This window comes from Pogoniulus pusillus, chromosome 7 (assembly GCF_015220805.1).
Source record: "Pogoniulus pusillus isolate bPogPus1 chromosome 7, bPogPus1.pri, whole genome shotgun sequence".
Classification (NCBI taxonomy): domain Eukaryota; kingdom Metazoa; phylum Chordata; class Aves; order Piciformes; family Lybiidae; genus Pogoniulus; species Pogoniulus pusillus.
In genome coordinates, this window is record NC_087270.1 from 30,374,386 (window position 1) to 30,662,743 (window position 288,358).

The 288,358-nt window shown below is 42.1% G+C and overlaps 3 protein-coding genes and 1 non-coding gene across 9 annotated transcripts; 3 read left to right on the forward strand and 1 right to left on the reverse strand.

The window, feature by feature from the left end:
* The first annotated feature begins 43,683 nt into the window (after positions 1–43,683).
* Positions 43,684–159,904, forward strand: LDAH (lipid droplet associated hydrolase). 3 transcript variants are annotated; one of them, XM_064146387.1, is made up of 9 exons: positions 43,684–44,077; positions 45,242–45,326; positions 50,858–50,920; positions 51,172–51,330; positions 72,983–73,117; positions 94,545–94,714; positions 119,727–119,967; positions 142,632–142,714; positions 156,582–159,904. In XM_064146387.1, exons 4-9 carry the CDS (start codon positions 51,177–51,179, stop codon positions 156,771–156,773), a joined length of 975 nt encoding a protein of 324 aa, XP_064002457.1. In that variant the 5' UTR covers positions 43,684–44,077; positions 45,242–45,326; positions 50,858–50,920; positions 51,172–51,176; the 3' UTR covers positions 156,774–159,904. The 3 variants fall into 3 exon arrangements, with proteins under 3 accessions (XP_064002457.1, XP_064002456.1, XP_064002455.1); XM_064146386.1 differs by lacking the exon at positions 45,242–45,326 and having other exon boundaries at positions 43,685–44,077; XM_064146385.1 differs by lacking the exons at positions 45,242–45,326; positions 50,858–50,920 and having other exon boundaries at positions 43,686–44,077.
* An 11,437-nt stretch (positions 159,905–171,341) lies between these two features.
* GDF7 (growth differentiation factor 7) lies at positions 171,342–175,172 on the reverse strand. Of its 2 annotated transcripts, none has more exons than XM_064146789.1 (2): positions 174,842–175,172; positions 171,342–172,307 (listed from the first exon to the last, which is right to left on the reverse strand). In XM_064146789.1, exons 1-2 carry the CDS (start codon positions 175,170–175,172, stop codon positions 171,385–171,387), a joined length of 1,254 nt encoding a protein of 417 aa, XP_064002859.1. In that variant the 3' UTR covers positions 171,342–171,384. The 2 variants fall into 2 exon arrangements, 1 of the variants encoding a protein (XP_064002859.1); XR_010302945.1 differs by lacking the exon at positions 171,342–172,307 and adding an exon at positions 173,781–174,066 and having other exon boundaries at positions 174,842–174,891.
* Positions 175,173–187,647: 12,475 nt separating this feature from the next.
* HS1BP3 (HCLS1 binding protein 3) lies at positions 187,648–240,120 on the forward strand. 3 transcript variants are annotated; one of them, XM_064146390.1, is made up of 8 exons: positions 187,648–187,735; positions 187,885–187,965; positions 194,240–194,405; positions 206,991–207,198; positions 209,510–209,717; positions 229,499–229,647; positions 230,425–230,560; positions 238,396–240,120. In XM_064146390.1, the coding sequence occupies exons 3-8, from the start codon at positions 194,307–194,309 to the stop codon at positions 238,622–238,624; spliced, it is 1,029 nt and encodes a 342-aa protein (XP_064002460.1). In that variant the 5' UTR covers positions 187,648–187,735; positions 187,885–187,965; positions 194,240–194,306; the 3' UTR covers positions 238,625–240,120. The 3 variants fall into 3 exon arrangements, with proteins under 3 accessions (XP_064002460.1, XP_064002461.1, XP_064002459.1); XM_064146391.1 differs by lacking the exon at positions 194,240–194,405; XM_064146389.1 differs by lacking the exons at positions 187,648–187,735; positions 187,885–187,965 and adding an exon at positions 189,688–189,855.
* On the forward strand, positions 189,522–189,603 carry TRNAS-AGA (transfer RNA serine (anticodon AGA)). The gene has a single exon. It is a non-coding gene; the product is annotated as a tRNA-Ser (tRNA).
* Positions 240,121–288,358: the final 48,238 nt, after the last annotated feature.

The window sequence follows — 288,358 nt, forward strand, 5'->3', positions numbered from 1 at the left end:
ACTTGCCATCTGCCTAGGATTTGCATTTGGATTGTATAGCTGTCTTACCTTGTGAGAGCTGCACTGAAAATGCTCCTATCTTAATCCTGCATTCACGTATTTTATGGATGTATTTTTTCATTGGAACGTAATTATTTTGTGAAACTAAGAAACGTCAAATAAACATGGTAACAATTATTGGTGCTTTGTTCCTGCTTTTGTTGGATCCCAGAGACACACTTGACAATCCAGACTCGGGCTACTTTGACAATGTTTGAAGAACCAGTTCAGCCATAGGTTGATGTCGGCTGCACTAATCAGAACTCTATCAGTCGATAACTGTATTCACATGTTGCGCTACACTACTCAGATATCCGTGCCAAGCTCCGTGGGACACACAGGCAATTCAACGTTAGCTTTCTTTTCTACACAATTTATTTTGAAACTACTCTTTCAGCTGTGGTGTAACTCTAAATTTTCCTTCAGATACAGATTCACCTGTTCCTGATATCCTGATAAGGCAAACAGAAGTGTGACCATCTCACTCATTTTGAAAACTTGGAGAAGAGTTCATTGTTACAACACCCTGGCCTTGAAAGGAAGAGCATAACTGAAGTTCAGTTCTTCCTTCAGATAGAGAGAGCCTGAATCCTCATCTCCCACTTGTCTGTGCTCTGAACAGCAGGCTGTGCGCCACACTTTGTGCAAGCATGTGACCATATACACATGGGGAGAAAAGGAGGAAGGTGTTGAAATCTATTCTGTGCCACAGCCAAGAATCCAAGATTCATGGGGCCAGACAGACACTTAACCAAGTCTGATTGTGTAATCTGCTGGGCAATTGACAGTCCTGGGAAGCAGAAGTAGAAGCTGCTGATCTGAGTTCCCCATCTTCTCCCTCAACTTTGTATTTTAAGTGTAGCTGTGGCTGTTATGCTCCATATTGGATTTAACATTGCCTATGCATCAGGCAGTTTGGGCGCCATGCATTGTTTTCTCATGTAAAAGCTATGTGGCCTTCTGAGGACGTGACTTCAAAATGTTCAGCTGCAGTAAAAGGTGCCTTAAAACATATGCTGCACACAAACTGTAGCTTTTACCAGAATACTTAGGACTCTGTAACAATCCTGGTTGTTATTCTTGGATTTAAATGTTTCACATCACTTGTGTTCCAGGCAACTTCATGTTATTCTGGATCTCATCTTAGAGATCCAATACTTAACAGATCTTTAGCTTCTGCTGTTAACACCTGCAGTGCCTCAGTGCTTTTTATTTTCTATTGAGTTAAGCAGAGTTGTCTGAACTGAATAGTAGTTTTATTTCTGTGCCACTTAGAATGCATGTGGTCCTGTTCAGGAATTGAAACACTGATGGAAAAACTGGGTATGTCGAAATATTTTGCTTGTATTTTGATCACATTGAATATTTTACCAAGTCCTATATGTAGACTGAAAAGCAATTTAATGCTAAAAACTGATTATTTTTTTTTTAATGCAGAAGCGAAACAGAGAACCTGCAAACAATTTAGTTCCCAAATAAATAGTGAAATTATGTGTTGTCAGAAAATTGCTATTCAGTTGCAGTGCGATATTAGTCATGGAGTTTTCTCACTTGAAGACTCACCTCACAGGAGAACAAGATCCACATTAGCAGAGTAAATAGAGTAGGCTGAGCAGAAACCAGTAATAACATGCCTGTGTGTTCAGAAATTTGCCACCTAGGCCACTGCAATATCATTGTGATGTGGTAGAAGAAGCAAGGTTTCTTCTAGCTTTCTGATTTAGGCATGTCCCTTTCCCCTCTGCATGGATCTAGAGCCTGCAGCCAAAGTCCATAGCCCCAGGCATTTGAAAGAACACACACGTTTTAGTTTCTACAAAATTATCTAGAGTTACAATTTCACATTGCAAAATAAATGTCTTTCTATAAGACAACACCAATGGCATGGCATGGTCCTCACTGCAGCTCTTTTCCTGGCCCAAGGTTTATGTGTCAGCGAAGCTGCGTTTTGCTTGGTAAGACTTGTTCCGCTCACTTGGAACTTTGTGCGCAAGACAAAGGTCACAACCCTAGTGCTCTACTTATCTGTATTAAGTTACTCATCTCATTGTTACACAATGAGGAAACTTGGTACCAGACCACAAAAAGATTTCTGAACACTCTGTTTATAATTAACAAACAGAAGTTTTGTTTCCACTTAATATTTTCCATGATGTCTCCAAAAAACTTCACACCAGTGAGAATGCCAGAGTGCTGAGATCACTATTTGTTGTGATGACCAAAATTGTTTTACAGTTTCTCTGTGTTCCTCATTCTCCTATAGCTGTCTGTTGTCTTGTGTCTTATAACCAGACTGCAAACTCCTCCAGGTAACTTTTTGTTTTCACAGCACTTAGCATAACAGGATCCCAAGGATCTCAAATGTTTCAGTAATACTGCAACCAATAAGAGAACCTTTGATGTTCAATTTGGTGTGTTTTAGTTGCAAATCTGTACAGATAGGAAAATAAAAGAACTATCTTTACAGTTCAGCTCTTCTACCGTCTTTCGACATTGTTCATGCAGTTTGTATTACTAGGCTTGGCTTGATTGTGTTGTCAGTCCAGCAGCACAGTTTTCTCCAGCTGAGTTCTGCTCTTGCTGTACAAATTTGAGGTCGATGGGCATTATTAGCAGGAATGACAGTGGCTATGGGATCCCCTGCTCCCCTAGCTTTGCTTGCTGTACAAATTTGAGCTCAATGGGCATTATTATCAGAAATTACAATGACTGTGGAATCTCCTGCTTTCCTAGCATTGTTTGCATCTATTTTTTTATTCACTTAATCAAGAATACTCACACATAAAAAATCAACTCTGAGTTATTCCTAGATTCTCTTCAGTACCAGTAGCGGTACTGACCATCAAGAAAGCAGCATCTAGAAGATATTCACATGGAGCAGCCATAAGAGAAGGCAGATTACCTCCTCTCTGCTGCCACAGAGGAAATGTCTCACTTCTGAGACATCAAGTGGCCAATACTTGAGAATAATGAATGTAGAAAGTCTTAGGTTACACCCAAAGAAGAACAAAAGGCACAGAGAGCATTTGTGCAATATAACCATGCCACTCCCACTCTCTCACTGCCATATTAGACAAAGAGATTACTGGAAAAGATATTTAGGGTAGCTGCTGTGAAGGGAGGTGAGAAGAAAGCAAGGCTGATGTAATACTTTGGAAACTGGATGAAGAGGTAAGAATAGTTTTTTTAAGTCATAATGGAGAAAGTACTGACAATAATCAGAAGAGAATTAAAAAAACAAAAAAGAAAACAAAGAACAATAACATGCATCATGTGAGTGCAGACATCAGCAAGCAGGTGTTAGTGCAGGTGCTGACAGGCAGGGAGCAAAGCAAGCCACTCTGCTTTTGTTGATTCAACTGTAAGGACAAAATATTTTGCTGCTTATGTGAAAAAAAAAAAAACAACAAAGTAGGTCAAAGAGGGAAACAGCCAAGGAAGAAAGTTCTGTGGTGCTACAACCTCCCTTCAGGTAGTTGTAGACAGAAATGAGGTCAACCCTAAGCCTCCTCTTCTCCAGGCTAAACAACCCCAGCTCCCTCAACCTCTCCTCATAGGATTTGTGCTCCAGGCCCCTCACCAGCTTTGTTGCCCTTCTCTGGACATGTTCCAGCACCTCAACATCTTTCTTGAATTGAGGGGCCCAGAACTGGACACAATACTCAAGGTGTGGCCTGACCAGTGCTGAGTACAGGGGAAGAATAACCTCCCTTGTCCTACTGGCCACACTGTTCCTGATGCAGGCCAGGATGCCATTGGCTCTCTTGGCCACCTGGGCACACTGCTGGCTCATCTTCAGCTACTATCTACCAGTACCCCCAGGTCCATTTCTGCCTGGCTGCTCTCCAGCCACTGTCCCCCCAGCCTGTAGTGCTGCTTGGGGTTGTTGTGGCCAAAGTGTAGAACCCTGCACTTGGCCTTGTTAAATCTCATCTCATTGGTCTCTGCCCTCCTATAGATATTGAACAGCATCAGGCCCAGCACTGATCCCTGGGGGACACCACTAGTGACTGGCTGACAACTGGATGTGGCACCATTCACCACCACTCTCTCAGCCCAGCCTTCCAGCCAGATATTGACCCATATCAGAGTGAATCTGTCCAAGCCACAAACTGCCAGCTTTGCCAGGAGCTTGTTGTGGCAAATGGTGTCAAAGGCGTTGCTGTAGTCCAGGTAGACTACATCCACAGCCTTCCTCACATTCACTCTTATAGATGGAAAGAAGTGAATAAAACGCTCAAAAAAGTTTCTCATTTCAGGTTTGTTGCCCTAAATTTAGAGTATTGTGGGGGTTTGGTGTTTTTTTTTCCCTACATTTCTTTCCACATGCACAAAGTGAGTTTCTTAAATTACCCTGTTTAGAAATAAACACATGGAAACAATAAACATCTAGAACATTAGCTTGCATATTTCCTTAATGTATGCATATTTTTCTCCAATTTTCCACATGGTGAAACTAATTCACTTAAATTTCTTGGGATCCACCTTCTGTCAAAATTTCCATGAGTTCAGGGTTAGCTCAGTAGTTGATTATACTTCTGAGAGGTAATACCTAGAGTTGCTGACTTCTAAATTTTGCCAGCTCCTCAGCTTGTCCACAGGAGAATATTTACACTGAATTCAAGTGACTTCTCATGCAGATGAGAAATGGCTTACTGTTTCTTTTTCATATCATGAATAAAGGAGACTATTATGCATACAGAAGTCACTCCTAAAGCAATAGTCAAGGTTTCTTCAAAGGTTTTTCCACTGTGGAATAATTAGTGCCACATTTTTAATACATCTTGGGTATTTCAGTGTGTTCGTTTATATTCCATAGCAAATGCAGAATTAACTCATCTCTGATGGAAGTTCTTCACAGACAGGGTGATTTGCCATTGGAATGGGCTGCCCAGGGAGGTGGTGGGGTCACCGTCCCTGGAGGTTGTTCAAGAAAAGCCTGGATGAGGCACTTAGTGTCATGGTCTAGTTGACTGGTTAGGGCTGGGGGATAGGTTGGACTGGATGATCGTGGAAGTCTCTTCCAACCTGGTTGATTCTACGATTCTATGATCCTATGTTAGGAGGAAGTTCTTTCCTGTTAGGAGGAAGTTCTTCACAGAGTGATTTGCCATGGAATGGGCTGCCCAGGGAGGTGATGGAGTCGCTGTCCCTGGAGGTGTTCAAGAAAAGACTTAGTGCCATGCTCTAGTTGATTTGCCACGGCTCGGTGCTAGGTTGGACTGGATGATCTTGGAGGTTTCTTCCAACCTGACTGATTCTATGATTCTATGATTCTATGCTCATGTTCACAGTTCTCCTCTGGATTAGTACAGAAAGAAGAATTTTAATATGAGGATGCTCTCAGCAATTTTTTCTTACATTCCTGCAGCAAAGTACTTGTCCTCAGACTATGTAACCTTGTTGTGCCCAACACTGGAAAAAAGAGGCATTTGACAGTATAGGAACATGGTCATGGATACCCCTTGTGGTACTTGCCCCTCAAAAACTCCCTTAGCCATTGTATGAAGGATGCCAGAGAATGCATACTCATCTGGTCCTTATATCTGTAAGTGACCTGTTCTCCAATAATTTGATTAACCCCATTCCAACCTGATGACACTGCCTTCACAACATCCTGGGGCAGCATATTTCAGAATTTCATTACCTCTTCTATGAAGTTTTTTTTTTTTCTGGTTACTTTTACAGTTTTTTCATTGTTATGTTCTATGACAGTTCAGATTCTGCATAGGTGACTCATACCAAATTCTCACTGACTACTGTTATGAATTATCTGACCCAATTCAGCCAAGACAGACTATGGCCTTTTTTTATTTTAATTTTGTAGTGACACAAAAAAACCCTGCCTGGAAGGAGAGCTTGGCTCAGTGTTCAGGAAGAGGTAAAAGGACAAGGATGTAACCACAGTAGCAAATGCTTCAGGTACCCCCAAGAAGCACTACAGGCTGGGGACAGATTGGCAGAAAGAGACCTGGGGGTGCTGGTAGACAGTAGGCTGAACATGAGCCAGCAGTGTGCTCAGGTGGCCAAGAGAGACAATGGCATCCTGGCCTGTATCAGGAAGAGACTGGCCAGTAGGACACGGGAGGTTATTCTTCCCCTGTACTCAACACTCTTCAGGCCACACCTTGGACTGGATGAGGCATTTACTGCCATGGTCTAGTTGACTGGATAGGGCTGGGTAATCGGTTAGACTGGATTATCTTGGGAGGCCTCTTCCAACCTGATTGATTCTATGATTCTGTGATCTCTCAATATATCAAATTATTCTCAAGGACTAGTTTACTGTATGGTTAGGGTCAAGCAAAGACACTTAAAACTCCTGAACTTGAGCATCTTTCTCCAGTCACTTGTACTTTCATAGAGTTCTTGATGATACCACTAAAGATCCTCTGCTGTTCTAACCACCAATCATTACCTTCTCATATGTCAGAACACTGGTTAGAAAAAACATGTGTGAATATCCTCTTCCAGGCTGAGTGATTCCAAATGTCTTAATATCCTGCAAACATAGATTCATAGAATCATAGAATCAACCAGGTTGGAAGAGACCTCCAAGATCATCCAGTCCAACCATGAACAACACTATGAGACATAGAATACAACATCTTCTAGAGCATGGTATTAAGATTTCATCTGTTGAATAGCACAGGCCAAATACCTTATACCAGTCATTATGGAGCACTAGAGCTTCTGTACCAAGCCCATAGTTTATCACATGATGGCTAGAGTTATCTGCTAGCAAAACTTCCAGAATTCATTTATCTTGCATAATGTCAAACCCATTACAGTCTCCACTGCAGAACACTCATTGTGAATTGCAACACTGTGAAAATCAATTTGCATACCTCTGTTTTTCCACCAGTCTTCAAATTCTGTGCTATTGTATTAAACCCTTCACTACACTGAAAAATATTTTGTTCTCTGTATACAGAGATGTGTTTAATAAATCTGTTAATTTGGCTTCTGTATCACCTAGCTCCTCTATAGTTTATTTTCCACATTTCGTTTATAAGATATGGACATGGGGAATGGGCAGAGTATGCCAGAAGTGGCTGTATTAACATACAAAAGTTGCATAAGCTACTGGTAGGATGACAAACCACTCTCCTCACTTCTGCCCACTATTTGCCTGTCTCCATGTCACCTAAGGGTGTGCAGCTCTGCACTGTAATTGTCCCTGGGATAACATGCTGCTTGTTGCTACGGACCCATTATGCATGCAACTACTTTAGCTGTGATTTTTCATATAGGAGATTCTCACTGATGTTTATTTTTAGTCATCCAGTTTATTTCCTTATGCTTTGTTTAAACCAGCATTTTCCACATATGATACCTCCTTTTTCTGTGATCAACTGCCAGTGGTCCTCCCGTGGAACTTTATCTCTCTACTCCACCATGCCCTTAAAGGTTGTTTCATGTAAAGGCTATAAAAACGTCAACATGGATTAGCTACATTCATATTTTTAATTACCTAATCATTTGTGAAGGACCTGCTTTCAACTCAATGGCTCTGCAATTGCTTCATTCATTGCTCACTGCTTTTATTAAAACCGACACGCTATGCAGCCTCTTTGACAGCCACACAGGAATCACACAAACAGAAGACAAGGGCTTGACAGAGTTTTACCCAGGTGTTTTGACATAACCCCATCACTTGCAGCTCTCTGGAATATATTTATGGCTTTCAGGCCTACTGCAGGATAACAAAGTCTGTCAGATGATGTTCTTTTTCCAGCTGCTACCTGAACTCTCATAAATACAAAAGAGATTTGCCCCATCTGAGACTCACAAGCAAGTGAATTTTAATTTGGTCAGATGAAAATCTGCCTTAGCTGTGCCGCAGTTGAAGTTGTGAGATTGATCACACTGTTTTAATGAGTTTTCGAACTTTCATTTTATTAGCTATTATTATGTCTCAACGTTTAGTACTTTGATAATTGTCAAGTTCTAAAGTCAAAAACAAAACTTCTAATAGGCAAGCTCTTGCATGACAGTACAGCTACCAACACATAACTATAAGCTTAAGGCAGAAAATACAGTGCAGGAAGAAGTATTGGTTTTAAAAAGAACTGATTGGAACAAATTACATAGCAGTACCTCTATTTTTTCCTCTTAGTATTTTCAGAGCAAGACTCATCCTGAAGCTACAGGATAACCAACCACAGGGTACCACACACAAGAAAGGCTAATTGTTTAAAAATTAATGTAAGATATTACATAATAAAATCCTATTGAATAATATAACATGGTCATGAATATTACAGGCTGCACTTATTGCAGAGGATGATGATATCAATTATTTTGAAATTCCCATGTCAGATATGTTTTAGAAAGGCAAATACAGTAAATCTTCAAATTTTGGGGCATTTCTACACTGTTCTGGCTTGAGGCTAACTGGAATATTTTAATGAGAAGGATTAGATTATAGGCTGTGAAAAGAAAACAGTGTTGATGTCTACTTCACTCATAGGCTTGCTGAGATGTATAAAAATGAGGACACAAACATAGATATCACAGTATCACACAGTATCACAGTATCACCAAGGCTGGAAGAGACCTCACAGATTATCAAGTCCAACCCTTTACCACAGAGCTCAAGGCTAGACCATGGCACCAAGTGTCATGTCCAGTCTTGCCTTGAACAGCTCCAGGGACGGCGACTCCACCACCTCCCCGGGCAGCCCATTCCAGTGTCCAATGACTCTCTCAGTGAAGAACTTTCTCCTCACCTCGAGCCTAAATTTCCCCTGGCGCAGCCTGAGGCTGTGTCCTCTCGTTCTGGCACTGGCCATCTGAGAGAAGAGAGCAACCTCCTCCTGGCTACAACCTCCCCTCAGGTAGTTGTAGACAGTGAGTGTGTGTGTGTGTGTGTGTGTGTCTGTCAGAGTGTGTGTTTCTGCTTAGATCTGTGTAACTAATCCTTCTGCTTCTAATCCCCCTTGCGAATCCTCCAAACTCACCCTGCACATAAGCCAAACTCTGGGATAGGGTAGAGGGGTAGAAAGAAGGGGAAGGTTGGTTAGGAGCCCCTCCTGGGGATTCTTGACATAATCTAATGATGTTTTGCCAACATTTTAAGGTAAAAATAAAAGGTTTTTCATCTGGGCAGAGGCTCATGAAGCATTCTCAGAAGAAAACTTGCTTCTATGACAGTAAAACAATCAGTTCTACTTTTTTGTCTCTTCTCTAAAAATAACACTTTACCTTTTTTTTTCTAAATGTTCTTAAATCCTTTCAATATAGACCCCCCCCCTCCAATTAGATTTACCTAATTGCACATTTTCTATCCAGCAATTTGCTCTGCTCAGATTACTGAACTACTCAACTGTTCCTCAGAGAAGTCAGAACGTGGGATCTTAGTTTTCTCTATGGCCTCCAGTGAGGTATTGGTTTGAAAGAATGTAGATGGATGAAAAAGTACATCTACTGTGCTGTACTTTTACTGGGAAAGTATCCATATATTTCTCCTGACATGGAAGGTGGAAATCAACTTGAGATATGGTGAGGGGAATCTCTGTCAGCAGATAATCCCCTCCAGCCCTTTCACTTAGTCAAAATAAATGCTGGAGTTGGAGTGGAATATTTCAGTCCCACAGGTTCAATGCAAAACATATTTTAATCTATGGGTTTCAATTTTGCTGGTAACATACATGAAGATATTTTATATCTTAATAAGCTGCCATATTCAAAGCACAGAATCTGGAAAAATAGATTTCAGATGGAAGCTAAGCCCCTTGTAAGCATCCTGAAGCAGAATAGCTGTTCAGATTGTATGTTCCCCTTTCAGAGAGGCACACATGCAAATGGATCTTTTAAGGCCTCTTTTGAGGCAGCACATACCTCAGAAACTCCAGTCATGCCTCTCTGTGGAAAGCATCTTAACGGTCCAGTTTACAACAGTAATGAAAATGAACAATTTATTCTCTGCCCAGCTGACATGGTAGAGCTTTCATCCATGCAACCAAACCACCTTACTCCCCAGCTCAGGTGGTACCTCCAAACTTCTTTCTGGTATATGCCACCTCTGGTATATGGAACTCCTTGGTCTCTGTTCAAGCATCACCTAGAAGACAGCTTCTTGGCCCACATGAAAATCACACATGACACTGTGCTGATAAACACCACGGACAATCATGTGCTAACGCCTTGACCCATGCCGGCACTCATCATTTTATTAGTAGATATGGAGTCAATGCATCTAGCTCTAATTATCTTATTTCAAAGTGTTTGGTAGCCATGAGAGCCCAGCCAGGGATACTTTCACTGATGCTTTTGGACGTCTTATCCTCTAAGCCTTCACAGAGGAATACTGCAATGGACACATAAGCAACGTCTAGGATGACAATCATTTATCAGGATGAATGGCCAGGGCAGCTGTGCTTCCAGTAGCTTTTGTTGTTCTCCACAGCCCAGCAGAGTTGTATTGGTCAAACAGATCATCCATCCAGTCTGCTGTAGAGAAAAGAGACTGAAGTATCTTTTGTCCCTGGCAGTGATTCTTCCATAGTAATACAATGCAGTGGAATGAGTGCTTTCCAAACACAGTCTATGCTTTTCTCACAAGCTTTTATTTATCTATCTCTGCACAATGCTTGTTTTTTAATTGGACATTATGGAAACTCTGACAGTAAAGTAAAAGACGATTAGCAATAAAACAAAATATAAACCAATGGCTTCTAAATTTAATAATAGGCTAAATGTCTACATTCAGACATGGTTAATCAAAACCAGTTTGTAAACTTCATTTTATTCAGGTCAGCCAGTCAACAGTACATGTAATGCATACTATAAAACTGATTTAGGGGTTTTGGACACCCAAGCATCTACATAAACCAAGCAAGGATTAACTAGGTCTGTCTACTCATAAATTACAGCACATTGTTTTTAAGTGAACAGGATAAAAAGCAACATGCCGTTAACCATCTACATCATGCTTTTTTTTCCCCCCTCCTTTGACCAATTTCCCAGTTACTCTCTCAAATTATCACTCCAGTTCCTTCTTTGTTCATCCCTGTATTGTTTCCATATAACTGTCCAAATCCGCCTGCAAGGCAACTAATCAAAAAAGGCTGAGGCACAAGAACACTGACCACTTGATAGTTTGCCCAGCTTATTAAAAATATGAGTTTGACATCCTGCAGCATGTTTTAACAATTGGTTCGCAAATTACAGCAAAGCTAAATACAATTAAATTCATTCCACTGTACACAATAACTATTTAACATATGCTGTGAATCTTGTACACAGATCAGGACTCTGCAGCGTTAGTCAAGTGTTGTTGCCTTGTGCAACAGACCCATCAAATCTCGTAATATAAACAGGCTTGGGCTGGGTCATGGCTTGGTTGGGATTTTAACAAAACAAAACAAATCTTCAAAAACCCATTCAGATGTTTTTTAGAAGCAGTTACGGCATTCCATAAGCAAAGTCTTTCACTTCTCTGTGCTCTCTAAAAATTAGTACTGGGTTCAGTCACCATTGTGCTTACAGAGGTAACTCATCCCTAAACACTGGACAGTGCCTTGACTCCTTATCTCAAATACCTGAACGTATGCAGAGCTGCAAGCAGTTACCACTTACTCCAAGAGCAGATTTTGCATAGTTTTATAGTACGTTTCCTCCCCTTTCAGAGGCTAAAACTGCAGAGTACATATTTTATCCAGTACGATATATGTGATAATATACTGGCACACATGAACTAACATGATATAGTATCTGTCCCACAGATATTACATGCCACTCCATATGCACTAGATCTGAGAAGCATGTAATATACAACTCTTAAGGGATATGAAACACATGTGGCTCTGATTCGCCACTTTGTTATTTCAACGTGCACTGCAGCAACTGTAACGAAGTTACACCAGTGTAAAACTGTTGTACTGAAGTGGAGGATTAAACCCATATGTCTTTCGATATAAGCCAAATTTATGAGACAAAATTATTCAAATAAATTCAGTAAACAGGCAGACTTCTTCAGACTCCTATACCTGTTTAGTCCTCAGATAGCATTTTTCCTGCTTCAGGAAAAGTTTTACCTCAAAGACAGCAACTGTTATTTGTTAAGAGGATGTCAATAACAATCTGAGTTATTAAAAGCAAAAAAACCAAACCACCACACATCCCCACCCAGCCACCATTTAAAGCAAGATGGCATTTCCTCAAACGCACTCAGCCATGATTAAAACCCCTTTTGCCTGCTCACGTGCATACCTCTTTGCATAATCAAAAGCATGAGCCATCACCATTTGCAAATTCTTATGATTTCACCATGCAACTCCTCAAGTGTTTTTTCTGGCCCCTTTCCAGACACTACACCTGTGGTATCAGTTTAGCAACATTTCACTGCAACTGAAAATTAACTAATGCTGTTGGATTTGGACTTGTATGAAGTTCTGAAAACTTATAAACCACAGGGCTTTACACTAACTTAGATATATTTATCCACTGACAGATAAAAAAAAAAAAAAACCACATTTGTAAGGGGAAGGTTGAATGGATTCTCATGAATTGTTATTTAGAAACAGGGATCTGTGCTGATGCTTTGAGGGTACATGATTAATTTAGCTTAATGAACAAATAAAAACCCAGATTACCTCTGAATATTTTACCATATTCAAAATCTTGACTTTTCCTTCTGGTTGAAGAAAAATGTCAGCCTGAAGAGCCAGGCTTCATTTCCTTCCATAATATTGATTGCTGCTTTTAATGTAACCCCCCAAAAAAAAGTACAGTAATGATGATGACAATAACAGTAATGAATAAAATTAATGGTAATAATTTAGCAATAGGAGTCAGTATTATAATAGTAAAATAGTAGTAACACCTTCTTCAGAAGACATGATAAAAGGTGTGGTAACAATATCTGCCTTAAAAGTATTTCTACAATTCACTAAAAAAATAGACCTACAAAAATTTCATTCACTTGAAGTCTACATTTGCATAAAGAAAAAGCTTTGTCTGAAAAAAAAACCCAAACAAACCAAGAATCCAGACCCAGTCCCACTATTTGTAATTCCAGTTCTCCTGAACTCCATTTGCTTCATGAGTAATTTTCATGCCATATATAATGATTGCAAAATTAGGTTTTTATACAGAGTGATATTATTTCAGTGTCCACGAAAATAATTCTGACATAATATGGTGATAAAAAAAATCTAGATGCATTTTAATTTCAATCAATTTTAGTTCAATTCTAACTACATGTTATGATTTTTTTCTCCTCCTTGAAATGTCTTTGATGAAGGTATTGGTGTCAAATATCTTAAGACTATTCTTTCCCCCTTATTTCAGTACTGTGATTAGTCATAGAATCATAGAATCAACCAGGCTGGAAGAGACCTCCAAGATCATCCTGTTCAATCTAACTGCCAGTCCTATCCAGTCAATTAGATCAGGGCATTAAGTGCCTCACCCAGTCTTTTCTTGAACGCCTCCAGGGATGGCAACTCCACCACCTCCCTGGGCAGCCCATTCCAATGCCAATCACTCTCTCTGGCAAGAACTTCCTCCTAACATCCAGCCTATACTTTCCACGGCACAACTTGAGACTGTGTCCCCTTGTTCTATTGCTGGTTGTCTGGGAGAAGAGACCAAACCCCACCTGACTACAGCCTCCCTTCAGGTAGTTGTAGACAGCAATGACGTCACCCCTGAGCCTCCTCTCTCCAGGCGAAACACCCCCAGCTCCCTCAGCCTCTCCTCACAGGGTTTGTGTTCCAGGCCTCTCACCAGCTTTGTCACCCTTCTCTGGACACATTCCAGCATTAGATATGTTTATCAAATAAACTGTGTGAGCAGTTTTATATTTAGTTATTCTAATGTTATACATTAATACAGTTATTAGCACAGCGACCAAGAAACAGTAGTAGCCTTGGTTATTGAAGACTATAAATAATATCTCATAGAACTATTATTCATCAGATATGCCATAACTAGAAGGACATATGTAAATAGTGATTTTCATAGGATATAACTGACTTTATCTTTTTAAAGAATTAAGTCTAGACACTTATTTCATGTGTGATTTCTCTCATTCTCTCATTTAATTTAACACTAGATGAAGGTGCTGTACATCTAGAGTACAGTGCACCCACAAAGCTGGCAGCTCAGATGTACGACTAAAATTCTACTGGAGCAGCAGCTGGATGTCAGTTAGAAAAAATATACTTATTATAATCTGAATTTCCAGTTTAAGCAGTACAGTTAGTGGCACTGAAACTCACCCAGAACACCTAGGGCTGGATTTGGTTATTTAAACACAGGCATCTGGTGCCATTGGGAAGCATGAGGCTCCTCAGACTGTAATATCTATTAATCTCAACCCAACATAGATGTCTAAAATAGCATAATGGAGGTAGCCATTCCCTTCATTGAAAACAGGCTTTCATAGAGATGAACTAGATGGTGACCCCTGAGATTCCATTAATTTGCCTATATATAAGTAACTAGCATCGGTTTAGATTCCATGTCATGTCTGAGATGGCCAAATGGTGATGGGCATTCTGCAGCCTTCTTCAGGCCTTCTGCAGAAGCAGCTACCAAATCAAAGTCCTATGACAGGATCCAGGCATTAGAAGCCATCTTAGATGACATTTTAGGTATCTGAAACTACTCCATGTGGCTGACAGGCATTGAACAGAACCTATCAAAAAGCCCTACCTTTCAAGTGAAAGTCAGGTGAGATGTCACATATGATGTCTCAGAAATCCCATTTGGACACCATAACACTGTTGTTCCATCCATACCAGCAATTTGAGCCATTATCCACTAGATGCTAGAAAGTATTGGACTGTTGGTAAGAGCCCTAATATATGGGAATTTACTTAACATAACTGATCAGTAAATTCATTTCACCCCCTCTTCAGTCTCCTCTATGCTCTCCCTCAGATCATTCCTGTTTCTAGCAGTTTTCTCACAACTCTCTGGAGGTTAACTGATAACTTCACATGTGCTGCTGTTTCCCAGAACATCAGGCTCAATAGATGATACTTTGCAGTACTGGGTTCTCATGGACAAGATCTTACAACTAATGGTGGTAGAAATAGATGAGTTTTGTATTGTTTCACTTCTCAATCCTATAAACACTAAGCCCAGGATTTGGGATTTTTTTCCCCCTACATTTTGAAGGAATATATAAAATGATTAAGCATCATTCCAAGACTAATATGTTACAGAAATGGGTAGAGATCTTTGGTTGAAGCCCAGGTAGTGAAGTAAAAGGAAACAGTATGACACATTGCTGCATGCTGGAACATGTCCAGAGAAGGGTGACAAAGCTGGTGAGAGGCCTGGAACACAAAACCTATGAGGAGAGGCTGAGGGAGCTGGGGTTGTTTAGCCTGGAGAAGAGGAGGCTCAGGGGTGACCTCATTGGTTTCTACAACTACCTGAAGGGACATTGTAGCCAGGTGGGGGTTGGCCTCTTCTCCCAGGCAACCAGCAATAGAACAAGGGGACACAGTCTCAAGTTGTGCTGGGGGAAATTATAGGCTGGATGTTAGGAAGAAGTTGTTGGCAGAGAGAGTGATTGGCATTGGAATGGGCTGCCCAGGGAGGTGGTGGAGTCACCGTCCCTGAAGGTGTTCAAGAAAAGACTGGCTGAGGCACTTAGTGCCATGGTCTAGTTGACTGGCTAGGGCTGGGGGGATACATTGGACTGGATGATCTTGGAGGTCTCTTCCAATCTGGTTGATTCTATGATTCTATGATTCTAAAGGAGAGTTACAGTATAGGTACTTTCAAAAATACTGCACACAGCGTGAGACATCACAAAATACAAAAGCCTTTGTGATGCTTTGGAAAAGCAACCAGAATTTAAATGAGATAAAAAACAGACATCTTTTAATCTCTCCTCAAGTTTTGTCCCTTCTTTTCTTGTTCACAACATGACTCAGAGGGGCAGATCCTCACCTGACATAAAACAGTCAGTCCAGCTTTATCAAAGATGTTACAGACCCACCAAAGGAAAATCTGGCATGGTGCATCTAAACTGCAGATACAATATTAACTGTGACTAATTGTGAATCTCGTAGAGGTTTCCTTCCTACGCATGGTTATGTCTTCACCTGAATATCTGTCCGCTTTTTATTATTAGGCTTAAATAGGACATCAAAGTTTATTCTTTCAAAATCCACTTGGAAAAATGTCTCTCATTTCCATATGACTCTCTAAACTTCTCCTTACTTTAATTTGAGGACTTCAAAACATCTTATTGTCTGCTGTAGAAGAAACATCTGTTGAAGTCATACATAGTTTATTGGCTGGAATCAGTGATAAAAGACAGCAAAACATTTCATTGCTATTAATGTATAACAAAATATTACAAAAAGCAGGCTTTTTTTTTTAAGCTTCCCCCCCCTTCTTTTTAATAAGAGAAACATGGAGAAAAATTTGCAAGCCAAAAAGACAAGAAAAATTGTGACTTTAATTCACTGAGCCTCATGTGACTGGATTTTGTATTCCAGCCAGCTAAGGCCTAACAATGCTACAAAAACTACTTTTTAATTAGCAAAGAAAGACAAATAATTTATGAACAATGGTACTTCTCTCCACAGGATTTCCTGTTTAAAAGAATTGCTATCCACACTAGAATTGATTTTTGCTCTTTCTACCTACTGATCTGTTTTATCATTTGCCTAGAGCAGCATGACACTAATTTCTTTTCTTTTTTTTGGCATAAAACACCAACAAGGCCCTAAAACTGCACTTCAAATCTAAGCCAGCCTCCTAGGAGGTGAAGTGGGAAGTATATTCAGTGAACTTAGCACTGGCATATCTTTTCCCCTTTTTATTAGTTTTCTCCAATTCAGCACCTCTCTGCATTAGGTACAGAGAAGCTGAGCAAGAAGAGCACCTGGCAAGCTCACTGAAACCTGAGTATCTTATTGGCATGACAATGCACTGACAGATAATTTGATTAAGCCTCTGGTAGTGAGAAGGAAGAATTGAAAGGTTGTATGTATGAAACTTCATTTCACAAGCTACACTTCTTATGTAGGAGTAAGGATGACTGCAGCAGCAAAAAAAGACTGATACTTATCAAGCATGATCTCTTTCAGATACTTTGGCAATTTAAAACCCTTATCTAGTCAACTTCCATTCACTTGCAGGTCTTCAAGCAGGTTCTAGTTCAAGTGCTCAATTATTCTTTTCTCTTTTGTATTTAAACAGCCCATTTCTTTTCTAGTGGTACCTACCTACCTTTTGCTTTATTGGGTTGCTTTGTTCTTCTCTTATATCCTAGCAAATTAAAATCTGACCATTTTCTCATTATCTAATTTTGTCTTTTACAGATTGTCTCTAGTTTCCACCATCCTCCTTATACCTCCCTTACTGATCAGAGCACTGGGGATCTGGTTGCCTTTTATGCATTTCTTTTCTGCATTTTGCTCCAGCTTTATGACCATTTTATTGCTCAACATCCTTCACACTTTTCCAATAGTATCAGGTATTTATGCTTCAGGTAAGCCCTGCTTATTCAATAAAAAGAGTTTTACTTTTGCATATACCGTTGTGGGAAAGGCACGACTATTAACTATGGGTGAACAAATAGGTTTTGTCTTTTTCTGCCAGATTTCTTAATTCCAAGGTCCAGAGGTTTATGACTTGTTTCTTGCAGTTCTGCATCTGCGGTCAGGATGCCCTAGCATTTAGTTGGAAGGATCTATGGCTTCTTTAAATATTTTTTTGCATTTTGCTACTTCAGACAGCTCTGTAACGTTTATGTCGAGCATGGATGTTTTCACAGAATCACAGAATTAACCAGGTTGGAAAAGACCTCTAGGATTGCCCAGTCCAACCTATCACCTAACTCTTCTAATTAACTAAACCAGGGCACTAAGTGCCTCATCCAGCCTCCTTTTAAACACCTCCAGTGATGGTGACTCCACCACCTCCCCGGGCAGCCCATTCCAATGGACAATCACTCTTTCTGTGAAGAATTTCTTTCTAATATCCAGCCTAAATCTGCCCTGGTGCAGTCTAAGGCTGTCCCCTCTTGTTCTGTCACTGGGTGCCTGCAAGAAGAGACCAACCCCCACCTGGCTACAACCTCCTTTTGGGTAGTTGTAGACAGCAATGAGGTCTCCCCTGAGCCTCCTCTTCTCCAGGCTGAACAACTCCAGCTCCCTCAGCCACTCCTCCTAGGGCTGTACTCCAGTCCCCTCACCAGCCTCGCTGCCCTTCTCTGGACACGTTCAAGCACCTCAACATCTTTCTTAAATTGAGGGGCCCAGAACTGGACAGATTACTCAAGGTGTGGCCTAGCCAGTGTTGAGTACAGGGACAGAATGACTTCCCTTCTTCTGCTGGTCACGCTATTCCTGATACAGGCCAGGATGCCATTGGCCTTCTTGGCCACCTGGGTGGGTACACTGCTGGCTCATGTTCAGTCAGCTGTTAACCAGTATCCCCAGGTCCCTCTCTGCCTGGCTGCTCTCCAGGCAACACACTGGCCAGCTTCCAGTCTTCAGGGACCTCTACAGTAAGCCATGACTGTTGATAAATGATGGAGAGTGGCTTGGCCAGCTCATCTGCCAGTTCTCTCATTACCCTAGGATGTATCCCACAGACTTGTGAAGATCCAAGAGGCTTAGCAAGTCCCTAACTACTTCCTCCTGGATTATAGGGAGGCTGCTCTGCTCCCTGACCCCATCTACCAGCTCAGGAGGCCAGCTGTCCTGAGGACAACCTGCCTTGCTATTGAAAATTGAGGCAAAGAAGGTGTTAAGCACCTCATCTCTAGTCACTATATTCCCCTTCTTGTCCAATAAAGAGTAGAGGCTATCCTTGCCCCTATTTTTGTCATTAATATATATTTATAGAAACACTTCTTGTTATCATTCACAGCAGTGGCCAGTTTAAGTTCTAACTGGGCTTTGGCCTCTCTAATTTTCTTCCTACATGACCTAGCAACATCCTTATTTTTTTCCTGAGTTACCTCCATGTTTCCAAAGGTGATACGCCCTCTTTTTTTCCCCTCAATTGCTTCACAAGTCTCTTGCTCATGCAGGCTGGACATCTTCCCCAATGGCTCTGCTTTCAGCACATCGGCACAGGCTATTCTGTGCCTTCAAGATTTCTTTCTTCAAGTAGGTGGAACCTTCCTGGACCCTTTTGGTTTTAAGGGCTTTTTTCCAAGGTACCTTGCGAGTTAGTTCTTTGAATAAGCTGAAGTTTGCCCTCCAGAAGTCCCGTGTGATGTTTTGTTGATGCCCCTCCTAGCTCCACTGCATATTGAAAACTTCATTATTTCGTGGTCATTGCACCCCAGACAGCCTCTGACCACCACATCTCCCACAGCCCTTCTCTATCTGCAAACAGCAGGTGGAGCAGAGCCTCACTCCGGGTAGGCTGGCACACCAGCTGTGCCAGGGAGCTATGGTCTATACCAGGGGTCCTCACAGCTTTTAAACAGGGGGCTGGCTCACTGGCCCTCAGACACTGTCGGGGGCCGGACTATAGTTTGTCGGGGGCCAGACTATAGTTGGGTTCCAGCTCAGTCCCGGCAGGTGCCTGGGGCTGCGGAAGCCTGCGAGTGGATTCAGTGGCAGAAGTGGCTGCTTGGCTTCCCCCCAACCCCCGGCGGGGGTCTGTAAATACCAGCGGGATGGATTGAGGACCCTGGGGGGCCGTATCCAGCCCGTGGGCCGTAGTTTGAGGACCCCTGCTCTATACTCTCTAAAAACCTTCTAGACTGCCACCTCTCTGCTGTGTTGAGTTGCCAGCACATATCTGGCAGGCTAAAGTCACCTATAAGAACAAGGCCTGGGAGTCTTGAAACATCCTGTAATTGCTTATGGAATAACACATCCACCTCCTCCTCCTGGCTGGGTGGCCTGGAGCAAACTCCAACCAGCATGGTCAGTCTTATTGGGCTGCCCTCTGATTTTTACTCATAGGCATGCAAGCCGCTCATCAGGAGTTACAAGATCCATTTTGATAACTCATAGTAGCCATGAATATCTTCTCTATAGCCTTTTTTCTAATGCAAGTAAGTATTTTGTCTTCTTCAAAGAAGCTGCAGAATACTATAAGGATATTAAATATGTTAGGATAAGTCACTGTCAATGACTCAGAGCAGAATTTTTATACAATGTTTTAACAATGTAAGAGGAAGTATCATAGAATCAGTCAGGGTTGGAAGGGATTACAAGGATCATCTAGTTCCACCCCCCCTGCCATGGGCAGGGACACCCTACCCCAGATCAGGCTGGCCACAGCCTCATTCAGCCTGGCCTGAAACACCTCCAGGATTAGGGGCCTCAACCACCTCCCTGGGCAACCCATTCCAGGTTCTCACCACTCTCATGCTGAACAATTTCCTCCTCATGTCCAGTCTGAACCTACCCATCTCCAGCTTTGCTCCATTCCCCCTAGTCCTGGCACTTCCTGATAGTCTAAAAAGTCCCTTCCCAGCTTTTTTGTAGGCCCCCTTCAGATACTGGAAGGCCACAATAAGGTCACCAACATCTACAAAATTAATTGCTGTTACTTGTTCCTACTCAGAGAAGTTTGTTTCTGCACGTGGCTACTTCTAGAGAAGCAGCACTGTTTGTCTGTTTCTATGCCTGAATCCAACATCTTCCTGTAGTTGTGGAAAAGGAAAGGAAAGGAAAGGAAAGGAAAGGAAAGGAAAGGAAAGGAAAGGAAAGGAAAGGAAAGGAAAGGAAAGGAAAGGAAAGGAAAGGAAAGGAAAGGAAAGGAAAGGAAAGGAAAGGAAAGGAAAGGAAAGGAAAGGAAAGGAAAGGAAAGGAAAGAAAAGAAAAGAAAAGAAAAGAAAAGAAAAGAAAAGAAAAGAAAAGAAAAGAAAAGAAAAGAAAAGAAAAGAAAAGAAAAGAAAAGAAAAGAAAAGAAAAGAAAAGAAAAGAAAAGAGAAGAGAAGAGAAGAAAAGAAAAGAAAAGAAAAGAAAAGAAAAGAAAAGAAAAGAAAAGAAAAGAAAAGAAAAGAAAAGAAAAGAAAAGAAAAGAAAAGAAAAGAAAAGAAAAGAGAAAAGAAACGAGAAAAGAAACGAGAAAAGAAAAGAAAAGAAAAGAAAAGAAAAGAAAAGAAAAGAAAAGAAAAGAAAAGAAAAGAAAAGAAAAGAAAAGAAAAGAAAAGAAAAGATATGTGAGACACTACTCATTTAAACACAGCAAAATTATGTTCCTCTTCAGAGATGCACACTTTAATGGACCTTGGATTTTAAGATGTTTATGGATACTTCCGGATTATGTGACGAGCAGAAGCCAAGAGATACTATCAAGATTCACATAGTCAGAGAGTGTAGCTGTATTGTAACTTTGCAATGAGAATTTTAAAGGCACACTATTGTTTTTTCTTTTCTAAAAATAGGCAGTAAAGCAGGAGTGAAAAAAGAAGTAAACAAAGCATGATAAGCAGAATGTCATACTTTCCAGTGCAACATCTTGTTGATTTCTGTAGATGAGTTGCCTAGAGCTGTACTAAGTAAACTGAGCAGACACAGAAAACTGCTTCTATAACCTTAGCCTTGTTTACTGCAAGTTCCAGAGAACAGAAACCTCCTATGTTTATGTCTGTTAGGTAATTATCAAGCACATAATGAGTAATAAGAAACAGACTGGGTCAGCATTCAAAAGGTAATAATCTGAGGCAACCCGCCCACTTGCTGGGTTTGCCCACTTCAGCAAAACATTTCTGCTGAAGAAATCGAACCCTGAAGGGACTGCATGACTGTAACAGCAATAGGAAAAGTTATTATAAAATGTCCATATGCAATTAAAGGTCTCTACTCTGCTCTGGTGAGACCCCACCTGGAGTGCTGCATCCAATTCTGGAGCCCCCATTACAAGAAGGATATGGACATACTGGAGCGTGTCCAGAGAAGGGTCACAAGGATGCTCAGAGGGCTGGAGCACCTCTCCTATGAGGACAGACTGAAAGAGTTGGTGCTGTTCAGTCTGGAGAAGAGAAGGCTCCGAGGTGACCTTCTTGTGGCCTTCCAGTATCTGAAGGGGGCCTACAAAAAAGCTGAGGAAGGACTTTTCAGGATATCAGGGAGTGACAGGACTAGGGGCGAAAAAAACAGAAAGGTAGTCCTAGCTACCTCCTTAGGACTGCAGGCTATAATAGTGCCTTTCGCACTGAATACTCTTTCCACAGGAACTAAAAGTGTGACTTGTGTCACCTAGCTCTAGGCTTAATGACAGTTGTGAATATAAAGGAGTTCCATGCCATTTTATAGTATATAGTATCAAGTATATAGTATATAATCTTTCTGAAGTGTCAGTCTGAGGCCACATGTGCATCTCAAGTAGCATGCTGGGGCAAATGAACTGCTCCATAAGCATGATTAGATCACTTCTGGGAGTGGCTCTTCAATATAAGAGATGAGACACAGGAATAAAGTGATGACTGTTGCAGTTTATTATGTATTTAATTAGTAAAAGGATTATTGGAACTTTTCTGTTCTGCTTTCAGTGCGATGGCCTCTATTGGATCCACACTGCCTGAGAAAACAGAGGGGGAAGAGAGTCAAGCATAGTTTCAAGGCATCCCAACATTTAATAAAATATAGGGTACCACATGAAGAAATATTTACAGCTTCTTTGAGGATGCACACTTTTGAGGTTTGAGATGCGTTGAAATAATTGACAGTGGACAGAATAGCACCAAAGGTTGTATTCTTATATTTGTTCCCTTAATTATTATCAGTAGTTTTGGTCAAACAGTGCAGGTATTTTTCAAGTAAGTGCAACTGATCCTCAGGGTCTGCAGCTCCTTTATAACTGGTAGCCTCTGTAAACTCTCTGGTCATATAGACCTAGGAGGTCAATTGTCATTGAAAGTTACATTCTTTTTATCATATAATGATGGAAGTGAACTCTCATGGAAGTTTCAGTGGGATGTACTGCAAATAAAACAGCTTAGAAAAACCAAGATAAAACTTCCAGAATTTTCAGACTATTCATCTAACAAGCTCCATATGTATGTCCAAAAATTATGTGAAGGTTGGCAGATCATAATATGGCAAAACACTCTGCTATGTTTAGTTGCATCACACAACGCTTGTTCAAAGAATTAACAGTCAACTGTTGCTGTCTTGATCCAGAGATGATAGCCAAAAGGAAGATTGGCTTATGTTACACCCTTAAGCTAAAAGTAGCAGCATGTTTAAGTGGTGATAGGAGGTGAGGTGATGGTTATAAACTAAAGCAGAGAAGGTTTAGATTAGACATAAGGATGAAATTCTTTACTATGAGAGTTGTGAAATACTGGAACAGGTTTCCCAGAGATGTAGTTGAGGCCCTATTGTTCATGAGGACATTATGAGTGTTTCCTTGATTCCTGTTGGTTGTCTTCAACAACAGAACTATCACAGGTAGTGTACTTATTTCTGCATTTAAACAAGATAACAATTCCAGTTTTTTATACTGGAACTGTATTTTGTGCAATTTGTGCAACAAATTACTAATATTTGGGTTTTTTTCCATTACCTACTTAATTCAAGGCAATCAAAGAATTATAGTTCCTATAAGGTACTGAAATTAAGTGATAGAACCTTAGTCTAAGTGTCTCAATATTTATCACCTCACAAATAACCACTGAAATAGTCACGGCTGAGTAGCTGTGGGACAATATAGGACACATAATTCACTGAGTTTACCTCTTGGCTTGGGTCAATCCAGATTATCTTTAAAGACTACCCTGAGCTGATCAGTCATGTTATCAGAGTTGTTTGCTTTCTGGTAATGTCAAAGAGATCAATAAGAATGGAAACTTTGTTACAGCAGGCACTGTGCCACTTTTCCTTTAACAGCTGATCTCTGCAGCAGAGCTTCCAGACTTCAAAGGCAAGATCAACTAACTCTTACTGTAAAATAGGCCAAAGTCTACCCAGAGAGTGCAAAAACATGTGTAAAACTGGATACAAACTGACAGGGTCTTCAGATGTACTGTAGACAGTGAAAGAACTCTGAAAACATGAAATACGTGACTGAGGCTGAAGCCTGCAAAATCTCTGCAGTTTTGGCAACTAACATTCTCCGACAGACTTGAAAACACACAAGACATTTAAATACCATAGAAGAAAGCTAGGAAAAAAAGAACAATCCCCAAAAAATTAGGATAAATGCACTTTATAGTGAATTACAGTTTTAGGATCAAACTACTAAATCTCCAACATTATAAAATGAAAGAATTTTTACTTAATTCAAGTACTTAATTAGCCAGTGTGGTAGACTGACCCTGGTCCGCAGTCAAACTTGTGCCCACTCACTCATTCGCTCTCCTCTCCCGTGGGATGAGGACAAAGTGGAAGGAAGGCGAGAAGATCTGCAGACTGACATAATGACAATTTAACAGGCAACCCAAAAACTGCACATGTGTGCTAGTTTGAGGCTAGCTGAAATATTCTAGTGAGAGAAATTATAGGCTGTGAAAAGAAAACAGTGGTTATATCTACTTCACTCATAGGCTTGCTGACATGTATAAAAACAAGAACACAAAACACAGCACAGTGTGGCTCTCTGACACAGCTGGTGCCTGTACTTTTCTCCCTAACCTCCTTTCTGTGCAACTAATCCTTCTGCTTTCTAACCCCTATAGCACATCCTGCAAACTCACCTCGCACATAAGGCAAAGTCTAGTATAAGGTATAGGTGTGGAAAGGAGGTGGAAGGGTGGTTGAGATCTCCTCCTGGGGACTCAGGTCTCCGGGAGGGCTGTTGTGTTTCTGTATTACCTTTAACTTGTATATTTCTGTATACAGCCAAATATATTGTAAATATCTGCTTTGATATTGTGCTAAGCTGTAAATACAGTTTCATTTCCTTAACTTCCAGCTTGGCTGAGTCTAGTCTGGGTGATTTCATAAGAATTTCACCACATGCAAGCCATGTGAAATAAAGATTTAATTCACTACTTCCCATTGGCCAGAAGACATCCAGTCTCTTCCTGGGAATCATCCAATGGCTACTTCTGAAGACAAACATTGTAACTCTAACACTCATACTTCCTCCTTTTCCCCCCACAGCTTTTATTGCTGACCACATATGGTATGGGATATTTCTTTGGTCAGTGGGGGTCGGCTGTTCCAGCTGAGTCCCGCTGCAACCATTTGCCCATCCTAACCTACTCACTGGGGAAGAAAGCCCTGACACTGTATGTGCACCGTTCAACAAAAGCCAAAGCACTGGTGTGTTATCAACACTGTTTCAGCCACAAATACAAAGCACAGCACTACACAAGCAGCTGCAATGAAAATTAACTCCATCTCAAGTAGACCAAATACAGCCAAACCGAAGAGAATTTGTCTGTGGTTAAATAGTACATACATAATACAGACTAATTCAAATATAACTAGGCTGATGAAATGTGGAAGGAAGAATCATATGAGTCATAGAAAATCTGCAGAATGGAAGTGTCTAGAAGAGTCACCAACTACCAGTAAACAGGGACCTAGCTGAGGATCCCATTGGCAAAAAAACCCACATTTTGCAAAAGCTTCAGTGACGCCACAAGTAGGGAGGGGAGGAGAAAGTAAAGTGTCTCGTGAAGATGAAGGATCTCATCATTATACAATAATACAGAGCTGGCAATTACATCCACACAGTAGAAAGAAAACTAGGGAGCTGCAATGCAAGAAGGGTAATCAGAAGTTTAGTAAGCATTTTCTTAAAAACACTGCAGTATGAATGGTATGTGCAGATTCTTCCTTCTGGTGAAGAGGAATTATCAACCCAGGAAGTCAGGAAAGTTATGTCAAAGTTCTTCCAGTTATGAGCAGTTTCAATAGATCTAGGCACACTCTCTACTTTTCATAATGTATTATGACAGAAAGTGACAAATTGCTTTACATTAGAATTTCCCACAGATCCATCCAGAAGTGAGCACACTCATCTGCCTGTGTAAATGGAAGTAGTTTTTCAAGACTGGTGTTTTATGCAAAAAAGTTTTGCAACTTTCCTTTGGTATGGAACCATAGAATCATAGAATGTCAGGGGCTGGAAGGGACTTCAAAAGATCATCTAGTCCAATCCCCCTGCCAGAGCAGGATCACCTATACCAGATCATACAGGAGGGTTTTCAATACCTCCAGAGAGGGAGATTCCACAACCCCTCTGGGCAGCCTGTTCCAGTGTTCTGTCACACTCACAGGGAAAAAATTCCTTCTCATGTTTAAATTAAATTTCCCATGTTTCAGCTTCCACCCATTGCCCCTTCTCCTGTCATTAGGCATCACTGAGAAGAGCCTGGCTCCATCCTCCTGGCACTCATCCTTTACATATTTATAAACATTGATGAGGTCATCTCTCAGTCTCTTCTTCTCCAAGATAAAGAGCCCCAGCTCCCTCAGGCTCTCCTTGTAAGAGAGATGTTCCATTCCCTTAATCATCTTTGAGGCTCTCTCGAGCAGTTCCATGTCCCTCTTGACCTGTGGGGTCCAGAACTGAACACAGTACTCCAGATGTGGCCTCACCAGGGCAGAGTAGAGGGACAGGAGAATCCCTCTCGACCTACTACCCACATCCCATCTAATACACCCCAGAATGGCATTCCCCACCCTGGGCACAAGAGCAAACTGCTGGCTTATGGTCAACCTCCCATTTTGGGGTCAACTGACACCAAAATCTTTTTCCCTTTTGCTGTCTTCCAACAGATCAGTCTTCAACCTATATCGATACCCGCGGCTGTTCTTTCCCAGGTGCAAGACTTTACACATGTACTTGAATTTCATTAAATTTCGTCCTGCCCAACCCTCCAGCCTGTCCAAGTCTCACTGAATGGCAGCACAGTCTTCTAGTGTGGCAGCCACTCCACTCAGTTTTGTGTCATCAGCAAACTTACTGACAGTACACTCTGTGCCCTCATCCAGGTCACTGATGAATCTATTGAACAGAACTGGTCCCAGTACTGACCCCTGTGGGACTCCACTCATCACAGGCTTCCAGCTAGACTCAATCCCACTGGCCACAACTCTCTTAGCTTCAACCAGTTCCAAATCCACCTCACTACCTGATCATCCAGACAACATTGCCTCAGTTTAGCCAGAAGGATGCTGTGGGAAACAGTGTCAAATGTTTTACTGAAATCAAAATCCACTGCTCTACCATCATCAATCCACCTGGTTATGTCTTCATAAAAGGCAATCAGGTTGGTCAAACATGACTTCTCCTTGGCAAAACTGTGTTGACTGCTCCTAATGACCCCACTGTCCTTGATATGCTAAAGAACAGCACTGAGGATAAATTTCTCCATTACCTTTCCAGGGATGGAGGTGAGGCTGACCACCTGGGTCCTCTTTCTTACCCTTTTTGAAGATTGGAGTGATGTCTGCCCTCCTCCAGTCCCTAAGCACCTCTCTTGTCTGCCATGACTTACTGAAGATGGTGGAGAGTGGTCTGGCAATGACCTCTGCCAGCTCTCTCAGCACCCATGGGTGCATGCTATTGGGACCCACAGACTTATGGAAGCGATCCAGGAGTCACAGAGGACAGAAATTTTGCAATTAAAAAAAGAAGCACAACCCCCCCCCCCCCCCCCCCCATCTTTTCTTTGATACTCTGTACCTCAGATCATTCTCTTCAAGAACTTGGCTTACCCTGTTATCAATGCAGATTGAGTTTGGTCACTATTTTGGACTTCTTGCAATGCACAAGAGGTTTTCTCACTATATTTTAATAAACTCTTCCAAGAATTAATCTGGCAGGGTACCGACCATTCTGGCTTGATCCAGAAAAACACTTAAGCCTGTCTTTAAGCACCAGAGTAGTTCTAACCAGACTGAGTTCATAATACTATTGTTTTACAAGATGGTGAAATATCTGTTTACTCATTAAAGTCTGAATATTAAGACTCAAGATTGCTCGTTATATCCATTACAGATGTTTTCTCCTCATAAATGACAATCAAAATTTCATTCGTTTGATGTTTATATCTTTGTTCAGTTCTCTACTCTATGGGATAACTCACAGTGAAAAATCACAGGCTTCTCTTGAACAATTTATTGTTCTTTTTTTCTTTCTTCATAATTATTTATGGGAAATTCCAAACTCTGTAGATAAGATTTATACAGTCTTTCAGATGGGTCAGAACAACAGAATATCACAAAAAGGTTTAAAAAGCCTGTTTTGCAATTTATGGCTATGCTTAAAAAAAAGACAAAAGAAAAAAAGCCCTACCAAAACCAAGAAAACAAACCCAAAAGCTTCAATTGCAATGAAAAACATAAAATTGCCAAAACCACCGAGACTGATGCACCACAAAGGAATCTGTCTTGCAAACATTTATGTGCTCAATTAATTTTAAGCACATGAGTAGCACACCGCATTGTATACTTTCATTAATGACCTAGATAATAGGAGACAGAAGACAACTATTAGGCTTTCAGACAACCCATGAGTGCAGACTTAACAGTGACATAATCATGCACAAAAAAAAAAAATCAGGCTTTAGGTTTACTACATAGAATCACAGAATGGTTTAGGTTGGAAGGGACCTCAAAGATCATCCAGTTCCAACCCCCCACCATAGGCAGGGACACCTCCTATTAGAACAGGTCGCTCAACGTCTCATCCAACCTGGCCTTGAACACCTCTAGGGAGGGAGCAGCCATAACCTTCCTGGGCAACCTGATCCAGTGTCTCTCCACTCTCATTGTAAAGAATCCTTTCCTAACATCTAGTTTGAATCTCCCTTCTTCCAGTTTAAACCTATTACCCCTTGACCTACCATTATGAGACCTTGTAAATAGTCCCTCCCCAGGCTTCCCCTGCCTTCAGATACTAGAAGGCTACTATAAAGTCTCCTGGAAGACCTCTCCAGGCTGAAGAGCTCCAACTCTTGTAGCCTGTCCTCATAGCAGAGATGCTCCAGCCCTCTGATCATCTTCACGGCTCTCCTCTGGACTTGCTCTAACAGTTACCTAAATTCAGCATTATCCACCGTTATTCATAATTACTCACTGAGAAATCAAATTTATGTTTCCTACCAGAAGACCACTTCCAAATTTGAGTTCCATGTCATGAAGTCATCTCACAGCTTTTGAGGCTTCAGGGCTTGAGTAACAGCTCCTCTCCTTCCAGACACCATAACTTCCTTATCCACACGTGTACAAAGTTTTAACTTCACCAGCAGAGGTAAGGTATGAAGCATCTTCCTTCTCTCTTCAGCTGCCAGACACTTTGGTGTTAAGATACTTTCTTATCATTCCTTAACATTGAGTTGCTGGAGTGGGTCCAGAGACGGACAACAGAGCTGGTGAAAAGCCTGGTGAACACATCTAATGAGGAGCTTGAGAAGAAATTAGGATCATGTAGTCTGGGGAACAGGAGACTAAGGGGAGGCTTCATCAGTCTCTACAGCTACCTGAAAGGAGGTTATAGTGAGGTAGGTGTTGGTCTCCTCTCCCATGTAATTAGCAATAGGATGAACAGAAATGGGCATAAGTTGTCCCAGGGGACGTTAGGTTTGATATTTGGGGGGGGGGGAAATTACTGAAAGGGTGGTCAAGCATTGGAACAGGCTGCCCAGGGTGGTGGTGGAGTCACCATCCCTAGAGGCGTTCATCAATGTGTAAACACTTCAGGACATGGTTTAATGGCCATGACAGTGTTGGGTTGACAGTTGGACTTGATGATCTCATTTTTTTTCCAACTGAAACAATTCTACAATTCTATAACTTACAAGTCACTTCAATACTATTTGCTAGGTAAATATCTTAAATATAAACTACAACTTCTATACAAAAGATACTGCTGCTGTTCCATTGGTTGCTGCACAGAGGCTTGAGATACTAAAATCTAAGTGAGTGCCAGCTAAGGAAGTCTTATTTCAACCATGACCACATGCTTAACATCATAGCCAAATGCTTGAAAGCTTTCTTCTGAGTGATAAGCATAAAAGCTTATAAATCAGTTAAGGTTTTGGGGGGTTAAAAATTTGCTCTAACAGATGTATATAATACTGCAAAGAAACAAAGAGTTCAAATATCAGTCATAAGTAAATTATATAGAAAATATGTGTGTATATAATTATAGTTTGTGTCCTGTAAAGATAATCTGTGTTATGGAACAGTGAAAACAAACATAGAATCAAAACCACAAAAAATGGGAAAGAATGGACAAAGAGGAAAAGAGGTAAGATTAGTGTAATCTGCAGTATATTAGTCTGCTATCTGATATTCAATCTGAAAGAGTGTTCTGTAGCACTGAGCTATGACTTGACTGATCTGACTGGAATAAATGCCTCAGTCAGTCAGCCTGTGACAACCAAAGAGGGCAGCCAGAGCTGATCTTATACATTCCTTTACTTATAGTGAGCAGGTCTTTTTCTGTACAAAACTTCACTCTTCTGGTAGAAAATGTTAACATTACACCATAAAATAGTCTTTAACAATAATAAATGATATTAATGATATTATTTTTTATAATACTTGTGTTGTACAGTTAATATTCTTTACAAATAGGAATGTAAAACAAACAAAACCCAAGAACCACTTTCCCAGTTTTCGGTTTGTAGGTATCACTAATATCCTGGTAGCGTAAGATTTCACAGAAAATATTTATCCTTTTCAGCTGTTAAATTTTCCTTACTCAAGAATATTTGTCAAAATGTGTCTGTCTGGAGTCACAAGGCCAAGGGTATCAATTTTCAAAGGTTCTGAGCTGTACAGGGCTGCCAGCTTATTTGGAAACAACTCAAGAATCTCTACTAGAGCATTGTGCAACAATGACAAAATCTTACCTAAAAGTGCTACATCACCTTTGAAAATAGGACTAAACTCACTTGGCTTGTTCTTCTAGAGTCTCTAGAGGATTTTCTCTTTACATTGCAAGACTATACTGGTTGTATCAAATTCTATGCTTGATAGGCCTGTTATGCTGCTGGAGGAACAGGGAAATTTCACAGCTTCCAATATAACTCTCAGTCTAAAATGGTATCATCATGACTCGGTCTCCTGAGTATCTCAAATATTTCTCTTTATATGCAAGACTCTTCATTGCTTATTTAGAAGTAGCCTTTCAAACTATGCTTAGGTTTTTAGGGATGACTCTGCACCTTTGTCTGGAAACTGGAAGTACCTGGGTGATAAAAAGTCTTTGTTATAAATACAAGGAACTGGATTCAGCTACAGACACATAAATTACTCATGTCATTTAGATGAAACAGGATTTGCTGTCTAGCATGTAGATACTGCTTAAGTATCTACTTTTTTCCCCCCATACACTCTATGTTTCATCCACCAGCCCAGTGTAGATGTCTTGGATATTACAAAGCACCTATAGATTTGCAGACAACGGAATGGAGCCCAAGCAATGGGATTCAAATTCAGACATCTGAACTTAGGTGTCTACAATGCAAAGTATCTACAAGTGAGACAGATGTCTAAGCTCCTATTATATCTAGTGGAGATCCACTCAGTACAGCCACTGAAGCCTAGAGTAGCCTCACCTTAGACAGCTAGGTACAGACTCCATTTACAATGCTCAGAGCATTATTCCACCTGGCTTCATCCATCTCCCAAGAAGATTCTGCATCACAACTCTACTCAGAAGCAACTGTCTCCAGTGCTGAAGGGCATCTCAAGTGGCAGCAGACAATTAAATGTGGATAACTGAATCAAGACCATGTATTTTGTTTACTTACCTAGATCATACATAGGTGTTCCTATAAGTGTCCCTAGGCTGGACACTTCATTTTAGATGTCTGCATCTGAATCTGAATCTAGATCCCTATAGAAGTTGTGACCTAACACCTAACATTAAGCATTTAAATTTCCAAAATTGAGAAGAAAGCCAACATATTAAGCAGGACTTAAAGTAAAAAGCTTAAAGGAAGTCAGTGGTAAATCTCTAGATTTTAACTATATTCCTAGAACTAGACACCTGGAGGCCTTGCAACATCCAGTGTTGGCTATCTGTGCTCTGGATATTAAGTGATGAATTGTGACCTATTATTAGAGAGTTTGCAAGCATAGGATTATTTAAAAAAAAATCTGCATTATTCTGAATAAAATTATAGTAAAAATACATTGACAGTAGATTACTTTGGTGAAGTCATCCTGGCCTGTATCAGAAATAGTGTCACCAGCAGGACCAGGGAAGTCATTCTGTCCCTGTACTCAGGTGCCGGTCAGGCCACACCTTGAGTACTGTGTCCAGTTCTGGGCCCCTCAATTTAAGAAAGAAGTTGAGGTGCTTGAACGTGTCCAGAGAAAGGCAACAAGGCTGGTGAGGGGGCTGGAGCACAGCCCTAGGAGGAGTGGCTGAGGGAGATGGCATTGTTCAGCCTGGAGAAGAGGAGGCTCAGGGGTGGCCTCATTGCTGTCTACAACTACCTGAAGGGAGGTTGTAGCCAGGTGGGGGTTGGTCTCTTCTTCCAGGCAACCAGCAATAGAACAAGGGGACACAGTCTCAAGTTGTGCCAGGGGAAGTATAGTCTGGATATTAGGAAGAAGTTCATCACAGAAGGAGTGATTTGCATTGGAATGGGCTGCCCAGGGAGGTGGTGGAGTCACCATCCCTGGAGGTGTTTGAAAGGAGATTTAGTGCCATGGCTTAGTTAATTAGAAGGGTTAAGAGTCGATGATCTCAGAAGTCATCTCCAACTTGGTTAATTCTGTGATTCTGTAAACTCTGTGAAACACTTCAGAATTTGTAAGCAAGAATACTGATGTTGCACAGTACCGTTACCATATGGTGCAATTACATGCAAAAGAGGGTTTGTGCATCTTATCCATTACACTGAAGTAGGACATTGTCTCCAAGACTGATTTAATATATTTTTTCCAAAATCATTAACACTTTTTTAATAGGCCAGAAAATGCATGGTCACATTTAGAAGCACCAAACTTATTCAGAAAAACTGATTTCACATCTCAAGAAGATGTTTCATTTTACTTGTTGTGTTACAGAGTAGTTAATCACAATAAGAAGAAATTGAAATTATTTTTCACATGTCCATGGCAGGCCACTTATTAGTTTCCACAGCAAAAAGGCTCTCATTAAAAAGAAAACTGTTCACTTAATCTCAGATAAAAGCTAGCAGGAAAACTGCAAAGACAACCATGTTACTTGTTTGTTGGGTTTGGTTTTTTTTTTGTTTGGGTCCATTTGTTTACTTAGCAGATTTCTCTGAGGAGTTTATAAAATCACTGTGATTTTTTTCCCCCCAGTTTATTTACTGTGCTATGCATCACAATTAGTAATTTAGAAAAAAAGAACAGTTTCCCTAGAACACAGTATCAGAGAACACATATTACTCTTATTTACCAGAAGGATTTTTTTCTCCCACAAAATCCACTGATGCACATCCAAGAAAGCCCTGGATAGAGCCTGCTGAAGATCTTTTGCACTTCATGTATAAGAGTGCTCAATTCAAATAACGTGTGCAACGTTGAACCTAAAAGGCATTAATGCCAGAAACAACAACTGCATTATATCAAGCCCAGGAAAAAGTAATGGAACTAGAAAGAGAGATTTTCCAAAAATCAGAGTTTTTATTTCATCTGTAATATTGTTGATAAATGGAAATGCTACCATGCAAAATCCCAGCACTTTTTTGGCCGGAAAGGCACTCATGCTAATATAATGAGTCTGGATTACAGAGGTTTGCCAAGCTTAGATCATGTATAGATTAATAATGATGTCTTTTAATGTCTTAATGATCTCTTAATGAAATTCATTTATAATGCTACGATTTGGTGAGGACTCACTAAACATTTTTCATTGCAGAACACGATGTTCAAAGCTAGGCTCTTAATAATAATTAACACATGGACTGCACTTTTTCTCTTCAAAGTGCTCTAGGAACATTAGCAATTAGTTAAAACCCTGTGTGCTGAGCTTACGTTATCTGTTCAGGCTCTTAGAGGCCCACAACAATCAAACTGGAGCTAGCCAGGAAAGTCCAAGCAGAAAACAGTAATTTCTTCTGTGTTCTGAAGAATTTTAGACCAAGGCAGGAAAGACATGCCACAAGATAAATTAACTGCAGGTGGTGACCACTTCATACAAATACTATTAGATAAATTATATAAACATAGACTACACTTTAAAAAAATTATTCAGAATATTTAAGTTTAATTATTCTTTCTAAAAAGCGAAAGAAAAGGCAATCTCTGAAACACAGGACTCCCCCAAACAATCTGAAACCTTTTCGTAGAATCATAGAATCATAGAATCAACCAGGTTGGAAGAGACCTCCAAGATCATCCAGTCCAACCTAGCACCCAGCCCTAGCCAGTCAAGCAGACCACGTCACCGAGTGCCTCATGCAGTCTTTTCTTGAACACCCACAGGGACGGTGCCTCCACCACCTCCCTGGGCAGCCCATTCCAATGCCAAACACTCTCTCTGCCAACAACTTCCTCCTAACATCCAGCCTACACCTACCCTGGCACAACTTGAGACTGTGTCTCCTTGTTCTATTGCTGGTTGCCTGGCAGAAGAGACCAACCCCCACGTGGCTACAGCCTCCCTTCAGGTAGTCATAGACAGCAATGAGGTCACCCCTGAGCCACCTCTTCTCCAGGCTAAACAACCCCAGCTCTCTCAGCCTCTCCTCATAGGGTTTGTGTTCCAGGCCCCTCACCAGCTTTGTTGCCCTTCTCTGGACACGTTCCAACGCCTCAACATCTCTCTTGAATTGAGTGGCCCAGAACTGGACACAGTACTCAAGGTGTGGCCGGACCAGTGCTGAGTACAGGAGAAGAATAACCTCCCTTGTCCTACTTTACTTTGCTCTTTAGTGTTCTCAGCATGTAAAGTGAGGATTCTAGCATAAGCTGTCAGAAGCTTGTGGTGCTGATTCAATACGGTATAATAACTTGTGAGGTATAACAAAACTCTCTATAAATCGAACTCATTTCCTCCTCTATCAGTTACATGGCAGCAAAGGGGTTAACTGAACAAATAAGAGCCCAACTAACTTGCTAGGGCTCATCAATTTGCCAGCCAGGTACAGACAGGCAAAGAAATTAGAAATTAGTTGTAGCCAAGTGAGATTTAGTCAAGTACCCCAAGAACATGGTAGTTTGGGAAGAGAGGTCTTCCTTCTCAGATTTACAATTATATGTCCACCAAACTGGGGAAACCTATTCTGAAAAACTCCCTTCAGTGCTAAAGTATTGTTTCACAGCATTGCACTGCTTTGGATGAAAGAATTAACCAACTCATGACAATGTGAATTCAGATTTTGTTCTGTATCTGGGAAAATTAGAGAATTTTGTTTCTTACAATTACTTCAAATTCATCTTGGAAAACTCATGCGAGTTAGCTGTATATAAAGTTTTGGGCTTTCTAGTCAGGCTGGATTTTCTACATCTAATGCAATCAATGTGCTTGTTTTCTAAATGGAGATAACATCAATTCCTACATTCACAAGGATATTGCAAAGATAAACATATAAAAGACCCATAAGAATAAGGTTATGTGCTTAAAATAAATCTGCAGTTAGATTTAGCCAGCTGAAGTTGGGTATGATTTGGTTGCCTACTTATAATCTTAAATGTTTAGTTGAATTTCAGCAGATAAACGTGACAATTCTAATTTTCATTGCTGTTTTACAGCAATATAAGATTTAAAATAAACAAAAGATACTGAAAGCTTAATTAATATGAAGTCCAAAGAAAAAAAATCTGGTAAATTTTAGAAAAAACATGTATTTTTTCTATTTCAATTGAGAAAGGAAGAAGTCATGGAGCATAGAGAATCTAGGGACCAAAATAATGGCATTAAATATTTAAATAATGAAGAAATGGTTTCAACAAAGGAAACACCTTTTGCAGAGGGCAGAAGCTGAATGTCTGACTATTTACACACCACACTCACTTGGTCTTATTCCAGCTATATACTGGAATTTCACTTTATCTTATGATTGTTTGTTTTTTTTTTTGGCAAATTGCAGCATGATGTTTCTGAGACCTTCAGAAATGCAACCTAGAAAAAGCTGATCAATGTACTTCTTCTGTTTGAATGATACAGATGGTGTAAGAGAAACACAAGGGAAAGGGGAAAGATTAGAAAATGCAGTGAGGCTATGGTAGCTCAAGGTGCCAACTTCAGAATCTGAAGAAAGAAGTGACCAATTTCCATTCCTTTTCTTGGAAGCTGCAGCGAGGCCAAGTTTCATGGAGCAAGCTTTGCCTTACCATAGTCATGTCCCTCCTGCCTGATGAAGAGTCGGTCTAACCAGTAAGGAAAGCAGTTCCAATAGACCTCTGAAATCTCAGGCAGGAAATTCCTTTCAACACAGCTTTCAGCAATGAAACACACTGTCAAAACATCTTCCCAGAGGATTATAGGGCTCCTATCCAGAAATTAGAAGAGAAAGTTCAGCACTTACATTAGTACAATGCCCCCAGCTCCACTTCAGGCATAGCAAGGGCAGCTCTAACATATATTTATGCTGAAGCTACTTAACACTTTCAAACTCAGTGAAAGAATGTAATTTTTCTAATATAGGCTATTAATAAATTCTACAAATACATCAAACGTAAGAAAATGCTGCTTCTTGCCCTTCCAGAAATTGAAGTTACTTAGGAGAGAGTTGGCTAAAAAGTAAAGTCACTAAACAGAATTAGTTCTCTTCAAACTCAGATGAAGACATTGTCTAGAGTACAATCTAGTGTGTATCCTTCCCAGCTTGTAAGTGGAATTGTTTTTCTGATTAAATATGCAGTCTTTCTTTATTTCTGCCTTACATAATCCTGACCCAATGCATATGCAATCACATTCAGCACATACAGGTGACAGTAAGCAGACATGTCAGTACACAGATATGTGTTTTCTGCTCTCTTTCAGCCATAGTAACTTGGTCAACTTGATGGCTAGTTTGGAAATGTTAATTCTAAAGGCTTCTTAAATTCAGCTGGTAATGTGGTGCTACTCACTGGAATTCACTCGATGGCTGACTGCCAAGACAGGACTCGGTTGCATAAACATATGTAAAAGCATTTGCCAAGATGTCCTAGCATTGCTGTGTTCTGAGATGCTTGGACACCAGCTGCCAGACCAGGAAGTGCCTTATAGGTCCTGTTTCATCTGCTTCAGACCCCTGAAGACGTCTTAGATGCACAAGAACATTTCAAATAGCACTGTATGCCTAGTTTTAGGCAGCTAAATCAATTTTCCAATGACATGCAAACAGAACAAACAGTGCAACTGCCACAATAGCAGAAAAAGATGAAAGCTCAGTAGCCACGGTAGAAACCTAATCCTGCCTATCTACTACTTAATTAAAAAGTCATTGTCCTGAAAACAGCAACTACTGGGATTGCACCTCTCCTGCAAACTCCCCCAAATGGTTTTCCAGAAAATAACTTTGGGACATTGTGAGTATCACTGCAACAGAATTGTTTGGTTTTCCATTATCTCAATACACCTTGTAACTTAACAGCGGTTTGTTAGGGTGAAAAGAGGGACGGCAGAACAAGGATTTGGAAATGTTAAAACTTTCATGTAACACTGACATACATTTTTGATAGTCAATAAACCCCAGATTAACATTGGCACCATTGCTGTATTTTCTGTATTTTAAAGACGAAAGTATCCCAGAGGAAAAAACAAAGAACACAAGTCCTGGTCTCCTCCCCTTCTGTTTCTCAATTTAGCACCTGCCTTCAATGTCTAAACTTCATACTTGTTTTGAAATTGCATCGCTTTCCAAAATGACACAAGGAAATAGAAAACCAATGTCACCTACTCCATCCTATAAAGCACTGTGACAATATCATGACGGTAGCATCACAGAGGCACCCACAAAACAGACATCAAAGTCCACCCAAAATCGCAGATTTATTGTAACCAAAATGACTCAGCACTCCTTCTGACACAACTATATTACAGGTTTGGATGTCAGTCAAGAATATACTACTACATAACCAATTAAGCTTTAATACTGAGCTTGAAGGAATATTCTTTCAAGAAAGACGAAACAAAACGCTAACACACTCACTCATAATGGGGAAACATCCCACTCAAGGGTACCCAAAATATATACACTCACAAAAGGGAGGGTCAGAGACTCTCTCCACCTGCCAAAGTATCCTTAGATGCCATTTCACTCTAAGGGGAAAGGATCTGACTTCCAGGACTGACTGCTTGCTGCATGAAAGCAAACTCTAAATGTCTATGTAGCAGAACTCTATTTATACCTTAAGTCAAGGGTGCACTGTGATCAGTCATAATTTGTTGGAACCACACAACCAGGGGAACCACACAAAAGCAGGGTGAGAGCTGAGTGGTGCCAAGCTGATCTTTATCAGCTCCTAGGAAAGTTGGGCTGTCAGGCTTTGTGTTTGTCAGGGTGGTTGTACGTGGCACAGGCAGAGAAGGAAGACCAAGGATTTGAAAACATAACACTGACATACATTAAGTGAATACTAAAAGAAACCACTAAATTAAAAGGCAGCGGTCACAGTATTAGACTTTATTTTGCCAACAGAATCCCGTTTTAGAACCCGAAGAATATCATGTCGTTACCAAAGATACAGACAACATACACTGCTTTTCAAGGCATTTAATTTAGCTAAACTTGTGCAAAAGCTCTTGTAAAAGAGAACAGTTTAATACATTTAAAATGGCTAAAGGAAAGAGAATTTTAATTTACTATCTGATGAGGGACTAAACTCAAGACATTATCACAGCAAGTCTTTGGTGCATATTGACCTCAAGGAAAAAGTAGCTGGTTAGATCAATAAAAAGAATGAAAGAGTGTAGAAAGGTGTTTGGAAAGTTCACCACTTTCTAGTGGTTTAGCTTTCACTGTCTACCTCTAACTCTGCATATGGGCCTACGATTGCACAGTGGGAGACCATGTAGAGCCAGTCGTAATAACAGCTCCAAATAAAACTGACTACTGAGCAAAGGCTAAGCAGAAAAGTAAGTTGTGGGGCTTAAGCAACAGATAGAGAGAGAGCTTATTTTTTTGTAACAGTTTAAATTCTGTGCCTGAGCTGAAATCTGCACCCTCTGAAACACCAAAACATCTCTGATGAAGACTCTTGGCCAAACCCTGGTGTGATTTACAACTTAAAGCTCTCATGGTCAGTTTCAGAGAGCAACAGGGGAAAGTAAGGGAAAAAAACTGAAATATTTGACTTGTTCTCAAATGTACTTATAAAAGGAATTCACTTCCATGAGTTTAGAGTTTTATTTCATATTACAGTTTGCAGCTATTAAATGTGAGGCAGTTGCTGTGTGAGTTGTTCCAGTACACACAGCTGCATTAACAGCTAACTACAAATACATTTTACACTACTGGGTACTTTAAAGAACCAAATGTTTCTTCAGGAAGTTTTACCAGCAACTTTTTATTTCATTTATTCACACAGTTCTAACTAGTTCTGCATGTTACTTCACACATATATGTGCTTTCTTCCCTAAAAACTAACTTCCACACATCTGTGGGGCAGTATTAACACAGACATTACCATCTGTTCCTCGACAGGATTTGCTGTCATCTAACTGTTGACATGTAAAGGGTATTTAATATTTTGATTGGACATTAATTGTGCTTTAAGTCATAGCAATTATTGTGTTATTTACACTACTAAACAAGTACACAGCAGATGGCCTCCAGGGTCCTGGCCAAGAATCATAGAATCAACCAGGTTGGAAGAGATCTCCAAGATCATCCAGGCCAACCTAGCACCCAGCCCAAGCCAGTCAACTAGACCATGGCACTAAGTGCCTCATCCAAGCTTTTCTTGAACACCTCCAGGGACAGACACTCCACTACCTCCCTGGGTAGCCCAATATCCTGCAGATTTATTTGGTGTTTGGAGATACTACCAACTAACTTCTCAAACCTGTTTGAATGTCATTGTGCCTCTCATTTGTTGCCAGCAAAAATATTTCAGGCATGTTTTTTTCAACACTAATGTTTCTCAAGGCCTTACTGGTATGTGGCTAGATGAAACATTTATACTTGGGCCTTTTCAGAGGCCATGCCCCTGCAGTTAAATTAAACACCACCAGGGACTCTTAACTAGACAAGAGGCCACAGTCTGCCCACATTTGCACTTTTAAGTGCTTGGCCCAAGTCTCCTTTTGGATCCAGGTGGTACCACTGTGGCTATTAGGTCTGTTATATGTCTAAGTTTTTTTTTTTTTTTTTTTCATTTATATGTGCCTGAAAAATACAAAGATTGTATTGCAGCCCTCCACTGTGATTTCTCCATTTAATGAAATCCAGGTTGTATGCAGCATGAGAGCATGTGATGGTTGAAAGTGCAAATCCTGGTAGGACATGCAAAGCAGAGAACATGACATTTGGAAAAGACTTGTCCATCCTGACTACTGAGCATGGCTTCTGGTGAAAGCTTGTACCTTGAATTGTGCCCAGGCCTCCTCACAAGTGTTTCATGGGACCAAAACTAGTTAACACTTAGCCAGTCTGGACAATCAGTGGTCCAGCACTGAAGGACACTCCCTGGTTCTGTTTCATATAGTAGCAAAAACAGAAAGAGGGAAGTCATGCAAAATACTCATGAAGATTTGAGCTTATAAAGCCCAAGCTTTCACGACATAAATTCTCTTTTATTTTTCTATCCGTGTTAAACTGGCTCTTAAAAGTACTTACTCCCTTCCACTCTGATCTAGTAAAATTTTTATGCAATATGAGCTGCTTTAAGCTCATTGTTTTCAAAGGGGCCTGTCTGTATGAGCAAAGTCTGTGCATGCTCAGAAGCCCTGGGACCATTGCCTTACGTAAGAACATTCACATGCCCAACATTTTGTGTTTGCAGTACTCCAGCTGAGTCTCCCTGCAGTCAGCACAGGTGAGGCCACACCTTGAGTACTGTATTTAGTTTTGGGGCCTTCACTACAACAAAAACATTGAGGTCCTGGAGTGGGGGTCTAGAGAAGCTGGTGAAAGATCTGGAGAACAGGTTTTCCGAGGAGCAGCTGAGGGAACTCAGGTTGTTTAGCCTGGAGAAAAGGAAGCTGAGAGGCAACCTTCTTGCTCTCTACAACTCCCTGAAAAAGGTCATAGTGAGGCAGGTGTTGCTCTCTTTTCCCTAATAATGAGTAATAGGATGAAAAGAAACAGTGTGGAGTTGCCCCAGAAGAGGTTTACTGGATATTAAAAGAAACTTTTTCACTGAATGGCTTATCAAAGACTGGAATAGGCTCACCAGGGAGGTGGCTGAATCACCATCCTGGTTTGATTTGGCCAGACATGGTCACTTGGGTCCTCCAAAGACTCCGTCACATTTCCAAGCCACAATGTTCCTCCATAAAAACATATACTGATAGTTCTCTAGTGCATTGTATTTACTCCTGTTCCACTCACTGTTGTCTGTTATTCTTTCCACTGATTTGGTCAACATGCATGTCCATCTTAGGAGCTCCTCTTGGTGTTTTTCAGGTTTTGGCTATCGGTGGCACTCCTTGGTTTGTAGCACACGGTTGTACTGCCAGCTGAGCAGTCCAACTGTTTTAAGCCTGAATCCCTCTAACTCCTGGATAAACATCAAGTGATCAGAGGATCTTGCTAACTTCCTATTATTTAATTTATTTTCCTTTCACCTTCTACCAAACTCCCAACTGGAAACAGCTTCTTTAACACTTCTCTTCACCAAAAAAAAAACCCACAAAAAACAAAGAGGTGATTGGTGGTAGCCAGCGTGGCTTCATCAGGGGCAAATCATGCCTGAAAAATCTGGTGGCTTTTAATGATTTTAATGATGAAGTCACAGTAACAGTGGACAAGGGAAGGGCAACTGTTATCATCTACCTGGACCTGAGTACGATGTTTGACTCTGTCCCACATGGTATCCTGGTCACCAAGCTGGAAAAACATGGACTTGATGGGTGGACCACTCATTGGATAAGGAATTGGCTGGATGGTCACACACAGAGAGTGGTGACCAATGGCAAAATGTTCACCTGGAGACTAGTGACAAGGGGTGTCACTCAGGGGTCAATACTGGGATCAGTGCTGGTTAACATCTTTGTCAGTGATTTGGACAGAGGAATTGAGTGCACCCTCAGCAAGTGTGCAGATGACACCAAGCTGTGTGGCACAGTCGAGTTGCTAGAAGGCAGGGATGCCATCCAGAGGGACCTGGACAGGCTGCAGAGGTGAAATTCAATTAAGGCCAAATGTAAGGTCCTGCACCTGGGTCAGAACAATCCCAAGCACAAATCCAGGCTGGGTGGCAAATGGCTGGAGAGCAGCCCTGAGAAAAAGGACCTGGGGGTCTGGGTTGAGGAAAAGCTCAACATGAGCTGGCAGTGTGCACATGCAGCCCAGACAGCAGCTGTGTGCTGGGCTGCAGCAAGAGAAGTGTGGCCAGCAGGGCAAGGGAGGGGATTCTGCCCCTTTGCTCTGCTCTTGTCAGACTCCACCTGGAGAGCTGTGTGCAGTTCTGGAACCCCCTACACAAGAAGGACATGGAACTGTTGGAGTGAGTCCAGAGGAGGGCCACGAAGATGATCAGAGGGCTGAAGAAGCTCTGCTATGAGGACAGGCTATGAGAGTTGGGATTTTCAGCCTGGAGAAGGCTTCGAGATGACCTTGTAATAGCCTACCAGTATATGAAGGGGGCCCACAGGAAGGCTGGGGAGAGACTATTTACAAGGTCTTGTAATGACAGGACAAGGGGTAATGGGTTTAAACTGCAAGAGGGAAGATATAAACCAGATGCTAGGAAGAAGTTCTTTACAGAGAGACTGATGAAATGTTGGAACAGGTTGTACAGGGAGGTTGTGGCTGCTCCCTCCCTGGAGGTGTTCAAGGCCAGGTCGGATGAGGCCTTGAACAACCTGTTCTAGTGGGAGGTGTCCCTGCCTATGGTGGGGGGTTGGAACTGGATGAGCTTTGAGGTCTCTTCCAACCTAAACCACACTATGAAAACCAAGGGAAAAACCAGGAAAGTTTTTCCACAAAGCAGCATTTCAGGCTGCCCAGAGAAGTGGTAGATTCTCCATCTCTGAAGTAATTCAAAACTTTCCTAGATGCCATCCTATGCAACCTGCCCTAGGTGAACCTGCTCTGACAGTGGGGCTGGACTAGACGATCTCTTGAGGTCCCTTCCAACCCCTATCACTGGGTGATGATTCAGCATGAAAACCTCTTTGACAAACATGGCATTTGTTTCCCTGCTACAGCCCTGTTCTCCTTGAGCTCACACTTTATTTAGCAGACATACAGACTCAGTGGCAGGATCTTGATGGGTTGAGAAAGGATTTACTGCAAATTTTGTCTTTTGCAAGCAAATTCTCCATTTTTAATTTTTTTTTTTTTTGGGGGGGGGACGGACGGAGGGGGACGGAGGGGAGCAGGTGGCTCATCTATTCCAAGTGTCCAGGCCCTCATTTAGATGGAAAATTCAAACATACTGAAGGACCAATATGCGTTCCTGGTACCTTTTTCTCTGCGCTTTTTTTTAAAAGGACTTCAATATACCTTGCTCAATCAGAACTAACTTCCCTCCCCTCTTCGGCTGTTTGTTGGTTTTCGCTCGTTTGCTTGGTTTGCTGTGGCTTTCCCATATTCCCCACGGAAACGGTGGAGGTTGAACACGCCTGAATGGCAGAAACTGAAAGAGTCCCCCGAATTTAGAGCTCTTTCTCCCTCTTCTCCGTAGCGGGCGAAGGACGCTGGCCCTAGCTAGGCGCTTCGCCTCGGGCTCACCCCACCGGCCACCGCTCCGGCGGGAGGAGCCGCCTGCCGCCCCAGAAGCCGCGCAGAGAAAGCACCACCCTGGGCTGCTGCTTCGGAAGAGGTGCCCTATAGCTCGCTTCCGCGGGGCACACCCTGCCGCCTGCCTGACGGAGCGGACCCAGACCCGAACCCAACCCCGGACACGGACCCGGACCGGAACCGGGACTGGGACCGGGACGTGGACAGCGACCGCGGTGAGCGGGGCGGGGTTGCCCTGAACCCACCCCGCGTGGCACAGGCGGAAGGAGCAGTTCAGCCGCTCCCGCCCCCCTCCCGCCGCCGCCCTGCGCGGCCTCGCCGGCTGCTTCCGCCCGGTTTCGGCAGACGTCGCTGGTGCTGGCCATTCCCTCGCCGCCGCTACCGCTATGCTAGGTGTTGGGGAGCCTACGAAGTGGGAAGGTGCGTACACCAGCGGTGCGGCGACATCTCCGCTCTCAGCCGCCCCGCGCGGGGCGGAGGCAGCGCGGAGGGGCTGCGCCCTTGCCAAGGGGAGGGTCGGCCGGGGCGTCGGGGCTGGCCGGGTGCTTCGCGGACTGCCGGGCGGGCCCTGCCCTCCTCTAGCTTGTGTGGCGGGCGGTGTCGGGTCCGGAAGCAGTGCGACGAGCGGCTGTGCGCACTGGGCCGAGCAGAGCCGGTTGCCGGACACTAGTGCTGTTGTCGTGTGCTGCGGCAGCTGGCGAGCCGCCCGCGGGGCTGTCACGGTGCCTTGCCGAGCAGTGGAGTGTCCCCCAGACCTTACGTAACGGCTGTGCAGACGTCAGATTCATAACAATCGTATTCTGTTAAATGGTGTTGGTGACAGATAGACGTAGGGTTAAGGGTGGCATAACATCCCGTGCAGTAAGTGATGCTCTGTGTATGCTTCCTTGTCTCCTGTTTCCTTGGATTAGAAAGAGACTTCAAGAAGCAAGTCCTAAGCGGTGTCTCCTTTTCTAGAAAATAACTGCAGTGATGCTACTTACGGTGCTTTATCTATGTCAGTACTTGTTCCCCAGAAGCGTCACTTGGCGCTGACAGATATTTATTGTCTAAGGGACAAGCAAATAGGAAGAAAAAGTCTGTAGCCTAAATGGCCTGTAAATAAACAAAATAAAAGAATATAGTTTTGTAGAAATTAAAAGTGAGATGGTATTTATAAATGGAAAGAAGTATTTTTTAACAGAAGGACTAACTAATGTGGAAAAGCAAAGAGTGTAGCAGGTGTACACACAGCCCTTCAGGAACGCTCTGTCAGTCAGGTTTGTTCCCAGGACAGCTCCCAGCGCATCATCATTGTTAGCAAATACATGCTGGAAGGTAGCTGCTACGAAAGAGAAGAACTGCCTGTTGCCAGACAGGAGACAAGAGCAGGTTCTGGAAGCAGTGTCAATGCTGGCATGGAAGTGTATGGATAATGCCTGAGATGCAAAGGGCTTTCTTACTTGGTAGCTTTTTTATTGTGTTTGCAAAAATAGTGAAGTAGTGGTTTTTTGTTGTTTTTTTTTTTTTCCTTAAGTAAAATATTAAAGCATTAGTATTGGAGGACTTTAATGGCTTGAGTGATTCAGACCCATATTTTCTAAGGTGCGGTATGCTCCTGGCCTTCTTCCACTGTGTTATCTAATGGAGGTGTGAGAGTTCATCTGCATGGACCTGTTGTAGACTCTGGGTATGAATTCGTATTCTGTGTGTGTTGTAGACTAGACGCTTTCAATTATTAATTAAGATTATTGCAGTAACCTATTTTCTTGCAGCAGTTGTTTATGATTTCATGTTTTGAGGGAAGTAGTCACATGTTTGTAGAACTAGGTAAGCAATAGCGCTAACATTTAATGTTTTTCATCATGGGATTCTTACAAGGATTGTGTTAAAAAAAAAAAGGCAGTGATTTTTCAAGAATTGCTGACAATACCCTAACCAGATGTTTGTTAAAGGGAAGCCTATATGATCGTTTGTCACACAGTCCCACTCAATTAAGCATCCACTCAATCTGCACGGAAGTACCTTCCAGGAACTTTCTGGAACAGACTTAAAGTTCCATAGAGGATTTCTTCTCCAGCAATTTACACCTTGCCTTTAACCCAGTTAGCCCTCCAGTACTTGTGACATCCAGCCTCAAGTACTTCTGAGAGTCAAATATCCACTACCTGAGGAGGCATCTCTGTTAGTTTTGAATGTTCTTTCTCCTACTTCTATTTGCTATTTCCTGCTTTTCCCATTAGAAGAGACACTAATGAGCTACTACCTATTTATCTATTTGATGTGATTCACAAAGGCAATTAAAATAAATTCTATATAGTTAATAAAAAAAAATCCATTACTGTGATTTATTATCATGTGGCACCTTGTCTGGAAAAAGGGATGATCCTCATTTTGAGTAGTATCTAGGCTGTATTTACCAAGTATTAGGAGGAGAATGTCAGTGTTTAAGCTTTAGTGGTGTTGTGCATGCATTTTCACAGACAACATGCAGCAGGATATGAAGGACAGGTTCTTAAATGAAGCATGCTTTTAATAGTGGTATAATTATTTTTTTGCTCTTTACAAATCACTAATACTGCAAATGTTCCATAAAAGTTTCAGCTAAATTTCATTCTGTTTTGTACTTTAAGTAATATTTAGACAACTACTGAGGTCTGTAAACAGATTGCTGGAGGAAGTAATTCTGATAATACTTACAGTAGGAAACAAATTTGTAACATGAAAAGTCTGAGCAGACCCTTAAGCTTCAACCAAATCTGGAACTTCACAGCAAAATACTAGGCTAAGTACGTAGTCAGTTACTAAAACGAATGAAAGGATTGTTTTATTTACCTATCTAGGATTGCACAATCACCTAATGCAGCAGTACATTGTGTGATTAAGTGCCTTGTTAGGTAATCCTGATGTGCCAGAACAATGTTTAACCAGAGATGCCACAACTTCAAGTATGGCAGGATTTTTTTCACAGTATCCTTTTGTCTACCTAATGCTGATGGTAACCATGCAGTTCTTTTGATTCTCTCAATTTTCTATCTCATCTCTTCCATTTCGGTCCTGTTCCTCTTGTCATTTGTTTAGACAGGTCCTTTACTCTTGATTTCTCATTTCAAGAAAAAAAGTAACTGATAAAAAGTTGCTGGAAATCTGATCCCTCATATTTTACCTAAAAAAAAAAATCTATCACCAGTTTGAAATAAAAACACTATCAACTGATAAATGGATTATTATTTGCACCTCAGATGGGCACATGCTTTGCTCATGTTTCTGTTTTTCCATAGGCATGCATTGTCAGAGTTTGGCAGGATTACTTTGATGAGAGGAATTGGGTGATAGTTCAAGGGTTCTTTTTTTTTTTTGGGAAACAAATCCAGTAGTGTTTCCAGCATGGTGAATTGACTTGAATCCTCTTGCTCCTAGAACTGTAGGCATGTATGGTGGATCACTGACATGTGCAGCACTTCTGCAGCACTGGTTCTAAAGACACTCTTTTGGATGCTCCACCACTTTCTCCAGACTGACTGTTCAACTACGTGTCCTGCCCATCTCATCAGCAGAATGGAGAACATCACTGTTGCTTTGTACTGCAAAGGACTTAGGGCACCAGGCTTCCTATTAGTAGGATAGGAAATTATATTACTGTAGTGACTTGGGGACCTAGTGCTATCTCGTATTATTCTTCGTGTTCTCTTGCTTATCTCTGCTATTCATTGATTCTCTTGCTTGGTTTCACTTGTCCTTTACAGGATGCTGCATGCAGCCTATTTTCATTCTCTGCTAGCAGTGCATTCATGGGCTGTTTAGGTTAGTAAGTGAATACTGGAATGTACAGCAGCTGCAGTAAATATAAGAAGGAGGTGGTCAGCAACAAACATAGGTTGAGAGATTACTGGAAAATGCTGTTGTGACTAGTGAGCTGGTAAATAGACAGTATTTTGACTAATTCTTTTCTGTCCTTGTTAGCAAGAAAACTGCCAATAGCTGGAGAGTTGAGTCAAAGGGAAGGTAAACATGATCTGAGGACACATTAAAGAGGAAATAATAAAATGGGAAGAAAAGAAAAAAAGTGTTTTGAATTTGGAGCATAGGCTAAGGAAGAACAACTAACGTGGGAATATGGAGGAAGCATATAGAAATATGCTCTATAGGGAGGTTTGTGCTGAAGAGCACAATGAAGGATGAGGGAAGCCAAATCAAGGACAGCGTGATGCTAATTGGATTGGTGTGTGGATTTTTTGCTTTGATACCTGCTTCTTGCTATTATTCATTATGCTCTTTGAGCTTTGCCTTACTTAGCAAGAACAAAGAGAGAATAGTGCTCTCCATTGAGTAGCGAATATTATTCTGATGGGAAGTGGAAAACGAGTTATTTAGCATAAGATGAAATAGCAGTTGCTTTATAGTCGTTTTGCCTATCACTGCTGCTGAAAGACAGAAGTTTTTTTCAGATGCATAACTTCTGTGTGCTGTGGTTTCAATGCATTCATATACAGGTTACCAGTACTTTTAAGTCTTTCATTTTCAGGTTTCATTGTGTGTTGTCCGTATTACCTAACTGACCTAAACTGCTGTCCAACACAAATGTGAGGCTTGCAGATTTTTTTTAATGTAGGAGAAAAAAATAAGAAAAGGTGTAAAGCTCTCCTTTTTACTAGACACAATAGGTATCAAATCAAAAGGCAGAGAAGTATCTATCATCTTTGTTTGGTGAGCAAACACTTTCTTCCAAAGGCCTAGACCATAAGCAAACTTGCATGTGCATGTTTTCTGTCTCTTAATACCATTTAAAATGTCTTCTTGAGCATTTGTCTTTGTTTATCTGTTCTTTCACTTTTTTGACCTCTGCTCTGCTGTTTCTCTCTTTCTGCTATTGAAGTAATACCCTGTAAAAGGCTGTGGCAACTCTTCACTTACCTGTTCAATTTTGAACATGCTGTTTTTAGTGGTGATATGTCCTGAACTTTGAAAGCCACTGATATTTCTTCTCTCTATATTCACACGTAAGTGTGGTTGATTCTAGTTCATGAAGTGTAGTCTGTAATGATGATGCCACATTTCAGTTTTGTGTGGTCGGTCCCAGAACACTTATGTTCCACATAATCCATGTTCAAATAAGCAATTAAAGTCAATGTTCTGAAATCCAGTGAGTTTCATAGAATCATAGAATCAACCAGGTTGGAAGAGACCTCCAAGATCATCCAGTCCAACCTATCACCCAGCCCTATCCAGTCAACTAGACCATGGCACTAAGTGCCTCAAAAAAGTTTATCAGAACATATTTTGCATTTAAACCCATCAACTTCATAATCAAACCATTAAATAATGTGATGAGCTGTCCCTTGTCTCCACAAAAGTTATACAAAATGTATACATTGCAGACATCTCTCTATTTGTGACAGTTTTCTCATGATGTCCATTGGAGAGTAGTAGTACAGGTTGAACTTTTTAAAGCTGAAATTCAATGAGGTGTAAAGATTAGTTAAATTTTATGGTGGACCTTTCTGATGCAGTTCCTCAGGGTTTTAACCACCTGCTGAATAATTTTGTACCACTCCAATGCAGACCTGTATCATTGCGAGATCTGAAAATGTTTTTCTGATTTCTTGATTCATTCCCTGCAAAACTCTAAAGTTTTTCATAGCAGAGTAAAGCATTTTGGAACGGGTTGGTGAGGGATGCATCTGTTCCTGATTTGAATCCACAAAATCTGAAGATAATGCTTTTTCAGTTTGTGAGTCCTGTGTTGCTCCGCTGAAAAGCTGTCTCTATGTCTGGTTTTAGAATGTTTGGCACTCACAAGGGACCACTTGTCCAGTACAGGATTGATACCCAGAAGTTATTTTCCCTGCTTCTCTTCTACCAGGACAGCACACGTTCTTGATAATTGCTGCAAGGTTGCTAGTGGTAATGAAACACAAATGTTATGATGATACTCTAGGTCCAGTTCTTAAAATGTTAACTAGATGCTTTTGCTGTTATAAAGATCTTGGTGCTATGTAGCAGTATCCACTTTTGTTGTATTGTTTTTTTTTCTTGTTGGATCTTATTTGATCATATTCTCATTTGCTTTGAATTGTTTGTCCAAATTCTGTGCGCTGATGGATTGCTGCTGTACAATGTATGCACAAAATAGTGGCTTTTGGACTTGGGAGATCAACATTAAAACACTTTTATCTGTTAATTTGAAGATGAGATTTACCAAAAAGTGATAGTGACTGCATGTGAAGTCTTTGAGAGTTCCTTTTGGGAATTGCTGGCCTACAATATTGGGATTTTTTGCTTACTATCTCACTGTGCTTTTTTCTTTATATAATATGTTTCAATCAACTTTCAGGACATACAAGGTAGAAATACTAAAATATCTTTTAGATAAGCCACTAGAATGAATCTTTTTTTCTTTCCTTGTATGTGACTACAGTTACCATTTAACAATACTGGAAATGCTGAAGTTGGACTGCCTTTTTTTGGACTGCCTAGATTGTCATTTGTTGGATAAAGTTATTCCTGTTAGAATTTATCTAGGTTTATTCAAGTCTGTTTAAGCCATATCTCTTGCTTCAGAAGCCTGAAATGTGGTTCTTAGAAGATTGGAGATACTGTATAGAGCTTGAATAGGCAGATGCTTGTATATGTCATCATTCATCTTGAGCACATTTTAATTCATATGTATTTTAATTCATATGAGCTGATGAAGTAGCTTGTTTACTGAAGGAAAAATAAAAGAGTTCACTCAATTGTCCAGTTACAAAGTGACAGTCTAATTAAAGATTCCATAAATAATAAATAAATGAACTGATGAACATGTTTGGCTTATTTGGCAACATAAAGTTCTGTTTCCCATCACTGCAATCAAATAAAAATTTTCAGAAAAGTTACAATGGTATGCAAAAATATTTGCCTGAATTGATCATTTCTTGGTTAGATTTAACTGACAAAGAATTCTTTAATCCATTGAAAATTTCTGGAAAAGTAAGTTAGACTGAGCTTAAAATGAGGAGTCTTCCTGGTGCTGGAAGGGATTCTAGCAATTATGTTCCTTTTGGGGTATTTTCTTTTGGGGTTTATTCTCATTTTTTGGAAGGTTGTTTGTTTCATGGTGTTTTATTTGTTGTTCTTTTTAAGCGGTGTTGTAGTCACGTAGTTGAGGCACAGGACTTGCAAAAACAGTTGTGTAGTAGTTCTGTTGGTTTGGTATTTATTCTTTTGTTTGCTTTCAAATAGGTTTCAGATGAATCTTTTCAGTGGATGGTGTGACTAAGAAATTTTAAATTACTTGCCTTTAAGGTAGGATAGACTTTATTGTTTCTGTGACAACAATTGAAAAATGCTTTTACTCATATAGTAGTAATATGTATCAACTTCTGCAATTCAAACATAAAATACCTAATTGAGCCTCTGTTTCCTGGAGATGACAGCAGTTTGGGGAACATTGCTTGAGAGTTTTGCAGTTATTCTACAGGAAGATGTAATAGCAAAGAGGCAGTTATGTAAATATCTATAGATGTATTGTAACAGTATCTTACTCTGTCCAACAGCAAACATGAAGTCGGCTTCAGAAGAGCCAGTCCCATTGCATGAAGAATTTATCTACTGCTGTGGAGCTGCTACCCATGTCTTGAAATGTGGGCCATGGAAAGACCTCTCAAAAGATGAAAGCAAAAATCTACCTAGGCTCTTATTCATGATTATTCCTGGTAAGAGTCTTTTCTTGAGTATAGAAATGTGGTGATTGGAAAAGGGTTGTTCGGTTTCAAAAATTCAAGATTCTTAGAATGATAGGGATTGGAAGGGACCTCTGTAGATCATGAAGTCCAATGCCCCTGCCAAGGCATGATCACCTAGTGCAGATCACACAGGAGTACATCCAGATGGGTCTAGAAAGTCTCTACAGGAGGCTCCACAACCTCTCTGGGCAGCCTGGTCCAGTGCTCTGTCACCTCATGTTGAGGTGGAACTTCCTGTTTTCCAGTTTGTGTCCATTGCCCCTTGTCCTATCAGAGGACACCATTGAAAAGAGACTAGCACCTTCTTCTTGACACCCACTCTTCAGATATTTATAAATATTAGTAAGATCTCTCAGCCTTCTTTTTTTTTCCAGACTAAATAGCTCTCAGTATCTCAGCCACTCCTCATAAGACAGTCCTTTAATTATCCTCTTAGCCCTTCGTTGCACTCTGTAGTATATCACTCTCCCTCTTGAGCTGGCCCCCACACATGGCCAAAACATCAGTAGTACTACAGTGGTGAAATTTCATTGCTGCTGTTGTCTGTGTTCATAATGGTGCTATAAGCTAAAACCAAGAAATTAGGATGCCTCACTCATTTGCTTGATGATGGTGGTTTACTGACAGCATCGTGGGTTTTTGATGTTACTCTCCTTCCATTTGTTTCCTACATGTTGAAGTCATAATGCAATATCAGCTGTGTGCCAACTGAAAGATGGAAGTTAAAATATTTGAGGGGAAATTCTGGATCCATTATTTCTTTTAAAGTTGGTGATTTTTTATAGTATATTATTTTTAACATACAATTTTTGCACATGAATTTTTATGATAATCCTCTTAAACTCAATGAGCACTGTATAGTTCTGGGTGATACTTAAATCTGGTCATCTCCAAGTTGAATCTCTAAACTGTCATTCAGGATATGTTAAAATCAATGGAGAAGATGATGAATTGTAGTTCTGCCATTAACAGTAGCAGAGCTTGAGCTTGCTGTAACTCTTTCATGGCCATTTATTGTACAGATTTCTAGTGTGTCCTGTAATATAGTTGGATGTATCTGCTGCTATTGTTATTTCTCCAAGGATTAGTGGTGCAAATGAGGAGTTTTGTGATTACTTGATCTTTGACTTACTGTTTCTGGTAGAACAGGCTCTGCAGTTTATGATATGACAGTGTGTGGGTTGGTCCTTATTTAGTCGTGGAAGGAAGCACAGGTTCTATTTTCCAATTTTTTGGAAGGTTTTTGAAGCCCTATGGAGTATTTTGTGTTAGTTTCTGTGGGCTTAATGACTTTATGCCTTTGCCTCCTGGTGCTGAATAGTAGTCTAACTTTTAATCCAGTGACAGTGAAGTTTAAGTTTTTCCTTAACTGAGGAGAAGTAAGCTTTGTGGGAGCAACTTTTTAGATTGGATAATTCATAGTGTAACTCTTCAGACTATCTGTGGATCCAAATAGCAGAACAGTTTTCTAGAGGTACAGGCCTGATTAGATGCTTTTGAAGTGCTACATTTTTCCAGTTAAAGCATTTTTGGAAGGCTTAAATGAGCAGCTGTTTTTCCAAGAAATTCTGAACCTGTCACCTCTTGTCAGGTTTTGATACCCTTGTGTTTGGGTTATTAGTAGAGCCTGTAAGTAACCTGTAAAGCTAATTTAAATTAGTAGAAAGAATTAAAGGTGAAGAGCACAAAACTCAAATATTAGTAGTCATGGTAAGGTATCTCTGCAAGGCATGTAAGTTACTCTGCTCAAAAAAAAGAGCCTCAGAAACTGCATGGGTTCTAAATTCATCACAGGGAACTTTTTGTGCAAGAAAATGTAATGCCAGGGCTACATGGAGCTTATTTTCTGAAGAGCAGTTCTGTAAAGACTCCTTAATAACATCTTACGTTAACTAGATATGCATCCAGAAATGGATATCAGTGCAATATTCAGAGTGCTTCTGTCATGGTCTGCAACTTTACAGCAGCTGATTTATGTTTTTGCTCTTATTTCAGAATTATGTTGGTAAAAACCTGGAAGTTCCCTCACTGAGAAAACAATTACAAAATACAGCAACCACAATAATGCTATCTTCATTTTAGATACACAAATTCAGTAGTGAATTGTAACCCAAGTTCATTGCTGTGGTTGGCAGGGAACTGACTAGAACCTGGCATAACATAATGCAGATTTGATTCTCATAAATCAAATGTTTTTTTTCCTACTGGTTTATGCCTCAATTTTAGCCTTCAAGGGAAATACTATCTGCCAACAGCCTTAGGACAGATCCGGGCATTTGGGTCATCTGGCAGCATGTTGGTGTACCTAAACAGTTAGGATTAGATAGCATTCCCTTCATGCTTTTGTTACTTCACAAGTATGAAATGTGGAGCCCTTCTGAAGTCCAGCAATTTTCACACTTGAAAGGCATGTATCCCTCCTTGAGATATATATATATTTTATGGAATGAAATAGAGGGGCTAAAGGGTAGCTTAGAATAGGTCAAGGAAGAAAATGTCCAGACACAGGCAGCTCTTGCTCACAAGGGAGAGTGTGCACAACTGAGTGTCCAGTGATCTGAACCGAGCGTGTTTAGTCTGATTACATGGGATACACTGTCCTGCATGTTAAACTGCTCTGGTACGTACTTTTCCACTCCTAATACAATTCCTGCATATGATTTTGTTTATATGTAATCAAACAAAATGGGCTTGAGGGTGAGAATGGAAGAAAAAAAGAAAAGATAAAGTTCAGCCTCTGCTGGAATCAAATTGTTGCCAGAGGTTTGAGAATAAATCCTTTATTTTTGTTTTGGTTTTTCTTAATTCAGATTTCTTCTTCATGGGGAAGACTTAACTCTGAACTGACTTCTTTTTTAAAAAAAAGAGGGAGAGGGAGAGAGCTGACTCTGAAACATTGTTGTACTCTGAAATTAATGGCAAAATTCCCGTTGACTTTAAGTGAGACAGGATCTACCTCCTGAGGACTGATAGGTTACTGTGCTTGAAGAAGTTGGAGCCCAGAACGTTCAGTGGGGTTTGGTCTCATTTATCTACAACAAGCTAATGTTTTATTAATCAAAGTCTCTGTACACTTAGAATTTTAATAAAATTTTATTTTATTACTTGACATTTTTAATGTGCACTTTTTTGTTGTTCCATAATTTTTTTCCTCATGTAAGCAGAACATCTGTATAGGAATAATAATGTGTTTACTGAAATAATTAGCATGTAAACAGCACCATTTTTCCTCGATCATAGAATCATAGAGTGGTTTAGGTTGGAAGTGACCTCAAACATCATCCAGTTCCAACCCCCTGCCATAGGCAGGGACACCTCCCACTAGAATAGATCACGCAGGGCCTCATCCAACCTGGCCTTGAACACCTCCAGGGAGGGAGTATCCGCAACTTCCCTGGGCAACTTGTTCCAGTTTAAAACCATTACCTGTCATCTTGTCGTTACAAGACCTTGTAAATAGTCCCTCCCCAGCCTTCCTGTAGGCCCCCTTCAGATACTGGAAGACGACTCCAAGATCTTCTAGAAGCTTTCTCTTCTCCAGGCTGAAGATCCCCTATTCTTGTAGCCTGTCCTTATAGCAGAGGTGCTCCAGCCCTCTGATCAACTTCGTGGCTCTCTGGACTCGCTTCAATGGTTTGATGTCCTTCTTGTGTTGGAGTCACCAGAACTTCATGCAGTACTCCAGGTGGGATCTGACGAGAGCAAAGGGTGAGAATCCTCTCCCTTGCCTTGCTGGCCACACTTCTGTTGATGAAGCCCAGGACATATATGTACTTCCTGGCCTTTCTTAATGTGAATTCTTTTCTGTTAAAATCAATGAGATTTACTTATGAGAGGAAAATTAAATGTGTACAGTTGGAGGATCAGGTCCATGGTTTTCTGGAAATGTAGGTGTTAGGGAAAGGACAGGAATTACTTTTTTCTCCTGTGTAATAAAGGTCTATTTTCCTATTTGCAATGTTTGTTTAGTGTAAAATTAGCAGTGAAGTGTAAAATGTACTGCAGTAATATTTAACATTGCTTGGGTTCTTTGAAAACCAGGATCCACAAAGTGTAATGGAATATATCTTTTACTGCTTTAAGAGCATCTGTCTATTTATGTCTGTGTGTTTATGAAATGTTTAACTTCATAAATTAATGCAGTACAGATTTTAATATCATCACACTGTTTACCTCATGAAGTTTTGGCTTTCAAGTTTTTCTTGCATTTCATTGCAGGAGTGCATCATAATACCATAATTTTTGTTACCATTGCTGTAAACTGGGCAATGTTGTACTCAGGAAGCTTAGTTTGTGGTTGAAAATGCATAATGTAATTTTTTTTTGTGGTAAAGCATGCTACACAAGTTTCATTCATTAATATACAGGAATCATTTCAGAATTTGGTTCTCTGGCATGCATGCAGAGAGCTTTCTATGCTTGCCAAGTTTCATGATCAGCCTATTTGCAGTTGGATTGCTGCTGGGTTATTGGATCTTCTTACTGTTTTACCAATTCATGCAGTGACTCTGTGATATTTAAGGCCTATGCGAACTTTAACCAGACACTGAGCTAATCCTCAGAGTGAAGAGTTGCTTATGGGTTTCTGCACACAATAGAAAGTGAGGGCTTGGATTCTGAAATTCTCCTAGGAGTAGTTACATGCACTTAAATCAACAAGAACATTGTCACATGAAGACAACTGTTTTTAATCAGTAAAAATAGTGCAGACAATTTGCCTGGATTATGACAAGTCTTTAATGTGTTCTTGCTTCAAGTGAGACTTCCTGTTAGCTGTAAAGTCTTTGAAGTTCTATTTTTGACTGCAATGTAGGGACTCTGAAGAGCTTTCAATCTATTATATGGCTTTGTCTTCACTTGCTGTTTTGGTATTTAACAGTCAACACCCTCAGTATTTGCATAAGAAAAGTGATATTAAAAAACACTGTATAATAAAACTTTGTCCTAAAACTGATTATATAGCCCTGAAGCTTAGTTCCTTTGTGCTTTGTTTCTTTGGCTCACACCATAGCAGCTTTTAAAATGTTGATCATTCACTTTGCTCAGTAGTTACTGGAATGAGTAGTTCCTCAGATGTTTAGCTGTCACCACAGAGAGTAAAGGCTTTGCTTAATAATAAACAAGTCTACTTCCTTATTCTGCAAACTGTCAAGCATTTCAGTTCTCTTCAGATTGGTTTTAGGATGTGTTTTGTTTTAAACAAAATTTGTGATTAAATGTGCTTGCTGGTGCATGATCTGCATCATGTAAATATTGAGGAAATGGCCTCAATGGGGAGGTTTAGATTAGATAGTAGGAAAAATTCTTTACTGAGGGAGTGACTAAGCATGGGAATAGACGGCCTGGGGAAGTGGTAGACTCACTGACCCTGAAGACATTTAAAAACATTTAGACATGGCATTCTGGGTTATGGTTTAGTGGACATGATGGTGTTTGGTTGACAGTTGGATTTGATGACCTTAGAGGTCTTCTTAGACCTTAATGATACTACAAGTCATCTACAAGAGCTGCACTAAGTCTAGTAAGGATTCATAGTATGGGCAGATTCGGTTGCAGCATGTTATTTGTAGCAGCCTTGGCCAGATACTAATCTAGAATCCTTTATGTGAATCTTGCTTATGTATCATTAAGTCAATAAAAAAGAAAATAGATTAGAACTTGTTTATGTTCAGCAAAATCTGATTTTGGAGTAGAGACCACTGAGTTACTCAAGGATGGCTCTTCCATCCTCTCAGACACTACTTTTTGAGTTGACAGTGTCTCCTGCCCCAGAGCACACGAGTGTTCACCCTTTGCCTTTGAAATACAACTGGAGGAAAGGGAAATGCTGCTGACAGTGGAATGACAGGTTAAGAGCAAGTATTTTTACCTCCTGGACAAGGGGACTTCTGGATCACATTCTGCTTTGTAAGCTTTGTCCAAACAGTCACTGAATGAGCGCAAGCAACAGTTTTATGAACCAAGTTGAGAACCTTTCTCTCTGAATGCATTAGTTAATAAAAGCTGCTTTTCTTCTCTTTCTGGTTTTGTCTTTTGTAGTTTCTTTTTGACTGAATAATGTCAGGGCATCATCAGTAGGAAAAAAATGTCTGTCCAGCCTCACCTCAGCTCTTACCTCTGCAGTTTTGGTACTATCAGCTTAGCTATGAGACTCATCCTATTGTTTGGTTTGATTTTGTGGTTGTTGTTTTGTTTCTGTTTATTGTTGATTTTTTTTGCAGAGCCAGGCTGGATTCATATAACCTTGTTCAGAATGGGACTCATAAGACCCAATTTCATGCAGCCTTTCATTAAACACCAAATTAAGATACCAGAGTGAGAACTTTGTAGAATCAGTAGTTAGGGATGGACTCTGCTATGAGAATTTCTGCCTACTGAGAGGTTAAGTTATCCTGAGATGCTGTGAAGCCTTCAGCTGTGGACATCATCAAAATTTGACTGAATGCTTACCCGGGCAACCTGCTTTAGTTGACCTTACATGAGCAAGGGGGCTTCTGTGATCCTGCAGGTGTGTCCCTGAGACTGGCCATCCAGGCTTCTTGTCCAGAAGAGGACTCTGCTCTGGATTGATTTTGGAGTATCTTCAAAAGATAGTAAAAAGCAATATATGGATAATCTTAAAGAAAGACTTGGTTAAAATTAGCCAGTCTTTCGGGAGCTGCAATTTAAGGTTCCTTCCCATTCCCTTCACAGCCATACTGCATAGTGTTGCATTTAGTGAAGGGTAAATTTAGAGAGATGTCTCCTTAGTTCCTAACTGTTCCTTAGCAATTGGAGGGGCTGGGCTGGATGGATTTACCTCTTAGTAGATAATGCCAGATTAATATTAACACTACAGCTCCTACATCAGACACAGGAACAGCCAATCTGCTGTAGGTCCAGCTACATTCAAAAGAAGCAACTGGGTGCATGAATAGTACAGTTTGTTCACATGCAACATGCACAGAATCTTAATACACTTAAGTACAGACAAGCTAGATAGCTCTAAAGCTGTCATCATAGTTACAAGCTTAAAATCTGGGGAATAATTTGGGTGCAGCTGAGGTCATGACTCTTACTCAACCGGTGTCCCTTCTATGGGAGAACAAGGAGGGGAAACCTGTTGTTTGGCATAGAAGTTCTCATCCCTACTGCAGTTACAAAACTGGGACAATATTTATACCTTACATCTACCACTGTGTAGACTGTGGAGGGTTGGACTGTGGTCAGGTTATTGTTCCCTTGTCAGTTCCACAAGCACTCAGGCCATTGTGCGGGTGGTCAGTGGAGGAATCATCCCTCAGGCACAGTCAGTGGAAGAATAGGTCTCCACCTATTCCACATTCTTTCCCATTGTAAAAAGCAACGCAGACACTGAGTCTTCACTCTCGGTCACTATGTGCTTATAAATAATACTATTTTTTTCCCCTTTCCACTGTTTTGTGCTTCTAACACATAGTGCTTTAACACACAAGTTCTTTGAGTGTTAGGAGCAAAGAAGAAAGCAAAAAATGGTGAGGACTTAAGTGTACTTACATGTAGTGTGGAAGAGTGTGCCAGGAGAGGGAGCTCTTTTAAAGATTAGTATAGTGGCTTTTGGAAAGCTTACTGCTGTAGTAGCCAGCTATGCTATGCACTAGCAGGCTTCAGGCTGTCAGCTGAATTCGTAGGTAAGCCTTGGCTGTTTCTGCACGTATGCATATCACCGAAAAGTTAGTAGTTTTATAAGATTATTCACATGACAACAGTTAATTGGTTCTGTTGATTTTTCAGCATCATTAAAATGCCTTTTACTTGTGTTAAGTGAAGTGAGATAAAGGAAGTCCAGTTAGAGCAGAGAATACGAGAACTGGAGTGCTGAGGCTTCTGTTCCAAGCTTTCCACAGGGTTGTTTTTCAATAGATGACTACTTATCTGCACAAATTGCTTACTAGACCACCAAACGAATCTTCTCTGTTCACTTCAGCAAAATTTCTTTAATCTGTCACCCAGGTCTCTCAGCTTGTGCCCATGGCTGCTTAGAGTGAGACAACAAATACTTTCTCTTCTTGGGTGTTGAAGTCCTTGACTCCCTCCATGGACATCTCCACTCTTCCCAATTGTGTGAACTTCTTGTGTCAGGACCTGTATCATATGCTGAGGCACAGCAATAAACATCTAAAGGACATTAAGGGAAAAAATAATTAGGTCTTTCAATAATGAAATAATTCACTGAACTTCTGATTTTGGAGTTTGAATTAACTAACCCTTTTAGATGCAGTGAGAATTTCTAGGTGAAAGTCAGAGACTGTAACTGCAGTGATGCAAATGTTGAAAGAAGCTACATAGGACTCACGCTTACACATTAGCATACTTTATTTCTATCGTGCTAACAATATGCTTTATTTGTTTTCTTCACTTACCTCTACTAGTTAAAGAACTTGTGTGAGTACCTTTGCTTATTTTGAGCAAAACAGTGCTGCTATTGTCCATCCTCAGCTGGAGCAACAGTCCAAGAGGGGAAATTTAGATGCTTAAAGGTGAAGATAGTGCTATTTAACACACCTGGTCCAGGGAATCAGCTTTAAAATCTTGTTTGTAGAGTCTTGGCTCTAGAGTCAGGACATGTGGAGGTTTACACAGCTGAAAAAGGCCTCTAGTCCAGCTAGTACACTTGAGTCATGTGTGGCTAATCAGCAGGAACCAAAAAGTCTCAATATTGCATCTGAAATTCTCTCCTGAAGTGGATGTTTATTTCCAAATAGCTAAGCAGGATCCCCTCTGTGTATACAGATGCTCACTGTATATAAGGTTCCTCTTTTACATATTAGCTTATCAGCATTTATCTGTTCTGTGGTATTTACGGTACTTGAAATTAAACTTACTCCTGAAGATAGTATATTTGAGCAGAGAATTCACTGTAGAACATTGTGCCTGACTGCAAATTAGGCAGGAGGGGACATGGAGAGAGGAAAAGAAGCTGTGGTCTCTTCTGCACAGCTACAGAGTATGAGTTGAAGCAACTGCTTGATGCTTTGGATATATTAATTGCCTGCTGGGCTGCTTTTCAGACTGGCTTTGGGAAAGTTATGACACCAAACTGGGTGGAGTGGCTGCGACACCAGAAGGCTGTGCTGCCGTTCAACAAGACTTAGACAGTCTGGAGGGTCGTGTGCAGTGAAATTTAATGAAATTCAACAAAGGCAAGTGTAGAGCCTTGCACTTGGGAAAGAACAACCGCAGGTATCAGGATAGGTTGGGGACTGATCTTTTGGAAGCCAGAGAAGGGGAAAAGAATTTGGGGGTCCTAGTTGATGGAAGGTTGACCATGAGCCAGCAGTGTGCTCCTGTGGCCAGGAAGGGCAATGCCATTCTGGAGTGTATTAGAAGGGGTGTGACTAGTAGGTCGACAGAGGTTCTCCTGCCCCTCTACTCTGCCCTGGTGAGGCCACATCTGGAGTACTGTGTTCAGTTCTGGGCCCCACAGGTCAAGAGGGGCATGGAACTGCTCAAGAGTGACCAGCTTAGAGCCACAAAAATTATTAAGGGAATGGAACATCTCTCTTACAAGGAGAGACTGAGGGAGCTGGAGCCCTCTCTGGAGGTATTCAAAACCTGCCTGGATGCGTTCCTGTGTGATCTGATATAGGTGATCCTGCTCTGGCAGGTGGGTTGGACTGGGTGGTATTTCAAGGTCCCTTCCAGCCCCTAACATTCTATGATTCTAAGCTAGCTGGTGTTCCTAAAAATTTCAAGAGCATCTTTCCCTTTATTCCAGCTGTCTGTTTTAATACTTACATGTTCAATGTCATGTACTAAGAGTCCTGCTGCAAAGTCTTTGCAGTTTTCTACTTTATTTGTAGGTGATACTTAATAGAACCTTTCTTTGGGTTTGGGCAGCCTGTAAGTTTACTGGTTGGAAGGATTAGGCTATTCATAAAGCCCTTGTATTCAAATAACATTTAGGACCATCAAGTAAAGTATAAAGCAGTTGTTGCTGAATCTAAATTAGTACAGAGGTTAGAAACTGTAGAGTACATGCTAAGATCCACCAGGCACTGGAAATCTAAGAGTTAGGGCTTGGAGCACTTAGGAAACTTTGTAATGTCATTACTTCACAATCCAAAATGTTTGTCAACAATACTGGCATAGGTACTCCTGTTCCCACCACACTGTGTCAATCCACCCCTTGGTTACGCCAGAACAATAGTTAGAGAGTTCATGCTGTGAACTGAATAAATACGTACATTTATTTCTGGGGTCTTTCTAAAACTGGAACAGTTCCCTCTTTGGGTTCACAGCATGGCCCCACTGAATTGTGCCAATGTAATTCTGGCTGGTGGGCCATGGTAGGGGGGTGGGAATGATAGTCAAAGGAGACAGTGGGACTTGCTGCAGATCTTTTTGTTGTTAAATTGTGGTGTCAGTTCACGACGTGCAGCTTGTATATGTGAATTCCCATACTCAGTCTTGAGCAGAATCTGGGAGGAGTTGGTACTCTACCAGTCGTACCAGGGGGTAGTGATTGGCTGAGAATGCCTCTCCCTTGTGAGTTCTGCATTTGTTTACACTGCAGCTCTAGATGAAGCTGCCAGCTCTTCACATTCAACCTTGGGTTCTCAGATTTTGATGTGAAGAATTTGCATTTTACATTGCTTTTTTTTTCCCTGAATACAAAAAAAATCAGTGGGAAAGGAGCTTTCTTGCTCTCCAGTAACTAGTATACATGGTGCAAAGAGAACCTATGAGAACAGACCACACTGCAGAGTTAAAGGTTTGTGCAGTGTACCAATCCAGGTAGAAGCAAGAGAATGTGTGTTCTCCTTTCCCTGTGTTGACAGTCTTTTTATCAGCAGATAAGGTAGTAAGCACAGTTTCCTGCTTCAGTGAGACATTAACCCAGCAGAACAGTTTTGATTCACAGGTTTGCATGGAGTATGTATTGTACGTGGACATGCTTTTTAAATTTACAATTGAACAGGAGCAAAAGCACACACAAAAATTCCTCCATCTCTTGTCTTTCTGCCATTTCGTCCAACTTTTATAGCCACTTCTTTACCTCTTGTATTCATATTCACAGCTTAGTTATGAGATCCGTCTTATTTTCAGATGACCATGTATCAGCTCAAACGTCACTGTGTATAAGGTACTACTGTCTAGTGGTGTTTTTAATGGTTAGCAATGCTATAATTTTCATGCAGAGATTATTTGGTCTTTCTCATTTATGAAAGGAGACTAAGGAAATCTCAGTGAAGTGCTTGAGGACTTGTCAATGGGTTGTGCTGTCTCAGCTTACACCAAGGTTCTGTGAGGGCTCTCTCCTTTATTTCACTGAACTAAATAGTTTGGCTTACTGAGAGTGAGATTCTTAAGGGATAACATTTATTTGTCAGTACCTATTTCACTGCTTTTAACCTGCATAAAACTCTGAATACATAGGTCAATTTCCTCCACATTTTTCTGAGTGATAGGGGATTCAAAGTAATACACACAAAGTTTGGCTGGAAGACATGCATGCGTGTAGACAATCCCCTGAAGGAAAGGTGTCAGTGTGTTCTATCCCATTATATATATTTGAAAAGTCAGTTCTCAGTACAGTGCTCTCCATTAGTTTTGCTGCTTATGGAGTTTGGTTTTGACAAACATTTTAAAATATGCTGGCGTTTTTGCTTTGTTTCCTTAATCAGCCCAACATAGAATCATAGAATCAGTCAGGGTTGGAAGGGACCACAAGGATCATCTAGTTCCAACCCCCCTGCCATGGGCAGGGACACCCTACCCTTGATCAGGCTGGCCAGAGGCTCATCCAGGTGGCCTTAAACACCTCCAGGGTTAGGGGCTCAACCACCTCCCTGGGCAACCCATTCCAGGCTTTCACCACTCTCATGCTGAACAACTTCCTCATGTCCAGTCTGAACCTACACATCTCCTCCTTTGCTGCATTCTCCCTAGTCCAGTCACTCCCTGATACCTTAAAAAGTCCCTCTCCAGCTCTTTTGCAGGCCCCCCTTTAGATACTGAACGGCCACAGGAAGGTCACCTTGGAGCCTCTTCTTCTCCAGACTGAACAGTCCCAACTCTTTCAGTCTGTCCTCATAGCAGAAGTGCTCGAGCCCTCTGCTCATCGTCATGGCCCTTCTCTGCACACACTCCAGCACATCCACATCTTTCTTGAAATGGGGGCTCCAGAACTGGATGCAGTACTGCAGGTGGGGTTTCAGCAGAGCAGAGGGTGAGAACCACCTCCCAGTTTCCACTGTCTTTGGAAAAAAAAAAATCTCTTAAGAGTAAAAACTTGCTCATGCAAAGAGAAGCCTCTATGCCAGATCTAGGCCTGAAATAAGCCACTTTTTGTTGAATTTCCCACTGTACTGTAAGTACCTCTTATGGGGACTTGGCATGTTTGAGCTTGTTAAGTTTGAGGAGACAAGAGTAATGACAGGATGGTTGAACATCCAGCTGTGCTTGAGAGTATTTCCCTCCACTAAATCTGGGTGACAGATGTGACTTACTCAAGTGACTTACTGAAATTTCTCAATCTACAGTCTTCTGTTGGTGTCTTCTTGCTAACGAGGCGTTGTTTTCAGCATGGATCCTGCCTGCCTGCCTGCCTGCAGCGTAATCAGGGGAGGAAGGGATCCCACTCCTGCAGCATGCAGAGCCTTGATCTGGCCAGAGCTGTGGAAAAGCTGTTGTGTTCTGTGGTAGTTTGGTTGATTTGACCATTTTGAAAGGATGAGTTTCTATTCATGTGATGTCTGAGGCAAGAGAGGAAGAAATTACTTACTGAAGGGTGTACCTATGTAGGAAATGCAGTATTTCTGTGTGCCTTGTGTACAGATAATGCAATTAAAATGCTTAAAGCCACAGTACCAGTGTATAATGTGCTGTTTCCTAACTGGCTTCTGCAATCAGAAGTACCTGAGCTGATAGGGATTTACCTTGATATTAAATATTTTTGATCCAGTCCGAAAATAATAAAAAACAAGTATCCCCTTTAATATTGTAATTGACATATGACCTTATTCTGTCCTGATAGTGACTCTTATGGACCACTGAAGATGTATTAGAAATAAATATGACCTATTATGTTACATATCTAATAGTGGAAAACAGCATAGATGAAAATTAAGTCATAGCTCTTGCTCTTGTTTTCTTGTTACAGGCTTGATGGAAGCTGTTGACCATCATCCTGATTTCCATTTTTTAAAACAATATTTGGTATTCTTAATAGATTTTAAAAATCCCACAAAACCAGATACATTTATAGTAAATACAGGCTTAGATACTGCCTTCTATGTTCAAGTTTTAGATCTTTTGTGTCTGGCATCTTCTCTTAAAGGGCAGAAGCTCTTTGCAATAGGTCTTAAGTGGCTAAACAACTGTGCTTATGAAGTGACTTGTGTTTGTGAGTGGTGAAAATGTTTGCCTGAATAAAGTGTTTAGGTTGGAATCCTCACCAGAGCATCTACTTGGCCAGGTGGGGGTTGGTCTCTTCTCCAGGGCAACCAGCAGTAGAACAAGGGGACACAGTCTCAAGTTGTGCCGGGGGAAGTATAGGCTGGATGTTAGGAGGGAGTTCTTCCCAGAGAGAGTGATTGGCATTGGAATGGGCTGCCCAGGGAGGTGGTGGAGTCACTGTCCCTGGCGGTGTTCAAGAAAAGACTGGATGAGGCACTTGGTGCCATGGCCTAGTTGACTGGCTAGGGCTGGGTGCTAGGTTGGACTGGGTGCTAGGTTGGACTGGATGATCTTGGAGGTCTCTTCCAGCCTGATTGATTCTATGATTCTATGATTCTATGACCTGTACTAATATGCTAACTCAAGGCCCCATTCAGATCCAGTGGTGTCAATGTAAAGATTTTTTTCCCAAGACTGTGGTTTGGTAAATCATGGCTTATCCATATACAGAACAATTTGTTCAGTTGGTTCTTTTGTCTTGTATTTCTGAAGACTGGTGACACATGCATATGCAAAATTTGGTTGCAAAATCACTTTAGACTGTTTGTTTCAAGTATTACATTGCCCTGATAGTTTTGATACACAAAGAAAATATGCAGAAACACATTTTCAGTGTTTTTTTTTTAAATGAAATCATCTGTCTTCCTGTTCTCCATTGCTATTTGTTTCCCATTCATCATCTTACTGAAAAAAAAAGCTATCTTACAAAACCAAAACCTAATAACCTCGAAGCCTTCAAACCTGTGCTTTTGTGGAACTCTGAGCAATGGTACAGCTTAGGGAAATGTCTGACTTGAAAGTGTACTTTCTGGTATTTTTTGAATGTATTGTTTGCTTCCTTCTTGTCTATTATTCATTAGATGCAGATCTGTTTATCTGTACAAAACAAATAATTTGTGGTTATCTTCATTCTGAATTGTTTATTTTTCTTGTCTTTGTCTTCTTCCTGATGATGTTGTCTCCTTGGGGTTGTGTTGTTATTCAGACGTTTCATAGGCATTCTTGTGAACCCATTTGACATCAAGTCTCATGTTCCTCGTTGCATACTTCCTTTGTTCTCTTTTTTTTCAGAAGGAGATTTGTTTTCTGATGGTCCAATTCTGCTTCAGGCTCTGAAGCTGACTGAAAAATTCCCACTGGGAATTATGGACCTAGTGTAGAGCTCACTGTAGCCCCTCTGCCAGCATTGGTTGTAAGATGGATTGGATCAGGCAGACCAACTACATCTGGGGTGTTAAAAGCAGTTAAATCTGTCTTTGTTTGCCTGAGCAGATCCTTAAGAACCTGTGTACATGTAAGTGTGTACTAGCAGGCCTAACTGAACATGTTAATTTTTCACTTGATGTGGAGAACATGGAAGAAAAAATGTTTAATTGTAAGCACCAGAAAATGCTGTTTTCTACCATTTAAAAGATGCGAAAAATTCACCATTCCATTTGAATTTTTTTTTAAGTTTTATATTTCAATCTTAACTGCCTTCCACGAGTCATTGCTTCACAGCTGTGCTAAAACACCCAAACAATAAAATCAAGGCTTTCTTGGGTTTTATTTTACCTAGTTGAGACTTTAAAAGTAACTACTGAAATACAGCTGTGGACTTTATAACCCTTGAAATATCACTTAATCACAATGTCCAGTAGGTTTTCAGTGGCCAAAACTAGCATTTCAGACTTTTGTCTTATCTGCCTGGGTAGTTGCTGTTAACCATTAGTATGAGAAAACAGCCATGTGCCATCATAATTTCTAGCTGGGAATTTGTATTCACAGGCTTCAGAAACAATTGTCACTTGGGCAAAGGCAGTCGTATCATGTTAATTCAGTTTTATCAGACTGTCCGTGGAATTTCTTTAGAGGTAAATGAACCCACATTTATCCTAAAGTGGAAGCAGTATTGAAGAGCAGCAGACTAGCTTTTTTGCTTTGCAAATTGCATCTAAACAATGTGTATTCTAGAATCTTCTATGTATCCTTGGATACATAGAAGATACTTTGGATTTGGATTTGGATGCCAAGCCATTGGTATGCAGTCGTAGAATCGTTTCAGTTGGAAAATACCATCAAGATAGAGGTTTCTTCTACCATCCGATGTCAGCTTCCCCTTGTACAGCTTGAGGCTCTTCCCTCTTGTGCTATCACTTGTCACTAGGGAGAAGAAACCAGTAACCACCTCTCTACAACCTCCAAAATAAAGTATGTTGGTGAAAGTTTGTACCATCCTTGTTGACAATGTTACGAACTCCAAACGGGCATGAGTACAGTCAGGTACAAACTGCAACACAGAAGGTTTCGCCTCAACATGAGGAGAAACTTCCTTACAGTCAGGGTCACAGAGCACTGGAGCAGGCTGCCCAGAGAGGTTATGGAGTCTCCTTCTCTGGAGACTTTCAAGACCCACCTGGATGCATTCCTGTGATACCCTAGGTGATCCTGCTTGGCAGGGGGGTTGGACTTGATGATCTCTGGAAGTCCCTTCCAATGCCTAAAGTTCTATGATTCTGTGTGATCTTTTACAGCTGTGTTAAACTAAAAACTGTGTTTATATACATAGAGAGAAAAAAAGTGTTCTTGAAAAAAACTTCTCTAATAAGCTGTGTTACTGGCACCTGGTTGAGTCCTTCTGAGATTCCTTATTTTCACAACCCAAAGTTGCTTTCCAGCCAAATTCATGATTCCAGAGTTAGAGAGGACTGAACAGAGTCTTTACATGTGTTTCTGTGTAATGTCGTGTAATTGTTTGCTTTTTGGCTGGTGATGCTCCCCGAACATATGGACTATAAATGGAATACAGGATGAAGGATGCCAGTCCCCTAGGTGTGTAAACAGGTGGAAGCTTAATTGACATGAGTTTACGATGATGATTCAAATGTTATTTGCCATGTTTTATTTGAAATCACTTGACCCTTCACATCAGAGAAACCTGTGTGTTTCCTTTTGAGGCCTGATGATCAGCCATGGTGTCGATTTCTGCAGTTCTCTCCCAAGTGTGAGAACGTCGTTTGGTTTTTCACATGCTCCATTTAAATCCTTCTGACATCTGCGTGGGCTTCTTTCCATTCATTAACATAGGGGAGTTGCATCTTCTTCCATAGTGGCTGGTCAGACGCCAAAGGCAGATTAAGTTTCCCTGAGCAAGGAACTTGTCATGTAGGCTCTTTGAGCTGGAGCTGGGAGCTTTGGCAGCAACGTGAAAGGCAGTGAGAATCACTGCCACATAAATGATTTTTGTGTGGTCCTGCTGTGCGCCCCTGGATTTCAAATTTGATTTATAGTTGCTTTCTTTTTTGTTAGGGGCTAAAAAGAAAGTCTGCCTTTGTTTTTGTTGCAGGAGATTATCATGTAAATACTGTGGAATACATAATTCTGAAACTCGGGATTATTTCTAAAATAAAACTCATTGTAATTGCTGGTGTATTTTCCATTTCCTCAACGTTGCTGTAAACCCACTGTTAGCCTTGTATTTCCCTTCTTCTATTCATGTAGCTGCCTTCATTTTTTATGGTGTTGCTTGAGGTCCCACAGCAGACAGAGAGCAGCTGCTAGAGAAGCGTATGAAGTGCCACAGCTGAATACCAGCTTCTGCTCCCGCAGGTGGTCACACTTACGGAGACGTAGCTAAAACACAGGGGAGCATCTTGCAGGACAGTGCACAGAACCAAAAAGCTTCTTTCAAAACAAAGTGTGAGAAGCCATTGCTGTTTGGGATGATTTAGCTACACAAAATTTTCTTCTCCTTCACCGCTCATCACTCTTGACATTTGCTGTAGACTGCTTAAATAAATGCTTTTTAATTTAGATATTCCTTCCAGAGCTGCTAAGAATTATTTACACGTTCACTTGTTCTGTACCATTTTACTTTAGCTGTGGGTGGAACAGATTGGAAAAGGAAGCAGATTTCTGTCTTCAAACTAAAAATGGAACGACTTTGGTCTTAATGTAGAATAGCTGGATGAAATGTCATGTATTATGAAGAAGAACAGACAAGGGAGCAGGAGCCCTTTAGTGACTGAAAATCATGAGTGCACCAAATAAAGTGGCCCCACTGTGTTCTAATTCACTATGCAAGTTGTCCGTTTGCCACACTCCTCCCATGAAATGCTTAGAAATCTGCAAATTAATCTTATACACAGTGTATTGTAATTTAGTGTCATTTTCTGTTATGGTCAGCATTTACAGCTATTGTTTAAAAGATTTCTGGAACAACATAAATGCTATTGAAAAATTAAGCACAGTTGAGAGTAACTGCTTAAGATGTGCTTCTTGGTTCAGATGACTGCAATTTGAGATTTGCTGGCATGCATGAATGATTCAGGTGCCCTGAGGTGTCTGAGGATTGATGTACTATTCAAGTAACTGGAGTAACCTTCAAATCATTGAAGTTAACACTGCATTTACTTATGGTTTCTATTTTTTGACACTTAGTCACTGAGTCATAGAACACATGCATTTTGGGTTCCACGTACTGGGAAATCATTAAAATGCAGAAATGAGCACTGCATTGCCCAGGTGTCTTTGTGATGAACCTGATACTTCTTTTTCTCTAAAATGGTTTAATTGAAAAACCTTTCAACTTCAGATGAGCCCAAAATGTTGTTGGTCAGGTTGATGTATTAAGTCCCATTAGCTGTTACTGTAACTCTGTTGTTGTATGGAAAAAATAAGTAGTCACTTCTCTTTTTTTGCTCCCCTTAAAGTATTTTGATGGATAGGAGCTGAAGTAAAAATGTATAAAATGACTGACTGCAGAGATGGATAGCTATATTAGGATGTAAACACTCTCCACTTACAAATATTGTAAATGCAAGCTTTCAAGACCAGGAACCATTAATTAGCATTTACTTGTTGTGGCAAATCTGGGAATAAGACCACTGAAATTGAAGGTTCACTAAAGCATAAATTTATAGCTGCTTAACACGTGGTGAGTTCTCTATAGAAATCTTTGCTGTTAGAAATCTCTGTTGATTTTCTGTTCCATTTGTGTCCAGTGGTTCTCATTCATACCCCTTGAAGGCATTTTAAAATATCAGTAGCAGCACTAACAACTGACCCCCTCAGAATGTCTTTTGCCATGAACAGATGCTTACAAAGAACAAGAAGAGAGGGTTTCTTTGGCATTAATGTCTTTGCTCCTTTTTCTGCCTAAAATACACATCGCATATATCACAAGGCAAAAATCCTCTTTCCTTCAAAAAAGTATTAGAGCGCCTTGAGCTTTGTGCAGTATTTGATGCAAAGCCTTATTGTTCAGAAGCGGTCCTTACTGCGCCACTGCAGCTGATGACTGTTTACAGCTCAGTATTCTCAGCTGAGACTCATGCTATATAGGTGTGAGGTTCAGCTGACTGATGAAGGGAAAGAGTACTAAAATACGAAAGACGGCGATTGCCATTTCTTCCCTTGTTTTACATTATTAAAGGAGAGAAAAATGCAAAGAAAGAAATGTGACTTTCTTGAGCTCAAAATACCTCATTGCATTATATACAAAATCTAAGGGTAGTGCCAAAACATTTGTACTACAAAAGACACACTTTATTTTGGATTCCTGCTACTTCCATCCTCAACCTTGCCAAAAGATTAGTTTACTGCAGCATCAATCCGAGGAGCTTGACAAATGATGGCTATATATGATTTTATTGTCTCTGAGACACTCTATATTATGTTCTTGATGTATGAAAATGTGGTGCAGTTGTATGGATGTGTGGCCTCCGTGCATATTGTTTTTCTGGAAATCACTTTGCAAGAATTGGATTATGCATTCTAGAGTTTATGTATATGTGCTAGTTTGAAGCAGGCTAGAATGTTTTGGTGAGAAGAACTAGATTACAGGCTGTGAAAGGAAAACAATGGTGATGTCTACTTCCCTCATAGGCTTACTGAGATGTATAAAAACATAAGTCAAAACATAGATAACACTCTCGGCATCACTCTCACTGGGGTTGCTGGCTGAGCTGCATCTCTCTAACCTCACCCTCCATTTTGGACTAACCCACATTGCTTCCTAACCCTCTGGCTGAACCTCTAATATTCCTTGGGACTGGGGTAAGGTTGAGAGGGGCAGAGGGAAGGTGCAGGGGTGGTTGAGAGCCCCTCCTGGGGACTCAGGTTTCTGGGAGGGGAGTTGTGTTTCTGTATTACCTTTTACCTTGTATATTTCTGTCTATAACTGTATATACTGTAAGTATCTGCTTGTATGTTGTGCCAGCTGTAAATATAAGCTTCATTCATATTTCCAGAGCTGGCTGATTCTAGTCTGGGTGATTTTCTAAAGGGGGGGGGGGGGGGGCAGGGAACACCCAAACCATCACAATATACAACAAATTTTTATAAAAAAAATCTCCTTTAATGTCAAACAAGGAGATGTTTAAAAACACATAATAACTGATACTGTGGTATTGGGACATTAGTGTTTCAATACTTGGGGTTGTTTTGGTGTTTGGTTTGTTTATTGGTTGGGGTTCTTGTTTTGGTTGGTTTGCTGGTTTTTGGGGTTTTGTTTGTTTTGGGGGTTTGTTTCTTGGTGGTGGTGGTGGGTGGGTTTTGTTTTCAAATCAGTGTATTCCAGTACAAATAACATTGTTTTAAGATGAGCAATTTTATTAAGGTTTTAAAATCATCAAAGACATCTTTTACATGTAAATGAGATGAAACATATGTTACCTAGAGTGGAAGGCTTCCCTACTTTGCCCATCTGTCATTACTGATACGGTTTTGACTGCCTGGTGCTGCTTTGTAATAAGTAGGCTGTGTTCTGGCAATGTCTCCTGGGAGAGCAATAAATTTAGTATGGGTTGCCTGAAGAGCAAAAGTGTTGAAATGAAAAGGCAAAATGAAGATGCCCACTATAGAAAGGAAAGAAGTGCAATAAACTAAGTTTCTATCTCCGCAGGTGCCAGTTTGGTTGCAACTCTTTCTTTGTCACTATAAGTATTTACACACCTCAGACTCTTTTAGTGTAATTAGACTGACATAAAGGAGTTTACACAATTTTAGTGAGTTTTTTTCCTTCTCTAATACTATTTCAGTAATACAAGAGTGTTATTTTGGGATTTCTTTGTCTTAAAAAGCCTTTTTACACAGTGCTGCTTTTGCTACCCTTTGCTGTTGATGATATCCGAACTAAGAATTCTCTGCGAATGAAAGATGTAACTGAGCAATCTTAACCACAGTGGTGGGCTTTCCTGCTGTCTAAATGAGACTAAGAAATCAGTGGAACTCCCTCCCAAAAATAGTAAATAAGTAGGGAGAAATTATGTTTGTGGAGTTTTTATGCATACTGTGGTAGCTGGGAAACAAAATCTGCTTCATGTTCATATAGATTTACTCTCCAACTTAGTTCACTACTGATATGCAAAAGATAAATGTCAAAAAGGGAAAAAATGGAGATCAGAATTTTGATTTAAAATCCTGAAATCACTGCCAGATATATATTTTTCTCTTTGGAACAGTGTTTCAGTTTCCACTTCATCAGTAATACTTGCCTATTGATAGTGTCACTGTTAGACAGGGACAGGAGCAAGATGTTCTCTCAGGGCAAGCTGGAATCATTTAGACAGCAGCCTGTTTTGAGAAGTTCTCTCAAAAGGTGATGGGATGCAGGAGGGAGGAGAGTGTCTCCTGTGGTTCTAGAGCATGAGGGTTGAAAAGGAGAGAGCTTCTCAAACATCTTGGAAGAGGACAGAGAGAATACGAAGCTGCAAGCAGAAAAGATAATTTATCATCCTCTCTTTTAGGGTCAGTACAGACCCTACGGTATTGTCAGAATACCACATACCTATTTTGAAGTGTTAACACCGAGATATTTGGAGGTCAAGCATCTGGATCACGTGATAAATGCTGTAGTCTGTGATACTTTTATAAGATCTGGGAGTTTCTTTGCCAAACTTTCATATATCTGTAACTTGATGGCATAGATAAGAAAGCTGATTGATCTCTGATGGAAGAGGGAGATTTTATCTTGTACTTGGCTTCAGTTTTAACTTCTGCAATTTCAGAGTAATTGTGTAAAATGCTACTCAGTTGCCATTGGTCAGTGGAATCTGAGTTCAATAGCATAGGCCCTGAAATTGGGAAAATAAAAATTGGAAATATACTAGAGAAAATAAACTAACAAATTACTTTATAATGTTGTTTTGTTTGCTTTGAAGCAAATCACTTGCTGTTGGATAGTATAATACTGACTGTACTTGTGTGTTTTGTTTTTTGGCAGGTAACCCTGGACTGGCAGGTTATTACAGGACCTTTATACAGGCTTTATATTGTGGACTAAATCAGCAGTATCCTGTTTGGGTTGTGAGCCACGCCGGACATTGTAAACCTCCTAGTGGTATGGAAATGATAGAAGGTACAGTGCTGTAACTTGTACATACAAATATCTGCATGCACTTTGATTGCACTTTCGAAACTTGTGCCTATTAAAAACAGCATGATATAGCTTTTAAATGTCTTCATTATAGTTCCATGAAGCAGCTGTATGAGAAATTACTAGGGAAAAGAGTATTTTTAGGTAAATTAGATTTGTCAGTCAAGTGCTATTAAGAGAATAAGAGTTTGCTGGTGGCAATCTTTAGAGAGAAGTTATAAAAGAGAATGTGTTTGTGATGAGAAGAGTAGATTAGAGAAGAGTACATCTTTTAATGAAATGTCCCAAATTCAGAGATTGAGTGCTTTAGGAGACAATTCTCTCTGAATTTAGAAGGAGTTGTACTAAAACAGTGAATTTCCAGGAAGCAAATAAATCTCTCTGAGATTGGAGTGTGGGGTTTTTTGCAGGGCGGAGGTTGCTAGTTTATCTGTTTAAAGTCTTCTGACATGCAGATTGCCAGCAAGACATAGTAGCCAGCCTGAAGTGAATGTTATTGCTGTGCAGTGTTGTAAAATGGAGAGAGCCAGTAGTGAACCCTGTCCTGAAAGCTGCTCAGTGTCTGGACACCTTTGGATTTGGTTAGACTGCTGTAGTGTAGCAGTAAATCTTACTGATTCCATTTAGGATCAAAAGCTTTGGCCCTGTGAAGCAGCCTGAAAATTCTGAAGAAGAAACTGGTTTAGCTATATAGCATAACTTTCCTTCACTAACCTTTGCACTCAACCTTTTAAGCCCTTTTTATTGGTTTATTTCACTTCAAGTTTAGAACTGAAATATACACCCTGTAATTCCTTGATAAAATTTCCTCCAGTCATTGTCTTCCAATGTCAAATTCCCAAATGCTAGTGACTTTTCTCCTGACAGATGAGAAATCCCAAACTTTATAATTGCTGGTGCATTTTAACCATGTGATACAGGTAGAAGTATGGCAACTGAGTGGAGCTGAGTTTATTGCAGAGGATACAACCAGCTCTAGGATCATGCCTGTGTGTAGTTAGTGAGAAGAGCCTTTGGCAGGGAGAGATGTGTTTGGTGGCTTGAGATGCATGAGCTAGTTGGAATGAAGACACTTTTAGCTGGAACCAGTAGCAATGTTGTCCAGCTATCTCACTTCCATTCTGCCAGCACCTTTGCTGCTAAGGTAAATCTTGGGGAAGTACAGCATCCAGTAGGAAAAACTGATCTCATGTCTAAGTTTAAACTAAGCCTCCAACTGACTTCACTGTGTCCTTCTGCACTAACAATACTTCTCTGTGAGAGGATTTTTAAGAATGTTAGGATGGAAAAGGTCATAAGTAAAGTACCATAAGGACTGATGCTGTGTCAAGTTTTATATACTGTGTTCACCTATGATCTGCAGAATGAGAGTAGCATGTGGGTGGTACTTCATAGCATTTTGTTACTGCAAAGATACTAGTGTAAGGGGACTGCACAAACACCTTACAATATGTCATTAGTGGGGGGGGGGGGAAAGATGGTATATACAAATATGAGTGAATTAAGAGGTTTAACTTTTCCTGGGCAACCCTGAATTTAGAATTCATTTGTAAAACTCAGGAAAGATACAAGCAGCATCAGTGACAACTAGTATCATCTCTCATTACACAGTGGCAAACATTTAAGTCAGTAAAACACTGGACATAGCCAGTGTTACATACAAGGCAGAAGACATTGGGTTATGGCTGTATATATAGCGAATCTGCATCTTGAATATTAAAGTGCAGTTCTGGTGGGCATCTCAAGGACAACATTTGAAGAGTGAAGTTGTTTAGTACAGAGAAAGGCAACTAAAATAGTAGGGAGGAAGCAACTTCTTTGTCAGCTTAGAGATTAAATAGCTCTTTGAGCAGCAGAATGGGGAGGTCATTCTGCCCCTGTACTCTGCACTGGTTAGACCACACCTTGAGTACTGTGTTCAGTTCTGGGCCCCCCAGTTTAGGAAGGACATTGAGATGCTTGAGCGTGTCCAGAGAAGGGCAACGAGGCTGGTGAGAGGCCTTGAGCACAGCCCTACGAGGAGAGGCTGAGGGAGCTGGGATTGTTTAGCCTGGAGAAGAGGAGGCTCAGGGGTGACCTTATTGCTGTCTACAACTACCTGAGGGGTGGTTGTGGCCAGGGGGAGGTTGCTCTCTTCTCTCAGGTGGCCAGCACCAGAACGAGAGGACACAGCCTCAGGCTGCACCAGGGGAGATTTAGGCTGGAGGTGAGGAGAAAGTTCTTCACTGAGAGAGTGATTGGACACTGGAATGGGCTGCCTGGGGAGGTGGTGGAGTCGCCGTCCCTGGAGCTGTTCAAGGCAAGGTTGGATGTGGCACTTGGTGCCATGGTCTAGCCTTGAGCTCTGTGGTAAAGGGTTGGACTTGATGATCTGTGAGGTCTTTTCCAACCCTGATGATACTATGATACTACTATGATACTATGATACTAATGCTTCTCAGGAGCATGACTGATGTTACCTAAGTCATAGCAGTAAATAAAGTAAATGCAGAACAAAATGCACCAGGTTCAGTAATGTACTATCTGGTTTAAAACCAGTTTAAAAATGTGTTTGTTTTTTTTGTTTTTTTTTATGTGACAGGTAAAAATTCTAGGGAATTAACAGCACTGTACTATGGGGGGATTACATTAGCAGACTAACAAACAACCTACTGGACACCTGGCTCACAACCAGCTGCTGAAAGAGCCAGATTCTTGGTTGTGCAGGTGTACTGTAGTTCCTGCTATGGGCGCTGAGCTTCCCCACAGTTTTTTGCTGCTCCTGGTCCCAGTGACATCTTGTGGCAGGGTTTTGAGCCTGAGCGATTTACTGCAAGGTGAGGATGCAGAAAGTGGGCATGCCTTGTTTCTTTCACTGAATAATAATCTGTTCCTGACACTGCTGAGCTTGGGAGACCTACTCCCCTGACTCATTAAGGTGTTCTGTGTGTTCTTAATCACATCCCTCATCCTGCTGATCAAACAAACCCACTAAACTAAAAACTGCATATCTTTGTGATTTCCTAGGTGACTGACTGAAAGGAGTAGGGAGTCGTGGGCACATTGCTCATGCTCTGCACCTGCTTCTGCATCCTGCAGGACTTCTTAATTAACACTTTGTAGAATTATAGCAAAAACTCCCTAGCACCTCAAGGACCAGCAGAGGCACATGCAGCATAGAATCATAAAATTAACCAGGTTGGAAGAGACCTCCAAGATCATCCAGTCCAACCTAGCACCCAGTCCTATTCAGTCAACTGGACCATGGCACTAAGTGCCTCATCCAGGCTTTCTTGAACACCTCCAGGGACGGTGACTCCCTGGGTGGCCCATTCCAATGGCAAATCACTCTCTCTGGCAAGAACTTCCTCCTATTATCAAGCCTAGGCCTCCCCCGGCACAACTTGAGACTGTGTTCCCTTGTTCTATCGCTGGTTGCCTGGGAGAAGAGACCAACCACCACCTGGCTACAACCTTCCTTCAGGTAGCTGTAGACAGCAATGAGGTCACCCCTGAGCTTCCCCTTCTCTAGGCTAATCAACTCCCTACAGCTCTTTGTTGCCTTCTAGTTTTGAGTTTCTCAGAGAAAGTTCCTGTAACAAGAACCACTATACAGGTTTGTGAAAACCATGTCAGTTATTAATATGCTACATAAAGTCAGAAAGGGATATCTTGGCAAAGAACTGGACGTGAAAGTTATTGTAAGAATTCCTTGTATTCCTTCATCCTTCTAGGCACTTTGTAATCTTTCATCTAAAATAGCCTCATGCAGGTCCTATGAGGAAGTTCAGTATTTCTTTATAAGAGGAACAGAGCATAAACTGACAAAGACAGTCTAGCAAAGCACTGATTTTTTTAAAAAAGAGGAGAAAATTCATACTGATGATTTTAGAGAAAATTCATACTGATGCTTTTAGAGTGGTAGTCTACTTGCTTGATCATGTGCTACTACCAGTGAAAAGCTTCTATCAGTAAAAAAGGTATTGAGCATGCTCCCCCAGTTTATCTTTTTTTTTTAAATATAAATTATATACATGCACTTCTGCATTTCTAGTGTTTTCTTCCTGCACTACATTGCATGCATCCCACTTGAGATGGAACTGATGAAGGGGGTGCAAGTATTGAAATAGTAAATGTAGAAGTGATGCTGCCTGGAAAATTATGCAGGTTTTAAAATTAAGCAAACTGTGTGGAATAATATGCCTGGTTATAGTTAGATGGAGTAGATTTTGAACGTCTCAGAAGGACTGAAGCAAGTTTTCCAACAGCAGCCATCAATCACAGGCTACTTCCTAATTTACTGGAAAGCATGTCACGTTTGAAAACAGAACAAAGCTACACACTTCGTTTTTACTTCCATTTGCTATCCTTCTATTCACAGAACTCTTGCAAACTGTGCTCCACAGAGACACACAACAGTAATTAAACATTTCATTACTACAATTCTGCTCCTAGCAGCTCTGCTCCTGTGCCAAAAGATTGGAAATTTATTTTTGCTGAGTGAATGCAATAAAAAAGTTCTGCCTCAGTTTGAACTTCTCAAGCTTTTGAGAGAGCAGTTGTTTTGAACACTGCTGTGACTGTAAAACAGGCCAACATCAATCCTTAAGTACTGGTAAAATTAAAAAAACAAGGAGAGTACTTTCACAGATCTCTTTTATAAAATGTTGCATTTTTTCTTTTCAGTGCCTGCTATTGAGACTTTGATTCATTGTTTTCCTAATGGTTAAGATGTTTGTGCCCCTTGAACAGACGCTATCTAAGAGTGGATTCTTTTGTAATACCAAAATACCTGCCTACTTACTGCACTTATTTATCATGCCAGTAAGTCTTCTTAAGGTGAAGGTCTCTTCCAACCTGATTGATTCTATGATTCTATGGTATGATTCTATCTGCATTTCATTTGGTTAACTTCTACCATATAAGAAAGGAAAAAATGTATAGAAATAAGCCATAATTAAGATATGCCAAAATTTCCTTACAAATACTAAAATAAGTTAATAGTGGGTAATCTTGCTTGTTGTTTTTTTAAGTTCTGAATCTTCTTTTAATGTGCCACTCCACTGAAGAATTTGCATTACAGGCATTCTCCTGCATCTATCCAAGTAATTTATTAGATATCATGAATATTAAAAGTGCAAACTATTGTTTTCTGTCTGAATGTGTTAGAAATGTGTTATAGTTCAGTGAACTCACTGTCAAAGCAGAGACTACTGCCTGAGCACTTCTATCAGTAAATTGGAGTCACCATCCCTGGAGGTGTTGAAGAAAAGCCTGGATGAGGCACTTAGTGCCATGGTCTAGTTGACTGGCTAGGGCTGGGTGCTAGGTTGGACTGGATGATCTTGGAAGTGTCTTCCAACCTGGTTGATTCTATGATTTTTCTAGGGATTAAATGGATGGGGTTTTTTTACCTAGTTATAAAACTAAAGGCAGGTCATGCTTTCATGATATATAGCCCTCACCAAATGTTTCAATTTATAGGTAGTGAAATCAGAAGAAAATAAATTGTGTTGCATCATTCCTTTTTACACATATGATTTCCCTTAAACAGAAACAGAAAACAGTTGAACCAAAGAAATAGTACTAACAGTGTTACTCTGAAATACTTTGTAAACTTGATTTGAAAAAAAACCAAACAACCACTTTTAAAAAGATAAAACTGGATAATAAAATTAAGATTACAAACATTGAATGTTTATTCACACTCAGATTATTCTGTCAAAGTGCCATTATAGCTACTCAGCTTGTGGGGGCATTATAACACATTGTGAATGGTGGAGCCTGAAGCTCTGTACTTTGTTACAAAATCCATTTGAGCAGAAATCATAGAATCATGGAATCAACCAGGTTGGAAGAGACCTCCAAGATCATCCACTCCAACCTATCCCCCAGCCCTAGCCAAACAACTAGACCATGGCACTAAGTGCCTCATCCAGTCTTTTCTTGAACACCTCCAGGAATGGTGGTGACTCCACCACCTCCCCGGGCAGTCCATTCCAATGGGAAATCACTCTCTCTGGGAAGAACTTCCTCCTAACAGGCAGCCTATACTTCCCCCGGCACAACTTGAGACTCTGTCCCCTTGTTCTGTTGCTGGTTGCCTGGGACCATCCCCCACCTGGCTACAATGTCAGCAGGGCTAAAGAAGTATCTCCTCTGATGGCAGTAATTAGTAACCAGTTGGAAGCTTTTCAATGGCCTTTCAACTTCTAACAGGAAACAATCTGATTTTTAAAGCTAACACATATTAATGAACAAATCCTGAATTTATCAGTTGTTAATTTTGTGCGCATTGCTAATTTGAGCGCTGTGCTAGGAGTGTCCCACTTTGAAATACAAACTAAAAGACTCAATCTCACCTAACATTTCATCAAAAGCCGTGAAGCATGGGAGATTAGGTAGGAAACCCTTGACAGTGCTTCTAACACGTCCCTCACTCCCTGTTTAGGATCCTTGGTTGGCTTTTGCCAGTCAAGAGCTGTATAGACGTCACATGCACATACATAGCTATGTTTTCAAGTGGTTTAACTTTTGTGAACATCGCTTGTGGCATGGTAGGAAATAAGAAATACAGTGTTTCAAGAGGAAATAAGAACTGAAGAGCAAAGATTTGGTTTTGTTTGTTTTTAGGATCACAAAGATACTTTTCTTTGTATTGAAGTAAGATTGAGAATGAAAGAAAAACTAAATCAGATTTAAATGATGCCGGGTTTTGGTAATATTCTATGTATAGACATAGAGGATAGTGTCATTCACATCTTAACTGATTTAAGAGACACAGCCAGTGTATTGAAATATCATCTATCTAATGAATGGTTAGTCATCAGTCATGTCTTAATGACATAATATTTGGTCACATGATAAATTATTTTAAAGATAAATCTCTAGAACTCTCTGTACAGATGAGTATTGAGCTATGCACAGGCATAATACAAATTCCTTTTTTATTGATTTCACAAGGCATGTTTATTGTTTAGGAACAGATTGTTTACTGATTTTTCTGTTGTTTCTTTCTGGATCAGTATTAGGTAGTTTCCAAGCAACAGGGAACTTCGAGTGACATTCTTAATAGCCAAGTTATAAAATGAAATTAGAGATTGATCTTTTATTTCTCATGAACTGTGAAAGATAATAGTGTGTCCTTAAAATCTGTTAAATGTTCTTTAGTTCGTTTTCTATGATGAGGTAGGTGAAGATTGATTTATAGTCCATCAAAATAATGTTTCCTTTCCTTTCTTTTTTGCAGGGAAAATAGGGACTTCACAGTGTTCTGAAATTGAATTCTGTCTTTAGAAGTGATAGAGGAATATTATATTATCTATGCCAGTGTTAATGATGTGATCCCAAAATGTTAATGTAACATCAGTGTGAAGTTTTAAAGTGTAATGTAGTTTTGTATTTAAAGAGGAAAATTTGGAAGCCATGTGCAGCTTGAATTTATTTGATATCTTGTTTCTTAGCTGTTGTCACAATTCATCTGAATGTAATTTGCTTTTCCAGACCAATGGCTTTTAATGAACTTACAGAATTGACTAAGAATTAGATTCTGCCTCCAGCTGAAGTGATATAAATCTGCAAAAAACGACTGAAATTGTTTGGGTAAAACTGAATTTATACTTCAGCAAGTTAATCGACTCACTGATTGCTGGGTAGTTATCCTTCAAATGACAGACAGAAGTGTGAGCATGATTTACAGATATAAGCCGTAGGCTTTTACCATCATGATATGCCGTGTTAGCTGGGGGGAAAAAGCCTTTTAAATAGTAGCCTGAGCAAGACAAGGATCGTGGTGTTCTTTAATAAGAGGGTTCTCAGTTATTTAGGACAGTGATTACCAAACTGGTCTGTGTGCCTCTGGCTTGTGATGCAAGAGCTGGCTGAGCAAGCGGAGTTGACTCTCTCTCACCCCTTTCTACTTGCTAAGCAGAATTAATGTGGCTAAGAATACTTTTTCAATAACTACTTTGTGTGTGTGTGTGTGTGTGTGTGTGTGTGTGTGTGTGTGCAGTGGTCTTAGAGATGTACCACTGTGAATGTGTGCTGGTTGTGTGGAAGTGGGATTGTGGTCTGCGCTGCTGCAAACAGTGCAGGAGGAGATTGTGGAAGTTAGGTGTTCCAAGAACTGGGTTTCTAAAAACAGGGACTTATCGTTAGCTAATAGCCTTTGTCTTGTATTATTTTGTATAATCCTGGAAAAGTTACAGAAGTAGAGGGAGTCAGTATGTGTTTGGTAATTTAACTAGCTTGTGACTCTCGATTATTTAAAGTAGGGATGTTTTTAATGATTGTTGGTGATGGATAATACCTTCACTGCTGAATCAGGAGAATCAGAGCTACTGACAATCTGTTCGGTCTGTCCAAACCACCTCAGAATTAGTGTCTGTAGTACTTCAAAGGTTTTTGACAAGTATCAACCCTTATCTGGGCTTCAGCATAGATTTGTTGGTTGTAATGGTAGGTACATTTGAGGTACACTGTGATTGCCCTGTTTAAAAGATATTTTGCTTTTGCATTATACAAGTAAAAGGAAAAAATAACAGTAAAAGGCAGCTGAGCTGACATGTCAAATGCATACTTTAAGCTTATGCAGAAACACATTTAATTCACATTAGACTCATTTAATTAACATTAACTTCAACAATATTTTTTGCTTCCTAGGCATATAAATTAAAACCATTGAAAGGTGGATTATCTTTAGTACAAGGTCCTTCAAGGTTTAATCAGTTATATTTAAATACTATAGACCTGGAGGACTTAGTAGTCATATTTATATCCCAGAACACATAGAGACAAATAAAAGTCTGCTTAATGCTAATTTAGAATTGCATGGAAAGATGTCTCCCAGTTCAATTATGCAACATTATAGGTAGATTAAAAAGAGCCAAGTTGTAAGCACACCATCCAGATAGAATTAAACTAGTTTCATAAATAGGCATTTCATAGCTAAGTGTCATTTTTTTTAATGTATAGAGGGGAGAAGCTTCCTGTTTACAAAGCTGGCCTCAGCACTGATTAATCACATTGAGCTCTTTACATGGTATTCATCAACAGTGAGGGACCCCACGTCAGGGTGTGCACAGAGGAACTGGTTGTTTTCACAGGACAGGAACTGTCAGCTCAGGGTGATGCAGTCCTGCTGCCCCTCCTGATACAGCTTGTGTTGCTGCCCAGAAATGTTATTTCTTCCTTGTCTTGGAAAAAGCAGCTTAAGGAAGGAAGTGTGTGTGCATATGTGGAAGTTATTGTGACACATTTAAATGCTGAGATTTTTGTTTTTATTTGGTAAGATCTGTGTTTTACTCTATGTTTATTTTATGGAAACAAATTATGATTTTGTGTTGTGAATTCACTGAAATGTTTTAAATCTAAATGTGTGAAAAGTAAAGGATGCTGCAATACTCCATTTACTTCTTTCCTTTGAGCCTCATTCACTTAATTTATAGAGGTTCCATAATCCTGCCCATAATTATTCAGCTACATCCTTTGACTGAAATCTTGGCATTTAGCATTGACCTTTTATCAGTGCTGCTTATTTTCAAGCATATGTTTAAAAATCTTGTTCCATTCAAAATCAAAACTAAGAAAACAAAATTTTGCCGTATGTTAAGTATTTCAGAATTGCTCTGTTGTTCTGTTTTCTGGCCAGCCAAAATGATAACAATTTGAGCTGCTCATAACATTATACCTTATTATAACATTATTATAATTACTATGTATGTTTTTATACTGATCACTTAAACACTATTAGCTGATACTAATACCACTTAATATCTCTATAATCCATTAACTTTGGTGGAATAATGACCAATTTTTATTGTTATTTACATTTCTTACATGAAATTAGATTATCTATATTCTGGTTTTCTTTCAAGGCTTTCTACTGAGTCTACATGATATCTGTACTCATGTTGTTAAAAAATGTCCAGCAGTGGCTTTCTAATCCATTCTAACACTGGCTTCAGCTGGTTCTTCTGTTTAAAAAAACCACCAAACCAAACCAAACAGAACACCCACCTGACCAACAAAAGAACCAAACCCAAAACCCTGTAATTTTTAATCCCTATCTACAAATAAGGATTCTGTAATTCTGTGCTTGAAAATGTGTTTTAAAGTGAGATGTTTTGAAATATGATACAATCTTCTAGTTCCTTGTCCAGAAAACAATAAATAAATATAAATCACCTCCATCCATTGGAGGGTATAATGTCTTTACTGCATTCCAGGAAACTTTGGGTATAGGTTTTGAAATTGCTTATGGATCATTTTCTGCCTTTCACCCCATGACATGGGTATGTTCTCCAGCTGATACCATCACTTCTAATTAGATGCAGATGGTTGTTAGTGGGGGAAAAAAAAAAACACGTTCAAGAATGTGAACCCTATGAAAAGGTAACATGTATATCTTTTGGTGTCTTGACTTCAGAAGGGATATCACAGTTCACTAAGATGAGCAGTGCTGTGATGTTTCAGAGTAACTCATTTAAATGTTTATCACATTATTGTAGGGCAAGTTAAAAAGTAAAATAGTTTTATAATCAAAATGTTGAGTTTATTCAGATTGTCTTCCCTGGGGAAAATGCTTTTATTCCAAGTCATTTTGAAAGATCAGTTTGCATCTGCTAACAGACTGAGAACAAACTATTCCCATAGCAGAGAATAATCCTTTCTGTCTGAAGGTGTAACAGGTCTGGATTTGTTTTAATAATTGAGTCAAAAAGTTTATTCGCTACATAGGTTAAGCTGTAGGAAGAAAGCTGATTAATAGTTTAGTACTAAGAATTTTTAGGTTATGATATAGACCTTTGATTTAATTTGGATACCCACAAAGCTTGCAGCTAATGGTGCAGAGCTTGATGGGATCGATCCAGTATTTAATGGCAGTTTTACTTTTAATTCAAAGTGCTGTATAATTGTCAGAGTAAGGAACCACGAGGAATGCACAGTATATTTCCAAATTCTAAATATAATCAGATTTGGAACTTGAAGTCCTTCTGTTTGCTTTGGATTTTTGAGTTTTCCTTTCTTTAAGGAGCAGTGTAGATGTTTGAGGGAAATGCAGGAAAAAGTAACTGCAAATGGCCTCATTCTTAGATAATTAGCTTCATTACTGAATTGCTCTTATGTCTAGTAAATCTACTTAAATCAGATCCAAAGAGAGGCTGTGTGCTTTGAAAAGTGATGAAGAACGGAATGAGACAGAAGGGTGGACTTGGGTTGAACTGAGGAAGTGTGGGATGGAAGAGCGGACAGTGAGGTGGGTTAGGAACTGGTTGCAAGATAGAGTTTAGAAGGTGTTGATCAATGGTGCCAGGTCCAGCTGGAGAGCTGTGACTAGTGGTGTGCCCTAGGGATCAGTGCTAGGGCCAGTCCTGTTCAACATCTTCATCAGTGACACTGAAAAGGGCACAGAGTGTCTGCTCAGCAAGTTTGCTGACCACACCTAGCTGGGAGGCTTGGCTGATACAGCTAAAAGCGGTGCGGCCATCCAGAGAGACCTGGAGAGCTGGGCACAGAGGAACCAGATGAAGTTCAACAAGGACAAGTGCAGAGTCCTGCATCTGGAGAGGAATAATAAACTCCACCAGTGCAGGAAAGCAGTCCTGTGGAGAGGGAGCTGGGGATCCTGGTGGATAACAAGTTAACCATGGCACATTCCCCTTGTGGCTAAGAAGGCCAATGGGATCCTGGGGTGTATTAGGAGGAGTGTGTCCAGCAGATCAAGGGAGGTTCTCCTCCCCCTCTACTCTGCCCTGCTGAGACCTCATCTTGAATACTACGTTTACTTTTGGGCTCCCCATTTTAAGAGGGACAGGGATCTGCTGGAGAGGCTCCAGTGGAGGGCTACAAGGATGTTCATGCTTATTTGAACATTTCAATCTTGGTTGATATCACAGTTTTAAATAAAATGAAGACTGGGTTATAACAAATAAAAAAAATGTAGTTTGGGTTTGGTAGAAGCATCAAGTACTTCAGAGAAGGTCACCCATAAATCCATCTAATTGCTGTTAAGTACAAATTCTGTGTCTTTTGTTTTGTGTCTGCTATATATGACTGCCCCTCCAGGTACACTCCAGCTGCTTGCTTTTTCTCCTTTCTCCCATGTTAACATTGTGGTATGCTCCTTGTCATATTATTTTACTTGTAAAATACTTTTTATACCCTGTCTGTGGAATAACATGAGTTGTCTTCCTTGGCTAGCTCTCTTACTTTGCTCCAAACTCTGACTCTCCCTTGTTTGCTCTCGGTCACTCTTTCTCTATTTGTATCTGTTTAAACCTCCCAAAGTTTTGAAGTGCTGTTTTCAATAGGTGTGACTGTTAGGCTTGCCTACTGCAGTATGTAACTACTTGTTTTCCTTCCACTGTTAAACTGTACAAATGCAAGTTCTGTTGAAGAATGCTATTTACTTAAGCTGCTTTTAGTTGCATATTTCAGCAAAAATTTCTACACATCAGTTTCAAGATTAAATTTTTCCTGTGTGAATGAGGAGATAGTAAATATGGCCAGACATGAAAAGATCTTGATACTGATGCACTATTCAGTAAAAAAATACCTTCAGGAACATTATTTAGGTTATGCCTGGAGGGACTCACAGGCTACATGCCTCAGGCTGATGGTGAAAGATAATTCAAATACCAGTGGAGCACATTTATCCTTACAAAACTGGGTGATACTATTTCAGATCATGTATGAAACGAATTTTCATAAGGAAAGCATGTAAGGTAGACATTTGTAGGAGTACCACCACCTAGTCATGTGAAGCAAGGAAAACAGATTTGTTTGGACAGGCAAAGTAAGGTTTGGTGAGCCTAAACTGATTTTTGCAAACTAGGATGGGTTTTGTTGTTGTTGTTGGGTTTGGGGATTTTTTTGTGGAGTAAGCTGAGCAAATCAGAAAGATAACATAAATTGTTAAGATTTTTCTCTGTGTTCCTTGGACAGACATCATTGGTAAAATGATGCCATACAGAGGCTCAGACTAAATGTGGAGCCCTTTCAGGTGGAAATACACACCAAGATGCATACTTGTACCTGTCAAGGGAAGGGCAACAAAGCTGTGAAAAGCCTGGAACACAAACCCTATGAGGAGAGGCTGAGGGAGCTGGGGGTGTTTAGCCTGGAGAACAGGAGGCTCAGGGGTGACTTCATTGTTGTCTACAACTACCTGAAGGGAGGCTGTAGCCAGGTGGGGGTTGGTCTCTTCTCCCAGGCAACCAGCAACAGAACAAGGGGACACAGCCTCAAGTTGTGCTGGGGGAGGTCTAGGCTGGATGTTAGGAGGAAGTTGTTGTCAGAGAGAGTGATTGGCACTGGAATGGGCTGCCCAGGGAGGTGGTGGAGTCACTGTCCCTGGAGGTGTTCAAGACAAGCCTGAGGCACTTTGTGCCATGGTGTATTTGATTGGACAGGGCTGGGTGCTAGGTTGGACTGGATGATCTTAGAAGTCTCTTCCAACCTGGTTGATTCTATGATTCTAAGATCTTGTTATTTCTCAGCAAGCAGATTTTCAAGTAGTATTGCTAAATCATTTAGGTTGAAAAACACTTGGTGCCATGGTCTACTCTTGAGCTCTGTGGTAAAGGGTTGGACTTGATGATCTGTGAGGTCTCTCCCAACCCTGATAATACTGTGATACTGTGATAAGATCGTTGTGTCCAACTGTTAACCTACCACTCCCAAGTCCACCACAAAACCATGTCTCCAGATGCCACATCTACATGTTTTTTAAATCCCTCCAGTGCAGGTGACTCACCCACTTCCCTGGTGTGATGGTTTGGGTGTTACCTGCCCCCCCCCCCCCTTAAGAAAATCACTCACACTGGACTCAGCCACTGTGGAAATTTGAATGAAGCTTTATATTTACAGCTTAGCACAATATACAATATGTACAGAAAAATACAAGTTAAAAACTAATACAGAAACACAACAGCCCTCCCAGAAACCAGAGTCCCCAGGAGGGGCTCTCAACCACCCTTCCACCTTCCTCCCACCCCTCTACCTTAGCCCAGACTTCGCCTTCCATTCAAGGTGACTTTGGAGGGTTGGCCAGCAGAGTTAGGACGCAACAACAGGGAAATCCTTTCCAGTTTTGTATGATTAAGTGTAGGGAGTTGGCAGAGCCTTATGCTTGGCTTCACTGTGTTCAGAAACAAGTGCAACATGAATAACAGCTTTCCGTAAGTTCAGACCTCTGCATTTGTTCCTTGAGCTCACTTTACAATGGAAATTTAGATCTGATCCTATAGTGATGGTTCTCTAACCTCTACATTGCCACATTTTGTTTTGTTTTACTTTTTAAGTAGTATGATGTAGAAAGTTTACCTAAATTGCACTTTCTGTAGTTACTCAGCTTACTGAGTGTAAAATACTGTTGTTTAAGTACAGCACACTTCCATCCATGTTACTTAAAAAGCCCATGTGAAATTTCCTTTATGCATGTTAAAGTGATTCTTGAGGCATACATTGTTGTACAACTGCATAATAAAACGCAGTTTATTGATGTTTGCCTTGCCAAAAATGGAGACAAGCAAGAAATTCTACTTGGAAGTTTGTTATCTCATCACACCTTGGTAATGGTTATTCTAATAGTTATTCTAATCAGCAGGAAGCAAGACTGGGAATGCACAATACAAGAAGTCTCTCACAGGTATCTTAACTTAATAAGTTCAGTCTGCTCCTGCATGCTTTTAATAACAATTTAGCTTTTAGTATTTGTCATGTTTATTGGTTCATTCTGTCAGGCTATGCTTGTACTAATTTAATTATGCTACAGCTTCCTTTGAAAAACAGATTCGGTGTTAAACAAGTGTCCCAGCAATAGGTGTGTAGATAGCAAAGGAAATCAGTAGTTCAATTTGTATATTAAGGTCTTGTTATTGTTCTAATAAAGCAAATAATACTTATGACCACTTCAGTATCCTGAGTAAACGGTAATTTATTTGTGGAGGATAAGTTTACAAAAAGTAATTGCTCCAATAATCACTAATGAGTGGTATGTTTATCTTGAAAGTTGCATGAACAGTTCCTGAGGGTACTTAGGGCCAGATTAAGGTCTAAGGGTTAATCTAAAACACAGTGCTTTAAGCCCTGGTTCCTGGTATCAGGTGGAGTTCTTCACTATTATTAGACATTCTTTCATGGTTTCTGTCCCATTTCTTTGGCATTTTATCACTTCCTCATACAAATTATCCAGGGTTTAATAATCAAATGAAAAATAGGGTGAAGCAGTCAGGCTTTAAGCACTGTATCCTTAGAGGATGCATTTTCTAACACGTTTGCCCATACTATGTAAACTTTCAAGCTTGTAGTTGCATGTAAACCGTTTCAGGTGACATGAGTCAATTGTAAGAAACTGTTGTGTTTTGCTGTAGGAATACACACAAGCAGATTATGTATTTCATTTCCAGAATTAAAGTTCTGAATATGCTTACCAGTTTCACAAGTAATCCTTCTAATCAAATTTACTTGTAGGGTTGATTTCTGCCTATCTCTACATGAAGGCAAGGTTAAAACTTTGCAAGGATGGCTCCGCCTGAACAGTAGCTACTCAGTCACAACTGCTGCTCTCTTCACCGGAGCTTGTTTGTATTTGTTGTAGAAAAAGGAGGTGGGACATAAAGTCTAAAACACTTGGCCCTTTAAGTTGTTTGCACTTATGGTGTTTGATGGAGATGCAGTGAATTTAGTGTGACCCTGAACTATTTGGTTGGCTGTATTTGATGCTTTGTGCCTTCCATTTTCATACAATTTGATACCATCACTCTTTGCTTTTCTTGCCCTTGTTACTTGTGATCTTACTGCATTTTTGCATGATTAGACTTACTGCTTCTCACTCTTAACATTAAGCGGTATGACAATGTGTACACAGCTTAAGTGAGCTGCCTTTTCAGAGGAAGAGGTGAAGCTTTTTCCATTTCTCTGGTTCAGTCTCCAGATACTTACTTGTCCTTATCCTGTAAAAAGTCAAGTTCTGACAATTCTTAACCACAGGAATCGTCAGGGGTCATTCACTGGATGTTATCCTTAGATACTGCGATACTACTTGGTAGATGTGATGGTTTGGGAGTTTCCCACCCCCCTACACTTAAGAAAATCACCCAGTCTAGATTCAGCTAGCTGGAAAATAAGGAATGAAGCTTTATAGTTATAGCTTAGCACAACGTACAAGCAGATATTTACAATATATACAGCTATATACAGAAACATGCAAGTAAAAAAAGTAATACAGAAACACAACACTCCTCCCAGAAGCCAGAGACCCCAGGAGGGACTCCCAACCACCCTTCCACCTCCTTTCCACCCCTCTGCCTTATCCCAGACTTTGCTTTACATTCAAGGTGAGTTTGGAAGATTGGCCAGGGGGGTTAGAAAGCAAATACACAGACAGCAGGTTAGGTAGAAAAGTGCAGGCAGACAAAGACACACAGCAACTGCATTATCTATGTTTATGTTGTTTTTATACATCTCAGCAAGCCTAGGAATGAAGTAAACATCACTATTGTTTCCCTTTCACGGCCTATAATCTAATTCTTCTCAGCAGAACATTCCAGCTAGTTTCAAACTAGCACAATAGAGCAAATAATTCAGGGAAGAAGGCACAGGGCAGGTAGGACAGTGGTTTTTACCTCCCCTTCCTTCATGGCATATGTCACGTTTTCACACAGTTCCTTAATTCATCATTCAGAATTTGAAGGCCTCGTGTATGAGCAGATTCTGGGGCATACTTTAAAGTCACTCCATGATAAGTGCCTGTATGTCCTGACTTCCGATATCTGTTGTGACCAGGGTACCTGAGAGTTCATATGGGCAAGCAGAGATGTGCAGAAATTACATGCACAAATGTGAGGGTAGTGTTGGAAAATGGGGGCTTCAGTATCTTTCTGAGCCATCCAGTGCAAAGGAGTCAATAATCTTTGGAGATTTTTAATGAGAAGCTGAATTTTATGGATTTCCACTCTGAAGTCTTACAAACTCATCTTACTTATGTTTTTCTGCCTAAGAATTCCTCTTGCATACACAGCAGCAAAACAAACAAGCACAATTCTCTGTTATTTTGCTGAACACCAAAGTCCTCTTTCCTAGCAAGATTAACTTGTCGGCTAATCTTAGAGCAAACACTTTCTTTTACTCTGTCATTGTTTTCTGCCTGTGGGTTTAGCCAAGGTCAGAAAAAGAGATTAATTAAAGTGATGGCACATTTGTTTTTCTGAAAGCACATCAGAAGATGAATACTTTGCCAAAGAAATTAAAAACTACACTGTATGTCTTTCAATACACTTCAGCTAAATAAAGTCTTAAAATCACATGCCTTGGCTTAGATGGGCTGTTTGCAGCATAAGGTGTAAGTCTTACAATTCCTGCTATCTGAAAACTGCTTAAATGAGCTCTTCCTCAGCCATGACATTTATTCCACACCTGAGGTGAAGTAACTCTGGTCCCTTCTCTGATGTAGAGCCATTGGAGAGCTGACTTGCTGGTGTGTTTGTGCAAGTCTGTTTGCTTATACAAAGAACTTATTTAAGCTTCTCCACCCAAGAAATTCATGTTGATTTTGGATAATCCTTGGGTGATTTTATTCTGTAAAATAAATAAATAACTCTTCCAAACCTGTGACGCAGCCCAACTTTCATATATTTTGGACTAGTGGAATTGTAGCATTTGTGTTGGGGAAACATGAACCGACACAGGACATGAGCAATCTGGTATTTGTCCAGAAGTTAAATACAGGCTTACGTGACATTGGAGTTTCACCTGATGACAATACAGGGTCAGTAGGTGATAAAGCAGAGTTTTGTTGTGTGGATTATCATGTCCCACGCTGCACACGTATCCAGTGTGGCTTCTCTAGGAGTATTGCCAATGCAGTGCGATTTGGCAAGAATCTGGTATTTTGGAAGAAAAGGTAAAGTTATGTTAAACAGATGAAATCATGCTCTGGGGTCAGTGTTTGCTGTCAGGACTCACTTTCAGTCTTAAAGAGGTTGTATGTTTATGTAACATAGGCCAACAAATGTGGGAATCTGTGCATCCTCGCTCTGAGTGGTGCTGAGCAGGACTGCACTGAGGGCAGTTTGGCCCAGTAGAGTAGAACAGGTCCCTGTGATCATCTTCAATCATAACTAACCCATCCAATTAAAAGTCTCTTCTGCAAGCTCTGCTTTCCTCTGCTCCCTTAAGGGAGCACTGGTGCACAGCCTGTAACTGAGTATGCTCCAGTCCAGTGAGGAGGAAGAAGTCCTTATTTTAACTGTACTCTTAATTTCCACACATTCCCTTCCTCAGGGTTCTTGCCTTGGTAGTGAAACTGGTTCTGAATAGGCACATCTGTGATGAAATCACTAATATCTGTGAGTATACTGCACTGAATCTCTATGCTGCTGCTTAGTAGGTGGCTAAATATTAAATTGGATGTCTAATGTCTTATTAATTAAAATTATTAACTGTTAATACAGTTATCTACCTTCACTTTGAAGATGTTGAAACTGGCCCAGACAGTCTCTGCTGTATTTTTCATTCATTACATTGCAGCAATGCTGTGCTATCTTGTAGCAGATACTGAATTTGTGTAGTGAAAAACAGCCCTGAGCCTTACAAGATTGAAGAATAGAAATGTGTTTTATTTCCTGCTTAGTTTTGGAGATCCTGTGAACCAGAAAAAAATCTCAAGAAGATTTATACACCTACTTTACCTCCTTTCCCCTTGCTATAACCTGTAAATAAGCTGCAATACTTGTAAAATCACCTGTTTTCAAGAATTAAAGCAATGAATGGAATGCCAAACATTAAAAGACATGCTGATAAATTTCTGAAGGTGGCAATGTCTGAGTAAAACAGTATGGGAAACAATAGCAAGTATTTACAGAGGAAAAGTGGCTGTCTTAATTCAGCACACAGTAATATACATGTACTCAAGCTACGTCAGGGGAAATTTAGACTTGAGGTGAGGAGAAAGTTCTTCACTGAGAGAGTCATTGGCTACTGGAATGGGCTGCCCAGGGAGGTGGTGGAGTCGCTGTCCATGGGGCTGTTCAAGGCAAGATTGGACATGGCACTCGGTGCCATGGTCTAGCCTTGAGAGTTGTGGTAAAGGGTTGGACTTGATGATCTGTGAGGTCTTTTCCAACCTTGTTGATACTGTGATAACATAGTCTAACTTCTTGCTGTATCCAGTGGGCCATTGTATTTCTAGCATTCTCTGGTTTGTATGTGTTATATGTACTCTTAATTAGTCTTGTGATGTAGACAACCCACTCCTGCATGAGGTTAAGTTGCCATCTAAATAAATAAAAAGCAGAAGAGACAGCTTTTGCTAAAAATAGAAACTAAGTTCTAAAACAATGGTTTTGCCTTAGGCTTTTATTTATGGCTTTGGGAAACAGACTAAACTCTGTGTTTTCCATTACTTGTAGAAAACCTAATAAACAAAATATTGCTTCTCATCTAATTTTGCATTCCTTAAGTGTGTTATAATAAAACTCTTCTCCATTTAGAGTAAATTCCTATAAATAATGCTGGGATGTGATCATTAGTAGCTTTGGTTGAAATATGACTTTAAGTGAAGAAGTTCTTTGTTGTGACCTCTGTGGTAATAGTTTAAGCTCAGAAAAAAAAGGCATCAGATCACAAACTTTAGCAGTTGTTACTCTTCAGAAGGTTAGGGTTTTGTACAGATGATCATAAATGCAATACAGTGCCAGCCCACTTAGACTGTCAATTAATACTACCACAATTAGTCCTCTGATAACTTCACTACAGTAGTATGAGTAATTTTTAGCATTTGAGGTTACTGACCAACTGCTATTAAATTTACCACACACATATTGAAAAAACAGCCTTTATGATTTGATGAACCATGTTCACAGACAGAGAGGCAGAAAGGCTTCTTGTTACCACATTCAGCAAGCAGGCACAAAACCAACTACATCTGAAATGAATCTATGCTGGTAGATTTCTCTTGCAGGAGTTTTTCAGTGCCTGTGAGTCTTTTAATGTGTGTATCTTTATAGTATCCCTTCCCAGTGGATTCTTTCTTCCACATCTCTTTAACATAGAAAAGTGATGCATTGGACATCAAAACAAAAAAAAAAGTGGGAAGTTACATACCTCATATATGGTGGGTTGGGTAGGGCTGTGTGTAAACCACCTCTACTAGCTGCTCCTCTGTTAACTGGGTGACTTTTGCCAGGAGTCTATATGCTGTCTCTAGTACCATGGCTCAGTAGTGAACTAGTCCGTATCATGTGTTTGAAGCTTGCTGCAAGGAGATTTGGCTTACTTCAGACTAAAGCTGCAGTACAAATCAACATGTAAGAAGTGGATTTAAACTGAAGTATGAAATTGAGCCCTGAGGTAACAGCATGGATTTAAAAGATTAAGTGATATTAGCACCAGTGCATCTATTTCAGATAAGCTGTAGCCATACATTCCTTACTACATTTTACTTTTTTTAGTTCTTTTTTGTTTCCCCATTATTTCTTCCTGTAGCCCTTTCTGTTCAGTAGTCCAGCTTAAATTGGAGTGATGTATCCTTAATGTAACTTTTGGTTTAGTGGGAAGAGCACTTTTCTAGCAGATAAAAGAGCTGTGACCCCCTCTTAGAAGAGGAAACTTGAGAGCTAAGCCACCTACCTTGTGAGCAAGAGTTCAAGATGCCCAAATTGCTGCAAATTGTTACAGGCATCCTTGTGGTGTCACCTGGCCAGGAAACAAGTAGCAAAGTCCTCATCAAGAGCTATTGCCCAAGCTCTTTAAGAAAGGCTCTGGCAAAACAAGAATGAAATTGTACAATAACCTAGAGCCTTGAAGCTCTAACTTGATCTTCCTATTTGTAGCTGGGTTAAGAAGAACCTGCATAAATAGGGGTATTTTATGTAAGTGCTCTTGTTGCACATGAACACTTAGGCATTTCATATTTTTCTTCATTCTGTGGCACATTTTTGCAACTTCATTTTGGGACAGAAGATCTTGGATACCTGGAGGTTCTTAGTGCATGGCAACATACATGTTAGTTTCTACCGCATGGAGGAACTCTTGTTCTGGACAGTATTGTTATTGTAGACCCTGCTCTCTCTGTGTAAAGTTGGGTTGATTTAAGATGATCCAGAGCCTGAGTCTGGTCTTGTTCTGAACTAAGTGGAACACCATGATAGGTGATGTGCCATGAAGCTTCATATGTTTCTATATCCTCTGATTTTCTAGCAACAGATAAGGCTACATGTGCTGTACATGTGATTCACCAGTCTATACTTACCAGTGATGGTAACTTAAAAATATTTCTTCAAGTTTGTTCATTGGTTGTTTTTCTAATTAACAAGTTGGGGTTTTGGTTTTTTTTCATTTCAGATTTCTCCAAAGAAAAAGAAAGTAGAGATACATGACATTTCTGCCATTAAAACAAAGCTATCTCTTTTTTTCTTCTGTGTTTCAGACACAGATATTAAAGAGCTAGAGGATGTTTTTGGACTTAACGGACAAGTGGAGCATAAGCTGAACTTCCTCAAAAAGAACGTATCAAAAGATATAAAGCTGGTACTGATCGCTCATTCTATTGGTTGCTACATCACACTGGAGATGATGAAGAGAGCATCAGAACTTCAGGTACCTCATAGAACGGGAGTTGCATTATTAGCAAAGCAGCGCACGTGCTAGCCAATGGGTAATGTCATGTCTTTGCCATGGAAGCTGCATTCTGCTATACACAAACTATCAGTCCTAGTTCTCGTCAAAATTAAACAATGAGAATAGTCTTAATGACATATAATACTTTGATACACAATAAAATTCTTACTCTGAATGTAGGCCTTTAAATATCTTTATAATATAAATGATCATAGTGATACATTTGACGTCGTCTTGTTGTCATATCATCTTTAAATAATTTATAAATGGATCCCAAGATATTTGACCATAATGTTACTCCACCAAAAATTAAGACTGGGTATGATTTCAGTAGCAACTTTTTATCTCAAGGCAAGCAGATGACATGGGGAAATGTATGGAAAAGAACAGTAATATAAATGATAATGATTACTACGATTACTACTATGAAGAACATTGGTTTTAAAAGTTAATACACATTCATATGTCATTGCTTCCACAACTCAGTTTTGGTTGGTGTAAGTCACAAGAGTGTACATTGTTACTGAACATTTTCCTTTGTCACTGTGAAGCAATACAAAGGCTGAGGCAAGACTGTGTCCTTGCAACGCTGGAAATGGCAAACTATTAATTCTCAGTAACAACTCACTCTACTAGTGGATGATGAATGCAGAATACTTGGGTTTTGTTATTAAACATTCACTGTTGCTAAATCATCAACTAATCCTTTAAATAATAAAATTTTCAGTGGAAGGAAGTGCAGTGTTAGTGTAAAGTCTGTATTTTATGTATGCATGAGTAGGTTCTTCCACTTCTTCATAACCATTTCCACTGCACATCTAACTTTTTTTTTTCCCTTAAAGGAAACAGAAACTAAAAATGTGAAACATGAGTTTCACAGTGATATAGTTTCACAGGCATATTTCACTTTGTGATTCTAAACAAGGGAGTTGTTTTTTTTTTTGAGAAAACTTTTATTACTGTTACATCTTTTCAAGAGGGAGTGTTCTAGAAAATATCATATGCAGTAATTTGTCAAAAAATATCAGCTTTTCTTTGGTCAACATCTGTACAGTTTTTATTGCACAAATTATTTTATCTGGTTTCAATTAGACTATGAATTGTTGAGTAATTTTTTTACACCTGGCTCACTGGTTGCTGGCAGCTTGCCATTCATCAGTGGTTTGAAATGTAGGTATCTTTGGGACACTTTCAGACAGCCTGGTGCACTGTGTGCATGAAGTTAATATATGACAAGCTACATTTAAGATGCATTTAACAATAGAAAATATTTGTGTAAGCCAGAGTGTTGTGCAACCTTTGTCACTTTGCCAAAAATAAGTTAACTGTTAGGTTTTATAACATATGAAGTGTGATAATAAGAAACTTGTGTTTCCATCTCTCCCTTTATTTTTACTGGCATATTTGATTCCCCCAAGATTTTAAGCACATATGTGTATTTTAGTAGCAAGATCATTTGATTTTATTTTTATGTAGTTCTTCTATGATATTCTTTTATTACATGACTTTTGCTTTTGGTCTTAAATCCTCTGCTTTAAGAGCCTTTGATTGCTTACAGTTTATTATTCTGAGCTAGAGGTTAATGTATTTATTGTTCAAATAATTCACTGAACGTTTATGTTTGGAGTGTATGTTTAGCAGATTTCAATTTTGTCACCCAGTTTAAAGCCCTTTCATAATCTCACTAAATACAGACTAGATTGCCCCTCTCGTGTACAATGGTGAGGAAACTTAATGAACTGCACCTAGCACACATAAAAAGGCGAAAGCTCTATCTCCTCTCTTCTGATTTGCTCTCCAGGTGTCAGTTTTGAATGTTGCTAATCTAAGTCCTTCTCTGCAGGTTAATGGGGTACTGGGTTATGTGGGTTTTTTTCCTTCAGTGAAATAATGCTGTCTTACTTCATTATAAGAGAAATTAAATAGAAATTGTTAGTTTATTCCAGAATAAGTTCAGGTTTGGTCCTCATCCATATTTTCCAATTGACTCCCAAGGAGGCTTCCACTAATGGTTTCATCAGGAGATCATTTAACACAGACTTTGTCTCAGATTTGATGCCTTTATGCCTGATTAGTAGAGAAGGGCCACACAGATTACATCCGTATTTGTAACTAAGTGGGGCTATTGTGTGGAGTTGAGTACTGGGCCAGCTATGCAGTGACATTTTTGGACTAGGCCTTATAAGACATTTTTGCCCAAAGCAGCCAGCAACTCCCAGACAACAAGATGGGCCTGTTAAAGGCCCATGACCACTGCCAATAGCAAGTTTGGATGCAGATGTTTTATTTCAAGGCAGGAAGAAGTTCAGCCACGTGAACACAGACCATCCCATGCCATCCATGTTCAGTGGTAGAAGCAGGGAATAGATCCTGGCCAGTCCATGTGCTGGAACTGTGAACACTTCTCAGTTGTGGTGGTAGGCATTAAATCTTAAGAAGATTTGCCTTTTCATGGGAAGTGAAGCACCCAGAGTTTGTCAAACTGCTAACAGATTCTGACACTGGGAAATAAAAATGTTGATCGGAAGTGCAATAATGTACAGCTTACTTGATGCTCGATCTTAACCTCGTGATCTTTGCTCTTCATTCAGCCAGCAGAACTGAAAAATGAATCTAAGTGACAAAATTGTTTTCTCAATTGATGGAGCTTGAGACTAACTCATGTACATACTACATTCTACAGGCATTCTCCTCTAAAATACAAATCCTTACTTGGAGCATTTCCTTGCGCTTCGCTGGCAACACTACTGAGGGTTTCCTAAAAAGCTCTTTTTGGTCATTAACTTAATCAGAAGATTGACACATTTCCTTCCTAATGAAATTCAAGCTGTTACAGCATTAGCCTTTCATTTGCAACAATGCTTTTAAAATGCCAGCACCTTTATGGTAAGAAATTAATTCTAATTAATGAGTGAAACTAACATACAATGTAAGCATTGCTCTCTTGTTTAAAAGTCTCTGAATATGTATCAGTTTAAGGAAATAAAATTTCTATAATGTGTTATTGAAAACCATGCATTCCTGCTATGTCTCAGTGGTGCAGAAGACTGTTGTGTATGGCTAGAGCTTAATTGCATAAATAACAGCTAAGAAAGCACAAGCTGAAATAGTTGCATTTAAAACATGTTCATATCTTGGAGACCCTGCCACATTGTTTCTCTTCACACGTTCACGTGGATCTGCCTTACCTTTCTTTCAGTATGTTCTCTTCTGACCAAAAAGCTATTAGTCTGTACTTTCAGGAGTGAAAGTAGCTGTCTACAGCTACCTGAAAGGAGGTTGCAGCCAGGTGAGGGTTGGTCTCTTCTCCCAGGCAACCAGCAACAGAACAAGAGGACACAGTCTCAAGTTGTGCCAGGGGAAGTCTAGGCTGGATGTTAGGAGGAAGTTCTTCACAGAGAGAGCGATTTGCCATTGGAATGGGCTGCCCAGGGAGGTGGTGGAGTCACCGTCCCTGGGGGCGTGCAAGAAAAGTCTGGATGAGACACTTGATGCCATGGTGTATTTGATTGGACAGGGCTGGGTGCTAGGTTGGACTGGATGATCTTGGAGGTCTCTTCCAACCTGGTTGATTCTGTTATTCTTTGAAGGAATCTGATGAGCATAACAAAATAACATAGCTTACATTTAGTGATCCCACAAATGTATACACTAGCATAATCATATTTTTGTGGGGTTTTGTCTGTCTCTATAGGAATTGCATTCATGTCTTGCACTTGAGAAACAACTTGTTAGGGATCTGACAGTATAGATAGCTTAGAAGGTTTCTGCCTTACTCTTCATAAATCAAGCTGTCCACTAACCAGGCTTTCTTGAGCTAAGGAAGCATTTCTTCACTGATGATTATTCCAAGCTATTTTGGGATGTGTAAAGTGTTGGCACTATTCACTGCCTTTTATAAATACATTAAACTTGCCTAACAGGAGGTACTGGGCATTTTTTGTTAACCTTTTGGATTACTGAAGTTGCTGCCGATTTTCTGTCTCTTCAACATAGAAAAAAATTCTCTCACACATTATTAGTGGTCACAAGCATTGAATGACCTCAGTGCCAAGTATTTTGTTGGAACTTTTGGAATACAGTCATTTTAGATGGTGCTCCTATATGTGCATGGTAACTTTGTTTGCTTCTTCAATTTTTTTTCAAACTATTTAGTTAAAAAAAGTGAAGGAGCTTTCACTTATAAGACGTAATCTCTAAAACCTCTGATGTCAGAAATGGCCAAGGATACATTTTCTCATTCTTAAAATTTTGTTGATAATTGTCTGTTGCTGCATGGATATTAATGGAGTCTTCTATTACCCTTGATGCCCACCTAAATCACACTGTTAGAGGGATAGATACAGCCCTTATTTTGTGGTTTCATACATGAACCAAAGGCCATATTCCGTCTGTTGTGAATGGCTTGCTTGGAAACATTGATGGCCTGCAGGTGCACAACAGAATGACTCTGTTAGCCTTTGTTTGCTATTGTCTAAAAGTCTGCTTCTTCCCAATGACCAGCAGCCCTTTGTAATAGATCTTAGTGGGATGTACACCTCTTATGACAAACGTATTGATTGGGATAAGAAATTCCAGCAGTGCTCTTTGCCATCTCTTGGCCAGGGAATTTCTTCTTTTCAGTGGCTGTGAGAAATTACTTGTTTGTGTAGAGGTAATTTGGTTTTAAAGAAGCTTTACTAAAACATTAAATAGATGAGTTTTCATTTCAATATGTCATAGTTTGCAACATGAAATGCAATAAATAGTTACTCAAAGATGAAATAAAATAAAGTTCTTCTAATAATGTGCAAACATCTATCCAGAAATCCTTTCTTTCTCTCCTGAAAGGATACTAATTGAGTAGAGTCTGACATCCTTAGAACTTCGAGTGCATTTTGAAAGTAGAAAGAAAATAGAAACATAAGCATGCCTAAGATAAACAGAAAGCTACATTTTTATTCAACATTTGAAAGTTCTATTTAACATAATAGCATCTGCTTCAAATGTTGATTAACTACGCTAAAAAACAGAAAAGGACAAAAAAAGAGAGTCAGTGTACACAACTGTTGTCTAGCTAAATTAACTTCTGGTGATCACACTGATGATTATACACTTAAAAAATGCTTCTGCCAGACAACCAGCAACAGAAGAAGAGGACACAGTCTCAAGTTGTGCCGGGGGAAGTATAGGCTGGATGTTAGGAGGAAGTTCTTGCCAGAGAGAGTGATTGGCATTGGAATGGGCTGCCCAGGGAAGTGGTGGAGTTATCGTCCCTAGAGATGTTCAAGCAAAGACTGGCAGAGACACTTAGTGCCATCCATGGTCTAGTTGACTGGCTAGGGCTGGGTGCTAGGTTGGACTGGATGATCTTGGAGGACTCTTCCAACCTGGTTGATTCTATGATTCTTTGCACAGATTTAGTCAGGATTTTAACTACCTTTAGTGAGACATATTAACTTAATGGATATTTTAAGTTGGTCACCAAATTGGACTATTTCCATAATGGATATTAATTTTTTTTTGCCTGTTGGAGTTCTCTCTACCAGTTCCTGATATCTTTGGGAGCATACACAGGGAAACACAGGTGGTCTGAGCCAAAACTAGTCGACAGCATATACATTCCAGAGTTTGCATGATCCACCTTGCAACAGATGACAATGTTCCCTCAGTGACACCTCAAACAATATCAGTAAATCCAATGGAATAGGCAGTAAAGCAATGTGAAGTTGGTGCATATGTAAATATGCAGCTGTGTTACTTGGAAAAAACGAGAGGTAATGCAGATGATTTACTAAACCTGACCAAATAAAATAAATAATATACTGTATCTTTGAAGAATCAAGGAAGTTTTTACAAAGATTTATAGGGATGTTTTTTGGCTTGTTGGTTTTTTTTTGTTATTTAAAAGGCAAGAAATGAAAACAACTTTCATATGAATACCTAAGATAAACATAAACCCTTTTTTTCTTTGGTGTGGGAGGCTGAAAAGCAAAGTGGATGAGTTCATGGCAAAGAAAGATTTGTAAGACAGATAGTGACTTAGGACTGAGATGCTCATAAAAGATCTGAATGTAAAATGCTCCACAGAGCTTCAGAGCTCTGTTAGCAAAGGGCTGATAGCTGTGGAATGGGGTTGAGTGTATCAAGTCACCCAAGAGACCAATCGCAACCATTACTTTTGCTGGCTTGATGACAGACTCTAATCCTAGCGGTCCCAACCATACTCTTTTCACCAAGAAAAAGCTTTTACAAAGTGTAAACTGTAAGAAAGTGCAGCAGTCAAAAGGCAGATGGGATTTTTTGTGTAACCCTCACTGGACACTCCATTTGAGAATAGGATCAGACACTGTCTAGATTACTGTGTACTGCATAGCTCTGCGATTACTCCTCTTAGAAAACTGACCCACCATGTAATATAGAGGATAAAAGAGCATGAAAAACCTCAAAGATCTTACAAAACAAAATAGAAAAATTGTAATGAGAAACTGTTGAAAGTCAGAGATCTTCTGAAGTAAAATGTCAAAGGGAAAATAAAATAAGGAGTCCAACTTTTTATCTTTTGCTTTTACCAGGTAGATGCATGCATCTTTCTCCCCATTAAGAATATAATTTTTACCTCGTTAAAAATGGCTAGAAGCCAAAGTGCCATGAGCTACCAGTTATCAGCAAATCACTAAACCTATCAGGAACTGAAAGGTGATCAGTTACTTGAGAATAGTCTTCATTCTTGCTGACCATTATTCTTTTGTCTGGTTTTCCATTTTCTGATAGTTTGTCTAAGGTTGAGAAAATAGCTTTCAGTCATAGATTGTGTAGCATGTTACACACAGTGCCATCTTCTAACTCTTATGGTGGCCTACTAGTTAACATGCCAATTGCCTCTGAAATGAGATAACAGGATTTACTCTTTAAAGTTGTTCCCCCAGAAAGAGAGTGATTAAAAAGATTTCCGGAGGACTATATTCTGTCCTGTCTGCAATGCACACTTCTGGCTTTGAACTTTGTAAGTAGCAAGCAAGGAACAATTAAAGTTATCAACATAAGATGATAAAATTCTCAAATTTTGGCAACATAAGACATCAGGATAAGGAACATGTGAAAAATTCAAAGTTTCCTGTTGGGAAAGATTACCTGTTGGACTATGACCTTTTTAGAATCTTCTCCAATTGCTATTGAGGTCTTAAACGTCTAACTCAAAACATAGAATTTATCGAAGAAGTATCAATAGAAGATTGGGATGAGGCTTATGCAGCTTGTCAGCCTACTTGGACCAAGTAATCAGGAATGAGTTTTGGCCAAAGAAAGCTTTTTGAAATTAACCTTGTCTTGAATTACTTCATTTTTTTCTGCTCACTAGTGTTTCATGCTCTGTTTCTGTTAGTGCTACATGGTTCAGTTGTTGTGAGCCACGTGGAAGGTGCAGTTCATCATATTTTCAACACTTGAAAGGGGGTAGCCGAATAGTACATTTGCCTAGTTGAGTTCTGTATCTTGTGCAAGAGTCAATATCAAAGCTCAGTTTAGAAAACAAAAAGCTTATGACAGTCTGTACAATTGGAGGGGAGGGCAGGGCAGAAATGTATATACATCATAGTAAACGAAATGAATTCTTAAATCCACTTTTTTATGTCTGCCAAATACAGACTGAAGAGTATGCACTGTCATTTTGTCTTATTTGATTCCTAAATCTCTGTCCTAAAGAGAGAGAGATGCCAGGAAGATAAGGTACATTAAATGTTAAAGTTCTGGTTTGCTTTCTAGAACAGGCTTTTGAGCTATGTATATATAATTCATTCTTAATACTGCCTTTCATGTGTTTTGAAAAGAAATGATGCTTTTCTGAACAGTGCTGCTATATGTATACATAGCATAGCTTTGGTGGTTGTAAAAGTGGACAAAGCAGGTAGATAACCATCTACTCAGTCCTTGAACATAGGGGAAGTACTAGATAACATAGAATGCAGTAGTCTTTTGAGTCAAGAAAACTGCCATCCCAGGAATGCTGAAGATCAGATCAAACTGGTAAAGAGTAGAGTGATAATTAAAAGCACAAATACAAATTCAATTAAAATCAACGTTTGGTGCAATTTAAAAGACAGCTGACAGAATCAGCAGCAGTATCTCCATTGGGACATAGTTACTGAGCATAGGAATTTGAGTTTCTGTTGTTAACACTGATCATATTTTTAAGAGTGAGGATTCATTCATTCTGATCTTATGTTTAGATCATAAATCTATGACAAGAAGGCCTGAGGAAAAAATGATTCCCCAAACTTTCTGAGAAGAATTGTTTTTCATTCATAACGTTCACTGATACTTCAGCTTCTGCCATCCTGCTTAGCATATTTGGTTACTGCTCAGCTGAATACTGAAAGAATATGGAAACCAAAATTTTGGTCTGTGATGATTCAAAGTAGGCAAATATAAGAAAAAACAATTTTGATTTCAAGAGAATTGAATTTTCAAACAACATTCTGTTTATTTCACGGCTAATGAAACATCCAATTTCTTTTCAGATGTGTGTTGTCAGAAGTCAAATAAAGCTGTAAAAATTATTTTTTCTAGGAAGTTAAAAGACATTAAAGTAGCCAAATGTACAAACAGAAAAGGAAGAAAAATAAACTGGAAGCGGAATCTGTGATCATTCATCAAGAATCCAAAGTAAAACATGAGAGTGCAGAGGAAATGAAGCTCTAAAAATAAAAAGATGGCTAGAATGGTAAATGGCAGAATAACAGGATTTTTACAGATTTGTTCATAAAATCCTGGTACTTTGAGTCCTTGAAATTTTGGATTCATATTATAATAATAGAGTGAAATTATTCTATGAAAATGAGGCACTGATAAGTAAATTTCAAAAACAATCAGCATTTATAGTGTAGGTTTTCACAAGATCTCAACACCTTTTCCAAAGCCAGATTTCCTAAAGAACTTTTTATGCTGGATGGTGACATCTGTTGAAATTATGTCTGCAGATGCATATGTGTAGCACTTGAAAAATGAGTTATGCATCTCTTTGGAGAGATCAGTATCAGGATGTATTGCACGCAGCATGATTTTGTTATGTTCTCCTACTGCAGTTGTTGTGTTTGTACAGAAGACAACAGTCAGAAATCAGGAGTTTGCATTCTGATTTAAAACTGAGTTGTGAAAAGGGGAAAGCTGTCAATTAGAACATTGAAGGAATGTGTGAAAGGACGTTGTGGGGTTTTTGAACACAGGTTTTGCAAACATAGTGAAACTTAGACAACTCTGGTAACTGATATCTGTTCTTGGAGGCTCTATAGTTAAATGTGATTTTGCTGGCAATCCAGTGCCTTCAATAGAGGTTGAGCTGCTTCATCAGCTCTTGCCTCTCATTGTATATTGGACAGTTACACAAGCAGTGAGGATGGACTTGATGCAAATCTTCTCCTTAGAAAAGCTTACTTAGAATGAAGTGTTGTAGTTAAACAATATTGTCTATTCTGCCATATTGGTAATTTGTCATTCTCCACAGTTTACAGTGAAGTCTGGAGATGCTAACTCCAGAGACTAGACTGGAAAACTATATTCCTCTGCATTAGCAGAATAAAGCTAGGTTTAACTTAGTTACAAAACAAGATAGAGTTTTAGCCACTCTGACATAAAAGAGTGGCAATGAGGTTGAAGCTTTATTCCATTTTCCTTGTTAGAGTTTCTCAGACATTTCCTCCATGTTAATTCATTGCTTCTCAAAACATTTCAGAATTATTCCTAGCATATTTTACGCTTCTACAAATAAGCAGAAAGAAGCAGCTAAACATAGAGGAGCTCAGCCTAAGGAGGTCCAGCCAGCACCCGTGAACAATGATATTACAGTGACCATCAAGTCTAGTCCTACCTAACCGGGGGGCCACCAGGCCCCCCGGCCTTTTGTCCCCTTCCCATTCACCCGGTGTGCACCATGGGGACTCACCACTGATGACAGGAAGAGGATCCCTCTGCCCAGTTGGGCAAGCTTGGAGATTCTGCCTTTCCTGGGGCCAGTTAAAAAGGGGAGTGAGCAGGATGGGCAAAGTGGTCGCACCTGGGGTGGAACAGGACCCAGGTGTTCTGGGTTTGGGGAAAAAAACGTTGACAATTGAAAGATGTTCTCTGGATTCTTGTTCTCAGTTGCACTGAGTTGCAGTTTTCTTTGCATAATAAATTACAAATGATGCTTTTGCTTTTAGTAGATTCCCACCTGTAATCCACTTGTTAAAATAAGTAAAGCTAAGAGAAGTGCGTGGTATTATAAATGAAGGAACTTTGTCGGCTTGGTTTGGTTTGCCTTGGGGGGCAGTTGGGGTTTTTTGTTTGTTTTGTGGGTGTGGGTTTCTTTTTTATTGTTGTTTTTGAAATGTCTACAGTTCTGGGAAAGCCAATGCAAAGATGGAAGAGCAAGTGACTGAGACAATTTCTCACTCACTCCTCTCTTTTTCTTATCTTCTGATGACCTGACAAGACTTTGGGATGTGTTTTGTCTTGAACCTCAAATATTCCTTGTTTCTTTTCTTCCTTTGACAAAAATACAAAGCTTTGCATTCTATTTCTTCTCTGTCTGTGGTTCCTGACTCATCCTTCTGTTCTTTACTGATGTCACAAGTCAGTGCTTCTCTTTATTCACAGTGCACCATTAAATAAGGCAATTATAATGGTAGTGAAGAGAACTCCTTCTAACATCAAATGTCAGCTCAGGTTGCTTTATCTATCTACTAACCCTTCTAGCCAAGTAAGGCTATGGACTTGGGTTGACTGGATGCCTTTTTGGCTGCTGACCTTGGTGAAATATACCTCTGAAATATACCTCTTCCAAATGTCTTAAGTAGAACCTTTAAAAATAAAAGGCCAAGGATCTCAAGGCACTGATGGAAATTTGTGGTCTTCCCTTTTCACCAGCAAAATGAGATTTTAATTGCAAGGCTGCTTTCTCCTTCACCTTGTTCAGACACTTTCCCTTGAACTGAAAGGATTGCCGTTGGAATTTACTGGTATATCTGGCTGTACGTTGCTGACTGTGAAAGCAGATGGTTCAAGACAACAGGAAATCTGTTTCTTAATACTTTCTTTTTGTTTGAGCCATTTCTCTACTTTAAAGGGCATATTAGTGGTTCATCAAAAGCAGTAAGCACCCCAGGTCATGTCTGCAAGGATCACATTTACTGGTCTGTGTACCTTAAGGCTACCTGCCGATGCAATGTGATGATCTCATGGGAGTGCTGCCCTGAAAAGAAATCCCCCCCCCCTGTACCTCCAAAATGAAAACGGAAAGAATTTCTCCTGGAAAGTGGCAGCTGCGTTCTGACTTTCATGTAATGGGAGCAACTGAAAGCTTTATGGTGTGTAACTGTGACACTGCATTCCAACATAAGCTTCTCCCTGCCCTTCTTCCAACCAATAAACTATTCTTCCTTTCTTTTCACTCTCACTCCTCCTAATCTTCTTCTGTTTATATGCTTTAATCATAATAGCAACAAATCTATCCCTGTCGGTATTATCACACCGTTGCAAATTTTGGCTGTCTTCTTTGGCACTTCCCTTATAGATGGAATGATATTGCCCACTTTGATGGGGCTTAGTTCTCCCTGTAAAATACTGCTCTGTCAATGAATATTTTCTCTATTAAACTATTCTCAGTCCAACAATAAGATACAGATTTTTGGGAGAACAGTTTTCTCATTATTACCTTAACCCATAAAAAGCCTTTTTCTTTTTTTTTTCTCCAAACATTTTGGGCAAGTCTTCAGTTACCCAAATATTTGTATTACAGAGTAATTTGCATTTCATCCCTGTGAGACTTGTAAATGCAATGAGCAGTCTGTGTGTTCGATATTTTTTATGTTTTTAATAATTTGCAAATAGTTCAGTACATAGAGCTGATCTGTAGGGAAACAGTTTGAGGTGTCTGCAGAGAACACTTCTGCTTTCTGGTCTTCCATATGTTTAGCAGATTTCTGGGCTTTGGCTGGAAAAGTTCTAGGAGTACATCTAATTGGAAAATGTTTCAAAAGTAATGTAAAGCAACAGATAACTTTTTACTGTGCTGTGACCCACTCATAAGGTGACAGTCCCTCTCCTGTTTCCATCAAACAGGTTTCAGCACTGGTAGTCAGTTATGATGGAAGATGCTTGCAACCTTTTGAAAGATGTGATTGAAAGTATATTGATTGCCAAGGGAATCGTCAAAGATCTGTTTACTTCTCAGTGCAAGAGGTTGTAAGTGTTTTACAGCAACCACTGGTTTTGTCTGTCAAAGAAGAGATGAGAGAGTCTTGGTCTCTGGAGCTGAGAATATTGTGACTTTGGTAAGGTCTACATTGACTGTAGACTCTAATATTTAATAACTGAAGAATAAATTCTCTAATAGGATTTTATGAGGTAGAATTAAAACCCATTGCATTGATGGAAATTTTACCTTTAGCTCCAAGAGGAGCAAGCTCACACACCCAGCCACATGCTGGGTGGAATTACAGAGCATTCAACAAGGTGTTGGACATGTTGCAATCTTACTAGGGCCATACCTTGTCAATTTTTCTGCTTGTGACCACTGTTGGCAAAGAATTCTCCTAATCTTAGCAGCTGAAGTTACATACTACCAAGATTTCCATGTCTCTCACTTTCTTGCTACTGAAAGATGTATTCTGAGTTATTTTCATCCCATTTTAGTTCTTCTGTATTTAAACTCTGCAGAGCAAAGTTAATACTGTAGAAGCCTCATTGCGATTCATGTTCTAAAAGGACTCTTCATATGGCTAGTCCAGTGAGTTTGGATGCAGAATTTGAATGTATAAAGCTCAGAATCAAACATATGCTAAGTCAGTGGAAAGTGGCCTTAAAATAGACATAAATTTAGTCACACCTCACCTTAGGTCAAATTGCACTCAGGTCTACATACCTAAGGATATAATGATTGTACCCAGCACTGTATTTGTCGTTACACTAAAAACTACAGTTTGAAATACAAATACGTTTAAGGAATGCTGGTCTTGAATTTTGTTTCCATCCAAGTGGAACTGCCAGGAAGCACTGGAGGCCTGAGACATTAAAGATGTACTTCAAATAAAATTGGACAATGTATGTTAAATAAAGAAAGTGCCAGGACATGGAAAACCCTTGTGATCACTGTAGAGCATGTTAAACAGACAAGAATATTGCATGCTATTTATGTCATCAGGTAAAAGCTGAAAGAAAATAGTAAAAAAAATAAACCCAAGTTTTCATTAATCTGAAAAATGTGTGGTTGATATGTATTTGAACACAGTGTGTCAAGTTTGGATGTTGAAGGAGGTGCAATTTGTGTGATAATACCGGTTATGTTGAGTGTAAGAAACCGTAAGTTAGTAGGAGTGATAGGAGGCAGACTGGCAGAAAGTTTAATTTTTTAATAGTGTTGAACAGGTACATTAACTTTTATTTTCAAGGCATCCTACTGACTGCTCTTCCTGCTACATCTCTTATTTTTACCACGTAATGTGGGAGCAAAGCTGTGCTAGATACACTGTTGAGTTAAGGAGACGTTTTGCTGCTGGCAAAGATTGGTCATAGTTTTATTGGTTTACATAAGGGAGTCCTGACATTTTCCATTAGCTGGGGAGTTGAGTTCTTGTGTCTTCATGTCATTGAAAACACCTAAAAGTAACATTTACTTATACCTTGAACTATTCCTGTCTTCTTTTTCTGAACATAATGATATTTTCTGAACATAATCATATTGCCCGGGGAGGTGGTGGAGTCGCCGTCCCTGCAGCAGTTCAAGGCAGGATTGGACGTGGCACTTGGTGCCATGGTCTAGCCTTGAGCTCTGTGGTAAAGGGTTGGACCTGATGATCTTTGAGGTCTCTTCCAACCTTGGTGATACTGTGATACTGTGATATTATATTTGAAGTAATCATCCAAAGAAATAATAGCATTATTTGAATTGGAGTGAAATTTTTTTTCTATGCTATTCTCGACTTCATGTTTCATTCTAGTTTATTAGAGGAGAGGTAAAAGCTTTGTGACTAATCTCTGATTGTTTGGGGTTTTTTTTCCCCTGAAAGGCTATGTTCCTTTCCTGGGCATAACTGCTCTGCAATGCGCCTGCCAGCTTGCAGTGTAATTGAAATAAGCTTTCATTTTTTAAATGCATTTATTCTTAATGTGGTAACCATTTACACAAAAGGAGGAAAGAAGTAAGAAAAGAAGCCAAACATTTTATGCCAATGCGTTTACTTCCTGTTCTTCCTGCTTTATTAGTTTAGTCAGGGTACGTAATAGGCTGCTGTCGTAGGACAATGGAGTTGCATGAGAGAAGTGAATGTCTGAAAAAACATTATCAAGCCTTATGTTAATTTTTTTACAGTTTCCTGGATTAATGTTTTGGATTTGGAAATCCAGTCTGTCATATCTATGTAAGGTGACATCTCTGTCTTTTGCACTGTTCCTGTTGGTAACAGTTATACAACTGGGACCTGATTGCTTGCTGCAGTTGATGTCAACACAGACTTCTGGTACTTGCTTTAACATTAAAATTTTTGAATTTCTGTCACATCTACTATTTATGTCACCTGTACCACTCAAAATAATACTTTGTTTGCTTTGCATATATAATCTTGCAAATTTCATAGAATCATAGAATCAACCAGGTTGGAAGAGACCTCCAAGACCATCCAGTCCAACCTAGCACCCAGCCCTATCCATTTAACTAGACCATGGCACTAAGTGCCTCATCCAGTCTTCTCTTGAACACCTCCAGGGATAGTGACTCCACCACCTCCGTGAGCAGCCCATTCCAATGACAAATCACTCTCTCTGTGAAGAACTTCTGTAGTTACTGTTCTCTCCCCCGTTGACTTTTTGCTCCCATTTTGCTGAGCTATTCGTGTTCCTTTCTTGATATGTATATAACTTCCTTCAAGAATGTTCTCATCCAAATCCTTCATTAATTTTTTGCAGTGTCTATGTCTGGCTTTTGGTCTTATCTTTGTTTTTAAGATTTATAGCACAGAATGCAGTCTACATTATGTGCCACAGGGACAGCTTTCTCTGGCATCTGTGATGTGTTTCCTCATTATATGCTTTCTGCACCAATTTGTATTGCAAACTTGCTTATCATTTGCTGTTATTGTCTCCCATGTGTTCTTGCAGCTGTATTACTTGATAGATTTTTTTTCTCATCATTCATACTTTAGATTATTTTTCCTGGGTATATTTGGAGACAATGCTCCTTCTCAGTTGATTCTCAAAGTGGAGTAATTAAAGGACCAAATTCAACTTAACAGAAAATAGTGCTCTTCTTTCCATTTTGGGGTTGGTTTTATTAGTGGGGGTTGTTTTGGTTTGGTTTGTGTTTTTTTTTCCACTTCTGCTTGGGAAAAACTGCCGTAAACATCATGAAGCAGATACCCAGACTGGATCTCAGAAGGCTGGTTTGGTATGTCCTGAAGCACTATATTCATTGGAAAGTGCAGTCTAGCTAGAGAAGAGAGGTAGTAATAGTCATTATGAAATGTCTGTATCTTCAGTTCTTCCAATTCCTGTCTGTAATATGAAAAGTAGATTTACAAACGTTGACCAAATACATCTTTCTAGTTTCTAAGCAGACAAATGTCAAGGTGCTTTAGTGCAAATGCAGACATTGCTTGACTACAAAGCAATAGAAATAAGTATGTAAGTTATACTGTAGCAATTCTGCTCCTTCTCTTGTTCTATGGAATGAAGCTCCTGATTAGAAGCCTTAGGTCCTCTATATGGTTAGTGACAAGCAGAAAACTCTACTAGAAAATGTTTTCTGTTCACCTGATGTCTTCTGAGTATCTTTCCATGACTGACTTCAGTTAGGAGTCTTGGATAATTTCACTCCTAACTGACTTCTCAGTTAAGGGCCAGTTAACTTGCCTAAAGTGAGCCAAAATGAACTCTGAAAAGAGCAAAGGTTTATTCTTATTCATTTTCCCACTGATTCATGGTGTAATTTCATTCACATTTATATATATATAGATACACACAGAGGTTGTGACTCGTTTCTTCCTTGCTGAGCATCTGATGAATGAGCTCTCAAAAACAAAAGGGAGGATCTGTGTGTAACTGCCAGGGATGGCATGCAGTGTATTCAGAATCTCATCTAAACAAAATTTATGCAATTATTTAATTGCTCTACAAAGTTCAAGGTATTTCTGATAGAGTGAGAGAGATATGCTAAAACTATTCTTCTCTATAAAACAAATCAAGGCCTGCCTTGTGGCACTGGAAAGCAGGTCACAAAATATAGTTGATATTCTAATAGTGAAGCCTCTTCTTTCCCCCTACATGATTGCATCATGTACTTTCTGTTAAGAACAGTGCCTGGTCTGCACTAACCTGTGCCCAGACATAGCCTGGGATTGTGCTGGCTAGTTTTGGCCAAAATCATGCTGGAGAACATACTAAAAAGTTTTGGTCTTGGAGCCTGGATCCTAGTCCAGTTTTGTTTGCCAGTATGGATGCTGTGATGCAAACTGGAAGCCACACACATAGGTGATAAAAACGCTTCTACTAGTTTCACCTATTTTTATTTATGGAAAGCATACGAGGGGGGGAAATCACTTATGACAGTCAATTAACAGTGTCTCTGGTATTACAGAATCACAGAATGGTAGGGCTAAGGTTATGTCTCCACTGATGCCTTCAAGAAAAACTTTTCTTGAAGACCATAGAATCAAAATGTTTATTTTCCTAGGAGCAAGAATTCCTTCATCCCATCAGAGAAAAGTCTATTATTTGAAGTTCTAACAGCATGTTTGCAGTGTTGGATACACTAACTGTACTTTTATTTGGAAAATAAATTATGCTCTGCAGGGAGAAAATTATGCTTCTTACATACAAAAGGTTTTCTAAGAAAATGGAAAAAAATCCAATTTTTTTGTCAGTGCCATAGTTTATACATATGTAATAGGAGCTCTAGAATGAAGGGAACAGAAAAATATTCATCTGGTTCCAAAATGAAAATTTGCACACTGATAAATCAGAAATGTTGAAATTTCTATTTGACTGTGTGAAATGAAGTACACAAGCCCCTGCTTCCCAGCAGTATGTTGGGAAGGGACTTTAGACTGATAACAGAAGATTCTCTTGAGCTATGCAGCCACTAACGAGGTCACCATGGAAAAAAGTCACCATAAAAAAACCCAAACTTTCGTTAAAATATTCTGCTTGTTTACACTTTTTTTTTAATGACTTTGTTTCACAGAAACTGTTTCAAAAAACTCCCAACAGTTTCTGCAAATCCAAAAAAACATGTTGACATCATCCTTATACAGTGAAGACTTGAAGACAGTTGTCAGCTTGTCAGTGTGCTAGTTTGAAGCTAGCTAGAATGTTTTGGTGAGAAGAACTAATTACAGGTTGTGAGTGGTGATGTCTACTTCACTCATAGGCTTGCTGAGGTGTATAAGAACAAGAATGTAAATATAGATTACAGAGTTGCTGTGTGGGCTTTGGGCTGCATTTCTCTCTCTAACCTAACCTAACCTAACCTAACCTGCTGTCTTTGTGACTAATCCACCTGCTTCCTAACCCCCTGGCCAATCCTCCAGTCTTCCTCAGGCATGAGGCAATGACTGGGGTAGGGTAGAGAGGGGTGGAAGAAGGTGGAAAGGTGGTTGGAAACCCCCCCAGGGACTCAGGTTTCTGGGAGGGCTGTTGTGTTTCTGTATTAACTTTTAACTTGTATATTCTGTATATAGCTGTATATACTGTAAATATCTGCCTGTATATTGTGCTAAGCTGTAAATATAAAGCTTCATTCAATTTCTGGAGCCACTGAGTCTACTCTGGGTGATTTTCCTTAGTGTTGGGGGGGCAGGTAACACCCAAACCATCACAGTCAGCTTGTTTTAGATAGATTAAATGCTGAATCAAAAACTCATGCATTCTTTACATAGCTAATTTGAAGGAATCCTTTGTTTTATTCCTTTGACATTCTTGTAACTGAGCCAGCAGTGTGCACTTGCAGCCCGGAGGGCCAACCAGATCCTGGACTGCATCAGGAGAAGTGTGGCCAGCAGGGCAAGGGAGGTGATTCTCCCCCTCTACTCCACTCTGGTGAGACCCCACCTGGAGTACTGTGTCCAGTGCTGGAGCCCCCATTACAAGAAGGATGTGGACATGCTGGAGCGTGTCCAGAGAAGGGCCACTGGGATGCTCAGAGGGCTGGAGCACCTCTCCTATGAGGACAGACTGAAAGGGTTGGGGCTGTTCAGTCTGGAGAAGAGGAGGCTCTGAGGTGACCTTCTTGTGGCCTTCCAGTATCTGAAGGAAGCCTACAAAAAAGCTGGGGAGGACTTTTTAGGATATCAGGGAGTGACAGGACTAGGGGGAATGGAGCAAAGCTGGAGATGTGTAGGTTCAGGCTGGACATGAGGAGGAAGTTGTTCAGCATGAGAGTGGTGAGAGGCTGGAATGGGTTGCCCAGGGAGGTGGTTGGGGCCCCATCCCTGGAGGTGTTTAAGGCCAGGCCAGATGAGGCTCTGGCCAGGCTGATCTAGGCTAATGTGTCCCTGCCCATGGCAGAGGGGTTGGAACTAGATGATCCTTGTGGTCCCTTCCAACCCTGACTGATTCTATGATTCTATATATATGAAGCAGCCATCACATTAAGTGAATCATATTCATTTGGGGAACTTGCCTGAACAAAGCTCCTTGGTCAATGCCGTGCTTTTGGGGAACAGGCATTAAATATTCTTTGCTTCAAGGGCTCACCTTTCCTCTGAAATAAGTATTTTCTCTTCCCTCTGTGTTGTAAAATTTCCTGTGCAGGTCCTATGTACTGGAAGCTTACAGACTGTTCACTCTAGACACCAAAGTATATAAGCAGTGACAAAAGTGAAACTCCAAAAGTTCCCACACCTTCCTACTGTGAGGTGTGTTGAATGATTAAAAGGTTTATAGAGTGGTTTGTTCTCTGAGCACATGCTCAGGCCATGCCCCATCCAGTTTTTCAATGATCTATATATTGCTTGGCTAGGCACTAGGAGCTGCCTTGGAACCCATACGGAGCTATGTGAAAAGCTTACAGATGTTAACATCTTCTTGTTGAAAATAGCTAAAACCTCAGGGATGCTGCATCATGTTGTAGTCATTTGAACCATGCCAGTCTCAAGGCCTATGTTATTTAAAGAGTTAAAAAGTAATGATGGAAATAGAAACAGCTGCCTGGTGACTAACCCAAAGAACATCCATGCCCTACACACTGAACTTCAACATATACGTCATTCTGAGTGTTGAAATCTTGCAATTTAAAAGCATGTTCAGTGAGTAACTGTGAAGTAAGTCGAATGGCAGCTTTACAAGTACAGTTTATTGTCACAACAATCACCAGTGGCAATTACAGCACAACCTAAGAATACATGGACTGTTCTTAGTAGGTTGCCCAAAGAATATCAAGGATAGGTGATGTGACCAACAGCCCTCTGCATCTTCTGTGCACGTGGCATGTTTGCCTTCAGTGGATGCACTGGCCCACTTTAGGTAGTCCCCAGATCTGTCTCAGTCCTTAAGGCTACCATCTGTAGTTGTCCAACTGCCTCTCCACATACTTAAACAATACAAACCACTAAACTTTGAATTGGGAGATTAGTCTGAATTTCTCTCTCTAGTCATGTGGGGGTTTGGGGGTTTTTTTGTGTTTTGAATGATTGTTATGAGAAGAAATTTACATTGTTAAGTTTCAGAAGGGTTTCCCTGACTAAAGGGATCATTAGCACTTAATGGTATATATGTACTGTGGCATTCATAGGAGTGACCATACCTGATGTTTATGTTAGAGAATGTCCTCAAATCTTCTGGATTTACATTTACAATGACTGGGTTTACAATAATTCTAAAAGTTATAATTTAAATATAATTCTTTGCCATCTCCTTAATTCCAACTAGTGTAAACTGCATATAGAAATGATCCTGGCATTTGAAAAGTAAAAAATTATTTACTGATGTTGAACATTTGAATCACATCTTTTTATTTCGTTTTACTCATATATTTCTACTTCACTTATTTCAGGACAGAAATATGATACACTTTTTTATGAACATGTGTGTTTTTATAACTAAGTATGTTAGATCTGTTGGATCCTCAGGCTGCCCAGGGAGGTAGTGGAGTCACCATCCCTGGAGGTGTTCAAGAAAAGACTGGATGAGGCACTTCACAGTATCACAGTATCACAGTATTATTAGGATTGGAAGAGACCTCACAGATCATCAAGTCCAACCCTTCACCATAGAGCCCAAGGCTAGACTATGGCACCAAGTGCCACATCCAATCCTGCCTTGAACAGCCCCAGGGACGGCGACTCCACCACCTCCCCGGGCAGCCCATTCCAGTGTCCAATGACTCTCTCAGTGAAGAACTTTCTCCTCACCTCGAGCCTAAATCTCCCCTGGCGTAGCTTGAGGCTGTGTCCTCTCGTTCTGGTGCTGGCCACCTGAGAGAAGAGAGCAACCTCCTCCTGGCCACTTAGTGCCATGGTCTAGTTGATTGGATAGGGCTGGGTGCTAGATTGGACTGGATGATCTTGCAGGTCTCTTCCAACCTGGTTGAGTCTATGATTCTATTGCAAAGATACAAAAGTTCATGTTTTAAGCAATTCTATGGTCCAAGGTACGTTTCAAAATCTGGACTCAGGAATCTAGCAGTATACAAAGAAATAGTTGTCAAGCATTTGAAAAATAGGAATTTTCCATTTGTATATTACTGTCTGCAGAAGATTTTTTTGAAAAGACATTAAATGAAAGTATCCTTCATTGTACCACTGTCGTTTACATTTGTACACCATTAAAAACGCAGGCATGCACAGGACATTGTAGCAGCTTTCGAGGTTTGTCCTTTTTCTTCCAGGAGCAGATGTTGATCTGTTGGAAGGTAGAAGAGCCCTGCAGAGGGACCTTGACAGGCTGGATGGGTGGGCAGAGGCCAATGGGATGAGGTTTAACAAGGCCAAGTGCAAGGTTCTACACTTTGGCCACAACAACCCCAAGCAGTGCTCCAGGCTGGGGACAGAGTGGCTGGAGAGCAGCCAGGAAGAAAGGGACCTAGGGGTACTGGTAGATAGTAGCTGAACGTGAATAAGCAGTGTGCCCAGGTGGCCAAGAGAGCCAATGGCATCCTGGCCTGCATCAGGAACAGTGTGGCCAGTAGGACAAGGGAGGTTATTCTTCCCCTGTACCCAGCACTGATGAGGCCACACCTTGAGTGCTGTGTCCAGTTGTGGTCTCCTCAATTCAAGAGAGATGTTGAGGTGCTGGAACATGTCCAGAGAAGAGTGACAAAGTTGGTGAGGGGCCTGGAACACAAACCCTATGAAGGGAGGCTGAGGGAGCTGGGGTTGTTTAGCCTGGAGAAGAGGAGGCTCAGGGCAGGCCTCATTGCTGTCTACAGCTACGTGAAGTGAGGCTGTAGCCAGGTGGGGGTTGGTCTCTTCTGCCAGGCAACCAGCAACAGAACAAAGGGGTGCAGTCTCAAGTTGTGCTAGGGGAAGTCTAGGCTGGATGTTAGGAGGAAGTTGTTGCCAGAGAGAGTGATTGGCATTGGAATGGGCTGCCCAGGGAGGTGGTGGAGTCACCGTCCTTGGACTGGCTGAGGCACTTAGTGCCATGGTCTAGATGACTGGATAGGGCTGGGTGCTAGGTTGGACTGGATGATCTTGGAGGTCCAACCTGGTTGATTCTATGATTCTAAGTCTTGTAGGAAAAAAATTAGAGAGGCAAAAGCCCCTTTAGAACTTAGGCTGTTAAGGAGAATAAAAGGTTTTTATAAGTATTTAGCAACTTGCACTCCAAGCAACTAATTCTGTATGCATAAACTGTAACGTCAAAGGATTAATGCATTCCTGGGAACACAGGTCAAATCTGCTTTAGATCATAAGAGTTTGAGTTCATCTTCTAGCTGAAATGTCACGAAACTACCATGTAATTTAGTACAAGTCTTGCATTCCTGGTTGCCTTTAATAAAAAGAGGTCCAGGATTGATTTCCCTGAGAATGTCGTTTTCTTTGCCTAAACCCAAAGTATCATCAGCTGGAAAGCAAAAGCATTTCTTAAAATAGTTCTATGCTTGGTATAGATAGCACTTTCAAAGTCTGGGTTTAAAATGCCATGGAAAGTACAATGTGGGACATTACTGATATTTCCTGAATTTCTTCTCTTTGCTTTGCTACAATACCCAGATCTTCTAACCTTCTTTTGGTGGCATGCCCTGCCTTTGATTGGGTAGCTGCTGAGACCAGTGGTGTGGACGCTGGCTAAATCTTACCTGAGAGTGAAGACAGCTACTTTAAAATGGTTTGTTTGGGGTTTTTCTTTACAAAAACATTAATCTATTTTGAACTATACATAGAATAAAATGTGCAGTAAGTGAGCATACATAACTACATCTATTTTATTTACAATGAGTCACCACAAAGGACAGCAATTTTTACCTAATTGAATCATAGAATCATAGAATCAACCAGGTTGGAAGAGACCTCCAAGATCATCCAGGCCAACCTAGCACCCAGGCCTCTCCAGTCAAGTAGGCCTCCACCACCTCCCTGGGCAGCCCATTCCAATGCCAATCACTCTCTCTGGGAAGATCTTCTTCCTAATATCCAGCCTATACCTACCCTGGCACAACTTGAGACTGTGTCCCCTTGTTCTATTGCTGGTTGCCTGGGAGAAGAGACCAACCCCCACCTGGCTACAATGTCCCTTCAGTTAGTTGTAGACAGCAATGAGGTCACCCCTGAGCCTCCTCTTCTCCAGGCTAAACAACCCCAGCTCCCTCAACCTCTCCTCATAGGATTTGTGCTCCAGGCCCCTCACCAGCTTTGTTGCCCTTCTCTGGACATGTTCCAGCACCTCAACATCTTTCTTGAATTGAGGGGCCCAGAACTGGACACAGTACTCAAGGTGTGGCCTGACCAGTGCTGAGTACAGGGGAAGAATAACCTCCCTTGACCTACTGGCCACACTGTTCCTGATGCAGGCCAGGATGCCATTGGCTCTCTTGGCCACCTGGGCACACTGCTGGCTCATCTTCAGCTTACTATCTATCAGTACCCCCAGGTCCCTTTCCTCCTGGCTGCTCTCCAGCCACTCTGTCCCCAGCCTGTAGTGCTGTTTGGGGTTGTTGTGGCCAAAGTCTAGAACCTTGCACTTGGCCTTGTTAAATCACATCCCATTGGCCTCTGCCCACCCATCCAGCCTGTCCAGGTCCCTCTGCAGGGCTCTCCTACCTTCCAACAGATCAACACCTGCTCCTAGCTTGGTGTCATCTGTAAACTTACTGATGCTGGACTCAGTCCCCTCGTCCAGATCATCATGTCCCTTTCAGAGTTTTTCCTATATAAATTCTTGCAGTACATTATTGCTTCCAGGAAAAAAAAAAAAACCAAGTGGCAGCTATCTTTCAGAACATTTGCTTGAACTTGACATTGAAATACTGTTACCAGTAGGTATACTAATTCACTTTCAGCATGTGCAAATGTGTTTTAAATGAATTTAGCCTGATTTTAGAGATGCACTGTATTCAATTATAATGGCCAACTTTTTAATACATCTATTTTATTGTAAACTATAAAAAGCAATAAAGTTCAGCACTGTACACATCTTGGTGGAGGGGCTGCAGGTTTTGACCAGGTTTACCTGCAATGAACTGGAAGTTGAAACCCTGATGTGCTGTCAAACCACAACGTTGCCGCCAGTGTGGCTGACATGTTTAGACGTGGTTGGTTGGTTTACTTAGGGAAGAGCCGGTGAAATAAACGGTGATGTACTTGCGCTGACTTAAGCCCTTCCTGGGCTGAGCTGGCCTGGGCTGCGGGTCCTGGCTGCTGCCCTCTGCTGGAGCGCAGGTCCGCTGGAGCAGCTGCCCGGGCTCTGCCTCTGAGCACTTGTGCCGGAACCGATAGAACTCAGCGTTTTCATAACCACATTCTTGTTTGCTTCAGCTTAAAATATACATATATATATTAACTGAGCATGCTACAAAGCCTGTCTATGTGTCTGACCTGCAGTGCATCTAGAAACCCAACTTCATTTCACAGGATCAGAGGAGCAGAGGCTCACAGGACGTTAGGGGTTGGAAGGGACCCAAGGAGATCATCGAGTCCAACCCCCCTGCCAGAGCAGGACAGCACTATCTAACACAGATCACAGAGGAACACATCCAGACAGGCCTTGAAAGTCTCCAGAGAAGGAGACTCCACAACCTCTCTGGGGAGCCTGTTCCAGTGCTCTGTGACCCTTACAGTAAAGAAGTTCCCCCTTGTGTTGAGCTGGAACCTCTTGTGCTGCCACTCACACCCATTGCTCCTTGTCCTATCCCAGGGAGCAAGTGAGCAGAGCCTGTCCCCTCCTTCTGGCAGCCTTCAGATACTTATAAACATTTATCAAATCCCCTCTAAGTCTTCTCTTCTCCAGACTACAAAACCCCAGGTCCCTCAGCCTCTCCTCATAAGCCATGTCCTCCAGTCCTCTAATCATCATTGCAGCCCTCCACTGGACCCTCTCCAGCAGATCCCTGTCCCTGTTAAAATGGGGAGCCCAAAAGTAAACGTAGTATTCAAGAAGAGGTTCTCACCAGGGCAGGGTAGAGGGGGAGGAGAACCTCCCTTGATCTGCTGGACACACTCTTCTTAATACACCCCAGGATCCCATTGGCCTTCTTGGCCACAAGGGCACATTGCTGTGCCATGGTTAACTTGTTATCCACCAGAACCCCCAGGTCCCTCTCTACAGGACTGCTTTCCAGCAGATCACCTCCCAGCCTGTACTGGTGCAGTTTATTATTCCTCCCCAGATGCAGGACTCTGCACTTGTCCTTGTTGAACTTCATCTAGTTCCTCTGTGCCCAGCTCTCCAGTCTGTCCAGGTCTCTCTGGATGGCCACACAGCCTTCAGCTGTATCAGCCAAGCCTCCCAGCTTGGTGTCTGGTAGAAACTCGTTTAGAAGTGAAGTCTCCTAGGCTGGGATGCTGTGCTGTAGGACTTTGCTGACAGCTGTTTTCTCACGGCCGGACAGGTTCTTCGCTCGGTGCTGCTGTTCCCGACGATAGAGCGCATGGCCCAGTCGCCTCAAGGAAAGCTCATGACCCCTTTGCTGTGCAAACTTCGTTATGCTCTGTATATGCCTGTCTACCTGCTGTCCTTCCTACCAGAGGGAGTCAAAGCCTCGCTGGTGAGATTTGCTCTGCGAGGTATGAAGACCTGTGATGAATCTTCCATAACAACCTCCATAAATCTCTTCAGTGTGGACTGCATTGGTAAGCACCTTTTTTTTTTTCTATTCTTTTTTTTTTCCATTACCTTTTTTTTTCATTACAGCTTTTGTGTTATTCATATTTAGTAAATCTTCTTGTGGGCAAAAGCTTAATACTGAGGCATGAGTAAGTTTTGAAGAAGGGCAGATTTAATCTTTTCTCAAATTGAGACCGTGGGTACAGGAAAATCTCAAATGAGTCAAAAAGAAAAGGTCTTATGGGAAAAATCACAAAACATTTTCCCAAAGGCTATGTAATTCCTAAGAAATTTCCCCTATACTGCTAACAGTATCTTGTGTGCTTGAAGTGCTGTTTTACAGTCTGATACTGCTTACTTTTGCATTTCAGTCATACTGGGTGTTGAAAATAAAGCAGTAATAAGTTTCATACAGGGTTCTTTGAATTTCTACTTTTAAAGCTATGATTTAGCCAGCTGTATAGATGTTGTAATCTAAATTGGAGCATTGGTAAATTCAGAAAAGGGCCTTCAGCCTGCAAAGACACGTAGAAGTAACTTCATGCACAAAAGGATTTCAGCACTTTTTTGGGCATGTGGAGAAAGATAGAAGATTAACGTTCCTCTGGTGCATATTGTATGCATATTTTGCACATTCCAGCAAGAGAAACAGCTTTAAGGAAGTAATTTCTGATAATTTATGTTAAGGTTAGAATGAAAACCAGAATGTGGATTTTGCAATACTCCAGGTATTTTGGTAAGGTAGCAGTTGAAAAGAATTTGGAATAAAACTGACGTGCTAACAGTAGTAAGAGCGAGAAGGAAGTTTTGATTGCATTAATAGTTGTAAAAACACATTCCTATATTTCCAGTTGTTCTCTGTCTCCTATCAGTTAAATTTTACCAACTAATTGGCCAGGTGTGCTAAAGTAGCTCTGTGGTTGCAGGGAGGTCCTATACCTTTCATGGCTATCTGTGGATGGGTTGGTCTCTGTTTGAGGCTCGCTGCAGGGCTGTGCAGAGACCGAAAGCAGGATGGGCAGTGAGGGTTCCTGCTGTCAAAGCCAGGCAGCCCCATTTCTGCTGTACAAACCTGGCATCACGATGGTTGCTCCATTGCAGTACCTCATGCCTGACAAAATCAGGCTCCTGCTTCATAATGTAAATTTCTGATAGGAACACTATGATTTGTTGCTTCAGTTTGTACTAACTTATGTCAATTTTATTATGACTCAGGGGAAAGCAAGTGTGCAGTCATAGGTACAGCAGGCTTTCAGGCTTCTTGCTTTGAGAATTTGGTCTCACGGAAAGGTATGTGAAGGTCTGTGAGGTCACATCTCCACAAGCCAGGAAACCTTCTCTGGTCCCCATAGATAAACTTTTACCTCTCAAAACAAATTATCCACACACAAAGTTGTATTGGAAATGGTCCTTGGACTGCATTAACCTCCAAAAAAAAATGTGGCCAGCCATTGTTTGTGAGGGCTGCTTGGCCCAGACTGTAACAGTGGCAGGAGTAATCTAACAGAACAGATTTTGTGTGCTGCTGACTTTTTGAGCAAATGAGCCTGGCTGTTGTGTGTGTGTGTCAGCGTGTTGTAGTTTACTGTGTGCACAAGTGCCTGATCTGTGTCTGAGCTGTAAGGTAAATTGAGGCAAGAAACCAGACCGGAGGCTCTTGTACTCAGAGGATCTGATTTCTGTGTATGTTCAATTTGTTGACTGAATTCATTATACCAGAATGAAAACCCCTGTGAGCCAATGTCCTGTGAAACTTGCATAAATAGACATTATTGATGTAATTAGTTACTTTGGGCTTGTGATATTATCTCTTTCAGTCAGAATTCCCCTTCGGTTTCACCTTTGGAAACTGATGGTGTTTTACAGCCCAGTGACTCCGGACCACATGTCTGGATTAATAATCTTAAGGCTTTCCAGATATTGCCTGTTAACCTTCTCTTGTATTGTTTGTGGACAATAGAAAAGGTAACTATTCAGCAAGGATTCACTAAATCTAGCACAACAACCGAGTCTGTCTTAGGGGACTGCTGATCTGTGAGTTACTCAAGCCTCTGAATTTGTGGTAAATCTTGTCTCTTAAAATGGTCAGATATGGTTCACAAATGTTCAGCAAATAAAGTTGTTTCTCCTCTCCAGGAAGGTTGCATGTCAACTCATTAAAAATACACATATTGCCTTTGGCATGTACATCTGTTACATTACTGTAATTTTAATAAAAGCTATGATTAAGGGCAGAAAAGATGGTAAAAGTTTCCTTAGAACTAATACGTCCGTTCAAACAAACCAACCTGCCAGGGATTTGTTACCACATCCAAAGCTTAGTCACAACAATGTTTTCTCTCCTCTGAAAGGAAATGAGATTTGAAAACTTAATCATAGCGGAACTCTTAAGACTGAGTGCTGCTGCCGGTGACATGGAGACTAAAACCCTCCATTCGATGGCAGCAGAATCAGGGCCTTGGATGAAAGAGTCAGTGAAGGAAGAATTGTATTACCTGTTTATCCCACTATTTCAAGTCATGTTTGTTCCTGCTTCTTAACCAAAATCATCTTTCTATGGTACATAGAAGACTGATGATGCATGCATGGATGATACATGATACAGCCAGAGGGACTGTGATGACACAGCAGGCATGATAAGGAAGGATTGGAAAATATAGTGTATAAATAATAAAGGACCCATTAGAAATAAGCAAAGAGATCTGAACGCAATTTACTTACCTAGAACAAAGGTGTTTTGGGCAGAAAAAGCATTACAATGAACAAATTAGAAATTAGGTTCTTGTATTCATGAACCTAGGAGATGAATAGACTGAAAAATTGACATTAGTGACCTTGACTTATCTGAAACATTGTCACTTTGTTTATTCAGGCTGGCAAAACAAGGCTACCCCTATCAGACACGGTGGTGGTTGTTGTACAAATCATGTACAGTCCTGCAGTGCTGGAATACTTTGGCACTCCAGCACGTTGAGATTTGTAAACATCTTTTTCAGTGACAGATCCCAGTAGCAGACTTACAGTGACAGTAAAGCATTCTATCTACATGCGACAGGATTTATTGTCCAGCCATTTGACTGGCAAACTTCCTCCATTTGTTTCTGTGAAATTTCCACAGAAGCACAGACATTACATAATGGGTAAACACCACAAGGCTTTTTCGAGAAGCAGGCGTGCAGGTCAGAGGTTAATGCCTGGATGACAGTGAAGATACAGATAAGCACAATAGCAAGAAAAACCTCCAACTGGCCCAAACACGGTGCGTCCTTTGTGATCTTGAACCTGTGACTTCCCTGGAGGAATCTTGCTGTTTGTTTAACCTATTCTGGAAGCAGTGGAGCACTGCAGTCTGGGGCAGGGGGAGGTCTGCTTTTGTGCAGTTCAGGCAGGTTGGCAAGAAGGGAAGTCAAGAAACCTGCAGCGAGAGTTTCGGATGGGTTTAGGCTGTCACACAGATGCAAACTGAAGGCAGTAGATTTCCAGTTTATTTTAAGCATCCAAGACATGTAAGAAGACAAGGAACTACAATTAAGCATCAGAGTTTGGATTCAAATTTTATCTTGTTCCAAGCATGGAGACATTCAGATTGCATGAGGTGTGTTTACATTTCACTCATTTTGCAGAGAAGAAAAGGCTAAGGCAGTTTCAGGCACTCTACTCTGATGCCTGCAGGACTACACGGGAAGCAAGAGAGCTACAACTGTGTTATTGAGGTTTGTCTCAGAGCAGAAGCTACCTCTCTCTTTGGCTGTACAGGCTGGCAAAATTACATCCCTTTAGTGCCATGGAGTCAGAAACTTCTGTGTAGGATAAAATGGACAGAACTGCCAAACAGCAGCAGAGTTAAATTTGTATCAAAATTTGGTGAAAATAGCCTTTCAGTTGCTGTGAACATGAATGTAAGCTTTTGTATTGACTAAGTTGCTTTAAAATTTTACCTCCAGGGAGCTAACCATTTGAGTTTGAATTATGCAAGTTTTGGGAGATGTCATGTCATAAGGTCTGTTTCTATTCCAATTCTTTATTTGTAATCAGACAGGTTTTTAAGTATGACATTATGTGTGGTCTTCATCTGACCACTGTCCAAAGCACTAACATTTAAAGTAGGACAGGTGAATCACACCTTGCAGATGATTCTTTCTTTCCTGACCATGAAGGGACCCTTTCCCTACTGGACACCTAAAAGTAGAGGCAATAAATTCCATTCTGTATCTACTGGCTGTTAATGTCATAGAATCCTAGAATCTTAGAATGGTTTAGGCTGGAAGGGACCTCAAAGATCATCCAGTTCCAACCCCCCCCCTCCATAGGCCAGTGCCAGTGTCTCACCACCATCACTGGAAAGAACTTCTTCCTAACATCTAGTTTAAATCTCCCCTCATTCAGTTTAAACCCATTACTACTCATCCTGTCATTACAAGACCTTGTAAATAGTCCCTCCCCAGCCTTCCTGTAGGCCCCTTTCAGAGACTGGAAGGCTATCACAAGGTCTTCTGGAAGCCTTCTCTTCTCCAGGCTGAAAAGCCCCAACACTCATAGCCTGTCCTCATAGCAGAGCTTCTCCAGCTGTCTGATCATCTTTGTGGCCATTCTCTGGACTTACTCCAACAGTTCCATGTCCTTCTTGTGTTGGAGGGTCCAGAACTGCACACAGCTCTCCAGGTGGAGTCTGACGAGAGCAGAGCAGAATCCCCTCCCTTGCCCTGCTGGCCACACTTCTCTTGCTGCAGCCTAGCACACAGTTGCTGTCTGGGCTGCATGTGCACACTGCCAGCTCATGTTGAGGTTTTCCTCAACCCAGACCCCCAGGTCCTTTTCCCCAGGGCTGCTCTCCAGCCATTCACCACCCAGCCTGTGACTGTGCTTGGGATTGCACTGACCCAGGTGCAGGACCTTACACTTGGCCTTTTGAATGTCATGAGGTTGGCCTGGGCCCACCTCTGCAGCCTGTCCAGGTCCCTCTGGATGGCATCCCAGACATCAGAAAAGAGATCTGAATTGTCCACACATCCATTACTTTTGCTGCCAGGATTGAATCCTTTATATGGAACTAAAAATCTCCACTGAGACATGAACAGGCAAGGGAGAGCTGCAGATTATATTCTCATCTGCATTTTATAATTGCAAACGTGGTACTAGCACATTTTAAAAAGGATCTGATGTTTCAGACAAGCAGTGGACTATTGCCTAGCATCATGTAGCTGACCAGCAGCAGAACTGTGCATAGACCTACAACCTAGTGTAACAGTTTATCTACTGAACCTGCTTAAACATTAGTTTAACTTGAAGTATATATGCTTGCATGTGAGTCATGGTTCCACAAACCATATTGGCTAGACAGACTGATGTGTATGCAGTGCATTTTAAAATAGAGACAGAACTGTTACTACAAAATATAGGCAGAATCTGATAGCACTTTGCAGCCTCACACCTTGTTTTTCACAGTGGGCAGGAGAAAAAAGGCTTTCCCTCTCCCTTCACTGCTGGACAACTGTGCAAATCTTTGAACCTAGACCAGTACATTTTCAAGTTGATTTTCCAGGCTGACTGAAATCAAAGCTCTGGTAATGAAAAGTGTTTCTTCTGATGAATGTAAGTTTTCACAGTATCACAGTATCACAGTATCACCAAGGTTGGAAGAGACCTCACAGATCATCAAGTCCAACCCTTTACCACAGTGCCCAAGGCTAGACCATGGCACCAAGTGCCACATCCAACCTTGCCTTGAACTTCTGGCTGTAATGTGGAAATTGTTGCAAGGGTCTTTTTCTACTTTTTGTAATTAAATATATTTGGAATTCCAAACATATCACTAGACAAAACTTATTGAGAAACAAATTACTGATGCCATATGGAAATAACTTCTACATAAACTTAATGTTGCATCTGTATAATGTAATGCAGTATATCACAGGTGTGATAAAAAGGATGAAGCTCAGCAGCTCTCCTCTCTTCTTCCTATGTGCATTTCTTGATACTCCGTGGGGCAGAAAGAGGTGAATATTATACAGCTCACTAGATTGTGTGAGCTGCTTATTAGTGACTTAACTAATTACAATTCGAGAGAAGACTTTTTTTTTGTGTCTTCTGAAATCAGGTACCTCCACAACTGTCTCTTAGAAGATGTTTTTCTGCCGACATCTGAATTCACCGCTGCCAGATATTGCGAAGGGCCAGAAGGCTGCTTGAGGCAGCCCAGCAGTTTGAGCCAGTGTGCTAAATCCTCTGCTTCTGCAGAGCTTCTCGGCAGGCTCCTGTGTGCTGTCACAGTTGAGTCCTATCCACTTCTGACATTTTAAGTGATGATCGTAATATGTATTTCTGCAAAGTGTTTAAGAGCGTGTTTCCTTACCTGTGGAAACACAGTAATATTTTATCACCTGCTTTGCAGGAAAAGGGGCCAAAGAATAACAGTCTTTAATATTTTCATGTTTCCTCTGCTACTGTTTATTTTCCTGTGTGATGCCTGACAAAAATGTTTGTTTAATGTAGTCGGACAACTCACCTTACCAAGGCAGCACTTCAGCTGACGGAAAAATCCTCACATCTGCTTTATTCTTTCTGTCAGTGAACTAAGCTTTTCCTTGTTTCAGAGTAGGATGCTCATATTAAATTAGCAATGACTAAAAGCAGTGACTTTTATGTATTTATAGCCCTATTTATTTTTTAAAGTCAATCTGCTTCATAATTTACCTCATTTCCAAAAGAAAGAAAGAAAGATGTTTAACAAGGACTTTTATTACTTGCAAAAGCTTTTACTTTCCTGTGAAGGCCTTGTGAAAATAATAGTAATAGTGTGGAAATTTCTCTTTGGGTTTATTTCTGTTAATTATTCCTCTTTTTCTTCTTGGGGGGAAAACCCAACGTAAAAAAAATCCCATCATAAATTTTACTCATAAAGTGTGAATATTTTGGTAGTGGAATTGCTGATCATTTCCATGAAATGTGAGGCACATTTGGGATTTGGTTAGGGAAGAGGAGATTGTTTATTCACCTCTGATGGGGTTTCATCCCCAGGGATACGATTTATTCCCACATGTTTCCAGAAAGTCTAGTGGTGTGTTGCAAATGGCATGAAAAAGGAAGGGGTAACATCAACAAAACAGGATGCTAAGAATAAATACATGCCAGTTGAGTGCTAGCAGCTACAGTAGGCTTGTGTTAGTCAGTGCCAGGTAGTCATCTGCAAAGTGGCACTTACTTTTCTCTGAGCCCCAAAATAGCCCACTGAATCCAGGGGAAAGATTCCCTTCTGCCAAAGGCTCATGCCCTTTTTGTCTCAGAGATGTCTATCTAGACTCCCCTGGAGAATGTCTGAAGTAAAGGTCATGGCTGTCATAACTTGTATTTACCAGTTGTGCATTTAGCTTGATTCATTGAACTCTTCAGTCACACAATCCCAGCGTAGCACTTAAACGCATGCTAAATCCCAGAGACTATAGGCTTTTGTGTCATGGAGTGAGGGACTTTTTTACAAAGGACATCTACAAAGCTACTGACTAATATCTTGTCATTCTGTGTGCCTAAAAGGGGCACTGCTCTGGATGTAATTCCTACTGTCAGCTAAAACAATATTGAAATCTGCTTTGCTGCTGCTTCTTGTCATGAAAATGTCTACCATTGCTCACCGTCCTCTTTGCCTAGTTCTTTAACTTGACAATATTGCCAAGAAGAAAATACAGTCTTCATGGATATGTGCAGGAAATGCAGGCTTATCTCAAGCAAACTTAGTGGTGCAGGAGTTTGCTTGCTGGTCTGTGCAATGATCAGGTGCATTTAAAATGAGCTTTAAAACAGTGGCTATGTTTGATGAAGAGTAGTGTAAAGTTCACACCAATCAAAGCCACTCCACACCAGAGGAAGTTCACTTCATTCAAAGGAGGGTTTGTGCAATGGTCAGGTGTATTTAAAATGACCTTTAAAACAGTGGCTGTGTTTAATGAAGAGTAGTGTAAAGTTCATACCAATCAGAGCCACTCCACACGAGAGGAAGTTCACTTCATTCAAAGGAGGGGTGGTCCAGTTACTAAATTTCATTAAGGCTCCTCAAGAAAGAGCCAACATCAGCTCCCAGTCCAGAAAAGCACCGAAACTGACTGCTGTATAGCTACTCACATGCATAAAACCTTGTCTAGTAGAGCATGTTAATTGCAGTAGAGCTCAGGCAGGAGCCATAGTGTGCAGACACTAAATTGCTGCAGACAATGGCCATCCTGGCCACTCTGTGCAGGACTGAGCAGCATCTACTCCAGACCCTCCTACACCACTCTCGCTGAGTCAGAGAGCAGATGCTTTCTGCACCTCAAAATCTGGACCCTAGCAGAAATCCCATCATCACAGCCATTTGCTAGGATGTATGAGAGCTTAAATGCAGATTAATTTTTCTAGCTAAGGGATAGTTCTGTCACTTGAAGACGATGGGAGTTGTTCCAAAGTAACTTAGGGTAGGATTAAGTTGGTAGACATATTGGTTTCCAGCACACACCTCACTTCACCTGCACGTACTTCATTGCACAAACCAAATGAGGGGTTTTTATGCTTAACCAACAAAGCAGCTATTGTTTGTAAAGCACCTGGGTATAATTGTTGAATAACTTCTTATTTGCCTTCAGCCTCTGCTATGCTTTCTCAAGAGCAGCTGACTGATTTTCTTATATTATCCTGATTTTCCTGCAACTATAGTAACAAGCAGATCAGAGAAGTCCCTTATAACCATTGCAGATATTTCTGCATGCTTATGTTAATCATGATTTTATATTAACTGGCATGTTTTCATTCTAAATTCAAGTGTAAGCTTAATCACAATCCAAAGTCAATGTTGACATCCTGTAAACCTCTAAACATCAACATTTTATCTAATGTTATGTGTGCATGTGTGGAAGCACATGTTCCTACATTAGTCATCCTTGATACTAAGCAGTTCCTTCTGTTTGATGTTTTAAACAATAAGTTATATGATATTTCCAAGATTGCTGTTGGCAATAATTAGTGGTAGAAAATATGTTTTCCCCGTAGGAAATTACACTACTGTTTGGTATTATTAGTTCTTACCACTGTTCTCCAACTCTGTCTGAGGAATGACAGAAATTGCTTCCTCAAGAGCAGATAAACTGGAAAGGAAACTCTAAAGAACCTTACAGTAGGTTCAATAAGGTTCAACTTAAGGACAGCCTTACCAAGAAAAAAAAGTGTGACCAGGTAGTAGTACATTCCTTGAGGAAAGTTTATTTTTCAGAAGTTAAATCTACTTTTTGCAGGGCAAATTTTCTTCTACTCTCTCCTTGTAGTCCCTCAGAAGAATGAGCAAAACTCTGCATGCATATCTGCAACGCACTGTTGAACAGCCATGGGTTTAGAAATAGACTGTAAAATCTGTGGAGCAGAAATCTTGTCTCTCCTAATAGTCTGTGTAGTCTCTGACATACTGAAGCCAACTCTTGACTAGCAGCTTTAGCAATCCACATACTATAACTCCTTCTTAGTTACAGAAAAAAAACACAAAGACCAAAGCAGACAGTCAATTAGGATTCCTCTTTTACTAAAATTACATCAAATTATCAATTTACTCATACATTATCCAGTTTAGCATTTCAGAGGCCAGGAATGGGAATTAAACTTGCTTCTCAAACATTTCATAATACCAGACTATTGAGAAATTACCCTGCTGTTAGGCAGATTTACAAAGGGATGCATCAGTGAAGCCTTCTGGGAGAAGGAGACTAAGAATTTGAGGAGTTTCTGTGGGAGTCCCTTATGTGACAGAAGCATCATTTCAGGCTTTTCTATGTGCAGTGCTGCCAGTACCTGACAAAATGTGTCCCCAGTCCTTTCCGTGGTCCTTAGCCAACACAAACAACAGTCTAAAGTAATAACAATAATAGCAGTCAGAAGGCAAATGGTGAAATAGCAGATGTGTTCTGTGAAAAATTTGACAGAAAATGATAGTTTTGCAAGGCAGAGCATCAGAGCTGTCCTGGGAAACGGCAATGTCAGTGTGGGAATGGAAGATGTATGGAAACAAACTGTAGAGATTAAGAGACTAATGACAGTGTAATGAGTTTGCTTGTTTCTCAGAGGACAGAAGACACTGTTATTAAAACCACTGTACTCCTCAAAGTATGTTCAGTACTTCTGACCTTACCATACTAACCTAGCAGGGTATTTTCTTAGGGATGGTGACAAATACTGCTGAAAACCTAGTTCAACGTTGGATTATTGTAACTGAGATATACGGTTGAGTTACATAGGAGCTAATATCTGGAAATGAGATCCAAAGTCTGTCCTATCTAATCTCTCATTTCCAACAGTAGACAGAACAAAATGCTTCTCAGAAAGGGACAAAAACTCTGCAATAGAAAAGCCTGCCACTTAGTAAAGATGTCATTCTTGGAGACAGAGGCTTAAAGACCTGAGGCTTTTGTAGTAGTAAAATGTAGCAGTAAAATGTAGCTCTAAATTTTGGTCATAGTTTGTTAAAAAGTTTCAAACATTTGTTGACTTCCAGGGTTTTTGTTACCATTTCACAGTTTCATGGTCCTGAGAGGGCAGTATCTTAAGTGCTGTATTATATGTGATATAAAATGGATTGGATGATTCCCTTTTGCAGGTTCTGATTATTTCTTCCTCTTAGTATTCCCTTGTATTACAAATCAGTTGCAAAATACTTTTTAAGAACAAAAAAAACCCAAAAAAGTTGTTTTCTGAGCCTGGTTGCACTTCAGATTTGTGTTTTTCAATTGTAATGAGCTGTTTTTATTAAATGCCTCAAGCACGGATGAGGACAGAGACCAGCTGGAAAGTGTTATTTGACTGGGAAATATATGAATTAACCAAATGACATTAAACCTGAAAAAATTAAGCTAATAGAATACATTAAAATAAAAAAATAATTAAAGCATAGGCTCTGTAAGTAGGGAATAGAATCAAGAGATCCAGAAGTAGTGGACAGACGAGGGAGTTTTGGAGGGGTAATAAAAACTTGCCATGCTTCAGGGTCTCAGGATACCCTGTAAAGTACAGGGAATACCCACAGACTGTAGCACTATCACAAGGGGATCAATGCTGTTTTATGAACTCCTCCAGTTATAGCTAAAGAAAGTTTATTTGTTTCTTGTTGAAAAAATACAACAACTTAGTGCATGGGGGCCTTAGTAAAGCAGCATAAGAAATCTCTCCATTCTCTGTGTTCAGTAGCTCTGGGCATCAATTGGTCAAATGTGCTAAGAGTAGCAGCATCAGAGTTGCATTTTGGAAATATGGTTAAGGTAAGGCAGTGTTCTCCTTTTTCCTCTGAATTTATCCACTCTGGAAAATCATATAGTATATTCTTCCAAGATTAATCCTGTTGAAATGGTGGCATCTGGACCCTGAAGTAAAAATTTGGCTTCGTGTTTCTCCCTGTACCCATTCCAGAGCATAGCTCCTACTAACTTACTAAGCAGAGCAATATTTTGATGTGTGGGACTTAATAAATTTACACCTGCAGCCACAATCTTGTTGATAGAGTCAACATAACCTGAGGCCAACAGCGGTAGGGAAATGAAGTGAGCTTGGGTAACCATTTGTACTCTTATATTTGTTTTGGTCTGATGAACAAACTATTAAAGAGCATGAGTGCATCCAGTAAAGTGTCTAGGTTGGGACTATGCTCACTACCACTCATTTTTGTTGGAAAAGGAACTATTCTGAATTACTTCCTGAAATTCATTAGCCAATGAAGTTGGAATTATTTTATTCTCTCTATTATTGTCAGTCTATGCCATTAGTATGGCATGTCTTTCTGTCTCTTCTTTCCATCACAGTAAATTCATCTCCTTGGCCCAGCAAAGAATACAGTATTAGATATAGATAATTAAGATACTGACCTTAGAGCAAAACCAGAATTGAGTCATGGCACCACAACACAGAGACGGTTTTTGTTACTAGTCGAGAGCATGCAAATCACTCAAAGTTTATCAGGTTAAGTTTGAAATACTTAAAACTCTTTTCTGTTTTATGGTTATGTGTACCATGTGTAACTCTCTTTCTGTAAGATATCTTTCTATACAGACACAGTTACAACTTATCTTGAATTTGCACAGGTAACATGTGACTTCTCAGTTTCTAATATGAGTTTATGATTAATCTAACTCTAATCTATACTTTTTCTTGCAAATAAGCAAGCAAATGATCTCTGGATGTCCAGTAATCAAGGAATAAGTTTAAAGACTTTAGGAAAAAACACCAATTTTGGTCTAGGTACAAGAAATCTCTGTATTGCTTTAAGAATCAATTATGAAGAGAAAGTTTGGATCACATTTCTTCCTTGAAATTAGCACAGCTTTCTGAGCTCCAGCATAAACCCATTGAATCATAGAATCATAGAATCAACCAGGTTGGAAGGCACCTCCAAGATCATCCAGTCCAACCTAGCACCCAACCCTATCCAATCAACTAGACCATGGCACTAAATGCCTCAGCTGGTCTTTTCTTTAACACCTCCAGGGACAGTGACTCCATAGAGTCAACTGAGAACATACTGGTTTAGGATATAGCTCTAAAATCTTTGGAAATTAATAATAACTCTGTTAAATGTGTTACCTCAAAATAAGGAAAACTTCTATTTCATGCTTTATTTGCTTGACTACACTGTGGATATATCAATGTGTCTGAGGTTCAGTTCAATAGATACAGGTATTCATCTAGCATCTAGCTAATTGGTGGTTAAATAAGCATTGAAAAGCTTGATTGATTTCAATCATTCTTGTTTGTGAAAACTAATAGTTTAGCTGAAGGACGTTAAATGCTTGCTGTGACACTTTGAGTTAAAGAGCTATCAGTGGTGTAAAGCACTCTTTTTTTTTCTAGATCCTTGATTTGAGCTCAGAGTTTCTCTATCACAAAGCCACCACAAATAAACCAAACACGTTTTGGCACAGTTTGTTGTCTCTGCTTAGCAAATGTATGAGACTAAACTGACACTGATCCCTAATCATGTTTAATCCAAGGAGAAGGAATGATTTTACCAGGGCAAGAAAAAGGTCATTGGCAGGATCATGGAGAGAAACTAAATTGGCAGTTAATTTCATAAGCCTGACCTGGGAATAAGTGAAGGGCTCCTATTTTCAGGGTAATTTATGCTAAAGTTCTGCATTTAGGATGTTAGGATATTTAAGAAGGTATTTATGTGTTAAAAGCATGATAAACATGCTATTTGTCTGTTAGAACTTTGATTTAACTTTTTTAATCCAAGGCCTTATTTTTTTAATGGTAATTACATAATTAACAACAGATTTTTTTCCTTTTTTTGTTATTAAATGCTAGTGACCTGGTTAATAATTACAAGGGATATCAGCAACTTGAGAGGGAATAAAATGCTTTGGGATTCTACAGCTGTTGCTAGGTATGTTCACCAGTTTCTGTGGGTTTGCAACCACCTTCTTTTTTTTTTCTTTCATTTTTTTTGAGAGGGCTTTTCCTTTCCTACTTGCTGTGTGAAAAACTCACACAAAAGAATATTTACGAGGGCCATGATACTGCAAAGATTCATGCTGTAGCCTTCACTTTCTGTGCTTTGGATTGTCCCACTGACCCAGACTGACTCATAACATTGCTGCATATGCAATAAAGGACTTGAAGGAATGGGATCAGACCACAAAAATTATGAGGAGAGGCTGAGGGAGCTGGGGGTGTTTAGCCTGGAGAAGAGGAGGCTAAGGGCAGACCTCATTGCTGTCTACAGCTACCTGAAGGGAGGTTGTAGCCAGGTGGGCATCAGTCTCTTCTGCCAGGCAACCAGCAACAGAACAAGAGGACACAGTCTCAAGTTGAGCCGGGGGAAGTATAGGCTGGATGTTAGGAGGAAGTTCTTCCCAGAGAGAGTGATTGGCATTGGAATGGGCTGCCCAGGGAGGTGGTGGAGTTGCTGTCCCTGGAGGTGTTCAAGCAAAGCCTGGCTGAGGCACTTAGTGCCATGGTCTAGTTGATTGGATAGGGCTGGGTGCTAGGTTGGACTGGATGATCTTGGAGGTCTCTTCCAGCCTGGTTGATTCTATGACTCTATGATTCTATGTGTGCCGTCTTATGTCCTCCAAGCCTTTTAAGTTGACTTCCTAAAGCCAGTTTAGAGAAAGATCTGAATTTCAACAAACACAATTTTCTCACAGAGGTACATCTTGACTTGTGCTTCTAACCTTACATCTGGTTTAGATGTATTCTTTGGTGTATAGCTTTGTAGATTTTTCTTATTTGCTCCCTGCAAAATGTAACATTCAAGGTAGCAGGGGGCAGTTCTAAAGGGGTGTGATCAGACTGAGTCTGTAAATTTCATTCTTGTTATAGAAATATATTTTTCAACAACTAATGAATAGCCACTATGTTTACACAATGCTTTTCATTTCAGGTATTTTTAAGACAATCTACAAAAAAGTTGTCATAGCAGCCTAAAGTGTGTTTTTAAAATGAGGAAAGTGAGACACACAGATTTTGTAATTTGCACAGGGTCTCAGAGGACTTCTCTGATAGTTAAGAAAAATTCCAGGCCTCCTGACCTTTCATCCCACATTCAGTCTTACCTTTCACGTGTAATAGTCTCTTCCAACCTGGTTGATTCTATGATTCAGAATACTGATTTCACTCTCTTGTCTTTCTTAAACCTTAGATATTTTTCTCTTCAATGAGTAGAGAGATGCCAGGGTGAATGCCAAGCTGGTTTCAGGTACCCGTTCATTGTAACTTCAGCATGGACTCCAGGGTCATAACTCCAATACAGCTTCTTGACAGCCCATCCTTGCATTTTGAGCCAGGGTCCTGCAGACTCCTGAATATACCATGTCTCATTCTGCAGACTTCAGTGAGACAGCTTCATCACTCATGAAATTCAGCACATAGTCTCTAGTTTGCATTTTAAATTGTACTTGAAATCATGATAATCAATAACCAGGACTTTTGTAATGATGCTGGGAATCTATAGATCTTAAGCTAAAGCAAGTGTTAGCAAGTGTTTAAAGTCTTTCCAGAGACTGTGACACCAGATAGCAAGCACTGACAAGATGAAGTCACAAGATGACCTTCATCTGTATAGCCTGGTGAAAGATTTCAGAGAGCATTCGTTTTGCACATCTCAACTTCTGGTTGTGCTGAGTTCACAGCCTCGTTTTCAAAGCTGCCAAAGTGCTCATGCTAACAGTCTCTGAGAGGCGCTTGTGATAGCTTTCAAATTACACACAAAAAGCAAGTGAATTCTTCTGAGTTATTTCCTTTGAAAAGGCAGCTCAATAGTCATGAAATAAGGAAACCAAACAACATTCTTCTTTTTTCTCTTTTTTCTTTGTAAGAGGAAGGAATTAAGCATTCAAAAAATGCCAAGGTTAATAGAGTATAGCATTAGGAAACAGCAGAAAGATTTCTCCCTGAACTTGTGACTTGGCTCTTGAGAAAAACAGCTTTTCTGAAGAAGCCTGGGTTGACATTACACAGCAGCAAGAGAGGAGTTTACTGTGCCTGCTCTATAATGGTGTCTCTTCCATATAGCTTTCTATTGCCCCTAAACATCACAGAATCACAGAATCAACCAGGTTGGAAGAGACCTCCAAGATCATCCAGTCCAACCTAGCACCCAGCCCTATCCAGTCAACTAGACATGGTGTAATCTGAATTTGCTAGAAGCTTTAGGTTTAGGATATTTTGATACTAATAAAGATTTTCACAGCATCTCCTGTTATGTTCTTGTAGCAAAGACTGGAAATATGACCTGAAGCAACTGCTAGACAGGTGTGTGACTGTTTGGAAAATGGGATTCAGGAGGATTTTTTACATCAGAAGTAGCTAGTGGGGTTTTGCAACAAGCTTATCTTCACTCCATTACTGCTCAGTAGCTGTGCTGAGGATGTGACTGATGGGATACAGTGTGTCTTTAATGAGTTTGCAGATTGTACCACACTAGAGTATACTGCAGATACGCTGGAGAGGGACAGGATCAACATGGTCTTCACAAGTGGGGAGAAGTGGTTGGGAGGCAAGGAGAAGAGAATGCTGTCATTTCTTCTAAGGAGACAAGCTTTTTCTGAATGTAAATGAAGTACAAGGATGGGAAAACACTGGTGAAGCAATAGTTCTGCAGGAAAAAGGCCTGGGAATCGCAAGCTGATGTGGATTCACATGTGATGTTGTGATGCATGATTTTCCTACATATGAAGAAGCCTTTGACACCATCTGCCACAACAAGCTCCTGGCAATGCTGGCAGCTCATGGCTTGGACAGATTCACTTTGATATGGGTCAGTAGCTGACTGGAGAGCCAGGCCCAGAGAGTGGTGGTGAATGGTGCCACATCCAGTTGGCAACCAGTCACTAGTGGTGTTCCACAAAGATCAGTGCTGGGCCCAGTCCTGTTCAATATCTTTACTGATGATATGGACCAGGGGATTGAGCCCAGCATCAATAAGTTTGCAGATGGCAGGAGCAGGTGTTGATCTGTTGAAGGGTAGGAGAGCCCTGCAGAGGGACCTGGACAGGCTGGATGGGTGGGCAGAGGCCACTGGGATGAGGTTTAACAAGGCCAAGTGCAGGGTTCTACACTTTGGCCACAACAACCCCAAGCAGCAGTACAGGCTGGGGACAGAGTGGCTGGAGAGCAGCCAGGAAGAAAAGGACCTGGGGGTACTGATAGATAGTAGCTGAAGATGAGCCAGCAGTGTGCCCAGGTGGCCAAGAGAGCCAATGGCATCCTGGCCTGCATCAGGAACAGTGTGGCCAGTAGGACGAGGGAGGTTATTCTTCCCCTGTACCCAGCACTGATTAGGCCACACCATGAGTACTGTGTCCAGTTCTGGGCTCCTCAATTCAAGAGAGATGTTGAGGTGCTGGAGCATGTCCAAAGAAGGGCAACAAAGCTGTTGAGAGGCCTGGAACACAGCCCTGTGAGGAGAATAGGGGGTTGTTTAGCCTGGAGAAGAGGAGGCTCAGGGGTGACCTCATTGCTGTCGACAACTACCTGAAGGGAGGTTGTAGCCAGCTGGGGGTTGCTCTCTTCTCCCAGGCAACCAGCAACAGAAGAAGGGGACACAGTCTCAAGTTGTGCCAGGGAGGTCTACGCTGGATATTAGGAGGAAGTTTTTCACAGAGATTGGCATTGGAATGGGCTGCCCAGGGAGGTGGTTGAGGCACCATCCCTGGAGGTGTTCAAGAAAAGCCTGGCTGAGGCACTTAGTGCCATGGTCTAGTTGATTGGACAGGGCTGGGTGCTAGGTTGGACTGGATGATCTATTCCAATCTGGTTGAGTCTATGATGCTACGTTTCTAAGAGGTACATGGGCTGAAAGAGCTGCAGCTCAACAGTTGAAGAGGGAGGCACTCGCAGCATGAGCTGCAATACTGTGTCAGTAAAATTAGAGAGGTGAGCCACCAAGTATTTGCAGAGGAAACCAAGCAGGAGTGAATGGTAGCAGACCTGGAGGACAGTATCTGAGAGAGGACAGTACCTGAAAGGAGTAATCATTGGAAGTTATTTGACCTTTGTAGATGTTTTCCCTAAGACTAATTGTATCATCTGTATTTTTAGTCAGAGGAGCTCAGGGAAACATTCTTAGAGGTGAATGTGGCAAATACATATGCTTATCAGTTTCCTGTGGCTGTAAGGTTCATAGTTAATTGCATATCACATTAAAAACTACTTCCTTTTATTGTTTTGCATTTTAATGTACTGTACTGTATCATGAAGTTCTGAAGTCCCATGGACATAATGGCAACGCCCCTCTTTAATTGTAGTTCTTCAGCTGTTTTCACTACCCTTTGCAGTTTTGCAGTGTCCCAAGAGATTGTGGCTGTCAGCATATGCAGTTCTTCAGTTGTGGTCGTGTTATGTGAGTTGTATAAGGTACTGCAGAGTTCTGTACTGTCATTATCATCATCCTGCTATTTACAAAGCCACTCAGTTCAAAAGAGATGTTAAGATACTGGAACATGCCTAGAGAAGTGTGACAAAACTGGTGAGGGGCCTATGAGGAGAGGCTGAGGGAGCTGGGGTTGTTTAGCCTGGACAAGAGGAGGCTCAGGGGTGGTCTTATTGCTGTCTACAGCTACCTGAAGGGAGGCTGTAGCCAGGTGAGGGTTGGTCTCTTCTCCCAGGCAACCAGCAACAGAACCAGGGGGCATAGTCTGAAGTTGTGCTGGGGGAGGTATAGGCTGGATATTAGGAGGAAGTTTTTCACAGAGAGAGTGATTGGCATTGGATGGAATGGGCTGCCCAGGGAGGTGGTGGAGTTGCTGACCCTGGAAGTGTTCAAGAAAAGCCTGTCTGAGGCACTTAGTGCCATGGTCTAGTTGATTGGACAGGGCTGGGTGCTAGGTTGGACTGGATGATCTTAGAGGTCTATTCCAACCTCCTTGATTCTATGATTCTATGATAATACCTGATTTTATTGGAATTTTGAGTGAATGTGCACAGTGAACAACAGTCACATTAGCAGTTTCTGGTTTGTGATTCCATTTGTTCAATTAATTTAGAAGGTTAAAATGGGAAAGAATGTTTTGGGTTTTTTTTCTGTGTGTATGTTACTTACCATTTCTTCAGTTTGGATTTCATTTGCTAGTGAGTTGATTTTTGTCTCTCCTGTTTAGCTGCCTCTCACACTTGTCACTGCCTGGTCCTCACTAGCATTGTGTCCTGAGCAAATGCTATCAATAAACTGCTTACTCATTGACCAGATCATTAAGAACTGAGCTACCCACGATTTTAATATGAAGCTGGACAGGAATCAAACTAGCACAGGTATTCATCCCACCACATTTTAGGCACGTAAGATAAGGTCTAAAAGCCTTATCACTGAAAAGACAGTCACCTTGATAGGTGATTCAACCCAACCCAGAAATTACCAATTCAGCAGATGCATCCAGTGATTATTTTGAGGTTTTCCTATTTTTTTGTTTGTGTTTGCAATAGATCCAGACCTTATGCTATGCTATAATGAAAACCAGCTAATCTAATCCTAATCTTTTTTTCATTGCTTCCAGACTATTTCTTAACACATTCATTCTACAGCTGTTTATTTTCAACCAAAGTTTACTGTGTGAAATGTAACAGAGAGTTTTTAGAAGACCAATAATTTTTGCCATCTGGTGGTGTTTATTGAAAGGTTAAAGAAATTATAGATCAATAAAATGCTTGTTTTCTCTTATAAAATCAGACAGTATTTTGTACTCCACAAGCCACAGGACTGGGTGACTGTTGCATGGCAGGATTGTTATCAACTCAGCAGTTCTGTATTTCAGTTCCTTTAAAACTCAAAAGTGTAACTTTTACCCCTGATATATTCTGCATTATCCACTGTTGCTACTTCTTGATACATCATTGCTCAAAGAAAAAATCTTATTGTCAGAAAAAGAATATAAAGAGCAGAAACTTTCTGAATGTATTGAACAAATTGGATGCAAAACCCCATAAAAACCCCAAAAGTTATTTAGCTTCCAAACATCTTCTCTAGCTATTCCCTTAGCCTGTACAAATTCTGTTATAAGCCTCTTGTTTCTGATATACCTAAGGAATATTTTATTGTTTATTTTTAAATATCTTCATGTTTGTTCTTGGAAACCTACTTTTGCTTTTTGTAATTTCCTCTTACTTAACGCCTGCTAAGGTTTAAGTTCCTGTTTATTGGCTTCCCTAGGATCATGTTTCCAAAATTTGAAGGCTTTCTGTTTGATTGAAATAGACTCTTGAACCTTGCCATTCATCCAGTTTATCTTAATCCTGCCTTCCTGGTTCCTTTCTTGCACAAGCCTTCAGAGATGATTCCTTTCAAAGTGGTGTCATTACAGCCTTTGCTGTCTTACAGTTTTACTTGTAGGATCTTTATGACTAATCTGAGTTTACTAAGTGGATGAATTCTGCTTCATTTCTAATTTTTTTTAACTGCAAAAAGCAACTCAGAAATAGGAACAGAACTCAGAGAGAACAAGAGGTAGGACAGAGAAAACATTAAGATGGGAGAAGGCGAACAGAGAAGTACTTATTGTTCCCACTTTTGCTGTTTGGCTGAACTGGAGGTACAGAGCTGCCTGCAGAATCCCAGTAATGTTGGATGAACTGGTGTATGTCAGGTTCTGCACTGATGGCCACCAGTATTTTCATCCCTTCCTACTATCCACTGCTGATTCTGCAAGGCAGTGAGAGAAGTTCTGACTGTGGATAGGCTACCCACCATGTCAGAACCTTTTTCTGGATGGGGAGGTAAAAGCCTCGGCGTACTAAAATCTTCATGGGCCAATGAGTAGCTTTTGACACAGATACCCTGCCAAGTCCAGGCTTTTGGACTGTGTACTAACAATTCATAACAATCCACATTCATCACCTGAAGGACCAGCACCTAGGGTAGCAACAGCTGCTCTCTGTGTTCTGCTTTCCCTTCTGACACAGAACAGTGCTTTTGACAAGCAGAGAGCTTTGTTTTTGGGCAGGCGTTTTGAGCATTAAAGTCATCCTTGTCACATTAGAACCAACCTGAAATTAATTAAATGCCTATGGAATTCCTCGCTGGCTTTCATACCTCTCATTTAAAGTGTTGCTAGATAGTTTTTGAAGGTACATTCTAAGATGCGTATCTCTTAAAGCAAAGGTGTATCATGCATGAGTGTTTGGAGCTGAACTGAGAAAAAGAACGATGTCAGGGCTGTAGGTGGGCAAACTTTGGCTAGCTGCACCACAGGAGCAGATGGCTGTGCTGCTAGACACAAAACTGAACAGAGACTCCTTTGCCCAGTACAGTAAAGATGGGAATAGCAAATTTGCTGGATTGTCTATATGATATTACATCTACAACCCTTTTGTCTCATCTGGGAAAGGAAGGACTTACACTCAACATAGGTGTATATGTCTGTCTGTGTGTGTGTGTCCAATGTTTAATTGAAAAAGACAGAGCTCTGCAGGCATAGCTGAATTGCATTTTTCTCTGTCTGGCTTAGAAGTAGATAGCACTTTCTAGGATTTACCTTTTTGTCAACTCAAGAACTGTTTTTGTCTTTTAACATTTGATCTCTGGAACCATCAGTCATCTCTCTCGTGGCATCCTGTTTCCTTAAGGCTCTGCTGGAATTCAGCCAACTCCATGGTTTGGTCACCACCAAAGACCTATGTGATTGCCATTTCCTTCCTATCACACATTATGAGACTATATTATTCCTGTCTCAGAGCATTACCAGATCCAACACTGTCATTAGCTATTTGTGCACAAAACTGCATAGGTTCAGCTTTCAGTCTTTCCCTTTTCTCCTGTTCTTCAGGGGAGAATTTAGTATTTTTAAATACATTCAATCATTTTAGGACCCGAAAACTGAAATGGTTTGAGGTAATTTAGCCACTCAGAGTCTTAACATTTGTTTTACAAAGCGGTGAGGAAGAGGAAGAATGCTGCGTTTTATCCCCACTTACAAGTTATGCATGTCTCTGTAATTCAACAAGCACAGAGCCCTCAAATTGTGACTACAGAAGAGGCATGGTCATTTTATTAGCACATTAAGCTGACTGGGCAGAAAAAAAGGGTAAAAGAAGTGTGACTTCTTTGGATAGTGATATCTGCACGTACAGTGCTAATGTCAGAAGTGGGTAGTCTCTATTAAAACTGGGTAAGTGAGCAGTCTTTGGAAGACCTCTCATTGTCTGCAGCTTTGATGGTCCTGTAGTAGGTCTTGATTCTGCAGGTGAATACATGAGGTTTATTCTAGCAGCAGAACTCTTAGCAGGTGTTTCTTTGTTCAAAGCCAGATTTTGGACTGCGCACTGCAATTTCCTGCTGAGCTGCTGCAGGTTCTGTTGTAACAGAAGCCAGGCTAGATGGACACTGTGATCCTCCTGTGCCAAAATGCTTACAGTTATGAACATTTAGGCATCCAGGCAAACTGACCTACTTTTCAGAAGTGCTTAGTTCCCACAGCTGTCTAACTTACATGGGACCTGTATAACACCTCATAAGATTGAAGTGCTTTTAAGGAGATGCCCAAATATTAGACTCAATCATTTAGGTCTCTGAGACAGTATCTTTCAGACCAACTCACAATAAATTACACTGAGCCATTTTTAATATTTGGCATTCCAGAAAGGTTAAGGCTTAGACATGTGGTGTCCAATCTAGACCTGTCTGGGTAAGTACCATCAATGTTATGCAAGACTCTGATTTTCAGTGATACTCAGTTTTGCCATTATTTTAATTACTATGTTGGATATTTGAATTACTTGCATATTCAAATGCCAATAATTTAACAATCTATTTACTTACAGTGTTTACTGTTTTTAATGTATTGTTCTTTGTATTTAAGAGCCCATTACCTTTACCTTTCTACAAGTACGTAGTGGATATTAGTCACAAAAGTTCCTTCTGTGGTCAGGGAAGACAGAGTCATCACCATGGGCTGGTTCAGAATCCCATAAGATTGATGGGTAGAGTTACAGTCCAAGGTGTTTTTCCCTCTACAATAACTATGAAATTAAATAATGGAAGATGACTTAATTTGGTCTCTATACCTTTTCAAAGATGCAATTAGGTGAGATAAATGTTACCTTTTTTTGCCTGCCAGTGGAATTCTTTTCATTGGGGTTGTCAGGATGAGGACTGCCCTAGCTGCCTTACCTTTTTTTGCAGGGTCAAGCCCATACTGCTTTTTTTTTTTTTTCTGAGAGATTTGGTCTGTTACTGACATTTTGCATTTTTGTTTTTCTGCAGCAAACATCTTGTATATGGCAAGCCAAGAAATGATGAAGGTCGTAGAGAGAGACAGTACAACCATAAAGCAAAATTTAAAGAAGGTAACTGTTTCTCAGATTTTTCACAGGAAGCCCACCTGCATGAGGAAATGTTGCATCCAGTTATATTTCTGTAAACCCAACATTTCAGTAGGTTTGGTACTGCTTATAAGTTAATCTCATTGTGTTGACTTCGGAGATCCCATTACAGGAGTCATTGATCATTAAAATGTCTTTGATCCACAACTTTCTAGATGTAGCATTCACCACTATCAGATGTAGTATCCCATCCAATATGTTTTTCCTTGGTGGAGGAGATACAGTCTTTGTTCTGGCTAAGCCTGAGATGTGGTTTCCAGTTAGGCCAGTAGTTACCTGGATTCTGACCAGACAAGCAGATGGCCAGCCAGGACATGAGTGCAGGCTGATGGGCCAAATCCTCTGACTTTGCTGCTGGACAGGTCAAGCAGAACATGCACCATCTGTGTTGTGTGATTGCAGTTAATATCATGGGATTCTGCAAGCTTGATTTCTCCATGGCAGCAAAGCATAATAGAAGTCAGCAAAATTATTATGGCTCCAAAGTTTCAGCCATTCAGCTGTAGTGTAAGAGAACAACACACAAAATGTGTTCCTCAGAGACTGGAGCTACTGCTACACAAGTAAATGAAGTAGGTTTCAGGGACCTTTCTCCTGCACTGAACTTTCTTGTCTGTATGGATTTATTTTGAAAGAGATCCTGATACAGTTTTGGTCTGGGTTAATAACGTTCTCTCAGTCAATACAGGACTCAGCACAGAGCAGGAACTGTTCCTAATTGGAGTTTTGATGTGGTCACACTGAGAAAACTCACATCTAGTATACTAACACCTATTGGTGTAGCCTTTGTGTAAGTAGGTAATCATTATACTGTATTATTCTACTGTGTCCCCTTACTTCTCTCCATTATTTTTGTATCATCTCTGTCTTTTTGCTGGAAGAATGATTCCAGCACTTTGCACTGGCAGAGATTTTCCTTGGAGAATGGAATTTTCTAGGACAGAGGTCCTAGATCTTCTTATGATTACTTTGGGTCTTGTAAATAGATATGGTACAAAGTTCACTTCATGAATCAGTCTTTCTTTTTATGGCTGGAAATTGTTGTGTTTTTTTTTTACCTATCCCATTTGCCCTCTCTGTACCTTGGTAGGTATGTTTAGATGTTTCAGTTCTCTCTCTTTTAAGGGGTTGAAATAGCAGATGTGAACAAGGAACTCTACACAGCCCGAGGCATCTTTGGGTTTTCACACTTTTGTTGCAGAGCATTCAAGGTTCTCCAGCACTTTGAGGGAAATTGCAGTGAAGAAACTAAATGGCTCATCTTGCAGACTTCAAATATTCTTATTGTTTTAAACAAAACTTTCTATGGGTTGATCCGAAGCCCAGTGAATTCAAGGAAAACAATTGATTTTGCTGACTGAATCACCTCTTTTGTGTCAGATACAGGGTCTGCCTGTTCCCCAAAGGAAAGGGAGCTGTGAGACGAGGATGACCTCAGCATAGGCAGTGCCCTCACCAAGCAGGGTCTAGTCTCATGGCACACAAGCAGGGCAAGGCAGCAAGCAGAGTCCAGTGTCCCTCCAGAGAATCCAGTCAGGAGCAGAAGGGAGCAGGGCCAGAGACAGGGCTATAAAAAAGGCTACAACAAGAGTCCAAAGTCCATCCAGGAGGCATGGCCAAAGACATGATGGAAGGCAAGCCACAAGGTGGGGTCCATCCAGAATCCTACACAGGACAAGCAGTGTACAAGCAGTGTCAGGCTATGACACAGGACCAGCTCCAGGGCCAGGACTGAAGACAGATGTTCTTATAATGTACCTTGAGAGGCAAAGATTAAAGACAAAAGACAGAAATGGAGACCTTGGACCCATAGGCAGGAAATGTGTGTTGGGGTCCCAGGAGAGGCTCTTAGTGCCCTTAAACTGAGGGTAAGGCTGCAGGCTACCATGTAAGGGTACGAAAGTGAAGAGTTAGCAGGACTTCAGGTGCTTCTGGAAATTTTAACGACAAGCATATGTGCTCAAAGTCAAGCACAAAAGCTTCCTTGGACAAGGATGATAGTGGTGACAGTCAGCTGCAGTTCCGCTGACTTCAGGTGGTCTACTCAGATGCTTCACATTACAAAAATGCTTACTTCTTGTACTGAATGAAGGCCCATAGCCAACACTAAGAGTTTGCAGGTGTCCTAGCCTGCTTCATCTGTGCTTTTGTTGACTCTCTCAGTCTAAGCATGGCTTTGGCAGGCAGGAGCTTTTTTAAACCTGTGTTAACTTTCTTTTATTGATTCTTCTATGTCCTCATACTTTTAAAGTGGCAAACATACTCAAGAAAACAAAAAGATGAAATGAGCTTACAAGCAGTTGGCAAACTAAAGATAAAAAGCAGGTCTAAAAATCAAGCTAAATACTTCTCCTTTTTTTCATCTTCTAGTAATTTCTGGGAATGCAAGAATTGAGGGGGGAATGAGTTAGCATTATGTTAAGTTAGAAGTGTATTGACAATAAAAATGAGCTTAACTTATAAAGGTTGGAAGTTTATAAAAACAGGAACTACAGTCCAAGTTGCTATAGAACTGGCAAGCTGTCACTTCAAAAAAATTATGCTGTTTAGTAGTCACTGTGATCATATGCTAAAAGCCAATCTTAACACCTGACTTTGCCAGCTGCTATGGAATAGCAAAGTTATTTCTGGATCTTATTTGCATTCTGTGATCTGAAGAAGAAAGAAGAGGAGACACTAAATTATTCTGCTCTTTCCATGCCCAAGGTTTAACTGTAATTATTACTGTTTGGGGACCAGGAGAAATTCTGTCTCCAGCCCTCAGATTCTTAGTCTAAAAATGTTAATTGCTCAAATTTATGTTGAAAGAATGGGAGCTGGAATATTGTTTGGATAATGAAGTGAGGCATTTTGCTTACAATATACTAAAAGCAGACATTGTGCCCAGTAAATAGCAATGGAAATGTATGAGGAGGATGGAGACCTGCCTTCTAACAGAGAATAACAGAATGATAGAGCATTTAAAATATTGCCTCTGCAGCTATTTGTCTGCATCAAGCAGTATATGAACATAGGCTTCTTACTGCAATGACACAGGGAGTTACAATAAATAACAAAATCCAACAAATAAGGTAGGGGTGCTAATATAAGCTTTGCTCAGCTTTGATGGTTAATTAGCTGATTGTGTCTAAGCCAGCTAAGCTATGTTCTTTCACTGTAATAACACCAACTCCCTTTCCTAGCAGAAACTGGAGGCAAAGATACTATTACGCTAGAGGAAGTTTATTGTAATTCTTGCACAGAAGGAAGTGGGTGTAATTCTGTATTCTTAAAAGATGGATCAGCTTTAAACATCACAGAGCATTTACAAATACAATAAACATTTTAGGGGAGGGAAATTGATTGTGGCAATCACTAGCACATCTGTACTGGGCAAAACTATTGCCATTTAGACTCTGGCTGCACAAGTTAGCTTTTTAAGTCTACATCATTTAGACTTAGCCTCATTGACTCTTCTGTCAAGTAAACCTAGAAAACCTGTTGTAACCAAGATGATACTGCACTAAAGAGTAAACCTAGAGTACTTACAAAGGAAATTTGGTTTAAAAAAATCAGCCTCAGATTTTATATTTACTGGAATATATTTTGTTTATTACTTCAAGTGTATTTCACAGTAGTCCTATTTTTAAGTGTAGGTTCTGTTCCAAAGCCCATCTAAACTGATAAAAAAGCTTCTATGGACTTCAAGAAGCCCTGAATCAGTTTGACAGTGAAATTTCTGTGGTAGTTTATAAGTCCATAAGTTACCTCCTCCAGCAACTGAATATTATGAATCTATTGGTTATCAAGTTAAACCAAGAAGGGTTTATATGATCCTTGTGTTTTGCTTTGCCGGTGGCCTGATGAAGCAGATGCATTGATTGTGGAGGGAACAAGACAGGAAACATCTGAAATGAAGTTGCAAAGATTAAAATAAAAACTTCTGTTTTTTTTTGTGAGGAATAGTGTTGAATCAGATTAGGAAAAGGGATCAGCTGGTCAGGCCACACCTTGAGTACTGTGTCCAGTTCTGGGCCCCTCAATTCAAGAGAGATGATGAGATACTGGAACGTGTCCAGAGAAGGGCGACAAAGCTGATGAGAGGTCTGGAACACAGCCCTGTGAGGAGAGGCTGAGGGAGCTGGAGTTATTTAGCCTACAGAAGAGGAGGCTCAGAGGTGATCTCATTGCTGTCTACAACTACCTGAAGGGAGGTTGTAGGCAGATGAGAGTTGCTCTCTTCTCCCAGGCAACCAGCAACAAACAAGGGGACACAGTCTCAAGTTGTGCCAGGGAGGTATAGGCTGGATGTTAGGAGGAAGTTCTTCACAGAGAGAGTGATTGGCATTGGAATGGGCTGCCCAGGGAGGTGGTGGAGTCACCGTCCCTGGAGGTGTTGAAGAAAAGACTGGATGAGGCACTTAGTGCCATGGTCTAGTTGATTGGATAGGTTTGAGTGATAGGTTGGACTGGATGATCTTGCAGATCTCTTCCAACCTGATTGATTCTGTGACTCTATGGAAGTTTATGGAGACATGAACCTATTTTCACTCAGACTGAGGAAGTATTATGGGTGGCTTATAACCACTCATATATATATATATATATATATATATACATATGGTTAGGTGGAGACTAAGTTCATATTTGGAAAAAAAAAGGGGAAATAAATAAAGGCCATATTTACCCCTTCCTGCTGATGTATTGTAGAATTTAAAGTAATACAAGTTCATATCACACCAATGTATTCCCCAAGAACTTCAAATGATTTAGATGGAAAACTTTTAAAGTGAAGTATTTCCTCTCCACAGAGAAGTGCTAGGTTTTTCTTTTGAAAAGTTGTCTTTGCTAGAGATTTTTTTTTAAGCTAAGCAACCAAGAACTATTTTGACCCCTGAAACAGCTTTTTGATGTTGCCCAGTATTTTCGTTTGAGTCTCTGTACATATGCACAGGGGGTTAGTAATTATTCCCGGTGAGAGGAGCATGATCTGAAGATAAGTGGTTAAAAGAATAATACAAATACTTTGCCTGCCCACAGCCTGAGTGAATTGCTTGCCTACATTTGTGAAAAACCTTCGAAACACTCTTTCTGAATAGGTGCAAAGTGCTCTCTTGAGCCAAGAACACCTCGTTTTTGGCTTGTCTCACATCCTTTTTGGCCTACGCTCCCTGGAGGTGCAGAGTTGAAGTTGGGGAAGTTGCGCATGTGCTTGGGGATTTTAGTGCCTGTGTCATTTAATCACAAGAACAACCTTCTCTTTGAAGCATGCAGAATGCCTAATCAGGGATAAGCAGTTTCTTTCTTCAGTGGAAAAGGATCTCAGTAAGCATTCAAAAAGTTCAATGTACCACAAAATACAGGCCCGTGATATTTGACTTTTTCTGTTGCCATCATTCATGCTGTGTAGTGTTCTAATAAAGAAGTGACAACATGAATTTCCAGGGTTTTGGGGTTGAGTAAAGAAAGCATTATTTCCCTAGCCTTCTCAAGAATACTGAAGTTATCACTCCGCTCATACTACCCCTTAATTAGTCACTTTCCATCTCTGCCACAGAGGCACAGCAGTGAACAAAATCAACATTTATATCATAGAATCAAGCAGGTTGGAAGAGACTTCTAAGGTCATCCAGTCTGACCTGTCACCCAGCCCCATCCAATCAACTAGACCATGGTACTAAGTGCACCATCCAGTCTGTTTTTGAACACCTCCCAGGGACAGTGACTCCACCACCTCCCTGGGCAGCCCATTCCAATGCCAATCACTCTCTCTGGCAACAACTTCCTCCTAACATCCAGCCTATACCTCTCACAGCACAACTTGAGACTATCCCTGCCTTGTTCTGTTGCTGGTTGCCTAGGAGAAGAGACCAACCCCCACCTGGCTGCAACCTCCCTTCAGGTAATTGTAGACAGCAATGAGGCCACCCCTGAGCTCCTCCAGGCTAAACAACCCAAGCTCCCTCAGCCTCTCCTCATAGGGTTTGTGTTCCAGGCCTTTCACCAGCTTCATCACCCTTCTCTGGACACATTCCAGTACCTCAACATCTCTCCTGAACTGAGGAGCCCAGAGCTGGACCCAGTACTCAAGGTGTGGCCTTACCAGTGCTGAGTACAGGGGAAGAATAACCTTCCTCCTCCTACTGGCCACACTGTTCCTAATACAGGCCAGGATGCCATTGGCTCTTATGGCCACTTGAGCACACTGCTTGTTCACTTTCATCCTACTATCCATATGGTGATACTGCTATTACAAGAATGACCTAATTCATGTTGGATCAAGTCCCACTGAATGAAGACAGTGTCAGGATGATATTCAGAAGGAAATATCACTTCCAGTAAATACAACTGGAAGAATCTGGCCTGGTAATAGCATTGATGAAATAGTAGTTTCACATCTGCTTGGTTTTATATTGGTATTTGTACAAACTTGACTTCTGAAATATTCATGTTCTTGACAGATCTAAATATATACCTTTGAAATGCTTTCAAAGTTTTTCTAAAGTAGCACAGATAGTATAAATAAGTTAATCACCCTGATTTGTTGATAAATCCTGTGCATCTTTTTTTAAAACACACTCCTGCTTTGCATCGAGTTTGGCCCTTCATTATCTATGACAAAGTGGAAATAGAATCATAGAATTAACCAGGTTGGAAGAGACTTCTGAGACCATCCAGTCCAACCTATCACCCAGCCCTATCCAGTCAACTAGACCATGGCACTAAGTACAGTACTCAAGGTGTGTACTCAAGAAGTGGCCTTTCTTGATCTCCTGGATCTATGTGCAAAACAGCCAGCAGCATGGCTCATAAACTATAGCAATGTTAAAGAGAAGCCCTTTCCCTTTCATTGATTTCCAGTCAACACTGGCAGAAGTATGAAAACAGAGCCTGCATCTTCCTCTGCCTGTTTGGTAGAACACTGTGCCTAACACACAGAAGAGAAGTAACACATCTTGGATCACATGTGAAGTAGGTACTACATCTGCCCATGCCTCAGGGATTTGTGGCCTAATTTATCTGAAAATAGAAACCTTCCCTATTCCCTTTCCAGACAGAGAAGCTAGTTTTGTTTATTATTTATGTTAGTTTAACAAAACTGGCCATGTTCCTTATGTTAAGTAAAATCACCGCAAATCCATCAACTGTCCACTACACTTGTACTACAACCCCTACAGGTTAGTATTTAAAAATAGCATTGCATACCCTAGATTGTCAACTGCCTCTTCTCAGAACAGTCCAGCAGAAAAAAAATTGGCTTCAGCCCGCCCTTGGAAAGTTGAGAAATCCCAGTTCTGATAAAACAAGCTGAGATGCAAGCTCCAAAGACCTTGCCATGAAACCGATTGATCTCAACCACTGCGGGATCACAAGGGCAGAGAGATGGTATCTCAGAGAACCAGATCCCGAAGCATTTAGGGCTTCCTAGGGCAACGCCAGCTCTTTGAATTCTTCTCAGAAACTGATTAGTAAAGCCAAAGTACAACTGAAGCAAAACCAAAACACAAGTGTCTCCCAAACCAGTCTGTTCCCATGTCGTTTATACTATTCTTTTGGCAGGATAAGGTGGAGACGCTTTCATAATTCCAGAGAAGCTAAGTCATTTTCTATAAACCTTGATTGAAACCAAAATTAATTCTGGGCTAATGGCTTTTAAACTACTTTTTATCCAAGAGCAAAAGAAACTATTTGCTGGTTACTGTTGAGAGATGTCACCCAGAGAGAAGCTGCTGTCTCAACCAGTGAGTGCAAGTGGGAGCAATGCTGATAAAACGTTAAAGTATCAGAGACAAGGATTTCAACAAGGACACTGGCACAGCCTTGCTTGCCATTGCACGTGCGCTGCTAGTTTATATCCACAGAGATCACTCCTTTGCTCTTTGCCATCAGCTGGAGTGGTGCCTGCCCATGTAATAAGATCCTTAAGTTATTACAGTACATATGAAATTCCAGAGAGATGGAGGAAACTCAATTAATATTTTTTAACTTTTTGGATTTGTTCTTCAGTGCTGACCTATGACAGCTGCCGAAGAGGCATAAAAGACATCTCTCTGTAATTTATACTTCTGTGAACTGTCATCCACACTAAAACAAGTGCCAATGGAGTCAACTGCAGGAAATCTTTATTATTTTCTTAGAAACTCTTTCAAATGTAAACATCCTGTTGATATGAATCTCAGATTCTTCTGATGTTTACTTAGCAGCTGCCATCGCTGTGCAGTGTCTGAGCACACATACCATATTACGGGGTACTAAACTGACAGAGCCATAGCCTGCCTCTTCTTTTATTTTACAGAAGCTAATGCTGAAAATACTTCTGAGCAATTTAATGGTTAAACAGTTGAAGAGAACATTGTTGTTATTGTAAAACTATTTGAAACTTAGAAATTGCATAACTATTTCAAACATGGTATTGAAATGACTTGCAAAGTTATCCCACAACACCTTTACTCTGCCCTCATGGTCAGAGGGCATGTTTTAGTCACTTGTAACAAGCAGGATATTGCATCAGGAACCATATAAAGTCTGTCTTGTCCGATGATAGCTGCCACTCCCTTCTGAGTCACAGATACCTGCAAGTGTCAACATTCAGTACTGCAAAAGAATAAAAATATTCTCATCCTCATGGCAGAAAAGTTTTAAAAATGCAAATAGTGAAAAGTTTAAGCCTAGAGTAAATCAGAAAGAATCTTCTATTTATTGTTTTGTACATCTGTTTATTTTTAAGCTAGTCTCAGTATTCTGGGGGCCTGACTCACCATTTTTGAATGCTTAGGCTGGCAACAGTTTCCCATTGCTGGTACAGTGCTGACTCAGCTGTCTTTACAGCCTTGCACAGTCCATAGGAAAATACTTTTCTGTAGATCCATGCAAATGACATAGGTGCATGCCAGTGTTTCCTACCATTAATGAAGATCCCATGTGCCTCTGGATATACACAGTTCATTAATTATGCCTCCCAGCATGCTGCAGTAGCAAAGATTCTGATACTATAATGAAGATGAGAACATTTGCATTCTGGAAATTGTTGATAAATATGTCTAAAATTGATCTGTCTTAATATATTCAGGAAACTGACAACATCCCAACATCTTTCTCATAAGGGTATCTAGCCACAGGACAAAAGGGAATAGTTTTAAGCAGAGGAATGCTAGGTTTAGACTAGCTCTTAGGAAGAAGTTCTTCAGTGCAAGGGTGATGAGACTCTGAGATAGGCTGCCCAGGGAGATTGTGGATGCCTCCTTCCTGGGGGTGTTCAAGGGCAGATCGGATGATGCCTTGAGTCTAGTTGAGAGGTGTGCCTGCTGCCTGCCCATATCAAGGAGGTTGAAGTAGATGATCTCTAAGGTCTCTTCCCACCTGAGCCATTTTATGATCTGGTTTGTGCCTGTGTGGCATAGGCAAAGAGCACAGACATCTTTTCATCTGAAGGGACACCCTAAACACCACAAGTGACAGTCAAGTATCTGTAACATTTTATAGACCCTGTACCACCATCTGGATCACCAAAAATGTACACCTTAACTGCCATTCTGCTTTTAGATTGTACTGAGTAATCCAGTAATAGGGAAGCTTTCTGAAAACCATTCTGAATTCTGCTGGCAGTTTCTAATTAAGAACCATGTACATAAAGTTTCAGCTTTGCAAGCATGTGCACTACACAATGCACACACCAGCATCTGCACTCAAAATAAGAAGACAAAATAACTGTAGCATCACATCAACTTTCCTAATTCTTCCTGTTATAAAACTGTTCTTAGGTAGTGGGTTATAATGTACTGAACTGAACTAAACCTTGACACTGGAAACAACTGACAGTTTGAGAGATAACAGTGTTAAGGCTGGGAATAGAGGTTCTAGACTGATAATGAAGTAGAAAATTGCCAGGTCAAAAAGTGGCTAGGGTTGGAACTGAGAAACCAGAAGACTAAAATTCAGAGTTGGCAGGGCAAGAATGCAGGACTAGAACTCCTACCTCATTTGTAGCAGAAACTGTAAAATATGTGTTGAAAGGAACAGGGAACTGTATGAAGTAAAAAAAAAAACACAGATAGCTTCATGGTAAAGGCACCTAAACTTCCCATCTGGAATAGGCTGTTGGTGAAGCCATTAATATTTTCCATAGATAGGCACAGTTTGTCCTCACACTTCTGAGTATTTCATTTAAGACCTTGAGATCTATTTTACAGACAGACAATGTTTTACCCACAAATGAAATCCAGCAGTGCTGTCCTTTGAGCATAGTCAATGCTGTGTAATGCTACACACACTGGCAGACCAGCTCTAGGTGTTTCAGATTACACTACATACTTCCAAATTAATGCATATAGTTTGACATTAATTCCTGTGCTCCGCATCTGCAAAACTGAGAGGAAAAAAAAAAATGAGGCCACTAAGGTGTTGCAAAACTAAATTAATAAATGTGAACATGAAAATCTTGTAGTGATGTGTGCCAGAGGAATGCATATAAGGAAATAAATTCTGTCTGTAAGCCATGGAATACATAGTAAATAAATCCTCAGACCACACACACAATATAAACCAAAAAATGATGTCAAATAGCAGCTCATCAGATGAACGTCACCTTGTCAGACTGAATGTGTCGAGGATCCTTTGGATCATGCAGTGAAAGGTTAAACCACGATGCACATATATGAGAGTCAAGCTAAGAGTGCACATAAATCTTTTGCTTTGGCATTTCCAAAGCTGTGAGTTCTCGACTTTACAATCCTACCTAGAGAACAGCCCATTTCAGAGTTCCTGCAGCCTAAGCCAAGTGTTTTAGCCACCTTCATAAGCAGAAATTTACACCTTGTGTGGCTTTTTTTAATGATCACTTGATGAGACTCTACAACCAGCCTATCAGAATGTCTGAGAATTTGAAGGACTACTCGATGAAACTGGAGTCACTCCATTTCTTTCTTTTTTTTTTTCTGTTTCATAATCTTTGTTTTTGTATCTGTTGGTTACTGAGCCCAGGGTTAAAAATAATTCAGTCAGATGTTTGGCTTTCAAAAGGCCTGAATGCAGCTGGCCATTTCACATTGGCTTTTCTGAACAATTTTTGCTACTGTGATATCCTAAGTTTTCTGAATTGAAGGCAAGAGCAAAAGAAGTCTTCTGCTAAAGCAAATGGCCTGCCTTGTTTTTTCTGGAGGTAGTGACTGACAAAGGAAACCAGCAACGTTTGTTGACACGGGATGGTTTGTGTGCTATGTTTTACATGTATGTAAAAGCATAACTTACATGGGCATTTGTGCAACTGTATTTTGGATACAGCCAGCAGTCAGTAACATCTTAAGATCTGGGCTTCAACGAGAGCAAAGTGATCTAGACAAAAACTTGTAACACTTTGTGAAATGCAGTCTGGGCTCTTAGCCCACCTCTGCCCCTATGGGTGCATTTATTTATATCCCACATGGCTACAGAAATGATGGAATTGAAGATTTTTGCGATGAAAGGAAGAGTTCTTGTCCCCTAATTTATGTTTGCATTGCTCAATTATTCACTCCAGCACAAAAATGAAATATGAAACAAATGAGAGTAATGGAATTAGGCCAAGCTCTAAGTGAGATATGTTGAGCGATCGCCATCCTTCAGGTACCTGCGTTCAAACGTTTTAGTATTAAAGAGTCCTCCTTGTTATTAATCTTATTCCTGTGTAGTTTTAAATCCATAAGATTTAAATATAGTTTTAAATGAATGTACAGTTTTAAATCCATAGGCCAAGCTCTGTGTGAGATACTTTGAGCAATCACCATCCTTCAGGTACCTGCATTCAACCATTTTAGTATAAAGAGTCTTTGTCATTTATCTTATTCCTGTATAGTTTTAAACCCATAGGATTTTAGTCTCTCCCATACAACCATTCTCCCTTCAAATACCTTCTAGAAAGTCAAAACCATGGCTATAACATGAAAAGCTGAGATGCAAGTGGGAGGAAATGATGACTTGGGAAAGAATGTCATTCAGTGTTTCTGATAGAGGAAAAAGATAGTTCATTGAACATGATATTGAACTGAATTTAGCATTTTTGTGTTTAGGTGGACCCTCTAGCACCTGCTTCATGTGTGCTATTGAAAAAGGCCAGTAGGGTAAGATCAAAGCAACATAGACTTTGGTAGAATTTTACTTCTGTAACCCAAAGGAAAGTTGCTTATGGATCTCTGGGATATGCCTGGTTCTCTACATAGGAAGCACTTCACAAAGATAAGATAACGAGCTGGGATTGATCAGCCTGAAGAAAAGAAGGCTCTAAGGAAACCTTATGACTGCCTTTCAGTACTTAAAAGGGATCTGTATGAAAGATGGGGATAGCTTTTTTCAGCAGGGCTTGCTGTGATACAACAAGAGGTGGTGGTTTTAAAATAAAAGAGGGTAGATTCAGACTAGATACAAAAAAAGAACTGTTTTATGATGAGGATCGTGAAACACCGTGTGCTAGTTTGAAGCAGGGTAGAATGTGTTGGTGAGAAGTAGATTACAGGCTGTGAAAGGAAAACAGTGGTGATGTCTACTTCCCTCACAGTCTTGCTGAACAAGAAATGAAAACATTAGATAACACTCTCGTCATTTTCTCTTACTCTTGCTTGGGCTGCTGGCTGAGCAACATCTTACTCCCTAACCTCACCTTGCATTTGGCCTAACCCACTTTGCTTCTTAACCTCTTGGCCGAACCTCCATTCTTCCTTGGGACTGGGGTAAGGTTGAGAGGGGCAGGGGGAAGGTGCAGGGGTGGCTGAGAGCCCCTCCTGGGGACTCAGGTTTCTGGGAGGGGAGTTGTGTTTCTGTATTACCTTTTACCTTGTATATTTCTGTCTATAACTGTATATACTGTAAATATCTGCTTGTATATTGTGCTAGCTGTAAATAATAAGCTTCATTCATATTTCCAGAGCTGGCTGAGTCTAGTCTGGGTGATTTCTAAAGTGTGTGTGTGGGGGGGGAACACCCAAACTGTCACATCTTTTTATTTGGTGCCCAATGTGGAATTTGTTACCCTGAGAGGTGGTAGGTGCCACATCCCTAGAAACCTTCAAGATCAGGTCAAACAGGGCTCTGATCGAGTGGAAGATGTCCACGTTCATTGTTGAGAGATTGGACTGAATGAACTTTAAAGGTCCCTTTCAACCCAAACTGTTCTTCAAGTTTATGATTCTAAGAGTCTATCATTATAAAATTCTCAAAGTAAGCAAAGTTTTACTTCTGAGACTGGCCGTAATTGCCGTTACTCAGATATGGCTGAGTCACCTCTAGTTCACATCTAGCACTGAGGTTTAGGAAAATAAGTGCTCCTCTACCTAAGGCCCCAGCTGGGCAGAGTGTTTGAGATCACACCTAACAGATACCAGTAAGGCTGAGCTACTCACAAACGTGGAGTTATGTCCTGCATTCTCTTATTTTATACCCTGGATAAATGGGTTAGCCCCTTCACCTAGGACACAGCATCAAGTTTACTGGTGGTTTTGTTATTTGATTAGATAGCTAGAGAAAATAGCTAACAGTTAGGGAAAACACAGTATCTTGCCTGGTTAGAGGTGGACTCCATGAACAACTAGATATTTTGGTTCATAACAACACATTTCTCAAGACAGACTTTCATCAGCAGATCTGTTTTCAGAGTTAAGCCTGTATTATGTTCCACAGTTCTACAGATGAGCAAACTGAGTTGCAGAACATTTCATTGGCTTCATTTGAAAACAATCAAGAATTACCACTTTGCTGGTCCTCTTAGAATATCTTGGGCCATGAGACATCGCTTATTTCTAAATGCTTTAGCGCTTCATGTCTGGTTATTGGTTGCTTCATCATTAACTTTCAATTTAATGACTTGATGTGCTTTGATTTCTAGCTGATTTTTTACTATGGAACTGGGGACAGATGGTGTCCACAGCAGTACTACGATGAGATCAAAATGGATTTCCCAGATGGAGACATCCGACTTTGTGAGAAGGGGCTCCGCCACGCCTTTGTGCTAGATGCCAGCAAGGAGATGGCTGCTATGATTACAGACTGGTTGCAGGATGATCTGACCAAGTTATAAATATTAATGCAGTGATTAACAACAAAGTGATGTAATTATTTTGTGAATGTGTAATTTTTTTGTGAAAGAGTCCATCATATTTTTTTCTGTTTGTTATAAATTATGGCTTGTTTTCTATTGAGATGTTTTAGAGACAGTTAAAGAGAGACTGGCTGGCCCAAAGTATAGTTTTATTGATTCAGTGGTGATGCACCTTCATCCTGTGTCTTCAGGAATATGCAGGACTTGGCAACAGATAGAATATTTATTAACTGTAGCACTCTAGACATCACTGATACTGGATTCACTTGATACAAGTGTACCTGAGTTACTACCACCTCACTCACCTGCTGGAGAACTGTCAGAGATAGGTTTGGGGCAGCCCAGACGGCCTGCTTTAGAAAGAAATGCTAAACTCTTCTCTATGGATAAAAATCTCCCTGTGGCTGGATCCTGGCAATGGATCCTGGTATGCTGTGAAAGACCTGGCCCTCTCAGAGGTTCTCATCTGTCTATGTAATTCCAGTCCCCAGCAGCCAGAACAGCCCAAGACCCCAGGACAAACCTAACATCTCCTCCAGGTTAAGTAAGGTCAGTGATCAATCAGAGGTCACACTGAATTCAGGATGAGTACAAGGCAGATGTGTAGATGAGATGTGAATTTTCTCAAAGTCTCAAGAGGGGGTTAGGATGCTGCCAGAACTCCACAGGGTGTTGAAAATGCCATAAGGTAAATGTGGCTGTTCAGCAAGGGAATCCATATGGAGCTCGTCTGCTACAAGTCTGTCATTTTTTGATGGACTGCAGGGAAGGTCAAGGACAGTTGGTTAAAGGTGCCAGTATGAGAAGGGTAAAATGGATTGCAGAATCCATATATAACTAATTATAGGTGGCCTGGCTCTTCTAATGAAGTCCCTGGGAACAGTGCTTGCTCAGCAGCTTTGAAGAATTAAACCAGTTCTGATGCATGCCTGAATTTCAGTTCTTTGCTCTAAGGACTGAAGTATGAAATTTTCTGCCAAGCCACAAATTAGGTAAGCCCACCATGAGAAAATATCTATTGCTCTTGCCATGGTTGCACCCATGAAATAACATGAAAAGGCATGAAGTACTACTATTGAGAATCAAATCCTTACTTTAGCACATTGCTGACAAATGCTCCATTCCTCACATCTGTTCATGCCTCTCCTTTATAGACAGCAAAAGACTAGAAAGAAAACATCCTATCAGTTGTGATAACAGAATAAGTTATAAGAAATAGCTAGAAATTAAAATCATGTAAGGGGAACAGAGCCAAGTGTAATCAGGAAAAGCTTTCTAGCCATGAACCTGTGAAATAGTTTCCCTGTGGAGCTCACAGAGGCATTTATAAATAAACAGAACACTGCAGAATATAGTCAGGGGAAATCCTGCCCTTGCAAATACATGAATTGAGGTGATGCATTGCATATCTAACTTACTTAATGGTTTATTAACAGTTTTAATGTAGTACTAATGAAAATGGTTCTGGAGGATGTTCTCTGTGATTCAGAAAGTGATCAGTTCCTTACTTTTCTTACACAATTATATGCAGACCTTCCACTTCTCTCTAAATCCCCCTTGAATCTTTCACTAATATTTGTAATAGACTTCAGTTTCTGGGTATTTTGGACTAGTTTTCAAACCTGGAGACAAGACAGTGGACTTAAGTGACCTTCTTTGCATCAGAAACTGGTTTAGCCTTCAAGACTAACCAGCATATCTTCAGATTACACTGCCGTGTAGTGAAGCAGATACTGATGCTTGAGGCAAAAGTATTGAGACCACAATTGCCACAGCATGAAGAGAAGCTAGGTCGGTTCAAGCTGAAGGGCCTGTGCAACAGATTATGTTTACTGGAGAGCCATTCCTTCTTTCTACAGGGTCATATTCAGTCTCAATCAAAACAATTCTTGTGGTCACTTTAGAAGTCCATAGTTGTATGTGTCACAATCAAAACAATTCTTAGGGTCACTGTAGAAGTCTGTAGTTGTATGTGTCCATGTGTTTTTTGCATAGCCCTCAGGTGTTGGCATGCATTCATGTTGGATGGCCTTACGGGAGATGCTGAGTGCATCTGTTGCCCTAGGTGGTCCCTGGGGCAGAGTGGGATGGGGGAGTGGGGGTGTTCACACATAGATGTACACACGTGTATACATATGTACACATACATATGCACATCTAAGCATTGACAACATAGGGAAAAAATAATTCTGTGGGCTGTTTTGGTTTACACATTGGTCTGGTTGAAGAAATCCTTTTGGTTTTCTAAGTGTATGGAATCAGGTAATCAAGCAAGGACTCGGTTTGTCAAAGTTCTGCTGTTGTGGTGGATCTCCTGAGGACAGAAAGAAATCTTGCATTAACCAAAGATGACAAGCAACTATTAAAGCCTGGAAACTGAAGCACCTATGAGAAGCAGTTGTTTACAGTGCATTATTCGTATACTTTGTATGAGGAATTAATTTAGCAATACTTGTACTTGACTTGTGTATGCCTTTTATACAAATGTTAATCCATTCTAGTAAATCCTACTGACTGCATTAAGACCTAAACTGAGATTAGACCTGGTCAGCCATGACCAGATCTACTGCAGAATAATGCCTTACAATTTTCTTAAATGAATTTTCTCTAAGATTATCAAATCCATATTGATTCAATTGCTACCTTCCTCCTAGAAGTTGTTACTGTAAGGCTAAGATCTGAAAATTTGCTACTCTATTCATTGCAGAAAAGCATGGGTCTAGTTTTCACAGCTGTATTTCCTAAGAGGAGCAGATTTCACACAAGGAGAATCCAGCTCCTCTGAAGCCCATAGTGCTCACCGTGAGCCTAGGCCAAGTGTCAGAAGTGCTAATGGTCCAAACGTGCCAACTTGCCATGAAAACACAGTGTGGTCTTGCCTGGTTTAGACTGTTTTAGAATTCCTGGGGAACCTATTGCAAATGAATTCACTGTATGCAGTAACACCTAATCTGTGTCACTCACATTTGTGCTTAATTCTCACCTTGCAAGTAGTCCTGCTAGCTCCAGTGGCTTTGAATCACGTTCAAGTGTTTTGCTAGATTGATACCTTTTATGAGAAAGTGCACAACTCCAATAAGAAGAATAAAGACATTTATGGTAAAATGTAACTCGACTCTTTATTTTGATGACTTGTTTAGCCTTAGTTCATCTTCTTCATTGCTTCATGCATACAACATTTACAAAAATACTTGCCAACCCCTAAATTTCACATGTAATCTAGACATCTGTTACGTGCAGATAAAATCAGTGGGTGGTAAGCACCTGACTCACAGAAGCATTTTTGTCCAGAGCCACTCCAAAATAATTGGTGTTTCCCCTTGCTCCCTCCAGTTCCATGTTTACTGCTTTGAATGAGCTGTAGAGTGTGTGGATTAGTGAAGTTTGTCCCTCCAGGAAGCTTGATGAGTGTTTGCCCAATGTTTATGGTGAAGAATCTGGAGCTGGACTCCAAGCTAAACATCAGTTTCTTGACTCACAGGAGATAGATTGCATACATGAGTCGCAACAGATAATCTCTTCTCTGCAATGAAGGTCATCTACTTACATAATTTACAGAAAATGGGTTGATATAGTGTACATCTACTTCCCATCCTTTTCTTTCAGCTAGCCAATTGCCAGTAAAGACTAAAACAAGGCATTCAATGTTAGCATTATTAAAGTGACTCCAACTATTACTGGGCTTGGATAAACTTACTAGACCCAAGAGAATTGTTCTACTCTGTGTCACAGGTTACACTCAGACTTGCAACTACAATGAGTTTCTGAAGCACTTCACTTAACAGGCAAATGTTCTTTCCTGGCACATTTACAAAATTAGAATCCAGAGAGTGTTTGTGAGTGACCAAGAACTATTAAACCCGCATATATTTCTGGAACAGCTGATGGAGTGTGTGTACGAGCAGCAGATAACAGCAATAGCAGTACAGGGCAGATGCCAGAAATGATCGTTGCTCCCGGTAGCATCATGCAGAAGTTATGAAACAGGCTAAGACACATGCTCAGATGGGACAGGCAGGGACAGATCTAAGACTGTTTTCAAGTGTTTGAGCTGATAGCAAATTGACTAGGTTTTTCCATTTCACCTACTGCAAGAACATGCTTGGAGGAAAGTCATCGTGTTGTAGACAATAGTTTGCAGCAGCTAATAAAATGCAAAATATTGCTTTAAACATCCAGCTCACTCTGTACCTGACTGCAGTGTTTACCAGTCAGACAAAGAGCTTTTGCCATCTTATTTGAAACAATTCACAATGAAGGTGGTAGCAATGTGTGCCTTCCATGCTCCCAGTTTATGAACATCGTCAACAAACTCACCTTAAAGCCCCCAAGCTCTAAAATACACTATGCTTCATATATTAAGATATATTTTTGTGTGTGATGGCTTGGAATTGAGGGGGAGAGGCTTTGCCAGTGTCAAGACTCAGATACTCCTTTTCCTTAGTGAGCATCCCTGAAAACTGATGAGGATCCAGCTGTTCCAACTTGTTAGAAATGGGAATTTCGACATTTACAGAATATAGATGTTTTGCAGTGTTAGATTTGTTTGCCCTCATCATGCAGAGGACACTGCAACTCACCAGTGTTTTATTAGGAAGTAATCTGTAATTTTACCCACCAAAAAAATAGGACTTGAAGCATCCAGGGTGAACTCCATTGCAGCCTCAATAAAGGGTTGCATGCAGGTTTAGGGAGCCCCCCAGTGAATGAATTACTAGACTAGAATGAGAGGTGACATGGCAAGAAAAAAACCTTCACTACAAGAGTATTACCTGTGAGAGAGGAATTTCCTTTTATCCTTGTATTCCTATTAGTTTCACCGAAACAGGACAGTCCAAGGCAGCAGGATTCTTGTGGAACTAGCACTTTAGGATGCTGAGGATTTAAATTTTCATAGTAATAAGACCATCCCACCTAGCCTCAGGCACTGAAAACAAGATAAAATTCTCATACTAGAATACCTAGGAACTGCAGTTTTGCTTCAGGCAAACTCGTGTCCCAGTGATCACCCCAAGCATCTTCTAAGTTGATCTGCATTGCAGAAAACAACATGGAATTGGTACATAAGATTCTTCAGGTGAGTCTTCACTAGATGCTAAAGCTTGGTCTGAAACCTACAAAGTTAACACAGACATTAAAACTAACTTCACTGGATTTTGGATTAGGTGCTAAGAGGAAAACTGGTGCTCCAAATGAAATAGACCTTGTTTACCTAACGCCCCCAGTTCATAAAGCAATGCTCCCAAAGCAAATGTCTGTCTTAGATACCTAAATGTAGGGGTACCAGCTCTCCCCATGGAGCTCTTGCCAGGCACCAACTGATATTTTTACTACATAAGGGACTTGGGCACTCACTTTAGCGTTAAGTCACTAGGTGCCCAAATTTGACTGTCCTTTATCAATAATACTCCATTTTCTTCTGTTATTATCAGTGTATGACCTTGGGCGTCTCACCAGTCCTTGCTGCACCTCTGATTTTACTCTAAATATAAAATGACCATGACAGTGCTTGGTTTTCAGAATATATATCAGAATTAGCTATCTTATCGTAAAGCAAATGAGTTGTCTAAAGTGTTGCGTTAGTACTATGGGCAAAAAACCTGTTTCCACTGAAAGCAAACCCACCACTCCCATTCATTTCAGTGCAGACATCAGGAGATTCCTGCAAATAACATTTGTTCTCACCCCTCTAATGTTTTGAAAATAGTTTAATAGTTTCCTGTGAGACTGCATATACAGTAGGGAGGGTGGGGAGTATGGTGTCCTAGCCAGAAAACTTGTGCCAATAGAACCCACTCAGCCAACAAGGTTGTGAATGAGCATGTGAGGGTGCAGAATACTGCCTGAATGGTGGTTCATGCTTCACTCCATGTGCCACTGGGAACAGAAATCACCATGCTGGGGGAGGTATAGGCTTTATATTAAGAGGAAGTTCTTCAAAGAGAGAGTGATTTGCCATTGGAATGGGCTGCCCAGGGAGATGGTGGAGTTGCTGTCCCTGGAAGTGGTCAGGAAAAGCCTGGGTGAGGCATTTAGTGCCATGGTCTAGTTGACTGGACAGGGCTGGGTGCTAGGTTGGACTGGATGATCTTGGAGGTCTCTTCCAACCTGCTTGATTCTACAATTCTATGATTCAGCTGAGCCATGTGGTTTTGAATGTGCTTAAGACAAAGAGTCAGACTATAAAATACCAGAACTGTAAGAATTAATTTTCAAGTCCTCCAGGCAAAAACCTCTTGTCACTTCTCTATGTGTTTCTCCTGGATCTTGAAATCTGAGGTTGTTTTGCTGTGACTGAAACTCATACTTGATGCTTTGAAAACAACTTCTGTGCTTCCAAGCACGCCCTACTCCATGTTCATGGTGTTGTATGTGGCAGGGATGCTTCAGAAGGAGTTTTAATGCTATTACCTTCACTCACTGCCTGCAAGACGCACTGGTAATGCTCATTGCAGGAGCACATGCTGAAGCAACTGACTGTCCCTGAAACCTCTGGTTCTGCCACTGCAATGTCCTAGTGAAAGTCAGTGAGAAAACGTTGTGGAGCTATTTGACACCTCCTCCCCAAATCATTAAGATAATCTTACAGATTCTTTACTTTCTGGATGCCCCATCACTTTTAAAGTTCTCCTGCTAGGAATGCAAAAGGGGTTTCATGTCCTAGGGTGCTTTCCTTAGCTATTAAAGGGGGAAAGATAAAATGAAAAAAGAAAGAGCAATAGAATAAACCCCAATATTCAATGAAAAGCAGTCTTTGGTTAACATTTTGCTGCAGTAGGAGTAGCCTAACCTCTCAGGTATTGGGAGATGTCTCATAGGAATGGAACTACCACATTTGATTTGGGAGAAAATAACTCTCCACTGCATTTGCCTAGGGTTGGGTGTTTTTCTTTTTTTTTTCTTTTTTTAAATTTTTTTTGCTTCCCAAATTTTGAAATTGCTGATTTCTTCCACATTTCCAAAGGGGATTTTTTGTTTTTCACCTAAGCTAACCAAATTGGGTCTTTCCCACAACTCTATGGAAGGCCACTGCCTTGAGCTCCCTTCAGTGGGGCTGCAGGCAGCCAGGCACCTGCAGGGGCAGAGTCCTGTGCTCAAGTCAAATCCACCATGCTTGTGTGGTGACAAGCATGATGCAAGCAGAGAATATTCTGCCAGCTCTCATGATTACCCCTTCTGTTAAAGTTTCTGAAGCTTCTGAAGCTTCCTGTTCAAGCCAGTTAAGAGAATTGTGTTTAGCTGGGTGGAGTTGAGTAGCTACTAGTCAAGGAATCATAGAATCATAGAATCAACCAGGTTGGAAGAGACCTCCAAGATCATCCAGTCCAACCTAGCACCCAGCCCTAGCCAGTCAACTAGACCATGGCACTAAGTGCCTCATCCAGTCTTGTCTTGAACACCTCCAGGGACAGTGCCTCCACCACCTCCCTGGGCAGCCCATTCCAATGCCAATCACTCTCTCTGCCAACAACTTCCTCCTAACATCCAGCCTATACTTTCCCCAGCACAACTTGAGACTGAAGATGAACTCTTTTGATAAACACAGGAAAGAAAAGGGATGTACACTTTGATGATAAAGTCATGGCAAACACTCACTGTTGTGTGACATTTTTTCTTGCCAAGGAAAGCAGTGTAAAATTAGTGGCTTTTTAGTTCTTTGTTTTAACATCTTGAGTAGCCCAGGAATTAGAGGTGACTTAACAAAGGTTTCTGTGAAATGACTCACCTGGTTTTGGGACACAGATGGATGTCTTCGAAAGGAAAAAAAAAAAAAAGACTTGCAGAGCTCTATTTATCAATAAAATATTTAATAAACTTATCTGTACAAAATATTCAAAAGGTTATTGAAGAGTATACAAGAATACTTATTTAACAAATATATACTGCTATATAATATATTCAAGAAAATATAGATTGCTGTTTACAGTTCATTTACAGTCCCATATGTACAATCTATTTAAACTTTAGATTACATACAAACAGTGCATTTACACCATCCCTTAGAGAGATCTCTTCTTTAGAGATATTTCACACACTCAGACCTGAAAAAGCAGAATGAATACATGGATAGTTTAAAGGCACACACTGGGCTATGAGTATTGCTTCAAAAAGTACAACTACTACAGATAATGCTACTGGAAACACGAGTTTTTTGGGGTTTTTTTAATATGTATTTTCCTTTCTAATCCAAGAAAAGATATAAATAAAACCACAATTGACCAGCAGAGAGGCTCATTGTATCAAAGGAGCTGCAGATAGTGTGGACTTGACCTCAGAAAAAGAGCACACGGTGATGAGATACAACTGCAAACTGGATTAACGAGCAGGGCAGACATTGCTCCTGCCTGTGTCTAAAGTGGGGAGCACCTGGAGTGAAGCAGGTCTTTGGGCATGCATGTGTTGAACTCTTGTGAGCAGCACCTCCACCAGCTTTTCCAGCAAACAGCCAGTGACTCCAGGTGGGCAAAGCCCCTAACTACTCCTCAGGCTGTAAGAGATTGATTTGCAAAGGCACTGTACAAACATGGCTTCAACTGAAATGTGGGAACACTGGATGCTCAGCACCTCAGAAACTCAGACCCCTCCTCTGGCACTGTTTAAAAGCTCATTCATGAGGTGAATATAGCAAATATGATCACACACACACACCCATACTCTGGCCAAGGAGGGAACAACCTGCCCCCACAAAGTGCCCTAAACTCAGGTGTTCTCTGTGCGACCACTTAACTTGGGCACCCTTTTGAGGACTAAATCCCAGCCTCTCCATGTGTGATCATCCCTTTTCCTGGCCTGTGGGTATTATTTCAGGCTCTGATGCTGACAGCTGTGCTCCTGTGAACCCCTGGGCACTAAGCAGTGCTTGGCTGGTATGCATCTACCTGGAATGATGGTCTAGGGAATGAGAGAGTCCTCAACTTTGCCTCATTTTTTTTCCCCTCCTGTTCCACTCCTCTCTCTTTGTGAAGGCAGAATGGAGAAAACGAATGAAACACAGGGGGGGAATGCTATCATTTCCTCAAAGACCAAGACCAAAGCCAATGTCACAGCTTGTAAGAAGTCTGGGATTGATGCAGCCTCTCAATCTTGTTATACATCTGATGGTGGAGAACCTGGGTGGCACCAGTGTTGGATGACACCATAGCAAAGTAAAGGGAACACTCAAACACTCCCTCATTCCATCAGGAAAACACTTGAACATGATCTATCATGCACAGGTCCCCTTCTCCTACTAGCTTCAACCCAGACAAATCTGTCTCCTCACAATCTGCTCAAGGGCACTGACTGTGCCCCAGTCCCCTGATGGTGAGATCAGCCTTGCCTTGCTCACTCACCCACCAAGCATCATAGCAAGTTTCCACATTCCCCATCTTGAAAACCAAAAGCAGAAAAACGAGCTCACAGAATGTCCAAATGAACTCAGAAGTGGTGATGACAGAAAAATGAGGAGCAAAACCTGTTGGAAAACCACTGAATGGCTGGGTTTCACTTTCAGCCATTTCTGGGAAAAGATCAGTCTTCAGTTTAAGATTGTTTAATGCCAATCCACATGAAAACACTCTGCTGCCCAACACTTCCCACCCTAGTCTGCTCAGCAAAAAGTTAGAGTGCATCAGCCAGCCTGCTTGTGTGCTCCTTCCCACCATTTAAATAAGGATCCTCTCCATCACAGTAAATTCAGGAGACTGCTGCTAGTAAAAGGAAAAAGCAGCCACATGGGCTATGTGTCTTGAGGTGGAAGGCTGCAAAGCATCCTCTGAGATGTAGAGCAAGGTCCCTGGTCAGTGAGTTACATCAGCAGAACTTCCAAATTTTGGTAATTCTTCCAAGGTTCAGGACACTTGCTGGTAGGGCATAACTGATGAGCTTTGCATCTCTGTGTACCTCACAACACACTGTACTAGGAATAAAGAGCCTTAAAAGACTGAATGCAGCTGCTTTTTCTATGGAAGACATAAACCAGTTATAATGAAATTCAAGGTGTCAGATACCCTAGCCTGATGGAACATCTTGCTCTTAGCAGGCAGTCATTCAAAGACAGGAAAGGCAGAAATGCTCTCCCCCCATCATGAAATCACAGGGTCCTGGCATTCAGCAACACTACATCCATGGGACAGTTACTCCACATCTCCTCTCCTTGATGTGCTTGCATAAAGGACATGCAACCCTGAATCAAGGCCTTTTTCCATATGACCATCCTTTCTCTGCTCATCTCCCTGCTACTGTTGGTTTGAAGTATGATTATTTAAAAAACAAAAATCAAACCAAATTAACAACCAAAACAAACAAACAAAAAAACCCCAACCAAGATATGTCTAATTCTCCTAAGAGAATTAAAGGACAATCATTCCTCAATAGAGAATGGGGTGGGGGGAAGGGGTGAGGGAATCTATGTTTCCTGGGATTGATTTCTAGGCCAGAAGTGCTCCTGGTCATCAGGCAGTTGAAGTGGGCATAAGGCCATTTTGTTCCTGATTCTCCCTCCTATGGGATCAGACTGGACAGAGGGGTCCAGGACCGTGCAGGCACATGCACCAGTCCTGTCCCAGTTGTGTGTGCTTCTCTGCACCGCAGCCCCAGCACTTCCAAGTCACATGGGATCACTCTGCAAGCTTCCCTGCTCCTGCATGACTGTGTTCCCATGTAAGAGGAAGGGGAGCCAGTTAAGCATAGACACATAGTTCTTTTCCAATGCTTAGTATTTCCAGCTTCACTAATTATATCCTGCAGATAAATATGGTGCTGAAGGTCAAACAAATCCTTTAGGAGAACACATTCTACAAGGAAACTATGGGATATTTAACTGGAAAGGTTGTACAAATATTGCAGACTGAGAACCTATAATTATCCATTAAAATCACATCACTCTCTCTACTGAATTAATATTTGTTTATGTTCAGCCTCTAGTCTCCTATTTGTAATGTTTACATATGCCCAAAAATCAGCTTGGGCAAGAATCAGCTGTGGTGTTAGAGGCTGATACTCTACAGAGGATCAGCTGCAGGGCTGGAGTGTTGGGCTGGGCAACCACCATCCTGCAGCCAGTGCCCCACTTACCTGCCTCTAAAGGTGGAATTTGCTCCTCTGTGCCCTTTGCAGACACATGCCTGCCTTGTTCCTCAACACAGCAGTGCTGCAGCTCCTCAGCCATGAGAATGTCCCTGACCACAAAATGCTTTCACACATCTTTAGAGGCTCAGAACCTCCATTTGCAATGGCTCCCACAACTGCATCTCAAGCCTCGTTCTACTGTTTGAGTACAGGGGAATGGAGAGGCAAGCATTGCTGCCAGCACATGTGGCTGTGAGTCCTTCTTTATAAAGGAGGACTGGTGGCTTTTGTGACAGTTAAGCACTGTAGTCAGTACACCTGCTGAGGGGAGAGTGGCATAGGTATCCACCTAGAACCTGAGCCTCACTCCCCTCCTGCTCCCTGGAGTAGCCCCAGGCAGGAGGCTGCCCTCCTCCTTCTGCTCAGGCATGCAAGAAAGAGGGCCTGATGCCACCCTTCTGTTGTGCTCCAGATGTTGTTTGCCCAAGGAAAGATCAGCTGGTCTCTTACAAGAACATCTGGCACAGCAGTGTCACAACAGGCATGAACAGAAAGGGCCACACCACTGCTGGACCCATCCCAGGTGTCTCAAGTTTGCTCTTGCATCAGATACCTACTTAGGAAGAGGCATCTACAGCCAGGAGAGCCAGGACTGGCTCCAAAATGGACAAAACCACAGAGAGCATCACTGCCTCCGCACTCTCCCCAAGTTCTCCTGAGGATTTATCATAGTGAACCAGGCCACAACAACAACCACTGAGTCACTGCTTTTCTCACCAGGACCACTGAAGCCATTGTGGAGTTCAGGACAGACATTCAGCAGCACAGAGGGGTTAGGGGTAAAGCATTGTGGGACATGACCTGTCACTCTGTTCTCCATCAGCCACCTCCAGACATTAAGTGGGTAACATCTGTCAGTCTGTCCATTCCTGGTAGCTGTGGCTGAACAAGAGTCACAAGAAGCAAGGGTCATTGGCATCAGCACCCCCTCAGACATGGTGGCAAAGGAGCAGGTCTCAGCTCACCCATTTTACGAAGGTTTACAAGAGCCACCAGCCTGCCAGGATCGCCAGGAGCTACATATTATCTTGACTGAATTTGAACTGTCCATGAACTTGCACCATAAATACTTGGAGGAAGGGAAGGGAGTAAAACAACCCCTCTCCAAAGAAATAAAAAGTTACAAATTGTCTCAGCAGTAAGAAAATCTATCAAGCAACCCACAGCGACCAAGAAATTAGGACTTTTGAATGCTTGGTAACTTCATAAGTAACACTTTGTTTCCAGACCAAATTGGATCTCCTAGGGCTCCTGTCAGCCTCCTTCCCTCAGCCCCCTGCTCCCGCTTCTATCTATGCCAGAGGAGGGCCGTGAGCCCTTCTGCTGACCCCTCCCCACCCACTTACTGCACTTTGCCTCCCCAAATGCCAACACTGAGAAAACCTGCCACATGGACAGACTTCTTATTCTCCTCCACTAACCTTCACCCCAGAACATCCCCCCGGGGTATGGATGCATCACACTTAACATATGTTATTTACATTTTCCTCTTGGATATGAAAATGTAAAGCCAGAGGAGCTCCACAGATGTCAAGAGCATTTAGTGAGACTTATGGGTACCACACTCACTCCTCTGAGTTGTCACCAGTCATAGCCTGAGAATGCAATGCAAACTACTGGGGCAAGAAGTGGGTTTAGCCCAGCAGATATGTCACCATTATTGATGTATACTGTTTGTTCTCTGATTATATATTATTTTCTTGGGGAAGGGGGCTGTTGGACCCTCACCAAGGCTTTTCTGACCTTTGAAACCATTTGGATCTTGGTAGTTCTTTGAAGTGACCCCATCTTTGGCCTGGCTTGCCTCAGCTCTCCCTAGCAGAACACTCCTGCTATGGAGGACAACTGGCTTTATACAGAAAAAAAAACCATCACATTTTCCACCTTTCCTAAAAGCAAACTACTATTGCTAACAAGCACTGATGTTAACATGCCACCACTGACTATAAGTAAAAGATAAACCATCACAAGCAAAATCTGTGCAAACACATCTCTGGTTTAATCCAACCCAGTCATAAAGCCAAAGTCTGGTACCAAAAGCCACTAAGGTGCAGCAGAAATGCTTCCTAGCATTCAGACCAAACCTGGCCATGGATGCAAGGCTTCTGTGATTTAAAGACATAATTTTACTCAGCTCCTGAGTTACTAACATCCTGTAGACTGCATGGGTCAAAGCACCTCATTTTACACAGCAGTGTCTGAGGTTCAGTGTTCAGCTGTTTCCATGGGAAATGTCTGTTCCTGGCAGATCCAGGCGCCCTTAATGGAGCAGGAAGAGGCAAGCACTCTTGGGAGGGACAGAGCCCACTGGGCAGGGTGGAGCTTAGCCCTTCTATAAAGCTTATTTGGAAGAGATGGCTTCTGCCCTGGGAATTTCAGATCTTTGATTCTCTCCAGACACACGGAGGCCAGACGTATGACTCTTGGGCCTGTTGCTGGGTGTCCAGTGTATACCTCAGAAATGAGATTTTGTGCAAGAAACTGAAGGGACCAGCCTGATAGCACCTCCTGCAGGACATCAGCAACAGGGACCACACAGAACCAGAGCATCCCCAGCTAACATCTGCCAGGGAAACTAACACCTTCCCATCTGTTGAGAGCATGATCTCTACTTCAGACCTGACTCTCACTTTAGCCTCCAGTTACCAACAGCAGATTCACAAATTCTTTCACACTGCAAACGCACGTGGACTAAATTATTTTAGCCTTCCCTGGGCACAGGTTCTCCAACCCCTGCCTACCCTCAGGGATCCCTCAGTTTTCCTCCATCAAACCCAGGGCAGTGATTTGAAGGCAGGCAGAAAACTCTTTTAACTCAAAGAAAAGAGCATTCCCATCTCCTCTCCACCCCATCACTGCAGCCAAAGGAGTGAGGTTGCCCTGACCTCTCTCCTGCAGCCACCACACTGCCCCCACTAAACTGTCCATATCACAAAGACAATTTTGGCTAGACTTATTCCAAAAGTTTTGGGAAAGAAGATGTCAGCTCAGCTTGGGTAAACCAAGTGGATCAGGTAGAGCTCAGAGGCTGAGCAGGCACTCCTCAAGGGCTCTGCCAGGCTGTGCATCGCCCCTTCCTGGAGGGGATCAGACAAGGCATAGAGACGGGGGCAACCCTGAGCAGGGAGCCAGATCATCTGTCACAGTGCATCACCCCAGGCTGAGCACCAAAAAAGGTGTGGTGGGAGGTGGGAGTCAGTCTTTCACCCCTCAGGAGAAGGGGTGGGTGGAAACATCTCCAGCCTCACTGACTTTGGGGTCATTCCTTATCCCTCTCAGACTCATGGTCAGAGCAGTCCCAGGAAGGCAGGGGACACCTGCTGTGATCTTGTTTTTTTGGAAAGGCACACACTAAAATGTGTATGTGTGTATATATATATATATATATATATATTATATATATATTTATATATTTATATTTATATATAAAATGGGGCAGGGTTGCTGGGTGGAGTGAGAAGGTCAAGAGCTGCAGAAATTGCTACCTGCAGCCACAAGTCTCCACGACCATGTCCTCATACTGTTTGTAAACTACATTGTTCCCAGAGTCTATGTAGAGGATGCTGATGGGGCTAAGCTTGGAGGGCACACAGCAGCTGGGGGGTGTGGACTCTGGGTCCATGGAATTCATCAAGGTCTGGATGATGGCATGGTTGGTGGGCTCTAGGTGGGAGCGCAAAGGGAAGTCACAGACCCCCTCACAATGATATGCCTCATAATCCAGGGGTGCAATTATCCAGTCGTCCCAGCCCAGCTCCTTGAAGTTCACATGCAGGGGCTTCCTGCTGCAGCGAGTCTTCGCCTTCTTCCCATGGCCTCTGCCGCCAGAGCGGGCAGCAATGGTGGTCCGTCTCTTCCTCCGCTTGAAGTACACCTCCTGGCCAGGATCAGGGGGCTCCAGGAAAGGAGGACTTCCCAGAGCCTTGATCTTATCCCGGATCTCCTTGAACAGGTTCTCCTTCCTTTGTGTGTGGGAAAAGGCCACAAGCAGGGCTCGCTCATGGGGCTGTGGCCGGGGCTTGCTGAATCCCAGCTGCCGGGGTGGTAGGAGCCTCCCCGACTGATCCGAGACAATCCTTAGCAGGAAGCACAGCAGTTCACTCGAGGAAGATCTCTTCCTCCAGTCCTGAAGTCCTTCCCAGACATCAAACACCTCCCATCTGGAGGAGCTTGCATCCAAAATGTCTGCAGCCCTGGATTCCAGCAGCTTGGGCTCCTTGCCATCCTGACTCGGGCAGGTGGAGAGGAGGAGGTGGTGGAAGATGCCTTCGCGGGAGAGGGCCAAGCTCCGATTCTCAGGGAGAGCACGCAGGATCCTTAGCTCTGCGCCTGTCACCTCCTCTGCCTCAGGCAGGCTGGAGATGTCGAAGAGGTATTGCTGCTCGGGGGCGGACAAAGAGGCATCTGGATGAGATAAATTAAAAAAGAAAAAAGGGAAAAAAATTGTAAAATCCCAACAAGCTGAAGCCAAGCACTCGTTACAAAGGCAGATGGGACAGAGAGTTACTGAAGGAGGTCACTGTCTTGCAGCAAGGCTTGCTGTGCATCCAAGCTGGAACATAGCCCGTGCCCTGCATCTGGGAGCATCACCCTGACTGGAGGCAGAGAAAGGAACAAGAAGGCAGAAAGGGAAGGAGGAATGCCTTTACACAATGGCTTCTTATCAGGGCTCTTCACACGCTGAGATGTCTGCTCTGCCTCCTCCTGGGTATTTCAGTACCCCCACCTGCATTACTATCCAGATTTGGCTCAGAAGCCCCTGCACAACACAGTCCCATCCCCAATAAGCACGCTGTCACCAACTTCAGCCCTAAGTGTCACACCCCCACACACCCCAGCCCCAGCAATGCCAAGTAAAATGCTGTGCAAAACTTCATTTTCTTTCACAGGGGCACAAGACAGGAGCACAAATGCTGTGCCTTGGGGTGTCTGATACAAGCAATATCAAGAGTTGAAAGCAAGTCCAGCTTGAATTTTGCTATTTTTGGTGGTTCCGAAGCCCAAACACAGACTTTGGCAGTTTCTGACACTGATTAACAATAGTCAGTGTGAATTTAAAAAACAAAATCACAAAACAAACCAAACAGAAAAGATGAGGTTTGGGAGACGAGATAAACGCGTTCTGGTCTGGCAGGGTTGGCTTTTATTTCACCCTCTCTAGCTAGGAACCTGAGCTGGGCACGCTTCACACGTTGCTGTTCTGCCCAAGTCCCCCGCCCCGCTGTCGGCAGCGCAGCCTCCTCCCGTGGGCATCGCCTCGGTGCTTCAGTCCGCACGGCCTGGCCCTCCGGGTGGGAATGAGTCTTCTGCCTGTCATTTGTTATTATTATTGTCGTCATTATTATAACTACCGTCATTATTATTATTATTATTATTATTATTATTATTATTATTATTTTAAAAACAGATCTAAAATTCCTGGGAGGAGCAGATAAGGAGACCCCTTTGAAGAGTTCATCTGGTTTCGTTTTGCGCTGAAACTTCCCAGGACCTGTGCGCAGTTTCCCCCCGGCTCTCCCAAGCCGGGCATTGCCCATCTTCCAATGGGACATCAGCCCCTGCCTCCCGCCTCATTTGCCCCGGGGTCCCCTCAACAGCTTTCAGCAAAAACCTTCCTGCAAGGGCTGCTGGCAGGACACGGCCCACGGATGGGTTTGGGGGGCTGCGGAGTACTTCGTATCACCAGCCGCCGCTCTCTCACCCAGGGACAGTCGGCGGCACGCACAGGGGAATGCTGGGGCAGCTTTTCAGTTTGCCTTTTTATTTTATTCGATTGCAATTTAATCCCCATTCTCGCCCCCCCCCCCCCCCCCCCCCCCCCCCCGGTTGAGCGAACTTCGCTGGCAAGGCGCAACGTATTATATACATATATATAAAATACATATCGTGAAATACGTGTATGTGTTCATTTCATTATTGTCATTAGATCCACGCATTTGAGGAGGGAAAAAGAGGAAGAAGAAGCAGTATGTTCCCACACCATCGAGCTCAGCCGTCTCCGGAGGGCGCAGGGATTAAGCTTCGCGCCGCAGAGCCCCAGGAAGTTTTTCGGGCTGCGAAGGGTCTGGTGGCTTGTCGTCCCTCCCGGTGCTGGGGATGCTGCGAGAAGCCGTCCCCAAACTGCGCCGCATGTCCCAGCCTTCGCTGCCCGGATGCACTTCGGCTGTCGAGAGGTCCCGAGAGATGCCCTCACCCCTGCTCAACCTCTCCCGGCACTTTGCACCTCGACCCTAATCGCCTCCCCAGCCCCGAGCGTCATCATCCTTGTCTACAGCTGCATGTGCGACCCTACCGCCATCCTCGAACACACCCTTATGCACAGCCTCGTACTTGCCCCCATCGGCAGCCCTCTCCAGACACAAGCCATTTGCTATTCCCATGCCCTCACACAGCCTCATTTCCACCCCTGTCCTCATCCCCATTCCCACGGTCAAACTCACGCACAGCTCCATTCCCGGTACAGAACTGATGCACAGCCCCTATGCCGTTCAGGTCCACCCGCATCAGCAGGCGCTACCCCTTCCCATGCAACCACCCTGTGCTCAAACCAAAGCATAACCCATCCCCGACAAACTCATATTTCCATTCCAAGAACGACCCGCGCTCAGGCCAACGCACAAGCTCCATCTCCGTATGCAACCACGTTCCTAGATCCACGCTCAAAGTAATGCACAGTCGCGTTTCCATCCCAACAAAACTCCATCATCATCCCAACCCGTCACCACACTCACGCAGAAGCCCGAAGCCCGCGCCCACGCACAACCCTATCTTCATCCTCAAGCCCATCCACAAGCTCCAAGCACATCCCGAAATTCCCAAGCTCCATCCTCCTGCCCGATGGTGGGGTCCTGGAGACACAGCCTGTCCCAGCTCCGCCGCGCCACTGCGGGCGTCGCGGTGTTCTGCGCTGCACAGAGGGATGCGCGTCCCGCACTCACCGCTGCGCGCCCGCTCCGCGAAGCCCGTCACCGTGTCGGCGCGGCGGCCAGGGATGCGGCGGGTGGCCAGGCGCTGGTATAGGGCCACCATGTAGTGGTGCGGCACCACGGTGCCGTTGCGGAGAGCCCCGTCCCTCCGCGTCGGGGAGGAGAAGGGGGAGGCGGAGGAGGAGGAGGAGGAGACGGAGGAGGAGGAAGGCGCGGCTGCCGAGGGTCGCTGGGGAGCGGCCGCCGGCGGGCCTCGCACGGCGGCAGCCTCCAGTCCTCGGCGGAGGCGGCAGGCGCCCAGCAGACAGAGGCAGAGGGCGGCAGCGGCGGCGCGGAGGCGCATGGCGGCGGCCCGCTGCTCGGCGCTGTGCTGCTGCCGCCGCCGCTCCCCGCCCGCTTTTGAACATCGTCTTCGCCCGCCGCCGCCGCTGCCGCCGTTACCGCTGCCGCCGCCCGCCGCCGCGGAAGCGCCCCCTGCCGGCCGGCTGCCCCGCCCCACGGAGGCGCCGCCCGACCCCGGACCCCGCCCCGCCTCCGCCTGCAGGTGAGACCCCCTCCCAGCCTTTCACCCCACCCCGCCTCTCCGGGAGTACCTGCGGCGTCGGTGCGGGGCATCCGCGCCCCTCGTTTGAACACGAGTGCTGCTGGGGTCACCTGCGCTTGATTTTGGTGGGCGACCCGTATTTTGGAAGGCGTCCCTCCCTTCGGCGTTGGAGGGGAAACATCGCCGCCTCTCTTTGAAGGGGCGAGGCCATATTTCCGAGAGGGAAACTCTCCACTTCATACTTCACCCTCTATTGGGGGTTTGTCACTCGCCAGCCTATATTGAGTCACTGTCACCCATTCATCACGCCGTGCTGGGGCGAGACACCCTGGCCCTGCGCGCAGACAGGGCAGCGCCGGCTCTGGTTTTGGACGGAGGAACCGCCACCCGGTTTTCTAACGGAAGGATTTCCCCCACCCCCCAGCACTGGACGGGGATAGCTCACCGCCATTTAGGACGGGGAGCCCCGACCCCGGCGTTGAGTGGTGGGCCTGGACTGAGTGGACGAGGGAGCGCAGATCGACCTGCTGTGGGATGGCCGCGGGGACTCGGGCTCCATTCTGCCCCGTACCTTCTCCACCAGCCCCGCTGATTCTGCCTCGGGAGACCGACACCGGAGCAAAACAAAGCCCCGGCCGGGCCGTGGACTAATGTTTTTAGTCGCAGGGAGGGTTTCCTTGGTAAAATTCAGATGTTTCCTTGGGTCTCGATTAAAATAACAACGTGGGGTATTTACTAGGATGTTATTTCAAGTCTCTTAAGTCCCTGGTTATGTCTGTTGCGATTTCTCCGCAAAATACAAAAACAAGCACTGCCGTGATTTATTGCAAGGAATGTAGGTGTTTTGCCAAAACAAACACGGCTTTTTTCTTATTTTTCCTCTCACCCCCAAAACAATCGCTTCTCATAAGCATTTGTCACCACAGCCTCTCAGATTTCTTCCTGCTGTGATTTTACAGGTGCTATGTCACATCATCGCAAGCCTGTTTCTAATGCCAGCCAGTGGATTGGCTCAGTACAGACACGCAGCACGAAGCACTGGAGGCAGCTTCTGTGACAACATCCCGAGAAATCTCCGTATCCCGCTTATCGTGGGATGGCCTGGCTATTTGCATGTCTCCAACGGCAGCTCACGTAGTGTTTGCATATGCCTTGCACTTCAGAGGTTTGTGCATCGTGCCCAGCAGTTACTGACCACCAGAAGCCTTAACCCATCTGGGGCAGGAGGCAGAAGAAGGTTTCACTCTTTTTTCTGCTGTCAGCCTCCTATTAAATGCAGCCTCATGCTGTTCGGACACTCAAAGTTCACTTCAAAATAAAGCATCCGATAAGATCTTCCACCCACTGATGCTTCGGTCCAGTCCATGACAGGGTACTAGGACCCTTGTTGGGTGCCCTCTCAGCATTGTAGCAGGTGGCAATGGAGATGAGTGCTCAGGGCAGCCCTTCTGAAGACAGGAAGGCTAAAAAATGCTGTCCTGTCCTGCACCTCTCAATCCCACCTCCACCAGTGGCCCCAGACTCATAGTCTGTGCTCCTGATAGCTGTGCTGCAGTGTATGGCAGTGCTCCCTTCCCAGTGCTGCTCAGGGAAGAGACGAGAAGGGTGAGCAGGATGAATGATGTAACAAGGACTGCTGAGCTTTAGAAAATGGACAGAAAATTTCTTGCAACAGTTTCTGGAACCTCCTGCCTGGAATCCTTCCGTGCAGCCAGTTTCATAGAAAATAGCAAAAGGTTAAAAAATGGTGAGTGTAAGCCATGCTCTAGGCCACCTGAGCCTGAACATCCTCCCATGTGTTGGAGTGTGTGTACCCACCACACATGAGGGACTCCAGGCTTTGACAAATTCCTAGGGACCGGAACCATCACTGCATCTTTTCTGTATATCTTCTAAAAAATAAAATTACACTGAGGCACAAGATGGAGAGGCTGTGTCTTACCCTGATTTCCTTTCTCCAAATGTTTTTACCCACAGACCATTCCTATTTTCAGCCCCCAGTGTGGACAGCAAGGTCAAACCTCTTCTTGAAGAAAGACGAAATGGCTGAGTAACAGGTTCCTCTGTGGCATTTTGCATGACACCATCCATGTCCCTGTGAACAGCCATCTGCATGGTGGAACCATGCGCTGCTGGGCAGTGACAGCCAGATCCCTGTCCTCACTGTATACATGGAGACCTAAATGCAGGGGTGCACATACCCGTAGAAGCCCAAGCGACTTGTACACACATTTGCACACACCAGACATACATGCCCATGCCAGCTGGCACACAGGTGGATCCAAGGGGCAAATTCTGCTTGACTCTGCTGGAGAGGAGATGTGGAATCTTGCAGCCCCTTCCTTCAACCACATGGCATCTATTGAGATGCACAAGAACTGAGTTCTCAGCTGTTCTCCATTGCAACTTCTAAACCCTTTTGGGCTTTCTTGAATTTCCAGCAGCCCAGCCCAGCTGCAGGACCTTCCCAAGCTGCTCCAGCCCTGCACAGCAGCACAGCAGCTTCTGCCCTCAGCCCTTCCCAGCTCTGAGGATGGGCTCCCTTCTCTCCCAGTGTAAATCTTTTGTACATAATTTCTCACTGGCAAAGAGCCACCTTCTACCAGCCCCCTTCCAAAACCAAATTAGAATGCTGCTGTTGCAGCAGAAATTGGAGAGGAAAGGCTGCAGTTTTATTTTACAACTCAATTAGCAAGTTTATACAGAAAAAACACCCATATAACCGAAGGAGATTTTATATCTGTTGGCTTCACCAGCAAATAGACTTGATCCTCTTGAGTGCACTACCCATTGCTGTGGATAGTTATGTGCTCTTGCCCATGCTGGCCCTCAGCAACATGGAGACATTGGTTCTAGCCCTGCACATTTGCTCCATCTCCCTTTACTCTTACACTTACAAATCCTCTGGGCACCTCCAGCACAGACTGAAAAACATAGTTCTGAGACTGTCCAATCACCTTGTTCACTAAACATTAAAAGAATCAGAAGACTGCCAAAAGCTAAGATAAAGAGCCACATTTGCCTCTAATTTCTCCCTAAGAACCTGTTATGAATAATATGAAGCTGTGTGCCAGAAGGGATTCTGACTCCTGTGCCTCAACAGCTTGCACCATGTTCAACCACAGTCTATCCCTTCCTTCTCCAATAGGCCCTTCTAGTTGAGTTATTGGAAAGACGGGCAAAGTCTGCTCATTAAGCCTGGTTTTATGGGGGGGGGGGGGGGGGGGGGGGTTGGTTGGTTGGTTGTTTCTTTCACTAGGGACATTCTGAGGATGCTGATTCCTTTAGGATCAAGAAGGAACAATTGCTGCCTGGATGACACTTGGGCTTATCTTCTTTGTTGCAGTCTCACTCCATCCACTCCCTCTCCTGGTCTTCAGCGCTGCCCTCCTTGCCCTTCTACATCATCTGTAGTGATTTGGGAACTTTGTGTATGGAACACTAATTCCTTTCTATGCATGAGGTCGAGTCCTAGGCAGAATCAACTCTCCTACCATGACTGCATCCACTTTTGCAAATGTAGGCAAGGTCTCAGACTGGGAATGTTGCTGCCAGAGAAGGGTTGCTCTGCTAATGCTCTTCAGCAAAGGAAAGAAGGGGGTATGTGATTTAACCAGAAGCTTATCAGCTGTGGAAGAGCACTTCTCAAAGGAGAAACTGTGGTGGAAGGGAAATCTTCAACTAATATCTATGTACCTGCTGTCATAGACATGTTCCCACAGCCCTGTACCTCCACAGATGTTCAGCTTTCATGTTATCAGCACATGCAGTGACAAACACCCTCCAGGCTTCAGAACTGGAGGTGTCTGTGGCTGTTTCCATTACCTAAGCCAGTGGGGCTCAACTAAATTTACAAGTCTTGAGCAAGTTCAGAGTGGTCAGAATACTGATGCTAGGGGCTATTTGAATGAATGTTTTCCATGTAGTGACCACACAAGAAGACTTTTGTGACTTCACCTAATACATGTCTTCTGGCAAGATGGATCCAAGTGACAGCAAGGCCAGCTCAGCAAGCAACCAAGCAACAGCAAATTTTCTTTCCAAATCTTCCAGCAGCTTTTCCCAAAACTTAGTTAAACTGAAGCCAAGATGAATTCTTCCTGATTGTCTGCACAGGGATAGCCAGGGAAGATAGGACAAATCAAGGTACAAAACCTGTGCATGAAACATCAGATGGATTCAAACATCCTGTAGGGCTGCTTTCTTTCAGGCCCAGAGACCTTACATCACCACAACCTGGATGTCTAAAGCTATGCTTGTTTCATATCACTTTCTATTTGAACACTATACTCTAGCCAGGGGACAAGACACTTATGAAAACGCTTTGCTGAGAGTTCAATCCTTCTGGAAACAAAGAAGTTTTTTGGATTACATTTTCCATTCCCCTCAGGAAAAATTGCCCTATTTAGCATCTAGTCAACAGGGTCTGGCATAAGCCACCTGAAGATAGCAAGTTAAAACACACTTAAATGCTTAGTCAATTTAAAATAAAGCCTGTTTGCTTTCTGAAAAGTGCAGACTCAGCAGGTCATTTATCAGTGCATCAAGCCACAGACACTGAATTGAGGACATGACTCACTCTAAGTGTCCTTATGGTGGTAGTCTAGGCTAGCATCTGGTCAGATGGGGTGGGCCTCATCTTGCTTCATTCTGGTTTCTTTCTCTAACTAATCACCTTCCTCCCACTAACAGTTACTGGAGGGAGAGCTGTATCTCCAGAAAGTGATTCCTACAGTGTTAAGCAAAGACCTCAGCCTAGACAGCTGTTACAGCAGTTTTGGTCTGCCTGTGCAGAAAGGTCTCAGCTGCCTTCATGTGAGGTCTCACCAGGGAAAGTGCTCTCCTACAACTCTCCTCAAGCTCTGCTCCATGCTTGCTTATTTTTATATATTTCACCCTTCAACTTCCACTTGGTCCCTTTTTCTCTCATCTGCCTTCCAGGTTATTGTATTTTTCTCCAGCTTCTTGTCCTCCAGCTCCCAGCCCCTTTGCAAAGGCCCCTCAGACTTGAAGGTATCAGTCAGTCCCAAAGTGGAGACTTGCCTGGGAGGGTATGTCCCAGTGGGCATTCAATGCAGCATCAGAAATGGAAAACAACACAGTACTTCACCTTGATCTTTCCAGTGACAGGTATTTCCAGGAGATCCCCCTGCCCTCTCCACAGCCTACATTACTCATGGCTGTTGTGTAATTCTCACTTTTTTTGTCATCTGAGACAAAATTTCTCCATACTAATGACAAGCCCTTTGCTCTATATCCAAATGCAAAGTCTGACCAAGACTTTCAGTTCTCGCTCACTCATAACTTTCTGGTCACAGGTGTTCACTGTTGTGAACTTGAGAGGAAGGTAGGGGTTATTTTTTCCCCTGTAGGTTATCTTCCCACCCTTTGGTTTTGTTTATTCCTTGTCAGACAGCTACTTTTACTCTCTTAAACCAAATATTTTATTCTCATGTTCTTATTTTTTACTGTAGATTATCCAAATGACCTAAACTCTGAAGTCTTTGACTCAACCCAACAGTTCTCCACAGTGACTGGGGTCAGGCAAAGAGAGTCCTGTCCCCAAGAACGGATTTTCTTCCCTTTTAGAAACATCACATTCAGCAGGAATCAACAGGTGGATTCATCCTACCTAAATGGAAATAACACACAAGGTACCAAGTTTGAGGAATCAACCTTGATTTCCTTGGCATTAGCCTGGGAGCACCACTGCACCACAGTGGTCAGCTGAGGTGTGAAAAGGGCCAAAGCAGGCTCACCACCCTCTCTGCTTCAGCCCAGTCCTCCTCTCTTCACTCCTCTGCATCCGCTGCTGTGCTGCAAGGAGAAGGTGTGGAGGAAGGTGGATATCTGGATCAGGGAAACGATGTGGTCCAAAGACCTGTCTGATTGCAACTTTGTGTGGCCTGGATCACTTTCCTCAAAGACTATGTCTCTCTGAACTTGCCTGGGAATTATGACTTTCCACAACAGAGAGGATGTGGAAGAAAGAAGAGACATTTGTCTCCTCAAAGAACCAGCACAGACCATGGGCAAAACTGAACAGCTACCTTTTAGCACCACTTTATCTCCTGGCCACTTGCCTAATTTTAATTCCCATCTTGCTTTTCACAACTATTTTTGTAGACATTTCATCCCGGGGGCTTCTTTCTCCTTCAGCTGATGAGTATCAGGAGAAGCTCAAAGAAACCATGCCACAGGACGTCCCATGCAGACCCACCTGAGGAGATGGGTTGCCCGGGCTGCCGCGGCACGGAGCATCAGCAGAAGCGGAGTACTACGGAGTGCCCGGGCTTGCAGGGATCACTGCCGGGCCAGGAGCACCATCTCCCGGTAAAAGGATTTATAGCAGCAAGGCCCCGCGTGAAACGTTTCCGAAGCACAGAAAAACGGAGGGCACTCGCGGTCTGGAAAACACTGGCTGCGGTTTCGCTGCCCGTAGGCTGTAGAATATATGTAAAGCAGCGCAATAAAAACATGCACCGTATATAACACAGGGAGATGGGGAAAGGGTTCTGAGGAATGCATCATGGGGGCGCATCCCTTTTTCTTTGTGTCATGCTGTCAGAGGGTGTGTAAGAGTCATAGCATCAACTGTTACAGATTTTTTACTATAGGTATATCAAGTGAAGCTCCATCTTATCACACATTGCTCCACCTCTGCCCAAAGAGACCTCAAGTTAATAAAATGAGCAAATTGGATCTTGCTTAAGGGTCATCATGGAATCATAGAATGGTTTAGGTTTGAAGCGAGCTCAGAGATCCTCTACTCCAACCATCCTGCCATGGGCAGGAACACCTCTCACCTAAACTTTGCCCAAGGCCTCATCCAATACAGCCTTAGACAAGTCCGGGGGGGAGCATCTACAACCACTCTGAGCAACCCATTTGAGAGTCTCATCATCCTTGTACCGATGAACTTCTTTGTAAGATCTAGTTTAAACCTACTCTCCCCCAGCATACAGCCACTCCCCCTAGTCCTGTTTTATCTCATATCTTTACCTAGATAGATGTATTAAAGGAAGATCTAGCAATGCATTCAATCTACAGTCCTTGCACGTTTATGTAGTGCTCCCACCAAGGTTAAAGTCAGCCTTCTGGGCACTGACAGCTGCATGGACAAAGCCACAGATACATGTTACTGATTGGGATGACAAATGCCCTATTAGCAAGGAAATTGATTTCCTAATAAATTACAGTGGCATGTGTTCACAACTGCCTGTTTACAGCTCTTCCCAGAGACTATAAGTGGATGTGGGCTCTGCTGACTTTAGTAATTAGATAACTTAGGCTTCTGCCTTTGATATAAGCAACATACTTGCTTTGCCTTGCCTTGCCTGCTTACCTGTTCCATCCTACCCAAACACTCACATGTAGGTTCAGGCACCTGAAACCATATCAGATGCTTATGAGTTAGCATCTGGTGCCACTTGAGACATACAGACCTCCAGTTACTCAGAATATTAGGTGTGTCCTACACCTTCTGCCTCATCTACTAGTCCCATGCAAATGTTTTGGGTACCTTGCAGCCTGCAGAGACCCTAGGTGCCTCTTTTAGCACCTGAGCAAAGTACATTGCCTTATGAGATTACCAGAATTTAGTAGGGAAAAATATATAAGATAGGACTTTCCTTGAAGAGCACACCGCTGTGCACGGGTCACTTCAGCAGTGTATGAGTAGCTCTACCTACTTTTGTGGTTCTCACATTGATCTCACCACCTTAGTAAGTCAAGATACACCATTTTGGGCTCCTCACTCTGTGTCCAGAAGAAAAGTGGAGCTTAAAATTATTTTATATGACCAGCTTCTCTATGAAAGTGCAGATGCACTTTGTGCACAAGGACAATTAAAGGCCTTTCTGGGCCTTGATGATTTAGCAATGTGAAAACCATAAATGAATCTTCTCAGTAGTTTTTTTCTGCACAGTGATGGCTTATGGATACAGTATTTACAAAGAAGGTTGTGAATGCAAAGATTCATCCCATGAGGTAAACATAATTGTACAAGTAGAGTTGCCATGATTTAATTTACTTCTGTTAATGGAGTCCTGGAGACCCTGGAGATCAGGACAAGGTAGCTGGTGGGTTTGTATCATCAAGATTGTCCCTAATCTTGCTCTTATTCCCTCAGAGGCTTATTCTGGCAAGGTTAGGGTGAACCTTAGCTATTGAACAAACAACAGCCTTCCTTTTGAAGAAAGAAAGGTCCAGATTTTCCATTACACCTACATAAAAAGAATCAACTATGCAAAAAATATCTTGTGGGAAAAAACTAAAGTCCACTCTATCCACTTACTTTTGGCATGATTTTTTAAACATATAGACAATTTTCTGTATTTTAAAGCTTGATTTTATTAAACTGGGGCAATTCAAGAAATCTCACAATTTCTTCCTTGCTGGGAACCAAGAAATTAATGCATAACTTACCTAGGACCCTCAAAACTTAAGAGAGGTGGAATTTTAATTCCAGGGCTGTAGCAGATCAAGACCCAGGTTTATCTTTCGGCAGGGATTACCTACGGTTTCTACTAGATTATTCTTGACATGTGAGTCATCATATTACAGGTTAACTGTTTAAAGGTGGTAGAAAGCATAAAGCATAATGAGGAACAGCTATACAACCCTCCTCCCTTCTCCCCAGAATAAATTTATCCTGAGTTTAAGAGGTGTGTAGATTAAAAGACTGCCTCGACAGGCTATCAACAACCTTACCACATCATATAACAAGAGAAAATTTTAAATCTACCATTTTGGCTACCTTTGAAACTTACAGAGAAGCCCAGGCCTAATATAAAATCTCCTAGCGGTTCACATCTGGGTTTTGTAATTGTCATCTGAAACCAAATAGTGGTAGGAGTGATAAGTGATTGGTCATCTCTCTGGAATCCTATTACTCTAGTTCAGCCTTTTCCAGGAATTAAATAATATTGTATTTCTCTCAGTACAAATCAGAGTTGAGAAAATATTTCATGTTCAGCTTTTCAACTTTGTTCACATAGCCATCTTATTTTCTTTTAAAACATGTTCCTCTGCCCCACCTCCCTCCCCATTTTATTTACTACACCCTAAGCAGACTTCTGATTTCTCCTCATCCTGTCATGCTTACAGGCAGATTCCTTTACAAGGCATTAAAAAAACTGGTGAACAATTCTCCTTGGGCTTATGAACTCACTGTTGTTTGCCTGCTGTCTCAGGGGAGATGAAAAGCAAATCAACGAATGGCCAAGAATCACACCCAAGCATGTATACAGTACTGCTGGAGCTGGTCCCTACTCAGCGGCCAGAAGACAGACGTGACCCTAGGATGGGTTCACGGGGTCACAGCTTGGCCCTGATGGAGACCTCGTTACCTTGTGCCTTTGTGAGTAACAGAGATTAGACTGTAGGGCTGCAGTTTGTCTGCATTAAGCTGAATGAACAGAGCCTGGCCACAAATCATTCAACATTTAATAGGCTTTGGGAGGTTTTTCTTACTCAGTTTAACCCTTTTTGGGAACTCAGGGCCTGCAGAAGATGGCCAGTGGACAGGCATCCAGCACGTGGTGAAAGGCTGCCTGGTGAGAACCTGTCTTGCCCATATCCTCGTTAGGGCTGAAGGGAGAAGGATGACGTGGCACTTGGTGCCATGGTCTAGCCTTGAGCTCTGTGGTAAAGGATTGGACTTGATGATCTGTGAGGTCTCTTCCAATCCTAATAATACTGTGATACTGTGATACTGTGATCTTCTTCACCTCTCAGGTCTAGACTATTTGTTATGGCTGCCTCCCAGTGCAGTCCTTGCTGCTCAAGGTTTCCATTTGCCACTCATCAGATGGGTCCCTGATTCAGCACCAAACTGTTCACAAAGGAGACCAGAACCTCGCTGTCAGTTGTCTCATAGGCATTAGATGACAAGCTCTAAAAATGACCTGGCTATCTCACAGGTGCCAGACTGCAAGTTTTGCAGATGCCCACTAGGCTCTGAGACATCTGAGCTTGCCTAAGTACTTGCAAAAACTTTTCATGTGTTCTTTAGGTTGCCACAGTGAGGCCCAAGGGGAAAGCTTGTGTCATGTCTGACAGCAGCCGATATCTTTGTGTCCCTTTCTGAGTGCTGAGGAGAGGGATGATTGCTGTATCTCTATCATTTCTCTGTTTTTCCTTGCCTGCCCTGCTCCAGTCTGGTGTATGGTGAATGATCTTATCTCTGTCAAAAAAGCCCCATGCCAGTACAAGGGGAGTTCATAGGGAGAACAGGAGTTGCAGACTGATGGTTTCTAACTTTCAGCATTTCTTTCTTCTCCTTTTTAACCCCACTCCGTGGAATCATAGAATCAGAATCATTTAGACTGGAAAAGACCTTTAAGATTATGGAGTCCAATTGTAAACCTAATGTTTGTTCTCCCACAACCTTCTGTGTTCAGGTAGGTGGCGAAGAAAACTCTGACTTAAGAGTTGGTGAAAGGCTCTTAGTTTAGCTATTGGGAATAAAACTGTATTAAAATGTAAATACAAACTTCATCCTCAACTGCAAATGTGGTCATATCACTAACTGGTTTCAGCACTGTAGAAAGTCCCGATGTAACCAGTACCAGAATTAGGTTTTTGATCATGGGCTGAGGGTTAGACTGGTGTCAGTGGGACTGACTGTGCAAGAAAACCGTGCCAGACAGGAGTTGGGCAGTTGGCTTATGAAGGCTGAGACTCAGATGGGGATTGCAGTTAGCACCAGCAACCCATCCCTGGACTATAGGCTGTATTTGAGTGCTCTCTAGTGGACAGAGACATTAGTCCAGAGGCAAGTACAGCAGATTCGCACTCTGTGTGTTCGAAGGACTAGGAGGTACTTGGTCTGTAATACCTACACAACATAAACCTGTGCTGAGTGTCTGTGAGTAGGGTCTGGGAGGGCAATCCAAAGCACATTTCTTCTTGATCTATAACCTTGCAAGGCAGAAGTTTGATGTGGGAGCAGTGCAGGGTCATGGGGGATGCACAACTCATCAGATATAAAGGACTGTTGGGAAATCATAACTTTATTAGTGAAGACTGTTGCTGGTATTGGTTCTCAGAGCCACTGCATATTTTCCCACAGGCTATCTCATGCAGGTTTCCTGTTGATCACCACCTACACTAATGAGTCCAGTGCCAGTGTACCTGATGGCCGGGGTGTGAGATCTGAACCACACTCACCAAAGTGGTTTGGTTTTTTTTCTGCCAGGGATCAAAAGCAAGAGGGTCCAGTGTGTCACAGTTTGAGGGGTTCCAGGTTATCCCAGAGTCCCTAAAAAAACTACAGAGACCAGGATCTGCCCCAGGGGACAAACTAGTCACCCCTGGATATCGTGTTATTCAATCCCATAATCCTGCAAGCACTCTAAAGGTAAGCAGCAGGGTCAATTTGCTCTTTTTTCTCCCTGCCTTTCAGCTCTCCAGATGGATCTTACCTGATAACTAAGGAACTATGAAGGAGGACCCTGTGGTAGGTCACAGCCTTCAAGGCCGTGGGCCACAGCAGTGAATTTGGGCCCGTTTAGGGCCAGCTGGGAGACAATGGGGCATAGGAGAAAATGAGCATTGGGGTTTTGGTGGGTTTTTTTGTTTGGCTTGGCGGGAAGGCTTTTGGAGGAATTCTCATATGTCCTGTATCTGTATTAGGTGTTAAAGGTTCATGTATGCCGTATCTTTTCCTGCACATTTTAAAACATAACCTTTCTGTATGCATCTCCAATTCAGTGAGCGAGTTATTATTTTACTGCCTTTTTCCTTAGAAAAAGCATAAAGTAAGATAAATCTCAGCCTGTCACGCTCCCACACAAAAAAAATACAACACAGTGGAACAAATTTTCTACTCCAAATATTCTGGGAGAGTGTTCCAAAAAAGGGAAGATTGCTGCTCAGTTCCAGCAGATAAGTCTGTTGGTATACTACAGTCTTCTTCTGCTAGGTTGGATTTTTTTTCTTTATTCTGAGATTCACAGTTGTCACTTGATGAAAGACCCTATCTGTCCTGCTTTCAGCTGGGATAGAGCTGATTTTTCTTCTTAGTAACAGGAATAATGCAATGTTTGCATTCAGTATGGGATTTGTTATGAGAAGAATGCTGATAATATACTGTGTTTTCAACTGTTGCTAAAAAATCAAGGACTATTCACCTTCCCATGGCCAGAGAGTGTGCGGATGTATCAGAAGCTGGGAGGGAATATAGCCAGAGCAAAGGCCCCGCCTGGCCAGCGGCACATTTGATATCATATAACATCACGCTCTGTATATTGATAAACATTAGGTGGGAAGCCAGCTTTCTCACTTCTGGGACTGTGCTTTCAGGACTTTCTCCTCCAAGATCACTGGCCAGGAGCAGGCTGGGCCTTGGGCTGTGAGCGGTGAGTAACTGCATTGCACATTGCCCTGTTGTATATTCTATTATTACTATTACTATAATTATTCATCTTATTTCATGTCAATTATTTCTTTTGTTTTCTCTCTGCCTACAAGTATCTTTACCCTTCTAATTCTCTACATCATTTCCCAGGGCAGAGGAGAATGAGCAAGCATCTGTATGGTGTTGGGCTGCCAGATGGCTTTAAACCACCAAAACAACCTAAACATACAGGTAAGTCAGCATATTCTTTCCACAGAAACACTTGTTTTATTTTCCAGCATTTGTTTTATTTTCCAGCTACACGATGCTTTTGATGATACAGGCTGTGGAGTTACAAGAACATCACATATGATGAGAAATCAGATTGGATCTCTTCATGAGCATATTGATACAGTGCACACAACCTCTCCAGGGCAGAACTCAGCAGCATACTGGGGCTGAGCAGACACTTAGGTTTGGGGAGAAAACTCTCAGGTTTTGAAACATCTTCACAGGCAGTCAGTGGCATTTGGATGGACACAACTCAGTGAGACAAGCAGTGCCTCAGCAAGGCACACAGTTCAGATCTTTGGTTTTGCTGCCTCAGGTGGCAAATTGCCAGCTGCTTACTCCTTGTTCCTATCTGAACAAATTGGATTATTCAATAAGTCAACCAGGGATGAAAATGCCATTAAAGAAGTAATTAATTTAGACATATAACTATTTAGGATATACTTATGCTTTCAGGAACTCCAGTCCAGAGCTTTTTAGCCCTTCAGAGGCCACATGAGAATTAATTAATGTCTCCAAGGCATTTTCCAGTGCCTTGCAGCACTCCTGGCAAGTACAACTCTTGTGCCAGGAAGCCTGCAGCCTCGTGGTTGCATTTACACTCTGCTGAACAAAAGGCTCCCGGTGGCAATAGCCAGAAAGAGAAAATAAACAGCATTTAGGAAGGAACTGTGCTTATAAAGTCTGTCTTGTTTGTTCTGTCTCACAAGTTTCATGTTCCAGACTTCTTTTACCATAAGCAGCAAAAGCTTCTTCTGTACCTGCTGCCTTTGGATCTCTTTGTACAGACTTCCACCACATCGCCCAGCCCTCCAGTTATTTCTGGAGCTGCTTCTCTGTGGTGGCACTCCCGGACTCCTCTGCATACCTACTTGGGGTACAGAGCCTGTTCAGGGGACGACTGCCCCGATGCAGCATGAGCATCTGCTTTCTATAGCTTTTCTAATGTTCCACCTATTTCCTTAGGCTTCTGCAGTGAATTGAGGGGTGAGCAGTGGACGGCAAAAAGCTGTGCCCAGTGTCAAACATAATTTTCTCGTGCTTCTGTGCACGGGTGTGCAGAGCTTCTGCAGAGGAGCACCGAGGGTGAAAAAAACCCCACAACTACCAGGTGCAATGAGAAGGAACAAAGGGAAGGTGGGCTGCGCAGGCCTGCTGTGTGTGCAGGTGAGGGGCTGCAGAGGGAGCGGCTGCGGGCTGCGTTCTGTCCAAAATAAAGGCTGAACAGCCCCTCCCAAAAACTCCGGGTCCAGGCCGGTGAGGGTTTGCAGGACCAGCCGGCCACGGAGAAGGCCCCCAGCCCCCCGGTGGCTTTATTTTAAAACCAGAATCGTGGTGCCGATAGATCAGTGCGAACTGCTTGTACTTGCACACGGAGAGTGTACAGATGTCACCGAGACTTGAGTGGAATATTTTAGGTCCGCAGGACAAAAAAAGAAAAGCAAAACCAAACGAACAATAAACACGCGTGACGGTAAATTTGTGGAGCTTCTGTGGCAGAGTACACACACATCGGTGTAGTCGTGGCCGAGTGGTTAAGGCGATGGACTAGAAATCCATTGGGGTCTCCCCGCGCAGGTTCGAATCCTGCCGACTACGATCTGGTATAGTCTTTTTGCCCTCACTCCACACTGTAAGACCTCACCCACTCTTCCGAGTGATCGTTTTGCACCAAAGGGGCCCGCCGGCAAACATCCGGCAGGGCGGTCGCGGCCAGCCCCAGGGAAGGGAGGCGGGATCCCGTGGCAGACGGACGCGGGCTGTCCTCCCGCATCTGCGCCGGTCCAGGGCAACGCAGCTTCCCCGCGACATGCAGCACAGCCCAGCGCCCACCGTGCTGGTCACCACCAGGTACTGGGGTGGAGGGGCAGAGAGCAGGCGCCTGCCGCCCGTCTTAACTTTGTCAGGCGCGAAAGGGTCGCGCTGCCGCCGCGGAATCTCCTGCCGCGGCCTTCCCTTCCCCTGCCTTGACAGGGCTGGGCCTGCGCAACCGCCCGGGACGGCAAGGGAAGGGAACGGGACGAGCGACGCCTCACGGAGACCGCGGGGCTGAGGAGAAGCGGTAGGCGCAGAGGTTGAGGAGAAGCCGAGGTGGGCGAGACGTTGCTGTAGAATAGATTTGCCCCGGGACACTTCGGATATATGCAGTTCCTTTAGTTCTTTGGCGTTTCTCAGCCGGAAGAGATCACTGTTGCCCGGTCCGGCCTGTGTAAGACTGTCCGCTTGGTCCAATCTTCCTGTGGTAACCTGGAGTCGTTTCGCTTCCACATTGACGCTACCGGGAATGCGGTGTGTCGTCCCACCCTCCGGAAACATTGCTTCTTTGTCAGTATTTTGAAGCGAGTCAGAAGGAATTAAAACTCGTCGTAGAGAGTACATCGGCTTTTTTGATGCATGACGTCGTCGGCGCTTTTGCTTGACCCAATTCCCCACCCCCATTCCCCGGGTCTCTCGTGTCCATCAGGCCACAGGGAGCTTGTCCGGATTGAAGTTAGGCCAGCGACAAAGTTAGGCCAGTCAAAAGAAGTTTATTCTCTTCTCCCACCCTCTTGAAAACATTGCCCTAGGCAGGTGCAGAGGCACTGCTTTTAGTTGCATTCGTTTTTTTTTAATCTGCATTTTCCTAGAATGAACCCGCAAGAGAAAAATGCCTCAGAATTAAAATGGTTGTGGCACTCTGTGGAGAAATTATAGTGATATCTCCCTCTTTTTTAATTTTCTTCTTCTTTTTTTAAACTTATTTTTTAATTTGAGACCACATGAAAGCAGTTCCCTATCAGATGTGACAGGATAAATAGAAGTGTTGATTCAGCAGGGTCCTGACTGTCACACCTACCTCTTAGGACAGAAATACCAACTAGTTCAGTCACATTAGCTTCAAAGCCTTCTAATTTTAATCCTTAAATATTTGGCTGTATCAAAGCTCGACTTCCTTTGGAGGAGTGGCCTTGAAACTTCAGAAGTATCAGACTGAACTGGCATGCATATTCTTTAGGACTGACTTTATATTAGGTTTAGCCTTGGAAATGGGAATCTGAACACATGATTTTAGTTTACAGTCAACGGGCCACCACTTGCAAGTTGTTCCACTGAGGCTGGAAAGCTTTCAGTGATAAAATTTGGTATATGTGTTTGTATGGGGTTAAGGCTTTACCAAGTGAATATATTTTCTAGTTTGTGAAATAAGATAGCTGTATAATTGTGACCTTTTTCACTCTGTACCTGCTGGATTGGGCAATAAAATTACTACTTATTATCATAACATAAATAAATAATAATCTGTATCCCTGTAGTTAGATTATACAAAGAGGTAAAAATGCTTGCTGACTAATTTGTATCTGATATTTTGCTTTCATTTAATGAACATTTCCTCCCTGAAATTGTGCAAGGCCAGGCTGTATGGGGCTTTGAGCTGCCTGGTCTAGTGAAAGGCATCCCTGTCTGTGGCAGCAGCTTAGACCTAGATGACCTTTAAGGTCCCTTCAACCCAAACAATTATATGATTCTATGATATGATTCTGTGAATAAACTAGTTGTGCAAGTTGTTTTTCTTACTGTGACCTGGGTTGTCACAATTTGGTCCCCTTTGGGCAGAGGTTGTTGGAGCTGGGTACTACTGATTGTGCACTCTTGACTACGCAGACGCTGGAATACAGTTTCTCTGGTCACACGCTTACATTCCTTACTTTGCTTTCCTGCTTACAATGGCTACTTTCTCCTATCGTGACCTCTCAGTACAGATTAATTAAAATGCAAAGCTTCTACATTATAGCAAATCAAAACACAGGAATAAAAAACCACAGCTCTTCTATGAACTGTGGAAACTGCTTCGTTTAGCTGACCTTTATACGGGCTGCCATTCCTCTGTGTTGTGTCAGTCCTGCATGATCTGATTGTGCAACCACAGTGTTGCTGTTACAAATGGTCTTGTATTCAGGTGGAGTCCAATTTAAACAACCAACTTTCTGCTTTCACTTTTTAAATCTGCTAATGTGAAAGCATTTGTGTTTCGTGTGGAAAATGCAATGGAACTGTAGTCTTTTTTGGGATTTGTAGGTGCTATTTCTGCTTGAATAACAGCAGTAACAGTATTGAATCAATTAAAACACTGGAGGCTGCTTATTTTGAAATGAAGGCATTACAAAAACTTGTGTACACTTTGGCTATTACACTGTATCAGTCTCAGCCTTCCTGCTGATTTCTGTTCGTTTAGAATAATCCACAGAATCCTCTTGTTATGGAAGAGATAATAGGGGTAGATCTGTTGTAAAAGATGATAATGAAAGTGATCCCAAGGCCTAAAGCAAACAAACAAAAATGCAGCAATTTCTCTTTCCTCTAATTGCTTTCCATTACAGTCACTTTAGCTCAGACTGTTTTAACAACTTTAAAAGAAAAGCCTGAGGTATAAATAAGGTGCTTAGTAACTTCATAACAATTTTAACTCTTTGATGTATCCCGCTCTTACAGTGTAGTAGTTGTTGTGTCATCTCAGAACATCTGTAGGTGGCTGATACTTTAAGCTAAATAAGGCTATTCAGGAGGGAAGGCTTACTGTGTTTTTTTCTTTCAATTTGCGTCAAAGGTGAAAACCAGGCCAATCATGATTTATTCTGTACCTGGCCATGTTAACAGCTAAGTCACTCCTGACTACAATCCAACAGATGTGTTCACTGTCATAGCTGCAGTCACAACTCTGAAGAGCATTTCTTCTGCTTCTGGTACATTCTGAAAAATTCAGATCCAGCTGATTTTACTGGCAGGTGTACTTTGAATCAGTATTTTGGCTGTCACTGAAAGAGACAACACTCCAGATAATGACTGTAACGTAAAAGTTTGTCAGACTGCTGTGGAAAGCCTGGCACCTATGTATTTAGTATCATAGAATCAACCAGGTTGGAAGAGACCTCCAAGATCATCCAGTCCAACCTAGCACCCAGCCCTAGCCACTCAACTAGACTGTGGCACTAAATGCCTCATCCAGGCTTTTTTTGAGCACCTTCAGAGATGGTGTCTCCACCACCTCCGTTGCAGCCCATTCCAATGGCAAATCACAGACTTTGTGTTTTTCACGCCTTTAAGACATAATGCACTAGTTGGCAAAGACAGTGTTGAAATGATTCATATTGTGACTTGTTCCATTTACAATTAGTTTCCTTCCTGCTACTCCTGGGATACTCATGTTACCACAGAGCTCAAGGCTAGACCATGGCACCAAGTGCCACGTCCAATCCTGCCTTCAACAGCTCCAGGGACGGCAACTCCACATAAACACTATCGATTTTGTGTTTAGAGCCTGACAGTGTGTAATAAGAACAACATTTTGTGTGATAGTATAAAGTCAGGTCCTTGACTGAGAATAGAATGGCAAATAGAATGGCATTTAGGTACCTAGTATGAAATCATAGCCCTAATATTTTAAAGATGGCTTGCAAAGAAAATTTGGTACAAAGTTTGGCCTATGCCCTTGTTTATTGCTGTCTGATTTGAAGAGAACTCTAAAGACTCTTTCTTTAAATAGCTTTTTATTCCATTTTGCATTCAGATATTTAAGAGATTGCTTTCTTGATGAAACTCTAGTTTCAGAAGAACTGGTCATGTTTTGACATGATGAGAGGAGTCTTTTGAAACTTTGTTTGAAATTAGATTGTTTATACCTCTCTGAAGTGTATTTAAATGTGTACACTTCATATATCCTTAGGTGAAAGGGCACCTGTGTTAATGAATCTAAAATTCGAAAACAAAAAGATAAGAATTCCACAAGACGTGTCTGCAATCCACGGGAACTGCAGGGAAAATAGGACTTGGCATTCCCCATACAGCTAAGGTTGTGTCTTTGCCATTCCCAGGGATATCCAAAGACACAGGAGAGGAGAATAGGGGTTGTCATGAGTTGTAGCGAACAGATCTTTGTTTCAAAATGAGCTGTGATGAGACCATGGGATCTTCTCATCTGCATTGCTGGGCAAGACAGCACCTTCAGTTTCTGTTCCAAACGAATCCCCATCTTCTGTTCCTAGAAATGTATGTTCCTGGCAGTTTGTCTGCTGTGGCCAGTGGCAGATGCTTTGGGGTAGAATGTAGGAAGCAGGCCTAGTCTGATTGTTTTATTGCTGCAGAGTAGAATGGTGTTGGGGGTAGCATCTGTCTGGTGTCCTGTTGAAATGGGATTTTTTTCACTGATTTTCTGGAGCTTTGAATGAAATGTCTGAACTATGCACATTTTCTTCCCTAGGCAAATTCAGAATACACACACCGGGCTGGATTTGTCAGTGCCAGAATACCAGGAGATCCATGGGAAGATGATGTCTGGCCATGTAGAATATCACATTGTTGTTGTTACCCGACTGGCTGTCTTCAAGTCAGCGAAGCACAAGCCTGAAGATGTAGTTCAATTTATGGTAAATGCATAATCAATGCAGTGCTAGTGATCATTTTCTTAACCAACTGCTGTTGTGGTCTTGATGTTACAGATACTTTGTCATCATCATCTCCTTGGGTCAAAGTCCTTGCTTAGAGCAACACAGTCAGTATCATTTATGCACTAGGAGTGTTAACATGTATGTTGATTTAACTTTAGTTCCAGGAGCTCAAAGCAGCAATGACTGTTGTTCGCTTTAAGGCTTTTTTCATTATGGGTCAACAAATAGAAACCAGTTAAGCTTTTTGCAAGTCTTACTACAGAATTAGTTTCTCTGATATATGTATCAGCACTGAGACTTAGTACATAAGCATGAAATAAATATATAATTGTTTACTTAAATAGAGAGGAAATCATATGGGGCCATAAGAGGAATTAACCTTGCAGTAGGTTAGCTTTGACCTATTAGCCTTGATTTGTTAGCCTTGGCATGGTTTTAAAATTCCTTAATAGGAGTATCCTCCAAGGAAATGTATGTATGAAACATTATTGAGTTGGATTGTCTTTTTCATTATCTGTGCAGAGCAAAGGCTTGAAAACATAACACATGTGATTCATTTCACCTGTTTAAAGTCATCTATAGCATATGCAGATCACAGAATTACAGAATATTAGGGGTTGGAAGGGATCTCTAGAGAGCATCTAGTCCAATGCCCCTGCTAATGCAGGTACACCCATATCAGGTTGCACAGGATTGTGTCCAGGTAGGTTTTGAAAGTCTCCAGAAAAGTAAACTCCACCACCTGTCTAGGCAGCCTGTCCCAGTGCTCCACCACCCTCCAAGTAAAAAAAAAAATTACTTAAGTTCAAGTGAAAACTCCTGTGTTCTAATTTATACTTCTTGCCTCTTGTCCTATCACTGGGCATTACCAAAAAAGAGACTATCACCATCATGACGTCCACCTCTCAGATACAGATATATATCACTTCCACTTGAACTGTCTCATCTGAGACTACTCAGTCAATCTCAAAAAACAGATTTAGGGTACAGCTGAGCTACTGTCAGGGGTTGAATTGCATCTGTTGCTTATATTCAATACCATGCTGCTGTCATGCCAACTTCAAAATGAAGGTGCTGGCTGGAGCAAAGTATTATGAGGCTTGAAGTTCAGATTGTAACAGGAGTGACTTTGTGTTCTCGTTGTTGCTATCAGTTTCTGGGTTTGAGATGCTGGTCCTTTTCCTCTGGGCAGGCTGTGGGTTGGGGCATGGGAGAGGTTGTAGACTTCTGATGCTGCTTCTGCATTTTGCTGCACTTTTCTGAAAATAGGCTGAGGTAATTGTCATAATCTCATTAAACTCTCTTTGTCTCAACCCAGAGGTTTTTAGTGTTGCATCTGTGTGTACAGAGTGGGGCAGGTGAGAGCAGGCTGTGTTAACCCAGCCCAGGTACGTTTTGGGTTGATGGAAAAGATACATTTGCTAAAGGGACTCTAAGGGGATGCACCTTGTGGCATGCTATGAACATCTACACTGTTCTGAGGATAACTGTAGTGTCAAAGTGACATGAGTGCCTAGTTACCTGGTAGACTATAGTGGTAAGAGCGGGATTTTATTTCCAAAATTAATATCCTTTATTAATTTTGATATCCAGAAATCTCACCACGGTACTTAATTTTTAATAATAGGTTCTTCACATGGTCAGGGAAAATGTTACACAGAGGACAAAACAGAGGCAGTTTAGAACACTAAAGAAATAACTAGCGAAATACAAACATTGATTAAACTGGAAGAGAGGTTCTTGCAGTTGGTTGTACTGCCTGTCCACTAGAGGGACTCGAGAGAATCCTTTCTGCTTAAGGCATAAGTCACTTAGAATTAGTTACAGAGTTTCTTACAGAGAGGCTTTTGAATATTTACTCACTAAATGTATCTCCAGATTCCCAGGGCTAAACTAATTTCCAGAGAGTACTCAAACACTTGAAAGGAGTTCTGTTGGTGTCTTGTCAGCTGTTGAAGACATCTGGATCTTCCCAGGCTCTCTAACAGGGTGTTGGGAGAGAGGCAAACGATCTCTGACCTGATCCTGGTTCCTCTTGGACTCCAGGATTGGCACGGAGGTTTGCAGAGGTGCAGCCTTGGCATGATATCTTGCAAGTGTGCAGACGGGCCCAATGTCACATTGGCTAAACGAGCCTATCTCATGAAAGCACGTAGTGTTTATTCCTGATAAACTGAATCAAGGCACTTTCCAGGTGGACAAGTGCAAAGCATCAGGGCTTGTTAATATGCAGCAAAGCTGGCTTGGAATTTAGCGGACATAATGCTGCAAAGCGAATAGTCAAAAGCTTGGCAGAGCGTGGCAGGATACAACAGCAGAGAGCACAACAGAGCACACTGTAATTTTTTAACGGTTGAGCCCAAGACTAATGGCTATTTGTCCACAGAGATTACCCAATCAGAATGGCAGTTTGCCAAACTTGACCACATTAGGTAAACTAGGGCTTACTTTTACCCTTTAAGGGCAGAACACAAACAAGTGTATAAATACGTGTGAGTATCCTGTTTACAAGAGAAGGAGACTCTATGTCACCAGGCCTTTGTCTTCCTTTCTCACCTTGCTTCCCCCATCAGCAGGAGAGAGGGGGAACAGGGGAACATGTCTGGCGAAGCCTTCTAATGGCCTTCCACAGCAAGACCATTAGCTCTAATGTAACTTATGATCCCCAGAAGACATCTGATAAATCCGTATTTACACAGTCTCAGTTTTAGATAAAGGCACATCTGCCAGTGTTTTGAAGAGGTGCATAGTGAAGGGATCTCATGTATTTGCTGCACTCTTATGCTTTATATAAACTTACTGTAAAAGCAGCAATGCTAGCGTAAGAGTCTGTTGTGCTCTTCTTCCTTGTCCTTGCAGTGTTTCCTTCCTTGTTCCTGCTCTTGCAGTGTTTCCTTCTGTATGCCAGTGTCATGTGGCTGTTCTGTAACATCAGCTGAGAAACATTCTGGCTAAGAATGAGTATTTAGTGACTTCTTATTTACTACTAATTTGTACTTGTTTATTGAGCTTGCAAGTTGCACAACCCCATTAAACTTTGTTCTAGGAGAAAAGTCCAGCATGGGCAGATAAGAGATAAGGATAAGAAATTGGGTTTTTTTAGTAGCAATGCCTACTTGTATTATGTAATACTTCCACATCCCTATGCACAAGAAAAAATCTAACTAAACCTGAGATGTTGAACAGGGCTATTGTCATCTACCCTTTTTTTTCATTTAAGAAAAAGTAGATACAATTAGCTTATCTGTAAAGATGAGGAAGAGAGCTCCTACTGTGGTCCCTATGTTCGCCAAGGTTGTCTGTCCGCATGTCTGCTCTCTCATTTTCAGCATCTAGTTGCTCTTCTTAAGTGAAATGAACCTTTCTGGCTTCTCCTTGGGTCAGACCTCCTGAAATTTCATTCTTGAAGGGGAAAACTGCTGTACTCCAATGGGAATAATATCAGATACATTTTTTTCAGCTGACTAAGTTTGATATGTAACATAGTTGGTGTGTTAGAGTAATTTAAAACTATGAGCTGGGAGGTCTTGCATCAGTTCATTCCAGTGAGTCTTTTCTGTATGTATTATTGGAATGAACACAGGGATTCACCTGTCCTAACTTATCTGTCTGCAAATTGGATATTTTATTCTGAGCCTGTCTGTGCTTTTATGGTCAGTGAGTAGAAGGCGAATGAAGTGACTCATCCTTTGGACATGCTTCTCCTCTTTAACTGTAAAGGGAAAGCAGTCGACATTTTAATCTGTGGAGGGCTTTAACTAAAGGCTAAAATGCCTAAGGTCAAATGAGTTGCATTTAATTCATGATCTGTACCACCAGAAGTGTCCTGCGGTTTTCCACCTAGTTTACAGAAGATTGTGGGTCTCCCATAGGTCCCATGTGATACTTGCCAGCCCCATGCAGGCCCCTTTGTTACTCCAAATGGCATGAGATGCCCCTTGTTAGGCAGAAGAATGTCTTCTCTGTGATTAGGATAAAAGACAACAGGTACAAACTAGAACACAAGTTCTCACTTAACCTGAATGAAAAACATCTTTATTTTGCAGATCATGGAGCACTGGAACAGCCGCCTATGCAGGTTGTGGAGTCTTCTCCAGAGACTTTCAAACCCCACCTGAACACATTCCTGTGCAACCATACATGAGTGTACCTGCATTAATGGGGGGAGGTTGGACTAGCTGCTGTGAACTTTTAAGCTCCAATTCCAGTCAGTGCAGTAGGGCTGAGAAAAACATAACTGAGTATCTGTGGTGTTGGGGAATCTACTTTGCATTAACACACACAGCTGGTACCAATTTCACCTTTCAAAAGGACATAAGCATCTTGAGACTCTTCCTTCAATTACCAAATATAACCTGAAGGTTAAGCAGCTCTACAACCCATTTGCCATATTTTACAAATGGCATTTTTTATAAAGTTATCTTAGATGTCTGCATAGGCTGGCAGGTGTGACATCAGCCCTGCCCTGGAACACAGTGAGGTGAGATGGCAGCACACCATCCAAGCTGCTAGCAGCCTATATTCGCAAGGGTTAAGTTTCAGCCATGTCTTGCCAAAATTTTCTGACTATAACTGACTATTATGAGAAATGAGACAAGTCCTGCACAAAGATGTTGTAGGCAGTTGTTTTAACCCAAAGGCAAATTCTGAGGCTGCCAGGTGAGCTAGGTTGCACCCATAGTGTCTGCATAGTACCCTAATTTTTCCAGATGATGCCTGTACCCTAGTTTTGCTGATACATCTTCCAGTTTTGCTGGCTGATGTATCAGCACGAGTAAGTGCCATGTGTCAGCGCAACTCTTCCCTAGAGAGTTTACAGATGAAATGTAAGAGAACCAGGTGGCTGGAAACAGCAGAGAAGACTGAGGTTTCATTGGGCAGCTGATAAAAATTTGTATTAAAAGACAGAGATGAGACATCTGAAGGAGGGAAAAGAAATAGTGTGTCTTTTGTGCCTTCCCAGCTGTGGGAGCAGGATAGGAGAGGAAACATGGGAACATTTTTTTGCTAGTGTTGAAATGATCAAATCTGAGAGGATGGAGGAAGGGCCCAATGCTACTTTCCTGAGGTAACAGGTAGGTTAAAGAAGGCAAGTAGATGTGGTAGGATTTTCATTGGCTGTGGTTACTGTAATCTAATTTTGGCTAGCTCAGAAGCCAGGTCTGTGGTTTTTTGAGATTATTTTCTTTTCTTTTTCTTCCTCCTCTCTTCTCTCTTTCTTTCCCTGAAATATTAACTGAATTGATACTCCTTGTCTAGCTGTACCTCCATCTGCTTCCAGGTGAAGTGACTGCCCCCACACTCTGGTGCCCTAGGCGGATGCAATAAGCTTGGCTTTCTGTGTGTTAGACTGTGAACAACTGTGGACAGCAACGCAAATGCACAGCCTTTATTGCTCGAATAGCTTCTCTGTATCTGTTGGAAGAGGATGATGAGTATGACAAAAGCATCTTCTAAGCCAGCTGTGATTTAGACCACACTGAGTTGAGAGATCTTAAGGGCCTTTGACTGAAATCAGAGGAGCATCAAAAAGGTATTTCAGATGTGAGCTGTGGAGTTACTAGCCTGTACTATGAGTTTAAACAATCCAGAGTTCTCTGTTTCCCAGCCTTAATGGGACTACTCAGTATCACAACATTTTGAATTGAAACATTTGCAAGGCATTAGCAGCCAAATTAAACTTCTGTGATGACTTTCAGATCAAAATTCTTAGAAACTGGAGGGATTTTTTAATTTATAAAAAACAGCATTTGTAAAATGTGGCAAATGGGTTGTAGAGCTGCTTTACCTTGAGGTTATATTTGATAAAAGAGCTTCAGAATGCTCTTGTCCTTTTGAAAGATGAAATTGTTTTTATCTTTGGTGCTGCATCAGAGGTACTGCTACAAAGGTGATATTTAATTCTTGCCTGTAGATCTGCCATTTTCTGTGAGAAAAATAAAAACTTCATTTTGCTTAAATTCATTTCTTTTAGCCATGCCTTACCTTTTTAGCAATTAACTTCTCTCTTCCTAGCATTAGGAAATATATACCCAGCCTATAGTGCCTCCTCTTTCTGTCTGACCCAGTTTAATTGCTTCTCTTTTAGAAGTATATTTGTTAGTCAAGTTCTTTCTTTTTCAAAGCTGAACAAATACCCGAGGGTGTTTGACAGACACGGCACATTTTTGGAAGGAATTTGCTATAGAACTGTCTTCCTCTCATAAAATGAGGGAGTATAAGTATGTGGGTGTGTATTCATCTATGTTTTCATCATTGCCTGTTTGCCTATGTTGTCCTTCTTCCTGTGGGCCTCGAAATCTGTGCGTTGGAGTTGTTATTTCCTGACTACACAGGTGTGTTGTAAAGATAAATGATGGGGAGGGGGAGGGAGAAATCCCTGCTTGATGTAGCAATAGGTTCAGGAGCTGTTAAGAATTAATGTTGCTTAAAAAGAAATGCTTGAGTTCTTGCTCTTTTACTGGGCAAAACAGATGGGGAGAACAGCATGTAATCATGTAATTAAAATCTACCATACCACATACCTACACGGTCACCAACCAACATTAGGTCTGGTATGGTTTGAATTGAGAGCATACAAGTGAAAACTTAGAGGGAGTGATTTTGATTCCCGTATCTAAAGCTGGTGGTTGTCTTAAAGGACAGTGGTGCTGTATCTCCATTTTCTGGCAGTGTTAAGAACTGAGTTTTGATAGAAGAAGGTCACAGTAGCTGTGAGTTTTTCATGAAATACAATAAAATCAAGTGTACTCTTCTCTAGTGTGTCAGTTAGCTCTGAGACCTCCATTTCGTTGAAAACCTTGCTGTAGATATAAAGCATATGAAGACAAGCTTGAGGTCAGAAATGGGGCATTAAAAGGAGCATGAAAAGGAAAGGAATCGTTAAATCCTATTAATACTGAGTGGGATCAATTTCTGCTATACACATCTGAGAGTCCCAGGCTCATATCCTACAGGCATTCTGGTGTGTAGTTCATGCATGAAGTTCTTATGAAGAAGGGGGCAAGACACATGCATGAGATTGAAGGGATTAGCAGCAAACTTTTGCTTTGAACTTCCTGGTGGTTTTCTTAACCTTCTAGCTATATTTGATCATATTGAACTTATTTGTTCCTGGTGCAAAAAAAAAATTCATTCCATCCATGTCTGCCTTTAAGTTCTGTGTTGGATGTTAATTGTTACAGGCAGATAGAGCCTTGACCTGGCAGATATGTACATGCTTTGCTATATTTGCATGATTAACTCTTTTGAAGTGAAGTAGATTGAGCCTTTGATATTGTGACTTGACAGAACTCCTTGAAGTGCATGCACTCGGGCTGACTTACAGGTGGTGGAGGTTTAGCTTCACGGTATCCCCAGACTTCAATCAGAAGCACAGAAGGGGAAAGTTTAATTGCAGGATCCAGACCTAGGACAATTACAGGCAGCAGAGGGGAAATACTTGAATATTTGATTAATATCAGAGGGACTTTGTTTATTTAATAGAATTGATAAAATGGGGTTTAGAACAGCTTTTTTTTTTTTACTTGACATTTTGGGCTGTAGGATCCATCAGCTGTTTTCAGAGGGTTGCGAGTGGTAGCTGTAATTGAGGGGTAATTAATTGATGTGAGATGGTGGTTTTTTTTTTAATTAATATTGTTATTAATTTTCAATATTCAGGAGTCTCACCCCCCACCCCAGCCACTAATTTTAATAATAATTGGTTCTTTGCATGGCCGTGGAATCATCATGCAAATAAATAACTAGATCTAGAACAAATAACTAGCAATAATACAACATTTAACTCAATTGAACTGGAAGAGAGGTTCTTGTGGTTAGTTATTCCACTTGTCCACTAGATAGATGGACTCAAGGAGCTCCTTTCTGCTTTAAGACAGAAGGCTAGGATTCAATTAGATTCAATTACAGAATTTTGCTGAAGATTTAGTAGAGGCTTTGAGTATTTACTTACAAATACTATTTCCTGACTTGCGGGGCTAGCTACAGCTTCAGACAGTACCAAAACACTTACAGGGAGTTCTGTTGATGTCTTGTCAGCCACTGGGACTTCTGATTCTTCCCAGGCTTTACAGGGATGCCACAGAAAAGAGACAGATGATCTCTGACCTGGTCCTGATTCCTCTGGACATCTGTGTGTCCGTCCAGTACTTACCCTTTTGGCAGATGTCACATTACTGGCAGCAACAAGACTGCACAAATGAAATGACACACTTTGCATTGAAGCAGGTGATTTTTATTCCAGGCCAGTGCAAGCACAGGCCCCTTGCAGGGCAGAAGACCATAAGCAAAAGACTGAAAGGCCCCTGTCACCCTCGTGGTGACTCCTTTTATCTCATCATACAAACAATGCATTAACATAATTTAGGTGAATACAGCCCCATTTTTAACATACATCATGTCTTGTTTTTCCCCTGGGCCATGTGTCCCACTATCTTTTACTTCCCCATGAGAGGCATCCTGAAGCTGTGGGAAGCTTACACACTGCTTGTTATTTTTCTCTTACATTGGATTCCCATGCAGTCTTTGCATGAATGTCATGCTGGCTACGCAGGCCTATCACATGGAGGCATTTGCTGCCTATTCTTGGTAAACTTGAAGAAGTTTCCAGGCAAACTATCCCAAAGCACAGGGCTTGTTATTCAGCAGAGCTATTTTATAGCTTAGCAAAGCATACTGCTGTAAGGCCAGAAGCAGAGAGCACGATAAGGCAGAGGCGATGGCTAGCAGCAGCAACAGCAAGCAAGCAAGCACACTGTCTGTACTTGCTTATCTCTTTAATTAGTACAGCCCAAGACTAATGGGCCTTTAGACACAATTTAGCCAATCAGAATGGCAGTTAGCCAAGCTTGACCATATTAGGTGAAGCCATAGGCTTACTTTACCGAATTCAGGAAAAACATAGGCCTTGCACAAGGCAGGCACAAACCAAGTGTATGTACCTTGTTTACCACAGGGTATAAGCAGGAGTAAAACAAGTCTGGGCAAGCCAAGGTCTTTAGACTCAGTGGCTCGAGATTCTTTGTCCTCTTTCCTCAACAGTAATCGGGAAAAGCAAGATTTAATTTTGTTACATGAAGATGCACTTGGAAAATTGTCAGAGGACACTAAATTGAAGGGGTCCAAAATTGTTGTGGCAGAGCAGCACATCCTGACTGGAAAGGTGTGAGAAGGTTCTGTGTGATGCTTGGGGCTTGACTGGAGATAATATACTCTGTGAGGCCTGGCTGGTGTTTTGTAGAGACCCCACCATTGCACCCACATCTGGAGTACAAGAAAGACATGAACTTTTTGGAGCTGATCCAGAAGAGAGGCATGAAACTGGTGGTAGGACTCAAACACTGCTCTTATGAAGAACAGCTGAGTGTTTGGTTTGTTCAGCCTGGAGAAGAGAAGGCTCAAAGGAAACCTTATTGTAGACTTTCAATATAGAGCCTATAAGAAAGGTGGAGAGAGAGTTTTTACCAGAGCTTGTAGTGGCAGGACAAAGGGCAACCTTTTAAAACTCTAAAGGTTTGAGTGGTGAGACACTAGAGCAGGTTCCCTGGAGAAGTTATGGATGTACCATCCCCAGAAGTGTTCGACAGCAGGTTGAATGGGGCTTTGAGCAACCTTTTATGGTGGAAAATGTCCCTCCCCGTGGAGATGGGGTTAGATCTTTATAGGTCCCTTCCAACCCAAACCTTTAGGTGATTCTGTAGTTCTAAATACATTGCTCTGAGGTTGTTGGATTCAGCTAATCCTACTGCTGCATTTCCAGCACCAAAACCAAGGCAGAGATGGCTGTAATGTTAAGCAAAGATGAAGAGGAGCCAGCAGTAGCCGGGTTTTGAGCTAGAGGGACAGCAGGTGAAGAGCCTCAGCTGGCAGGGTTTGCTTGGGCCAGCATTGGTCTTAGGCAAGTAGGGAATGGTTTAAGCTAGAGGTTTAACATCTTGCCTGTGTGGTAGATTATCCCAGCAGAGGGCATCCCCGCACCATCGGATCTTGCTTGCACGATGTGCTGCAGGCTTCGGGTCCGGTATTAAATGTGCTTTGGATACTGTGTTATCAGGCTTTGTGTGCTCTCGTGTTGTATGGTTGGTGATGTTGTTCAAAGCCCACACAGATTCACAAAGCCTCAATTAGCCATAGGCTGCAAGCGTCTGCATTTACTTTGGGTTCAATGGTGTAATTAGACATAAATTGAGATTTATGAATAATTTACAGAGTTTGATAGAGGAGGAATGAAAATTAAGTGGGGAAAGAAATAAATTTGTGTGTCTCATTTCAGCATTACTTCTTGAGTATTTTAAAGCTGTTTTGACTTAGTCTTGTTGAATAACTGCTATCTTGCAATTCTTTCAGTCATTAATTTGTTATTTATTATTGAAATTAATTACATTGTAAAAATTTTTCATGCATCAGACTTGATTTTTTTTTCCTGAATGGAAGATAATATTGTTTATTCTTTGTCAAATGTGCCAGTGAATTCTTCTCTGCCTTTATGTTTGTGCTCACACAATATTTTTGGGAGGGGCTCTAATACTGTGCTCTGCTCAGAGTGCTACTGAGACCTAGCAAATTATAAATATGTAGCAATTCAGGAATTCCAGAATTTATGTCCTCTCTTTTTGGGGTATCATTCAAAGAGAGGGTTGTCTTACTCTGGGAAGATCTTTTTATTGCCAGCACTTTAGTGCTTGGCTGATGAATTACATGCCAGATCTTTCATGTGGAGCTCAGTGTTGCTCACACTTACCTGCATTACTTACAGGAGACAAATCTAAAGTTAGCAAGTTTTATTCCTCTGTCTACTCTGGCTTGGGTTTTTGCTTCAGGTATTTCTTTTACAGCTGCTTGCTTTTTGTGTCTGAATGCTGAACACCTAGTGAACATTGTACAGCCGCAATGCAAATATTTTTCAAATCAGCTAATTTAGTTGATACTTACTGCAAAAGGCTGAGAAGCATGAAAGTTAAGGTGGTTATTGCTCTTTATGTCTGCATGTAATTTAGTAAACTAATTGAGATGTGTCTGTTAAGATCAGGACCTGTTCTCTGGCTCAGAGGGCAGCTACCACAGTCTGGCTTCATAAAACTTTCTTACCATTTACAATGTGCATTGATACCCAAACTAGCTACTGTGTGATTTCTGCACTAGGCTAAATCTTGGAATGAAAAATTGTCAAGGAAAGTGCTAGCTGCTCAATCAAAACTGTGCTGGACTGTGTCAGGTTCCAGTAGATGCCATGAAGTTTCTAAAAGACAGACACTGTGAGCTTCCAGCTCTTGTGAATACGTCCAATACTGTTTAGTTTGCTAGTAGAGATGTGGGTTATGGATTCTAAGTTAATCTGTAAGTCATTTCCCCTTTAATTCTGTGCTTTTTGTTGACTTTCTTTCATCACTGTGTTGGTGGAGGAACTCTACCTCCTTCCATCCGAAGAGGTGGTGCTTGAGTCTTACCATTTTTTATTTTGCAGTATAAATTAGAATTCACTCCACTAGAGTTCACTAGTGTGTTACAGGAGGGTAAGAGTTGTACTCTAGTAGAGGATCTGTGCCATACACACTCCACTGTCACTAGGTTTTTGATTATTTTTTTTAATCCAGCTCTGTATTCATTGGACCATATTCATAGATTATGGGGGCATGACAAGTATATTGTCTGTATAATGCTACAGTTGCAAGCATGACAGTCACTCCATTGTGCCTGTGTTGTCACTTAGAGTGTTTTGCTTGTGTGTGAGGCTTCTGTAATGTTTTTTAAGGTAATGAATTCAAAACTGAATGTGGCATAGAATCCACACCATTTCTAGCCAACATTCCCATGGATATTGCTTTCCTCATAATATCTTGAGTCTTATTTTTCCTCAGGCTTCCTGTCTTTGTCTGCAGAAGGAATGACTCCATTCACTGTTGGCATCTTCTCCCTGTATGAGAACCTGTAGGACATGGCCAAGTTGTTGAGTTTTATTTCCTCACGGATGAATTGAATAGTCAGGGATCAGCTGAGGTCTTTGCCCTTCAATTTCTTTATTAAGGGATCTGCACGGCAGCCAATGTGCCATTTTTAGGTCTTAACAACCAGAAGGGCACTGAAGCTGACCAGGACTGATAAACAAGTCTTCTGGCTCAAGGGTGAAAAGATACAGGCTGCTTTCTCCATCAGATACCTAGCTGGCTAAGTTTCTCTTCCTTCTTATCTCTCAGGGATGGGCATTTTATAGCTCGTTTTTAGTGAACAAGAATTTTTGCTGTGAGAGAAAAGTATCTGGAGCAGTGACTTATCCAGTGTTTCCTTAATTGATGACTCAGAAAAATAGATGCTAGGTATCTGGCAATGAACTTTAGTTCCATTAGAGAGCAGATTTTAATTATAGAATTAGAAGACCAGCAACAATGCTTGGGGAGTCACTGTGTAGATAACATGCTTTTACTAGACTATATATAAAGCTTCTTGGTAATGCATGTTTTTCCACTTCAGTTTCCAGGGTTAATGTTTCACAGCTCTTAACCTGCTGTTTTGTTGTTCCTATCTCCCTTGTAAAGAAGCTTACCTGGGCAGCATTTTTCATTGCAGGTTTCCAAGAAGTACAGTGAGATAGAGGAGCTCTACCAGAGACTGGCAGCACGATATCCACAGACTTCTCTCCCACTCTTGCCTAGAAAAGTTCTTTTTGTGGGGGAATCTGACATCTGTGAACGAAGAGCTATGTTCAACGACATCATGAAATTCATCTCAAAAGATGAGGATTTAGCAACAAGTCCTGAGTTACTGGAGTTTTTAGGTAACTAAAAGATGTGAATATCCCCTCTCCTATGAATATGCTTGATAAAAATGTTATTAAGTTCTTGACTCAGGTAGTCAGAAGCTAGAGAATGCCAGAATGATGGATGGCACTGAAAATATCCTCTTGTGCATCTACAGTGCTACACAGTGATGTTTGCTACTGATTTCCTCTCTCAGTGAACACATTTGGAAGTGTTGATACCACAATCCATGTTCTGAAGGTATCTGCCTCACCATCTCTCATTGCCCTTAGGCACATGCCTAAACTGTCATTCAGAATACACAGTATCACAGTATCACAGTATCACCAATGTTGGAAGAGACCTCACAGATCATCAAGTCCAACCCTTTACCACAGTGCCCAAGGCTAGACCATGGCACCAACATAACTTTAGAAGACTAAATAATCATATTTTGTCAGTAGAGAGGTGGACCCTGAAGGGGCAGTGCAGGGTCTCACTTAGTGATCAACCGTTCCATGTTTTGGCCATTTAACATTCCTAATAAAATTGCTAGGCCTTGCTGAAGAGGCTCCTAAAGGAAATAATTTAATCTGAGAGAGATTTAGTTAAAAAACAAGATAAACTCATTCTCTGGGACCTTCCCCCCATCTTTTTTTCCCTTTGCCTCATGGCCAGCTCTTGCTGCCTCTTACAGTGATTCATGTAGTCTCTTTCTTATCTTCCTTGGGCATAGCAGGGAGTCACTGAATGAATGGAGCAGATGGTCTCTCTGCTTTTAATTCAGCTAAGAGCTGCTGAGCAGAGAATACTCCAGCCTGATGCTGTGCAAGATTCTCAGTGTATTGTTAGTTTTAAGGAAGTGAAGTTGTGTGAGCAGCCAATTTTACAAAAGTGTCAAGTGTGTCCAGTTGAGAAGTTCTGTGAAACTGGTGGCTTCATAAAGTCAAAGGGGGTAAAATCTTTTTGCTAGTAAGGTATTTGAATGGGTTGTTTGGGAGGGGTTTTGTGGGTGTTTTCTGGTGTTGTTTTTGTTGTTGGTGGTTTTTTTGTTGTGCTTGTTTGGTTGGGTTTGTTTGTTTGTTTAACAGCATTCTCTTGAAAGCAGATCCTTTGCACAGAGAACTCAGAATTCATGTCAATTAACCTTTGCGTGCTGATTAACCTAACTGTGGTGCTCATGCATACAGCTGAATTAGTCTGGGCTGTGGGCAGATTGGGTTTGAATGATGTGACCTATTAATTGAAATCTTTATCTTAGAGTAGTAGAAGTCTCATCCTGGCAAACTGATGGAATTCAATACATGCTCTGCAGATTCTCAAGATAGTTGTGTACGCTTTTCTTACAGATACTGGAGACATATTCAGAGGTATTTAGGGATAATCAACAAGGTAAACCACAAATGACTGTGGAAATGAGATAGTTGTCCTAGCATTCACTGGTGACCCTGACCAACACTCTGTCCTCTAAAAGAGGAGTGTAAGACCACTTGCTTGGTGTGGGCACCTGCATTTAGTCAATTAAATCTGCCCTAAATGAGGTTGCAAATATAAGTGTGAAAAGCTGAATGAGACATGCAATTTTAACAGGCAAAGGACGAAACCATGAGTTCTGTCCATCATGGTTTTCACTAGCTTGTTTGTATCTGGTCTCACTGCTTTAAACTGCTTTCCTGAATGACAAGAAACTCCACAGCAAGGAATAGTTCTCTCTTCATTCTCCAGGGCTTTGCTTTGCATGTAACAAGTGTGGTGAGAAGATGGTCAAAACACACTTCATCTTGCTGCTAAGTTAGATGGGCCTTCCATACTGCAGGGAGTCAAAACTTCAGGCTTCATTTCTGGGTGTAAACTGAAGAGCTGTTGTGAAAACTTCTTCATCCAGTGCTCTAATTAGCCTTAATGAATTAAATTAGTAAAGCAAAATGGACTTATCTCCACTAGCCATGTGAAAGTAGCTATCTACATTTAAGCAGAGTATTTACAGCCTCTCTAGTCAGTGGCAAGAAATAGGCACTTCAGAGGGAAACTCCACCTCAGATAAGCTTGTTTAGATGGGATGAATCACCTCTAAAATTCTATTGTTTCTATCAATTATAGCAGGAGCATAAATAAGCCATGTACTGCAATGTTAATTTCTCCCGAATTTCCTTACTTAACTACCTGAAATCAGTAAACAGATCAGACAGTGAATATTTGGGACAGTCAGGAATGGTGAAACAGTTTCACAAAAGTTGACCCTATCTTTCATTCCACAAACAAATCCATCAGAAACAGGTGCAGGGTGTTAAGTTAAACATGATTTTTATCTTATGTACACCGTTTTGCATGTATTACTATATTTTTCAGGAACAAAATCTACTAGTGCCACTGACTTCAAGGGTAGAAACATTCCTGATGACAAGGAGAAAGATGAAGAAAATGAGGCATTTGATTTTTTCAAAGAGAAGACATCTGACCTAATCTCACAGCTTTCATCAGTGAAAAATGCTGGAAAAGGGGAGATAAAAGAAGAGGAAGAAGAGGAAGAAGATTTAGACCCTCTTGGTATAATCAGGTAGTGCCTTTATATTTAGTTTTGAACCTAGTTTCTGAACAAACAAGGCTGTTCCGTGTCAGTGTCCCCTCATCTCAACATTTTACACCTTTGAGCACTTTGAGCTGCATTTCATGAAGGAGAGGCCACTGCAGTTCACCAAGGAGGTGCCTCAATAGAGAGAACACACTTTGTAGTACCTCTTTATTACATTCCTCAGGAAATCTAAATGACAGAGGGATATGGTGAATGCCTTGATAACAGTCTCAGCTACAGCAGGCACTTTACTGAGCACTGCACCGTCCATCGGATGTGCCCTTCTGGAGTCTACAGTATAGAACTGCATTTGAACTCACTTGTGTCTACAAGGAGGTAAAGTTATAGCAGTGTAAAGACTAAATGAGCCAACATTTCTGTCCTGAGATGTTCACAAATAGCCTTTCCTTTCTGACTTGCCTGAAAGTGTCACATGCTAATGCTGCAAAGGCATAAGCAAGAACAACATGAGAAACAGTAATGGAATCAAAGCTTGCTGATGTTCGTATCTGGGTTTGCTTACCTGTCCAGTAATTTTCAGACAGTTATTTTCTTCAAGACAGAGTTTCTCACTTAATTCCCAAAAACCTTCCTAACTACTGAAGCCTGGAGGCTAATTTAGTTTCTCAGTGACTAGCATAAATTTACTGTTTTTTAGGCTGTCTCAGGCTTCAGATAGCCAAGTAGAAAAGGCTTAGCTGTTCTTCATCTTTAGTAAGCACTGACTGACTCAGACGAGTTGTTTCAGTCACTCACAGTTACTAAGCACTACTGAACGTTCTTTGGCTTTGGACCCAGGCACTGTTTTCAAAATGCTTCTTCACAGCAATAGACAGTAACTGATGCTAGGAAGCCAGAGGCCACTCTGGTATCATTCACTCCAGCCTCTATTCTGAACTCTTCCACACTAAGTTAGGTCATCTACAGCAATTAATGCTGGGAGCACTATTTGATCTTTGCCCCTGCTATTACAACATTATGTAATTGCTGATGTCCAGAAGTCATCCTTTTTGCTTGTAGTATTTAATCCTTTGCATATCATAAGAAAACTTTAAATATTACTCTTTTGACAACACACAGTTACTCAGCAGCAAAATTATTCTTTTGTTGAAGAGAAGTTTTGAAAAGTTTCGTAACTATTTACAGTGAGAAGTTAGATAAAACAGTACTTCCCACAAAATGCTCTTTGGTTGGTAAGTTCACAAAAGAAGCTGTCCTTTTTTGGATAGGAAAATGATCTATTTGGTTAGCAAATGCAATCTTGTATTTTCTGATTTAGAACAAGTAAGAGCTGCAAAGAACTTTCTGTGCCAAAACAAGCAAGAAGTTTGCTTTTCTGCTCTGCACAGTTTGACATAGCATTTGAAAGTTGATTATTTCTGGTTTTTAATGCATTGAAGAATGACAAGATTAGTTGTTAAATCCTCCTGTAGCTTATTGCTTCCATTCCTTTTGAGAAGAGAATTATTATTGATTCAGAATAACTTAATTTATGTAAAAAGTATGATCTTTACTGGTACAGTGTTGCAGCATGAGATGTTTTTCACTCTAGATCAGCGGCTGTGTGTCTATTTTTAAAAGTCTTCATATATACTTATTATTTTTGTAAATCTCACATGTTTAGTGCTGAGGCAGAAACATGAAAGTGGAAATGAGAATCCTGAATATAATTTTACATTTTCTCTGCTCTCTTGTTACTCATGCTGCTTCTATGGAAGATATTTTTAATTCACATTAATAAAGATCAGATTGGACATAAGCTCTGTATCCCAGCTTTATGACTTCTAATAACAGGTGTCTAGGTAAGAGGCCAAAGGAAGGAGCCTTGCTCTTAATGGATGAGCATTTCTTGGATGACTGTTTTAGGATGTCTTCTATGCCCATTAAAATGTTGGGTGTTATATACTTTAAAAGGGTGCTTGGAGGCCTCACTGCTTTCTTCCTTTGTATGCATTTGAAGCTACTTGGGAATGAGTAACAAAGGAGGTAATGTGGACTGGATAAATAAGTAATAAATGGCTCCCTAATGCCTAACAGGTTAAGAAAATATAATAAGCCACAATCCTTTCCCCTGTGAAAAAAGACTTTAAAAAATGTGAAGTCAGCACCAAAAAAAGCCAGTCTGTTCCAAACAGTATCAGTGTCCAAGGCACTTTGAGCAGCAGAGCTCTGCCCTAAATTAAATCATGTGTTTGGCATAATATTACACAGTTGTTTTTTTCCTTTCTGGATGGGGATGAAACTGCTCCAGTAGCACAGGCCTCCATATGTTGTCAACATGCTTCATTTGGTAACAATTTTTCCTCCTGGGCCAAAAGGCTGTGACTTGGATTTGGCCCAGCACTGCTACTGTGCTGCTGAACAACGAGATATCCAGTTAAATGTATTTGCTTTAGAGGTAAAATGTTAAACTATATCTGTTATTTATAGTTCAGTACTGCTGGTGATCATCCAGGTGGACACTTCTAATGGTCTTTTTTTCTTTTGCCTGGAAGAAGTATCTCAGTTGTGTGGATTCTCTTCGTCTCATTCAAGGCTATGTCTGAGTTGTGCTTTCACTTCTAGTGGACGACTCACTTGCCAGTTCTGCTCTTCAGCTTTTGTGGCCATAAATGATGGTCTGCAAACTTTGTATTTCTTTGCTGTGTGATTTTTGTTCACGAAAACTTGCTCTCTTAGTTAGCAGGGTGATTCTGGGCCTTGTCTCTGATTCTCTGGTTCTTTTTTCTTGTCCAGATAAGGAATCATAGAATTTCATAGAATCAACCAGGTTGGAAGAGACCTCCAAGATCATCCAGTCCAACCTAGCACCCAGCCCTAGCCAGTCAACTAGACTATGGCTCTAAGTGCCTCAGCCAGTTTTTTCTTGAACACCTCCAAGGATGACAACTCCACCACTTCTCTGGCCAGCCCATTCCAATGGCAAATCACTCTCTCTGTGAGGAACTTCCTCCTAACATCCAGCCTATAATTCCCTCAGCACAACTTGAGACTGTGTCCCCTTGTTCTGTTGCTGGTTGCCTGGGAGAAGAGACCAACCCCTACCTGGCTACAACCCAGGCCTGGTCCTTCCTAGAATAAAAGGTACTCAAAATTAGGTTACATCTGTGAGGTGCAGTGTTGGAGTTAATTTTAAAGTATGTTTTAACATGGTATACTTTCTACTCTCCTTGATAGTTTGGAGTACTTCTATTCTAGTGTATCATCACCAGTTGTTCTGCAAGTTTTCCTTAACATTTGTAGAAATCTTTTCATCTTTGTACAGAATATATATGTCCTGTAAGAACAGGCACTTCTAATGTGGAGTTAGATGGTCCTTTGACATCAGCTGTGCAGCAAGGAATTAATACAGTGTACCTACTTTTGTAGCAGTGGCACATTTCTAGCTCTCTTTCACTTTTCTTGGCATTGTAAGTATACAGTCACAAGGCTGTCATAGGTAAACTATTTTTTTCAAGTTAGCATTTTTATTTGCTGGTAAGCCATGGTCATTAGAATATCCCTGTGTTGAAATGGTTTAATCCTTTCATAAATGAGAAATCAGTAATATATTTCATTCCATACTGTAGAGACAATATAGTTATGTTGACTTAATCTTTGTCTCTTGTTCTCCTTAAAGTGAGTGCAGTACTGCTCTTTACCACTTTTCTCTAAATCTATCTCAGCATTTACAGGTATATATTTTTAAGTGCTTAGTAGGCTACCATGGTGCTCTGACAGTACATTTAGGGCTTTAGAGGTGCAGTATCTTTCAACAGGTCTCTCTTTCTAAGGATTTTCCTCGTAAATTGCAAAAGTACCCTGTGGCTATTCACAATTGCAGAAGTTTTGCCAACTGGAATGCCTTCAGGAATAAAAGAAGCAAGAATACTAGATCCTAAAGAGGCTAATCCTCTGAAAGGAAGAGCGTGGAATACGGCTGCAAGATGGAAAAGCTATTCACTTGCAGCTGGGATATTCTTACTGGAAATTCTACAATGGGAAAAGGCATAATTTTCCCAGTGGTTTGAGAGAAGATTTGCATGGAGTGAAGATGGCTTTGTGAAGCAGGAATTGAGATCAGCATCAATTGTACTTAGCTCATCTGTGTCAGGGTGCTGACTGAGCAGCCTCTGGCCATGTCTATACCATCAGAGTCTCTTTTCTGGCAAGTTGTGTTTGCCACATTCAGAATGCCCACTGAAAATGGTGGCTGCCCTGTGCTGCCTCCTAAGCTATGATTAGGATGGTGTAGGAGAATGCAGATTGTGCCATGGCAGAGAAGTACCAGAGACTGTCCTAATAGCAGAATTTAGAACTGAGCGCCTGTATTCAGGCCCAGGGTGTGAAGGAATTACAAAAAAGAAGTAGTATGGCCCTGAGCTCCTCTGCCCACAAGTGTTAGCTTCCTGCCTGCTGCTGTGTTTGCTCCAAGTCTGCCCTAAGGGTTCTCTAGAAAACAACCAGTTTGGGATTTTTTTCACTTGATCTGAACAGGGTGAAGTTAGGCATTTTTAGCTCTGAATCAAAACAATTTTTAAAACACATCACAGTAACTGAATTGAGTTTTGTCTTCTCCCTCTGCAGATGAACTATGCAATTTTTTTGCTTGCAGTTTGAAGCCAAGAGCTTTAGCATCTTTCTCTCTCACTTTGTAGTTAAAATAAATTAGTTTTGTATTTGTATTTAGTTTATTAAACTGGGACAGCAGCTAATTAAAATGAACCAGAACCTGCTTTCTGCAACACTTTTGCAGAAGGAGCTTGACTACTTCATGGACATGCAGCCCTTTCAGTTTATGCATTTCTTCAGCCACAATTAACTTCTGAGGTAATATTTGTTCACCAACTTGGAAGAAACCACCTTTTCCTGTATTTCCTTTCCTGTCCTCATCAGATCTCTGCAGCCCTCACAGGAGCCTCTCCTCCATATGCAGTTCCTCCCTTCCGTCCTTTTTCTTTTGCCTCCCTAAATCTTTCAGTGACAGCATATCTTCCCTCAGCTCTTAGTTTGTCCTGGCAAACTACGTAGAGTCCAGAGGTGAGTATTCCCCAGACAGGAGCTCTTCTGTCTCCTGGTGGGTCCTGCAGGATTTTTGTCTCCATTCTCTGCCTTTGCTATTGTTTCGAAGGATTTCCCTTTGTAGCTTCTTCTCATACAGTTTGTGTCTTGACAGAGGAATAGAGACACGTGGGTAGGTGGAAGCTTTGCATCTATTGTGTTTAAACACAGACAGAGCTAAGTCCTGACAATAGTGCGGAAGGGATGGGGCTGTTGAGAGATGACCTTTTGGTAGCCTGCTGCCAAAGGTTTTTAAAAGCTTTGTTCCTAGTTGTTGCTGGGGTCAAGCTCAACCACTTCTGGTGCCAGAGGTTTGCTGTTCCTGAGTTTAGTTAGTAAGAAGAGTATTAAAGGGTGAGGGGCCTTTTCTGTCTGCAGATTAAATGGGCAATGGCTTTGAGCAACAGATTGGCAGGGAAGGAGCAGTTGGGAAGCCAGCCCTGGACTTGCCAAAGTCACGCAGAGCCAGGCTGGCTGCAGGAGGAGGTAGGTTGGCACAGAAGCCAGCAGTTGTTTCTAGATTGTGTTCTATACTTGCATGTCTCCCAAACCCCTAATGGCATCCAGGGCCTAGGATAGTTTCAATCTTTTGTCTTGGAAGGAAAGATGAGTGGCAATGTTTGATCTTGCTTCCTCAGCCAAAAGCCTTGGGCTGCTGAGAATAGCCGATGAAGAGGCAGAAATCAGATTAAGAGGAGTCCTGCATTTATCATCTTTCCATGTGGTTTTATTGGTGGAGTGCCCAGAGCTGTAATAGGTGAGGGCAGTGCTTGCCAATGGATTTTCATCTCCAAGGAAGAGAATTTCTGCAGGGTGGAGTGGTGTCATGGCACAGCTCCTGTCTGCTGGACAGATGGTTTGGAGCAAACTTGTCAAAATATGTGTTCAGCTGCTCTGCCTTCTGGTCCTTGGTTGGCAGGGCTGTACTCCTGCCGCTCCTCAGAATGCCGCTCCTCAGACATCCTCCTAATCCTCAGCCATTCAAAAATTCATGACTGTCTTTTAGTCTAGCCAGGTATGTCCCTTCTGAATCCAGCAGAAACACTTGTGTCTGCCCTCATTAGCTGAGAGACAGTGAAGGTGTCAAAACATCAAAGAGAGAAGATACAGGTAATTTTTTCTATGATGAAATTCAGGTAGCTAAAACAATGAATAAGAACAAAAAAGAACCTTGTTTTTCTAGCAGTGTGTATCTGTTCTCACAGCTGTGAATCCTTCAGAGATTTAAACAGGCAGGTCTTTATTTTCTGTCAGTTGTTGAGTCAGAAGCTTAGGTTGTAAGGCATGCTTGACTGTCACTTTGCCAAGTGACACGAGTATTTGTCACTATTCCAATCCAGCTGCTGTCAGATTAGCGTCTTGTAAAGTCCCAGTAAACAATCCTGTTGGTCTTCTACTGAAACATTTCTGACAGTTGATTTTTTTGTGTAAACCAAGGATATAGTCTGTTACTGTGTTCTTCCCCATCATAGAGAGAGAAAAAAGAAGAAAAGGCAGGGTCAAGTCTGTTATTACCTATCCAGTTAAGGGATAAGCCTCACTTATTGATCATAAATTGTCTGTTCTGCAGTGCTTTACAACCTTATAGCCTAACCAAGTTGTTAAGGATGGCAGAGATGCTCTTCTTGCAGGAAGTCATTCCCTTCCGTTTGTCTGTCCTGAGCTTTTTAAATGTTTATAGGTACTTTGTATTCCCATGCAAAGCACCTTCCTTTCTCCAGTGCCTCCATTCTCATCTCTTGAGCACAGCTTCCCACATGTTTCTTTACTGCAAATCTTGCTGTCCCACTACAAATGGAAGGTTGAGAGTGATTAACAGAAAATAAACCTATGTTTATTCCTTGAGTCTCACAGAGTCGTCCTTATTTGTTCTGTGTTGTGTGCTCTGAATGGAAGAAACACACTCTCTTGGAAGACGTTCTCCTTGGGAGAACTCTACCAAGGCCTATGTAGTTGCACTTTCTAACCAGGGGAATTGAGTTGGATGTGTGAAGGACTTGGCCCTCTACTCTTATTGCTGTTTTGTGGTAGTACTAATTAAATGTAAGCACACACAAGAAAGCTGGGGGTTTCTGTACTCCTGGGCTTGTAGTTAGCAAGTGTTACATCCTTCCTAAGCGCAAGCCTTCCCTTAAGAGAACATATTTGACAGATGATTGCAAAAACCTGCTACTTTGTCCACTTTTGGCAATCAGAAGGAAATGTACCTCAGGATCTGAGCTAGGACACTCTAACTGTGAGAGAGGTTTAGAGAAGAGTGGATGCATAACACAGATCTAAAGTGGGCTGCTCTGTGTTTTCTTTTGTCTTGGAAATAGTAATTTCCTTGACCTAAGGAAAACTTGAGGAAGTCCTTCCCTATACCAGCCCTGTCCATATCTGTATTCATGTTTCCTGGTCTAAGGTTGGATTTTTGATCTCATATGATTATGCAGTCATTGTTTTCCCATGTTTTTTGTTGAAGCAGTTGCCTTGGTTAAATGTCAGTGGTCGTCTTGATGTCGTGGCTGACTTATGTGATTCCAGTTCATGCACAGCTGGAACATGAGGATCCTTTGGGAAGGAGTTTAAGTAATTATTTTAATGTGCTTAATTTTCTTCCTGATTAGAACTCTGAATGTACTTTAAAGGGTTTTATAAATAGTAAATTTGTGTTTACACCATCACCCAAAGGACTGCAAATAACTATAGTCTGTGTATGTTACAACTGCATATGCCCATCTGGTAGTGTTTTCAAGCAGAACACAAATGTACCTACACCTTGGGTAAAATGCAGCAAGAACTTAATAGCTTTGTGCAACACTTCATTCCAGTGTCAGACGCTAAGTAAAGAACATCTAATTCAACTGGAGTGCAGGGAGAGTTGCATCAATGTAAATGTAAATAACCAGCTTGGAATTTGATCAACTTGCTGAAGAAGGTATGTCTCCTTTTAGGAAAGATGTCCTGGGATTTTTAGTAGATCTAGTTTATTGTTTACAATGTATTAAAGCAATAAACCTTAGCACTCTTCCCCTCTGTATGGGAGGATTGTAAAGCTGAGTAGTGTTCGGGAACTGGAGTGAAGTACCATAGCCACTAGCTGGCACCAGTCTTCAAACAATTCCCATAGTCCTCTGACTTGACTCTCAGCTTTTGATTTTCCCATCCTGTTTAACAGCAATATGTGCTCTTTTGTAGCAGTGCAGAACTAAAGCATCGATGACGACTTGCAGAAGCTGCCGTGAGCCAATCTGCAGGCATATTAAGCAAGTCCTTACTTAATTGAGACAGGTTCATAGGAGACAGGAGATGCTTTAGAAGTGATACAGGATAAATTTGTAGCTAGACAGAACCAAGTATTGTGCTTTTTTTTTCTTTCCACTACTGCTTCGAAATAGAATTGAACATGATGTAATTGGGCAGATTTAAACATGTTTTGCTTCATGGGCTTGAGGATGACTCAAGTCCTTAATTAGAATAAAAAAGCATTACCTCATCGATTGGCCTGCTCCTTTCACTGAGGCACGGGAAATTTTTAATCAACAGGCACTGTGAGCTGCTTGTAGATGAGACAGACTGCTAATGAGGGATGGATTCAGAGCTGCCCTGTTGCTTTTCTCTTCAGCAAGTGTGACAGAGCTGCTTACTCTAGAAGAAGCTGTCTATAGAGTGAAGGTATTCTCAGTTTAAACAAAAATGGGAGACTTGCTTTGCCTTTCATCTGATGCTGTCAAGTTCCTAATTCAGTAGACTTTACTAAAGCCATTGTTCCATTTTCCTCTTGGATCTGCTGCAGAAGTAGGCTGGATGTTAGGAGGAAGTTCTTGACAGAGAGAGTGATTTGCCATTGGAATGGGCTGCCCAGGGTGGTGGTTGAGTCACCATCCCTGGAGGTGTTCAAGAAAAGACTGGCTGAGGCACTTAGTGCCATGGTCTAGTTGACTGGCTAGGGCTAGGTGCTAGGTTGGACTGGATATCTTGGAGGTCTCTTCCAACCTGGTTGATTCTATGATTCTATGATCAAAGAATAGGCTTTTGGAAAACCATTTTTGGAAGTAATCTGCAAAGCTTTGCCAAAAGTACATGAATTAGCCATTGTACCTCCAGGCTGGTACTAACTAATACACCTGGGAATCACATAATTTGCTGCTGCCCCTTGCAGCAGCTGGCTACATCCAGAATCATCTGAAGTGCTGGCATAAGAAGGCGAATGTTCTTTAGGACAGACACATGACTTGAACATGGTAGGTCTTCATTCTGCACTTGAATTTCTCAGGTCACATCACAGTACTTAGAAGTTAGACCTTTCCTTATGCTTTTGGTAAAACTGACTTTATAAAAGTTCCCTTTGCACAGAAATGTGAAATGCAGATCATTGTTAATGGCAATTGTCATTGAAGTGAAAGAATTTTTTCTGTTACCTTCCATAAATTTTTGGGTAAGACAAAAAATCTTACTTTTCATGTTGCCTGAGATGCTTAGGCATGATTAGATCATAAAGGGGAGTAAGATTTATCATCACAGTGAAACACACATCTGTGGTAGGTGATTTGACTGTGGCTAAACTGGTAAAATAAAAGCAGACAGGAACTGTAGTCTTGCTCTGTGCCAACAAGGATGAAGTAGCTTCTGTTCAATAACTAAATCCTTCCACTCCCTAGAGCAAGCTGGCCACATCCAAAACAGGAAAGGTCCTGAGCTTATACTATATCCAGGCATCATTTGGGAAAGGGACAAATTCATGTCAGGAAGTGTGCTCAAAATTCACAAGAAAGATACTGACTCCTGTTATCTTGGCCCAAACCCCCATAATTTTTATTTCCTAGTATAGATGTTGCCTTTTGTTGTCAACAGGGCAGCCTGGAGGAGGTCACATTTAGTAATCAAGATTGGAGCCACTGGGGCCTTGTAATGAGGCTGGCGGGCAGTGCTGAGTGTATGTCTGACAATTAAGGATTCACTGTGACTGGAAAACACCAAGGGCATCTCGCAGCAAGTATGCAGCTGGCTGCTGTGGTTCCTATCAGCTAGCACTTACGGATGATGGTGGTTGCAGCTTGGGAGGTCGCCCAGGACTGGATGAGTGCAGCCAGCCTGTTTTGGAGTGTGACAGTTTGGCCATGTGACCTGTGGTGTGTCATTTGGCTCAGAAAAGTACTTGACTGGAGTTTTCACTACTATCAGCTGTTTTCTGAGGCCCTGCTCTCTGAACCATGATTTTCTGTAATAACTGCTACTTATTTGGCACAATAGACAAACTGGTCAGAGTGGGTTATAATGGAAGATTTCCAAGCTTCTTTCTTCCTTGCTTTATTGCTTTTCATCTGCAATAGCATCTGAGGTGTTCTCGAAGGCATCTTAAAACACAAAACATGGTGTCATGCCCTCAAACCCACCTCACAACATAATCTAGACCCATTTACTAACGATGTTTCATTTTTCATCTGTGTGATGGGTTATCTGCCAGCAGAGGTTGTTGCTCTGTGTAACAGTCTTGTCCTGCAAACTTGTTTCTGAGCCCTCCGTTTTTCTCATCTTGGCTATGAGTGACAGAGCCATGGCCCCAGCTATTTCTGTAATATGAAAAAGAGCAAAATGCATTCTTAAGAGGCCCTGAGGGCTAACCCTTGCTTCCTTCCTCAGGGGCTGTTACTGCAAACTGTGACCTTGGTGGAGCTGTTTTTATTTGTTCAGAGGTTCTGCCAAGAGACAAAGGCAGTGCCACACAATATGGGATGAGGATTGAGAACTGCTGGACAAGGGCTCAGGGGAATTAGTTTCAATTCCTTTTTCCAAAGGCATCCTGTTTAGGCTGCAGACAGCTCACTTCTGTTTTTCAGGACCATGTTTCAGTCCTGATCTGTAAAGAAGGATGCTGACATTCCCTGCTACATAGAGGTGCAGAGACTGAATTCTAAAAGATTGTAAGGTGTTTGAGGGCTATCCAACCATTACAGTCCATTGACAATAAGCATTGGCTGCCCTTGTGAGGTGGTGGGAGATGTAATCCAACCTGTCTTACCCCTTGTGCTGATGTAAAATGGCATCGCTTCAGTGTGCTTGGAGAGGCCATCTAAGATTTATGAGTCAGCACACTGGCCCAAAGGATTAAGTTTCCTGCCCAAACTCACACTACAAGTCAACAGCATCAAATCCTGGAAAGAGCTCTCCTTGGGCTAATAGAGCACCATGGACTTGCCACTATACATCCTCATACGAGCCTGAGGTCTCACATTGGCTGGCATTTGAGAGCCTGGGACATTATGCAGCATTCCTACCCACAGGCTGTGTTCTCTGAACCATTTTTCCTTCTGCATCCCTTGCAGCATGTGAATCTCTGGCATTTCTAATCCAGCAAACCCCAAGGGGGATGTCTGACAGTATCAGATTATCAGGTGGCTAAGTAGGAGCAAAGAGCAGAGACTGCAATGAATCAGTTGGGTGAATCTACAGGCTTGTGTCACTTGTGTCAGGTCATAGTTCTCTGGAGATATGAGATGCTAGTTGGAGGCCTTGCTAAGATTATTCATCTGTCATCTATGAAGAGTGCTGTGGGAATAGCAAGCATCACTGGGTGAGCTGAGCTATGACAGGTATTTTGCCAATAGGAGAGGAATGATTTTGCTTATGATTTTAGAATATTATTATGGCTGCTAAATAACACCAGCACTGAGTTGAATGTGCAGATTCAACTTGTGTCTTGTGCAGGTACTTGTAAAGATTGCTTTCTTCTCCTTTTGTTCACCTGTTTGTGGGTTCCTTGTGATTCGGTGCATGGCCTCACTGTGATCCACCAAGGGCTCACAGTGCTTTCCAACTGAACCTGTCCATTCAGTGTGACAGGCAGCTGAAATTACTTTTGCTGCAAAAGCTTGTGTGCTGCAAAGTCAGTCCAGTTAGCGATAAAAACATAAATAGGAATCCAATTAAAAAAAGGCAGAACTAAGTCAGCTATTTTTTTGCTTGCAGCAGAAAAAAGCCCTTTGGCAGCTGCTACTGCACAGCACCACTGTCTTGCTTAGGAGGGAGAGTTTTGTGGGTTTGGTGCTCCCTGGTGTGACTGCTCCTACAGTCTGACCTCAAGCAGCATCTGCAACTTAAGAAGTGGAATTCCTCTGATAGGTATATCTGTGGCCTGGGGAATGTATCACCCAGAGCACTTTTATCTTACCTCTGTTAAAAAAAAAAAAAACTCAAGAAGCTTCTAGGCAGGAAGAATGCATTTTCTTTTGATTTGTGATTGGCAGGAGAGGCAGCAGCTAGAGCATGGGGATGTGTCTGCAACAGTGGTATCATTTAGCTCTGACAGTGTCTCACTGTGTCTTTCTCTGTTTTATTTCCTATGGAGCCATCTCTGTGTTGCAGTGAGAGGTTTGTTTTACCCACAGCATAGCCAAGAGAAAAGAGTGGCCTCTGTGAACTGTGAGATGTGGGGGAGGGAAGACAGTGAGAAACTAGGCTCAGCCCCATCTTCCCTCCTCAGGCTGCATCATGGATCAGTTGAGAGACTCAGCGCTTTTGAAGCTGCCTGCCTCTGAGTGCAAATCCTGCTTGGCTACTGCTGAAATCTCACTGCCTTGATAACCAGCCGTTCCCTGGCTTTTCATAAGCTCTCTAGATGTAGTGTGACAGGCACATGAGGTAAAATTCTAGCTCAAAGCATCATTTGCAGTTTTCTAGAAGTTTTCTGTAGAATGAGAGTGGGTCTTTGAAAAAAAGGAAGGCACCCTCCAGACAGCTTTACACAGAGCCTTTAGGATTAGAGAAGCCAGAGTTTTTTTTTCATGCAATCATCCTCTGTTGTTACATTATCTATTTGAGAACTTTCTGTTCACAGGCAGTTGAAAGCTGGAGTTGTTCCTACAGTCTAGGTTCTTGTACCCGTTCTGCTTTTGCATGCAGTGAGGAGGGAATTCACATGAGGCAGCAGCACAGGGTAGATGGTGTCCTGAGGAGCACAAGGGGGAGTCTAGGAGACTGTCAAGTGTAGTGTTGTGGTAGGCTTGAACAGGCCAAAATAGACTTATACATGTCCTAGCTTGCCCAGACATATTTTTCTGCTCTCCCTCCTTCTGTTTTGGGGAGAAGCTACTGCACTGAAGAAAACAAAGAACCTGGAGACACTGAGTCTAAGGACTCTGGACTGCCCAGACTTGTTTGCATCCTGTGGTAAACAAGGTACACACACTTAGCTTGTGCCTGCCTTGTGCAAGGCCTGTGTTTTTCCCAAATTTGGGTAAAGCAAGCCTATGGCTTCACCTAATATGGTCAAACTTGGCTAACTGCCATTCTGATTGGCTATTCTGTGTCCAAAGGCCATTAGTCTTGGGCTGTATTGATAAAAAGAGATGAGCAGGTAAACACAGTGTGTGCTCTGCCATTGTATTCATGTTATATTTGTGCCCATTGCCTGCTGCTATTGCTTTCTGTCCCTGGCAGCATACTGCCTTGCTGCCTTATTGCATCTTGCCATGCTATGCTAAGTTATAAACTAGCTCTACCACAAAGTAACACTCTGATGCTCTGAGTTTGCTTGCCTGGAAACTATGCTGCCTCGACTTTACCAAAGACAGGCTTTAAATGCCTGCACATGATCAGCCTGTGTAGCCAGTGTGGCATCATGCCAAGACTTTAGTAATTAATGCTTTTTTTAATTACTTGGTGATTATATCTAATCACCTGCTTTTCCTCACCAAGCATCAAGGCACTGCTTACCAGCCCATATACTTCTTTGTATTGTACTCCTCTAACTCTTCTCCTTTTTAAAATATGATTTTTCTAAATATTTCTTTTTAGCCCTCTGTAACATCCCTGAAGTTATAAAATGTGTTGATTAGTTACATCCAGAGTGCAGAAAGATGCCTGGGCATTGTTTTCCCAAAACACATTAGTGTATGTTATCTAGTATTGCATGTTCAAAAATGTATATCACTAACTTAAATTCCAGGATAAGACCTATTTCACTGTTTTCCGAAACCCTGAAAGTGGCTTTGTGCTTCTTTGCAGAGGACTCTCTCTTCACTGAGAGAGTCATTGGACACTGGAATGGGCTGCCCGGGGAGGTGGTGGAGTCACCGTCCCTGGAGCTGTTCAAGGCAGGATTGGACATGGCACTTGGTGCCATGGTCTAGCCTTGAGCTCTGTGGTAAAGGGTTGGACTTGATGATCTATGAGGTCTCTTCCAACCTTGGTGATACTGTGATACTGTGATACTGTGAAACCTGAAATACTAGTGAGTATTTTTTGCCTTTTCACTTCATTGTTGGCAATTTTATTTATTGTGGGAAGCTTTCTCCTGCAGCGGAGCATGAAATGTAAACATCAGGCCCTGTGATGGGAAGTGTCCTTGGGTCTTACTGATTCCCAGGGGCCTAAGCTGGCAACCATGAGCAACCCACGCACAGCTGTCAGGGGGTGGAATCTGCCAGCCCCCGGGGCGGACGCAGCCCCAAGGGGGCTGACCCTGGCCAGCCCCCCTGGGTGGTACTCACAGGTTGTTTACCACAGGTAACCTATCTCTGCCTTACACATAACTTGGGGCCAATCTGTACTGTCCACTTCTGCCAGCCCCAGGCTGGCTGGAAACACCTCCTCTGAGCACTATATAAGACACTGCACTACCCTAATAAAGTTGTACTGATGTACTGATGCACAGATGCCTAGAAGCTGCTGTCTTGAGTCGTCAGTACCCCGATCTCGCCTCTCGCCAGCCTCCGTACCCCGACAATTTATGACTGCCTTGTTCTGGGCCAGTGTCATTGCTGGGGTTTAATTTAGTTGTGATTATATTTTGAAAGTTGTCTTTTGTCGCCCTTAACTTGTTTCAGCAAGTCTCACATTCTGGTTTAGTCTAGAAAGTCAAAGGAAAACACTAATGCCATTTCCTTTATGTTAAATTTCTTTCTTTGCAATCTACTCTGTAGCCCTTGTGGACTTGCTAGGCGTACCAATGCCTCTGTATGTTGTTACCTACTTGAAATCCTTTTAGGCAGTGTTTCTGTGCTTATTGCTAATGAGCTGTATGTATACTACACAAAAGTTGTCCTTTTGTGGTTTTGCCATTCATTGTCAGATTTTGTTGAAAAAGGATCTAGTCAGAAAGCTTGACAACAGGTTACAAAACCAGCTTGGCTTCATTTAGGAAGAAAAGGTACTCCTGAGTGGTAGGCCTTTCAGAAAAATCTCTCCACAAAAACATGTCCCTAGATAGGAGCTGAACTATTCAACATCTGTTGAGACCTTCTTTTTCATTTGTTGCTCTCCTGGAACAATAGTCTGAGGCTGAAATAACGTGGGGCCTTTAGCAGGAGAAACTTTGCCTGCGCCTGAATGCTTTTCTTCGAAATGATTTCTAATAGCATATTTATTCCATCTATTATGCATTGTTTTATTTTGGCAAATGCCTAGACGCTGTAAGTTACTGTGGTGTTCACAAGAAAAAAGATTACTGTGTGAGGTAAAATATGCCTGCAGCCAGCACTTGTCATGATGGCTTAGTGCTTACCAGTCAGGCTGCGAGGAGCTGAGGGGCTTGGAATTTCTATTTGGCATCCCTTGCCCAAAGCAGATGAGAATGACCTCTTTTGTCCTGTCTGCTGTTATCAAGCAGCTTTGGAAAATGAGGACTGTTGAATGAAAAGAAAGAAGGAGATGACATTTTGTTTTCTACATGAACTGGTGTATAGGTTCTTTGTTTTTCAGAAACGGTTTTCAAAAAGATGTGTTAATATTGCTGCTATTTTAGCAGTGGTTCTTTTGTTCATAAGTTTGTAAGGGTTGGGATATCCATTTATATTAGTGAGCTCTTTCCCTGTAAAATTCCATGGACATCTAAATTAAGAATATTTATACTCTGAAAAAGTCTCACTATTTTAACTCAATAGTGAGAAGGGTTAGGGACTCCTGTCTGTGGAGCACAAGAGATGCCCACTTAAAATGTGTGTCACAAAGTGTTGGGTCTGGAGATCAAATATTTCAAAATGCAGCTATCACACATATAAATCTGGACATTTTCTGACTTTTGGGGTGTCTTAGTCCTCCTTGTCACATTTTTGTACAGACAGAAGCTTTTCTGCATTACTGATGCACTAGGGAGACACGGAGGCTGCCAAACATGTGACCTGCGCTGTGTCAATAAACAATAGGATGAGAATTGCACTAAAAAAATAGGTTAGGTTTGAAACTGAATGTTTTCTGTATAGAGGGTTTTGCTGACATTTTTCTGGATGGTTTGAGAGTTGTTAGGGAACTAGGAGCCTCAGCTGGATTGTCAAAGGTGCCAGTAGCCTGACTAGGTGCATCCGTAAACCCTAACTTCTGGTCATCCAGTTTTGGTCCATATCAGCCAGGAGGCTAGTCTTTATCTACAATCACTTATGAGGCAGTTTGGCTCATTTTGGACTCAGAGCAAAAGACAGTGGTGTTATTTGAATACTTTTCACTGTGCTTCAGTGAGCTCAACTGGATAAATAAGTTTAGCTCAACAAAGGATGCATAATCTTTAGAGCTGTTTCCATTCTTATTAAGACTTCTAAAATTTGCTAGAGTGATCTTACAAGGCTTACTTGTTTCAACAACAAAGAAATATCAATGCCAGCTGGATGCAGGTAGTTTTAAAATGTTAGATGCCAAGGTTATGAATGTGATGTATGAAGAAGATGCTAATGGAGGACTTGAGCAAAGTAATACTCAGGCAGACTAAATGGCCCTTCATTTCTGTCTTCCCAAAAGCTTCAGTTTACTGCACCCTGGCACATCATGATCATCAAATTAACTATCCTTACAGATTCTTCTCTGCACGCCTGCTAGGATGTGGCTTCACAATCAGCTCAGGTCCAGCTAACTACTTGGTCACTTGCTGATGGAGAAGTAGCAGGAATATCTAGAGAGGGGTGAGTGGGCAGGCAGACACTCAGGCCAGCTGAAGCTGATTGTGAAACCAGAATGTCAAACAGGCTCTGAAGCTTTTTACTTACCCTTTCTCATCCATTAACCTCTGCTCAGCAGTGCACAGACTGGACTGGCACAGCTAAATACAGAACCGTGGGAATCCTATTTCCCAGTTAGAGACTGACCTAAACAGAGGCCCTGTATGGATATGCTGGAATTATTTGGCAGTCCAACTTAGTTAGAAGGATAGTGAAGGGAAACAACTTCAAGAAAGAAAAAAACTTCCTCATGCTCCTACTGGTAGCAGTCAAGCCCTGGGGGTTTGGCCCTGTGCCCTGTAACTGCCAGTGGAGTCCCCTGGCAAAACAGAAAGTGAGGCAGTGTAAGTGGACTGATTTGATGGCTAGACTAAACAGAAAGTTACTACCAGGATCTTTCAGTTCAATTAATTTTGTTTTACATGTTGTTCTTTACAATATTCTTTATGGTACTTTTCCCTTTCTTCAGTATTTCCCACCATTCTGATACTCTTAGCTGCGAATACTTTAACCATTAGTAAACTTCTCGATAACATCACTAGGGTGGAGACCTGTTGCTTAAAAATGTATGGGCTTATGTTTATAAGTACTTGGGGCATAACAGGCTCTTACACTTCAGGAGAGCTGTTGTAATCCTCTGAATGGACAAAGGATCTTGTGAAAGACTTTTTGGCATTCTGTAGGTTGACAAATCCTCGTCTATATTGTCATTCACTTGTTGGAAATTACTTTGTAAGGGTTGAATTAGACAAATAAAGGTTGCTTCTCCCCCAGTGGACTGTATTTATTTGAGCCTTCTAATTCTACTTTCAGTAATTTTGTCAGCTCTGAAAGATTCAGTCTTACAGTTCTTCTGGTTTTGTTGTTAAACAGGGTGTCTCCTTTTTTTACCTTTAATACTTGGGTTCATTTGAGTGACAGATTTTTTACTACAGTTAATAAAGCAATGAATTTGAGTTTGTGTAGAAATCCTGAGTGAAAGCTGCCTAGCTTGTATGTATTACAACTTTGGATTTTGTTGGGTTTTGAAAGAGAAATGCTTTAATTTGAGGTAGTTCCTTGGATATAACCTTTCAGAAGTAGCTCAAATTCAGAAGTCACTCAGAGTGCATCCATAAAAAATATCAATGTGGGAAAAAAAACAAGCGATGGAAATTTCTCTTGCTTTAAAATGAAGATTTGTATCATAAACAGTTCAGCAAATTCATTGTTGACAACTGCAGTTATCTTTAGTATATTGCATAGGGGACATTTCATACTTAATTTCTGCTTGAGACTTGCTCACAGGCCTCTAAAATAGCCTTTCCCATTGCTAGTGATGGAAGTGGTGGTAGCAAGGTAATTTCATTCATGAGTTCTATTTTGATGATAATAAATGTGTGAAAATAACTGGAAGTAACTAGACTGTACTTTTGTGTGCACCTGTAACTGGAAGAGGATTTTATAAGATTCTTTACTGTAGTTACAATGTATGTGTAATCTTTTGACCTTGCTATTAGTTTTTGATGACTACAGCATGTTAAGTGCTGATAATTGGGTTTGCTGTAGGCTGAAACCTGACCTGCTCTTTGCAAAGGGGAAGATCAGCTCTTCTATTGCAAGAGGCACTTTAAGGGGGTACCTTCAAAATTACAAGGCTGTGACTGCCATGAAGTAAGGATCTCTGAAGTATGGCAATTTCTTAGGAAGAACATGCCCTCCTAAGGAATGCTTCTTTTCAGCTTATATTGAGTTGGATTATTCACCCAAAGGTTTTGGGCCTGTTCTCTACATTTTCTTTTTAATGTCATCTTGTTTGCCTCATAATCCAAGCTGTTTTGAGGCTTCAGGTAATGGAATATGACTTCTAGGTAAGAGAGCAAGAGGCACACATTTTTCACTCTGCTCTTGAAAGGGGATTCATCTCTCCTTGTTTAAACCATGTGCAAATGCAGCCTCTAATCCCAACTAGCTTTTCTCTTCTTTCTTCAGCCAGTGGGGAGAGGAGAAGATCTTCAGAGATTTATTGCATCCAAATATCAGTGTTCAAAATAGATGGGATTAATTGTCCTATGGAGATGCATGTTGCTTTCCACTGAGTATAGTAGGAACCTAAAAATTACTTTTGTCTTTGTTTAGAAGACTTAATTTAAAGGAAGTTAATCCTGTCCTTGGATCAAGCAGGTATTGAGTGACCTTTGTAAATTCTGCAAACAGCAGTTCATCCAACTAAGTATCTTCCAGTGCCTACCTGCTTCAACTCGAAGGTGATTTAGTCCTCATATCTCCTCTGGGAAGGATGAAGGGAGTGTGTAATGCTTTTATGAAAGGAGTATGCAGCAGACAGGAACAGCAGCAGGCACTGGCAAGGAAATGAAGCCTAAGAGGTTTTGAAAACCGTGTACAGAAGGACCAGTGCAATGGTCCAGTCTGCAGTTTGTTTTCCAGATCTTCCCTTTGCTGTCTGTCTGTGACAGTGTTGCTACAACAGCTCTTTCTTATTTTGAGCTTTCTGTGTGGGAGGAGGAAAACTGCTTAAAACAAATGTGACTGAGTGGTAGTTTGCACAGCACAGTATTGTTAGCCCAGACTTGCTCTTCCAGTTCCCATTGTGTTTCTTGATAGTTCTTAAGAATACAAAACACGAGTGCAGGTATGTCAGACCAACAGTCCCTCCAGCTCAGTATCCTGTTTCTGCCAGTAACTAACAGACAGCTATGTACCTTTCCCTAATCCTTTCCCAGGCTCAATCTATTTTCAGTTTATGAGACTTTTTGCCATAAATCTTTCTTGTTAAATGAAGAATTGCAGCTGACTTTCTTGTCTCTGATGTTTCAGAACTAAAAAAACAAAGAAGGCATCTGCTCCTCCAGCCAAGGAAGAGAAGCCAAAATCAAACATTTTTGAAGAAGAAGTAGATCCAGATGAAGGACTCTTTGGCCCAGAAAAAGACTTATCAATTGGTCCCAGGAAGAAGATGAAAGACAGTAAATCTCTTCTATATTTGTATATATCCATTGTAGTGTTGGGTTGATGATTGGACTCGATGATCTTGGAGGTCTTTTCCAACCCAAACAATTCTGTGATATACACAGATTGTTTTATCTAAAGCATATGTATAACTGAGTTTTTAAAATGTAATAGAGTACACAGGTTAAATAATCACTTAAGAATATTAATCGTCAACTAAGGCAAGATCACAGGATCACAGATGTTAGGGGTTGGAAGGGACACAAGGAGATCGAGTCCAACCCTGCTGCCAGAGCAGGACCACACAATCTAGCACAGATCACAGAGGAACACATCCAGACAGGCCTTGAAAGTCTCCAGAGGAGGAGACTCCACAGCTTCTCTGGGGAGCCTGTTCCAATGCTCTGTGACCCTTACAGTAAAGAAGTTCCCCGTTGTGTTGAGGTGAAACCTCTTGTGCTGCAAGATTATGTAGAATCAATCAGAAAGAAGAAATAAGACCTTTGGTCTGGGATATTACAGATCTGTGAGATCAGGTTGTCCCACCATCATTCATTCATGCTACACTAATGAGAGTAATGTGTCCTACTTTTGAGTGTAAGAATAAAAGCAGATCTACCAAGTCCTGAGTGCAGAGTATGGCTGCACTGTATGGATTTGAAGTACTTGTGAAAAAATAATTGTTTACATGATCTTTTTTCAGCCCAGTAGTCAGATTTACTAGCTAACATTAATGCAGGTATTGTATTATGTAGCATGATTTATCTACAGTATTTTCTGATTCCCCTTTCTAGATCTCAAATTATTTGAAGATCCAGACCTTGGTGGGGTGGTAAGACTGGGTGACTCACTACTACTGCCAGCTGCTTGTAAGAACATGGAGTATGTGGTGACCACAGGTCCTGAGGAAGACACTGAGGAATTGCTGAGGTACACATCTCAAATCTGTTGTGTAATGTGAAGTTGGTCTGAGGAGTTATTTATACCTCAAAAGGTTTAAATACTCTGCATTCTAACTGTAACTCAATACTTGTACTTACAATTGAAAGGTAAAATATGTATGATGGGACTCAGAATTCAAACACATTAGAAAAAATAATTTAGGAATCCCCTTTGAGAGTATTATTTTGTGACTCCAGAAGAAGGGTCTTGAGGGTCTGAGGCATACCATCTAGTCCTTGTTTTCTGATATGACACTTCTGCTTTCTGTGGAAAGTGAAAACTGACCTCTGTTATGTTAACTGAGAAACAAAGCCCAGAAACAAACTGGAATTCAACTTCAGTGAGCTGAAATGAGGGGCTCTTGATACAAGAGGGATAATATCCTCCTGGCAACTCACAGATTTCCCTGCAGAAGTGCATCTCAAGTTTCTAGGAGAGATTTTATGTACACCTCCACAGCTGTAGAGGACTCATTAAAATCTCTTACCACCCTATATTTGATTTTTATTCTAGGAGATGGAAAGGAGGGCCAGACCTTAGAATTACAGGAGGCAATAATGTACTACTTGCTCCAACACTTTCTCATTCCTTTGATAGTATAGAACTGGAACATATCATCACATTGTGTATTTTATTCCTGGCATTTCACTCACAAGATTTGCCAGCACTGATAATCCTTAAGAGGTCAAGCAGGAAGCAAATGCTCAGAGGAATCAGCATCCCCAGAGAATCTGTGCTGCAGTAAAGAGTTAAATAAATGATTTCTAGATCTCAGGCTGGCTTCTGAATGATGAAGTCATCCTGCTGCTAGTGCTAATTCTTGCCAGCCAGCTCTTGTTAGGATGTATGACTCCCACAGGAGGTACTAAACCCAGGAAAGAGAATCTGTGTGGTTTCAAGCCTCTCCTCAAGCAAGCAGTTTTGCAGCTATTGCTTTCTGCACATGCAAAAGTGGTAGCTCTCTCAGTGGTAATACCTGACAATGCAAACAAAAGGTAAAGTGGGTTGGGTGCCATCTCGCATTACGTCTTGATAGCCCACCTGATGTTTGTAGAAGCTGATTTAGTGCTGTGGTATATTGGGAGCACATACATAATGTGCTTGCAATATTTTGTGTTTGCTTTCTCTTCTGCTATCAATTACAGCATACAGCACTTCATCCAATTTATTCATACAGCTGGAAGAAAAGTGCCTGGTTCAAAGCAGTCCTTGCAGTATTATCCACTAGTGGAGAGAGCTTCTCCGTCTCCCATATTAATGTCCTCTGGATTATGGTTTCTTTCTGTAGCAGAGAAAGGTCTCTGAAGTCTGCTCTTTTGACCACATTTTTAGATGAGGTTGGGGCCATCAATATTAGCAGCATCCCCAGATGGTTATGGAAGCCCATGGGAAATGATTCTATTCCTTTTAAATTCCAGTAGTTCTTGTTTATTCTTAAATTGTCCCTTCACTTTCAGGAATTGAGAAGCCATCATGGTGCAGTTGAAAATGAATACGTAATGAAACAGAAAATCATTCCAGTATTCTGATGGGAAAGTTGCTACAAGAATACAGAGGCAACTCCTGCCAGTGCAAGAGGTGTAGGCAGATAGGTCAGGATCTGTTAACCTCTTCAGATGCCTAACCCCCTCTGAAATCTCCCTGTAAAACTAATTCATAGTATTATCTGCACAAGTTGATGTACTGAATGTGGGGTGACTGAGGGTAAAGGGGAGGAGAAGAGGGAGTGCTGATAGGACAGCAGTATTACCTGGAGGAAGGCAGATCCCTTCTTCTTCCAAAGGGAACACAACAGAAACCACGTCCTTTGTAATCTTGATGGTACCTGAGAGGTTGTACCAGAAGTAGCATCACAGCACTGTCATCATAGCAGTGAATCCTCAGCAGTGATGACTTCTTGAGGAAGAAAATGGTATAGAGACAAATGAATCTGAAAAATCTGTGTGGGTTGTGCTTGTCACAGCACCAGCGAGAAGAGAATAGGATAAATGTTCTCATAGCAAACTGAAAATGGTGCTTGCTGGGGATACCTGCTCAAGTGAAGTGAGAGTTACTGTTTTAAATAGAAGCATTTACTTTACATTAACAAGTGTTGAGCTTTGAGAAGAACCAATTGCTTTGTAAGTGTAAAGAAATATTTCTTTTTCATGTCCATTCAAAAAAGTATCTTCCCTCTTCTTGTCCATTGACCAGCCTTTTAATGGTTACTAGTTTCCTGGCCTACCAACAAAGTGATGGTGATGGAGAAACTAGGTGAGCTACCTCAATCTCACCAATGGCATCATAGATGAAAACATTCTTTCTTACCATTGCCATAATATATTAGTGAGGTGTCTGCAGATCACTCTACTTGTATGTTCTTCCAGAACATGTGGAAAAGTTCTTGTCCTGCCCCTAGGAACCTATATGTGTCATGTAAAGAGGTCCTGATCTCTCCTAATGTAGCAAGTGATGCTTTTGCTAGGCCTAAGACTCACCAGATTTCAACTCTCTTTGCATTTATGAAAGACGTCTTCAGCTGGAGAGTAAAAACTGCCTTCCCTGCCCCAGTGATGCCTTTGCCTGGTAATTGAGGAACTTTCTGGAGAAGCAGAATACAGAGGTTTGAATTTCTTCAGTATGAGGAAAAATTGAACCAGCTCTCTGGTTCAAGTTGTAAAATTTGAATTCTCTCATTTCCTGAGTGATATGACCAGTAGGCTCTTTTCCTCAGAGGGCTTCTTGTGGGCATATGCATTTACCTATGCTGATGAGCCTATTCTTGGGCCCTTGGCCACCCAGCACCACTGGGCTGCCTCCATCATTAGACTCCCATCAGGTCCAGAACAAGGTGAGTGTTAGCAGCTGCCTGGTGGTCCTGTGCCAGCTCCAAATTGTACCTGAGGCTTTTTTGGAGGAGGACTAAGACGTCCCAGAGTAAAGCTGTGTTGGCAGTTATTAGAGCATTTCAACAACTCTCATGTTCTGGTTTCCAGACTATTTCCTGGCACTATGTAAAGTACCAGTATGAATGTAATGGATGGCAGGGAAAAGCAGGAACATGAATGGCCATACCTTTTACACAGTGTCCTTTGCTTTGCACTCTGATGGTTAACTTCAGCCTTGTTAGACATCACACTGCCTCTACCAACCATAGCAAAAGTGATGGTCAACAGATACTTCAAAGCTTCCCACCTACTTTTGAGCACAAGTTTTTCCCTGATGTGCTGGTTTGAGGCTAATTGGAATATTCTAATGAGAGGAATTAGATCATTGGTTGTATAATGAAAGTAATGATGAAGTCATTCGTTGGTTTGCTGAAAGGGATAAAAAGCCAAAATGTAAATTATTCTGTCACTTCTGCCTCAGAACCCTTGCTCCTTTCACTTTGCCTTTGCTCCACTTTAATATCTTCCATTAGCAGATAACAAGTAAGCTTTGCTGGTTACTTGTCTGTCTGGGAGAGAAGGGGAGAGAGAGAGAGGCTTTGAGTCCCTTCTGGGCAGTTTCCTTGTCCAGGAGGGAGTTTGGATTTCTGTATTATTTCTAATTTGTATATAATTATAAATACTTGTAAATATATTTGGTATATGCTTGTAAATTTTGCTTTGCTGTAAATATGGCTTCATCTTACTTCCAAACTGTCTGAACTGGTGTGGTAAATTTCAAATAGTGGAGAGAGAAGTTCCTAATCCGTCACACCCAGGTTATGTCTGTGATACTACACTTTTCCCTAAGGCTTCAACTAAGGTATCTCTCCTACTCATAATTAACAGCAGACAAAATAGAGACACCAATAATAAGGTAGATAAAGATAAGTCTGCTCCACAAGAACTGCTGCAAGTTGCATAATCTAAGTTCAAGCATGATGCTTTTGGATACTTCAGAAAATTATGAGAGTCTTCACATCTTGCTTTCGTTACTGGTTCGCTCCTTTAGGACATTCCCAGCAAGCAGAAGTCACTGTCCCCATAATGCTATATGCTGTACATGTACATGGTCATTTCTCTCCTGAAGACCTAATCCGGATAGACAGAACAGAGTTCAGAGTTCAGTGATGCTCTGGTGGAAGCTGCATCTGCCTCCAAGTCAGAACTCTTTTGAAGTCCACATACTAGCAGTCATATCACAGGGTTTTGTGACAGCCTTTCTTCAGTAATGGTGTTGATTGCTTTCTGTGTCTGGAAACAAAGAGAGTTTCTACCAATAGAGTCAGTAAATCAGCACAACAGTGTGGCAGAATTCTAAACAATGTGGCACTGGTTTTCCATTACAGAAAAAGAAAGAGACTAATTAGAGAATGATTAATTACATGGATTCTGTGCCTGGTTGTCTATAAAAATACGGGGGTGTGAAGGTTCTTCCTTTAATCTTATTGTTTCAGAACAGTTGCTTGCTTTTTTTCCTTCCTCCTTCTGGCCTGGAGTTAAATATGGCAGTAGTTATGCACTGTAACAATTCATTTGCTTCTCAGAAAATAGAAGTCTTTGTTTCTGTCTCTGCCTAAGGCATTTTGCATTTTACCTCTTTAGTTTTCTGAAGACAGTTATGCTCACATGATCAAACAGCAGTGGATCAAACAGTTTGCCTAGCACTGCAGCACTGAAAAGTAACTGCTGAAACAAAAACCACATATCTTCTGCTGTGTTGTCTGTAAAAGACTCCTGTCTAAACAAGGTCTTGAAAAAGTCTGAGACAAAAAAAAAAGGACGTTGGTGTGATCAGCTTCCAGACTTTGAAAAATCATCTCCTACAAAATGTTTGACCTTTAAACATTAAAAAAAAAAAAAAAATCACCCCCCCCAAAAAAAAATCCCCCACAGGTTACTGGATCGCACCTTTTGGAAGTATTTTTGTTGCTGTGATTAGCACAGAAATTAATATGGAACCACACAGGAGTGTAGAAATCAAGAAGCTTGTACCATCTCATCAGGTTAATAAACTGTATTTACTGCTGCCCCTTCTGGGCAGTGCACCTACTTCTCAATCTAGTTCAAAATTGTGCATCCTTCCTACATTCTGTATGTATATGTATGTATTGTTCATCAGGTTATTGTGGTTTCTGTTGGTTATTGACCAAAACTTTACGACGTGGACACGGATTCATTCAGTATTTGTTTATGCCAAGAAGGGAGGTATCACATCAGTTAAAGAAAGTTAGGCTTCAGAAATTCCAGCCCTAACATGTTGTCTTTATTACACAGCAAAGAGCACAGGAACATGTCTTGGCAATATAATCACAGGTGTGATATCTCTTGAATATCAGAGGTTGAAGCAAATAAGAGTACCTGGTCTTAAATTAATTTCTTCTGTGTAGGTGAGGAATTCAGGAAGAAGAAATGCACTGGCAAGGTGAATCATAGAAATTAAAATACATCAGCAATCTTACCTAAATAAAAGAGAATATGATCTGCAGAATTACTTGAAGGATGAAATTTGAGGAGCTGCTTGCTGGAATACAAGTCCACAGGGTACAGTTCAAGATGCAGAGTGACCCTCCTCTGTTCATCAGTTGGTCTGCTTGGGTATTTCCTGGTTTTAAATGACAGTGTCCAGGCAGTTGATTTGACAAGATTAGCCTTGGTTAACACTAATCCCACAGAAAGATCTGACTTTAAGAATGGTTTTACCTTGAAGGTTTGTGACCATCTATACAGCAGAAAATTCTGGCTAGTCCTTGTGCTCTTTATGGTCAGTTTGTGGTGACTGTAGTTTGTCTGGGCTGTGCAGCCGTAAGTCCCTCACAGTTTTTAATAAGGGTGACTATGAAAAAAGAAACCTTTAGGATGATGAAGTTTTTCTTAATAATAGTGGGATCCTTAGCAGAGAGTGTTGGAGCGCTGGAAGTACCTGTGCTTTTAACATTCACAAAATGGGCACGTGAGATGAGGCAGCAAAGTGTCCTCTCTTAAACCTATTCCCCATGGTCCTGGCCAGTTAACCCTAATCAGTTGCTTCTCAAATTATTGGAGAGCTCAGCTTTGCTAACACTGCCTACTTAACTGTCTTCAGACGGCCCCACCAACTGTTTTGGGTGGGATAGAGGCATTTACAATATCTCTTCTAGGGCTAGTGGTGAAGAAAGAGAGAAAGGGAGAAATCAGAGTCCCATTCATTTAGCCAGTGGCTTTGCAGAGGTCTGTATGATCTCTCCAAGATGGCCTCATTGTCTGGCAGTGAGAAAGAGGATGAGATGGTTATGGGTACAGTGACCAACAGAGAGCATCCCCCCTTCTTGGATGCAGGACTGTGCTTCCTCTTGCTGTAGCGCTCTGGCAGAGACAGAGGGAGAGGATGGGCTTCACATATACTGCCAATTCCTTTCAAGACCCACACACCCAGGCTTTCTTACCCTCACGTGTCCTCTAAGAAATAAAACTGTATGAAGGGAGTTTGATAAAGAAAATGCCAGTCACTTGGGAATGACTTCTGTAGCTTAATTTCATCCCCAAGTTTATTTGTAGCTTCCAGCTGAGTCAGAGGGAGTCTTATTGTTGGTACTGCCATAGCTTAGTGAGCTGGTTCGGTTGACGCTGAAGTTCAGTAAAAGCAGGTCTTACAGCAGTGCTCATAACAGTTAAATCATTTTGCTATCTTAAAACACTGGAGTTGTAGAGTAAACATATCACACTAAAGCTGGGGTCTAATGAGGGAGTACCCACATGCTACAAACCTACTGTTCCTCTTGATCTTTGGCTCCTAGTCCCCTGTATAAAAGTTTTTGCTTGCACTTTTTATGCCTTAGCTTTCTTGATTTTGTGTGCTACAGTTGGAGCCTTTTGCAAGTTGTGTGTTTAGTAAGCATATATGACATGTGTATTTTATCTGAGTCTTCACTTCCATAGCTAGTCATGACACAGCTGACTGCATGGATTGCTGGTTGGAGTTTGATAGCCTAACAGTTATTTGTGAATCAAGCCTTTGGGAAATCAACAACTGCCTTTAGGCCTTATGGTAATTGGTTTGACCACTGTGTTCAAAGGACCAAAACAAAAGGCAGTTTTGATTCAGAAGAGAAACTACCAAGGCCTGTAAAGACTTCTCTCTTTGCCATCTCTTCTGTGTCTTTTAGAGATATGATGTGTCACAACCTTCTTTCCCTTACCTCTTTGTGTTCACTTTCCAAAGGTGAACACTTCCTGGAGTCACTAGACAATGTTGTAAAAGCTCTCTCAAAGTCTTTAACATCTCTTATGGAAACAGGTCTGGGCATGCAGAGCCCAGATTTCAGTCAGACCAGATAATGCAGATAGAAAACATCCTTAACTGTTTCAGGTGGTTTGGGTTATTTCACTAAGTAGTGTGGGCAAATGAGTTGTTGTATGCAGTAAAGTCACAGATTGCAAAACTACTTCAGTTTCCTGGAAGCAAATGTGAACACAAGATTTGTAAAGCCATTTATCCAGAGCATGAGGGATGCTCAGTGTCAGTCTTGGGGGATGGGAATGAAGAGGAAGCAGAGCGCAATGTGAACATTTTTACTATACCATGAAAATTTCTAGGAGGCAAATCACCTTCTCACAAATCTAAAGCTTTTTTCTCTGAAACTAAAGTTTGTTTTCCCTCAATAATTGCAAGTTGATTTTAATTTAGACATTTGAAAACGTGCTGTAAAATTAATGAACTTGCATGGTGGACTCAATAAACACATTATAAAAAGATAATTCTTAATTTGGGTAACATTGAAACTTTGATAACATAAAAATTTCTCTTCCTATAGAGAAGTTAATCAAAGTTGAGCCTTTTCTGCAGAAAGTTTTATTTTGTAAGATTGCATTTTCTTACAAAACAAAAAGTGATTCAGAAATACCCAAGATATTACTGATGTTTTCTTTTCATTCCAGAGTTGAAGATGATTTAGAAAAACTCTTGAAAATAACCTCCAAACCAAAACCTAAGGTACCATCAAAGCCACCACTGCCTCAGAAGCCAGCAGTTGCCCCTCAAACCACTAATTCAACTCTGCCGACAAAGCCAAAGGAAAACAGGATTCAGACAATGAATGAAGTGGACATTCTCCAGTATATCCAGGAAAATGAATCTATCAGCACCCAAGATGCAAGTCTATTCTGAGCATACATGTATTAAAAATATAATTATGCCTTCTTGGCCCAAGCTCCCAGTGAACTCAAGTGATGATGGCAAGAGATGACCAGACATCTGTACTGTCACAGTGCTCAGTTGTGTACCATGATGTAGAGAACAGCAAGTTTGGCCAGCAGAGGCTGGACATGATGTTTTCAAAATAGTGCAGTTCCAGTACAATGTTGCCTTCATTTTTGGGGGTTTTACAGGAAATGTGGACAAGAACATAGCATTACAGATTGTCTGCTACTATTTTAGTATCAACATAATACAGTTTGGGCCAGTTTAATCCTGACTGAAAATAATAAGTGTGTTACACATATGACAGCTGTGAATAATGTCCAGCGACTGGTTTGATGCAGGACAGGATGCTGGTCTTGTCTTTTAGATACTCTAATTTAGCTCACTGGAAATTTAATTTTCTTTGCATCTTGTGCATTTTTATAGCAGCCCTTTGCTCCTTGGCTGGGATTTCAGTATTTTCTAACCTGTAACTGGTAGGTATAGGCAGCAGTTCCTCAGTAGCTCAGAGAAACACTGAAATCCCAGCTATCCTGGCAGTCTACTGCATTTGTTGTTGCACAAATGCCAACTTCTAAGAGAACTTGTAGGACTGCGAACACTAGATGCTATGCAACTCTGGCCCCTGGGGAGAATAGCACATGACTGATAATGGCTAAAAGTGCAGCTCCAGATATATGTGGAGGTTGCAGTGTGTAGGAGGTTTGGATGCAATAGGAGTCTTGCGAACCTGTTCAAAATTCATAAGGGCTATTTTTTCCAAGTCTTCCTGGGCTTCCACTGTAGTTACTGGGGAGAAAGAGATTTCTACAGGAGGTGATTCAGTGCAGGTGTACCAATGGAGGAGCTCTGAATTCCTCTCTGGAGTCATTCTCTCCTCCTCTCTCCCAGAGCTTAAAGAAGCAGCCATGGTAATTGATTCCACTAAGCTAAAATGAGTTCTTTTGGTAAAACAGTGACCTGTGCATTATGATGGCAATGGTTAAAACCAGGGAAGACAAACTTTGAATTATCCAGAGGAAAAAACAGGTAGAAAATATACAGGAGAAATTCTAATGTGTAGGAAGAGAAAAATATGGTAGAACAGACATCCTAGACTTTTTCCCCAGCTTAGGTATTCTGGTTGAACATGTGAATTGACTTCTAATGTGGGTTAATATTTGCTCCTAAGTAGAAAGAGATTGCTGAACTCATTCCATGTGTGTTCTATCCAAGTGTGAAGACAAACTCCACAGGGGGAAAATAATATAAGCCATATCACTCTGCCCAAATTTGCCTTTCTAATATAGGACAAAATAAATATATATTTTTAATAATGAAATTATCTTTATTACTAGTTCTTCTTTTAAGCCAGCATAAAATATGATAAGGTCTTTAGGTTTGATTGCCTTATAAAACATAACCATTTGCTCTCATCTGTGTACAGTATGTCTCATTATAATAAAAAAACATTCTAACCTGCAGGTGTTGTTGTTCTCTAGGTTGTACAGTAGCAACAAACTGGAGTTAAGGGATAGATGCTATTTAAGTAGATGCCCTGTTAAAACCTCGTGTAAATAAGTATGAAGCCAAGAATGTAGTTGTGCTTACATTTCATTTGAGAGCAACTAGAAGTAAAACCATATATGGGCAAAGAAGTACCTGATCCTGTCTGTTCTCACAGTGTCCTGATGCAATTGGGAAGTTTGTTTATCCTATCATGCAAAATGAAGATAAATGACTTACTGGAGAGCAGGCAGAGAACAGCAGGCAGAAGAAATTGATTCAAGACAGCCTTCTTGTTTCACTGCCTTGTGTCATGAACAACCGCAGTATATTTAACTGAAGGTTAAAGGATCTTGACTCCACATTATTCAGCTCTACTTGAGGAAACTAGTTGTATTTCTCTATCTGTGGCCTACAGGCCCTGAACGCTACTAAAATACTATACCAAGGGTCGTGGCTTTCATGATCAGTAGGCTGAGTGCGGATCTTCATCTTTAATGACGATCAGCAAAGGAAAAAGATTGAGATCAGCAAAGGAAAAAGATTGAGATTTGCTGACGGCAGTTAAAAAAAATCACAGAAGAACAGAGCTGGTGGTGTCCTGAGACAACCAGTTTGTCCATCCTGCCCTAAGCAGCTACATTTGGCCTGTGTCCTGCTGCTGACAGTTCCTACTGGACAGGGCAAGATGTTATTTATGTGAGGCTGCGACTTGAAGAGCAGGCAGATGCCACAGCAGAACGTGGCGGCTGAACACAATTGGGCTGGAGAGATACCTGAGCATGGACACTGAAATTATACCTGCGTAATCTCTTACAGGCCTTTTCCTGACCTGCCCTTAGAAGTTTATTAGCAGCACCAGAAATGTGATGGCCTCCCTGGGTGTGCCATTGCAATTCTTTGCCATCTGTTAGAAATGTTTTCCTACCATTTGACACAACTGTTCCTTCCTGCAGCTTCAGCTCATTACTTCTAAATCACATCACCGCAGAAAGAGACCAAGGTATGTTCTTTCACTCACTTTTCTAGATTGTCAACTGTGCCCAGGATGGTGGCAGCAAGGCAGGTCAAGACATCACAGTGGCACCAGCTTCTCACAACTTGGTGTGCCCTTCATGAATGTTGTCAACTTCTACTGGATTTCTCCTGTTTTTAGAAGAATTGCTACAAACCCACATACCAGTTTACCAGGAGCAATAAATGTGCCAGGTTCCTACACCCTTTCATTAGCATCACTTGGTGCAGTGGCGCAATGTGCAGATTTGGTTCCAGATGGGACTATGGTTTTCTTTCGCTGTTCCTCATAGCATTGTCATCTGTCTGCCTTCCACCACCTCTAAGAGCTCTCCACTCAGAAAAGGCTCATTCTTTTGCCAAGCAGTGGGAGGGTAGGTGTTATACAATCCTGATGAAACAACAGTGTAGCTGTATCCATTTTGAATGGCCAAGGAGTATTTTGCCCCCTAACCCTCCCTGATGGTCTCAAATTACCTCGACAGCACAGGGAAGGAAAAGCTGTTAATTGTTTCCTGTGCTAGGTGTTTAAGATGATTTTAAGGTCACCTTTTTACTTCAGAAAAGATCTATCTTTCCTGTCAAGGAACCAGCATAAAAAGATCTTTCCTAAATCCCAGCGTTATGTATTTGTTTAACAATGCAAATGTCTAGCTGCAGTAGTATTTATAGGCACTTAGAGGTGAGGTACAAGTCCTTGAATAAATTATATATAATGAATCATTATTGTACAAGAGCAGAACGTCAGACAAATGCAACCCAGAAAAATTAAATGTACTACTTGAAATGACACAGGCAAAGTACACAACATACTTTGCATCCTGCCAGACCAGAATGATTTTTTTTTCCCTTACATCATTTCTAGTAGCAGCTACTTTATTGGCCTGCTCTTCACAACTCCTGAAATTCATTTATGGACTCTAATGTAGATCTTGGCTGACAGGCATCACCTTTCAACGTGAGTAACAGCTAGCTCATCAGAAGACTTGAAAAGCAGGAAACTTATCTTTTAAACGTTGCCAGAAAATGTTTGCTTTAGTGATTAGAACTCATAACAGATATCTCTCTTGCTTTAGAAGCTGCTACTTGTTTTGCATGACCTTCTGCTTGTTCTGTGGTACAGCACTAATGAGCAACACTGTATGCTTCGTTATTTGGGTCACAGCTAAAGTACTGATTTCACCAAGCTAGGTATTTCACAGATGGGTTGTGGGTCATCTGCTCAGGTCTATTCTGGTGCTGAATTCTTAGGAAAGTAATTCCCATGTAGAACTTAAAGCTTAGTTCTGTCTGTGACAATTTGGGTCCAGCCTCAAAAAATGGTAACTGAAAGTGATATTTCTGCCAGTCTTTGTCCAGATGTTAGCTTCTGCAAAGAACCTGAGCTTGCTACAGCAGAGTACACAAGTCAGCCTATGATTTAAGGTCGTGAAAATCCAGCACTCTGATGGGGCACTAAGGACACGGTAAATGACCAATCCCTGTGATTGTTATATTTACTATAGAGTGCAAGAAAGCACTGATATTTCACTTAATGATGTGACTATCAATAATGTCACCAAGGATTCTTGAATCTTCCTCTGTGTGTGTGCATCAGCCGTGTGCAATCACACATTTGTGGTGGCTTAAACCCCTGTAAGAAGAGCGAGGGAGTTTACTGTGAAGTTTTACCTATATTCTTGCTTCTCACCTCAACATCAACAACGTAACTGAATAAAGTCACTTGGTTACTTTCTGTGTTGCACACATTTCTTCCTTAATTCATAGATCAATAAAATGGTTTGGGTTGGAAGGCACCTTAAAGATCATCTAGCTCAAATGCCATTGCTTTGGACAAGGACACCTTCCACTAGACCAGATTGCTCAAGACCATCCAATCTGGCCTCAAAGACCTCCAGAGAAGGGGTATCCACAACCTCTCTGGGCAATAATCTTTAATAATAATAATAATAATTCATTTTTAAATCCTTCTGGTCCAATTTCTTCAGCCCTTACCACATCACTGATCTTCCTTTATGGCCTTCCACATACTACTGGTATTTAAATGGTCGTGCCTTGAGCCCAGTGAAGAATTGAAGTGAAGGCAAATCATGTGTCTGTGTTACTAGAGAACCATCTGTAGGGTACACTGCTTTGAATTAAAATGCCAGCAGTGAAAAGAGGTAATGGTAAATTAAATTAATAGTCAAATTAAGTGCTGCTGTGGAAGTTCAGAATTCATCAGAGCTGCTTAAAGGATTGGTTAGTCATAGATATTTAGGGAGCTAAGTTTTATTCCCATCAGGATGTTATGGTTGCTAAAATTTGTGTGGGCTCATGGAGACACTGGTTAGACTCATGGTTAGACTCATGGAAGAGAAATGTGTCAAGGGTATTTAAAGAGGCTGCGTAGAGTTTGAGACGTCCTTGAGCTGTAAGTTGCTGGAAACAAAGATCTTCACCAAATAAATATTTTCCCTTTTCCCTACAGTCCTCTGTGTTTGTCTGTTGTGAAGAACACTATGCTGGGCTAGCCCGAAACTCACACACAATGAATCACTTAGTGAGAATTTGCAGACTGAAGGAACAGAACTTCCTCAGAGCTTTATCATCTTGCTTCCCGGCACCCTCTGTAAGATCTGTCCACCGACCTTACAACAAAGCCACTTCTCCTATTTACTCACAACTCATTCCTGAAGTCAGTGGAACTTTTGACTTGCAATGTTATGTTTTTTCCAAGAGCCACACATATGTTTTGTTCTTCCAGTAAGCAGTACAAAATCTATTGATATCAGAGGAAGACTTCAACCATTGGTGAATGCTCCTCCAGGTCCCACCCTTAAGGTTAGGTTAGTAGATGAGATGGCAATGGTTAAGATTAGTAAAATAAGAAGAGTTGCCTAGGAAGTACAATGTAAGAGATTTGCCAAGGGTAACCAGGCAACAAATGGCATCAACACAACCCAGCAAATTTCAGTGGAATAACCCCTAAGTAAACCATGGGGTGTTATGTAGTGCTTTTTGTCAGCGAGGTGCTTCAGAACCTCACAGTCATCGCTCAACACACAGACATGACAGCCCACTGGTCTCTGCTGCATTAACAGCCACCGTAGTTTGTTGCCCTTAGTTTTATTGGGTTTATTAGTATCTCGGAATCATAGTATCAGACTTGGAGTTTTGGAGCTGTTGAAGCCAGGAGGAAGTGTTGGTAATCATTGTGCCATCTTAAGGTCACCCAACCAAATCCAGACAACTTTTGGTAAAAAATTGCAGCCCACTTTCTCCTTGAACTCATTAAATGCTCTCCAAATGTGACTTAGGCATTTGCTGCCAAAGGCAATGTTTCCACACCGTTTGTGTCATTGAGGGGCTGGGAGAGTCACAGTCAATCTAAACTGTCCAAATCTCATGCAGATCATTAGAAGGCTGGCAATGCTGGTGCTTGAGAGAGGAGGTAAAGGAATAGGATGTGACACCACTGTCAAGCCTGATCGACTCGGAGGGCACCACTGCAAATGGGGGAGACAGGAGAGAATGAAAGAAGGCATCTGCCTGATTTATGTGCATAGCTCTCAGAGCCTTTTGCTTCCCGTGAAAGATTTGGGCTGTAGGGATAAAAAGAACAAGTTGTTTGTTGCTCTTTGCTAAGATGACCACCATGGTTTTTCAAATGAACACAAACACAAGCAAAATAAAATGACAAAATTCCTGGGGTGTTCGTTGAGCGCTTTTCTTGCTGCTCTGCTCATGTCTGTGCTTTCTTAAGTCTGCCCAGGGAATTTGTGCCAGTGATCACAAACTTCTCAGATTGTTTTGTTGGTAGTAATAATTAAAGTAATTTAAATGGTTTAGTTCAATGATGTCTGGGTATGTTAGCAAATTCTTACTGCCAACAACAATAACAAAGTCTTTACCTTGAATGCTGAGAATCAAAGCTATGTAGTACTTCCCCCCAGCCTTATGCAACCATATTGGTAAGCTATTATGATTTGTTTTCCTGCTTATGCCTTACCATGTCTTGACCTTTAATAGTTTACATATTTAATCTGGTGTACAGTCCCTGAAAGGAATTCATTATGCCCAGAACTGCTGTCTAATTATAGTTGCAATGCCTTACCTAAAAAGAAAAACTAATTCTACATGGAATGATGTGGAAAATTCTTTTTCATGAGGAATGAAAAGAAGCCCATGATTTAATTTAGTTCAAGGGAGCACTTTCCTAGGGAATCTCCTGATCAACTTCACTTATCATAGAATCATAGAATCAACCAGGTTGGAAGAGACCTCCAAGATCATCCAGTCCAACCTAGCACCCAGCCCTAGCCACTCAACCAGACCATGGCACTAAGTGCCTCATCCAGTCTTTTCTTGAACACCTCCAGGGATGGTGACTCCACCATCTCCCTGGGCAGCCCATTCCAATGGCAAATCACTCTCTCTGGGAAGAACTTCCTCCTAACATCCAGCCTATACTTCCCCTGGTGCAACTTGAGACTGTGTCCCCTTCTTCTGTTGCTGGTTGTTAGGGAGAAGAGACCAACCCCCACCTGGCTACAGCCTCCCTTGAAGCAGTTGTAGACAGCAATGAGGTCCCCCCTGGTTCCCATCACTGAGCTGCTTGCTCAGAGGACCCAACTAGAAGGAGAAAGAACTTCCCCCAGATGTCTACATGTGGGCAGCAGGTGTTCACTACCAGCTGTTTCACTTTGCCAATCCTCTCCTGCTGTGCTGCACAGTTGCTGATGTCATCGGTGCATGTAAACTGAGCCTCAAATCCATCTGACCTTGGCCTGTCCCTTCCACACAATCCCATACAAGGGATTGTACTGAGTGAGAAAATGAAGGGACAAAAATCACAGGGAGGTTCAGGTGTCCCCTGGTATGCAGATCTGGAATGGATTTCACAATATTCAGTCAGGTACCCTTTGCCTAACAGCTTAATCTCTGTTTATCTGTCATAGAATCATAGAATCAACCAGGTTAGAAGAGACCTCCAAGATCATCCAGTCCAACCTAGCACCCAGCCCTATCCAATCAACTAGACCATGGCACTAAGTGCCTCAGCCAGGCTTTTCTTGAAGACCCCCAGGGACGGTGCCTCCACCACCTCCCTGGGCAGCCCATTCCAATGGCAAATCACTCTCTCTGTGAAGAACTTCTTCCTAATATCCAGCCTATACCTACCCTGGCACAACTTGAGACTGTGTCCCCTTGTTCTATTGCTGGTTGCCTGGGAGAAGAGGCCACCCTCCACTTGGCTACAATGCCCCTTCAAGTAGTTGTAGACAGTAATAAGATCACCCCTGAGCCTCCTCTTCTCCAGGCTAAACAGGCCCAGCTCCCTCAACCTCTCCTCATAGGATTTGTGCTCCAGGCCCCTCACCAGCTTTGTGTCCCTGCTCTCCAGGCTGTTAACAAGCTTTGCACTGACCAGACAGCGGCTGAACTAAAGGAACAAGTTGTGCTGTGTGGGAGTGGCAGGTGGAAAAAAGCAAACTCCTACTTCTCCCAAGTAGATGCCCTTATTACTTGCTATAAAATCCTTGTTCTTCCTCTAGGAACCCTATTTCTTTCCATTTTTAGCAGGCATGTGATTTTGGTGCTGCCTTGCTTCACATTTGCTGGAGAAATGGGAGGTGGATGTTCAGAATTCCCTGAGGCTGAGAAGGGCAGAAGCCCTGTAGTTCTCTCCTACTGGGTGAGTGCTTTAAGCAGTGTACCAAGAAAAAGATAGAAGAAATACAACTTTCGTTAAGCACCAAGCAGGAGACTATCCCAAGCCTGGCTCAACAGACTGAGCGTCACTATGAGGTGTTGCTTCCTCCCCTGTCCAAGCTGGCACCACGCAAACCGGGCTGGATTAGGTGGCAGGTTGCTGGTATGGCTGTGCTCGGTGGAACGCTGTTGGCTAAGGCTGGCAAGCAACAAGGCTGTTCTGAATGGTGCTATACTTGCTGGATTTAGCAGCTCCAGTTTTCCCGTGTTTGCAAGTCTGTGCATAACGCCTCTGTTATGTAGACTGCTCACAGGCTGACCCATTTCCTTTTCATGCAGTAATTACCAGATTGACTGCCTTCCCCTTCAAGGCACTGACCTACCCTGGCTCATCCAGTAATTACTGTGGATGCCATCTGTAATGTCTGCATTTACCACAGATTTTTAATCCACTTCTGTTTCTTCATGGATTTTTTCTTTTCATTTTCCCCTTTTTTAATGTTTCTTTTTCCCTCCTCCTCTTTCTTTTTTTTTCCACTTGACCTGCAGGTTTACCAGCTATGTGAAATAAAATCATGGGGTCTTTTGGCTCAGCTCTATGACAAGAAGACAAAGAGAAAAAAAAAATGAGAGTTTAGTTGAAAAAATCCTAGAATCACAGTGTAGTTTGGGTGGGACCTTAAAGATCATCTACTTCAAGTCCTCTGCCATGCAGTCTCTCACTGAATTAGGTTACTCAAAACCCCATCCAGCCTGGCCTTGAGCACTTTCAGGGAAGAAGGATCCACAGTATCTCCTGGCAACTTGTTCCATTGTCTCCACCACCGTAACAGTCAAGAACATCTAATCTAAATCTATCCTCTTTCAGTTTGTAGCCATTACTCCCTGTCCTATCATTAGATGCCCTCATAAGCTTTCTTGTAGGCTCCCTTTAGGTACTGGAAGACTGCTACAAGGTTTCCCCAGGTTTGGGTTTTTTTCCTCCAGGGCAGAAAACCTTAACTGTCTTCATAGGAGAAGTGCTCCAGCCCCCTTATCTTCTTTCTAGCCCTACCCTGGATGTGCCTAAGCATGTCCACATCCCAGACTCTTCCCTTAGAGCCATGCTTGAATAACAAATCCCGTTTGATTCTAGCAGAGATCCCCAAATGGAGTTACACAGGGCAGCACTCGACGCCAGTAAGAGAGCAGAGGACAGCAGATATCAGCGTTATCTGCTGTCTCACCCTGCTGCGATGATTGCCCTGTTTGGCAATGAAGCTTCAAAATGTGCTGGATAAGAGTGACAAATGAGCACAGCACCATGTCCCTGCTGCCCAGGGGTTGGGGTGTTCTCCTGTCTGTGACTCTTGGGGAACTGCTGCCTCCCTTTCCTTTTCCTGTAGCTATTTTTGTAATAGCCATTTAATGAAAGTAATACTTGGTTATTTCAGACACTTCAGCAGAGACCGGGATTTAAGACTCAGGAGTCATTTATAGACTCTGTTTCTCTCTGCCTGATAATATGTATGTACACAGTACATGTGAGAACATGGCAGAAACAGAGAGGCTCATCCATCTTCCCACAGCTAAACAGGAACTCTGTAGCAGAGCCAGACAAAGATTTGTCTGGTTTCCTATCTTGGCCATGAATCTCAAAGCAGAACTAAACGTACAAACAAAACAGTCTTGTAGGTTAAAGGATTTTCTGCATTCGTTTTCACAAATGTTTGTGATGTGCACAACAGAATATGCTCCCTCTGAAAAAAAATATACTGCCTGCTTTCTCTCTGTTAGAAAGTCAGGAGGATGTTTTGACTGCTGCTCAGCCAGGGGAACTGGGGACATTGCAGCAGATGGAAGGGAGGGAAAACCAGCCAGGGGACAGGATATTTTGGTGTTACAAGTTTTAATTTCTTTCCCAGTTGAATTCCTATTTCATTTATATTGTCCATCAATGTGAGAAAAAAAACAATGTTTGATAGGATTGCCAATGAGTTTTCCCAGTACTAAGGGTGTGAGAATCTGCGTTTCCTCCTATTTTTTTTCTCCCAATGAAACAGAAGAAGGAAATGAATGACCTTTAGAAATAAAAAGGAAAACCTTAACTGTTTTCTTTATTATGCAAGCAAAATAGTCCCAAACTGCAAATTCCTTTAGAAGTCACCTTTCTTTTCCCCATCTAGCTGTCAGTTCCTGAACCAGTGACCATTCTATCACTACAGACTACTCAGAATCAGTGTGAATAAAGCATTTGCTGGATTTGTGTCAGAACACTGTAGGACAGAACTTATTAAAGGGAAAGCTTTTTGAACCCATAGTCAGCTTGTCACAGCAGAAACCACAGCTGCCTTCAGAGGCATAAAAATTAGAAACCTTGTGGTTTCCTAGAATAGGTAGGTTCTGGATAGAGGTATGGGATAGGCTCCCTTTTTCTTATTGGGGGTTTTACATGGCTTCCCAGAAACAGGACTGCTCTCAGTACAAACCAAAAAAACCCTGTTGCCCCTGCAGCATGGGCAGAGGTGAAACCATGCCTGAAATGGAAATGGTATCAGCCATGGAAGTACTACAGCAATGTCCTGCTGGCAGTCCTGCTTCTAGAAACACTTAAAATACTTAAAGCATGAGGAAATGCTGACTAATGAGCTGTTATGTGGGAGCATGACTACGCACAAAAAGGGAAAGCAAGGTCAGTGATTTAACACAGAAGCTTTCAGGTCACTGAAGCAGAGAAGGCTGATGACAATGGGGCTCTCTTCCATCACTGCACCTTGTTACATGTGTGTGTAGGGCAAGGAACTTGCTGTGGGAGTGAGAAGTGAGTTTTTGGAGTATGGATAAAAGCAGTTCACTGAGAACGAAGTTGTTTCTAGTCATTGTAGTCTTCCTGGTATTCCTTCCCTATTGATTAGACATGCAAAATGAGACAATCCCATTTGGTACCTGGTTATACCAATAAGAACATGATGATTATTTGCAGTAAGTGGCAAGTTACTCCTGCTGGAGTGTGATGGTTTGGTTGTTCCCCGCTCCCCCACACTTTGACTCAGCCGGCTCTGGAAATGTGAATGAAGCTTATATTTACAGCTTAGCACAACATACAAGCAGATATTTACAGTATATACAGTTATATACAGTGGATAGTAGGCTGAAGATGAGCCAGCAGTGTGCCCAGGTGGCCAAGAGAGCCAATGGCATCCTGGCCTGCATCAGGAACAGTGTGGCCAGCAGGACAAGGGAGGTTATTCATCCCCTGTACTCAACCCTGGTCAGGCCACACCTTGAGTACTGTGTCCAGTTCTGGGCTCCTCAATTCAAGAGAGATGTTGAGGTGCTGGAAGGTGTCCAGAGAAGGGCAACAAAGCTGGTGAAGGGCCTGGAACACAAACCCTATGAAGAGAGGCTGAGGGAGCTGGGGTTGTTTAGCCTGGAGAAGAGGAGGCTCAGGGGTGACCTCACTGCTTTTGACAACTACCTGAAGGGAGGTTGTAGGCAGGTGGGGGTTGGTCTCTTCTGCCAGGCAACCAGCAATAGAACAAGGGGACACAGCCACAAGTTGTACCGGGGGAAGTATAGACTGGATATTAGGAGGAAGTTCTTGCCAGAGAGAGTGATTGGCATTGGAATGGGCTGCCCAGGGAGGTGGTGGAGTCACCATCCCTGGAGATGTTCAAGACTGGGTGAGGCACTTATTGCCATGGTCTAGTTGACTGGATAGGGCTGGGTGCTAGGTTGGACTGGATGATCTTGGAGGTCTCTTCCAACCTGCTTGATTCTATGAAATTCTATGAAATATACAAGGTGAAAGGTAATACAGAAACACAACTCCCCTCCCAGAAACCTGAGTCCCCAGGAGGGGATCCCAACTGCCCTTCCACCTTCTCCCACCCCTCTACCTTACACCAGACATTGCCTTGTTCCCCAAGGAAGATTGGAGGGTTGGCCAGGGGGTTAGGAAGCAGATGGATTAATTAGAGAGACAGAGAGTGAGGTTAGAGAGAAAAATGCATCCCAGAGCTCAGGCAGAGAGCGACTCCCTTATCTATGTATGGATTCTTGTTCTTATCCATCTCAGCAAGCCTATGAGTGAAGTAGACATCACCTTTGTTTCTCTTTCACAGCCTGTGATCTAATCCTTCTCACCAAAACATTCTAGCTAGCTTCAAACTAGCACATGGAGATAAATGCATCTAACCTTTTCCTTTATGGTATGGTAGGTTTGATTTCTTAAACTTTTCTGGATTTTACTTGTTCAGGATCACATTTCACATGCTCAGTTATTTGGCTCCAGATGAGATCTTAAAAAGGCTTCAGCTCAAACAAATCATCAGGTTTTGGACTGTAGAAAGTTCTGAATGGTGTGTGCCAGTGGTTCTAGTCTCTTTTCAGTGGTGCCCTATGATAAGACAAGGGGCAATGGACACACACTGGAACACAAGAAGTTCCATCTCAACAGGAGGAACAGCTCTTTTCTTGTGAGGGTGAGTGCTATAGGCAGCGTACCTGAAGGAAAAATGAGAAGAAATACAAATACAGATATGCTGGAACAAACTGCCCAGAGAGGCTGCGGCATGTCCTTCTCTAGAGACTTTCATGGCACTTGGTGCCATGGTCTAGCCTTGAGCTCTGTGGTAAAGGGTTGGACTTGATGATCTGTGAGGTCTCTTCCAACCCTGATGATACTATGATACTATGAAAACCCATCTAGACACTTTCCTATGTGGCCTGCCCTAGGGGATCCTGCTTTGGCAAGAGGTTGGACTTGATGATCTCCAGAGGTCCTTTCCCAGCCCTACCATTATATGATTCCTTTAGTCCATATTATTTTTTTCAAAAAAAGTTGTGGATGAGAAGTCTTTGTAGTCTCATCTTTTGAAAGGGGAGTTTGGGAATTGTCTTGGGATAGGTATCTGCATGCCTGTGATCTGCAGCCTCAGTAGAGACTGCAAAATGTGTGATGGATTTACATTCACTGAGAGAATATCCATTACCAGTGATGCTCTGGGGTTTAAAATCTTTATGATGTTTCATAACTGCTATGAACCAATGGGAAAGTTGTCTAGTTTCTAGTGTATGCTCTGCTTGAAGGCCATGGCAGCAGTTGTCTCTGTGGTGCCACCTAGTCCTGAGAGCTGTTTGCTGAGGAGTGATTTCTACCTGCAGCAGGAAAGAAAGCTCTGTGTCTTTTTTTCAGACGCACTTTTTCATGACCATGGGCTTCAACAGGTCTGGTTGTCCTTCCTGGGGAACACCACTTCAGCAATGCATCCTCTGGGACTCCTGCCTGTGATGGAGAAATCTCAGCTTCCATTAGTGCAAGCTAACTCACATTGTTGTAAGGCTCAGACACAGTATGAGAAGGTTCCTCCTGACATAAGTGTGGTACTTCCTTTCAGACTCCAGTAGTGCTACCTCACCTCTTCTTGCTGCAGGCCATGCTACTCCCATCCAGGACATGCCCAAAATGATGAGCTGGACTCAGGCACAGGTCTCAGCATGCAAAACCAGCCCTGCCCAATTAGATGTGCACCCTGAAGTGCTTATTCCAGGAATATACAGCATGGCTGCTCTCTCCAAAACCATTGACTTGTTTGTGGTAGAAGAGCAAACACTTTAGCTTTGGGGTGTCTTTTTGTGTCCCAGGGCACCCCAGCCATAAAACAGAGTAATTTCATGTGCAGCCAAAGCAGAGCTTAGACAGAAGAGACAGTCCTGCACTGTTTGGACCAGATTCTGGTCAGGCACAGCAGAAAGCAGAGCTGCTGCTTCCTCCTACACAGCTGTGTTTAAAGAAGCATCTAAGACTATTCAAGCTTAAGAGTAAGCTCTGGTCTTTGAGCAATTCCAGTCTGCCTTCATCTGCCATGTGATGCAGGCTGTGCTCTTCTGTTGAGGACAGACTTTCTTTATCTTTAGTCTTTCAAGGACACACTGCTCCACTGCTGCTGAGGAGGTGTTTGGTTGAGAGATAATAGATTTCTTTTTGTCCTATGGCAAGCACATCTGCCATGCCAGGGCTTTCTCTCCTGTGCCTGTATCCAGGCACCAAAGCACCCTGGTTTCGATAAGGAAGCCTCCAGCATTGAAATCCAGGACACAGAGAAGATCAGTTTTCAGGACTGCAAAGTTCTTTGGGAGGAAAGGAAATTAAGAAGTGGCAAATGACCTGATTACAGTTCATTAATATTTACAGGAGGAGTCCATCCTGATAATGAGCAGATTCTGAGTCTACCTCTTTGGAGAGCAAGTATCATTCCAGTGTAAGAGCTAGGCACAAAAGCCTTCAGATTTAAAAGGTACTTTACAATCCTTCTGGCAGATGGTCTCCTGCAGGACCTCCAGTCCTGAGACTGGGTGAAGGGGATCATGCTATAGTAGGAGTATACTAGTTTGAAGCTACCTAGAATGTTTTGGTAAGAAGGACTAGATCATAAGCTGTAAAAGGAAAACAGTGGTGATGACTACTTTGCTCACAGGCTTGCTGAGATGTATAAAAACATAAGTCAAAACATAGATAACACTCTCAGCATCACTCTCACTGTGCTGCTGGCTGAGCTGCATCTCTCTAACCTCACCCTCCATTTTGGACTAACCCACTTTGCTTCCTAACCCCCTGGCTGAACCTCTATTCTTCCTTGGGACTGGGGTAAGGTTTAGAGGGGTAGGGGGAAGGTGAAGGGGTGGTTGAGAGCCCCTCCTGGGGACTCAGGTATCTGGGAGGGGAGTTGTGTTTCTGTATTACTTTTTACCTTGTATATTTCTGTCTATAACTGTATATACTGTAAATATTTGCTTGTATATTGTGCTAGCTGTAAATATAAGCTTCATTCATATTTCCAGACCCGGCTGAGTCTAGTCTGGGTGATTTCCAAAGAGTGGGGGGCAGGGAACACCCAAACCATCACAAGGAGTCAGCTGCATCAGCTCCATGATGTGAGCTGGTGTCTAGACCTGCAGAGACCATCAGAGCCAGACATGTGCCAGAGACCACCCACCACTTCAGTGTCATAGGCAAAGTCCTATGTCCCAAAACCAGTGTTTGGTCCTCAGGGCTGGTGTGGGTTGCCCAAGGGCCCAGCCCACGCACTGAGACTGCAGCTTTACTGGAAGTCACAATGTGAAGTAAGCGCACAGCAGTTCTCATAACTGCCTTTCTTCAGTATGCTGCATGAGATTTTTTTCATTGATTCAGTCCCAAGGAAGATGTTCCATAAATAAAAAGAATTCCCAAGCTAACCATGACTTCCAAAAGGATGTTAATAAAAAAAATTAATGTGCTCACTGTGATAAAAGACAACTAGCAAGGACATGTGGAAGATAGTAAAACTGTTTAGTGGCACGTGAGCGCGGAAGGAAAGATGTTTCCCATTACACAGCCCATATCCCATAAATCCTGGCTTGAAGCAGTTACCTCAGTGAGTGCCAGCCAGGCTTCTATTTTTTTCTATGCAGTTTTGAGTAGCTCATGACTGACAGGCCTAGCCTTGCTGATAAATATGCAGAAGGCTTGTTATGCTGATGCTTTGCGCTGGTGTAATGGACTTTTATGGAGTTGCTCCTGATTTGCACTTGTTAAGAGGCTCCAGAACACGACTGCAGATTGACAAGTTATCACATAGCACCTCAGCAGCAGCAAGTGCCCAAGTATGATCTGTCTCTCTGGCAGCAGAGGTGGAGTTTGACATCATTTAGCTTGCAGTGAAAGAGGATGCAGATACACTGAATTGCCTCATATCTCCTGAAGGCTGAAATTTTGGTCCAGACAGTCATCACTACTCCCCAGAACACATGAGAGTGAATGTGCCTGACAGTCTGCCTCCCACTGCTTGGGGCACTCTATGTGCCCTTACATTGCTCCTGGCATTGTAGAATCATGGAATCATAGAATCAACCAGGTTGGAAGAGACCTTCAAGATCATCCAGTCCAACCTAGCAGCCAACTCGATCCAGTCATCTAGACCATGGCACTAAGTGCCTCGCCCAGTCTTGAACACCTCCAGGGATGTTGACTCCACCACCTCCCTGGGCAGCCCATTCCAATGCCAATCACTCTCTCTGGAAACAACTTCCTCCTAACATCCAGCCTAGGCCTCCCCTGGCACAACTTGAGGCTGCTGGTTGCCTGGGAGAAGAGACTGACCTCCACCTGGCTACAGCCTCCCTTCAGGTAGTTGTAGACAGCAATAAGGTCCCCCCTGAGCCTCCTCTTCTCCAGGCTAAACACCCCCAGCTCCCTCAGCCTCTCCTCATAGGATTTGTGCTCCAGGCCCCTCACCAGCTTCTTTGCCCTTCTCTGGACACGTTCCAGCACCTCAACGTCTCTCTTGAATTGAGGGGCCCAGAACTGGACACAGTACTCAAGGTGTGGCCTGACCAGTGCTGAGTACAGGGGAAGAATAACCTCCCTTGTCCTACTGGCCACACTGTTCCTGATCCAGGCCAGGATGCCATTGGCTCTCTTGGCCACCTGGGCACACTGCTGGCTCATCTTCAGCTACTATCTATCAGTACCCCCAGGTCCCTTTCTGCCTGGCTGCTCTCCAGCCACTCTGTCCCCAGCCTATAGCGCTGCTTGGGGTTGTTGTGGCCAAAGTGCAGAACCTGCACTTGGCCTTGTTAAATCTCATCCCATTGGCCTCTGCCCACCCATCCAGCCTGTCCAGGTCCCTCTGCAGAGCTCTCCTACCCTCCAACAGATCCACACTTGCTCCTAGCTTGCTATCATCTGCAAACTTACTGATGCTGGATTCAATCCTCTGGTCCAGATTATCAATAAAGATATTGAACAGGACCAGGTCCAGTGATCTCTGGGGGACACCACTAGTGACAGCTGCCAACTGGATGTGGCACCAATCACCACCACTCTCTGGGCCCAGCCTGCTGAGGATCATGGACCATCATCATCACAACTAGAAAGAGCTATTTGGCACATGAGATAGTTGTGCACCTTTTGGAGGTGCACCATTTGGTGGCACTGCCTCCTCAGAGATCTTGACCAATGGAACCTTCATCCAGCACCAGCTGTAAGAAAGGAGAGGTCCAGATTGATGAGACCAAAGCTTCATCTGGGCAGAAGAAGGAAAGCCTACCTGATGGAAATGAATGAGAAGTTTACCTGGCCATGGGCTCTGCTGCCCATGGGCTTAGCCCATGGCTGACACTTTCTAACACCTGCTTCTCACTAACTGAACCAGCCCTTACCAACCAACCTGGTTGTCTCACCACTCACGTTGCAGTTGCAGACCACAAAACTGTGGCTGTGTGATGGCTTGCTGGGAACCTTCCACATTAGGCAAGACCCTTGTCCTGTTTCAAGGAACAGCCCTTCTCTGTCGAGCTGTAACCTGGAGCAGAAGTATATTTGCTGCTCTTTTCTCATGTACACTGCAGGTTTAGATTCCCAGAAAGGGAATGGGAGGAGCAGTAAGAACATTGTGGAAGGAGCTGATTAAGGAAGGAAGACAACTACTTGCAGAGAAAGAGAAGTATTGAGCTTTTGAGTGTTACTGGTAATTAATAATTCACACACACACACCAACAAAATAAAACATTTAGAAATATCTTGTGCTTCATGATTTTATACATGACATTTTTTCCAGCAGTCTCAAGTGTTTAATAAATTGTATTTCTCTATCCTTTAATCTGCTCTTTTATTCATGAACTAGTTAAGTGAGGTCAGAGAGAAACAATGTAAGAGTATTTTTGGCAAAGGGAAGCTTTCAGTGTGTCACATTTAATAGAAGTAATAAGTACACAAAATCCCAGGATCTATAAAAGGCTTTGTAGAGCGAAGTTAATTTGCATCTCTATTGGATATCTTTTTCTAATTATCTTGTTGTTGTTGTTCTTACTTCCTTCACTGTGTGCATGAGTGTCAAGGCATTTTTTCTGCCGAGTGGGGAATGGCTGTGACACAGTTCACTGCAGAGCTGGGACCTTTGAGCACAGGCTAGGCACCAAGAGCACTGCAAGCTCCATGTCATGCCAGGAGTGACTTGTTAGGGAGAGATGCCCACAGGGTCTTCAACTCTTTTTCCCTGTTTGTGCAGTCCCGAGGTTCTATAGCTGGTGAGATCACCTGAGCAAAGGTGTACCAGGTGTTGTTTCTGAATCCATGGATGGAGTCAAAGCACAGAAGGCTGGAGTCAAAATAATCCTTATTTCTGTGGCACTACTTACTGCTGGAGTGTTTCCAAATACTGAACTCTGCTCTGTACCAGCAAGGTCAGGCCACACAAACACTCTCTTACATGTAGTCCAACCTAGCACCCAGCCCTATCCAGTCAACTAGACCATGGCACTAAGTGCCTTATCCAGTCCCCTCTTGAAGACCTCCAGGGACGGTGCCTCCACCACCTCCCTGGGCAGCCCATTCCAATGCCAATCACTCTCTCTGTGAAGAACTTCCTCCTAACATCCAGCCTATACCTACCCCAGCACAACTTGAGACTGTGTCCCCTTGTTCTATTGCTGGTTGCCTGGCAGAAGAAGCCACCCCCCACCTGGCTACAATGTCCCTTCAGGTAGTTGTAGGCAGTAATAAGATCACCCCTGAGCCTCCTCTTCTCCAGGCTAAACACCCCCAGCTCCCTCAGCCTCTCCTCATAGGGTTTGTGTTCCAGGCCCTTCACCAGCTTTGTTGCCCTTCTCTGGACATGCTCCAGCACCTGTAGTGTTCAACTGCTTCTGCTTTACCTCACCATCTACTTCAACATACTTTATGTTCTATTTTGATTCCTTTTCCTTTTTACCTGCTAGAAATCTTTCCTGTTGCCATGACTTTTCAAATATGCCTTCCTGCTTTCAAAGTGGACTCATTTTCACTTTGTGGACTGTTTAAACTTCCAGGAGTGACCTGTTAAGCCAAGCCTTTATTAACATCAGAGTGACAGAACTAAGAGACAGCCTTGTGCTCAGTACGTCACCATCAGACTCTCTGGGTTCAAGAGGGTGATGAACAACTGCCCCTTGTATGCTCAGAGAAAAGCAGACCTACCACACTAGGTGATAAAAATAAGTATACAGTTTAAAATGGTTACCCAAGCACCATCATGCTCTTTGTATAATCCATGGGCAAGAACCTCCAGAGGACAGTTTCATCTCCTTGAGATTTTTAGGTTTGTGTTAGTCTCCTTTTTCTCAATCTTAAACCTTTCTACAGAATTTACATTTTTCCCCGAGGTGGCATTTAAGGTAAAATATCCATGCAAATTAGATTAGTTCTATTTCATTAGATCTCTCCCTAATTTCTGAGCAAATACTGCCAACCATTTCCAGAAGTGCCAGCTCCTGAAGAACAAACCTCTATTATCCTTGCCACTGCAGACTTGGCGTTTCCTGAGATGTAACCATAGAGCCAGCATTATTCTACACCAGTTAAATAACATGATTTCACAGGTAATGTACACTAAGGGAAAGCACATCAACAGGTGTTTTAATACCTGGGAATGTAATTTCTAATTTGGGAAAGCAGGAGCTCCGGGAAGTAGCATAAGCAAAACACCATTAATGCAGCTGAAGTGCAGTTTGCGCTGAGTTTTGGGCTCAAATTCATAGAATAATTGAATTGGGGCACCAGACTACTTTTCCAGGTGCCACATTGTACTCAGGCTTCTGACACTACTCCAAGTCCTCCTACATCCAAGGCCTTAGCAGCTACTGCCTAGCACAAGCCAAATGTATTGCTGCCAGCAGTGTTTTAGCATAGCGTAATGTCTGTGTTCAGGAACATACTAGCAAAGCTGCTGATCATCTTCTGTGTGACAGCTGTCAGAGCTTTCACTGGAAGAAAATAACTTTTCCTCTTGACTTTCTTTGACTTGCATCCCCAAACCTTCACCCGCAGCTTCTGAATGCAGGAAAACTTCAACCTGCTGCCATAGGAGGACATTTCAAATGAAAAGCCTCTCCATTACTCCCACAAGGGTCAGGAGATGAGACTCAAAGCTTGAGACTGTCAGCAGTGGAGGCCTTATACCCCCCTGCATTTTGAAAGAGACAGGTGACAAAAGACCTGCCTTGGCAGGACCGTGGCAGAAAAAGCCTTTTCCTGTCGCCTTACTGGCTTGTGCTGTCCCTCTGTGGTCCATGGGGACAAGGACAGGATGGACAACAAAAGTGAAGCCTCTCCTGGTAAAGCAATTAGCAGCATATCCTCACTTATCCTAGGTGAAAATGAAACATGTCCCAAAAGGGCACGGCTTTGCCTACCTAATTAATTACTCTATGGGGATGGGCTTCAGACAGCTACACATAACATACAAGCAGTTTCATATAGCATCAAAACTAAATCAGTGAGCAAAATCCCACATGTCAGAGTCTGCTGCCACATCCATACACACAAACTTGTTGCGGTATTGCCTTTCAGTGTCCTAGGGCCATGCAAACATTGGCTGGGGATAGATCTCAGGACTTGAGGCCACATAAATCTGCCCGGCACAAAGAAAGCCCATCAGCTGAGCCAGACTGCCGCAATGAACCTACAGCTCCTGACGTTTACTATTCTGGGACAAAGCAGCCCTAAATGCTCCATTTAAACCCTGGCTTTGAAAGGCTCCTATTTAAAAGCAGAGGGCTGCTGCTGAAGCCAACACAAGTGACACAAAGACGCAAGGGTGCTTGGCATTTTCCCATGTGACGCTCCAGTTACCACCTCTGAATATGCAAACCCAGTGTCCTGTTTACCAGAAATCACTTGGAAGGGCTGAATTGCCCATGGCTAGTCGTGGAAAAGACCTCTCAAGTCAAATCAGCCTCCCAAAACCCAGCGCACAGAAAGCCATTTGTGTCCAAAACAGGGTGCAGCAGCCTCAGTGCTAATGAACGCAGCTGGCTGAGTCCTCTTTCACCTTGGGAAACTGCCAGCGAACAAAGACATTTTACCTTCTGGACTGAAGGAAGCACAGCATAAAGGTATGACATGTGTCATGCTCCGAAGGACCCACTTGCCCAGAGACTGCATGAAAGGAGCAGAGCTTGTGGTGCTGGGAAGCTACTGCATTAGCACCGTTTGCGGACGGGACGGGATCCCACAACGGCAGTACTGTTCCTGCCTCAGGGTTTGCAGAACAACAGTCCTTTCAGTCAGTGATTACAACACTATCTTTGAAAGCTTCACTTAATTCTGGTTTGCAACTGGCGTGGATAACAATGGTCTGTTGCTCTTTTTCTTACGAGCATGTTTTAGAGTAGGTGTTTTCACCTTACCAAGCTCTTCTCATGAACCGTTTTGCTCCCACTGAATCATAGAATCATAGAACCAACCAGGTTGGAAGAGACCTCCAAGATCATCCAGTCCAACCTAGCACCCAGCCCTATCCAATCAACTAGACCATGGCACTAAGTGCCTCATCCAGGCTTTTCTTGAAGACCCCCAGGGACGGTGCCTCCACCACCTCCCTGGGCAGCCCATTCCAATGGGAAATCACTCTCTCTGTGAAGAACTTCTTCCTAATATCCAGCCTATACCTACCCTGGCACAACTTGAGACTGTGTCCCCTTGTTCTGTTGCTGGTTGCCTGGGAGAAGAGGCCACTGAACTGATGCCCCAGCCTGTATGAAAACAGCTTGTTTTCTTTTCAGTTATTAGTGTGTCTAAGTGGATGTTGCAAACAAAAGGAAGATGAGTAAAGGCACTTCCAAATGGGTGAATTGATTGTGGTTTCCTTCCTTCATCAATCTTCAGCGGCTGCAGCACAAAACCTAACCTTCCCGGTGAAATGGAAACACAAGAACCTAATGTTATTCATGAGATTGTCGTCCTCAAAACCAGGGAGGTGATGACTGAAGTTAAAGGAAGCACAGATTCTCCCTCTTACTCCAGTAAGACACAACTCACACATAAGAAAGAGAGAAGGAATGCTGCTGAACATTAAAGCCTAAAAATAATTGGCAGAGAAAAGTCTGGACATCTTTTGGCCTTTACAGAGCTCAAGCCCTGTAGATAGAGAGAGGAAAATTAAAGGGCAGTAGGTATTGGAGAAATAAGGAAGCATGATAGAAGCAGAGAGGCAGGATTATTTGGGCTGTGAAAGTAAATCATGTGAAGGTAAAGTTATCACTGAGATTCAAAAGATGAGCCAGGACTGATACAGGCTCTTTTAATTTTACTAAAATGGGGGAGGAGGGAGAAAGATGAAGACATGCTTTTAAGATTCTTAGTAGCATTATTTTCTGATCCTGGAAGGCTCTTTTCTGTGGCAGTGCTGTACCTGCATAGCAGAGGTGTGCAGAAAGAAAGAGAAAGGCTTTCAGAGCAACTCACTGCAATGAGGTAGATCTCTTAGATCAAGAAGGAAACCTGTGCACAGGACAGCCTGTCACCATTGAGAGCTAAAGTTAGGGACACAGATTACTGAGTAAAAGGCTTTTCATGAGATGAGCGACATCAACCAGTAGCAATCATCCCACAGCCTGAGAAATGCCAGGTTCTGGCACCAAAACCCACCAACACCTCTAGTCTCTAAGTAATGCTGGCCCTCCACCAGCAAACGTCTGATTGACTTTGTGTCCCAGTGATACACACCCACAGAGCCCCAGAGCCTCTTTGTTCAATACTTAACCTCCTTAGCCAAGAAAACGACCGGGTAAGAAGATACCATGTTTCTGAGCAGCTCCTTTCCCCCACTTTGCTGTCTCTGTGGGCTGTCCCTAATGCCTCCATGTTGGAAGTAGTAGTGTGTGCTGACCCAGAGTAGGTGGCAACAACCAGGACAGTGATGTCCCTGTAGAAAATTACTTCAGCCTTTTCAAAGCCATTAAGGTTTGGTTAAACTCAGTCAGTACCAAACTTTGATGGAACACAGCACTGCATCCTTCTGATGATGGAAATTAATCTGTAAATGTTATTTTTCCCCCCCACATCTTGAAAAGAGCAATATATTGTCTGAAGACAAGATCATATTATTATAATCAATCTGGCTCAGATTTCTTCCCACATGGTTGACTTTTTATCCTTAAAGTATTTAGACCTCAGTTTGCTGTTGCCACAAAGTGGGAGAATTTAGCAGTGGTTAGAATAAGCTTCCCTGATTGATTTACACCCATCCTGGCCATAGCCTTCTTAGACAATATGATTTATACCCATCTTGGCCACAGCCTTTTTGTAATAGACATGGTCTAACTTAGTGAGAGGAAGACAGAAACATGAGTTTGATTTTCTTCTGAAAGGCTGTGTGCAACTTTTAAGAGCACTTCCAAAGCCAGCTGTTAAGAGAAATTTTATCACATTGAGATTAAAGGATTAGAATTTAAAAAGAGCTCCGAGGCAAGCCTGAAAATTTACACCAAAAAACCCTAAGAAGAAACAGGGCAGAATGAGAAGAAAATATCCACTGTGAAATCAGCAACACGTGCTTCTGAAAATCGTGGGAGAGAATGTTCTCCACGACCTGATAAGACTCTTCTTCCTTTATCCATTATGACTTGAGAAACAGAAACCATCTGAGTCGAACTTCATCTGTCTGGATTAAATAGGCTTTGCAGGAAGTTCTGTTTCCAGTCACAGAACGTCAAGGATTACGCAGCATGCGTGTTCCCAGCAGATCCTTTTGCATAAGCTTTGATTACCTTACAGCAGGGAAGCCTGCTCACCCCAGTATCTGCTCTGCCCAAGGGGCACATAATAATAAATAATTACAGGGTCAAGATACAGAGCTCTTGATAGCTGAATCTGTAGTTTATTGATGGGATCAAATCAGATGCTTAGACCCTGCTTAGGCAAAGGAGGTTGGTTGCCAATGAAACTCCAGGTAAATCCTGCAAGGCCCTCAGGAGACCTCCAGGCAAAGTTGACTCTGTTCCTGGCACTATCCCTCCTGACCTGGGCCCTGTTCAGCAAAGTACATAAGTACATAAATACATATGTAGAGCCAAAAGGATAGGTAATGATAGCTCTGGAAATGAAGAGAGATTTTTGTGTTTTTCTGAGATAGCAGTCTTGCTTGTGCCCAGGAGAGATTGTGTGCTGCAAGTGTAGGAGCTGAGCTCTGAAGGGGTGTGAAAGCTGAGCTCTAGAGAGGTGTGAGAGCCACAGGCGATCTTTGACAGTGTAGCTCTTGCTGTGGCTGTTTGCACCAAGAAGAATTCACCAGGACAACCTGTGGGCTTCGGTGGTTAAAATGTACTGCTGGTACCTCTTCTGCTTACAGATCTGTTGTGATGACATCTGAGTGATGCAGAAGAAAGCCTCAGTTTAATATGAAGAAAACATTCAAACAGGAGATGAGATCATCCAGCTGCATCTTCCCACAGTCCATATGTTGGTGACCTTGCCTGCATTTACCATCTATCATATATATGTCACTATTAGCACTTACCCCCTCCTGGCCAGACTCAAGGTAGGAACATCTATAGCATCCTTGGTGAAGACTAGCCTAACCTGTTCTTTAAGATCACCAGTGGAAGGGACTCAAGAAGCCCACTGCTTCCACTATCAGAAAGATTTTTCTGATCCAAATGTTGTGTGTGGCAGCTTCAATCAAATATGTTTTGCTTAATGTTACCAGACAGAAGAAGCTGCTTGCTGTCTATCACATTTAGAGACTGCTACCCACTCCACTCTCCTCAGCCCTCTCTTTTGCAGAGTAACTTGTCTGCCATTCCTCCCGACTCAGATTTCTGAAACTTCTGTCCTGGCTGCCCACCCTGGACTGCAGCCAGACTTTGTTCAATTGGATTTAGCCCACAAGGCCAGGAGAGCAGAGTTAAATCACAGCCTGTGATAGTCTTACTGAACAGCTCAGAATACACTTTCCCTTTTATTTGACATTTCATCTTCTGTCTACTAGAAACTCACTTGGGGATGGGGTTTGTGCTTTTTTTTTTTTTTGTCTGCTTGTTTGATGGGGAGGGGAGGTTGTTTTGGGTTCTTTTTGTCTGTTTGTTTGGGGGAGAAGTTATATTGCTGACTGCTTTATATTTTCACATTTGATTCTCCCTTCCCAAATTCAACATTTTACTGCACTCAGCTATGTTGGTTGTGCTTCTCACCTGGCTTCCAGATTGCTCTGAGTCCTTCTGCATCCCTCAAGTAGGTTTGCAAACTTTCCTCCAGGGCTTCATTGCTCCACAAATGAAAGTGCATCCTCTACTTCCTCTACTCCATTATCTGAACTCAAAGTGAAAAACAAGTTGACTGAAATCTCTGCAAATATATAGAAAAAAATCATTAAAGAATGAACTATTGACAGCTTGCCTTTGGTTGCTGTAGGTCAAGCAGTTTAGCACCTACCTTGCTACGATTCAACCTCTTGCACATTCTCTTACACTGTATGTAAGTCGTAGTGACAAAAGCATTTCTGAAGTCACAACGAAATGTATCAGCTACTTTTTGCCTGTTCACAGGACCAGTTATGCTGTCAAAGAAAGGAGTCAGACTAGACACAGGTGACTTGGTTTTGGAAGATCTACTTTTTATCTGTATGCATTTATCCTGCTGATGCTTATAAAGTTGTAAATGATTCATGCTGAATCCTTCTGGGTGCCAAAGCAAGTCTAACTGGTCTGTGTTCTCTCCATCCCAAGCCATCTGTTGGTTACCCTAGGGTGATTGTCATCTATTCCTCCTGGCTGATCTAATTTATGCCTTACATTTAAACCATCTGAGTGATCTAAACATTTCACTGCATAGGAAATGACAGGGAAATACCAAATAATGGTTATTACACATTGATTTATCATCCTGCTGACTCAGGACAAGTAATGGATCTTTTATGTCCCATTACTTTCACAGAGACTTTCAAACAGAGATAAACATTAGATTTATGAGGTCTAATGACAATGGCATACTTATGGTCCTGTTTTGAAAAGAACATTTTTTGCTACAAAGAAATAACGGAAGATTAAGTTTGAATTTCCCTTCTATATAGCTGTGACTCCTTCAAAGGCTATTCTTTATCTCTCATTGTGCTAGTTTGAAGCTAGTTAGAATGTTTTGGTGAGAAGGATTAGATAACAGTGCTGATGTCTACTTCACTCATAGGCTGGCTGAGATGTATAAGAATCCAAACATAGATGAGGCACTTCTTCTTGGGGCATTGCCTGAGCTGCATTTCTCTCTCTAGCCTCTCTGCCGTCTCTCTGATTAATCCACTTTGCTTCCTAACCCCCTGGCTGAACCTTCCCTCTTCCTTGGGACTGGGGTAAGGTTGTGAGGGGTGGGAGAAGGTGGAAGGGTGGTTCAGAGCCCCTCCTCGGGACTCAGGTTTCTGGGAGGGGAATTGTGTTTCTGTATTACCTTTTACCTTGCATATTTCTGTATATAAATATATATACCTTAAATATCTGCTTGTATATTCTGCTAAGCTGTAAATATAAGCTTCATTCAATTTCCAGAGCCAGCTGAGTCTAGTCTGGGCGATTTCAAAGTTGGGGGGGGGCAGGCAGGGAATACCCAAATCATGACACTCATGAAGGCAGCATTGGCCATGTTTTTGCTTTAAATTAAAACCAAGGTTTAAACCCAGTGATAACAGACATTCATAATTTTGTTTCTTTCTCAAATCAGTCAAACTGTTGCCATGGAAATAACTCTACATGAACATGAGTCAAGAGAAAAGAATCTCTCAGCAAAGATTGTTACATAAAAAACACATACATTATAATTTAATTAAAATCATAAAGTAGTCCATCTAAAATATATATGGAAGTATAATAATTCAGTTCAACTGTCTGATCATGGAACCATAGAATGGTTTGGGTTGAAAGGGATCATCCACTTCCAACCGCCCACCATAGGCAAGGGACACCTCCCACTGGAACAGGTCGCTTAAGGCCACATCCAAACTGGCCTAAAACACCTCCAGGGAGGAAGCATCCACAACCTCCCTGGGCAACCTGTTCCAGTGTCTCACCACCCCAACTGTGAAGAACCCTTTCCTAATAGCTAATTTGAATCTCCCCTCTTCCAGTTTAAACCCATTACTCCTCATCCTGTCATTGCAAGACCTTGTAAATAGTCCTTCCCCAGCCTTCCTGTAGGCCTCCTTCAGATACTGGAAGGCTACTACAAGGTCTCCTGGAAGCCTTCTGTTCTCCAACTCTTGTAGCCTGTCCTCATAGCAGAGCTGCTCCAGCCCTCTGATCATCTTCGTGGCCCTCCTCTGGACTCTCTCCAACAGTTCCATGTCCTTCTTGTGTTGGGGGTTCCAGAACTGCACACAGTACTCCAGGTGGGGTCTGACAAGAGCAGAGCAAAGGGGGAGAATCTCCTCCCTTGCCCTGCTGGCCACACTTCTCTTGCTGCAGCCCAGCACACAGTTGCTGTCTGGGCTGCATGTGCACACTGCCAGCTCATGTTGAGCTTTTCATCAGCCCAGACCCCCAGGTCCTTTTCCTCAGGGCTGCTCTCCAGCCATTCACCACCCAGCCTGTGACTGTGCTTGGGATTGTGCTGACCCAGGTGCAGAATCTTACACTTGGCCTTATTGAATGCCATGAGGTTGGCCTAGACCCACCTCTGCAGCCTGTCCAGGTGCCTCTGGATGGCATCTCTGCCCTCTAACAAGTCAACTGTGCCACACAGCTTGGTGTCACCTGCACACTTGCTGAGGGTGCACTCAATTCCTCTGTTCATATCACTTACAAAGATGTTCAAGAGCACTGGTGCCAGCACTGACCCCTGAGGGATGCCACTTGGCACTGGTCTGCAGGTGGACATTGTGCTGTTGATCACAGCTCTCTGCGTGTGACCATCCAGCCAATTCCTTACCCAGCAGTGCTCCACCCATCAAGTCTGTGTTTCTCCAGTTTGGTGACCAGGATGTCTTGTGGGACAGAGTCAAATGCCTTACTCAGGTCCAGGTAGATGATGTCAGTTGCCCTTCCCTTGTCCACTGTTGCTGTGACTTCATCATAAAAAGCCATTGAATTTGTCAGGCATGATTTGCTCTTGGTGAAGCCATTGCTGGCTACCACCAATCACCTCTGCTTTGTTTTCCATTTGCCTTTGCAGAGCCTTCTGTAGGATCTGCTCCATGATCTTGCCAGACAGAGAGGTGAGACTGACAGGTCTGTAGTTCCCAGGGTCATCCTTTTTTCCCTTCTTCAATATGGGCTTTATGTTTGCCTTACTTTTGTTCTTCTCATTGATTCCCCTGTGAACACTTATGGTTTATCTGCCACATCTATGCCTGTGAGCTCTATTAGTGGAGAATTTCTCTTGGGTTTTCCTTGAGAGGTTGAATTGTCCTTCTCATTATCCATCTCGCTGTTTATTGTCTGCATAATGTTTTACCTAGACACCAGGTACATTTTTATCTGAGACCTATAGAGCACCCTTCACCAAAGGCTGGCTAAGGTGTTATGTTTGAAATGGGCTCTAATAAAAGACTGACAAAAAATCTTTCTGTTTCAAAGACAGCTGAAACAAGATGTTGAGTGATTTGCTCCTGGCTGTTGATTCCATTCTGCCAGAAGAGGATAACATTTCAAAGCACCCAATTTCAGTGTTGTTCTCCAGTTCAGCTTCTAATGCCACGTCATTGTTGTCTACAACTACCTGAGGGGTGGTTGTGGCCAGGAGGAGGTTGCTCTCTTCTCTCAGGTGGCCAGCGCCAGAACAAGAGGACATGGCCTCAGGCTGCACCAGGGGAGATTTAGGCTTGAGGTGAGGAGAAAGTTCTTCACTGAGAGAGTCATTGGACACTGGAATGGGCTGCCCGGGGAGGTGGTGGAGTCGCCGTCCCTGGAGCTGTTCAAGGCAAGGTTGGACGTGGCCCTTGGTGCCATGGTCTAGCCTTGAGCTTTGTGGTAAAGGGTTGGACTTGATGATCTGTGAGGTCTCTTCCAACCCTGATGATACTGTGATACTGTGAGTCATTTCACTTTCAAGGGTGACCCGTGAACGTGGGAGACATTTTTTGCCTAAAAGCTTTGGAGAAAGATGGAAAGGAGAATAAAACTTGAACAAAAATATTAAATATAGAGAAGGAAAATGATAATAGCAAGACCAGGACAGCAGAATTAGTAAAAAAAAATTATCTGAAGGCATACAATTCTTGCCATTAACAGAGAAGAAGTGATTTTTCTGCAGAGATGATACAGGGGAAGTAAAGCTGAAAACAGTGGAATAGCAGAGTTATTAGGCCATTGTTTATCTGGATTTAAAGCAGAGAAGGACAGACTTTTACCTAAACTGGTGATAAGATTGAGAGAGAGAGAGAGAAGTAGCAAAATAAGGAAGTCTGTGAGATAAATCCTAAAATAGCTTGTGAAGGCTTCAAGACTCTTGATATTGACAACACATTTAGTGCAGCCAACATCCGTCCGAGGATACAAAGGGAAGTGGGGGCTGGATGGGGATAGGTCCAGCATATTTTTTTCCAAGGTTACACATATTCCAGCGTGGAGGGCAGACCAAATAAACACAGATGAGTCAAAGAGCCAGCAGCTGCCAAGGCTGTTCAATAGCAGCACTGGAGAAAAAGCCCAAAGTTTGCAAGAATACATGGGGAAGGGCTGGAGAAGGGAGGTTGTTTGGTATCAGAAGGCAGACCAGGTTTTCTGCTTCCTTCCTTGGCAGCCCCCAGCTTTTTCCATTAAAAGTATGGGGAACACAAGAAAACCATTTCTAGCAGAGGTACCTAAACTTTGGCAGCACAAATCATAGAATCAGACCATAGGATGTACTTTTCCTCTTTGCTTTTCCTTCCTGCACCTAGCAGAGGATGGCCAGAGTGAATGAGAGCTTGCAAATATACACTTCAGTTTGGGAAGGTATCCAAATGTAGGAAAAATCCTGGGCATTTCTTTCTATCTCAATGAGGTTAAAGGAAGCAGACACACATGATAACAGTTTTAGATGAGTTCCCAAACTGGAGTTAGATTAATTTAGGTGTTGACGTTTTAATCAAACAAAGCATTTCTGAACTAGTGAAAAAAAGAGAGTTGTTACTAAGCTAAATATACTAGCATGATGAATCTGAATATTGATGGTCAAGTTTAATAACAGGTTACCTAAAAGATGCCTTGACCTTCCTATTCACTAAGTAGGCTAATGAAAAATAACAGCATGAGAAATGCTGTAAGAAATTCAGATCAGTAACACTCTTGCACTAAGATGCTAAACTACTAAGCCACCTCTAAATAATTCATTGCTACAAACCATCAATTTACTAGCTCTAAAGAGCAAATATCACAACAAAAGTGACATGGTGCTGGTACATCCTCCAAATTATTCATACATTCACATGTCTTACTGAACTCTGTCATGCCAAATATATCATCTCAAGGAAGAAGGTAGCATTGTCCCCAGAGGTTTTTCATTTTTCTTCCATATTGACTTACCATTATAAAGACATATTGTTGTAAAATGCACTATTGATTTTCAGAAGCTCTTTGGAAAAGCAGTGTCTTGGCTTCATTAAAAATTGAACAGCTTATTGCAACTATATGTCTGGAAGAGAGCTGAAATGGTCTGCATTTAACCTACAACTGCCTAAGAAATAAGGTAAAACCCCAAGGTGTAGAAATCAAAGTTGGACTTGAGGTTTCAGTCTTAGCCAAGTTTAGACATGCAGGTCTGAACATACCTGCACAGCTGTGGCTTCTCTGTGGAGGTACCTGAACTGTATGGACAACTCAGGAACTACCTCAGGATTTCTAAGAACTGGAACTTCTTCAGTGGGTGCCTAGATACGTGACTTCTGCTGGGATAAGTCCACTTTGCACTTAAACTTGTTTGTGACACAAATAGCAGATATGTCATGGCTGCCTCGAGGTGTTTGGGATTGCTGCTCATCTTTGACACTTAAAAAACAATTCCTGATGATGCCTCAGTTTAGTGTCATAGAATCGACCAGGTTGGAAGAGACCTCCATGTTCATCCAGTCCAACCTAGCACACAGCCCTATCCAGTCAACTAGATCATGGCACTAAGTGCCTCAGCCAGGCTTTGCTTGAACACCTCCAGGGACGGTGACTCCACCACCTCCCTGGGCAGCCCATTCCAATGGCAAATCTCTCTCTCTGACAAGAGCTTCCTCCTAACATCCAGCTGATATTTCCCCCAGCACAACTTGAGACTGTGTCCCCTTCTGTTGCTGGTTGTCTGGGAGAAGAGACCAATCCCCACCTGTCTACAAGCTCCCTTCAGGTAGTTGTAGACAGCAATGAGGTCCCCCCTGAGCCTTCTCTTCTCCAGATTAAACAACCCCAGCTCCCTCAGCCTCTCCTCATAGGGTTTGTGTTCCAGGCCTCTCACCATCTTTGTTGCCCTTGGGTATGCAGGCTGCTTCAAATCCCTGTTTGAGACTCAAATCTCCCACGTATATGTAAAGTCCCCAGATCTCCTCCAGAACTCAATGTCAGCTGTTGCAGTGGCTGGCAGCAGTGATGAGTAGCCCATCGTTGAGGCCTGCTGTGAGGTGCTCACCTCATTCCTACTTTTTTTTTTTTTTTTTTTTTTGGCCACTTTTAGGAGTCAGGCAGAGCCTAAAGATAAGTTCCCAATGGCTTTCCAGAACTCTCTGCTGCTTTGGTCCAGCATCTGGGACGTTTCAGTTGAGCTCTGGGTTGGCAACTTGCTCTCTGTGTGACCTTGAGGTTCATGATGTTTATTGTCCTGTCTGATGGATAAGACCATACAAATGTTACATAAACCTCAGAGGTAAAGAACAAAGTAAAAGCCTCAGACAGGATTTCTGAGAGTTTTAAAACTTTTTTCCATCAAGCCATTCCCAGCAGGCACAAAAAATCCTGGCTGAAGAGTAAAGGCTCCCAAAATGAATAGCATAAAAAGATGTCTTTTATTATCTTGCTTCAAAGTACAGATCATGACCATTAAGTTATTCAGGGCTACAAGTTCCAGACCTCCTTTCCTCTCCTCTTTCATCTAACCAGCAGAGGAAAAGGCTGTAACAACTTCAGGATTTAGCACAAGCTAATACATCTTTCTCTAGAACAAAACATAACCCCTCCAAAAAATCCCTAACCAACCCCAGCCCCCAGTCAGCCTTATGCCAGCATCTGAACGATGTGCAGAATGACAGACCAGAGACAGCAGTATTTGTCAGCTGTCTCCTTTCTGACCTTTAGATGAGAGCAGCCTTCCCCACTTCTGGCCACCAGAAAGGAAAAGGTCTGCACTCCAGACGTGCCTGAGTCAGAGGTTGAGCTGCAGCTTATGGCTATACTTCTGCAGTGTGCTGGGCTTTTTCACCAGCTGTGATTTGGAGGCTGGGAGTGACCCCCCTCCTCGCCTCTATACAAACCACACTGGTGTAATCACTTGGGCATCTGATGTGTGGAGCTAAAAATGTGTCTGCTGTCCCTGGGCTCCCTGGGGATGCTCTGCTGAGGAGCACCAGACTGCCAGGAACTCTTCTATCTGACAAGAAGGGATGGAAAACACATCTGGTCGTTCAAAAAACAGTATGTAGATGTTCCTGTGCCATCTCATCAGCCACCCAGGATCATCCTTGTGGACACACCCAGGGAACAGATATCCCCAGGGCTCACATATCCTACTCCAGCAGCGTGGCTGTAGAATCCTGCTGGGTAGCAGCCACCCCAGACACACAAGCACAAACACATACACACACATACTCATGATCTTTTTCTCCAAGGAGCTGATGTCTCTTTCTTGTGCCGCTTTACTGTCATGTAGTTTGTTGGAAGTTAACACCTTTAGCACCTTTGCACCAAACCTGACTGAAGCTGCTGAGCAGTGATCTCAAAAATGTGGGTCCTGGTCCCACAGGGAGCAAACTAATCAAATACATTACTGCTGCCCAGAAAAAAATATCTTCACCTGTGTGACAGGCAAAAATGTGTCTGAGGCAAAGAAGCAAACAGAAGAGCCAAAAAAGCCACTTTGGTGCTTATCCTTGGTCCCTTTCGTACAACTACGAATGAGTTCATGGCAGTCTGAGTGGGTCTCACAGATGTCCTACTCCCCTGCCTCCTTTCCCTGTCTTCAGTGCAGCTCTGAGGTGTGCCAGACTTCTCAGTACCCTCATCCAACAAAGCAAGCAAATAGATTGCAATGGAATTAACACCCCCCAGAATGGCTCAGACAGGTTGCAGTGAAGACGGACGTACAGGTCAACAAGAGAAGATCACAGTATCACAGTATCACAGTATCAACAAGGCTGGAAGAGACCTCACAGATCATCAAGTCCAACCCTTTACCACAGAGCTCAAGGCTAGACCATGGCACCAAGTGCCACGTCCAATCCTGCCTTGAACAGCCCCAGGGACGGCGACTCCACCACCTCCCCGGGCAGCCCATTCCAGTGTCCAATGACTCTCTCAGTGAAGAACTTTCTCCTCACCTCGAGCCTAAATTTCCCCTGGCATAGCCTGAGGCTGTGTCCTCTCATTCTGGTGCTGGCCACCTGAGAGAAGAGAGCAACCTCCCCCTGGCCACAACCACCCCTCAGGTAGTTGTAGACAGCAATAAGGTCACCCCTGAGCCTCCTCTTCTCCAGGTTAAACAATCCCAGCTCCCTCAGCCTCTCCTCGTAGGGCTGTGCTCAAGGCCTCTCACCAGCCTCGTCGCCCTTCTCTGGACACGCTCAAGCGTCTCAACGTCCCTCCTAAACTGGGGGGCCCAGAGCTGAACACAGTACTCAAGGTGTGGTCTAACCAGTGCAGAGTACAGGGGCAGAATGACCTCCCTGCTCCTGCTGACCACACCATTCCTGATGCAGGCCAGGATGCCACTGGCTCTCTTGGCCACCTGGGCACACTGCTGGCTCAAGATGGTGGTGAAGCAGAGAGTAGGCTACTTCAAGTTGATAATTAAATGGTTGGGGGTTACCACAGCAACTGTGAGAAGCAGGAGGGAAACTCAGGCACCAGAAGTTCTCACATGGATGTACACAATGATCATCCTCACTGATCTCAAAACCATTGCTGCTAGCCAAGTGTCACAAAACAAGGTGTTAGTTTCATTTAGCAGACTCCCTTCCACTTTAAAGAGTGATAATTTGCAGTCTTCCTTCAGATTAGACTACAGCCTGTTGTGCTCAATAGCAGAAGGGTACATACGGAAATGCAGAGATGAAATATAAACTATCCAGTCTAATACACTAGTCTATTTTTGAGTGATGAATGGCCACTGCCTTGTCAACAGTTTTCTGCTACATCAGCCTTTGAGGCAACTATTTCCTAGCATCATATTCAGGCACTTTTGAGCCTCCAGTGTTTACGCTTGGTTCCCCAGTAATCTGGGGCAAGCCATATATCACCTTCATACCCTCGTGAGGCTGAGTAGAACTGGTAGCCTTGTGAGATGATGGCTATTTTCTGAATGCCTTCAGCCTTCAAGTGAGCAGAGAGGGTTTTGCACACCCTGGACGTGCCGAAGCTCATTGTTCAGATGCAATCGACAAAGGCTTGTTGCCAACTGGTGCTGGCCATCTTGACAGGACACAGCGGGGCCATGCAGCAGCTCTCTGCCTCAGTCCCCCCTGCTTTGTGCTTCCAGCCTCCACCCGAGCTGAGGTACAGAGAAGTGAGGTTCATCCAGTAGCATGGCCAACTCCCAATCTTCAAGACTGTGTGACCAGCGAGAGCAGGTGGAGGAACTGAGCATGCAGAGCACCCGAGGACATCCCTGCTGTTGGTGTGGTGACTGCTGTGCACCAGCTGGCTTGCTTCTCTCGAGGTACTTGTCACCAGGAAGTCACAGGGCCAGTAATGCCAGACAGATGGTCCTATGCCAGGGCTGGCAGTTCTACAGCCTCTATGGTGCTTTTAAGAAAACAAATTGCATTTATTGTTGGTGCCACAATCACTAATGGCATCAGCCAGCACTGGTGTCTGCATGCATTTAGTATATTAAGGCGGTGGAGCTGGACAAAAAGACAGCCCATTCTGGCTCTACCATCATTGTGAAACACTTGGGCAGGACAGAGCAAGAGTTTCCCTAAGCAATCTGTGGAATTGCTTGAGAAACACAACTGATGAGGCCAGGGCCACGGGATAGCATGGGACATGTGCCAGAGCTGAGCATCAATGCTGCACAGCCAAGCTCACACATGCAAGATGGGGCAGCTTCACAGAGGAGGGTACATCAGGACTTTGGAGCTAAGAAAGCTGCCAGTGACATGAAGGAGAAAAAAAGAGATACTTGGTGCTTTAGACTTCTGCATCCAGCACCTCATGGCCAGGAAGGCAGGCATCTCCACCACCTTTTGCTTTTTGGTCTTCATGACTTGGGATTTGCTTCTGCAAAATCAGAGGGCTCTGGTGAACTCTGCTACTACTGCCCAGAGGTCAAAACAATGCCTACTTTTGTCAGCTCATCCCCTAAAATGCAGTAGACATTAGGAGTAGGAGAGGAGAGAAAATGCCATGATAGGTTAACATAGGAGTTTATTCTGGGATGGATACTACTTGTGGCTCCTTTACAGTGGTGCCAGTGCTTCCCATCAGATCTCACCCCAGTGCAGCACAACATATGAGGGTTTTATAAGCCATTTTTTCCACAAAGCTTTGCCAAATATACCTCTGATAAGCTCCAAGGCCAGCGGTGGCCACACACGCAGGCTAGTGGGTACCAGGCAGAGTTTTGCTGTGGCTACACTTAGAGCACAAAGGAGGGAAAGAGGCCCTGCACAGAGAAAAGTCATTGCTTCCATTTAAAGGCAGGCTGAAAGGACGCAGGACAATTTGTGTGTGGCCACAAGGCAGCTCATTCAAGACAAAAAAGCGGAAAGCTTTATCAGTGCAACTTTCCCAGACAGACAAGGCATAACTCAGAGTGCCCTTTTGCTGTCTCCTGCAAGGAGTTTACCATTAGTTGCTGCAATGTCTGCTCATTCATTTCCTCCCCTCCCTCTCTGCCGATTGTTTCATTACCCATTACAAGACCTATTCATGGACATCCCTTGAAACGTCCCATTTGTTGAGAGGGTTGCAGCGTTTACTTTTGCTTCCAGCTACTGGACAGTTTGAGCCAGGGGCCCAGTCCTAGGTAATAAACATCATCTTTGTCAAAACTAAGCACAATTTAAGTACCAGTAAACACTGCCTGCTAGATAGGGAGCTGGTCTGGCCCTAGCCAGCTATTGAGAATTCTTTGTGCCATGTTGCCATAGATACCCTCCAGCTAAACAGGGAAAGATCTCTTTTGTCCCAGATTAAGACCAGCAGACTTTTGGAGCAGAGCCTGATGGAGCCTGTGGGGAAGGAGCTTGTCTGCAGCTGCCAGTATTTTTGCATTGCTGTTGCGTATGCATTGGGCTGGGTGGAAAATGAGAGAGAAGACAACTTGAAATAAATGATTTTTATATGCACATGTACATCTATATGTGTGTGTGTGTATCCATATTATACACATACCTATAAAGAGGGCTGTGGAGTGGTGGTTGTTGAGAGACAGGGTAGCCAGATTTGTCAAGGTGAAACCCAAAGTAAAGATGACTTGAAATAAATCAAGCAGAAGCTTTTGCAGCACTTGGCATGGCCTCGAAAGACAACAACCAAATATCTTGAAAGGGGGCCACAGGTCCTGATCAAATAGGGCATTCCCAGGGGAGGCTCCCAGAAAACTCACATTAATCTATCAGACAGTGGAGAAAAAAAGGAGACATTTGCCTAAATTGTAAATATAAAAGAGATTAGCTCACAACTGATTTTTTTTCCTCTGTCTCATAGAATAGAATCATACAATCAGTCAGGGTTGGAAGGGACCACAAGGGTCATCTAGTTCCAACTCTCCTGCCGTGGGCAGGGACACCCTACCCTAGAGCAGGCTGGCCACAGCCTCATCCAGCCTGGCCTTAAACACCTCCATGGATGGAGCCTCAACCACCTCCCTGGGCAATTCATTCCAGGCTCTCACCACTCTCATGCTCAACAACTTCCTCCTCACGTCCAGTCTGAACCTACCCATCTCCAGCTTTGCTCCATTTCCCCTAGACCTGTCACTCCCTGATATCCTAAAAAGTCCCTCCCCAACTTTTTTGTAGGCTCCCTTCAGATACTGGAAGGCCACAAGAAGGTCACCTTAGAGCCTCCTCTTCTCCAGACTGCACAGCCCCAACTCTTTCAGTCTGTCCTCTTAGCAGAGCTGCTCCAGCCCTCTGATCATCCTCGTGGCCCTTCTCTGGACATGCTCCAGCAAAGGCTTAATTTTGCACATGCACTCTGTGCTATATGCAGCCATTGCTTTTTCCCTAAGTGTTCTAGAACGAGGAGGTGTTCCACAGCTCGAGGAGGTGTTCCACAGCTCATTTGCTCCCATTACAAGGTGGGAGTCTCCAGAAAGGTAAGGACCAACATCAAGATAAACAAGGCTGATCTATCTCCAGCTCTCTTTTGTTGCTGCCCACAGAAGCCTTTCTAAAATGACCCCATTTCTTGAGGGTGCTGAAGCAAGCAGGGACAATTTCACCTTTCCTGTGGCTGAGATGTACAAGTAACAGACTGCTTGGGGTCTGAATTCATACAAATTCAGAGAAAAAGGGCATCAATTTTGGATGCCACATAAATTAATTTTGAAAGAAGGACTCAACACATGGAAGTCAAGGAAAAAAATCTGATAAAAATGTAACAGGGCTTTACCAAGGTCACTTGAGTCAGGCTAACTTGATAGCTTTTGGAGATAAGAAAGAAAAACCAACAACCACCAAAAACCCAAGAGCAAACAAAGTACTTCATGAGCTTTTTTAGACATAGGAAATGCTTTAGATCTAATCTGTCTGGACTTCAGCAACACGTTTGATAAAAGAGCCACATGGGAAATTATTGTTTGTGTTGGAAGAAGTGGGAACTGGTATTTCAGCTGAAGGGCTGCCAGGAAACAGCCAAGAACAAACACAACAGGTTCTTCTGAAGGGAAAATGATAGGAGCAGGGAGACATAATGGGTGAAATTCCTTGGAGCCAGTTTTAATTAGCTGTCTTCTGGAACTAAAAGTAGGAAAGGACTAACAATATTTACAGGCAATACACAGTTAAGAGGCATCAGTGAACAGGGAATATCATAAATAAGAAACAGTGTCTGAGAGCTGGAACAGTCGACAAGAAGAGTTCAAAGTGCCCATCATGTATTAAGGCTCCCTCTACACTAATTAATTAAACTGAGCCAGGGCAGGTTTATGAACTGCATTGTGACCATCAGCACCAATGAATGTTTATGTGCCTCCTGGCGCTGTTTGACTGGGGCTGACCAGTTTCCTGCTAGACAATGCCCAGGCACGCTTTGGGGCTTAGTGCCAGCCAGGGACTGCCTCCAACAGGCTGTTTGGATGAGGTCAATCAGGTTTAAAGAATATGAGAGTCAAGATTTGTGGATGCAAGCCATACCACACCGTCAGGCCCTGTCACTTCACTGGCCTGCCATAGATGTGACCTAACAAATTAGATCAGTTTGTTGTAAATTGGAGTGCAGTGATCAGCTGCAAAATGGTTGTGAGCTCTACGCAACACACACAGCCTGCACCGGGAGAGAGATGTCTGAAAGGCAAAGGCATAGCATAGAATCATAGAATGGTTTAGGTTGGAAGGCACCTCGAAGCTCATCCAGTTCTAACTACCCACCATAGGCAGTGACACATCCTACTAGAACAGGTCGCTCAAGGCTTCATCCAACCTGGCCTTGAACACCGCCAGGAAGGGAGCAGTCACAGCCTCCCTGGGCAACCTGTGTCAGTGTCTCACCACCCTCACTGGAAAGAACTTCCTCCTAACATCCGGTTTGAACCTCCCATCTGCCAGATTGAACCCATTAGCCCTCATCCTGTCGTTACAAGACCTTGTAAATAGTCCCTCCCCAGCCTTCCTGTAGGCCACTTCAGATACTGAAAGACCACTACAGGGTCTCCTGGAAGCCTTCTCTTCTCCAGGCTGAGGAGCCCCAACTCTTGTAGTCTATCCTCATAGCAGAGCTTCTCCAGCCCCCTGATCATCTTTGTGGCCCTCCTCTGGACTCACTCCAACAGTTCCATGTCCTTCTTGTGTTGGGGGCTCCAGAACCGCACACAGCTCTCCAGGTGGGGTCTGACAAGAGCAGAGCAAAGGGGGAGAATCCCCTCCCTTGCCCTGCTGGCCACACTTCTCTTGCTGCAGCCCAGCACACAGTTGCTGTCTGTGCTGCATGTGCTCACTGCCAGCTCATGTTGAGCTTTTCATCAGCCCAGACCTCCAGGTCCTTTTCCTCAGGGCTGCTCTCCAGCCATTCATCACCCAGCCTGTGACTGTGCTTGGGATTGTGCCGACCAAGGTGCAGGACCTTACACTTGGCCTTATTGAATGCCATGAGTTTGTCCTAGACCCACCTCTGCAGCCTGTCCAGGTCCCTCTGGATGGCATCCCTGCCCTCTAGCAAGTCAACTGTGCCACACAGCTTGGTGTCATCTGCGAACTTGCTGAAGGTGCACTCAATTCCTCTGTTCATATCACTTGCAAAGATGTTCACCAGCACTGGTGCCAGCACTGACCCCTGAGAGATGTCACTTGGCACTGGTCTGCAGGTGGACATTGTGCTGTTGATGACAGCTCTCTGCGTGTGACCATCCAGCCAATTCCTTACCCAGCAGTGCTCCACCCATCAAGTCTGTGTTTCTCCAGTTTGGTGACCAGGATGTCATGTGGGAAAGAGTCAAATGCCTTACTCAGGTCCAGGTAGATGATGTCAGTTGCCCTTCCCTTGTCCACTGTTGCTGTGACTTCATCGTAAAAGGCCACTGAATTTGTCAGGCATGATTTGCTCTTGGTGAAGCCATTGCTGGTTACCACCAATCACCTCTGCTTTGTTTTCCATTTGCCTTTGCAGAGCCCTCTGGAGGTTCTGCTCCATGATCTTGCCAGACAGAGAGATGAGACTGACAGGTCTGTAGTTCCCAGAGTCATCCTTTTTTCCCCTCTTGAAGATGAGCTTTATGTTTGCCCTTTTCCAGTCAGCAGGAACTTCACCAGTCTGCCAGGACCTTTCAAATATGATGGGCAGTGATTTAGCAACTTCATCTGCCAGTTCCTTCAGGACCTGTGGGTGGATCTTGTCAGGCCTCACAGACTTGAGCACGTTCAGATTCCCTAGGTGCTCACGAACATGATCTTCAATTACATTGGGCAGATCTTCCTTCTCCCAGTCCTTACTTTTGTCCTCTGGAACTTGAACATTGTGGTTGGAGCCCCTGTCTTTGAAGACTGAGACAAAGAAGTCATTGAGCGCCTCAGCTTTATCCACATCCTTTGTCACCAGCTCTCCATTTCCCTTCTGGAAGGGTCCCAAATTCGCCCTTGTCCTCCTTTTCTCATTAATACACCTGAAGAAATTGTTCCCCTTAATGTCTCTAGCCAGATTTAATTCTAGCTGTCCTTTAGCTTTCCTAACCTGAGCTCTGGTTGCATGAACAATTTCTTTGTGTTCATCCCAGGTTACCTGTCCTTGCTTCCATTCTCTGTGGGCTTTTTTCTTGCACCTATGTCCAGGAGCTCTCTATTAATCCATGCAGGTTATAGCTGGCACACCTGGTGATACATGTGACATGGTGGCTTGTCAATAGAGACTGGCCCCACTGACCCACAAGAGCCCCCATTTCAGCTTCTTCCTAAATAATTCATAGGGAAGCCTGCCAATAATATCCACGAGAAGCAATGCTGAGCCACATTGTTCCCACCATCCATTGAGCTCTTTCATTGACCACAGCCCTTGTGAATGTTAGGTGAGGCAGGGCTGTTAATGGAAATCAGTGTTACAAATATGCAAAAGTGCTGAATGCTGTGCTTGCTGATTCAGCATATTGCTTCCTGAAAGACTTGGCCTCACACACACTGTTAGAAATAAAAGCATGATGAAAAAAGAAGTAGAAATATAAAAAATCATAGAATAGAATCATAGAATCAACCAGGTTGGAAGAGACCTCCAAGATCATCCAGTCCAACCCAGCACCCAGACCTATCCAGTCAACTAGACCATGGCACTAAGTGCCTCAGCCAGGCTTTTCTTGAACACCTCCAGGGACAGTGCCTCCACCACCTCCCTGGGCAGCCCATTCCAATGGCCAATCACTCTCTCTGGCAACAACTTCCTCCTAACATCCAGCCTATACTTCCCCCAGCACAACTTGAGACTGTGTCCCCTTGTTCTATTGCTGGTTGTCTGGGAGAAGAGACCAGCCCCCACCTGGCTACAGCCTCCCTTCAGGTAGTTGTAGACAGCAATGAGGTCCCCCCTGAGCCTCCTCTTCTCTAGGCTGCACAACCCCAGCTCCCTCAGCCTCTCCTCACAGGGTTTGTGTTCCAGGCCCCTCACCAGCTTTGTCACCCTTCTCTGGACACGTTCCAGCACCTCAACATCTCTCTTGAATCGAGGGAGGTTCTGCAGTGTATGTAACAAACTACAACCAGCAGACAGTTTACAAGGCAAGAAAATGTGATAATTGCTCTGGCTAATAACATCCAATGTATGTCTTCTTGCTTTTTCCATCCTTGTCTGTCTCAGGTGTTGGTAGTGTTTCATGTGTTAAACCAGAGCTCTTCAATCTGTGGTCTGCAGATCCTGGAACGTGTTTAGGCTATTTGTAGGGCAGTTACTCAAAAACTGGCTGAGAAAAGGAAATCTGTTGCACCCTACATTTGCTATCCAGGATTTCTGTTGCAAAGCAGCAGCTAAGCCCTAATTACCAGAGTTCAGCTGCCCCCAAAGGCTGTGTGAGCAAGACTGTGTTTACACAGTGTCCAGCACAGTCAGGCTTTAACTCATCCAGCCTCTATGGACACATTCATGGTGATATCTTCTTTCTCATGTGACCCAGGGCTGTAGGCCTTGCCCTCACTGTCTCCATGGTATAAAATACATACACAGCATACAAAGCCTGCAGCTGGATAGGGAACACACACCCATGTGAGAGAAGTCAGAGAAGAGTCTTTGCATGTCATAAAGGCAGAGAAAACAAATCATTTTGCCCTGCAGTACCTCCTGTGCTCTCACAGTGGGAGGTGTTTCTGAGGGATTTGGGGAGCAGTTGAGAAGCCACAGTTGCTGCGGAGGAGGAGGAAAGGCATCTGAAAAGCAGCTGCTCTCTTTCAGTGCTTCTTTGTGCACTTGCCTTTCAGCCAAGTCATTCAGCCCCCATACACAATAGTCATAACACAGTGTGGTTTAATTTTTATCTGTTATTTAGTCATGACCTAATGACTCAAAAGGCAATATCAGCAGCGTCATTCAAATCCTCCACTAGGAGTGTCAGTAGCTCTGAGATGTCCCTGGAGAGACCATTTACAAATTCCTCCTGTTTTTTTAGGCATCAGCAGCAAAGTTTGCATACAGATCCAGATTTATTTGTGTCCAAGAGCTTTAACCTATTTTAAATATTTGCAATTTGAAGCCAGGTGCGTGTGCCAACTTCCCTTCCTCCAAAGCTGGCAATTGGATACAAGTGATACTGGAATAGATGGACAATGAACTGGTGTTTCAGATTTGGGGCTCAGGTGAAGAAAGCTCATGTCCTGGCTTCCCTGAAGCTGGTGCATAGCAGGGTATGTGGTAGATCCACTCAATACCATGCTCTTTGGCCCAGTTTTTCACAGGATTGTTCTTGAAATGAGTGCCATTGTCTGATTCAATTCACTCTGGAGTTCCATGTCTCCACATGATCTGTCTCTCCAAGCCAAGAATGGTGTTACATGCAGTAGCATGTGGAACTGGATAGGTTTCCAACCATCCAGTGCTGGCCTCTACCATCATCAGCACATACTGCTTGCCAGAACGAGATCGAGGTAAAGTGATGTAGTCAATCTGCCAGGCTTCACCACACTTGTACTTAGACCATTGCTCACCATACCATAAGGGCTTGATTTGCTTAGCATGCTGAATAGCAGCACAAATGTCACAGTCATGTGTGACTTGGGTGACAGCATCCATGGATAAGTCAATTGACCTGTTGCATGCCCATTGGTATATTGCATCTCTGCCTTGATGTCCAGATGAACCATGGGCCCACCGAGCTAGGAGCAGTTCACCTCGGTGTTTCCAATCAAGGTCAAGATCACAGTTTGTATCAACCTGTGCTAGTTTGAGGCTAAATGGAATATTTTAATGCGAAAAACTAGATTATGGGATCTGAAAAGGAAACAATGGTGATGTCTACTTCACTCATAGGCTGTCTGAGGATGTGAACTAGGTGAAGAAACAGCAGAAACTTGATCAGCTGGACCTGGACTTTGGCAGTTGTCCTAGAACCTGCAGGAGGAGGTGTAGCAGTGGACATGGTGGCCCCCTCTTGCTCTCCCCCTGAACAGAATTTGTTTTGAGAAAGTTCTCCAGACCTTATCTCTAACTGTGTTTGCAAGGAAAGCTGCCTTCTTCATTTTCTTACAGCCATATTGAATTTTTTTCATACACAATGCTACCATTAGTGCTAAACCCAGAATTGTTAGGGCTAAGATCACACATGATAAATATACCACTGTATTACACAAGTAGAACTCGCTACAGGGGTCTGGAAGCTCAGTTTTGGGCAGGATTACTCTCATCAGGGATGGTGAATAAATTGCACCAGCTGTATTATTTCCTGACTTATTAAAAACAGAGTTGGTAACAGCTTCAGTAATATCAAAGCTGACCCAGCCAAGAAGCAACTCTCTGAAATCCAAAAACATTCCTTGAATCTTTCTCCACATTAAATCAAACAGAAGGGAACCAATTTTTACTGCCAACCAATGGTTTAAGTTAAAAGTAAAAACTGCCCATGCAACAGCCCAAAGTAAGCAAAATAGCTTCATTTTAACTCCAAGACCATCATATCTTTTATTTTGGTGCTTCCACATGGGTGGAATTTGATTGATTGCTAATTAGGCTCAGAAGTTAAAATGCAACACAGTGAAGGGATACTTTATTATGAGGTTTTCATCCTCAACCAGGATTGATATACCCTCTCCTACCACCTGACATCCCATCATATCAATTCTTCTTGGAGACCAAATGATCTCTGAGGACAGGCTCATGTAGTGCCCAGACCCTACAGGGCTTGTACTGCAGAACTAATAGAAGATGCTTCCAAAGAATTTGTGTAGTGTTGCCTGCCTTTAACAAGAAACTCTGCTGGTGCTGTCTGTAGAGAACCTGTAAACATAAACTTCTGAGGGGAGACATTTAGTCAATACTCTTGGTGTGGAAAGTAAAATGTAGGCAGGAGCAAGGAATGAGTACTCTTTAATCATTGTCATTGATTTTCTCAAATGACTCCTTGTCTGTCCATAAGAAGGATGCAGTGTCTGCTCTGGGTGGGAGAAGATGGCCATGCCGATTTAAAGGTTTAATTAAAGTAGCAACCTTTCTGTTGCAGAGGTGGGGGCTTGTCATCTACCTATTTATTTTCATGAATAAGTTGTTAAAGCAGGAGCTGCTGAGGAGTTACTCAAACAGCTCAGATTTGCAGTGCACCTTGCGTGGTTGCTGGAAATCATTGCAGATCTGATATCAAAGCCTTGAGTTGAAACTCAGGAATATGAGTCTAAACAGAACAGAATTATGTCTGTGAGGTTTTACTGCAGTATTGCAATCTCCCAACAGCAGGACATGTAGTTACAGTCTGTAGCAAGATTAATAGAACTGAGTTTCCCATACATGCCACATCTAATAAATCTTCAGGAGCATCCAATTCCCACTTTTTGTCTTATTGCCACTGTGGTGCTTGTCTCTGTTGATCCTGTTGCTACATCAAAGAGGTGCTTATCATCTCTGAGACACAGCTGGCTAACACTGCATGTGATCCAGTAAGTTCCTCAGTGAACAGATGTGACCAACCTCAGCTGATGCTGTGAAAGAGGAATCATATGGCATTGCTTATGAGTACCTGATAGATTAATTCTGTATTCAGAATAATAGGTTCAACTTAAGCTGCTTTCAACTACCTCTGGTAGTTACTTTATTCCACCTGCTTCATTGCCTTGAAGCTAGGTTGTTGGAAGTGGAACATTAGTCTGCATCTTGAAGTATTACTGATTTGATGCAGGGAGGTGAAACCCAAACATCTATTTGTTAGAGATTTGTTAACACTTGGTGACTATTGCTCTGCTTTCCAAAGTAACTGAGTCATCTATGCTGCTCTGGTGGGAGGGTTGGAACAGATGATCTTTCGAGGTCCCTTCCAACCCCTAACATTCTGTGATACTGTGATTCTGTGAAGACAAAACTCATCTCCCTGAGCCAGGCGAGGCCTGAATCAACATTTTTCTTCTGCCTGTTATCTCTGTGATCCTCCAACCAACCTGTTTCTTCTGCTACTAGGACAACTGCGGCTCCTCCAAACCAGCCCATAAATGGGGAGATACTGGTATTAAGGGAAAGCAACTACACAAGAAGCAAAGCTGGTCTGCTTCCAGGAGCAATAGCCAGTTTGGCTTTGAAGGGATTTGTCATAAGTGCAAGAGGCAGAAAAGTGATCAGTATGTTCAATATATGCATCCTGATGCTTAATCATAGTCTATTAAACCTCTGCTACAATCTGCAGATGAAAAAAAATCAGTCATTTTGTGGAACTGGACAGATTCCCCCTTAAGATGTCACTCCAAAGAAATTTAACATGCTCATATATACAGATAAGACAAAGCCCGTGGCTTCCTGCTGCTACACATATGGATTTCTGCAGATACGCTTGCATGTCTGCACATGAAAGTAAGCATGCAAACTACACAATACAGTAAGGGTCAAAATTAAGTAATTTGGAAGCTGGTCTAGTTATTGAAACATTTAAATATTGAGAGTGACTCAAAAATACCCTAGGAAAATCAAGTAAGAGGCTGAGAGATATGCCCAATTCATGGAACGACAGGACAAACCAAGCAGCTGAGGTTTCCAAAGCTTATTTATGATGCCAACAACAAAACTCCCACAAAAATAAATGAAAAATTGTATGGTTGAATCTTAAGGTATTTTCCTGCCTTTACCCATTACAGCTGTGGCTGAACACCTGAGTTTGCTTTGACAAACTAATCCAAGTGTCCAGGCTAGTCATGCAACAGCAGAAAGGCTCTTTGTTGGAGACTGCATAACCTCAGGTTTGGACAGCCAAAATTCAAACTGATTAAAGCAGGTATAGCTGGAAGCACTGAGGTGAAACTGGGGGGGGGGGGAAAGACACTGCAGATTAAATGTCAGAATTGCTTTTTCCAAAGCCAAGCTCTATTAGCCTGGGGGTCATCATCCAAAGAGAGCGATGGAATCTCCATTAGCCTGCCCTTTTGAAAGCTTAGCTACACCAATAAGACTCAGTAATACGTTTTTTGGAACAAACTTGTGTTGGCAGAGAAACAGGAGGTGAATTAATAAATCTTCTCTGGCTCTGACTTTTATAACTCTTCACATAGAATCCTAGTACAAGAGGTTATCTTTATAACAGGCAATGAGAGATTTTTCCCTCTAGAGTACCACTTGGAAAGTACATGCTGCACATCCTCAGAGCACAGGACAGTTCATACTTTCAGTTGATTTCAAGTGACTTGAGTTCTCTATAGGCAGCTTCAAGTTAATATTTTAGCAAGAATCAATGGGATAATTAAACTTTATGGATGTGTCTCATCAACAGTTCCACGTGACCAAGTTTACAACATGGTGGTGCTTGGATAAATCATTTTGTATTTATAGGTGGCTCATAAAAACAGTGGAATGAGGACTTAGCCACAAGGGATGATGGAGTAATTACACTGAGTGGTACAGAAATGAGATTTATTATTAGCTATACGAACTGCAGTGACTTAAAGGCACAGTGCCAGATAATTTTAAAAGCTTCATAATAATCCCTGATGTTTGGGTTAGCCAGTCTTACACATCACCTCCAGAAGGAAGCTCCCTCCAGCCTTTCTTCCTCCAGTGACTCAAAATGTCAACACGTGAAAACTGATCCATTTGTTAGAATCACTCTAGGATGTTTCCTGTGTCCCAGTGGAAAATGTTATCAGACATGGTGTGATGGTTTGGGTGTTCCCCACCCCCCCCACACTTTGAAAACCACCCAGACTAGACTCAGGCAGCTCTGGAAATATGAATGAAGCTTCTACTTACAGCTGGCACAATATACAAGCAGATATTTACAGTATATACAGAAATATACAGGGTAAAAAGGTAATGCAGAAACACAACTCCCCTCCCAGAAACCTGAGTCCCCAGGAGGGGCTCTCAATCACCCCTTTACATTCCCCCTACCCCTCTCAACCTAACCTCAGTCCCAAGGATGAATAGAGGTTCGGCCAGAGGGTTAGGAAGCAAAGTGGATTAGTCCAAAATGGAGGGTGAGGTTAGAGAGCAAAATGTAGCTCAGTCAGCAGCCCCAGCAAGAGTGATTATCTGTGTTTTTATTTCTTGTTCCTATACATCTCAGCAAGCCTGTGAGCGAAGTAGACATCACCATTGTTTTCTTTCCACAGCCTGTAATCTAGTTCTTCTCACCAAAACATTCTAGCCTGCTTCAAACTAGCACACAGGGATATCAAATTTAAGTGCTGAAGTCAGGCATTGTAACAGATGCTCTGAGGGATCCCAACTGCTCACATGTAAAGCTGAGAAAGTCTGGCCTGGGAAGCTTGTTCTTCCTTCACTGATCAGCCTTCTTGATCATGCAGTTACCTTCAGGACATTTTCTGAGCTAATTGAAGGAAAAGATGCATTTTGTCACACCTTTCCCAGCATGCTGAGCACACCTTTCCTCAACCTGTTTCCTGCTGTTGAGTAGCACAGGCAGAGCCCAGCCTTAGCACAGCTTAGCCCAAGGGCAATTACTCAGAATAGAGAAAACCCTCTCTAAAACTGCACCACCATAGCATGTCTTCAAAAGTGTGACAGCCTTCCTTGCAACTAACCCTGGCAATGCCTGGAAGGGTAGGTAATTTGAGGAACCATAGTTGCTTTCACAAAATGTTAGGTGTTGAAAGAGATCTAGTCAAACTTGCGTTCTAAACCAGGTTCACGTAGAGGAGGTTGCACAGGAACATGTGCAGAAGGGTTTTGAGTATCTCCAGAGAAGGAGACTTCCCAACCTCTCTAGGCAGCCTCTTCCAGTGCTCTGTCACCCTCAGCAATGCCCAGCGAGGTGCACAGGCTGATTTCTTCCCCCTCCAGGTCTTCTCTCTGCATCCAGAGACTTGTATCCCAATCGAAGTGCAGACTTGGTACAACTTGACATTGCACTTTATTTTTCAGCCCAGCTTGGAATTTTTGCCAAAAAGCAGCAGAGACAGTTGTTGAAACTCAGGAAAAATAGTCCCCAGAAGTGAAATTCTAGAGCAACAGCTTATTCCTGATTAATACCTGTATAAATCAATTCTGATAAATAGACTAGGAGAAGTTAAAAATGAGCCAGTTGAACATCACAGGCACCAATTACTACCATCTACTGTGACAAATGTGCAATCCTTGCAAGGTTTTCCTCCAGTTTACTCCTACTGCTTCATCAAGAAAAGGTAAGAGTTCTGATGTCTGCATATCTTCTGATGTCTTTCTTAAGACACAAATAAATGAAGGGTTTTTTTCTCTGCCTAATATACAACTATAAATCACTGACTCCTGCTCATGGTGAAAGGATTTTCACAAGTTTCAATTGGCAAAGCTGTAATTACAAAGGATTACAAACCAGATCATGTTGCTGATCTCAAAGTAGCAGGTATCACAGTATCGTCAAGGTTGGAAGAGACCTCACAGATCATCAAGTAGCAGGTTGAAAGGGAAGAGCAGGAAGAAGAGAAAGGAAAAAAGAATTAATGTTATCATTTTCTACAACAGAGTAGCCATCCCAGTTAATAAAATCTGTAGTGTACAACCATGGCTTCATTCCTTGTAAACCTGATGTGCTCCTTGCGTGTGTGAATCTCTGGGGGAGAGGAGTGTCAAGGTGGCCAAAGCATCAACCCCTCTGAAGTGAAGACTTGGCTATTGGGTGTCACTGAAAGAGCACACTGCTGTGGGGGAGCAGGTAGGTTAGCATCAAGTTCTTCCTCTTTTTTTTAAATGAAAAGCATGAAAACCACTCCAGCTGTGCAGCTAGAGCTCTGTGCATGGTCTTTGAAGAGGCAGAGCACCAGGGTGCTCAGCAGGAGTGGGCAGCGGGTGGTGGAGCTGAACAGGTCTGACCACCATCTGCAAGGGCCGAGCAGAGCACCCCCTTCTCTGCAAGCACCACCAGGCACTGAGAGAAGCAAAGTTGATAAGGTATGGCCAGATTTATGTTCCTCTGGACAAACTCTGGAAGCACTAGCAGGCTTTATGTTACACGGGTGAATAATAACATCAATATGCATGCATTTTTCCTCAACATGAGCCTTTCTCTGTTGGGGGAAAATATGAATTTCAGATAGTTGTACTCTGATAAGACAGCTCTGTCCTGGGCTGTGCTAACCACTGTTTACAGCAGCAGGCTGCTAGCAAACTGCAGCCTTGCTACGGTGCATGCCAGTCTTTTGAAAGCTACAGATAAACTGAGTGTAAAACTTATCTGGATTTATTTAAGCAAAAAAACAACCAGTCAAAAGCACTTTGAATTTTATCTGACCTTCACCCGGGGCACAGCTACAAGCCTGGCAATATGTTAGTGTGTTTAAAACCGGAGTGTAAACACAGACAGCCTTGCTTTGCTGTCCTTTT

Coding starts and splice junctions, on each gene's coding strand:
- LDAH (XM_064146385.1), top strand. CDS start 44,044: ATGCTAGGTGTTGGGGAGCCTACGAAGTGGGAAG. Junction 51,331..72,982: donor CTTATTCATGATTATTCCTG/GTAAGAGTCTTT, acceptor GTTTTTTGGCAG/GTAACCCTGGACTGGCAGGT. Junction 94,715..119,726: donor AGAGAGCATCAGAACTTCAG/GTACCTCATAGA, acceptor ACGGCCGGACAG/GTTCTTCGCTCGGTGCTGCT.
- GDF7 (XM_064146789.1), bottom strand. CDS start 175,172: ATGCGCCTCCGCGCCGCCGCTGCCGCCCTCTGCCTCTGTCTGCTGGGC. Junction 172,308..174,841: donor CGCGGAGCGGGCGCGCAGCG/GTGAGTGCGGGA, acceptor TATCTCATCCAG/ATGCCTCTTTGTCCGCCCCC.
- HS1BP3 (XM_064146389.1), top strand. CDS start 189,815: ATGCAGCACAGCCCAGCGCCCACCGTGCTGGTCACCACCAG. Junction 207,199..209,509: donor TGAGTTACTGGAGTTTTTAG/GTAACTAAAAGA, acceptor TATATTTTTCAG/GAACAAAATCTACTAGTGCC. Junction 209,718..229,498: donor GACCCTCTTGGTATAATCAG/GTAGTGCCTTTA, acceptor CTGATGTTTCAG/AACTAAAAAAACAAAGAAGG.